The sequence below is a fragment of the Sinohyriopsis cumingii genome, chromosome 15 (assembly GCF_028554795.1).
Source record: "Sinohyriopsis cumingii isolate HCF-2022 chromosome 15, ASM2855479v2, whole genome shotgun sequence".
In the NCBI taxonomy this organism is placed as follows: Eukaryota; Metazoa; Mollusca; class Bivalvia; order Unionida; family Unionidae; genus Sinohyriopsis; species Sinohyriopsis cumingii.
Genome location: NC_142975.1, coordinates 24,513,034 through 24,747,694, shown reverse-complemented (window position 1 = coordinate 24,747,694; position 234,661 = coordinate 24,513,034). Strand labels below are relative to the sequence as shown.

At 37.3% G+C, this 234,661-nt stretch overlaps 1 protein-coding gene and 2 long non-coding RNA genes across 7 annotated transcripts; 1 reads left to right on the top strand and 2 right to left on the bottom strand.

Annotated features, from left to right (window-relative positions):
* Nucleotides 1-2,937: 2,937 nt before the first annotated feature.
* LOC149781423 (uncharacterized) lies at nucleotides 2,938-29,038 on the bottom strand. Of its 3 annotated transcripts, XR_016414710.1 has the most exons (4): nucleotides 28,178-29,038; nucleotides 25,014-26,774; nucleotides 8,521-8,613; nucleotides 2,938-5,210 (listed from the first exon to the last, which is right to left on the bottom strand). It is a non-coding gene; the product is annotated as an uncharacterized LOC149781423 (long non-coding RNA). The 3 variants fall into 3 exon arrangements; XR_016414708.1 differs by having other exon boundaries at nucleotides 2,941-5,210; nucleotides 25,014-29,038; XR_016414709.1 differs by having other exon boundaries at nucleotides 2,941-5,210; nucleotides 8,565-8,613; nucleotides 25,014-29,038.
* Nucleotides 29,039-46,524: 17,486 nt separating this feature from the next.
* Nucleotides 46,525-131,579, top strand: LOC149781421 (AP-2 complex subunit mu). 3 transcript variants are annotated; one of them, XM_089935511.1, is made up of 11 exons: nucleotides 46,661-46,681; nucleotides 58,645-58,708; nucleotides 60,706-60,807; nucleotides 84,697-84,962; nucleotides 86,055-86,137; nucleotides 89,947-90,236; nucleotides 96,233-96,364; nucleotides 102,775-102,910; nucleotides 109,706-109,803; nucleotides 110,755-110,866; nucleotides 130,279-131,579. In XM_089935511.1, the coding sequence occupies exons 3-11, from the start codon at nucleotides 60,734-60,736 to the stop codon at nucleotides 130,411-130,413; spliced, it is 1,326 nt and encodes a 441-aa protein (XP_089791637.1). In that variant the 5' UTR covers nucleotides 46,661-46,681; nucleotides 58,645-58,708; nucleotides 60,706-60,733; the 3' UTR covers nucleotides 130,414-131,579. The 3 variants fall into 3 exon arrangements, with proteins under 3 accessions (XP_089791636.1, XP_089791638.1, XP_089791637.1); XM_089935510.1 differs by lacking the exon at nucleotides 58,645-58,708 and having other exon boundaries at nucleotides 46,525-46,681; XM_089935512.1 differs by lacking the exon at nucleotides 58,645-58,708 and having other exon boundaries at nucleotides 46,543-46,672.
* LOC149781422 (uncharacterized) lies at nucleotides 105,871-123,966 on the bottom strand. The gene is made up of 3 exons (XR_016414707.1): nucleotides 122,558-123,966; nucleotides 116,566-118,869; nucleotides 105,871-107,785 (listed from the first exon to the last, which is right to left on the bottom strand). It is a non-coding gene; the product is annotated as an uncharacterized LOC149781422 (long non-coding RNA).
* Nucleotides 131,580-234,661: the final 103,082 nt, after the last annotated feature.

Genomic DNA, 234,661 nt, shown 5'->3' with positions numbered 1-234,661 from the left:
TTGACCGATTTTCATGAAAGAAATATCTATCTATTGGGCTCTATGACACACGTACTGCAGCAAAAAGCGCATCAGAATTGCCGGGTCCATTCGTACGTTATACCAGAAAACCGTAACCCTAACAATAACCTGTATAAATATATGGGAAATCACAAGAATTCAATTTCTCATAAACCACTCGACCGATTTTCATGAACGAAATACCTTTCTATCGGACTCCATGAGACAAGTATTTCAGTGAATACGGTATCCAAAATGGCACTATCTGTTCGGAAAACCGTAACCCTAACCTGACACAAGAACAGTTTTCTCACAAATGCCTCATCTGATTTTTATCAACGAGGTATCATTGGATTCGTCTCCTCAAGATGCATCTTTACATTATAAATGCTATACTTGATTGTTTCGATTCCAGTCTCTCTGCTTTTCCCCCAGTACATAGTAAAAAATAAATATGAAAAAGGTGCAAAATGCTCCTTGTTTTGTCAATGAATTCCTATCAGTGAGTACTTATTTTATATGTGTAGCATCCTTGACAGCTTCTGGTTATATCAAGGATTAAATAAAAAGTGACTTCTTTGTTACAACATTTTTAATATGTCAAACCCTAAGTACATTGTTGAGTTCATCGTGTATACACACTTTCCAGACAATTGCACTCATCTCCTGTATTCATATCATCATTATTCCCAATGTTAGATTAAAATACATTGGAAAGCATCCTTTTGATTACCAGGGCCCAACTTTAAGGAATAGTCTGCCTCTTCAACTTAATCATAATGTAACTGCAACACGATTCATGAAAACTAACCTTTTCTGCAGTGAATCAACTTGAGCTATTTTTCACCTGTATTCTTTTCTTAAGCATTTTTGTCTCAGTATGTGGTATTTTCCATTGATACATTTATCCAGACTATACTAATACTTGGAATATTATTATTATTATTATTATTATAGTACTAGTAGTAGTAGTAGTAGTAGTAGTAGTAGTAGTAGTACTTGTGTATAATACTTACCTTTCTGCTTTGCATTGTACGTTTGTTTTACATGTTAAACTGTTATCTTATTTTGTGTATAATGTAATTTTTTGTGCTTATTTAACAAGATCTTAATGGAACTAATTGTCATCTTGTTTATGTTAAAAGTCTATTTAGATTAAAAGAGATTTTTATAATTGGAAGATGATTTATGTATCCTTTCAAAACCTCTTCTCTGCTTAACTTCTAATGTCATTATTAGTACAATGGTAGCTCACCATTTAGTGTATTATGTGTTTTGAAGGAAAGATGTAAGCCTTCTTCTTTAAGTCAATGCAAACACGGATGGGACTGCACTTTGGCCGCATGTGTCCCAGTTAAATATTAATGTTTTACGCAGATGCTGTAAGAAATATTAAAGAATCTGTCGTCCCCGAATCATGTCGACGTTTATGCGTTTATGGCAACTTTTTTTCCATCAGATTTTGTTACATCAAAACACACATGGAGTTGAACTTAAAATTCAGGACATATATATATATATATATATATATATATATATATATATATATATATATATATATATATATATATAGTACGGCCAAACTTGAGTGTTACACAAAAACATGGCATTAGTTCTATGAAACATTTAGTTTGTTGAATAAATCATCAAGCCTCTTTCAGTTAACAAATAACCACAATTATTTGTTCTGTTTGACTGATATTAATGTCATTCACTTAGTCAACAAATAATATTTTCTCAATCTTAAGTCAGTTAGCATGTTGATTGCCTTCATGTTTGAGTCATTCTCCTGTTCTCACCATGAAAGAAAGACAGCATATATACATTGTATGAAGCTGCTGAAATAGACAACGTATTTTCCTCAGTACAGGACCTGCACTTGGGAGAATTAGACAGTTAAGGTTTTGAAGTTTCAACTTGGGGGTTTTGTATGGGAAAGGAGTGTGCTGTTCTTTTAGCCATTTCTACATTTGTAACTTCTGAACTGGAGAGGAAAAAACAAATGCAGTTATTGTCGTTGAATTTAGCATGGGAATTTTGTTTATAGTCATGCATGCTGACTACCAATCCAACATAATGCAAGAAATTATTTTGTCAAAAGACTTTCTATGAAGTGCCAGTTGGGGTGGGGTGGGGAATAGAAACAATAATGGTAGAATGATATGCGAGAAAGTCAAGAAATCAGATAAGGATCTCACTCCAATAATTCAGAACCCTTTATTTACCTTAATTCCTATGATACAAATGTAGGAATTGAATACTGATGGAATATAATTACAGAGTTACCCGGGTTTCTGTGAGTTATTAGGGTTTCTGTAGCTTTATGGGCTTTACGTGTTGGTAATATTAATGAGAGTGTATAAACCCAGAGCTTGTATGGTTATGTCTTCAAGCAATCAGCCACCTGGGGCCTGTTTATAGTGGTGTCAAGCACTGGGGCATCACAGTCACATTATCCTGACACTGGCAACCAGATTAGTCTGAGAAAATAGTAGTCTTGTAATACACACACACACACACACACACACACACACACATCTCCTGAAATGGAAAATAATTTAACAAAAGTAAATTATTTTGCCTTAATTATCATTTCACATTAGTAATTTTATTTCTTAGACTGTGCACTATAGTGACAAATACTTATTTTAATTTTGATGATAAAAATACATTTGATAATTGTGAGAAGGTAATTGTGAGAAGATAGTAGATATACAATCTAGAATGGAAACAGATAATTCAAAGAAAATAATTTCTTTTGATTCAATTATTGCCCCATCTGAAGAAACATATTGTGGATGCTTAGAATTATGACAATGTGTGGCCTATAAGTATGGTCGTATGAACAAGCAAGTAATAAAGAAATATCGTATGATGTTAAATGTTTTATTAATTTTTTTATTTCCCACAGAAACATTAAAGACCACAACATCTGAATACAAAATGAATTTGAAATCATTTAATTCAAAAGATTTCAAATATAACTAAGATAGACATTGCTATTTGCTATTTTTTCATTTCTTTCCTTAATACTTATTACAAGACCTCTTAACATGTGAAACAAGTCTTTATTTAAATGCAAAAGCTCAAGCACCAAAAATGCAACTTCTTAGTATATAAATTTTAATTATGGTTACAATGAAATTAATGGTGTTTACAAATCACAATATAACTCATAGCCTCATCAGAGGCTGTCCAGGTGTGTAAATTATTGAATAAGATTTGGGGCACAATGGGGGTCAATGGAGGTGGAAGACTGGTAAAAAGTTGTTGAAAATTAAGACATCTTTTATGTACAGCATCTTATCTACTTGAAAACATTATTAAAGTATATACTGAATGAAATGGTAGGAAATTATGAAGAACACAGTACAACTTCCCATTCATATAGATCACTGTTGTAGACCTAAAGGACAGATATGGTATGCATTTGTAGGCTGGGAAAAAGCCTTTCATAGTGTCCAGGGAAGCCATATAATGGTGGCTATGACAAAAAGCCAATTCTAAATAGTTCTAATCATAAAATTGGAGTACAGCTTCTGCATTTATTGGGTATAAATATAGTATGCCTAATTCCTCAATTATTCATTTGCAAACACTCAATGTAACTTTCACTGCATCACTGTGCAGAGATTTAAAGTCTATAAAGCAATTAAAAGCCAAATACTGTATACTTATTGAAAAGAAAATTTACACTTACAATGAATGTACCTCAATAATTTTAATATGCACACGTTTTTTGTTTGCAGAGGTACATTGTACCATTATTTAAAAAGTTCAGTCGAAACACTTAACACGTATACTGTACTCTTACAGTAAAGAACTGTACAATATGCGACTGCAAATGGCCTGCAGTCACGATTAGAAAATCTCAATGAAATTGTCTGGACTGAATACAGAAAATATATACATTTCAAAACATGTTAAACTAGGTAAGTAAATTATGAAACAACAGTGTATTTGTTTTATACACAACTGATTTTTGTTACCAAAAGAACAATTTTTCTGGGAAATTCATCAGACTAAATTTTCACCATGAAATGTTGGTCATTTGGATGTTATTTTTTTATAAAATCAATAAATGAAATTTATGGTATCCAAAAGTGGTTTACTGTTGCAAAGGCAACGTTCTATCATGTATGTACATATTGTTCACTTTGTTACTTGACAGGAGGAACACGTCGACTACCCACCGTTTCGTGCCCATAGGCAACTACTTTCTACCCAGATAGCTACCAAAATATTTTATGTGAATACTCTTTGGACAACAATTATTGCCCATGGTTTGATGCCTGTTCATGTTTCATATATTTATGAACATATATACATATTTAGTGCTTTAAGCCAATTACTGACACAAGTACAAGATATAAAGCATGCACATATAATAATCTAATTATTTTAATAATGGAGCTCCCCCCCCCAGATTCTTTCAAATTTCGCTTATTCACTATATGTTCCATATTTGTAAGCTTTGCTTTTAGGGCTGTTCCATTTAAACATACATAGTACCCAGGGAAGGCAGTTTAAAACAAAATATATGTACACTGATTTCACAGATATCATATTAAAATGATAAGAAAATTCTAAACTGCATCAATGGGTGAGTATCCCACTTTGAAAGTACCTTTCTGGGTCCCACGTATGTTTTAATGGAATAGTTGTTAATCTGGCCGCCATCATTTAAGTTTAATCAGCAATCAAAAGCAATTTGTAATATGTTTTTATATTTCCTTTACTTTCTTTACCAAGCTGAAATAATGAGCAATATCTTAACCATTATTCAATAACACAATCATGTCAAATACAGTTGGAGCAGATGCCTTTGCTAAACAAGAAAGGTAAACAATAATGGAAAATGGAGCTCTATAAATTGCTCTTGCAAAAGAGCAACATTATAACTTGGGTAAACCAGTGCTGCTTTGTGAAGAGTGAAATCATGGGAACAACAGAAAGTGTGGTCAGAAATGTACATCCCTTTCAGTATTACTGTATATTGAATTAGCAATACAAATAACATGTTTAGCACTAATAATTGGTGATTCTTGGAAATCTGTGCTGTTGAAGACTTTAGAATTCTGCTTGTGCTCTGACAGACAAAGTAGAGGTCACATTCTCTGTGTAAATCTGCAATCTGTAGCAGGTACATGGATTTCAGTGGAGCATAACTTTGTTCCTCTCAATCATGAGAATGACATTCAGCACTGGATCTGAAAGATAAACCTACAATATTTAATGACAAATAATGCACTTACCAGCGAGAAGAAATCATTAATCCATAAGCAAATTTACTGTATCACTTGCCATATTTCCAAGACAAAAATAAATTTTCAAAGAATCCGTGAACTTGAAAGTTTTGGAGGGTCTTTTATACATGGGGTAATTTTACAATCAGTACTAAGAACAACACATGTCAAACAGTTTCACCTGGGGTAATTTTACAATCAATACTAAGGACAACACATGTCACAAACAGTTTCACCTCCTCCAAAGAAAAGGAGAGTTATATACGATAGATTCAGATCTCTAATTACCCATGAATAATCTAAAGCAAGATGTTACTCTTCGATTCAGCTTGTACTAAGTATAACTACAGTAGAGCTGAGTAGCCAGTATCATTTCATTATTTACAATATAACTTTTCAAAATTGAAACTGATGAAAATGAAAGTTTCTTGTAATAAATATTAATTATTTATTGTCAATTTCACATAACATCTGCATAAACTGTACTATGGATGCAATGGTCACACCACACCCCTCATTAACATATTTGTATTAATGAGCCACATGTAAACATTTGCACATGAACTATATTACACTAATGAAGAGTTCTTTTTAAAGGAAAATATTGGGTGAGAAAAATAATCTACATTGGGGTTTGGACCGAGACAAGGAAATCCCAGTTGCGGGGTTACATTATATGTCTCCCCACAAACAGAAAATGAATTTCTTTTTTCTGAATTTCTATGAAGGAATGAATCGATTTAAAAGATTTTTTTTCAAATCATTCCAGAACAGTTCTCTTTTTAAAAATATCATAATAAATGGAAAAAGTTATGACAATTAACATTTCAGATGAAAAGTTACTATTAGGAATTTGTATGTTAATAGAATTTTGTGTGGATTTCATCAAGAAAAGGAAAAACATTTTTTCTGCAGTATAATTGCAGTAACTTTTTTTTCTTCACTTTCGGAAACATTTTGGTGAAATTTTTAACAGTTATAGAGCTTAGTGAACTGCATCAAAGTTTGTTGAAAAATCAATTTTATGCTGCCAAATAATAATATAAAGATCATGAAATAAATATATCACTCTTTAAATGACTAGCAAACAATTCATACAGTGACAATAGTATTGATATTTGTATGTAAGAGCATGGAAGCATTATAGCAATTTCACTTACATTTAGCTAGCAACTCAATCAAAAGTTTGTTATTCATAAAAAGTTATATATACCGTTTATGTTAAGACAACATAACTCAATTCTGAATGTATATTTTTGTGCACTGTATGTTCTGGGACACATAGTTTCTTTTCCAGTCTTAAGTTGTGAGCACATTTTAAATCATTTGAAAATTGCATGTCGGAAAATGCACTCCAACTTAAATTTTTATTTTAAAAAATATAAAACTGTGTACCTTTTTTTAAATCCATTGCAGCATCATCTCATTAACCCAACCCTTCTCCTGCACATATATGATCCATTCTTTCAGTGCATGAGTATCTTTTCAGCTTTGTCATACAGTGAAAATTTATTGTTGGAGGGAACACATCTCCTTAAGCAGAAACTGCATGGACGAAAGTCATTTTATTTAAGATCTGCACCAGTCATTCTAATTCTCACACTTTCAACCACTGTGTTATTGAAAGTCCATCTAGGAATGAGATCAAAGCACACTGGAATTTCATCCATGTTAATGATCTTATTGTCTGCAAAATTATCTTCTGTTCTGGCCTTCACAAATTCATCAAATGATTTTATTTTCTACATATCATCTAAGTGACCCTGGATCATCAATGTCCATGCACGAAGTACTATATTATGTCACTTTAAAAATTGTTTCATTTTTTCATTTTATTTCCAAAATTCCTGTGAATACTGGTCAAATGGAAGCAAAGTAGTTTCCCTATGTGCGCTGAATGTGTGTGTGTGTGTGTGTGTGTGTGTGTGTATATATATATATATATATATATATATATATATATATATATATATATATATATATATATATATATAAAATCAGTACACTTAAAAGAATCCAAAGTCGGCTTGCTTGAAGAAAACAACCTTTTTATTGATATCCTTTAAAATGTAATTGGCTTAAAAGTATCCAAAGTCGGTTTCCAAGGTCAGCTTGCTTTGCAATAAAAAAATTATCCTTGTCTTCAATATCCTGTTGGCAAAATGACAAATAATATTTTATTTGCAAGATACTGTCATATAATTGAACTGGATATAATACAATCTTGGTTATTTTGCACATAACACTGCGTCATGTGTGAATGGCACATACCTTCAAGCAATCATTTCACTTTTTCACTCTTGTTTGTGATTTTGTTGGATCCAGTTTTCAATCAGATAACACATTCAAACCTCTGAGTACAACCAAACATGATTTGTTTCTCTATGTTCATGTCAGTAAACAATGTGTCTTGTGTAATCTGATGCAAGTGAAACATGCTACAGTATAGATGTCTAAGCTACATATAAGGACTTTGTGGATACATTTTCATTAATGCTCATGATGGAAAAAAGAGAGGAATAAGTGATAACAATACAATGTTAACTTCTTTCATTTTATTATCAAATAAGCATTTTGTTTATCAATTTTAATGCAACATGGGGTACAAATTAAACACAAATTTATTTCACTTTCTAAGTCTTGGAACATATGACCTAGGTGTAAAAAAGTTTCACCATAAGTTCTAGTACAGGAAATAATTATTTTATTGGGTCCAATATATACAGTTATTATTAAAAGTCAAGTAACACTAATTTATAGCAATATTGATAAACAATGAAGCCTCTGCAATAATAATTAATGTATATGTTCAAAACAGATCATCCATTTATTAGAACCATCCCAATTTTCTCTCTAAAATGCTGTGAAATATAGTAGATTTTTCAAACGTTAGTTTAATTTTTCGATTATATAATATTAAGACAAAAAGTATCCCATAAATATATACCTTGTAATGAAGCAACATTGAACACTGATAAACTGAACTAATTTTTTTCAGCAGTTTAAACTATAAATATTGATGTTATAAAAGTAAACTAAAATCAAAGTGCTGTCAACAATGCTCCTTACATTGCTATTGAGACAAATGATGCATCTAACTTGCATAATATAAATTCAGACCAAAACTTGCTTTAACTGCATTCAAATACATGAAACTGGAGTGTTATCCATACAACTGAACCTGAATGATTGCAGAAAAAGTGCAGTATCCAGTGTGTTCGAGAAACAAAAATCTTAACATCCAAATCAACATTCGTCATTCTGATTAACTTACCCAAAAAACTGAATGTAATCTGGTAACGCAGCATTTCACTTTACCTTTGATGCTGTAATCCTTCCGAAATTGCCTACTGCCTTTATTGGATCACTGAACAAATGAAAGAAAAAGAAACATTTTGCATTAGATGTCTGAACACCTTGCATACCATTGGTGGAAACAAAAAGGAATCAAAACATACCCATCTTACATAATTTATTTCACCAACATAAAGCAGAGGTCACATTTAATTGCATAAAGAGGTACCAAGTCTATTTGTAACTATCAGAAAATTTAGGTGATTAATATTTACATCTGAGTTAACATTAAGTCAGTACTCAGAATTTAGTCCCTACCTTTCTTAACAAATACCCTGCTGGCCCAATAGTGTACTCATATTGTTTGTTTATTGATTGGAAAGTATTTTAGTTACTCTTTGTAACAGTGTCACTTCGGTACAGTTGTCTGTAAGTTAGAAGCTGTGCACAGTCAGTGACAAATCATCTTTTTGAATCAAAACTGTGTTGCTACATGAAGTTTTATCACAGTACTTTGTGCTTTGATTTCATTTGGGACTTATTACAATACTGTCTATTTCTAAGCTTTTTGGACACAGGACGAAAGAGTTCTTTGTCTCTGGTAGAATTAACACACGATATATTTTCGTGACTGGCAACTGTAAGATTCTTTGGTAGACTGTAATCTTTTGGGACACGTCATACTAAGTTTTTTTCTCAGTAAAGTGCCTGTGAACTAACTCTCTCTCTCTCTCTGTGTACTTATTACCGACAATGAAAAATTGCTTTCACTCCGAACTTTAGGTAAAAGTTTGCTCTACCTGTGATACAGAGGCTATCAACATACTAGAACATCAGCAATTAAAAGCAACAGCGGTTTATAAACATTCAAACTCATCTAGCAGCAGGGGGGGCGAATCCGACATTTTGTCCAATCGTTATTTTGCTTAATTAATACTTTCTGCACTCAACGATCTAGTGTCGTCAGCGCCTGGTAAAAAAAAAACGACGACGGTCCATCCTACACGATGGTGACGTCATTTGGTTTAATTAACACCTTCTGCGCGCCGATCCCCAGCGTCGTCAGCGTCCGGTAAGCACATCGACGACCGTGTCGATGTCATCGCCCCCCCTGCTGCTAAGTGGTTATTTACAATGAAAATTATTTACAACTAACCGAATATTTGGTCAAGTCCGATACGATATCGTGTCCGAGGATCATGTAAATTTATCGTTATGAATCCATGTGGGGTCGACTGAGCATGACTAAAAAAGTTTCGAAAAACATTAAAGTCCATGTCACCGCCGCACCATGTCTGCCAAATATTTCGTAGCGTGTGTGTATCAACGCCGTTGAATACAGCAAGAATATTGCAGTTATCTCTGATTACTTTTGGAATCTGAGTGTATCGTTGAGTGACATATATCACGTCAGTGTTTTTATGCCTGCCTCTGGAAAATATCCTAGCTGGGTTCTTTTGATTGTCTAACATAACATCATCGTACACGACTAGATTGTTAACGTCGCCATCAATATCATCAATACCCGGTGCATCATTGATATCCGTAATAAACTCAATAACATTCTTTTTAGCGATCGCTGATGCATTCTCGTTGAAATCTTTCAACACCTCGTAGCATCGTTGATCATCTACGCTAGGAGCAACCAAATACAACTTATCCCACTTCATCCATCTCATTATTAAATTGAGTAACAATTGCGTCTTGCCGGATCCAGATGGTCCGATGATAATCATCCGGATCGAGTTTGGTAACGCTGCAACATGCTTAACTGGTTCTTTTGTTTTAGTCGCCGAAAAATCAATTATATTCATATCTCTATACATAAATTATGGATCTATATTGTGTGAAGTGTAGAGTGCGTACTGGCACAAATGATATGACAACCGTTACGACAAGAAATAACAGATCGGCGCTTACTGGTAAGTGTGTACAATGCGGTACAAAGAAATTTAGATTTATTTCTATTAGACCCGGAGATGTTTTAAAAAAAAGCGAGGAGGTGACATCGCAGCCAAATTGGCAAAACTCCCGGAACACCGTGGGCAAAGTATCCAGGAGAAAAACACCTCCCAGGATATAACTACTGTGGCCCCGGAACACGATTAGATATTAGACTCGATGCTCAGGATCAGCCCAATCCAGGTGAGTATCCGATAAATGCTATTGATAAGGCGTGTCATGCTCATGATGTTGCTTACAAAAGTAGCGATCTGCAACAGCGTCATATCGCGGATGTAAAATTAATTCACGCGCTAAATGCTATTCCTGATAAATCCGTCAAAGAAAAATTGGCCTCATGGTTGGTAAAATCGGCTATGAAAGGTAAATTAATGATTGGCGCTGGTAATTAATAACAATCATCCAAGAAAAACGATGGATTCCATCTATTATTCTCCGAGAGGATACTGGAAGGGGAAGGCCGCAATTGGTAAGCTTGCAAGCGCTGCAAAGGTAACAAAGACCACTGCGGCTAATTGGTTATCCAAACAGGCTATATGGCAAATCTATCTACCACCGCCTAAACAAATCAACTTCTCGCGCTTTGATGTCAGCGTACCTAATGAAGTTCATCAGGCTGATATACTATTTCTGCCGCATGACAACGGTTACAAATACGCGCTAACCGTAGTTGATGTTGCGAGTCGATACAAACAAGCGGAACCGTTGAAAACAAAGTCAGCAACTGAAGTAGCCGATGCGTTTGAGCGGATTTATCGAAGAGGTCCTCTGCGCTGGCCAAATCTATTACAAGTTGATCCTGGTAGTGAATTTCGCGGCGCTGTTTTATCAACGCTGAAACATCATAGCGTCGCGATACGACGAGGTCATACTGCGCTACATCGTGATCAGGCAATTGTTGAACGATTCAATCGGACTCTCGCTGAACGGTTATTTGGATATCAATACGCGAAGGAATTCATCCAAGAAAAACGATCTCGTGAATGGGTTAAAAGGTTGCCAGGTGTAATCGCAGCGTTAAATAACGAGATTACCCGAGTAATCAACATGAAGCCCAGCGACGCGATTAAATACGAGTATATACCCGGAAAATTAAAAATAAATAGCGTTTCTAAGCCGATTCTTGGCGATGTCACTGTTAGATATCTATATGAACCAGGAGAGCTTGAAGGCGGTAAAAAAAGGGCTACCGATCCTATTTGGAGTGTTACCACACATAACATATCAACGATAACACGATCAACTGGTAGACCACCGATCTATAGACTGGATTCAACTGCTCCTCAGCGCGGATTTACACGCGAGCAACTACAAGTGATACCTAACGATACTCAATTACCCCCACGTGGTCTTAACTAGCGCCGTTGCGTCTATTGCACTCAAGACAGGTCAACCTCACATTGTTTTTGACATGACCGAGACTGTTATCGATCCTATCCACGGTAAATTGGCGAGTGTCTTTATCCGAATAACGCCAACTCATTATACAATTGCAACTCGCGCAGTGATTATTCTGTTGTTGTCGTAGCGAGATTATTAATTCGGCATCAATATCAAAACGCCGCTGTTTTTTTTTATCCTGTTGGCGGTAACCCGAGAGTTTTCTATCAATGACGCTTGCATCGATGGTGACTTTGTCGCCGGCTTCGTCAGTGACTCCGTCACCGGCTTCGTCAATAACAATTCTTCGAAGCTGATTTATCCTTCGTACTCTGGACACTGCAAGATAGACTAGATTCGACCATTCGATGCGATTATCAACTATCCAAACAATTGTGTCCGTGATGGTTAGTCCCTGCGAGGAATGTATTGTTGTTGCGTATCCTAGCGTCCACGGGGATTTATCAGCACGTAGCGCGTCCTCGACGACGCTGATATCAACGAGCACGATATCATTCAGCACGAGAATTTGTTTTTTTGTCCCCGACGCTGTCGGGGTTGGAATTTCAACTTCAATGTTCTGCCGCCGTGTGTCCGCGGGTCTATAACATAACGGCACTGGACGCGTTGGAAACTTTTCCTTATGCAACGTAAACAACTTCCGCTGAAGTGTGTCTCTGACTATCTTTCTACTCGCTACAATCAAATCGTTTGGTCTCCATGTTTCCCAGAATTCATTTAACGGCGTTTCCGGAATCACCTCGCGAATTATTTCACATTGAATTCTATCCGGCTGTAATCTGATTAATTTCTTAACCTCGCGCAGTTGTTCATCAAGTGCTCGGTAATCAGTATCGGTTTCTTCATAATAGTCCACAAAACCCCTTAACCAATCATGTGGACCCTCGCCGACAAATGGTGGTGGTTGGCCATGGTCCCCACACATGATTACCGCTGTATTCGCGCGCAGCAACCACTCAAGAAACATTTGTAAAGTATCTAACGAAACAGTACATATCTCATCCCAGATGATAATGTCGGGAATAAATTTTTCACCCATTCGATCAGGAGTCCACTCACCGCCGCTGTATCGAAAAAAGCTGTGATAAGTAACGGCGTCAACATTTCGTTGTTTTATCTCTCGCGCTAGTCTATGGGTCGGTGTAAGCACGATTATACTTGCCCGCGTTCGAAATAATTCAATTGCCCGAGTCGTCTTTCCTGACCCGCCACAGCCGCTTAAATAAACCGTCTTGTGTCTACAAATTGGATCAGAACACGATGGTGCATTAGACCATTCTGACAATTTATCACCACGTAAGTAGTTGTTCTCAACGGTGACATCTGCTGACGGGGAATAATCGCGTCGTATTTCATTTTTAATTCTCCATGTACCCCAACTCTCGTTCGGACTAGTAAACTCGGCTACGTTTTCCTTATACGCTACGTCAATATAAAACGAATCAACGGCTACTCTAACCGCGGTATCGGGGAATCTATTTATCATTGAGAATAAATTGATAGCGGCATATCCCAGCATAGACGCCCTCAAATGTGGATACGCCGGGCTGTCTCCATCGCTGTAGGTAACAACTGTACCCAACCTCGTTCCATTGGACAAGAAAGCTGTTTTGCAGTTCACGTATCTATTTTTTGCCACTGTGTCCTTGATTACGAAATCATATTCTGCGTCATCTATAATCAGCCGTGAGCAATATCGTTTGTAGTCGTGGTTTTTTCCACCTTGTGTAAACTTACCAATTATTCTTCTACCGAGATCTTTTACCTCGCGGTTTCGTTGGTTAAATATCCTCCTGGACCATTCGATGATATATTCCTCGTCGGCATCAATGTTTTTTCTGGATTCGTCAATTATGCTATCTAGACGCTCCGGTTCTGGTAACCAGACTTCAGTCTGTGCCCGGTATGATATAATCGCGTCACTGACAATCAACGAAACTAGCATGCTACAATCAATCATATACCGTAGCAGCGCTATTGGCAACCATCTCTTTTCAGCCATGTGTCTACCGATCCAAATATAGCAACAGCGATGGAGTCCTGCCGCGAATTCAAATGATACTATGCGAGCGAATCCGGTTAAATCAAAATCAGGCAGTGGTCCATTAATAGCAACACGAGTCATTTCATGACTGGGGTGTCCAAATCGTCTAAAGTACTCAGCGGCGGATCCATACCCGAGAAAACTCGCTGGATAACAGGCAACCATATCAACCGAGATCATAGCGTCGCGGTTGTATTCAGTGTTCCATAGTCCACCGTGATAGTATTCCAAACAACTGGATTGTACATCCGGTAGAAATTCCCTGCGCGTTGGTCTCCACGCATTTTTCCTTGCTGCAACATGAGCTACAACCGATGGAATCGTAAAACAATTTGTTAGCAGTTGTTCATCATGCTCCTCAAATTCTATGGCGGTTTTTTTCATCCTGTTGTGAAATGCTTCAGTGCGATATAATTCGCCGTTTGGTCTTACAAACTGATCAAAGGTATCCGCATCGTTTTCAGCGCTGCGAAGTAACCACATTGATACAGGGTCGTTTTTACACAAGTAGGTAATAGCATCAAATAGTTTCCTCTCCGCGAGAAAACCGTTCTCTTCCAGGAATTCCCCCGGGATATACTTTACTGTTCTATCCCGTGGAAATATTGTGATCGCGGGCGTCCATGCGTGTTCGTTATGATCAATAATTTTGATTGGGGCTCCATTTGATTTGTACTTTGATTCGTATAATACTTCACCGGTTATCGTTGTAACGGTTATTGGAAATCTCAGCAATGTTTCTAATCTCGCTATGTCGCTGATGGTTGCTCCACGCTCTTTTACGGTTAGTTCCCACTGGTTGATTTTGCTACGTCGTAAATCAGTCAATTTGTTTCCTCGACATGCATTTGTAAAATGCTCTATTATTCGTTCTGCTACACAATTTATCCCCGTTGACTGTTTCATCGGTTTCAGTTTTCCGATATCAGGTTTCTTATTTAACGGGTATATTCCATAAACAACTGCTGTTTCAGGATACGCTCGTTCATAGTATGGTTTGTCAATTCCGGTTAACAACCCCGGCTTGGAGTCGCGGCTGACAATGACTGTTTTCTTATCGCTGAGAACTGGTTCAAATTTATCACGTATGATCCAATCGCCTGATTCCACCCGGACAATGAATTTTACTCTGAAGAAATATCTTTTACCGTCAAGTTGTGATACTATCGTTGCTGCGCGGTTGTCGTTCATGATAGCATCAACAACACCATCAATTCGAAATGTTGACCAACTGTGAGATGCGCCATCACGCTTGAATTCATTGATACAATCGCGTATTTTACTCAACAGGGTTTTATCGTTTATTAACGCTTTTGGTGTGTCCTTGAGGACTCTATCGAGATTAAACCTAATATTTTTCCGGGGTTTAATTGCTGCCAATCTCTCAAACTCATCCATATAATTAAAACAAGTATTTAAATGAAAGAATATAGTATAATGAATCACTGCAAATGGTTGATGATTGGGTCGACAACCCCGTGCAATAAATCATGTAGAGGTGAATTCTGCGGGTATCATTTACAAAGCGTTCGTAATGGTTCTCTTGGCCCCCTCCCGTGCTTGGTTTGCCACGTTGGTGTAAGAGGAAAATCGCAGTTGTGTATCAATTGTGGCGGAAAGCGATACAGGGAACTAAAACGCTATTATGACAAGCGAATTAAAAACGCCGTCATTGACCCCACCGCCGACTTCGTCATCAAAACCCCCCAAGACTACGTTGAAAGATTCATAATTAAACCAAATAATAAATTAGACAAATAGTATTATTATACAAATGGACCAAGAATTTCAGCCGCATCCTGTGTTCGTCAGTTACGAGGCGTCTCGCGACGGCATTGTTAGAAACCGCAAACTGAAGAAGCCGGTTGGTACCGTAAATAATCACGGGTATTTAATGTTTGGTGCCGGAAAGAAGAAATATCTCTGTCACAGAATCATCTATGAATGTTTTCACGGATTAATCGAGAATGGGCTTGTTATTGATCATATTAATAATAATAAGACTGATAATTCTCTTACAAACTTGCAAGCCATCTCTCAGAGTGAAAATAGTAAAAAAGGCCAAACTGGTAAATGCTCAAAAAAAGCAAAAAGCGTAAAATCATTTGATACAACAACTCACGAGGAAAAAATATTTCAGTCGATGAATGAGGCAGGAAAATATTTCGATATTTGTAGAGCCTCAATACAATTTGTTGCAGAACGAGTATATCAAACAGCGATCTCAAAAAAGACCGGGCATAGAATTCGATTTTCATATATAACAGAAATTAGCGAGTGACGAAGTCACCGGCGCCTATGGCGCTGACAAGGCCACCATGACAGTGTGAAACGTTATTGTCCATTCCGGAAGAAAACAAAGTATGAACACCTTCGGAATTGATACACGGGGTTTCATTTTTTTTTATTTAAAAACAAGATGTTCTATAAGAATAATGAATATCGAAGACATCAATAATATATTAGCCGAGATTTCAAAATTAAAAAATCAAGGAATTGAATTATCTGATGGTCTCGACAGTGAAAAAATATTATCCGATTATGAGATTATTAACGAACAGTCGAAACGGGGGCGTTTTACCCTGGCCCGCGAGTACTTTTTTATAAAACGATTACAACATACGATTAATGAAAACTTGTACCACAATGACGCAAATGCATTCATTGGACTATTTACTGCCGTTGAAATAATACGAAAAAAACTCGGACGTGTTTATGAACGACGCCGGGAGATTTCTAGTAAGATCAAAAACATTAGAAGGATTATAGACGAAAACTCCGGCGAGAAATTAGAAATTGCGAAGCAATTGCAATAATGGTAGGCGAATCACTTACTACTCGGCTAGCCAGAGAGCGGCTAGCGGCGCTTAGAAGGTTTATACCGTTACGGGACAGGGTCCGAGAACAACTTCAAACGCGGCAGCAACTACAAACCGATTTTACTGTTGGAAGCGAACAACTCTTTGCCCCGGTAACCAAAGCGACCAAAGATGTTACGGCGGCAACTGTACCCGTTCTTGGTGCGCTTGAAAAGATAGCGGCTCAGACCGAACAAACAAAAAGGTCTTTAGAAACACTTCCTGCAAAAATAGCGGCTGCTACAACACGGAGGCCGCCACCACTCGCTATAACCGAACCACAAGAACCCTATGTTACAATGGCCGATGAAGAAGAACCAGGCGCTACTGCGAAAGAACCAGAAGAAGAAATACCAGAAGAAGAAATACCAGAAGAAGAAATACCGGAAGAAAAAGAGGGGAATATACCCCGTATTGTACTCAAGAAGAGCACAATAGATCAAATTAGAGGCTTCAGCAACAGGGAAGAATTAATTAATTTTACTGCCAACAATTTTGCTAAGAGCATACGAGATAAGAAGCATATCAATAGCGGTTACGAGAAAAATATAAAGTCGTTAAAAGACTGGGCAAGAATAGTGTATTTAGCAAGTAAACATAAAGATGCATTACCACATCATAGTAAATCCGATTACGACGCATTCCACAAGGAAGTTAAGAGTATAACACCAAAAAAAGGAAAAGGATACTCTGTTGGTAAAGAATCCTATGGCGTTACCTGTCCTAATAGTGTTCTCAGTGATATATCACGGCTGGAAGTACTAATCGGAGGAAAACGAGCCGGAAATAACTCTACGGAAATAATCAATGAGGCCGCTGATATTTGCAAGCGTTTATTTGCAGGCGGTATTATGGACATTAATGCATATCGAACGCTCATAGACGAACTCGTGGATGATTAATTGGAAAACTGGTGTTTTTAATAAGGATGATCATACACTACAATCACGATAAACCAGTACTCGTCTACGTGGTAAACTCGCGATTGCCTGTTTACCGTGCGTACTATGGAGATGGTCTCGGTAGCACCATTGCGGGGTTATTTACAAGAATGGCTCCAAAAGTAGCGCCGTTAGCCAAACAATTAGGAATGAAGGCTATTGATGTTATTCGTGATAAGGGAATTAGTGCTATTGGAGATGTTGCCGGAAAGGCGCTTTCAGCCGCGCGGGACAAACTAATGTCATTGGTGAAATCCAAGAGAAAAAAACAGAAACCACCGGTAATGCCATCAACGACAGTGATGCCTGCAAATGTCAGTAAAGTAATAAATAACGCCGTGGAAGAAAAATTAGAGTCGTTGGCGGCTCAGCCATCCGCCGATGCGTCAACCAACGCGCTCATGAACGCGATAGCGGGGAGTGGTTTAAATTCAAAGAATTTACGACGAAAAAATCGCAATTGAAAACATCAACATGATAAATAATAAAATGTTTGCGCGAACCGCTGATCCCGCGTTTGATATGGATGCCCCAGTGCACAGGGATGATTCTGTCCGCGATTATCAATATTATTCTTATTATGCAGCGCAACCCGACCTACGATCGCGAATTGAACTTCAGGTCCAAGATACCAGTAAATACTTTCTGCCGTGTGAAGCGTTTATCGAAATCGAGGGAGAACTCGTGACAAATGCCGCCGATAATGCACCATACGCAGATGACCATCGTGTTCGAGTTGGCTTCGTCAACAACGGTATCATGGCGTTATTTGAGAGCGCCAGATATCTTATTGACGGGCGAGAAATTGAATCAATAGAACGCGAGGTTGATGTTGCAACAACGATAATTGGGTTGGCGAGATACTCGGATGATTATACAAGATCGGCGGGCCCATCTATGATGTTTTCGAAGGACACCACCAATAACGCTGACCATCTTCAGTACATCAACGTGCTGGTGGAAAGAGATACCGCAACTGACCCACAGGCTGAAGCAGCCAATCCAGACCGCAGAGCAGGACCAGTCGCTAATTTCAATATTATAAAAAGTCTTAACGATAATTACAATATGGGATTCGCAGCACGAGTAGGAATGTTGCAAGGACCACGCCGAAAGTTTTCATGCGCGATTCCACTCCATCACATATTTGGATTCTGCAGAAATGTTAGAAAAGTTGTCTATGGGGCCAAGCACACAATCGCGCTGACGCGAAGGGGCGATGATAACAATGCAATATGGCGTGCTGCTGGCGTCGCTGCCGGTAAAGTCATTTTAACTAAAATGGCATTGTGGATGCCGGTGCTGACTCCATCAGTTACCACGGAAGCACGATTGTTAGCATTTATGGAACAGGGAGGGAAATCGTTGTTGAGTTGGCTAGCGGTAACAACTGATGCTAAAGAGGATAACGTCGCCGATACGTTTACATGGCACCTGGCATCAAAACAAGGTGTTTCAGCCCCGCGTCATATATTCATAGCGCTGCAGAATAGGGAACGATTGGGTAGTCAAGAACGCAGCCATATGATATTTGATCAATTAGGAGTCAGGGATGTTTCGCTGAGAATAAACGGACAACAGGAACCATCCGAGGACATACAGCTTAATTACGGCGACAACCATATCGCACGTGTGTATCATCGATTGCTGTCGTATATGGGTCGTGATCAAAACGTCGACACTGGTTTGCAAATATCACAACTTGATTTTAAAAACCTGTATCCGATTTATTATTTTTCGCTGGAACATCTTGATTTAACGAGACAATCCGTTGTTGATATACACTTCCGAGCTCATATAGCCCCGGCTGGTGCCAATTATAGAGCGGTTGCTGTCATTCTCAGCGATAAATCAATGCTGCTAGAAGGCGTTGGTGGACGAATGAGAATCGTTGATGCGCCAGTGGAAAACATGTAATTGAAAGCATAAACGCGTTTACAATAAAATGTCGTATAGTGTCGTCAGTGTAGAGTTGACTGATGGTCAAGTCAAGAAATTACGATCAAAGTCGGCTAAACAATGCGGGACTACAATAACGCTGAAGCCGTCGCAGATGGCAGGTGGTAATCATAAGATATCGTTGACGACGCGTCAAATAAAACATTTCAATGATGCGATGAAGAATAAAAAGGGTGTTCAAATAGATTTTTCAGCCGCAGCAATCAAAAACATGGAAAAGACCGGTGGGATATTTCCGCTGTTAGCTGCGATTCCAGCGTTGATTGCCGCGGCGGCCCCAGCAGTGGCTAAGGCGGCTGCGTTGGGGGCCGTTGGTACCGCGGCGGGGATGGCATTAAAGAAGGCAACCGGGAAAGGCTACAAAAAAAAACGACCCGTAGCCGGAAAGGGTCTAAGACTACCGGGAACCCCGTATTCATGGTACTCGGGGAAGGGTCTAAGACTACCGGGAACCCCGTATTCATGGTACTCGGGAAAGGGTCTAAGACTACCGGGAACCGTTTATTAACTCGGGAGTCAATGACTCCTGAGTCAATGACTCCCATGTCTAATTTTGATTTAATAGACGCCGCGAACGCGCTAGCGATAAAAAACTTCAGAGGTGTTTTTATGAGGGATCAATTACCGGCGGCACCAAGGAATATTGAAACAGGCATAATTAACCTCGATGGGTCCTCCGGAGCGGGAACTCATTGGGTTGCATACGCGATTGATCCGCGTGCGATCGTCTATTTTGATTCATACGGGTTAGCCCCGCCGAAAGAGTTCATGCGGTATATCCGGGCGTGTTCAGCCCGGGCGTGTTCGGCCCGGGTTTTTTATTCCACGCTGCCAACACAGCAGTTAAGTGACCCACCGATATGTGGCCGCGAGGTATTGAACGTACTTGCGGCGATTTCATCATCGCGAAAACCACCTCATGTGGTTGTAAACGAATACACTAGTGGGGTCGTAGAAGCTCAACGGATTTTAGAGAATAACATTTACAATAATAATGATTGATATCTGGGGACGACCGGTTTCGGCGCTGAAAAAGCCCACGGAAACGCCCGCCACCGATGACATAAAAAAACTAATTGAGGATGAAATCGCTGATACGTTGAACTTAACCAGTGTTGACCCAGATGAAATAGTTGTATTTCAAGACCGCCAGGGTAAATTGAAATCCAGTAATGTGTCGCTGGATGACGTTTTAATACGACAGCGTGATACCGCCGAGGACACTATCGCGCTGTATACCAGCGACGGACGACTCAAACCGGGTGAATCCATCTTGACGATAAATGGAAAAATAAGTACACTTGGCGACAATTATATAACCATGTCAAATTCGTTAAAGGGTTTACGTAGTGAAATTAAATTATATGAAGAACGGATCGTGTTGACGCTAACGCATTTCGACGATGTGCAACACATTGTCAATAGTTTTTTTCGGGGACCCCCGACGGCAGACGAACCAAATCTTGTAATAATAAAAAATGCTATTTCGGATCTTATGGCGCTGTCGGCCAATTTACCACAGTTGCGAAAAAATGTTAACAGGATCGATGACAACTTTGATAAATTCTTTGGTAAAAAAAATACCAAGCCGGATGAGATCACAATAACTATAAATGATATCACTGCGTATGGACAGGAAATAAAAACAATCAAAACTGATGTTGCAACAAATAAAAGGAGTGTAGACGCGCATGAACGGGAAATAGAAATAATCGGCGCTAATGTTGCAACGATCATAAATAATGTAGACTCGCATGGACGGAAAATAGAAACAATCAAAACTGATGTTACAACGATCATAAATAATATGGACGCGCATACACAGGAAATAGGAACAATCAAAACTGATATTGAAGCGAACAAAAAGGGTGTGGACGCGCATACACAGGAAATAGGAACAATCAAAACTGATGTCGAAGCGAACAAAAAAAATGTAGACGCGTATTGGCGGGGAATAGGATTAATTAAAACTGATGTTGCAGCGAATAAAAAAGGTATGGACGTGCATACATATGAAATAGAAACAATCAAACTTGATGTTGCAGCGAACAAAAAAAGTATGACCGAGAATACACGGGAAATAGAAATAATCAAAACTAATGTTGCAGCGAACAAGAATAATATAGACGCGAGTTGGCGGGGAGTAGGAATAGTTATAACTGATGTTGAAGCGATTAAAGACAGACTACCGAGAATGGCAGAGCAACTCGAAAAAATAAAAACCCCTCATGAGAACATCATCAACACAGTATACACAATTCGGCATGGATCATTCGATTGGACTCTTACACAGAATACAGTAAATATCACCGCAACTGTTAAGGGCATTTATCGACTGACACTGGTTTCAATGATGCAGTTTAATATATTATCGTCGAGTTCATCCGGGTTTAACAATACAATATCAACAATTATAGACAAGGACGCAACTGAACCGTTTACAATTTATGCCGTTGATGGAAATTTAACCAGGGCAAACATTACATGGTATGTGGAATTTGTAGCGAATCTAAGTAATTAAAAACACTAGCTCTTTTAAAATAAAAATGACCACCAAGGAAATTGAATCAGAGGTATCACCGACGTCACATCAATATCGATTCGATACCGCAAAAGAATTTTCCGCGAATTTGAAAACGCTTTCCGAACAATACCGTGCAAAAATAAAAAAATACCGCAGAAAAATAACCGCCATCGACGCGGTCGTGTACTCGGTGTCGGGTATAGTAGCTGGCGCCGGTGTTATTTTATCCACGGTGACCACGATAACCCCGATCGCTGTTCCAATCGCTATCTCCGCGATGACAACAGTTGCTGGAGTTGCCAACGCAATCACTAGGAAGATATCATCGTGTTTTCAGAAAAAACTCAACGAGTATACAGTAAAACATCAAATAGTATCCGACGCATACTCGAAATTATCCGGGTTGATCTCGTTATCGATTGATAATTTGTTCGTATCCGATGTTGAATTCTCCACGATGGTCCAGTTGTATAGCTCCGCGATGTCAAAAATCGAGGATTTTCAACTGGAAGCCGAAACCACCTGGTTGTTAAAATTAGACACTAAAAACAACGAATAATAATAATGTCGCTGAACCCCGAAGGGTTTCAATTACTTCAGCGGATCGCGGAGAACACCACTCCGGTACAAACAAATATGATATCGATAACGTCAACGAAACCCGAATTCAGTGTGAACTTCCCATCACCGGTTCCAGTAAAGGAAATAGCGCTGGCAAAATTGCGAATATATCACAGTTGGCCTAATATTCGAGCGGACGCATTTAACGGACAACAACCTAATAACTCGCTGGTTTTTGCACGGACAAATAAACCCGATGGGACCCCAAACTGGGAGGAGGTTACAATACCAACTGGGTCATACCAAATAGAGCAAATCAATAAAGAATTTCAACGCAGGATAAAATCGATCACAGGAAAAGAATCAAAAATCGCTATTACGGTTCATGAACCGACGTTATCGTCGACGATTGAAATAAGCACACCGGGGTATATGGTTGATATTTATAACAGTTCAATAAGAACCATACTAGGATGGCCTAAGAATCCACCCGAGGACACCCCCCCATCAACTATCCTCAGACACGATAACGGGGATGATGGTAGGCATATTGCTCCATACAACGTAAATATTGCATCGGTGATAGCGATCAATCTAGTGTGTGATGTTATCGAAGGGAGTTATCAGGTGGATACCAAACAATCAAATCAAGCTCAACAGGGGTATATCCTTTATTCGTTTTCACCAACAGCCCCTCCGGGATTTTTAATCATTGAGAGTCCGATTAATCCGGTCTATATGCGATGCCATGATCGGTTTTTAACGAGAATTAATTTTAGACTTACCGATCAGTCAAATAACCTAATTGATCTGCAAGAGGAGGAGTTAGTGATCACTCTGTTTGTAAGATCATTGTAAATAACCACTTAGCAGCAGGGGGGGCGATGACATCGACACGGTCGTCGATGTGCTTACCGGACGCTGACGACGCTGGGGATCGGCGCGCAGAAGGTGTTAATTAAACCAAATGACGTCACCATCGTGTAGGATGGACCGTCGTCGTTTTTTTTTTACCAGGCGCTGACGACACTAGATCGTTGAGTGCAGAAAGTATTAATTAAGCAAAATAACGATTGGACAAAATGTCGGATTCGCCCCCCCTGCTGCTCATCTGCATACCCAGCATGTAAAGCTCAATATTAAACGATACTAAATCATCACTACGAATACTCCCCCCCCCTCCAATAAAGATTAAAATTAATACTGCACATAATAATACAATATGTGTGCAACTTATATTTACATGCAAACAATTCAAAGTGAAATATCTAAGACATAATGGAATTAATGTGTTTAATCCAGAAATGCAGCATGTGATGCCTTTAGTGTTTGTAGGAAAAATTAATAATTGTTGCTCATAGAAGGTTAAACGATTTAGTGTATTGGAGTAATCAGTGGCATCGCTAGGGGGGTGCAGACCGCACCGGGTGACACCATCTCAGCGGGGTGACTCCAAAATGAAAAATTGCAAATTTTACAGAGCACACACTGCTCGGTCTAGTCGGATTTCATAAGCGGATAACCGATCATAGTTGTTGTTGTTCTAGGGTTTAACGCCATTTATCAGCACAAGATAGGCTATACATGGCGGCCAGTATTAATGGTGGAGGAAGAACCCTGGGAAGAACCACCGACCCACGAGAAGCTACTGGCAGGCTTTCCCACGTACCCACGCTAGCCGAGCCTTGGACTCGAACCCACGCAGACAAAGGTGAGATGGCAGTGATCTGTAACGGTGAGCGCTTTAGACCACTCGGCCACTTGGGGCCCCCCGATCATAGTTAAATACATGACTAGCAGGCACAGCAGTGGCGTCGCTTGGGGGATGCAGGGGGTGCGGACTGCACCGGGTGACACCATCAGAGGGGGTGACACCAAAATGACATTACTAAGGATTCTGTATGGTCTGTTACGGAAGGAGGACCATGGGGGTGACATTTTTCATGTTAATGTTAAAAATAATACATAATTCAAAATGCCGATCCACAGCTTAAGGAAAATGTACCATTTTTTATGACAAATTAAAATGTTCCCACTCTATTACAAAATAAATAATATTTCCCCTTATACACATAATGTATAGCATATATGTTATGAGATGTGGCAGACAACGTTAGATAGCTTTTTCTGTCTCACGCAGAATATGGGATAGTCAGTCACACCCATACTTCTAGTATGGATGCTTATATGAGTCATCTATGATATATCAAATGGAAAATATACCTTTGCAGCATCACATTTTTCAGCTTGTCCTTAGCCGCTGACTCATCTACACACCTTTATCAGAGAAATGGTCAAGTTAACATCTTTTTGACTATCAGGTAACAAGGCCCGTTTGTAAAAGTCCATATAATTACCCAAATCAGACGAAATCTACACTAATCTGCAAACAAAGTTAACAAAAAGAAGAGAAAATAGTTATAATGTAGAATGATATTTCATGCACAAATGAACTATAATGACATTATGGTCAGCTGTTAAAACATTTAATCGATCCAATAACTCTACCCAAGAACAGTTACACATACAATTTGGTGATTTTTTGCTCCCTTTCCCATTACTCATTGCAAAGCATACATTTTTGTATCCCACCCCTGTGTATGTACACTGCTGAGTCACCACCCCCTTTCCAAGAATAGCTGGGACAATTAAATTTTAAAAGATGAAGTTATTAGTACAGTCATTAAAAATAAGCAGAGGTTTAAATTAATACCATGTAAAACAAACTTTGAAAATGAAAGTAGGAAAGTATTAACATCAACTATAATAGTGATACATAGCTTGAATTTTACAGAAATCATAACCAATGCTTTTCTAAGGAAAATGTAAATATATATCTCTAATAATAGTTTTAAACAAGTGACAGCAGCTAATATTTAGTAGACTTTAACTTTAATAGTCAAGTATCAGCCAGTGACTAAAATTTTGATGTCAACAGTGGAAAATTGGAATATTATCAACCTTATCATCATTTGGAATAACTGGACCTCAAATTTTTATCATCAGCTTCAATATCATCCAAATCAGGAAAAATAACAGTTTTTTTCTCGGGTGACAATTTTTGTAAGGTGTGTGCGATCATGTGACATTACATGTTGGCCTAGGATGAGTAATAAATTTAAGACATGCTTCTGAATCTCGCTCTTATAAAAGTAAAGGACAATAGGTGTCAAAAAGGCAATCCATGTGTCTATCCAAATACAATACTGTCCCAGTCTGGCAAGGTATGGCTTCACAAATTCGCATGAGGCACCAGGGTCTGGAATACATAATCTGTCAGAATCATGAGATAAAATAACTGGTCATGTCAGAAAATGAAGAGGAAAATATGTCTTCCACAAAGTGCACCATGGGCAATAAAACTACAACATATCACACTTCGTAATTTTAAGCAGATATTGGCTCTGCCTGACATGGCATACCAGCCACTTTGCATCTAACTCATCTGCTAGTTATGTTTCTGACTTGACTACTCTTCATAAACATCACAGTTATCAAGGAATATTGACCCCTACCGCTGCAGAACATACTTAGCAGTCACACTGCCACATACACAGGCTAATACTTTTTGAATTTTTTAAAAAAACCCAACCTCCACTCAATGAATACATACTTTATGCACAACCTATTAGTGTCACAGAAAAAATAAAGCGACTAATCATGTCATTATCACAAGATTTACCAGCACATACATTATTATATATTACACAGGTGACCGTTCTGGTGACCTAGTGATTAGAGCGTCCGCCTCGGATGTGGAAGGTCGTGGGTTCAAACCCTGACTGAGTCATACCAAAGACTTCAAAAAATGGTACTAACAGTAGCCTCGCCTGGCGCTCAACATTAAGAGGTTAGTGTTAGGACTGGTCAGCCTGGTGTCAGGATAATGTGACTTGGTGGGAGATGATGCTACATGTCTGGGGAATGATGCACCAGGGCTAGACATCACTATAAACTGCCACTGCAGACATCTTTGCGATTTGACTTAAAAATTGTTAAAGCTATGTTAAAAATCTAAAACGCATACTATAATATACAGGCAAATGTACATTTATATGGACTTGTTATTTGTAAAACTCGAACAGTACTGATTGTTACTGTCACCAGATATGGATGAGCACTGATAAGGTTATCATTCAACTTAAGGCATCCGCTGAACAGACTTCTGATGAGAATGATCAGCTGACTGTAAAATATCAATACAACTACCATCAAGGTTGTAAAATGTTTGTTTTAGGAGATTTTTTGATGGATTTTGGTACATATTGGATATGGGCAGATCTGGACCAGTATATAGACCCTGCAAAGTTTTTACAACTACTACTGTAATACACAGTTTAGTGATGTAGATGTATATTTTTTATTATTTACCATTTAAGCCGACCAAAAAGGGTCTTAAAGCTAGTGTAGTTATGTCACAGATATTATGAGAATCAGTCAATTGTTTCTGATTTAAAATGATTCAAAATTTGAATTATTTCTTTCATTTTGTTTTGATTTTCTGTTCACTACTATCATGAGTGCTATGATATTTCAGGTCATGAAGTCTGCAATCAGCAAATAAGTTAATAAAAACAATGACCCTCAAGATATAATTTAAGTCTGGTTGTTGTTGTTTGTATTAAAATGAATTTATTTTCCACTATAAAGCAGATAACTGTGGGAAACAAACAATAAACAGATGCTATGTACAGTCCTAGTTATGAAAGGGGAGTTACTAAGATATCGCATATATATGGATGCTAATTATATGGCACTCATTATGCCACCTGTGCCATACAGCAACATAAACTTATAAGAAATAATTAAAGAAATGCATTTGCAAATAACCATCCATGATGATTGGAGTTGCTCTAGGATTGTTGCTGAGAACGAACATTCAACATGAGCATGAAAGTACATATCAACCTAAGACTGTTTGAACAACAACCGGTGTTCCAATGAAAAGTAATAAATCGTGTACAATGCAGCTTTCAAGTCAACACCTGTTAACTGCAAAAGCCGCCAAAATACGACATTAACATGCTTCACATTTTGACTCTTATATGCTACCATAGATTCCATCTCCTAGTCCTTAACCATCACAGTAATCAAGTGATCTAACTCTTGTATAACATCGTTGGACATTATCAGACAACAAACTGGCTAAACAATTTGTTACAGTGATAGCAATTTTAAGAAGATTTTGATTCTATCTAAAAACATAGGTTAAGAATATTATTTAGAAACAATAATATTCACGGATTTATTTATAAAATATGTACTCATCAGCAATCCTGACATTTTCCCAAAATAAACTGGTGATGCAGAACTAATAACCTAGGCTATGGTCACGTAGTATATATAAGTACATGATATGTGGTGCAATAGATGAAATAAATACCTACCGAAAAGTTCAAATATCGAGATACCACAGAACCAATATCGTCGGAAGCTAGGCCACACCATATTGGTGTTTCCACAGGGGCTCGTATCGCTGCTTACAACTGACCTGTCATACATGTACTATTAGTCAGAATTTCCTCTGACCCTTGTCACCCCATTTTTGATATTTGGATATTTATGTTGGGGTGTATATTAATAACTACTATATAGCACATGTATGACAGGTCAATTGTAAGTAATGATACAAGCCCCTGCGGGTTTTTCAATGACTATTTTTTTTATACCAGTCCTCGAAAACTAATAACGGTAATAAACTTAAAGTGCATTAATAGGAAAGAAATGTAATTGCAAGTACCCAAATAAAATGTAACTTATATCTTAGTAACGGTGTCAGTATAGATACTATTACGAGTACTGCCGTACAGATAAAATAATGCGATCTTATTACTAAACCACGAAAACTGATAACGGTAATAAATGGGTACGAGGCGTATAATGATGTATCGTTTAATTTCAATTCTAATTTAAAAACGTGTATATTAAAAAATATAAACATACAAAGAATTCATAGATACGGTTATAATAATATATAATAATTATAATAAAACTACTAGCGAAATAACCTTGCAATTCAACCAATCCACGAAAATTGATAACGCCACCAATGGCGGTCTAATTTCAAATAGTACTTTAAAAATTGTAACAGTAAACAAAATAAAATGTAATAACCAGCGCTGAAATGAAACCTACAATGGAATTATTAGTAACGGTTAAAGTATATACACTACCGGTCTGATAACATAATACTAAATTTCTAGAAGCACAAGTCTCAATGTCAACGTTATTTTTAAAAAACCACAATGTCCAATGAAAACAAAAGTTTCAACCAAAGTCATTTGCATAAATGAATATTTAATGACTGGCAGAATTTCTCCATTATCCCAAGTGATTATATTCAGTAATAATAATAATAATAATGAGGACTTTGTATAGCGCCTAATCTTTAGAAGCTCTAAGCGCTTTACAACATTAGACAACAACTATAAGATAAAAAACATATAATGATATGATCACAAAAACAAACACCATGAAATTAGAAAATATTAAAAAAAGCATGCTGAGAATATATAAAGTAGGAAACATTATTAGGTCTTTAAGTTTATTCTTGCAGTCGAAATAAGTGAGTTTTGAGAGCACTCTTGAATGTGATCACTGTGTCATTGTGTCTAAGTTCAGTGGGCAATTCATTCCACATTTAATTAATCCAATCCTAACTAATCTCATATGTTTTAATTGATTAATTAATTAATTAATAATAACAACATAATTACATTAAAAAATATATAATTTATACTACAAATACGTTAAGGGTATTTATTCATAACAAGTGATTTTAATTATTTATTTCCTAATTGATCCTACTTGTCCTGACATCAAAAGCAAACAAATTCAATTAAAGTGGATTAAAAAGAGGAATAATTGTTTCATGTTTAAAGCATGATAATTTTATTTATATACAAGTGATAATAAAGATTATACAAATGTCTTCACTCACCTTAATTAGACATGTTACATGTTTGCACCTTATGAAATTCCCATGTTGTTTCTTCATGCAACCTTTTAATTACAGTAACCTCATCATGTACAAAATGATAAATATTGTTTTAGGACTTGTTAATGAGTAATGCAGCTTTAATACTTACTCTTTTGTTATCATTGAATGTTGTCTTGTGAGACAAATCGCAAACCAGTAAGTCAACTTATTTTATTTCAGTCTACAATTTTAAAATTATTAAAACTGTGCATGTTTAAATGAATGTAAATATTTAATTTCAAGTAGCAGCAGAGAGGGTGAACAGACCATAGAATTCCGACAAAACAAATAAAACAAACAAATAAAATCATCTCGTAGAAAGATCAAGATTTTTACAAATGAACTTTTCCTTGAGATGTTTTATTTCTGTAATGGCCGATTGTGCTAATAAAACCTCAGTTCGAAATAGTAGCTGAAAAAATAAAGCACTCTACGTGTTTATTTATTTTTGTTTATTTTTTTGACGACCAACGTTGGTAGGTACCCTCTCTGCTGCTCGTTGTTTTCAACACAACTTCGTGGACCAACATGAAGGTTTTTCTTTATGTTTCTTGCAATATTCTCCACGGCATTTTTTATTACAATTGTTAGTGGTTCCTTGACGCAGCCACGCACAGTTGTTCATTATCTGTTTAATTAAATTTATACTTCTTCTGCTGATATTAATTAAATCATTATGTTATAATAAAATGATACATCCAGAATCTCATACTGCAAGAACAGCTCGAGAACGATTAGAAGCAATTAAAAAATTTCTTCCTGTCAGAGACTCATTCAGAAAAAAATCTGCAAGCGCAGCAAGAAGCACAAGTTGAGTATGAAGAAGAAACTAAAAAACTATTTAAACCCGTCACTGCAGCTACTGAGAAAGTTACAACTGTCATCAAAGAAGATCTTCTTCCGGTATCAGAAAAAATAGCAAGAAGAACTAAACAGGCAAAGAAGATTTTACGAGATCTTCCACCTGGCATAGCCAGGGAAATAGCTGCAGCTCAACCTTCACCTGTTGGTGAGGAAATACTTGAAAGTATTGGAGAACTTCGTACTGAAGTCGCCGATGTGAGAGAAAAACTTGCATCTAAATCCAAATCAGCAGGAGAAAACTTAAAATTAATTGCAAGATTTAACGAAGGAGTTGTTGATATTATTAGAAAAACTGAAAGAGAGAAATTACCTGAGATGATATTAGATAATATATCTGATAAATCTAATATTTTAAAATCCCCTCATGAAGAAACAAGTGATGATAATTTCATTAAATGGATGTATCGCGTATATTACAACAAAAAACAAGCTAGAGGTTCAGAGTTCAAAAGACTTAATGAAGAAGTAAATAGACTTTACAGAGGGAGACGGGAACAACTAGGACAAGGAAAGTTCTCCCAGTATCAGCTTCCTCCACCTCTGCAACAAATAGAACAACAGCAATTTTCTTCGCCGCAGCAAAGGTTGAAGTCGGAAATTAAAAGTGCTGAAGAGCTACTTAAACAATCACCCTCCCAGAAGAAAATTCCTTCACCTTTACGTAAAATTTCTGCACCGGAAATGACATTTACACCGACAGATTCACCACATGGATTTCGAGGAAGTGACTCACCCCCGGCCACCACTGAAGTACTTACTCCGGTAATGCAACCACCAGTATTTAAAACACCTCAAGATGAACCTAAAACAGGATCTGGTTTATGTCCTGATAATATCATCAATGACGTGTCACGGTTAGAAGTTCTCATAGGAGGAAAACGTGCCGGAAATAATTCACCAGAAATAATTAATGAAGCAGCTGATATTTGTCGGCGATTATTTCAAGGTGGTATTATGGATATCGGCGTTTACCGAGAACTTATTGATGAGCTCGTTGATGATTAGTCACCGCGATTAGATAAATGGTAAATAAAATAAGATGATTGTCCATGATAATCATCGTAAACCCGCACAGGTCAGAGCGGTAAACTCACGATTACCAATCTATAGTGTTATTTACGGAGATGGACTTGGTGATGTCATTCGGGGATTATTCACGAGGATAGCTCCCAAAGTAGCACCTGTTGCAAAACAATTATCGATGAAGGCTATTGATATTGTTCGTGATAAAGCTCCTGGTGCAATTGTCAATGTTGCTGGTAAGGCGTTCTCGGCGATCAAGGAAAGACTAGCACGATTATTGCGACGAAAACAACAACCACCAGTGAAACTGGCAAGTACTGAGGTGATGCCTGCAGATGTCAGTAAAATAATAAATCAAGCTGCAAATCAAAAACTAGCAGCGTTAGCAGATCAAGGATTCGGTGAATCTGGAAATAATATCTCAAGTTTGATATCCGGAAGTGGAACTTCCCGAAGTGGAACTTCCCGAAGTGGAATTTTCCAAACGCGGTAATCAACGTGTTAGACGAAAAATAATTATAATAAAATGTTCAAGCGCGTATCCGACACAGCATTTGACATGGAAGCACCCGTCCTTAAGAATGAATCGGTACGTGATTATCAATTTTATTCCTATGACGCAAAACAACCAGATCAACGTGGAAGAATTGAACTACAAGTTCATGACACAAGTAGATACTTTTTACCCGCTGATGCCTTTCTTGAGGTAGAAGGTACAATTATAAAAACGGATGATACTAATTACGCAAATCCAGTAAAAATTGGTTTTGTCAACAACGGGATCATGGCATTATTTAGTGGCGCCACATATATGATTGATGGAAAAAATATTGAATCAATTCAGAATGATGTCGACGTTGCTACAACAATAATAGGATTAGCAAGATATTCTGATGATTATACAAGATCAGCAGGTCCCACAATGCTGTTTGTGAAAGATAACTCCAATAACCCTGAAAGCGATCTGTATAATATAAGACGACCAAGAAATTTTGCCGATAACGCTGATGCTGATGTGTGGCCAGTAGTTCATGGTTCTAGCGAAAATTTCAACTTGGGATTTGCAGCACGTAGAAATATGTTGCTAGGAGGCAATAGAGGTTTTTCATGTACAATTCCACTATCGCATATTTTTGGATTTTGCAGGAATGTTAAAAAGGTTATTTTTGGAGCTAGACACACGGTTGTTCTTGTAAGAAAGAACGATGATAATGATGCTCTGTGGAGACCCGCTGGTGATGCTGGTAAAGTAATATTATCGAAACTTTCACTGTGGATGCCGGTAATGACTCCAACGATCGCAGAAGAACAAAAATTGATTTCTTTCATGGATGCAGGTGGTAAATCCTTGTTGTCATGGTTAACAACAAGCACAGACAGTTTGCAAACTAACGTTAACGGTCAGTTTACATGGCATATAGCATCACAACAGGGTGTTTCTGCACCACGACATATTTTTATTGCTTTTCAGGGAACTAATCGTTTAAACTCACAAATTCACTCTCATATGATATTTGACCAACTAGGTCTCACAAATATTTCCTTACGGATAAACGGACAACAGGAACCAACAGAGAACGTACAACTAAATTATGCACAAAATCATATAGGACGTGCATATCATCGTTTGATGTCATTTATGGGACGTGATCAAAATGTTGATACTGGGTTGCAAATATCACAACTAGATTTTAAAAACTTGTACCCGATTTATTATTTTTCATTAGAACATCTTGATCTATCAAAACAATCTGTCGTTGATATACATCTCAAAGCAACATTAAATACCGGTGGTGTCGATTACAGAGCGATCGCGGTCATACTTAGCGACAAAGCCATGTTACTTGAAGGTGGTAGTGGTCGAATGAGAGTTGTTGATGCACCAGTGGAAAATCTTTAATTATTCAGAAAAAATATTATTTATATAAAAAATGTCGTACAGTCATGTTAATGTTACTCTGACTCCCGGTCAGGTAAAAAAGCTTCAATCAAAAACCGCCAACAAATGCGGAACTAAAATATCACTAAAACGAGATCAGATTAGTGGTGGTCCAAACAAATTATCGTTGACAAATAATCAGATTAAACATTTCAATAAAGCTCTGGAATTAAAAACTGGAGTTCAATTCCATCTCTCCCCGAGCGCCATCAAAGACATGTTTAAAACCGGTGGTATATTTCCACTTCTCGCGGCCATTCCGGCATTAATAGCTGCAGCTGCTCCAGCCGTAGCAAAAGCAGCCGCGTTAGGTGCTGTTGGAACAGCTGCTGGAATGGCACTAAAGAAAGCAACAGGGCAAGGATACAAAAAAAAGGGACGCGGCTTAAGATTGCCAGGATCTCGTTGGGGGAGAGGCCTAAGGCTTCCAGGATCACTTCGTTAGACGTTCCAGCATCAAATTTTGATTTACTTCATGCCGCTAAAAAATTAAAAATAAAAGCCTTTAGAGGTGTTTTTATGAGAGATCAATTACCGAAACAACCAAACAAACTCGAAACAGGTATTATTAATCTTGACGAACGTTCCGGACCCGGTACTCATTGGGTATCATACGCGGTTGATCCACGTGGAATCATTTATTTTGATTCGTACGGGTTAGCTCCACCTGTTGAATTTATCAAGTATGTCGCACCACTTCACGCAACAACCTCTGGTTGTAGAGTTTGGTATTCAACGCTACCCACACAAACAATGACAGATCCGCCAATATGCGGCCGTGAAGTAATTAATGTACTCGACGCTATATCAAAATCATCCAGGCCGCCACATAAAGTCGTGCACGATTATACAAGCAACCGATATGTTGCGCGTAAAGCGTTTTAAACAGATCTTAGATCCGAAGGATCTTATATAATGGTTGATATTTACGGAAGATCTTCCTCACGCGTTAAGAAAAAGCCCGGCGACGTTGATCTGTCGAAGTATGCGACTAAGGATGACCTCGCTGATATTATGAACCTGGCTGGAGTTGACCCAGATGAGGTTGTTATTTTTCAGGATCAACATGGTAAACTAAAAACCAGCAATATCAAATGGGATAATATAGTTCGGCGAGTACTTGGTGCAGTTACGGATAATATTCCCGTGTTTACTGACAACGGCAAAATCAGAGATTCAAGTATATTGTTTGCAACAATTAGAAATGAAATTACAAAAAGCGTTGCTAATTGTGTGAAAAGCACCGGCGACACAATGACGGGTGAACTCAGCATGAACGGAAATAAAATAGTAGTTTTAAGAGATCCAACATCTGACGAAGACGCAGCAACAAAAAAATACGTCGACGTCAACTATGGCACCGTAGACGCTAAATTATCCACGTTACGGGCCGAATATGATGTTCACGCAGGCGCTTTTATAAGACTTCGAAGAAATTTTCAAAAAACCGATGATTCCATTGATAAGTTCTTTGGCACTCCTCCAGTCATCAACATGAAACTTTCTGATATCAAAACTGACCTAGACACGATCAAACGAACACAGCAAGACATCGTAGCGGGAATTCCTGAGATTATCAATAAAACCAATTTGATTAAAATTGCAGCTGGAATAACTCCCGGGCATATCACAAACATCGTATGCACGGTATCATCGGGATTTGCAACATGGTCGCAGCAAAATAATACTATCAAATATACCGCAACAGTCACTGGCGTGTACAGGCTGTCTGTGTTTAGTGCTGCAAAATTTGAAATATTTACAACGTTTCCATGGCGTCATTCCACCGACAGGTTTTCCGGGGTTGTATCTGTTGTATTAAATAGCGCAAACGAAGAAATATTTATTCTGGAAGCAGCTGATAAGGAATTAACCGCAACATCTTACTGGTGGTGTTTGGAATTTGTAGCTGAAACACCTCAATTGGTTACTGCATAAAAATATATATGGACGGTGCACAATACAGATACAATCAAGCGCGTGAATGGCAGGCGGCGCTAAAAGATCAAGTCGATCAATATACAGTAAAAGTAAAAAAATATCGACGACGATTGGTTATCGTTGATGTGATTGTTTATTCAGTATCCGCTGTTGTTGCTGGAACCGGTGTCATATTATCAGCGTTGACAACGATGGCACCAGTAGCTGTAACTATTTGTATTTCAGCAGCAACAACTATTGCAGGTGTGCTTAATATCATCGCAAAAAAAATATGTACTTGCACGAACGAAAAATTATCCGATTACAAAATAAAATTACATACAGCGACGGTAGCATACTCGAAATTATCCTCGTTGTTATCAGCAAGTCTCAGTGATGGAATTATATCTGATTTCGAATTTTCAATGATAACCAAAATATACGACGAAGGTATCGGTATTAAAGATACAAGTATCAATAATGACAGAATTACTCCAGCAGATTGTGACCAACACAACTCCGCCAAAGATAACGATGATCTCGGTAAGTTCAATTAATCCTGAATTTAGTGTTAATTTTCCTACTGCAATTCCAGTAAAAGAAATAGCACTAGCGCAATTACGAGTATATTACAGCTGGCCAAATATCAGATCAAAATCATTTAATGGTACACCAGCAAATAATTCGCTTGTATTTGCTAACAAGAACAAACCCGATGGAACACCTGACTGGGTTGTTGTTGGAATACCAACTGGCAGTTACGAGATTGAAGAGATCAGTGAGGAATTTCAACGTAGAATAAAATCAATAACAGGAAAAGAAGCAAAAATATCAATTAATGTTCATGAACCCACCCTGTCCTCGACGGTTGAAATACATTCTCCCGATTACGTCGTTGATATTTATCAATCTTCAATCAGATCCGTACTAGGATGGCTTGAAATTCCCCCAGTGTATGAAGGACTACCAGAACCAACGAGGAGTGATTTTACGTCAAAGACCAGTCTTCGTCATGATATTAAAATGAATTCAGAATGGTTAGATTACATAGAAGTAAAACCAGAATGGAGGGGGAGGGTACCTGTATATGATCCTAGAGCTCTTTTTTATAATCTTAATGAACGTGTTATTGCTTTGAATATTGATTCTATATTTGCTTCAATAAACTTGGACCATGAAATACAGGTAAATAATTTACGTGATAGTTTTCAAGAGTATTTATTTGATTCAACATCTGCGCGCGATAATATTATTAGGTACATAGAAGTTTTAAATTATATAGTTAATTCTTCTGAAGTTATCTATAATAGAATTAGAGATATGGTTCTTAAGTCATCAAGCGATTATAAAAAATCCTTCGCAGCCAAGTACAAAATACCCGAAGCTGACATTGTAACGTTTAAGTTTCCTGATTATAATCCGGATAAATTAAGAAAATCTGTCAATGATGTCATTGATGAGTTTTTTCCTAAAATGCATGGAGAAAACTAGCACCGTATCCAACCGTTCTTAGATATGATAATGATCCACATGGCGGCGGAAGACACGTATCTCCGGGAATCGTTAATATAACACCGACGGTCGCGGTGAATCTGGTTTGTGACGTAATCGATGGCAGTTATCAAATAGATCTCGGAAGATCAAATCAAGCTCAACAAGGATACATCCTGTACACGTTCACACCACAAGTTCCCCCTGGAAGTTTAATCGTGCAAGAACCAACTAATCCTGTGTATTTGCGGTGTCACAATAATATGTTAACACGAATCAATTTTAAGCTCACAGACCACCTTAATTGCTTAATTGACATACGTGGAGAAGAACTTGTAATAAATCTGTATGTGAAATCGTAGATCTTTATGTAATGGAGGGTTTTTTACACACGAGGATTTCTTAACAGTTAGAAGAACATTTGTAACAGAGATCAGACTCAAATTCGATCAACTTAAAAAAAATAAATAAAAAAATATTTTATTATTACTGGCACAAATTTGTGTTTGGTACAATTTAATCGACCTAGGCAGCTAAAAAAGCTGGTCGATGAAAGTAAAAATTAAAATTTCTATCACAAAAAAAAATAAGATTTATTAATTTTCCTGATTTTTATTATTTTTTTTACTGAAATTGTACGAATTACTTGATTTTGACTACCAACTACCCCGTCAGAAACATAAAAATGTACGAATTACTTGATTTTGACTACCAACTACCCCGTCAGAAACATAAAAATGTACGAATCACTTGATTTTGACTACCAACTACCCCGTCAGAAATAAGAAAATTCTAACTTTGTCAAATTGTTTCTAGTAAATTTTATTTATTATAAATTAATTTTATTTATTAAGAATATTATTTTTACTGAGATTTTTATTTTTTTTTACTAAAATACAACGAAATTGCTCAATTTTCCTGATTTTGACTAACAACTACCCCGTCAGAAATCAAGTAATTCGTACATTTTTCTTTGATTTTGACTACCAACTACCCCGTCAGAATCAAGTAATTTTTCTTGATTTTAGTATAAAAAAAAATAAATATTCAGTAAGTTACATATGTTTCGGAAGTTAATATATAGCTAAGCTATATGGCCAAGGAACCAATATTTACACTAAAACAGCGGTTTCTGAATAATAACAGTTTCTGTATTTATAACAACAGTTTCTGAATATAAAACAGCGTTTTTCCTAAGCAGACTGCGAATCAATAATAACAGTGGCATGAACACACCTGCAGATCGATTACCATGACAACGGTTTCTGTTCTGTACCTGTATTACAGCTTCCTTGCGGATCAATAACATTATCATGATTTCTCGTAATGTTGTATGATGGGAAATATTTAAAAACCATAAATAATACTTCTACGAGTAATTAATTACGATGTAATTAGTTAAACTGACTAATTACGATCATAAAAAATCAAAAATCTACGAAGAAAACTATATATTACAAAGTAATCTCCCCCTTATATAATCAAAAATTCAGTAGTGTATGGAGGACATACTGTGACATAAATTAAAAAAATTAATTCAATGTGGTGATGATAGTTAATAATGTGGTGATGATAACTATTGATACTGAAAGGTAATTTTCTGTTTAGATTTTTTCGAGAAAGTAGATCTGGTTATATTTTCTGCGACGTATTTTACCACACGCGGGTCAACATCAAAATATTTTGCAGCAGCACGCATGGACTGAAATATAATTTTTTCGCCAGTTTCTGTGTTTGTGGAAATTACCGCCCTCTTTCCGATTGTCTTACATCTTCCTGTATTACCACATGCAGAGTTCACGCTTCGTGTGACAACTCGAAGGTTGTGTAGGGAGTTATTTTGAGTGTCCCCGTCAATATGATCAATAACAAGACCGTCTTTGATCACTCCGAAGAAACATTCGTAGATGAAACGATGACAGAAATAATTTTTCTTCCCCCCCCCCTCGCATGTGAACCTTAGATAACCATGATTATTAATACAACCAACTTGTCTCTTCAACTTGCAGTGTCTGATGATACCATTAATATTTGATTCATAGTTTGTTATGACAGGATGTGGGACAAATTTATTTTGCTCCATTATAATAATATTATTTGTTTAAATCATTGTTTGTCTGAAATCTTGATATATAATCCTCCACGGATTTTATAGCGTTTTCACCGCTATTATTTTTTTTGTCATAATATCTTTTAAGTTCTCTGAACCGTTTTCCGCCGCACTTTCCACATAATTCTGTTTTCCTCGCACTCCAATACCACACCGCAGACATGGTATTGGTCCTAGACTTCCTCGTCGTATGTTTTGTGAGTGCATCCAACAAAATTCCTTTCTGCAGGATTTGTTGCATCGATTTACTGAGCCGATCATCAACCATCTGCATTGAGACGTTGTATATATAATATTTTTTATTTTAAATATTTGTTTTAATTATATGAACGAGTTTGAGAGATTATCCCAAACTAGGCCTGTTAAATATAAATTCAACCTTGACAGATTATCTTCTGACTTACCAGTGCGAGATTTGGTTGATCCGAAAAATAAAAGTCTGATCTCGAAAATTCACGACGCCAAGAAAGAATTTTACACGGATGGTGCATCTCATACATGGTCAACGTTCAAGATCATACGCCTTGACAAAGTCACGGACGCCACAATGAACGACAAGCGAGCGGCAACTATCATTAACTACATCGCTGAATACGAGGGCAATCAAAAATATTTCTTCAGAGTAAAATTTATTGTATTAACAGAAACAGGTAGTTGGATTATCCGTGACAAATATGATCCTGTCCTTGGCAATAATAAAACTGTCATATTAAGTAAAAATTCCAGACCGGGTCTACTGACGGGTATTGACAAACCGTATTATGAGCGAGCATATCCTGTAACAGCGGTTATTTATGGAATCTATGAGATAAATGAAAAACCCAACGTTGATAAACTAGCGCCGATGAAATTTTCAAGGTTAAATTGTGTAGCCGAGCGAGTAATAGAACACTTTACAAACGCGATGCGTGGAAACGGATTAACTGATTTAAGGCGTGAAAAAATAAACTCGTGGGCTGATTCAGTTAAGGATACCGGTGCTACAATAAAAGATGTTGCTGAGTTAGGAAAAATATTAAAATTTCCAATAACCGTAGCGACAATAACGGGAGAAATTCTGTACGAATCTAAATATAAATCGAAAGGAGCTCCAATAAATATTATCGATCATAACGCGCACGCATGGACTAACGCAGTAACAATATTTCCACGTGATCGAACTGTTAGATTTTACCCCACAGATATGGGGGGAGGTATGTTTGATTTTATCAACGAAATAAGTAAAACCGATCCTGTATCGGTATGGTTATTTAAAAGTAATGAGGAAGGTGAATTTGATCAGTTTGTCAAACCAAACGGTGAAATATATCGCACAGAATCGCTCCATGACGAGATGAAAAATCTCGCGACGTTTTCACAGTGCAAGCACGCGGAAAATACTGACAAATTACTAACTAATTGTTTTACCGTTCCATCTGTTGCGGCTCATTTCGCCAGAGAAAGAAATTCATGGAAACCAACACGATTTGATTTACTTGAGGACGTACGCGCAAGTTGCGTCGAATACGGACATGGCGGATTATGGAATACCAAATATAATTACAATGATGTTATTTCGGTTGATATGGTTACATGTTATCCAGGAAGTTTTCTGGGATACGGAGATTGTTCTGTGTACTTTGAAAGATTTGGTCACCCAACAAACGAGATGACGCGAGTGGCAATTAATGGACCATTACCTGATTTTGATCTGACTGGATTCGCCTGTAGTGAATCATTCGAGTTTAACGAAAATCTTCACAAGATTTGTTATGTTTGGTTTGGTAGACATTTTTGTGAAAAACGTTGGGCACCTATAGTTTTGTTGCGATATATGCTAGATTGTATCATACTGACATCGTTGGTGGTCAGTGAGGCAATTATATCATATCATGCACAGACCAAAGTTTGGTTGCCCATGTCAGATTCTGAAGTTATTAGCGAGTTTAAGGAAAAATATCCTGATGTTTCCGAAGATGATATTCCTAATAAACTCAAAACCGCAAAAGATCTCGGTAGAAAAATTATAGGTAAATTTACTCAAGGTGGTGCATATGATTATAAAAGACATCACGCACGATTAATTTTAGATGATGCCGAGTACGATTTTATAATCGCTGATACAACGTGCGAAAAATATATTTGTAAATCGAGAAAGTGTTTATTTATCCGACGGAACAAAATTAGGTACGATCGTTAGTTACATAAATGACGTATCCCCGCAATATACTCATCTAAGATCTTCCATGTTGGCTTATGTTTCCATAAATTTATTATCGATGATTAATAGATTTCCTGAGACCGCAGTCAGAGTCGCAACAGACTCATTTTATATTTCAAGTAAATATTTAGAACCTGTTATGAAATTTACAAGTAATGATGAACGATGGGGTTCGTGGAGAATAAAAAAGGAACTATTACACAATTATGCAGAATCAGCAGATGTTCCAATGAGAGATTTTTATCGTAAGGGTAATAAAATATCAGAAATGTCGAAAGCACCATCGTTGAGTGATCCAATAACCAGATATAAGACAGTATATCTCAATGGACCTGGTGGATGCGGCAAAACAACTCGAACGATTAATGTTTTTAGAAATTCAGATATAATCGTGCTGACACCCACACATAGACTTGCACGTGAGATGAAACAGCGGCAAGTACAATCGTGTACGTATCATAGTTTCTTTCGGTGGCGCGGAGATACATGGACTCCTGAACGGATGGGAGAAAAATATATACCTGAAATAATTATTTGGGATGAGATATGCACGGTCTCATTGGATACATTAAAAAAGTTTCTTGATTGGTTGTTGACGAAAAATACCGCTATAATAATGTGTGGCGATCATGGTCAACCGCCGCCTTTTGTTGGACCATATCCACATGATTGGTTAAAAAATTTCGTTGATTATTACGAAGAAATAGATGATGATCATAGAGCTCTTGATGCAAATTTGAGGGAGTTTAAAAAATTAATCAGATTACAATCAAACAAAATTCAGTGTGAAATAATACGTGGAGTGATCTCAGAGACATCAATGAGTGATTTTTTGAAATTATGGAGACCCACCGATTTGATCGTAGCAAGTAGAAAAATAATCAGAGACGCTTTACAACAGCAGTTATTTCAACTACATAAAGAAAAATATTCAGAATTACCCGTACCGTTGTGTTATAGACCATCAGATACACGAAAACAGAATATTAATGTTGATATTCCAGGACCCTTGACAGAGTCAAGGAAACAGAATCTCGTATTAAATGATATTGTCGCTGTTGATACAAGTGTGGTCGAAGATGCATTACGCGCTGACAAATCTCCATGGGTGTTGGGATACGCTATGACAATCCACTCGTCTCAGGGATTAACTATTTCTGATACACGAGTCTGGATTGTAGACAATCGCATCGAGTGGTCAAATTTAGTTTATTTAGCGGTATCGAGGGTCAGAAAAATATCTCAATTACGTAGAATTATAATTCCTGAAATCGTTGATAAATTTAACATCATCGATGATGATATAATAAGAAAAAAATTAATCGGATACAAACAATCTGACAAAAAAAATAAACACGACTTTGATCTTGATGTTGAATTTATTATTGAGTTAAAACAGCAGCAGAACAATCATTGCGCAAGTTGTAATTGTATAATGTTATGGCGATATTCGAGTAATGATTCAAGACAATTCACCGTAGATAGAAAAGATAATAGTCGCGGTCATATACGAGAAAATACCATGTTGACCTGTCTTGAGTGTAATCGACGTCGGGGTGCAGGCACCCTTGGCGCTAGTGCTAGTTAAGTGATCGAAATCACTGAAGTGATTTTGGCGGTAGTTGTGTATCCGCGGGAATTATTTGTAGTTGTTCACGTGTAAATCCACGCTGAGGAGCAGCTGAATCTAATCTGTAGATTGCAGGTCTACCTGAGGATCTTGTCACGGTAAATATTTTGTGTGTGGTAACACTCCAAATAGGATCAGTTGCTCTTCGTTTACCACCTTCAAGTTCACCAGGCTCATATAAATATCTGACTGTGACATCACCTAATATTTTTTGTTTTTTAACATCTTTTCGTTGTGTTGGTATATTTTTTTTGTAATTGCATTAATGGGTTTCATGTTGGTTGTTCGTGTGATCTCATTATTTAATGCAGCTATCACGCTTGGTAATCTTGCAACCCATTCGCGAGATCTTTTATCCTGAATAAATTCCCTCGCGTATTGATATCCAAATAACCGCTCAGCAAGTGTTCGATTAAATCGCTCAACAATTGCTTGATCACGATGAATTGCAGTATGACCTCGTCGTATTTTGGTATTATGTCGTTTCATCAGCGATGATACTGGACCAAGAAATTCCTTACCAGGATCAACCTGTAGTAGCTGTGGCCATCGCAGACCACCTTGTGGTCCGAGTTCTCGTTGATAAATTCGTTCAAACGCATCGGCTACTTCAGATGATGTTTTCGCTGATAGCGGCTCTGCTTCTTTATATCTACTTGCAACATCAACTACGGTTAACGCGTATTTGTACGTTTTTCTACGCACAGTATCATGCGGTAAAAACAGAATATCAGCTTGATGAACTTCATTAGGAACACTGACATCGAAATACGCGTACTGAATTCGTTTAGGACGTGGTAGATAAATTTGCCATATTGCTTGTTTGGATAACCACGCTTTAGCAGTAGAATGTTTAACCGCTGCTGCATCAGCGAGTTTACCAATTGCTGCTTTGCCTCTCCAGTATCCTCTTGGTGAATAATAAATTAATTCCATTATTAATTACCAGCCCCAAGCTCTAATTTACCTTTCATCGAGGATCTTACTAACCAATTAGCTAATGATTCTCTAATATTTTTATTTTTTACAGAATTTAATGCATGAATTAATTTCACATCTGCAATATGCCTATCTTGTAGATTTTTACTCTTATAAGCTACATCATGAACATGACAAGCTCGATCAATAGCATTTATTGGTTCCTCGCCTGGTTTTGGTTGATCCTGATTATCGAGCCTGATATCGAGTCGAGTACCAGGACCGCAATAATTATATCCTGGTAGATGTTTTTCTCCACTGTATTTAGCCCATGGAGTACCTGGAAACTTTGACATCAAATTAGCAATATCACCACCGCGCCTATTAGGTAAAAACGAAAATTTCTTTCTACCGCATACAGAACATTTTCCACCGTACGCTATTTTTCTATTTTTTGTTATAACCGTAGCTAAATCAGTAGTTGGAGTTTTAACTTTACAGCGTAAACAATATAGATTCATGTTATAACATATATGGATATAATTGATTTCTCAGCAACAAGAAAACGAGAGCCAGTTAAACACCACCCTGCGTTACCAAATTCCATCAGAATGATTATCATAGGACCATCTGGATCGGGTAAGACGCAATTATTACTTAATCTGATAATGAGATGGTTGAAATGGGATAAATTGTATTTAGTAGCACCATCCGCTGATGATCAGCGACGTTATGATGTACTTAAAGATTTCAATGAAAACGCACGATTACTGGATGAAGATAATGATGTTGCAGAGTTTATAACCGATATTAATGAAGCACCATCCGTAGATTCCATAGACGGATTTATTAATAATTTAGTTGTATACGACGATGTGATGCTAGATAAACAATCAAATCAAGCCAGAATATTTTCCCGAGGGAGACATAAAAATACAGACGTGATCTATGTTACTCAACGATATACACAAATTCCGAAGGTGATCAGAGACAACTGCAACATTTTAGTTGTGTTTAATGGCGTAGACACACACACACTTAGAAATATTCATCAAACTTGGTGTGGTGGTGACATGGATATAATTAAATTCAAAAATTTCTTCTCACGAGCGCAAGCTACTCCACATGGATTTATAACAATAAATTTACATGATCCAAGAACAAGATATCATGTGGGTCTTGATAAAATATTTGGGTAACAGGGGAGCAGCAGAGAGGGTACCTACCAACGTTGGTCGTCAAAAAAATAAACAAAAGTAAATAAACACGTAGAGTACTTTATTTTTTCAGCTACTATTTCGAACTGAGGTTTTATTAGCACAATCGGCCATTACAGAAATAAAACATCTCAAGGAAAAGTTCATTTGTAAAAATCTTGACCTTTCTACGAGATGATTTTATTTGTTTGTTTTATTTGTTTTGTCGGAATTCTATGGTCTGTTCACCCTCTCTGCTGCTCAAGTTGATTGTAAATAATTTTAAATTTGATTTTTGAATATAGCTTATTTAAAGTCAGCATTCTTGATATATGTCAGCATATTAATTATTAATGTCATTTAATTATTTTAGTTTACTAATTAAATTTAAAGAAAGAACGTGATATCATGATACATAGTGATACTGATGTAAGGTTACAACAAAAAAGTAATGTTAAGTGGTAATTCAATATATGTTTCTTGTTGTATCATGTTTGGATAGTTGCAAATAATTGTTTACTCATTGTTACAAATGCATTCTTCTTATTATTATTCTTCCATTTCCTTAGTACGTTCGCCGGTGCATTATGTATATTAGTTATCTCAAAAGAAGCTTCTTATCTATGCAGATTACTAAGCTAGAATGATCGGTCCCTCAGCCAATACGAGAACTCGCGAGACAAATCTAGCTAAGGCTGATCGCTCGAGGCTGATCGCCAGAAATGAGTTGCTATAATACCTCGTCCCTCAGGTGGCGCTATACAGTTTCGCATTTTGCATAGTTAGGATTTTAAAGAAAAAGAATGTCCCCGGCTTTCCTCACTGGTTATGCTGGCTATTTAAAAAAGATCTTGTATATCTTAGATATAATGCAAAGAACCTTTAATTCCCTTTATTTTGGTGTATGATTGATGGGTGTACTATGGGTTATAGAGTATACAGCTTGGCCTTACTTCAAATGTGCATCTTTCAAAAAGGTGCTAGCTCTACTTGGTCATTTTCACTTCCTGAACTTCAGAGGTAAATTGTATAAAAAAGAGCCGATAACTTTTTTTTACATTTTATATATTTGGTAATTCATTCATTGCACTTTCAGAAGCTGGTATTGTCTAGTCTGGCAAAATTCATTTTCCCTATTTTAATAGCTGCTATTTATAGTGGACTTTAGACTAATTCAGACTGATTTTTTAACACAAGGGAGCAGTCATTTTAGTTAGCAGTGTGCTTAAATCATGTAAAATTTCCAAAAGAACAATATCCAAAAGAAATATCATCCACATTACATTAATGTAGCATAGAGGTATGCAAACATTCTCTCCACTGTGCATGTTTTAAATGCGAACTACTTCACCTTACATACGTCACTCTCTCAAAAGTACATATTATCTGGTGAGCACCACCTCAGCCAATACGAGAACTAGCGAGACAAATCTAGCTAAGGCTGATCGCTCGAGGCTGATCGCCAGAAATGAGTTGCTATTGTATCTCAATAAGGCGGTAGCTAACTTAGAGGCCGGGAATCAGACTATCTTCATCTCGGTTAATAAATGCTGAAGAATAGTGCCCAGTCTAGAAAATCGTAATAATGCATTTTGGGATCGTGTCGAAATCAGTAAGATCGGTAATGCTATTGATTTTTGGTTAATATTTTAGAAATTTTTCCAGATTAACAGATTTTGTTGATCACAGAATGATTCTAAATCATAAAGAGTTATTTTAACTTGCTCACGTGGTGTTACAAGTAGATATATTTTGCCTCTGAGTGAGTTAAGCAGGAAAGGGGGCGGAAAAGTAGTAGAGGTGGGGAGGTGTTTAACTTTATAGTGACAACCCAGTAACAGCTCTTTATATGTTATTGTATAATTTTCACTTTCCTACGATAATTAGATATTTATTGCATTATGAGTAAGCTTGATGTGCCTTTTCGTGTAGTTCATTGTCATGAAGCCGTAGGCTATTCGCACGGCTGTCGTGTACCTTAAGTTATCGTAATACAGTTCATGTATGCGCATTTACTCGTCATAAGTCAAATAGTAACCGTTGTTTAAAAATATAATGCTAACTTTGTTTAACCGAAGTCTGTTCAACCCAGATTATTGAATGCTCATTACCGAAACTGTCATCTTGAAATTTTCAGAAGCATGTTATCGATTACTGTGAACTTTTACAGGGGTTGATAGGTTTGTTGTTGTTGTAGGGTTTAATACCATTTTTCAGCACAAGATAGGCTATACATGGCAGCCAGTATAAATGGTGGAGGAAGAACCTGGGAAAACCCCGGAAAGAACCACCGACCCACAAGAAGCAACTGGCAAGCTTTTTCACAGTAAAATATAATTTATATTCTAAGTTCAAAATTTTCTTTTGAATCATCCGCCATATTCATTTTGTAACTGTTTATGTTTAGAGCCTCATTTGTTTGGCGTGCCATATAAGTACATTGGATCCTTAGTAAATATGAATAATATATCATACAATATCAAACTGTGGTATGAAAGCCTTATCTGGAGAGCAGATTACCATGAGAATCTTGTGTTACCTATCGTGGTTGAAAAATTGCAGTTATTGTAAACATAATGATATTTTACGTTATATAGGCTAAATAATCTTATAGTAAGCCAAACTTTCTGGAAAACAATACTTAGGTAGTATATCATTACTTGTATCATATCTTTGTCATTGATAATAGTTTTATTTGCTCTACTGCAAATAGGATCACTTCATAACCTCAGCCATATAGAGGCTATAACATTGTGTCTAGGGCTTTCATGTTTAAATCCCTGACCTTTATGCAGATCTTCTGCTTGCTTGTCTTACAGGCTATAAAATTGGTATACAAACGAAGCACTTGACCTAGGAATGGGGAATGATACCATTTCTGTTCTTTAGCTTTCATTTGTTTCCTTCATCTCTCTTGTACCCTTCATGAAGAATAAGCTGTTCCTTGCTCATGCTAATAGGGTAATGCATCAGTGGTTACTTATTTGGAGCAGTACCTATTCAGTGTTTTGACAGTTCATGACATGTAGGTTGCGAGATTTTATAGTCATGTGACTTGGAATGCAAATGGCGATATCCAGGTCATACTTCAGTAACGATGAACTTTTGTCTCATCTATCATGGGATTGAAGACATGACGAATGCTATGCTCATGATTTTTTTAAGAAAATAAATATTCCTATCAATTTCATGCGGGTATATCTCCATGAAAAGTCAGTGTTTCCCTTTACGCACATTTGTGTGTCGGGGACGTACGCTGGCGAAAATTGATGCACACATTTTGTTGCCGTGCATTTTTTTGATGCAAAGGATTCACATAATGTGATCAGGATGTATTTAATATCCAATGCATTGGACAAGGGATGGCATCGTGTATACTTCGAGCATAGGCATTGACTGGTTTCCCGCCTTGTTGCTCCCTGCATTGCACTCCTGCTTGTAAAGCAGAGTGCAAGGCAGGGAACATATGAAACAAGGAACCAGACTAGCATAGGCATGTTATGACAGAGTAGCTTCCCCATATCTCGTGAGCTGTCTCGCGATTTCCATCGAGCTGAGCAATAATGTCACTAGATGCTTAACCTCAATGCTTGTTGCACTAGAAAGTGATCTACAAATTAAAATGTTGTGCACTAAGAATCATTAGCGAAGATAGTGAAAGATGTAGAACAGAAAAGAGTAACTGTGGATCTGTTACTTTAATGAAAAATGGAGAAAATAATTCCCTTGACTGGAATACAGCACATCCATTAGGATTAACAGTGTGACTTCTGATTGCGTGATTGTGAAGACTGAAAAAGTGAATAATCCTTTTTGTGACAGGGTTTAAGAATTTAAAAAAAAACTGCACTTGTTCACCACAAGATATCTGGAGAGCACATTATACCCCAGTACATTCTTTCACAACAAAGAAATCAGTAAATTTAGCGAGACAATGCGTTATTTGGATTACAAAGTCAGGGGGTCATTGGAGATTTTGTTGGTTTTTAACTTTGCTGCATTAAAGGAAAGATCTTAAAGTTCAAGTGTAACTTATTAGAAAGAAGATGAATCATTAGCCTCCTTGATTTTTGGATAAATTTGTTCTAGGACAAAGTACAATGAAACCAATGATAGTACCCATTTTATGACAGGCAGTAAATTAACTGCCATTTGCTTAAAAAATTTATTAGGCTTTTTGTATTGGCTTGTATGTAATGTGTTGGTCTGTAATATTGCTTCATAAAGATTATCAGGAGACTTTTAAAAGCACGACTTTAAAAGAAAAATGAAGTAATAAAATTATTCTTTGAATGGACAATGCATTTGTTTGTAAATTGTGCATGTTGATTTATTTGTATGTAGAGAGAGAGAGAGAATGTTGTGCAAGTTGCAGTATCCTATTGCAAGCTCATAAAGTATGAGTCAGATGAAAATTTGTCGGTACATTTTTGACCCCCACATTTTTTATTTGACCCCAAGTTCTGACACCAAAGGTTTTTTTAACCCTCAGTTTTACACCCCTGGGGGATACACTGAAAGTCATTAAAGTTTGCTAGACCAGCTTGGATGCAGCTACCCTATGTCAACACCAAATAGTGGCAGTGAATTCCAGTTTTTTATAGGCAGTGGACTCTGACCCTACACCCCAACAAAAATGTCCAAATATCAAAAATGGGGTGGCAACTTGGACTAACTTATAGCTTCATTACAACAGTGCGTTACTAGGATTGCAAATTTATGGTTTATTTATTTGTTTACTTACTTGGTGTAGTTTTAGGCATTGGTTAAATAGTGTCTGTTTCGCTGCTTTTTTCCGTATTTTTACAAATAGGGCATACGAGTCAAGCCGGAAAACAGCTTTGACAGTACAACGCTTCTTGCGAATTTCACAACATAGCATTGTCCCATACGTTTTTGACCTAAATAATTGCATTTTAAAGTTAAATCTTAAATAAAATATTTAAATAACATAACACCTACGCTTTGCTTTCTATGAATGTTATATTTTTCAGAATATTTTTGCCTGATGATTTACAAAAACAGAAAATCAAATAAACTGGTACTTCAAAGACGTATGATGTCCGCCATTATTTCCACGTTACTGTTTCATTTATGATGAAACAGTGTACAACAGGCAGTTAAAATATCCAGATCACTGATTCTGATCTTAAAACACAAATTGCTATTTACATAACATTGATAAAGTTTCGAAACACAAGTTGGTATATTTTTATCATCATGCGGAAATCGAGTGGTGCTAGTTGCTAACTTAAGGATTAATGGTCAGACAGCTATCAAAACACATGCCTGGGAATGTGCTAGACATGCCAACTCTCCCTTTTTGTGGGAGACATTCTGAATTCAACTGCACTCCCGCATTATTTTTTTTCTCCTGGAAAACGTTGGTTCGTCAAATAAATCGGGAAAAATTCATTTTGTTTAATGAAAAATGTTTTGGAAATTCCCCAGTGTGTAAGACCAGAAGTGTGTAGAAGTTCTTTGAAAAGTGCGCAAACTTGAATCCATGTTTGGTGATCTCTTCTACAATGTCGAAAAGAAAGGGAGATTTGGTTGATGTTGGAAAGTCAAATAAATATAAAACTTATGTCCAAGCTTCTTATAGCCTGGAATTTCCATGCCTGGCTTGTGGTAGTGATAAACATACAGCATTTTGCAAGACATGCAATTCATGTTTGACTTTTGCCAGTGGCAGGTGTGACAAAAGTTAAGTTTTTCATCTTACTGTTTATTTTTATGGCCTTAATTGTTTGCTGTAAATTGTAATTTGAGTGCCAGCATTAAAATTATGATTATCTTTAGCAAAATTAGGATACACTGATAGATCGGTTAAATCAGGTACAGTTGAATAAATAACAATGGAATTGATACATCTGCAGATAATACAAATACTAAGACTTCTTTATTATTATTAATTATTATTATTATTATTTAGCCATATGGGGCCATCCATTTAGTATGTACACATGGAGGGGACGTTACCCAAATGCATACGCTTGCATATGGGAGAAAGTCTACTGATAATGTACGTACGCATAAACGGAGGATAGGTGAAATCATGATAATAATTTGTATAATACATAACCTGTTCGACTGGGTTAGTAGGCATTTGAATTTTAGCAGACACTAGACAAAGATTTTAAAGTTACGCAGCTTATTTCTTTGATGCAGCCAGACATTCAGCAGTGGTGGACTATCTGTTTTATTAAACACGTTAATATTATTAATCGATTGTTTTGTGTGGATTAAATGTAGGCCATTCTATTGAAGGGGGGGCTGCATCAAGTATACATATGCAGGTTTTTTTTTATAAAAAAAAGTGCGCATGTGTACAGGGAGGGGCTAAGATTCACCATATTTTTGCGTACTTACTACCGTAATTGGATGGCCCATAAACCCGAAAATGTATTTTAACAATTTAGATATATCAGCTCTTTCGTGAGAACATTTGCCTAAGATGTATAATAAGATGAGGAAGGGAAACAAATACTTAATTGTGCCTGAAGTTTCAATAAAAGGTAAGAAACCTTAAACGCAATTCATTTTTGCAAATGAATGCAATTTATATTTTGTTGTCTTTTGTTTTTGAGTCAATATTTTAAATTTCATGTTCTTTATTTCACAGGCACTTAACATCTGCACAGACAAACAATTATAGATGGAAGTCGTTTTTGTTTCCCTAACAGAAGGCAAAGTTTACATTTTTTAGGCGACTTAGTCGCCCACTTTGCCTGTAGCATGACCCCTGAGTCTTGTATATTAAGTATTCCTGCTGTATTATCTTAGGTTCTATACTGTTCCTGTCCATTAATAAACCCCATGACCAGCAGAGAGTGTTGTAGTTCAGCATTTCACCTTAATTATAGTGCCACACATTTGTTCATTGACCTACTGTAAAATGACATGACCTGATTATGAAACCTGACACTATTACTGGTAGTTTAACTGACTGAAATACAAGAAAGGTCCCATGACTGAGTGACTTCATTTCTTTTGAACTTAAGTTCAGCAACAATAATCTATGGCTTGTTTTACTCCAGAGATATTTTTCTATTCATCAAGCCATCATTGATTTTTCTGAGCTGCACCAAACTGAAGGTACTGGCTCTAAAACGTACTAATTTGGCCTGCCTCAGGAGTAAAACAATCTGAAGATTAATATGATCATGTGCCTTCAGAGATGAAAATAGCATAAAGAAATTGAAGGTCAAGTGTGTAACAAAAGTTTTTGGAAATTGCTTAACTTGCCTTTTTTTTAAAGCATGATAGACAGTGTCCTATGTATGAAAGGGTCATGCGGGTAACCTGATGTAAATTGTCACTGTATGATTTTTTTCTTCAGATTATTGCTTTTTTTAACAAAAGCTTGCATCTAGCACCTTTAGTTACAGGGATATAATGGCAGATATCGCTGTATCTGGGAAGTACCAGTTTAGAAGATTGTCATTTTTCGTAAACCACTGGACAAATATACATGTATTCAGAAAAATATACAATTCGTAGAAAGGTATTATGTTATTGATGATATACTTTAAAATGCAATTATGCAGGTCAGAAATGCATGTTTTGTGGAATTCATGAGAAGCGCTGTAAGCTCAAGTTTGTTTTCTAAATTGACTCGCACTTGTGAAAATACAAGATAAGAAGCAGTGAAGCAAATACTGTTTAACCAGTGCCTAATATTACTTCAAATACGTAGAATAATAATCCTGAATGTCCTGATATACCACTTGTCTTGAATATCTTGATGTATTATAATGATACAGTCCAGAATGTCTCTGAATCAGTTCTCAAAAATTCCAAAACACACACACATACACACAAAGCCCCACTTGACCTGAGATACACTAGAATGTTCTGGAGAACTATGGAAACATGGTTTGGCCTTGTATGCAATCTTCGTATTCTTGTTTGCTATCTACAATCGTGACAAAAGTCAGGTATGCAAAAACTCAACCTGCAACTTGCAATCTCTGACAAAAGTAAAATACTCGATATAAATTAAATATACTAAAAGTTATTCATGATGAATTATTTAAGCTACCTATCTGGTGAAGTTAGCTAACTTTATACTTGCACACCACTTTTTTGCTTTAAATTAAGTGCTCGGTTTTTAACACAGCTCTACTTTCAATTTTACTTTCAAGTTTAGTTTTTTATTGTTACCAAATCTATTAGCAATTGTATGTACTGGTGTTTTTGTTAATTTTAGTAGTCCACAATAAAGATGTCAGTGGGTACTTGGGTACCCACCCATTCATAATTATCTGGCTAATAAAATAAGCCATACAGTACCAATTTAGTTTATGTAAAAATAAATGTCTCCAAGTTATGTCTGGTGCCTTTAGGAGTGAGCAAGATACATTATAATGAGTACAGTTCAAGGCTCGTGTTTTGTGACTCTTGACTGCTGCCAATTTATCCATTCTAAACCTTCATATACTGATCTTATATTTTCAAAAGGTACAACCATTTGGATATGTACGTCAAATAATTTCCTTATTTTCTATTTATAGTAGCTCTATGACAGAAAACAGATGGGTTTCTTGAATTTGAAACCATATGTCACAGATTCACGGTTACCTGGTAGACATTTCCTAAAACTTTGACAGCTTGACTTCCTTAGCAGGGACGTGGGTAGGTGTGGTCTCAGGATGTACACGTTATCTTGCACTCACAGTATCATAATGATTGTCCCTTGTGCAGTCTTGCGTCTGGAGAGGCTTGAAAGATTGAAGACCATAAGCATAACTTTAAGGCATGGAATAAAGTTCCTTCCTCATTATCTGCAGAATTTTTGAGGATAGTCTTGGAGAACCAGTACCCATGTCTTTCCAGAGACTTATAGTTAGTGGACCGCGTTCAAATAGAGGTTATAAACAGGTGGTTAGTAACACCCTCCCATTAGGTAGGGACAGTACCATTTGTTTCCATTAGGACCGCATGGATGATCAGCACCCTCCTTCTATCAGAAGGGCACAAAGTGAGTTGTGCACCTACTCAGCTTCTGTGGGGGCTTGAGTTATTCCCCGCATCATAAGAGGGGGCAGTAGGACCTTTTCTGGTGGCAGTATGAAGCACCCCAGTGAGAGGATAGCTTTGATTAAATCTGTTACTATAGATCCAGTGAAGGGTCTTGCTACAGATCTCAGTCACCTAATGGGTCTTCTCTTGGTTTACCGGGTTCTGAACACTGGTTATTGGAGCCTCTATGGTTTGATAAGCAGGATGATCCCCCCCACCAAATTCCAGACTGCAATTACATCACATGAGGGATTGGGAATTATCTTACAGATTTTGATTAAGGAAGTGGAATGGATGAGCATTCCCCATCCACCCCTTCCTTCCCTTTTATCCCAATAAATCCCTATAAATGTAGGGCCTTCCGCCACCTGGAAGTAAGTGGCCCTTTTCCTACTTGCAGCCATGGACTTCTGGACCTTGGCAGCATGGCAGAAAGGTCGTTGCTTCAGGCCATGGACCTACATCATCTTGTGAGATTAGGTCAGAAGCAGGGAGGTATTGGACCTTCTTCTCCCAACTATGATGCATTAGGCATTGGATTCTTCTCATTCCCGAAAAGGGTGGAAAACACTGTGTGAAGACAGTAGCCTCTGAGAGAAATGCCATAATGTGACTGGGCAATCTCCATTGACCTTAAGAATAAATTCACATTCCAGTCTTTTCTCCTCGTATGTATAACCTTTAATTTTGCTTGGATGGTAGATCTTTCAACTTTGCACTTTGTCATCTGGATTATTTTCCACACTCCGAGTTGTGGGTTTAGTTATCGTCCACCTAAACAGAAGTGTGCAGAAATTTTATCAAAACCAAGTTGTCCATGGACATGTAAATTAAAAAGTTTACTTGTCCATATAAATACCCACTTGTTTGTATTTTCATAGTTTAAAAAATTAGTGGAACTGTGAAAATGTTAAATTTATTCAATTTGCATTTAAATGTATGTATTATGGATCTGGGACATATAAAATATACTGGATATGTCTTATTTTCTTAACTGTTATGGTCAGGGTATACAAGTCAAACAGAAATGCATTCTTGGTCCATAACTACTAGCATCTGAAAGGATGAATATGAAATTTAACTCTGCATACTTTATCCTTGACATTTTTCACTCTAGGTGAAATCTACACTGCAGTTCTGTTGTGATCAGTTCCAACTCCATTTTTGATTTGTGCTCACAAAGAAATAAAGTCCGAAAAACATTTTCTCAGCTTGGCTATGGAATATGCTGTGTTAAACAGCTTATTACATTTGGTTTGGCTCACATTGATCAAGCTGTATAATTCACCCTCAACATCTTTTTTCTCAGATTGGCATTTTCATAATCAAATTTTAATTGATACTGCCATGTCAGCCTATTCTGCACGTTGGGTAATTTTGAACAACGATACATCATTTCTGTAAACATTGGGTCACGTGTTATTTTGGTTCAAAAATCCATTTTGTATCAAGAAAGAACAATCATACATTAATTAAGAAAAGTGATATTATTAAAATGTACAAAAATATCCCACATTTAGACTCGAAATGCACATAAAAATATGATTTCTACATGGCAACATGAAGACCCATTCCATGACCTTCTTGAGCCTGTAACCCAGAAAATTCGATTTACTTTGCATCTATTAGAATCATACAGATAAATACATTATATTAAAGATGGAAATGTGTACCTTAAAACAAAACTGTATTTTAATCCAAGTTTCCAATTTTGCAAGAATTTGTCCCACACATACAAAATAGTCTGCTACCCAATGTCTCTACCTGCCACTAGAATATAAATTATCAACAAATTCCACGGCGTACAGTCTGTTTCAAAATTCTATAGTAATTTTTCCCCGTCAACAAGACATTGTAATCACATTACATCTTATTCAGTGTTGTTTTTCTTCCCCATAATAGCTTATTTTTCATAAAATGTTGAACTTTACTAACTTTTTTACAAGATCGGTTTAGTTTGCTTAATATCTCTTGCCATTTATTGGCATTTTTACGTTGAATTTTGTAAAACTAGCTATAATCCTGACCTAATTACTCGACTGAACTGCTGACAGAAAGAGTCCAAAGTAATATATTTCATTTCTGTAGCCCAATTGGTAAACATTACATCTTTTCAAAGCTATGCACAGAATAGGATGACATATTGCGAGTCAGGAAAACGGGGTGGTGTCCTCTGTGTCCAAAATTAATATTATTTTGAACAGAATATTCTGGTTTCAAATGGTAAGCATTGCTGTATTTTATTTTCGTCAATCGCTCGAATTCAGTATGCGTTTTGCTTCAATAATGGAAATTTAAACCTTAGGTGTGCAGAAATGCCTGACAGCAGTGTATGTATTGTGCTTTGCATTTTTACGGTGTGTTAACCGTCTTTTCTTGGGATATCCTGCAAACAATCCACTGGTTTCTTCTGCAGTTGAGGAGTATCTTTTACCACTGAGTCAGACATTTTATCAATATGACTATACTACATGTACTATGGTTTTTGTACAGATAAAGTTATTTCATGTATTTTATTGATTAAATGTCAGGCTGTTGTGTATAATACAAGATATAATTTTTGTTGATCTTAATTGGCCTAGTGCCAAAGAAACTTGTTCAGCTAAGAATCTTTGGACTTCATTTTCTCTTTTTCTTTTTCTGTATTTCCTGTCATAGTCATGTTTAGTTTTAGCCCATTTTGTTGACTTTCCATTCAACCTTTCACCATTCAGCCAAAGCTTATAAGAAAATGATCCATCCATATGAACTCCCATGCAACTTCATCACAGTCATGCATAATGGTTTAAAGGAGTCCAGCAGTTGGTTCAAAATGACAGATTCTCAGAGAAGCTCTATCCTTTAGCCAATGAAATTATTCTGATATAACCATTAAAAGTTATTACCTAAGCTGGTACTGTCTGCTTCCATTGGCTATATCCATAGAAGCTGCACCTGGTTTTAGTACTAATATATAAATTTCAGCATATGCTATATAAATTTACAATGCACCCATATGGCATTCACTGGTATTAGTAAAAATGGTGCTTGTGCAAACATTGCTCAGACAAAATGGGAATTAGTGCCCCATTTAAATTACAAGCCACAATTTCAATGGACAAGTGACCTTGCAAAAGTTGCTTGTCCGTAAGAAAAAATTGTTAAACTTTGACAGTACGTACAATGGATTTCTGTACCCCTGCTAAGATCATTGGGTATCTATATACAGTATTTCAATGACTGGTTGATCCACAATGGCTGATTAGTCATTCATGTAAGATCTGGCTCTTAAGTTGGTCAATGATGACCAGACTGGGCCCTTTACCCAAGCTAGAAAAGGTTGGAGCTGGTTCTGTCGCAAGATTTTGTATATTTGAGATGAATTTCCTCATGAACAGAAGATTAGTCTGTGTCCTGCTTGACAGAGTAGACATGATCCTAGCCCAGTTGGAGGCACTATTTCTTTGTTCTCTGGGGACCTTGAACTCCTCAGTGAACATGGCTCCCCCTCGGCAAACTGCACTTTAGCCCCCACCCCATTTTCTTATTCTGGCAAAAAGAAAACTGCACAGGAATCATCTGAATGATCAAATTTTTCTTTGTCAAGATTTTCACCATTTTCTGATTTATGGACAAATTAGGACCAGTTTCTGGCTGGAGTCCCCACTTCTACCTGTTCATCGACATGTCAGTTTCAGGGTGGGGACTTATTCATCAGGATTTATTTTCCGGGAATCTGTCCTTATCATCAATAATTTGAAAATGAGGGCAGTGTTCTAAGCCCTTCAAGGTCTGTCAACAAGTTAAGGGGTTTCCGCATGATGGTCTTCTTTGATAACATACCTCAGGAGACAAGGAGGCACACATAAGCCTTCTCTTTACATAAAGGGTTTTTATCTCTTTCTATGTGCAGCTTCAGAAGATTACTCTCTGAATTTACAACATTCCTATCAGAGAAAATTTGTTGTGCAACTGGTGCAGTAGGAAACATGTTAATACTAGCTGATTCTCTGTGAGTGAAGTGGCCGATTTTTGATTTCGAAGAGAAACAATGCATGATATCTGCCATCAGCAAGCTATACAGCAGCCCTTTCCAATATGTTCATATTTTCTAAAGGTCTAACCATCTGTTCAGGCACTAATATTACTGACCTGAACAGGTATTTTGAGCTGTGAAGACCACTGTCTTGTGCTTTAATACCTGGATAGAATCCTAAGTGTCTTGTTGTTTTTAGCAAAAGATCAACCTTAATGCCTAGTTAAGAGTTTTATGTTTCTATTTAGGATAAGAAAGGGTAAGAAATGTCTTTTTTAAGGGTTCAGGTGGTATTTCAGCTTCCACTATTTCATGGTGATTATAGTGACGATCAAGGCAGCTTATCAGTCCCATAACAAGAGGGATGTTTTGTTCATGAAGATTAAAGCACATGAAGTTGAAGTCATTACTGCCTCTTCAGCTGATCAAATTCAGTCATCTCTGGAGGATGTCATGGAAGCCACATTTTCACAATCTCACACTTCCCTCTAATCTTTCTGTCTTCATTTCTAAGTGCACCAAAATTAAAGCATTTTTTTTTCTAGGACCCATAGTCCTGGCACAAAATGTGGCCCAAGTAGATACCATCAAACAGTTGTGCACACAAGAGTGAGTTTTCCTTTTTTCTCTTTGCCAGATTTGGGGGGTCATTAGCCTTTTTGGGAAGAGATTGTGTATAAATTCTACCACATGACCATCATGGCTCGAGCAGTTTCATATACGCATATTTTTCTCATACACTAAAAAAGTTTCTTAAAGTACCAAAAGCTAACATGTTAAAACTTTATTCAGTGGTCATGCTGGCTTCGCCAGTGTCACAAATTGCGATTTATTTTCCTTATATTGTTGGCCATTTAAACTTGTATATACAACCTTGGGTTTGGAGTAATGAAATTCAGAAGCACCATGAAGGAATCTGCTAACTTGATATAAGATGCACTGGAATTGATTTATTGTTAGATAAACAAATTCTTTGATCATATTGACAAACCATTTAAACAGTGCATTGATATATCATGATCCGCTGACTTCTGACCTCAGTACTGTATGCTGTGATATCTGTTTGTTTTTTTTTTAAGTTGGCGGGGGTCATTTCTGGTAGCAGAGATCAAATGGATGAGGTGCTATCTCATAATGAATATTTCGGACAAAGTATTGTCGGACTATCTGCAGCTTGCTAGTAATTCATATATTTATTTAGACTAACCTTTGTATGTGGACAGTAAGTAAAATTCCTCTTCTTTTCAGTAGTAGAATTAAATCCTTCAGAATGCTAACATTTTCTGTAGTAATCCCTGTTAAAGCAGAACACCTGTTTTTTCTTTCAAATTTCTGATACATGCATGCAAGGCAGCATCACTCTACTACCAGAAATATTTTTAAAAAATATAAAAAAATAAAAACAGACCAGAGATCTACTTGTTGGGGTATCCATTGGTCATGCTTCCAGGATTAGCTACAGTTGATCAACTTTTTCAAGGCTGGAACATTAACTTACACAGTTGACCAAATGCTGGCTAATTCCTTGTTTTTTTTTTAAATGTACACAGAAAAAAAGTTGCTGAAACTGCAAAGAAAACTGATTATCTTTTAAACATATATCGTTCTGAAATATATAAAAATTCAGTCTCAGTCTGTTTGGTCCTCCATAGCTCTCATTTAGCAGTAACTTCAATAACACAAAAATCTTTAATGACCAAAACAAACCCCAAAAAACTTTCAAAGGAAGTCAGCACCAAATTTAAATAAAGGAAAGGAATCTGATGGATTGTTGCATTTTTGAAAGTGTCTGGAACATGATTATTGTGCATGAATGTTTCATTTTTGAAGGAAAAACATTTTGTTTTTGGTCACATTAAAAATTGAAGATGGGGTCTCTTGCAAAGACGTTTTATAAACATTTTAATTTCCCTAGCCTTCTTCCCTGGGTATCCTCAGCAAGATGAAAGGCCAATTTAAGTACATGTACATGAAAACAACTATAGCCACATGTTATTTGCATCAGTTTCTGTGAATTGTTTAGTGACAATTGGATATAGATCAAAACTAGGACTACCAATTTTTGTATTGTTTTCTAATGGGATGTGAGTAGTATATGAATTTTATAATGTGATCTATATTTGAATTTATGGATTTCTTATATACATAACAGATTATGGATTGTACTACACAAATATAAGTTGGTTAATATACAAGTGTTTCTCAGGCTAGCTTATCTTCTTTTAATTAAAAGCACATAATTTTGCTTCCACTGTTATTAACTCTCCCCCCCCCCCGAAATATTTTATGTAAATCCATCATTTTCTTCAGCTAATGAACTTGGTTGGTTATAGCACAGTTCAGTCTATAATACAGTCGGGTTCTGTGGACCTCAATGCATGTGTTATAGTGGCGTCACACTGTACTTATATAATAGCTACAGAATATTTATTGCTGATAATGAAATGTACTTTTATTGGGGGGGGGTAAGCTAATTTTAATGATTTAATGGTACTTACCATTGATATTGCCTGAGTACCTCCTGCTGTGCACTAATGTAACTTTAATTGGTCTGTAAGCTGAATTGTTCCCTATTTATACATTTAAATCCTGTGTACTTTTTGCAGATGACCTAGATAAAGTGATGACAAGGAGATGATTGGAGGCATTTTCATATACAACCACAAGGGAGAGGTGCTGATCTCCCGAGTGTATAGAGACGACATTGGGTAGCTATACGTATTTCTTGTTATAGTCTGATTTACATTCCTTTGTTTTACATGCATTGCTAGATACCAGAGTGATGGAATCAGCTTCAATATATATTAGTGTTTTGTGTTGAAGTTTGATGGGTTGGTCAACTGGTGGAATGTTGGTAGGGAGCAGTAATACACTCTTTTGACACCAATGAAACCTGTTAAGCACTGGTCTTTTTTTTTGCCATTATTAGGTTTGGCAAGGCTTTTATCTCCTCGTTATCATATATATATATATATATATATATATATATATATATATATATATATATATATATATATATATATACACACATACATCTATATATATACACATATATATACACATATATACACACATATATATACATATACACACACACATATATATATATATATATATATATATATATATATATATATATATATATATATATATATATATACAGAAGTTTCACTTGGATTTTAAGACTCCTTTTGGGAAAAATAGGAGTCCCATACCCAGAAGCCTATTGGGCATACATGAAGTGCCTAAATTTCCAGATGAGAAGAACCAATGTTTGCCATTAAGTTTAATTTTACAAATTATTTACACCACTGACATATACCATTAGAGTGAGACTGAATTACCGGTGTGTCTTGCCAAGCAAAGGTCATACTCAAAGCACTAAGCAAGGCATCACACTTTCTTTCATATGGCTACTGTTCCTTGTGACCTATCAGTTACAGCAACTTTAGCACTCTTCTGAATCTCTTTACAATCTTCTTCAATTTGCTGTTGTTCATTTAATGTACTCTTATAATGACCATATGTATGTCACTGGGTCTTTCTGCCACTGAATTTAGTCATTGTAAATATCATCACATTTTCCCACCACTCAGCTGCTAGGAAAAGTCTTTGAACTTGCCAACCAGCTATTGTATCATGTTCTTCTGAGGTACTCTTATAATGACAAAATGTACATATTGGTGTTTCAGCCACTGAATTCTCTCATTGTAAATATCAGCACAGCTAAACTGATTTATTGATGACCATAATTTCCCACTCTGCAAGTTTTTTGAAGCCGGACCGGCAAGCCTTTGAATTAGCCGTCCAGCTGTTGTATGCGTACTGAGGACACCTGCGTACGTGATTTTCTGCGTCCCAGATATAAAACAATTGCTTCCAAATACGCATGATTAATCATTAAGTATTACCGATATATATATATAGTTTTATAAATAAACACCAAATAAATAAGTTTTTCTTTGTCAAGTAACTGCTTCTGTAGCCTAATAGTTAGAATGTCCGCCAAGGATGTTGGAGATTGTGGGTTCGAACCCAGGCTGAATCATGCCAAAGACTTTTAAAATTGGTACTAATAGCTGCCTTGCTAGCCACTTAGCATTAAGAGTTTAGTGCTAGGAATAGTCAGCCTGGTGACAGGATAATGTGGATGGGACATCATACTACATGGCTGCCACATAATGCACCACTGCTAGATATTATTTGACTAATAGAACAATTTTTAAAACATGCTTTTCGACATAGACAGCTGTTTCACGAACCAAATGATTTGTTCTGTTTTTGACAAAAGGAATCTTGTTTGTAAATTTGAATCAATAGATAGTCAGATTCCCTGCTTGTTATTGTCCCTGCATTGCATTCCACAATGGTAGAGACCAAAGCAATCAGGGAACAAGGCTACTCAACAGCATGAAGCAGTGATATAATACACAATGTGTTCGCATACATGTAAAGGATTGTTGAAACCAGTTGGAATAATGTTAATGATCTCAAACTGGTTTGGCATCTTAAAAATAAATGTAAATTTCACATAGAAACGAATAGCTTCATTGGAAAAATGCCTTATTGACAGTTATTTCAATGTGATTTTAAAACAATTATTCAGCCATTAAACAGACCAGTTTGCCTGCCCAAAGTTTTTTCTATATCCTGCGAGGATGGCTTCATTTCATATTGTTATGGAGTATACACACTATGTATATGTATGAATGATGAGGTACATTATACTGAATGTTCAAAAGGTTGATGTCAACAACAAGCTGTCTGAATAGTCAGATTGGCTTTGGTGGCAAACCTTGTCAGATCCGTATCAGGGCTGCACTAGTGTGTGCATTGTAGCAACTGTTTCAGATACTATTGAGCATACTTTCCAAGTGACAAATGCAAAGTCAGCATCTGTACATGGTGTTGGTGAATGCTTGAGTGCACAGTGTTTCAGCAACAAGATGTCCACATATGAGGCCAGTCAGCCAAGTTTGAAACTGCAGTGTTGAGTAAAAAAAGTGGTTTCCCACTACCCTGGGTACAGTAATAGCAAAAGTTTGTGGTGCAAGCCATATGAGACAAAATATAAAAGATGCCAATGTTGCCATGTGTGCAACCCAATGTTTGCCATGTCCTGTTGTTAAATCCAGGTTAACACTTGTGGTTTCCCACTTATGGCGGATACTTGATGCAGGTTCTTCTTCACAGACACCTTGAAAATGCATGACTGCCTTTGCTACGGCCCAAGAGGGCCCCTTCAAAATAATGATCGTGCTTGTTTTTTTACATTGATCACTGCTCACCATAGAACTTGCTTTGGTGTTTCAATATAATTTAACACATATAAAGGTTTTAATGCAGAAATTTGCATTTGAACTTCCACATATATATCCACAGTTTGTCCTGACACTGCATTTGAGAATTATTGCAACATCTCAAGACTTTGCTAAGCTGTGTCAGTTTCCTCATTATTGGTCTCTGTGTCTTTACAATTTAAGATTACATTGGAATCACTTTATAATGAATCCATGGGCTTCTTCTTTTAAACATATTATGATCGCCGCAGTAATCTGATGTACATGGAAATTGTTCTCCATCTAACTTTGGAAGTGCCTGCTGATTCATATTATTACAATGCTAGGACATGTCATTAAAACAAGTTTCACAGCATCTTTACCAGGTTAAAATTTGATGGTGATAATTGTCTGATAATCTTGTAAATTGCCATGACCTTTATATAACTCAAACTCAGGAACTGGCAGTTGTTGTGCTTTTGTTTCAGCCTCAGTGGCAATAACAGCTTTAAGATGACAGCAACACTCATTCATTGCCAACCACCTGTGCTATTTTGGCCTACCTGGCCTATGTAAGAATTTTGATATAATACTGCACTGCTGTTTGCTTCAGTCATACGTGGCTCATCTGGGGAAAGTCTTAACATTACAAGTATCTCAGCTTGTCTCCTTCCACTTGGCATTCATATCCCATGCTCTTGCAATAGTCGCTTGAGCTGGTACACAGCACACTGGTATATAAGGAAACTTTTCAACTAATTGCATATTCTGTAAGTAAATTTGTCATTTTTACTCTACATTGATCTGAAACTGCAATTGCTTTTCTTTTTGTCCTGAATGGTGTAGATGTTGATGGGTTTTTCGAAACAACAGGTTCAGTGAGTCATCACCAGCATGTGTGCAATAATAGAGAATGGATCTGCGTGTTTGACAAAGCTCATTATGTGACCTTAGTCTAATGCCACATTTAAGGCATGGTCAAGCACTGACACCAACACATAACATGAGCAAATGCAATTTACAGTATTTATAATGGCATGTTCAGCCTCACAGCTAATATTTTCCAAGGCATATACCTTTGCATTTATTGTATCCAATTGTCATTGACCTTTTTAAATATATGTGGAAACTTTATCTGCTTGGTTCATTTTTCCATTTGCCACTGTTCTATCTTATGTACATATGGTGGCATGTGAATAATAAGCTGAGGTTGATGGTATGAATTTTTACATAGTCCACCGGGCAGTGATGTTTCTGGTAATTTGAAAGCATAAATCAGGCTTTTGCAAATAAACGCCTCTTGTTTTTTTATGAATCATCATACAAATATTTTGCAATTTTGCATAGAATTTCCATGAATTAAGTTTAGCCCAGATGAGCTCGAATGACCCATCACTGAGTATTGCCCAGTCAAACATGGCCAGACTATGCACATTTTAACTGATCACGTCAGACATGGTCAAGTGCTTGTAAATTTCAGAAGAAAAGATGTAGCTTTGGAGAAATTATCCTATAGTTTGCACTGCTCAGCTTCTGCAAAACTGTACAGTGTAGATAGAAATCAAGTGTGAATGCCATTGTTATGCCATTGAAATCTCTCAAATTTACTTTGTTCATTACTGTTTTAGCACACATTTCAATGTCACTGTCTTTACTACTCATTTCAATACCTTCATTCCTAGGTTCACTCACTGGTGAACCAGCTAACATCAGTGTTTTGAAATTTTCCTGCACAATATCATGCAATGACTTCTCATTCTTTTGGTCATAAGCTTGACTGAGTTGATGTCATTCTTCCAATACAATTTGTGGGTTATTTAATTTATCAAGAATCACCATCTTTTGAAACCCCACTGAAAAATCTGTTTGATGCTTAAAAGTGAAATAGTGATTTCATCTTTTCTGTGAAATTACAGACACTCCATTATTCAGGTAATATGATTCATGATTTAGTTACACTGTCAGAAATTCTTTTAAAATACTATACACCTCAATAAATGAAGTTTTTGCCATTATTATGTATCCCACAGTATTTGTTTAATATCATATTCTCACATAGTCTCTGCAAAATTAGCTGCAATCAATACAAATTATTCTCACACAAGAAAACAAGAATATTTAATACAGAGTATAGACATGATCAGTAATCCTGTATATGTAGTGGTGTGTTTGTTTTACACAAAAGCAATCTCTACATTAATATAGGCCTGACATAAGCACTGTATAAGAAGTTCACTTATGGAGCTGTACGCGTATGGTTTCATAATCAGGTAGAAAGATAATACCTGTTTGTTTAATTTCAGATTTAGTCTTCTACCCCACATAACTTTCCTCTTGCAGTGGCAATTCATGGTAACTTTGCTCTGTGGGCTTGTGTACATGATGCGAGAACAAAGTCATGGGGGGTGTGTGTAAAAGGTGTTTACCTAGATCAGTAACAAAACTCCAGAATTGCTGTTACCATAGTGTTCATGGACAGAATACTTTAATTTTGTGAATATCATTGAAAAATATTTCTGTTCACCACAATTAAGATTATTTATTGATATTTTAAATTGTAACAAAATTGTTTTACATATTTCTGAATGATTATTATATTTATTTCATTTCTTCCTGGGATTCTTTGACTTCTCCCTTTCTTATTTGGATGGGGAATTCACTTCTCAGCTTTCACACACCCAGCATGAAAGGGCATGTGAAAACATATGGTGGTCAACTGAAATTTCTAACTACTCATGTTATCACTTAAGCACTGATCCAAGGCTGATCAGTGTTTCACTTTAATGAAAATGATGTTTTGCTGAGAATATTGCCAACTTTGTTCATTGAAAGTCTGTTCTTTCTACTGGTTTGTTTTTCATTTGCTTTTAGCTCTACTTGTGATAGGGTTATCATTTGCTTGTAGGTCTACTGGTCATAGACGAGAAGTGTTTATGGGATGACCTGTTATTTGTCATTGGTCTGTCCATTAGCACAAGTTTGTTATTGCTATTCCTCTTAAACTATTTGGATGATTGATTTGAAACTTTATGGAAACACATTCAAACCATGGCATACTTGGTCTTAAATGAAAATGGTGCTGCTTGGATAGGCAGTCTGGTAGCCACAGTGGCTATCCTGAAAATCTTCTTGTAGCTTCTATTGATGGGGCATATCAGCAAACGATTTTCAGTGAAAAGACTTTCTATGATGTCTGTTCCTGAATGAAAATGTTGCTGATGCAGATGACCAATATGAGCACCAGGGCAGCCATCTTGAAAATGTTGTTACTGCTACTTCTCCAGAATGAATAAATTTTGAAATGGGGCTTTTCTCTAAAAGATTTCTTATTTTGTCTAGCTGGTCCTAAATTAAAATGGTGCTGATATGGTGTTCAATATGGCTGCCATGGCAGCCAGCTTGGAAATATTGTTACTGCTACTTCTGCTGAATGGATGATCCTGTCAATATTGGCTTTCCTCAAAGACATCTATGATGTCTTGTTTTTCCTATATGAAAATGGTGCCAGTCTGACATACAGTATTATATCCACCCAGGCATTCATTTTGAAAATCTTGTTGTCACCACTGTCTGAATGGCTGGTTATATCAACATAGGGTTTTCACACAGACTTCTTATGATGTCTAGTTTGTGCTAAATAAAATTGGTCATGGTCTGATGGCCATCACTACAGCTGTCTTAAAAGTCTTGTTATAGCTACTCCTACAGCATGGGTTTTTCACTAAAAGATTTATTATGATGTCTAGCTCAGGGGTCTCAAACTCAAACCACACTGAGGGCATTTTTGATGGCCTGCAGGCTGCACCACCACTGTTATCTCAAATGACACCTTATGGTGCCAGTCAATTTGAGGGCCACAGGATACAGCATGGGGGCTGCATGTGGGCCATGTGTTTGAGACTCCTGGTCAAGCTGATCCTAAATAAAAATTATGCCAATCTGACATCCATTATGGCCACCATCGCAGCCTCAATCTTAACACTACTTGAACAGAAAGTTATATTGATATGGGGTGTTCATCAGAATACCTCTTATCAGAGGTCTCGGAAACATTTAATCGCATGTATTGGATGCAATTTTTTTTTACTTGGGACGCATGAAATCACTTATACAGGAGTCCCCTGTATGCACACATTTGCCAGATGGCAAATTCAAGGACTTGCCGGTCTTGCTTCAACCATCTGCTGAGTGGGAAAATGTGTTGATCAGATGACCATTATAGCTGTGATGATATTTACAATGAGAAAATTCAGTGACTGAAACACCCCCAGATATACATGTAGTCATTGTAAGAGTACATCTGAAAAACATGACCTGATAGCTTGGCGGCAAATTCAAAGACTTGACTCGCTGCAGAGTGGTGGAAAAATGTACTGATATTTACAATGACTGAATTCAGAGGCAGAAAGACCCAGTGATGTACTTTTGTGTAAGAGTACATCAAATTAACAACTTTATCTTTCATTATTGTGTTCATTTCCAAGTGTAGCCGAATAAGCAGTGCATGTGACCTGAAAATCAAGACATGTTGAGAGTTAGACAAAATGCTGTTTGTAGATTTGATAAGTATTTTGGGGCAAATTGGCGAAGATTGTAATGAGATTCAGCAGAGTGCTAGAAGTTATTAGAACTGATATTTCACATGGAACACTATGTGTTATGCTTAGCTTAGAGCATGGAGTAAGACGTTTCCTTGGCCTGACATAATTCACATTTACTTTAATGGACAATCTTGTTTATACTACTCCTAATGAAAATTCATATATTGAAAAAGTTATCTTTACTCCAGATGGATGGCTATATCAACATAGGGTTTTAAGCAATAGATTTCTTCTTTGAATATGTTCTCCAATCACATTATGTTAGGAATATCAGCCAGCTACCTCACAAATCCAACCCTGTTTATTTCAATAGACAAAGGGCAATAGCTCTTGCCCATTATTCCCCTTGGCACCACCAGGTTTGGTTTGTTTTTGTCTTTCACTGCTGTGCAGGGCTCATATCATACAGTTCGTCCTCTGACAGTCTATGCATTTTGTGTTCATATAGGCCCATCCAGCTTTTCTTTTTGGATTTGTTGTGAGGATTTATTGATCTACTGTAGGTTGTATGTATTACTTTATAATTTCTGCCAATTTTGAGTTGATATGTCACCATTGGGGACTTTATCTTTTAAAACCACCGTCCCACCACACTATCATTGAGCTTATACAAGTTAATTATAAGTTAGCTTGCCTTTGGCTTTGTTCACTTACTCTATCCATTGTGGAGCTCTTAGTGCTGTTTGATATTTATGCTTAGTTTATTCATATTTCACACTGTTTTGATACAATTATGGTTTAATTATTAACTAAGCATTGTGCGTAAGTTTATAACAAGGTCATATGTTTCTGATATGACACTTTCACTTCTCTGTTAGACATGGCAGTGTTTTAGCGACTTAGTGATTTTTATGCAGTTTCAGCTTTAACTTTTTGTTTGTTTTTGTGTTGTTTCAACAAAATGTCATTTAAATACTGTATATACAACTTCAGGGTATGGAAGTCTATCTTGACTGTTGTTTATACTAAATATACACTGTCTATGATATGCAATGTCTGTAATACATAGTCAGAGGAAGTGGGGGCTACCATATTTGCTATTTAATCACATACTGATTTGCTAATCTGTGTGTTTAGCTAGTTAGTCACAGCCTAATTTGCTAATCTATGCTTTGTTTTCTCTTGTGTTGTTTCAGGAGATATGTTTACTAAATGCATGAAATGCAGTTTCAAAGCAATAGTCCATTCGGCATTGAAGGTAAGGAAAGAATGAAAAAATCAAGGAAGACAACCTACGGTTTATTGTAGGTGATACTGACTCATTGGGAAGTACATCCCATTTTTAGTCAGTCCAGTGTGCGTAAGTCAGGGCACATGGGGTTCAAGCAGGTCCTGATGCATTATTACTGCTGCAGCATATCTAGCCATACAGCCAACACTCGCAGTCCAGATGTCCCAGCATTGGAACCTTTTGAAATGGCACTGCCAAATAGTTCATGTGGGGATTTTAATGATAGATCCGTCTGACTACCGAAGCCATTGGCATTTTATAACTATTATACTGGAAATTTCAATGAGAAATCTGTCAGTTTATCCAGGCCTTAGGAATGTCTGCTCACCTGTGATTGACGGACCATATTATAAACCTAAGGCACCTGGGCCAACCACACCATTCAGCCCAGCCAGCAGTGATGGCTTTGTCTGGCTTTAGATTACTCACTACCTACCCTCAAGGGAGAGGTAGTGACATTGCCAAACATGACTGGCCATTGTCATCAGTACTACCCAGCATGACTTGTACAGAACTACAAGCCAACCCAGGCAAGGACCCACTGCACTGTGAGTGCTTTGAGACACTGGCAAACCCATCTTATTAATTCAGATCCGATTGGCTTTCAAACCAACATCAAGGAAACCTATTGGGTTTTGGGTATTTTGGAACGCTTTCCACCCCAACCACTACTCAGGATTACAGTGTAGCTTAAACTGATGAATTGAAGAAGTTCACAGGCAAGCAGCTCAGAAACAGCCCTTCCAATTTGCCATTGTCCTGCACAAGTGTTTGGACCGTCTCTGCCCCTGCCAGTGTAAAGGAATGCTCAGCAGTCCTGAGATTGGGGATTTCCTCAGTCAGATATGCATCAATACCAATTTCAACCCAATGCCAGGACGCTAACCAAGATAGGAGGTGATTGTTTAGAGGCTGAAAAAAAAACTGATTTTTGCCTCCTTCAAACCTCCAAACCGTAAGATTGTCATACCTTCCCCATTTCTGGCAGGCAGCCTACACATGGGTGGATGACTCCAGCGTTTTTGGGCTCACTGGCTCTCCCTCTTCCCTTAAAATGGGTGGGTGATCCAGGTCATTCCAGAGGGGCTTCGTGTTTAGTTCATCCAACTCCCTCCCCTTTCTACAACAGAGATATGGCTGCTTATCAAAAAGGAAACAAAAAACAGATGGTGGAACTTGTGCAAACTCCACAATCCTTGGGATTTATTCAAGTCAATTTCTTTTTCAGAAAGCAAACAGCAGGTTGAGACCCATCATGTCACCTCACCCAATTCAGGATGGAGATGGCAAGTTCAATCCACCTCTCCGTTAGATGGGACGAGTATGCCGTCGTTGACTGACCAACGCATATTTTCATATCCCTATCCACCCCGTGTCAGACTTGGGCTTTTACTGAGATTAAGGATTATGTTGTCACCCTGTTGCGGTCAGTGTCACCTAGAGCAATGACAGCGTTCCTGGATGACAACCTCCAGAAAAATATGGTAAGTTCTATTCTTCCCCAAGGCAGGAACAATCTCTCTCTTACATCCAGGCTTTCTAGTGAACTGGGAAAGTCAGACCTCTGGACATGGCATTTTAACCAGATGGCAAGCAGAATCAGGTGCAACTTCCTCGTGTTCTCATAATCAGAATTGTCAAGCTTGTCAAGTCCATTCCAGCAGGACTTAGATTTCAGCAAGACAGTATTGCAATTCTGGTTTATTCAGTGCAGCAGCTGGGTTGATCCCGCATGGCTGTCTTTTTTATGTGGCCATGATGAGCACATTGGTGCCCCTTCTCAAGACCCTTTGATCAAACAGTCATGAGCACACTCGAGATTCAATCATTCCTGTGTCATTGGTGAAACCCAGGTTGGCTGATCATGGGAATTCTGCTGGAGAAGCCCCACTTGGAAATAACAGTAGGTACTGTCGTCAGTGTGCACATTTGAGATGCCCGCTTGTTGCCAACCTTTGCTATTGTTCATGACACAAAGGAGACAGATGAATGGCCTCTACAGTTCATCATCCTAGAAATGAAGGCTGTTCACTTCTGAAAAGGTCAAACTCTGAGGCAACTCATTAGGTCAGACAACTCTGGTGGTGATTCATCTCAAACAGGGAGGCACCAAAAACCACCAAAAAGTTTGTTCACATGGCAGTTTCTATGTTGGTGTAACAATCTCCATATCAACATACTAATCAGACACATTCCTGACAGACTCAATGTCTTGGTCAACTCTCTGCCCAGAAGAGGTCAAGTCCTTCACTTGGAAAGGTCTTGCCAATTAAACAGTCTTGAATCAGATTTTCACACTCTGGGGACGTCTGGTGATCATCCTCTTTGCGAGAAGGTGAAATCACAAGCTACCCACCTTTGTCTCTCCAGTCTAGACCCAAAAGCTTGGACCATGGGTGCACTGTCAGTCATTTTGGATGGGTTGTGGGCAATTACTTCCCTTCATATGGTGCTGAGACAGAAAATAATGCAGAAGTTATGGGGTCAGAATGGCAAGATGATTCTGATAGCCCCACGCAGTTGGGACAAGTCCTGGGTTACCAGTGTACTTATTCTAGTGAATGATATGCCCAGAAAGATTCAGACCAACTGGAATCTTCTCCAGCAAATGGTGTGATCCTTCCCTGCCTGGAACATGTTTTTCTTCTACACACTATTCTCTTATCAGTGCCTTTTTCTGAGAAAAATAATTTAATCCTTCAGTAATGTTGTGGAGAGAATCTCGAGAGCCAGAGACCCACCACTCTGAAGGCTTACGAGGGAAAGTGGTGTTTTCAGAGACTGGTTCCATACCAACAATACCATCCCTCAACTGACCAATATTTTTCTCTGGCATCTTGAGGAGAAACATTTGGCCCCAATCTCTATCAAAGGCTACTGCTGTATGATATTGGACACATTCTGGCATCATAGCAGACAAAATTGTGGGCACGATATAGACCTATCAGCTCTTTTAGACATTTTTGGTCTTCGTCAACCAAAATCCCTCATTGTCTCCATGGGTTAAAACATGGCTTGATTCAAATCCATTCGAGCCTCTAGCTTACACTTTACTAAAGTCAACATCATGTAAGTCATATTTTCCAGATAGCTTTAGCTTCCGCATGCAAGGCAAGCAAGCTGCATGCCCTTTATGTTGAACTGAACTCTCTTCGGTTTAGATTGGAGGGTTTGATGGTTCTTTTGACACAACCAGGCTTTGTAGCCCAAAATAGGTTACCATCTGTTAGTAAATACAGAATCATCATTTACTTGCTCTCTTCCATAGACAGACAAGAACAGCAGCCATGCAAGATCTTGTTTGTGTTCTTGAGCACTATAAACACACAGATAAGTCATGGCAATCACAAATGCCTCTTCCTTCCTGTGTGAGCCGGAACAAAGGCTATCAGCCCTTAAGCCCTTTTTTTTGGGCCGAAGTAGATTGTACGCTTAGCATCTCTTTGATTTACCTATAATTGGGTTCCACTTCCTGATTCTGCCTATGCAAATGAGCACAATGGGCTCACACACTGCAGTCTTCAAGACATCTCACTAGATCTTGTCAGCCAATTAAATAATATGTGAAATGATGGTGTATACCTGACCTCTTTGCCTTTAAACTGCCCAAGGAATAGTTTTACACCAGCACCAATCATGACTGTTTACCATTTAAACATGCTACATGTAACGGACATATACTGAAAGTGGTGTTTTTTCTCCTTCTGTTTTAGAAGATAACTGAGAATTGTGTTTTCTTGAAACAACAGTGACAAAGGGTTTGAAGTACAAAATTGTATTTTTAGCATGTTGTGCCTTGCATCAATTTAATTAAAATGAGATCTCAGTTCCATGTAGGACAGTGATGATCTGATTTAGATTGCTCCATGTTAATGGAGGTATGTCAACATCTTGAAAATACATCTACACATTTCATCAATGTGATCAAAGTTTCCTCAGGCAAATTATAATTTTTTTGTTGACAAGCGCGATGAGCTAGAATACAGGATGAGCTAGAATACAGGATGGACCCGATCTAAAATTGGAGGGGCTTTGGGCATCAGGCTATCAGATTTTTTTAAAATACTGAATGATGCTCACTTTGTCTGAAATAAAAATGGTGCCAGGCTAACATCCATTACATGTATCGCAGCAGCTAATTTGAAATTCTTGTTATCACTGAGGAATTTTAGAGATGGTTTCAACATCTGTCAGTTAGGGCTGTTCCAGTAAAACATATATCCCCCCCCCCTCCGGGGTGGCACTTCAAAAAAACTTATGTAGGAGGTTGTGTTTCAAACCATTTTGATTCTGACAGTGGAAGGTTGGTTAGGAAAATCACTTCTGTTGTGGGTTGTGTTAACAAAATGAGAAATCGCTGGTGGGGTTGTCAGAAAAAGAAAAAAAGAAACCCTGAATATATATTTAAAATCACATCTAACCCCCTCCTAGCGGTCTAACGTGAATAAAACATTGGGTCAGAAAATGATGCCACTGTACACATGAGTGCACATAATTTCTACGAATTCGCCTACTTTTAAAGCAGTGATGCACGTTCAGCAAATTACGTCATCACGGATATTAAAAAAATGTCCTTTGCGCAGTATGCAATTTTTATTAAACTTTTAACTTTAAAAGTGATATTTTCCAACGTAATTTGCGCTGCAGCAGCTGTCTCACAGCGCTTGATGCAACATACAGATATCTGGATACTTCGGTTTGACATGAATGGCTGTTAAACTAAATTTGATTGGTTCATTGGCCCTGGAACAAGCACTTTATGGTAGGTTTAGCCATACTTTCATCATGGAAGTTTTACAAATGCATGTTTTGAATAAGGGCCAAACAGGAAACCAGAATGGCTGAATCACAACACAGTTTGTCCTCAGATGACGTTTTCAGTCACATGGGCTCGTTGCAAAGAAAATCAAGGGATGGGGGTTCTAACCTGTAACAATATAACACAAGGGAAGACACCGGTCTGCACCTCTCGGTAGTTCCAACACTGCTAGTTTATCCTAATTGCGTCTGCTAATTTCCAACTTAGGCCAGTCGTAATCAAGAATAGTTCAATTTTCAAAACAGCTTGACACACTTAGTTCAATTTGTGATATAATGGAGAAAATGCAATAATTTTTCGCCGTTCTTGACATCTGGACAGTAGCCATCTAGAAGTGCCATTTTGCATTCGGATAGTCTTGGATTTCACCATTGACCGAAAGGTAAGATCCGAACAAACTTGAGTGTGCATAAAATATTGAACACAATTTTACAATTAGATAATTAGCAGTATCTACGCTACTAATCTAATTTTACCGTGGCACAATAAAATTGTCCATTTCTTTGCTATCGTCTGCTTGTATTTAGCGCTGAACTGCACACTTGAAAATTGCACCACCATAAAGAACACTAACTTGTTCAAGCTAGTTATGCATATGCATTTCAGACAGCAGGCAATGAAAGGAGTTCACAGCACAGAATAATATTTGTACAAAGAGAAGGAGGATCATATTAAATTCAGAAACAATTAACAGAATAATGCTCATAGGGAACATCAGAGAATCCCCATACAACATAATTAAGTGTGTGTAGATCTCTAGTTAGCAGAATCACTATGCCAACAAAAGAATAAAGAGACAAACCTTTATATTATGCAGATGTATGACCAAATGAAGTACATGCTCTCTGTGTGCAAAAATTAAATGACATTAAGCATAAGAGACTGACTGATCTGTGTAAACTCAAAGCAAGATGGATAAAATATGTCTGGTTTGTATTCAGTTTTTCCTATGTATATTTTGATCATGGTGGTATTTTCTGCAGGCCTTTTGTCATTTGGTTCCAAGCCATCGTTTGGTGTTTGTATTACAAATTGGATAACTAAAAAAGTCTATTATCTAGTACACTACATTTTTAAGCAGCGTCATTAACTATGATGAAATTGATGAAAAAATACTTGATGTCATTCTGATATATGGATTCTTTACTACACTACTAATCTGTTCATCCTGATTCTTTTTTTAACTATCTCCTTTAGTCTTACTGGTACCAGTGCTTTAATAAAATTGTAAGTTCTATTTTCTTGCAATCTAAATATTTGTAATGATGGGTTATTGTCAAAAGGTAAAATGTGCTTAGTATTGTAAAATCTAAAACTATTAATTAACAAGGGACTAAAGAAAAAGTGGGCAGAAATTGCCATGTTACAGTGTTGTTAGAAACAACATAATAGTTGTACAAGATGTATTTTTGCAACGTTGTAGAACTAGCACTCATATTGTCACCACATATTCTACTTAAATAATAATATCATTATTTCTGTATATTCCTATCAGTATTTTCCCAGTGGCAGTAATTTTCTGATCTGATGATGTTAGATTTTTGCGCCATTTTAACACATCAAGAATTCTCATAGTATCATTAAAAAACAATGTAATCTGCACCAGTTTGAGTTGTTTGAGAAGAAATTAATTTTTTTAATGCCAAAATCACTGAAGCTACGAGTTCTTCTTTAAAGTCTTACATCAAATAACATTTGAAGTAGCAACAATAGTAGTTTAGGATGCAACTGTACTAATTTCACCTTTGGTATATCTAAATCTTGAATGTGATGGAGGAACATAGCTCCAAAATAAACACATCAATTTTAGAACCTGTTCATTGACTTTGAATAAAGTATCTGAGTCCAACTGAATTGTTAGAAAATTTTTAATTCTTTTAACAACATCGTAATTAGCTGTCAAATATGGAGTAAGCCTATGGTCTTTCTGCCATCCCAACTAAAATCCCACCACAACCACGTGACCATGCCCAATGACATCACAGTAATAATCGCTATACAACTAGAGATGACATCTCTTCAAGAATTTTGATTTCAGTAGAGCCTTAACAGAGTGGAACAGTAAGAAAGAGTGACAGATATTTGTGTTAGGTAAGGGTATCACGATGTACCGATTTACCAGTAAAATGCGATACAAAATACCCGAAACGGTATATCGTGATACAAGTATAGTAATACCGGTATACTGTTTTTTCTTCTTCACCAACATTAGCCCATCCGGAACTAGCTCTGAGCACACCAGTGTCTTCTAATAGGCTTAACGTAGTTACCAAAATGATGGCTTCTGTGTATGAGCTAGTGAAGAACCCAAGAGCAAAGAGTCCTGTTTGGAATTCTCTTTCACTAAAAGGGGAGTTTAGCACTAATGCAATTGACAAAACTGTCGCTGTGTGTAATATGTTCAAAACTTAAATCAAGCACGCAGGTGGTATGACAAATCTCTCGACTCATTTACGGTGTCACCATTCATCAGTACTTTCCATAAGTACTGTGCTACAGAGTGACACAACCTCTAATGCAACAGCCGAAGGTTCCATTAAAAGTGTACCTATTGCATAGCTGCCAACCCTCACGAATTTGGTGTGAATTTCACGACTTTTTCAGCGATTCACGGATTCACGCCGCAAGCCAGAAATTCATGAATTCTCCAATCCTCAATTATTTTAAATCTTTAATAAAATAACCAATTTCCCATTAAGCGCTAGTCGTGATATTCGCAGTTGCCGAAACGGTCCGGTACTGCTGGTCTCTACAGCTGATTAGTACAGTTGGCCCGGTAGCAAGCATTTTAGCCTATTTTAATCTATATGTATAAGAGCAGTTTTACAAATGCTTTTGAGAGAAACTGGGGGCTAACCGGAATTTTGCTCTGCACATGCGTCACCAACACCGATTTGAGTTACTGTTCAGCATCGCATGTAAGATCTTGAAAATGTCTTCACCACCAAGGAAAAAGAAATGTATTACTCAAAAAGTGAAGTTTAATTTGGAATATATCAAAAATTGGCAGTGCATTCTGCCATTAAACATTGATATTCATCATATTTTTTGCAACTCAGTGTGCCATCGCAGAGACGATGTGAGGAAGCACGTCGGTTGCAAAAAACACTTAGAAGTTGGGAAAATTAAGAATTTGCAGATTTCAGCTCAGGAATATTTTAAACCATTGGCAGAAGACCTGCAGGCTACCAACGCTGAAGCATTATTTGTGAGTTTTCTTGTTGATCACAATCTACCTTTATCAGCTGGAGACCATGCTAAACATTTGTTCTGACAAATGTTCCCGGACTCGAAAATCGCTTCCATATTTTCCCATGGAAGAACCAAAAGTGCTGCAGCTCCTGTGCATTCCTCACAGCAACAGTGACAGCGAAAGACTATTTTCTCTTGTGAGGAAAAATTAGACAGACTTTAGGACCTTCTTAGCTGCAGAAAATTTGTCAGCAATTTTAGTCACCAAGATCAACCAGCAGGCAAGCAAGAAGTATGAACTGTTTAGAAAACAAATTTGCGATCAAGCAGTTGAGGAAGTTCAAGTCTGCCACAGTATCATGTCTTGATAAATAAATATTTCTGCATATATGTAGGGTTTTAGTTTTATATTGCAAACTTGATGTAGTGTAGTATTGACGGTCAGAGTGGATGGAGTGATCAGAGTGGATGGAGTTATTGTCATGGTATTTTTCACTAATTCATGTCCAAATTCACAACTTTTTATCCCTATTTTCACTAGCTGTGAGGCTGGAAGGTTGGCAGCTATGCTATTGTTTCAGAACGACAACCAGTGATTGCAGATATGCTAGGTGTGCAGTCTGAATACAACTCTTCAGCATCAAGATCCACAGCTATCACTCGTGCAATTGCTAGTTTCATCGTTCATGATTTGTGGCCGTAGAGTGTTGTATCAAGCAAGGGCTTTTTAAATATGGCATCTGTGCTTGATCCACGATATGTTGTGCCATCTAGACATGTCTACTCCAAGATTCTTAAATTATACCAGATATGTATTTACGTGTCAAGGAATACTTTAAAGCATACTTGCACTTAGCATCTAAAGTTGCATTAACCACTGACAGTTGGACTTGCAGAGCAATGAAATCGTATGTTACAGTAACTGCATGTTTTATTTCTCTTGATTGGAAACTTCAGAGTTATGTGCTACAAACACTGACACTACTTGAGAGTCACACAGGTGCAAATATTGCTGCATTTCTGTTGTCAGCTGTTACTGAATGGGGAACGATAACTGACGATGCTTCAAACATGGCTGTCGCAGCATCAGAAGCAGGATGTAACCCACATATTGGTTACTATGCACACACTTTAAATTTAGCTGCCCAAGAAGGTCTGAAAATCAATGGTGTTAGCAGACTTCTTAGTAGGATCAGAAGATGGTTTCATTTTCTTCTTCCTCTTTTATAAAATGCAAGGAAATTGCTCATTATTTCAGTATAAAATGTGCCAAATCAACATTCAAGTCATAAATGCTATCAATGACCAATACGTATTGATACATATCACAATATAGACATGCCATATTGCAATATATTGCAATACATTTTTTGTGTCAGTACTCAACCCTACTGTTAGGGAGATATTTAACAATGGCTATTCCTCCTGCCATCTCTTCCTCACTGGAGATCACACACACACAAAACTTAGATTAAATCCTGAAATCTTGGCAGCATCCCTGCAGGGGAGATAACTCGACTATTCGATTTTATTGGTCTCTGGTTATCCCATGGTATTTCTGTTACTTGAACATTATCTTACAGTGTGTCCAGTCAGCATGGTCGAAAAAGGCTTACAACCATTGAGAGTTGTTAAAGGACTCGCACTACTGCAGATGTGAAAGAACGAGAACCATACTATAAATCAGTGAAGATAAAATAGAGATATATGGATTTGACTGTCACTGATTGGTTGATAATAAAAGTAAGATTTTAGTAAAAACAATCTTTTGAGAGCTTATCCTACTTGTAACTGAAAAAAGTGAGGGACATTGTTTTATTAACATAATTTCCGTCCCTTTACAGACCTGAGTTTGGACGACTCATTACTGAAATCAGCAGCTGACTCTTTGGTGCAGTATTGAAATTACACATTTTAAATTTGTATAGATCCAGAAAATGGTGCGGCTGTTACGGTTTTCTTTTCACAAAAGCTGTCGTCATAGATGTGTCTGTACTGATACAAATTTGATCATGAGCACTCAAAATTTTAAGTTACTGAATTTTAATATCGTGGTGTTTGCACAAATTTACAGTGGGAACTGAATTAGTGCAGAGTCCTGAACTCTTGAGTTTTGTGCAGAAATATGGAATCCAAGCAGAATGCATCCAGAAATGTAGAGGTTTTCAATCTTGGATTTAGTCTCCCCATTGCATTTCACACTGATATGTATTATCACAGAACATTTGTATAGTAGTAGGAAAAGTAAGTGAGAAATTTAGATACATATCATAAACAAGACAAACAGTATGTGGGGGGACAAGATCATAAGAACAGGCTAGAATGGAGAAGTATAATAAAAACAATAATGAGTAGAAGTGTGTCTCTTTTTTATGTGTGCACCATTATTTTCTCAGCTTCAGTAAGAAATTTCATTAAAAGGAAGACAATAAAGGGTGTACAATTAACTGAACCAATATGAATTTAGCTGCTTAAAAGATCTATCAAATCGATTTTAACCTTCTGGTCTGTTTCTATCCATTTTGGTAATATGTCCACTGAATCACTATGGTTGGAAAAATATTTGGCAAATTTAAAAATTGAAAAATCTTTTGGCAGATTATGATTATACACTACTTCTGCCTGAGAGATGTGAATAATTTTATTTCTTGGTTTGTTGATTGTGGTTGTTGCTCAATTCAAATGCATCATTGAAAAACATTGATGCATTCTCATACTTTGTTACAAATATTTATTACAGATGCATATCATCAGATATTGGTGAATATAGCTTGAATAAGTTATAACAGTTCTAGTTGGAACAATGAACATTGTTAGAGAAAATTTAAGTGAGCTAAAATGTAAACTTTTTGGCAGTGTGTGATGCAGGATTGCTCAAAACTTTTCCATCTCATACGCTCACCATGAAAAATCCATTTGTACCAACTGATGATGACTTTTAGGTAACTGTCAGAAAGGCATAACTGACGATATTCAAAGGTCTACAAAAATTAGTGGAGTCAAAAGTTACAAAATCGTATAGCTTGGGCAAAAATGATTAACTAGTACCTTTGCTGCTGTTGCCACAGTTGATTAGTTGGTTGATTTAGTTTGGTTTTTTTTTTTTTTTTTTTTTGATTTTTTAACAATATATTAGGCGGAGGAAGAACCCCAAAAGACCACCAACCTAAGTGTGACACAAACTCACTCTGTGAGACGTGCAAGAGATGTAAAAGCAAGCATCTTAGTACACTTGGGCACATGGAGCCTCTGTTGATTTGACGTTCATCTCCAACAGCCGAAGTCATTTAGACACGAGATCTCGGGTTTCGGTAGATCATTATGGCCTTTACACCATTTTGAGATGAAGCATCTTGTACCACTGCTATGGAAGCCCCTCACATCTGTATCACAAGACAATCATCTTATACCACTCTGCCATGAAAGCCCCTCAGGCCATAGGTATAAATCTCATATGAAAGACTAGAAGTGGGAGATAGAACAACTGGATTGAAAGTGCAGAATGTTACTGCTAGGCCATCAGTGATGATGATGATGCTGTTGACAATACAGTTAACTGCAACGTCATTGACTTTATGAGTACTCTGGGAAAAATGATTCCTTGACTTTCATCCATTTTTAAAAATCTAACTTATGATATAAAAATGTTTGACTTTCTGTATTTTTTTAAACTTTATATTAGTCTTGCAACAAGGCATAAAAATAAGACATCAGTAACTGAAAAATATGTTCTTACAAGAAATGATACAGTGTAAAAGTAGACAGAAATATTGCAACATCACTTCCACAGGCATCAGTGTTTTTTTTTCTTGATAAATCGTGTATTATAAATTTAGCAAAACATTTATTGAAAAAAATAACAAGGAATCATAGAATCTGACCACACATTTAAAGCAATACAAGATTTAACTATTATTCTAATCAAAAGCAGCATGCCTGAGAACAAAGAAAAATAGCAGGACATAGTGATCACTTTAGTAAACACACAGTTTAGTAAGGATACTAATTCATGATTTCTGTATTAGAATAGAAATATCTATTATAAAATCTGTATTCATGGATGTTAAATTAGTAGGTATTAAGGGACTGATCAATGACATCTACAAATAATAAGCCACCATGAAAAGTTGTGATTTCACAGTATCAGAGACATACTTGGCTGGCAGACAAACAAAAGGACAAAAGATTGATTATAATGAATGAGTACAAATAAAAATATGCAGTAGATTATATGATCTATAAGAATTCAGTAGATTACCTCCAGCCAGCTGTCATTTAAATTGCCTCTGTTCCCAACCCAATATTAAAATCACTTCTACTGCCCACTAACCCATTGCCAGAAATTATGTTAAAAAAATATGCTTCTGTAGAGGACAGTGTTTTTCAATTAAAACACATCTGGCAGTGGATCATAATTTTTTTAATTGCTTCTGTTGTGGCTTGGTTGAATTTGAAAGTGCCTTCCCCCCGGAGGGTCTATGTTTTACTGGAACAGTCCTTAAAAGAAAGAAATTTTCTTATCTTGAATCCTTTGAAGTATTTTAACCCATTAAAGCATCAGTTCCTTAAAGGGACTTTTGTTATTAAGTTCATACAACTGACCCTGCATTATAAATGGGTTCACAAGTTGTATGGGCATGAGCAATCAAGGGAGGGTGTACTAATAAATGCATACCAGAGATACAGCAACTTAATTTAAGTTTATAATTAATTACAATTGGTGTTAGAAGGGTCACATAATAAGTTGCAGAAAAGAACCATTCTCATGGTTAAATTTTGGTCCTTAACATTGTCAAGTTTTATATTTCTGTAATGGCTAATTGAGTAAGAGCTTATCCTGGGAAATAAAACATTTTTTGTACTTGCTTGACTGTTCAAAATATAATCTTACTGTAGATGAAATAAGGGACTTGAATCAGTTGTGTAGATACATGTACTTGGTAACTTTGGAGTTTGAAGATTAAGGCAGGGATATCAAATATACAGCTCACCAGACTTGTTAGACCAGGCCTTTTGTTAGTGTCAAATGTGTATGCCTATCATGGTTCAAGATACATATTGCCTGAGTGAAGTACATTTATATCAAATCTGACCTGTCATAGCAAGTGAGTTTAACACCCCTAGTCAAAGCAATCATATTGGGATGGGCTTGATTCTGGATGGATATAATCCAGAAAACTTACAGCTATGCCTGGGCTAAAGTTTTCAAAATTCTTTTGAGAAATGTTCGTACTGTATAACTAAGTTACTATTCATATGTTCATTCTGTGTAACATAGTTACTATTCTCATGAAAAAATTCTGCAAATTTAGTCGTGGACTAAAAGATTATGTCTGGAAAAATGTTATTAAACAATTGATTACATAATTATACCTTTAATTTGTAACAGTTTATTTGATTTATTAAATACACTGTATGAAATAATCTGCCACAGATTACTTGTATAACAGTAGTTTGACATCATTCAGTCAGTGGAATTTTCTTTTAAAGAATTTTAACAATAATAATAATATTGAGGACTTTGTATAGCTCCTAATCTTTAGAAGCTCTAAGCGCTTTACAACATTAGACAACACCTATAAGATAAAAAAACATATAATAATATTATTACAAAAACAATCACCATGAAATTAGAAAAACGTTTAAAAATGTAAAAAAAACGTGCTGAGAATATTTCAGGTAGGAAACATTATTAGGTCTTTAAGTTTGTTCTTGCAGTCAAAATAAGTGAGTTTTGAGAGCCCTCTTGAATGTGATCACTGTGTCTTTGTGTCTAAGTTCAGTGGGCAATTCATTCCACGTTGCTGGGCCCTGGTATGCAAAAGAATACTTTCCATATGACTTTGTTTTCATTGTGGGAATAATGAGTATACGATTGTCAGAAGAGGAGTGTAAGTATCATCTGGTGTGTACACATGGGTGAGGTCGGATAGGTATGTTGGACTAGAGTTCGACAGTGAAACGTAACACAGAGAACAAATTTTGTGTTTGACAACTCACTATTTGCTTTACCAAACAGTCTTTGTAAAAAAAAAAATATACTTTTGGCATCATGAAAGTTTAGCATATCTTCAGTTCTAACATATTTTGTGCAGTGAAATGCAAAATGTTGATGTACAAAAATATATAATTTTTATGATAACTATTTTATGCTTTCTCAATAAAATCAGTGTATGCTTTCAAGTTAATACTATTTAAGCACAAACAAACTGATGATTGCTTGATAGCAACAAGAATACTATCAAACTGCTGTGGTGACTTAATGGTTATTATGCTGTTTTCATCATTGAAAGGGTGTGCGTTCAAATCCTACAGTTGGATCAGCCCAGGGTTGACTACTGTGATATGCCCTTGGGCAAGCAGTGTACTCCACTTTCCTTGGCACACAACAACCTAATATTGTTGCCATGCAGTAAAGTACCATAAAGACTTGGTAATTGTCCTTAGCTTAAATTTTAATCATGACCACAAATTTAAAAGATCTCGGCTGAAACTGTTGTGATGATACTGTCATCACTTAATGTAAATCAAGAAAATTAATGGTGCTATATTTAGAGTTCTGATTACCATTTTGAACTCACTTTTGTGGGTAAGCAAGACATATCACATTTCCACCTGCACTGATAGCATCGTCTGTTATGGTTTGGGTAGTTTTTCATATGCACATATTTCCTAACTCCTTTGATACATTCTGATCATACTTAGTATTGATTATGATGAAGCAAAGCCAGTTAATTTTTTGACGTATATTCACTTCTTTTTACCTCAAGTTAAGGGTCTAAAGGACGGAAAATTTGTGCTAAGGTTTATGATTTAAGTTTTTCATTTGAGTCTGTTTCCTAAACCTCTTGATAGAGGCTCATTATATTTGGCTTTATGAAGTTAAAGCAATTCATTCTTTGACATGTGCAGTTTGTCCTGAATAAGGAAAATTGCACAAGAATGAAACATTTTACGACTATTAGGATATTTAGCATCAATTAATGGATTAAATACGGTTCAAATGGTATTTGTTTTTGTTATTATGTGGTAGATAGATACATGTCATAAAATGCCAGCACTAGAATTTCTCATTTGAAATACCAACACTCAGAAATCATTGTACTTTATGTTGCAAATCCACCATCTCCATTTTGAAACTTCTGCTCAGCAGTGATTAGCAGCATTCAGTAATATTTATCAACATTATTTTGGTGACCTAAATTTGCTTAATTATATGCAAGATTGTGTACACAGAAATTTATGACATAGAGTACAGTGATGCTACCGATGCTGTTATGGGAATTTGGAGCAGGGGTGAGCAAATTAATATGCCCATGTATGCTCAGCATCACAGCCATGCCCATCTAAAAATTAATTCTGTGGCATGTGGTTTACCCTTTGTTCCTGGGATCTTTGTCAGTCATAAAATATCTGCATTAAGCTCCAGGTCTTTGATCAATAATCTGCATGAACAATATTGTTGTTTTTTGTAGGCGCAATGCTGTTGATGCATTCCGTGTCAATGTCATCCACGCACGTCAGCAGGTTCGTTCTCCAGTGACAAACATAGCCAGAACCAGCTTCTTCCACATCAAAAAGTCCAACATCTGGCTTGCTGCAGTGACCAAGCAGAATGTCAACGCTGCCATGGTCTTTGAATTTTTGCATAAAATGACAAATGTTATGCAGGCATACTTTGGGAAGATTTCTGAGGACAACATAAAAAATAACTTTGTTCTTATCTATGAGATTTTGGATGGTATGTTGAAACTGATAATACCTCTGTCTCTGTATCATTTTTACATAGGCAATAAGCAGTTTCTCCATCAAATACGTTCCCTGATCACACTAACATTAGGAAGATAAGCTTGCTAGCTCCCAAATCTAGCCTTTCATAAAGATAATTGTCTTTTCCATCTACAGTACACATGTCCTGTTTTATGGATTGCTTACTAAATTGGACGTGGACAGAGGGGCTGGGGATTAGTGCACACTATGAGTAGTCTTGGTAGTGTTATATGTGAAAATTTGAAGCAGTAATTGATGTTAAAAGTCCAGAGGGATAAATAAATCATTTTGTAATATGCTCATCAAATTTTTATCATATTATATGTGGATTACTCTTTTTCTATTCGGATTACTCTTTTTGTCCACTTGAATGACACTTTTTCCTCACCAGGGGTTGGCAGATATGAGGTTGCAGGTTCAAAGTCATACAAAGACTTGTGAAAATAGTACTAGTAGCTTCCTCATTTGGTGTTCAGCATGAAGAAGCTAGTGCTAGGACTGGTTGACCTGGTGTCAGGATAATGTGACTGGGTGGGACATTATGCAATATGCCTGTGGCATGATGCCCCAGTGCTAGACATCACAGTAAACTGCCACAAAACACACTCACACATACAAAGAAGGGATGTTCATTGTAGACACCCAAGGAACATGTTTATATCCTTTTTTAACTGCATCTTAATATGCAGGGTCATGTCATAGAAGCGAGAAAAATACATCTATAATTATTTGAAATTTAGGGAATAGTTTCTGGATAGGTTTATCAATGAGATATACATGAAAAAGGTGGACAACTTTCATGCCTTATATCTTTTTTCAACATGCAGTTTCTATGGTGACTGAAATGTGTGTACCATATGTCGGAAAGAAAGAAGAAAAAAAACTTCTTGTACATTTAATTTACATCAAATCAATAAAGTTTTATAGATGATACAAATAAAGAACCACTAGTCAATATAATATCTAATACCAATAAACATGTAAGATTTTCTTGTAATAATATTCAATACATTTCATAAATTTCATAGCTGATGAATATTCCTCCTTTTTTTGTGTATTTTAGAAATCCTGGACTTCGGATACCCACAGAACACTGATACTGGTATCTTGAAAACATTCATCACTCAGCAAGGCATCAAGTCTCAGGTCAGAATATATACATGGTGCTATCTGAGTAACTATATTGAAGCTACTGTGCATTTTTTGTTCCATATCAGGTGAGGTAGGTGGCCTTGTAGCCCATTTCTATCTGTTCCATAGTATCGCAACCATTATCAAATTTGACCATGCTCAGTAACTTGTAATGCATGTCTGCATATATGCCAGCCATTACACTTTTGGCATAATCATGTGTTTTTCACCAAATTACATTTTATACTGGTCTGTGTATGAATTATGCTTTTTTTGTTACATTAAAAGAAATTTTAACAAGAAAGTAAAAACAGTTATTTTTGCCATTTTATTTTCATCTCTTTAATTCCACTCATACAAAATTGATAATGTTCTTAAAAAGATGACTACTGCTTAAGGATGGCGTAAGAGTACTTTTCTTATTTGCTATTTCTAGTAACTGAATATGACCCATTTCCAAGAAAACCTGTGGGTTTCTTTTAAGATTAATTAGCAAACTAGTCTATACTTTTAAAGAAAATGACATGGATGTTTATCAAAATGCTTTACACTGTGAGTTGTTGATGATATAAATGGAAAATGTTTGAGCAGATGAATCTTTTCGAACTTACATGCATGTCAGATCAGAAAAATGACAGACCGCTTTACAAACTTTAACGGAAGAACATGAGAGTAATGTAATGTAGCAGTTTGAGCACATGATCATGCTCATTGCATAATTCCAGTGCACGTTGATTCAGTGAAAGTTACACACATAGACTAGTTGAAGTGAGTGCTGAACGTAAATAATTTTTCATTATACATTACGTTTGTATTCTGGTTCTAATCCATTTGGATTTTGCCCATTGTCACAAGAACTTTGACCAGCTGCAGAACCAGGTTAATATAAATAATAAATTGATCTTTTTCATATATGCTCTAATTCTGGCATGTGATATATAGATTACACTTTTATGCCTAAATTACACTTTTTTGCCATTTATATTAGAAATAATTATCTTTCACAGGCTTGGCATGTATGTGCCTGGATAGAAACTTTGATATGAGGCTTGACATTAAAGACATTTGATTTCACATTTTTCCAGTCAAAATATTATAAGCTTTATGGCCTTTTCTTGATGTTGTAGCTTTACCTTTTGTTTGCTTCATTTTGATTGACACATCAAGTCTTAATGAAGAATTAGGTCATGCCTCAAAATTTCCAAAGCATTACAATTTGAACTTTGACTTAATTACTTAAGAATAATAGTCAGCCCTAATCCTCTGATATTTTGACATGCAGTACAATCAATATAGAACCAATTTCTTTCGTTTAGGTCAGTTATACTAGGGGCTGTTCCATATAACCATAGTACTTTGTTATTTTTTGTCCATGATTATATGTTATGTTTAATTGTATTAAGTACATCAAGTTCATTTATTTTGTAAACAACATAATGCATAGTCAATTTCTCTAATAAGTTCTGGGTCTAGAACTTTGGTATTCCACACTGGAATTTAATCAGAATTTTATTTACTAGTACAGTGTGACCCCACTATAGCGCGTGCTGTTATAACGCGAATTCGGATATAACGCAGTCGTGGCATGGCTCCAAAAATTTATTATACATGTATTTTTCTTGTGCACAAAAAAATTCTTAAAAAGTACGAAAAGAAACGTAAAAAGTTGCTTATCATTTTGGGGAAGAGATCATGAATGAATAATACAAGATGATCTTGGCCTTGCTCCAGAAATTTTATATGTATTTTCTCATACACGAAAAAGTATTTTTTTTTTCTTCTTAAAAGTAAGAAGAAGAAAAAACGCATAAAAAGTTTATTCTGGGATCGCGTAGGTCTTCGCCAATGTCACAAACTTGGATTGTTTTTCCTTATTGGCTGCAAAACATACCATGTGACTTTTTTTATTTGTTTGTGACATTGTTGGCTGTTTAAACTTTTATATACAACCATTGGTTTGGAGTACAGAAATTCAGAGGCCTTATGAAAGGAAGCCGCAAACAGGATATAAAATGCACTGAAATTTATATATTGTTACATAAACAGATTCTTTGTCCGCATTGACAAGCCATTTAAACAGTGCAATGTTATATCATAATCCGCTTATCCTGACATCTAGCATGAGTTCTGTATGTTGTGAAATATCCGCTTTTTTGTTGACATTTCTGGTAACGGAGATCAACCGGACGAGGCATTGTCTCGTAATCTATCTTTCATCGGATTTTCGGCCGCTTGCTAGTAATTACTATATTTACAAAGACTGACATTTGTATGTGGATGGTAAGTAAAATTCCTCTTCGTTTCACTCAGAATTAAATCCTTCAGAGCACTCACGTTTTCTGTATTAATCCCTGTCATCAGAACACCTGCATCTCTATCGTCCGTTGACCCTTTGTTAATTTTCAGACGCATGCGTAGAAGGCAGCATCACGCTACTACCACAAATGTAAAAAAAAAAAAAAAAAATACATCTTACTTATTGGTTTATTCAGTTATTCAGTAGGCATGGAGGGACAGTAACTAGAATAGTCTAAATGACGGCCAATTCCTTTTTAAAAATGTACCCAGATAAAATAGTTTGCTGAAATTTCAAAGGAAACAGATTACCTTTGAAGCACCGACTGTTATGAAAACGTACTCAGCAAATGGAAAAAATAACAGTCTCAATCATGCAATACAGTTATTTGATGTTGCCGCCACCATAAGAAATGGGCATTCGTTTGGTTCTCCAAAGCTGTCCTTTAGCGGTGACTTTAATAGCGCATGCACCCTTCATCAAAGAAAGCCGAATACAATCTTTCAATAACAGCAAAGAACTTTTCTTCAAAGGAAGTCAGTACCAAACTTAAATAAAAGTGATGGAATCTGATGGATTTTTTGCATTTTCCAACGTGACTGGAACATGTTAACTGTGCTGTGAAAATCTCCTTTTTGTAGGGAAAAAGTTCATAACGGCAGCTTAACACACAAACTAACTTTTACTGACTTGGAATGTACTTTAAAGTAAATGTGCTTCGTCATTCGTTACGTGATTGTGCTGTTTTTCCACTGAATTCAGACCAATATGACCTGTTACAAAATTAATGAATATTTTAAAGCTGTGTGTGCATATTTTATTTTTTTGATGGAATCACTTATATTGTGGATTCAATGTATATGATGAGGTTCGCAGGTGAGTACACGGTGTTGATACTTTTCATGCTATACATTAGACATTTATTCATGGTTCTCTAAATAAAGTAACCTATTATATTATGTCTTCTCTGTTTTCACTATAGGTGTATTTCTCATTTAATATGCAATAATTCAAGATGGTAAATGTGCCGACGAAGCACGTATTTTACCGCCCGCATTTATTACGCACACACCCCCCAAAAATTTTTTTTTGTTTTTTTTTTTGGCGGGGAGGTGTACATTTTCTTCAGCATATAACATGGTTCGGTATAAAACACGGTCGGGTTTTATGGCTCCCAACTACCATGTTATAGCGGGGTCATACTGTACTGGTGACAGAAAGTTTTGGACTATTTACAATACTGTAATCTTAATTTTTCACTTGGTTTAGAGGGAAATAAATTAATTGTTTAATTTTTTTGACACTCTAATTTTTTGTATCTTTTCTTTACTAGTTTAAGAACACAGAGTCATAATGCCAGTAGAAAATCAGTTCCTTGGGGGCACTTTTGTTTTATATGGCTTAGTATTGATTTTATAAAGTTCATAACAATCAATCCTACATATATTTGTGACTTTACAGTATGTCCAAGATATTAGATAGGTTAGTTTCATCATATTGGGTTTTAAATTAGTTTTTTTTTCTAAAGTCCAAGGAGGAGACAAGCCAGATAACATCACAGGTGACAGGACAGATTGGCTGGAGGCGAGAGGGTATTAAGTACCGCAGGAATGAGCTTTTCTTAGATGTCCTTGAGTCTGTAAACCTTCTGATGTCTCCACAGGGACAGGTGTTAAGTGCACATGTTGCTGGGCGAATTGTGATGAAGAGCTATTTAAGTGGAATGCCAGAATGTAAATTTGGGATTAACGATAAACTTCTAATGGAGAGCAAGGGCAAGAGTAGCACTGATGAGACTTCCTCTACTGGCAGATCAAGGTAATTTAGCTTGGAATTGTGTATATTTACTAGTAGTTTGTTATAAACTTGTGCCTGTTGTGCCATTTTTAGGTGAATGTATCACTTTTATGGCATGAGTCACCACGTTGTAAGAGTAAAAACTATTAGATTAAAACATATTTGTTAAAATTTGTGCAAGTCATATATGGGGTGGTGACATCTTAATCCTATCAGTTATGTGCCTCATGTATTCTTATTGACTATTGTTAGTTTTATTAGCACTTCTAACACAATATTGGCTATATGATGCCCAGATCTATTGTCCTTTGTCTGTCATCTGTCATCCCTAAGTACACATTTGTTATCACTACTTCTCCTAAAGTAGTTAGGGGATTGCAGTGAAACTTTACACATTCATCACAAGGTCTAGTTGGACAATCTTATATCCTGTATGGCAGCATACATGCTTACCACATAGCTGCCAACCCTCACGAATTTGGTGTGAATTTCATGACTTTTTCAGCGATTCACAGATTCACGCTGCAAGCCAAAAATTCACGAATTCTCCAATCCTCAATTATTTTAAATCTTTAATAAAAATAACTGATTTCCTGTTAAGCACTAGTTGTGATATTCGCAGTTGCCGAAACAGTCTGGTACTGCTGGTTGCAATATTAGTAGATCTACAGCCGATTAGTACAGTTGGCCCTGTAGCAAGCATTTTAGTCTATTTTAATCTATATGTATAAGTGTAGTTTTACAAATGCTTTTGAGAGAAACTGTGGCCTAACCAGAATTTTGCTCCACACATGCGTCAATAACACTGATTTGAGTTACCGTTCAGCAACACATTTAAGATCTTGAAAATGTCTTTACCACCAAGAAAAAAGAAATGTATTACTCAAAAAGTGAAGTTTAATTTGGAATATATCAAAAATTGGCCATGCATTCTGCCATTAAACATTGATATTCATCATGCTTTTTGCACTCAGTGTGCCGTTGCAGAGACGATGTGAGAAAGCACGTCGGTTGCAAAAAACACGTAGAAGTTGGGAAAATTAAGAATTCACAGAAGCATTATTTGTGAGTTTTCTTGTCGAACACAATCTATCTTTATCAGCTGGAGACTATGCTAAACATTTGTTCTGTCAAATGTTCCCAGACTCGAAAATCGCTTCCATATTTTCCCGTGGAAGAACCAAAAGTGCTGCAGCTCCTGTGCATTCCTCACAGCAACAGTGACAGCAAAAGACTATTTTCTCTAGTGAGGAAAAATAAGACCGACTCTAGGGCCTCCTTAGCTGCAGAAAATTTGTCAGCATTTTTAATCACCAAGATCAACCAGCAGGCAAGAAGTCTGAACTGTTTAGAAAACAAATTTACGATCAAGCAGTTGAGGAAGTTCAAGTCTGCCACAGTATCATGTCTTGATAAATAAATATTTCCGCATATGTGTAGTGTTTTAGTTTTATATTGCGAACTTGATATAGTGTAGTATTGACGGTCAGAGTGGTCAGAGTGGATGGAGTTATTGTCATGGAATTTTTCACTAATTCATGTCCAAATTCACGAATTTTTGTCCCTTTTTTCACTAATTGTGAGCCTGGAAGGTTGGCAGCTATGTTACCATTATGCTATTGGCATAATCATTGTGCTTTTTTGACTGAATTTTGTCTTACGCTTGCCTGTATATGGATTAAACTTTTCCTGTACATTAAAAAATAAAATAAAGCAATAAGAAGTTGTGTTTCTCATTTATTTTATCATCTCTTTAATTCCACTCATCATAAAAGTTTGAAAATATTTTTTTTTTAAAAGACTGCTGCATAGGAATAGCATAAGAGTTAATTGTCCATTGTAGATCTACATGTACTTTCCTAATTTTCTATTTACAAAAACTATATATGACCCATATGCCATCTTGACGTATCAATCCCTAACCCTCCACCTTTATCTGCTACTAAGAGAAACCTCCGTATGATAAATAGAACCAAACTAATGCATGACATCCAAGCTAACCTAACAACTTGCTTACCTCCTACAGCAGAACAACTCGATAACTGCCTGCGTTCATTGCTTGACAAACATGCCCCAGCTACCAAGTGCAGAGTATCAATTCAAAAGTGTTCTCCGTGGTATAGCAGTGTTAGGGACCAGCTTCGCACTGCTAAAAGAGATCGCCATAAAGCTGAGAGGCTTTGCCTTTGGACCAGACTCACTATTCATAAGCATATCTATGAATCCACTAAGAAGAATGTCACAAATATAGTCCATGCAGCGAAATCAGCTCACTACGCTACTAAGATCATATAAAGTTCCAGCTGCAAAGAGCTCTTCAAGATTACTAACAAGGTCAAATCTACACCACTTCCAACTACCTTCTCTCCAGTCGATCTTCCGGACATATTTGCAGATTTCTTCCATGACAAAGTACAAACCGTTAGAGATAAGCTTGACACCACAATTTCAATTGACTCGTCGTCACCATACAGTTGGGATACAGAATTTGAGCGGCAACCATTAGCAGCATTTGAACCTGTCTCTATGGATTTTGTACATACACTCCTGATGAAGAGTGCACCAAAGTCATGTGAACTTATACAATTCCAACATCACTGCTGCTTGAGTGCTTAGATCCAGTATTGCTTCACTAACTGATATTATTAATATCTCTCTCTCATCTAGGGAATTCCCATCATTTTTCAAAACTGCCATTGTAAAGCCTCTGCTGAAGAAACTAACACTAGACCATAATGATTTAAAGAACTACCGCCCAGTTTCTAATCTCCCATTCATATCAGAAATCTTAGAAAAGGTTGTTCTATCCCAGCTTGTATTTCATCTGAATTCAAACAGTCTTTTTAGCAATGTACAATCTGCATATCGCCCTTGCCACAGTACTGAAACTGCTCTTCTAAAAATAGTTAATGACATTCTCTCTGCATTGGATAGCGGAAAGGTTACAGTCCTCATCCTCCTTGATTTGTCTGGAGCATTTGACACAATAGACCATGCTATATTACTTCACCGTCTCCACCATGTATTTGGCATTCACGATACTGTGGTTCAAGTCCTACTTGGTCAACAGGACACAAATTGTATCTGCAAATGAAATACACTCCAGCCCAGTTGATCTATGTTGTGGTGATGTTCTCTTCATTCTATACACTCAGTCGCTCTCAAGAGTCATAGATCATCATCCAGTGTCTCACCAATTGTATGCTGATGACACCCAGATATACAAATGTAGCCACCCAACTGAAGTTGATGCTACCATCCAAGGTGTAGAGAGGTGCATTTCTGATGTGAAATCATGGATGACATGTAACAAGCTGCAGATTAATGATGATAAAATGGAGGCCATTCTGATCACAACACAAAGACTTTCTCTTTCACATCCTTTACCTCAAACAATAAATATCAGCAACACCAACATTAAATTCACACAATCAGTATGAAACCTAGGTGTTACTCTGGACAGTACTCTCACAATGCACCATCATGTCATGAACATATGCAAGGCTGCATATCTTGAGCTGAGACGCATCAGCTCCATTCGCAAATATCTTTCAGTTGATGCCACTAAAACACTTTTGTGATCATTAGTACTTTCAAGACTGGACTATTGTAACTCAATTCTGTCTTGTTCATCTCAATATTTGCTCCAGAAACTTCAAAAAGTTCAAAACACAGCTGCTCTGATCATACTTAGAGTACCACGATCAGAGCACACCTCCCTGCTGCTATGTACCCTATACTGGCTATCCATTCGATCCAGAATCAAACAAAATTTGTTCTCTGTGCTACATTTCACTGTTGGACTCTAGTCCAACATACCTATCTGACCTCACCCATGTGTACACACCAGCAAGATACTTACGCTCCTCTTCTGACAATCGTATACTCATTATTCCCACTATGAAAACAAAGTCATATGGACAGCGTTCTTTTGCATACCAGGGCCCAGCAACATGGAATGAATTGCTCACAGAACTTAGACGCAAAGACACAGTGATCCCATCCAGGAGTGCTCTCAGAACTCACTTATTTCGACTTCAAGGACAAACTTAAAGACCTAATAATGTTTCCTACCTTAAATATTCTCAGCATGTTTTTTTTATGTTTTCCAGTTTCATGGTGTTTGTTTTTGTAATCATATCATTATATATGTTTTTTATCTTATATGTGTTGTCTAATGTTGTAAAGCGCTTAGAGCTTCTAAAGATTAGGCGCTATACAAAGTCCACATCATTATTATTATTATTATTATTTCTAAGAAAACAGATGGGTTTCTTTCAGTTGAAACTTTGCCTCACAGATTCATTATATTCATAGTCAAGTTAGTTAGCAGACCAGCCTGCAGTTTTAAAGATGTCAGATATTAAGCAAAATGGGCTTTTACTGTTTCACTTGTGGATGAAAATTCATAGAGCATATGGGTCTTTATAAACTTTTAAAACATGTCCAATTAGAAAAAGGACAAATCAACACCACTTTACAAATTAGAAAAGAAGAATGTGAGGTTGATGCAGTACAGCACTCAGATTGAATACTCTATCATGCCTATTAAAAAAATGTATGGCCTAAAATATCATTCAGCAAAAGTTAGACTATGTAAACTAGTTAAAGTGAGTGTTGATTATAGATAATTTTTCATCATGTCTTTTGTTTGAATTCTGATTCTAATCCACATAGATTTTGCCCATTTTTCCAAGTATTTTGACTTGGCAGATCCATGTTAGTACTAAAAATTGAAAGTACCTTTTTCTTACAGGGTATTATAATTATAGCATAATATATTAGCTACAGTGCAATAGCCTCAGCGAAGCAATGTGCTAATATTAGTGCTAGTAATATATAGAATACACTTTTTATGCTCAGATTACACTTTTTCCACCTTTGTTAGCCAAAATTATGCTTATTCCTCTGTAAGGTTTGGCAAGCATGTGGCATTCACAAGATCTGTCTAAAATATTTAGGTTTTGCTACTCCTTCTCAGTAGAAAGTCATTTTGGAATCAGATTTTCATGACAAGACTTCTTATGATGTCTGGTTGGTCATAAATGAATATAATACCAATCTGATATCCAATATAGCCACACTTAGTCATTTTTGAAAATCTTATTGCTATTCCTCGTGACTCAATAATCATATCAGCATGGTGTTTTCACTAAAATACTTCTGGAATCTAGTTGGTTCTGTATCAGACTGGTGTTATTTGGTATCCAGTGTGGCCATTTCAAAGCCTCGTTATCACTACTGCTTTTGAATGGATAATAATGTCATTCTGACTAGGTTTTTACCAGGTATCTTATGATGCCTGGTTGGTTCTTAATAAAAATGGTGCCAAGCTGAGGTCCAATATGGCTGCCACATTGGCCATTTTGAAACTTTCGTTATCACTGTTTTTCTTGAATGGATTGTCATATCATCATGGGTTTTTACCGAAAGACATCTTATGGAATGTTTTTTCCACTGAAAATGGTATAGATATGATGGCATCTCAAAATTCTTGTTATTGCTACTTCTGATTGGATGGTCATGTCAACATGGATTTGTTAATAAAAGAACTTAATATGGAATCTAATTCATCCTAATAAAAATGGTTATCTGTTGGCCAGGGGGTGGGGAGGATGGCACTTTACAGCTATTACATACTTATGAGAGAGTGATAGGTGTAAGGTAAAGTCAATTTCATTTGTAACCTGCACATTGGAAAGGATGTTGGCATTCCTCTACACTACTTTCATGTACTGTGGCTGAAATTTCTTTACATATTGTACTCATAGAAATTGCACAAGATCTAAGCACAGAACTGAACATGTACTCGAAAAATCAGACTGAATTATTCCAAAGTACACTAACAGTTTTTAAAATAGGGGAACTTAATTTTTGCCAGAGTAGGCAATACCAGCTTCTGAAAGTGCAATGAATGAATTACAAAATATGTAAAATTCTAGAAATTCAATGATGTTTTAATTAAAACTGTTTTATTATTGGTAAAATGTTAATGTCCAACTATATATATTTTTCAGTGGAATGTCAGGAGGAAAGACATCAATTGCAATTGATGACTGCCAGTTCCATCAGTGTGTCAAACTTAGCAAGTTTGAGACTGAGCATAGCATCAGTTTTATCCCCCCTGATGGAGAATTTGAACTAATGAGGTACAGTACACCAGTCTTACTTAGTTTGTCATATGTTTAAGTAATATGAATTAGTTATAGACTATGATAAATTGAAAAGCCCCACCTGCTGGTATCTACCACCAGCTGTGAGTCAAATTATTAATTTGAAATTGCAATGGACCACTGACCAATCCAGTCATGGCTATGTATGAATTACTACAGAAACACTAAGGGTGTCAAGCTTGTCCAACTTTGAATGCCTGACCAATCACAGCTATATATGAATCACTACATAACAACACCAAGGGTGTCTAGCTTGTCCAACTTTGCATGTCTGATTCAAACAAGGCAGCGTATGAATTACTACATAACAACACCAAGAGTGTCAAGCTTGTCCAACTTTGTATGTCTGATTCAGACATGGCAGTGTTTGAATTACTACATAACACCAAGAGTGTCTAGCTTGTCCAACTTTGATGGATGCCTGACCAGACATAGATATGTATGAATTAGTACAGAACCAATCCAGGAGTGTAACTTAACTGACTCGGATGGACCCCTGATGAAATATGGCTCAGTAGGGCTTACTATATAACAACACAAGGAGTGTATAGCATGTCAAAATTTGATGGACCACTGTACAATCACGGCTATGTATAAATTGCTTCATCAGTATACCAGGAGTGCAAAGCTTTTCCAACTCTGATGGACTGCTGTTGAAACCTAACTGTGTGTGAATTATCATATGACCACACCAGAATGCAATGCTTTCTTAACTCTGGACTGCTGTCGATACCAAACTGTGTATGAATTATAATATAATCACACTAGGATTGCAATGCTTGGCCAACGCTGATGGACAGCGGTCGAAACCTAACTGTGTATGAATTATGATAAAACCACACATGGATTGTAAAGCTTGGTCAGTTCTGATGGGCCATTGTTTAAACATAGCTGTGTATGAATTACCATTCATAAGTTTTTAAAGCTTATCTGATCCCAAGGCAGTGTTGTTAATTGATTTTCCGAGACTCGAAATAGTAGTTTCATCTCTTTCATTTAATTATTGTGAAATTTAAACTATGAACCAATAAACAGTTTTTAATGAAGTGTTAAAATAGTACAGATGGTTTGATTTTGTACAACTGTTGTGCTGTTGAGTTTTCATTCCAGCGGTGGAAAAAGTGTCCAAGGACCACACTATATTAAAAGTTGGAGTTATTTTGAAATCAACAGGTTGCAAATATCTATACCTTTTCTTATTGAAAATTCAAACCTTGTGTTTGAGTAACCATTCCCTGTAAAGTATCTCTTAAACATTTCATTTTACTTTTTTTTTCTTCATTTACACTAACTTTGGATATAAATGCAGCAGTGTTTCATCTCTTCGCGTTTTCTGTCCATGTTCGTTGATCCTTGTGCTCATGATTGGTGCCCAAGCACATCAAAATCAGTATGACATTTCTGTTAGCTGCTGAAATTGATTATCTTGTGCTTATTTCACACTAAGTGCACATTACTAATTAAGTAGTACGAAGTATGCTCCATTCATTCAGTCAGAAATTGACTGTAGAATGATCTTTTTTGTTTTTATTTCCTGTGGTCTTTTTATGTCATACAACATCTGCCTTGTGCCAAAGATGTAAAATAAGGGTCACTATTATTTGCTTCTTTTGTTTTTTTTTCTCCATTAAAGTTTTACATTGTCAGAATCATGCAGTATTTCTCTATACTGTACTGCTTCATACTTATGGTACAAGTGATATAAAATAGTATCTTGTGTTCGGAACAACCTTTGATTGTAAACAAACAATGAATGCTCATGTAGCAGACGAGAGCTTTTGATTTATTAAATTTGTCTATGGGTGAACTAAACAAATGGTGTAGTCCATTTGAAAGTAGAGAAGTAAAGTTGATGGTATGGGTGAGTTCATTGAGTCTCAAAACAAAGTTTCAATCAAGCAAATGACTGCATGTGATATCTGCAGTGTCCACAAGAAATGTGAGAATGCATTATTAAAAATATTATTTTGGTCATTTAAAGTCTTGTTAAGGAGAAATGCTCATAACTAAAGTATTCATAAATAGAATGGTTCAGACTATGAGTCGTGCTCTTTAGGGCCTATAAAAATAGCACAGAAATGCATATTAAGCCCAAGAGCTATCCCATCTCCCTCAGAGATGTCCCATTTTACAAGATCGTACAAGCAATAAATTCAAAACAGAAATGCGTAGCCCCGAGTGGCTGAGTGGTCTAAAGCGCTCTCCGTTACGGATCACTGCCATCTCACCTCTGTCTGCATGGGTTCGAGTCTCGGATTCGGCCAGTGTGGGTATGTGAGAAAGCTTGCCAGTAGCTTCTCGAGGGTGGGTGGTTCTTTCCAGGGATTTCCCAGGTTCTTCCTCCACCATTAATACTGGCCGCCATGTATAGCCTATCGTGTGCTGAAAATGGCGTTAAACCCTACAACAACAACAACAAAACAGAAATGCAACCGAATAAGGTGGGTTTTGACAGAAATGCAAGAATCTCAGAGCCAATATGCCAGGACAATAAAGAAGCCTTATTATCTCTGGCAAAATGGGATGTCACAATCATCTGTTTTGCAATTTTCCCCCATTTTACTTTTTTGATAAAACGTTTGGATTTATAGTACTTGTCATACAGGTCATGCATATAACTGGGATCCTTCAACAAAGTATGCTAATGATAGACAATAAAAATGTCATCTATTGCTGGTAATAACAAGGGCAATACATATACTTACCTTTTTGCATCTTGAATTTCCACAAAATGTACTTTCTTAATTACTTCTGTTAATCAGAATTACATGGGTCAAAAAATTTATACGCAGCACAAAATTTTACTGCAATTTAGAGTACATTTCCAACAGAAATTATGTTCCAAAGGAGAATATACTGTACTTCAAAATGATATTAATCTGATATTCTCTAAAAAAAACAATATTTATTCCAGCATTTTCTCAAGATTTCAGTCTAATCATTGACAGGACAGAAACACTTGTGCTTGCTTCAAGGCCAGTCCCTCCAGAAATAAGTACAGCATATGGTGTTGACCCAGCTAATAACTCCAGTCCATCACAATTGAAATGCAGAATTTAGTTAAAATGACAAAAACAAAATTCCTAATTCAAGACCAACTGGAAAAGTCGTTTCAGAGTGCAGTCATTTCCAGTGACTAAATTTAAATTTAAGTAGATCAAAATGAAATTTATTTTTTAAATAAATGAGTGACTGTGTGATTACTACCAAGATCAAGGTTTGTGGGTAGTCCCATGTGCACATCAATATTGTTACTGGCTATTTGTTTCACAATGCATGTGTATTTATTTTGGAATCCAGCAGAAATTCTATAAAAAAAATTGTAATGTTTTTTTTGTTATTCTGCCTTAGGTAGAAAAGCAAAATGAGTATGTAATAAATAGGTTACTACATTTGCATAGGAAAATATGAACTCATTTTTTCTAAGATACACTGCACTCCTGCAGCATAGTTCAGAATTTTTTTCTTCATATTTTACCATACAAATGTAATAACCTATTGCATCCTAAAATTAACACTTTAACAAGTAGGAAGAGTTATCACTGTTCTAGCAATTTTCTTACTACCATATGACATACTAAATCGTACATTTTTTTCCAGATTAATATACCTTTTGAATGACCTAAGAAAAACCTTGCTAAAAAAGAATGCATTTTATATACAGGATACAAAGACAAATGGAGGAATTAGACTAGTGTGTGCTTCTGCAGAATCCTAAAATGATAATTTCACTAGTTGAAACAAAAACTGATCATAGAGCAGATGAAGAACGGATGGAAATCAAATGCTAGTGGAATGCAAAATAAATCCAATGCATTTTGTAGACAAGAGAGTACAAATGCAAACAGATAATGAGTCATGAAAACGTACAAGGATGAATGCATTTTGTGAATGGGTTTGAAAATCAATTCCTGTCAAACTGCTGCCAAATTTTTGTGAAAATCCATTTTTCATGATAATCCAGGAACAGATTCTTTATGGTTGCAATTCAGTACTTTAAAAACCATGTTTTTGTTGAGACAGACATAAACAACCATCACTAATGCGATGGCATTATCACTGATGGTTCTGTCTGAATTTTATTTGAACAGAAAATAAATAAATTATACTTGGATAACAAATATTAGGGCTGTTCTTTTTAAACATATATGATATCCAGGGAAGGCATTTTTAAAAAAATATATGCCAGGGTACTTTGATTTCACAAAGTTCATATTAAAATGATAAAAATAATTTAAATTGCATCTATGGGTGAGTACCTCACTATAAAAATGCTAGTGGAATGCATGTATTTTTTTAATGGCGCTTCCCCATTTAATTCTGTTAACTTCATTAATGTTGTTTGTGTTTTATGCATTTACTAATTTAATAAGCACGCTTTTGTATTAGAATTGATATCAAAGCTGTTGTTATTTGCCTTGAACATGCTAGGAGATGGAAAATCTACATTGGTAAAAGCAGTTTCATTTCATTCTAAAGGAACAAAAAGCAAAACAATGAACAAAGCAAAATTCTTGAAATCAGAATATATTTCAAAGACAAAACAGAAAAAAGCAAGATTATTATGGTTGAAATACAAATGAAATTAATTTAAGTTTAAAATGCAAATAAAATGTAAATAAGATTTGATAGAATTACCCATTTTAATGTAGGTAACATTTAAAAAATATATGTATTGTACCCATTATCCTTGGAGAATGATTCCGACTAATTACTAACAAAGCTACCATGACTCCCAGTAGCTCTATCCACTTGTATTGAACTTTCATTGTCACTACACCTTACTGAGCTATCATGACTCCCAGTAGCTCTATCCACTTGTATTGAACTTTCATTGTCACTACCCCTTACTGAGCTATCATGACTCCTTGTAGCTCTATCCACTTGTATTGAACTTTCATTGTCACTACACCCTACTGAGCTATCATGACTCCCAGTAGCTCTATCCACTTGTATTGAACTTTCATTGTTACTGCACTTTACTGAGCTGTCATGACTCCCAGTAGCTCTATCCACTTGTATTGAACTTTCATTGTCACTACACCTTACTGAGCTGTCATGACTCCCAGTAGCTCTATTCACTTGTATTGAACTTTCATTGTTAATACACCCTACTGAGCTATCATGACTCCGAGTAGCTCTATCCACTTGTATTGAACTTTCATTGTCACTACACATTACTGAGCTATCATGACCCCCTGTAGCTCTATCCACACTTGTATTAAACTTTCATTGTTACTACACCCTACTGAGCTATCATGACTCCCAGAAGCTCTATCCACTTGTATTGAACTTTCACTGTCACTACACCTTACTGAGCTATCATGACTCCCTGTATATCTATCCAACTGCTCTAGTGGTCCAGTGGTTAGAGTGTCCACCTTGGATGTGGGAGGTCGTGGGTTTGATCCCCAGCTGAGTCATACCAAAGACTTATAAAAAGGGTACTAACAGCAACCTCACTTGGAGCACAGCATTCAGAGGTTCATGTTTGGACTGGTCGGCCTGGTGTCAGGATGATGGGACTGGGTGGGACATATGCTACATGTCAGTGGTATGAAGCCCCAGTGCTAGACATCACTATAAACTATAAACTACCACACTGCAGACATTGTAGCGTTATGACTGAAAAATTGTTAAAGCTGCATTAAAAATCCACACACATTGCAGCTCTATCCACCTGTATAGAATTTTCATTGTCAGTCTCTTAATTTTTGAGCATGGGGGATTTCAGTTGCTCCATCTCTATAGTATGGTGTCCACTGTCTTGTATAAAGTGCAACCCCTCTATAATGCACCTCGCTATAATGCAAATTCGGATATAACTCAGTCGTGGCGTGGCTCCTGAAATTTGCTGTATTCATTCGCACATGAAGAAAAAAATTTGCTCAAAGTACATGAAATAGTGTATAAAAATGTATTGTCATTGGGGGGAAGAGATCGTGTATGAAATAGAATTTAATATAATCATGGCGTGGTTCCTGAAATTTTAAATACATGTACATGTATTTTTCTCGCACCTGGGAAAATACTTTTTTTAAAGTACGAGAAATAGTGTGTAAAACATTTATTATAATTTGGGGGATGAGTTCGTGTTTAAATTTGAATATAATACAATCATGGCGTAAAATCTGTATCACATTGGAATCTGTTGCATAATTGTTCCATTTACATGCAGTGTACCTAGAGGATGAAACAGTAGTAAAAAATGAAGAAGAGCAGTCAAGAGCAACATCAGCATCATGAGGGAAAACTTATAGCAGCAACTTCATGAATGGAGGAAGTGATTATGAAATACAAAGGATGACACAGAACTTATTCAACAACTCATGTTTGAATTATAGATTCTGGTTGTTCTGATTATATTTGTTGTTGTTCTGATACAGGTACAGGACAACCAAGGATATCAGTCTGCCATTCCGAGTTATCCCTCTTGTGAGAGAAGTGGGTCGGCAGAAAATGGAAGTGAAGGTGGTAGTAAAATCCAACTTCAAACCATCATTGCTCGCACAGAAAGTAGAGGTAAGAGGATTTTAAGCACAAAGTCAGGTATTAAAGAGATAGAAAAAATGCCTAATTGTTCATATGTTTGTATGGGTAAATTTGAACAAAAAAAAGAATGTGAGGGGAAACCCAATGTCCCATTTTGTTGTCGCCCATTTTGTCATTAACTCATTTGGGCTTGATTCCGTTCTTATGTGTGATCTGGTTTCTGCATTCAATCTCTGATCTTGCCTATAATCGTGATTTGTTTACTGCATTCAATGGCAGATCCCATCTCTAGTCATGGTGACTGTGTGTTAGATACATTGGTTACAAATGGGTTTTTTCCCAGAATCAGACTAATATTAAACCAGTCAGAAATGATTTTACTTTCCTTTATTACTAATTGAGAGCAGTTTCACCACACAAGTTCTGTTCATGAAAACTCGTAAATGATGGTGGACATAAGAGTGATTTTTGATGATGATGAGAGCAAAAATGAGTAGTTTATCGGGTTTGGTCTCAAAAATATTGAACAAGCAGAGGAAAAATAGATTCAGCAGTTGGATATTTTGCGATATTTAGATTCTGAGCTAGAAGTTTCTGAGATCGAATCGTCAGAAGAAGAGGATGCTGATAGCGATGATATTTCTAAAAGTTGAACATAATTTTGTAAAAATAGTGAAAGACTTGGACAAATAGGAAGAAAAAAAATCACTGTTTAGACAAATTCATTTGGAATTATTGGTGAAAATTTCATGGATTTTTATTGGACATAAGAAGAGAATTTAAGGTAAGAGTGAATGCATGTGTATGATACTTACAAAATTTTCCAAACAGGTAAAAACTCTGGGGCACAAGCAGCTAGATGCAGCTTAGTGCTGCTGGGGCATAGCAGCAGTGATACTGATAACAGTGCTGGGGCTGAATGAGTCAAATACTATGATAACTATGGCAGTGTTGCGGCAAACATTTTAATATATTGGCCAGGCAAGTGGCTTTTCAAGAACTACTTGCCCTGTGTGGAACAAATCTACTTACCCTGATGTTTTTTTTAATTCAGTTTTTAATAAAAATCATTACACCTCATGGGAAAGTAGCTTGATAAAGATGAGGATGCCATGTAAAAATTGGGCATGGCCCAAATATTGGTAAGTCTTGTTCTTGGAGAACAACATGAAATGATTTTTATGCCCGTCCATGACCCCATGACTTTCTTTGAGACATATCATGGTAACCTTGTCCATGTGTGCATATTTCCATCTGTCCACATTGGTCAGGCTTTGAGGTAGGTTTCAGGCACTGGTGAAGCATATTTGTTTCATGAACACATGTATTCCTTTTACTGGTATGTATCTAGAAAAATATTGATCTTGTATATCTTGTTAGTCACCATGCAGTCGTACGTTTTGAACTTCCAATTGTTCGAATTCTGGATGTAGTTGCAGTTTAAATTTGGATAATTTGTACTCTTTGAAATGGCTGTCTGCCAATTCAAACTTTGGTGGCTAGACGAAGAAAAATATAAATGTTTGATAATGCAATCTTTCTCAGCTTTGCAAAATGCAAATTATGTCAGAAAGATGTTGATTTGCGTGCTGTGGGAGAGAGTGCTTTACGATCTCATGCAGCTGGAAAAAACACCAAGCTCAGCTCACGTATTGGCTTCTAAAATTGGAAAAACAAGAAGCCTTATTTCAAATTAGTTTGAACTGTTTCTGTTTTGGGAGGGGCCCAGGAGTGGCCAAGTGGTCAATAGCTCTTTTTTTTGTTTAAATATCCAAATCATTAGATTTTCTGATTTTTGCCCAAAATTTTGATTTGTTTAAAAATGACACCCAAAATTTACAAATTATTTTATGATTCATGATGCAGACCTGCCAACCCTACTGAAAAAAGTGGGAGAATACCGATTTTCAGACCTATCTCCAGAATCCCTGATTGTTAAGAAAAAAAATCCTGATTTTTCTACTTAAGAAAAAAATCCATGTTTTTTTTTATACAAACAATAACTTTCCATTTTCCTGTTTCTGTATCTGGTTTTTCTGTCTGGTATGTTTCTTAGTACTTGACCATATCTGGCTTGATTTCCAGTTTTCATTTGTTGATACCAAGAGATTGGCTCACAGTGTGATTCTCTTTATCCTACCCCATCAGCAAATCACAGCAACATGATGTATAAGTTTCTCAGCAAGATGTGTCTAAACAATCTAGTATTGGTTAAGGACCTGGCCTTTTTCTCCAGTCAACTGGAATCAACACTAATGATCTGCATAAAGTTTTAGCTTTACCAAATCTGCAATTTAGATGCTGAATTGAATGTGGAAAGAGCAGATCATCATTGGGTTGCTTTCAGGAAGAAGAAGAAAAGGAGAAATCTGGCCAACTGTTGTTTCCAACCTTTGGGAGAGTAATGCTATCAATACTTTCACTGCTGCACAGCAACAGCAGTGCTGAGAGAGCATTCTCAATGGTCAGAAAAAAACAGAACTAGCCAAAGAGCCAGCCTGTCAGCATCATCCCTGGTAGCTATTCTTGTTAGCAAATTTGGCACCCAAGGACAAATAAGTGATGAACTTCTGCAGAAATGCAAATCTGCAACATACAATGGACAGAAATAACAACAGAAGACATCTTTGTCATAATATATACACCTTACTCTTGTACCTCCTGTTTTTTTTTACCCTGCTTCCTGATTTTTAATTGTGATTTTCTTGATTTTGATTTTTTCAATGTTGGCATGTCTGATGATGGCTGCGAAAAGAGGGCAAATGAGATGCATAAGTTTGCAAGGAATATACTACAGATGTAAAGTAAAAAATATATAATTTTTTTCCATTTTTGTCTTTTATGCTGATATTTATTGCGTTAATTGAATTAATACCAAATATCAGCATAAATGATAAATGGAAAATGGTTGATTTTCACGGTATGACTGTAGCATAAATTTTTCAAATTAAGTAAATAGCAGAATATGTCGGAGATGTCAGTTCCTTTGTAAACACAGATCCTGATCTTCTTTTCTCGAAATCCTGGTGGTTTTTTTTCTTCTTTTTCTTTTGGCATACTGATATTTATTCCACTCAGGATAGAAGATCTGTTGATTACTCAGGTTCATTTGGGTCTGACTATATGGAAATTTTGCTAGAATAAAGCTCAAGGCTGAGTGCATGTAAAGATGAATTTTGTGTGTGCAGACTTTACAAGGATGTGTTTCATTCTTGAGTTTTATCAAGGTAAATTGTCCATGCACCATTACAGTTGTATCAACCAACCTTACAAGATAATGTTCTTTTGTTTACATTGAATTATAAAAATTGTTAAGATTCAGGTATTTTTTTATTCTTGTCAGCTCAGTATGTCATTTATATTTGGGGCAACATCACCACAAGCATTGAACAGATGGTCAGAAATACAAAGCATTGTGTACTGTCCTACTTAAATGAGTAAGAGATATTTAACCCTTTCAACACTCCAGACCGGTAAACCGGTCCAGGAACAATAACTCCCACTCAACACTGTAGACTGGTAAAGCGGTCTCATTAGGTATTCCAAACACTTTTAGGATATCAGCAAATACAATTAAAAGCACTAAGCTGTTGTTACAGTCCTTAAGACCTTAATATGAAAATAAAATTTTGAAAAATCATGTAAATCGGTTAAATACTTTTCAAGATATGACCTTGTAAAGTTTTTGAGGGACTTAGGAAATTTGCGATCCCCACTGAAAATGCAATTACCATCAACTTCAGATGAGTAAAAAAAAAAAAATTGAAGCTATACAACAGTGGCATTTACTGCAAAGCTAGACAAGTTCCTTGTCATTTATGAAATGCAAGCACTACAAGCATATACAAAAAATCCTTTTTATTAGTTTGACACTAAAACAGTGAATCTACAAAGGGTGGCCTTACTGGAAATGCCAGAAATTGAGCTTTTCCATGACTTTGCAACCTTGCTATGATAAGACTATGGCATTTAAATGCAAACCAAAATATGTTACTGTGAGAAAACCTTATGAAAACAAAGCACAATTTTTTTCTGGGCCAATGGATTTGAAACTTTTGCCTTACCAGATCAAAGAAATTTAGGAAAAGAGCAAAAATGTGCATGTCCGAATAAAACGACAATTTTCAAAAGGTCACAACTTTTTTTATTTATTAGCAGACTTTAATAATTCTTGTACCAAAATGCAGAGTATTATATGAAGAATTAATGCAATGTACAAAGTGTCAACATCAGTGTGAAAGTAGGTTTTAAAGCAGAAGCAATATCTGAAAATAGAACAAAATGGCAAAAACAATTTTCCAAAAGTTTACAACTTCCTCAGTTAGTATCTGATTTTGATAGTTTTTTGCACCAAAATGGAGCGTATTACAGCCTTAATGCATACTTACTAATAAAGCAAATATAATTATGATAAAGCAAAGATAGGTTACAAAGCAAGAACCATTGACAAAGTATGAAATCTTTCACTAAGACTAATGTTTTGAAGATAATGTATTTCAGACAGTAGATACAATTGTAAATGTCATAAAGAACTGCTTTGTTTAAAATAATCAGAAAAGTAACAGCTTTAACAAAGTTTTAGCTTGAGAATTTTATTCTGCTGTATTTTGCTGGTCAGTGAGTCCAATATTTTTAACTTTCCAAGTTCGGTTTGAAACTGGTTGTACATTAAAGTTCCAACCAAACACGAAACACTACTTAACCTCAGCATTGTCATCACTGGCTGGCTAATTGAAAGCATCGGTTTTGGTTTTCATCTGGCATAAAAACTACGAGTGCCAGATCAGGTTTGAATACTTCCAACACTTGTCCAATGTAATATTGGTCATTGTAATACACAGCTACCCATGTGAAGCAGTATGAGGATAGGATGTCTCAGGATAGTTTCTTAATCCGCTCATAAACCTGAAATGTAGAAGGTTAGAAAGAGTTAACTTAGTTGGATGCACTTTAACTGATGAATGCAGCAAAGCAAATGAAAAATATTAAGAAGTAAAAGAATTTAAATAAATTCGTGTAGATTATTGGTCAGCCCAGAATAGATTTTTGTTTTTAAAAATGGTCCAATTTTGTGGTTGAGCACTGCTTGTTCTGGGGATTGGTCCGTTTTAACGTACTAAAACTCCAGTCTGTAGCTAACTAGATTTACAATGCCCTTTCATTGTTAATAAACATTTATCCCAAAGTTTGGACCTTGCTCAGAATTAAAAACCAAAAGAAACAAAGTGAAAAGAAATAAAGAAGGGTAACAGAGCCCATTTTCCTTTTGATGAATCGTGTTTACAATCAGAAAGGTCAAAGGTCACAATTTTATTGCTACCCACTTCAAGCTATTGATTATTACTTGCTCGTCACATACAAGAAGAAAAAATGTCAACAAATTTACTTTAAATATGTAAAACAACATGCCAAGCTTCATCCGAGACCATTTTTGCATGCATATTTCATGTGTAAAAATGACTTAGCCGAACATACATGTCTTGTTTTGGCTGATAAATTATCTGATTGGTTAGCATCTGGGATTCCCCTATAGTAAATATTCATATCATACATTGATTCATTTGCATACTATTTGGATACATTCTGACCTGAAGGTATGTTCTTTACAAGAAAGGGGGGGTCTACTCTATAAATGGAAATCTTTGAATTCACCTAAGTACATCCAAAATGGCGGACTCATCAGTGATGAATAGGAATTATCTGGAGAATAAATAATTGAAAATATCTGCAATTTTGATCTTGTGAAGATAAATCAAGAAGATAGGAAACATATACAACAAGAATGGTGTGATATTGTTGGCGATAATGATGACGATGAGGAATTTGAAGGTTTTGAACTCGCCGATGTGTATAAGACACCTGAATTTTGTCAGTGGACAAGATCTTCATCGGAATGTAATTTTTACACATTTTCCGAATGTGTAGGTCCAACACGAGTATTTGATGGATCAGGAACACCTCTCAAATATTTTCAGCTATTTTATAGCGACTATGTGTTTTCAGAAATGGCAAGATTTACAAATACCAGCACACACCTGAAGCGAGAGACTGACCCAAATCAACACAAAGGTGTTTGGAATGATGTCACATTATCAGAAATAACGGCATTTTATGACCTGTTCATATTGATGGAAGTTATGAAATTCGACAGATGAACTGTATTGGTATAAAAGTGAGAAATTCTGGCTTATTGGATCAAATTAATTTGGTTCACAGTCAAAACATGTTTTATTTCATATTAATTTCCATTGAAATAAATATAAAACCTTGTACACTTCAGTTTTTAAATACCTGTAGGAATATTGTAACACATCTTTGGATTTACTTGAATTTTGAGATAACATTGCATTTATTGAATCCATGATTTGTAAGAACACCACAATGGATCAAAAACAGACCACATATTACTCTTTAAACACTTTATTCAAGATTTTATAGAGTATACAGTGAAACTTACCTTTAACTTACCTTTTGAAATACCTGTATAATCATCTGTGTGAGACTAAACTTGTACCTGAGAATATTTTCAGAAACCTGAATTTGTCTTCTTTACAGTGGTATCGAATATGTATTCCTACCACAAGAAATGAAGTCGTTGAAAATATGTTGCCTATATTTATTAAGATCTTGATAGTAACTTAGTGTTGAATGGTAGCCTTTCCATAGCAGTTACTTAGTGGTGAAAGGGTTAACTTCTATAATTCACTTAATTGTTTTCATTGGTAAAAGTGTATATATAAAAGTTTGTAAAGAATATACAATGCATTGGAAAACATAACTGCAAGGACTTAGTAATGCAATTTTTGTTATAACTCATAATTTTAGGTACGCATCCCAACTCCTCTCAACACCAGTGGAGTCCAGGTGATTTGTATGAAGGGAAAAGCTAAATATAAAGCCAGTGAGAATGCCATTGTTTGGAAGTAAGTCTAAATATAAATATTGGTTTCTTGTCTTTGCTCAATTCAGACTGGAGGGGGCAATCACAGGTTGCCAAATCATAACTTACAAAGAATTTATGTTGTGTGCTTCTCAGTTCTAATGTTGCTGATGCTTACATACTTGCATTTCCAAAAGCTGGATTGATATACAGGCCTGGAATTAGATAAAAGTGTTTTCCAGTTTTGGTTGGTCCTGAATGAAATCTGTGCCAGTCTTATACCCAATATGGCTTTCACAATGAATTCACAAAAATCACTAGCAGAATCTAACCAAATTTAATAGAAGATCATCGTAGCTTAATGGCTTTTGAAATTGTTACTAATGATGCTATCCACCATTAATGTAGTTACCATCCCTAACAGTTGAAAAACCCTCTGCAGAATTTAAGTAACTTTGAAAAAGAGTATTTTAGCATATAGTCCTTTCTGTATTAGACCACAATGCTAAGATGCCAAAAAAAGATTGAAAATACAGAAAATAGGGAAGCTTGAAACAGTTGATGTATACTATCAATATAATTGAAAGAAATGTTAATGAGAAGCAGAGCTTACTAAGTTGGTAGAGCACTGCTAATCCTAGGGTCACAGATTCCATACCCACCCATATCATTCTGTGTTAGCCACCTTCGTGTGGGAAAGGCACTTATATTCCATTTCCTTTGCACAATATAGCAAATAATGTGTTAAAATTGCCATTAAAATCTAATGAATCCACCAACTTCTAACAAACTGCATGCTACTGACCCAGATTTTATGGTCAACAATTCTTACTTAAGGCTCTTAGGCCAATATCATCCAGGTGAGTGTTCTAAAGCCATCTTAGACCTCTTGCAGGAAATTTGTATAGTTTATATCTACTAATTATGAAACTTTGTCACTTAAAAGTAGACTGAGATAGAAATTAAATTAAAACTTTGGATTTTGCTGTTTTAGGATTAAGCGCATGGGTGGGATGAAGGAATGCCAGTTAAGTGCTGAGATTGAACTTCTCAACACTAATGACAAGAAGAAGTGGACACGCCCACCAATATCCATGAACTTTGAGGTAAAGTTTACACTTTACATGGTTAGGACAAGCATTGTTTCACAAATATGCCTCTTGCTAATGTAAATATACAGTGAAACCGGTCTGTAGCAACCTCTGCTATGAGCAACAACTTGTGCTGTCATCATTTAAGCTCAAAATGCACTGACCTGTTGCAGTACATGACCAGCAGTCACAATTTATAGGCAAAATAAGTCATCTAACACTGCTCTGAATGACTGCATTGCAAAAACATAAACACAACTAACCTTTATTTAATCTTTTGTAAGCATGACCACTTAGCAGGGTTTGTTCTAAACAAAATAAGCATTGAGTATGGCTTCCTGTTTTCTAAAACCTACAGGTAGCATGCATCATATCCTATAGACTATAAATCAAATTAAAGTACAGGTCACTAACCACCATTGTAATACCAAGTTCATGCAAATCCCCATTTTGATTAACCTTTCCTTCTTAACATGGAGCAGTTATAGATTTGCATAGTCAATTAAACAGTTCGTATTGCACAACTCCAATAATGTCATCATTAGAAACCTTAAATGGCTTCACTATAACAGATGAATATGTTGTTTGTCATTGGAGTCGGTCCATAAAATCTGTGATGAATGAGGTCTTTGTCATTTATAAATGATTATTGTTTTGCAGATTTGATTGTCATTGTAAAAGGTTATTGGTGTTTGTTGCATTTTTTTATGTTAGAGTATTTAAACCCACACAAGAGTATTTAAACCCACGCACCCAGCTGTCATTCTGTTTACCATAGTGCAGTCTGATTACACACTATGTTTATTGAGTTGATCTCTTTATGTTATCGGTGAATTAAGCTTTTAGTTTTTGTGTAGATAAATTTATTTTGTTTCTGGATATGTTTACCCCGGGCCTATCAAAACTCAAATTTGCTTGAATGCAGTATGCTAATACATGTACAAACTGCTCTGGTGGCCTAGTGGTTAGAGTGTCCACCTCGGATGTGGGAGGTCATGGGTTCTATCCCTGGCCAAGTCGTACCATAGACTTGTAAAACTGGTACTAACAGCTGCCTCGCTTGGCATGCAGAATTAAGAGGTTAGTGTTAGGACTGGTCGGCCTTGTGTCAGGATAATGGGACTGGGTGGGGCATCATGCTACATTTCTATGGCATGATGCCCTAGTGCTAGACATCACTATAAACTGCCACACTGCAGACATCGTAGTGATATGACTGAAAAATTGTTAGAGCTACATTAAAACTCCAAATCACACACACACACACACACACACAGTACATGTACACCTGATCTTCAGATGTGTGGTTGTTTTATGAATCAAATCTTTATTGATATCTACAAACATTTTAATTTAAAATGAATAAAAAAATTAACAATATTTTAACAATGCAACATTTTAACAATAACTATCAGGGTCTGTAGCAGACCTTGAAAACCTTGAAAAGCTGTGAAAATTGAATTTGTTGATCAAGGCCTTGAAAACATCTTGAAAATTCAAAATAGTGTTTGGGTACCTTGAAAAGCCTTGACTTTTTTTATACCGAAAGGAATTAATTAAATAGTTAAATGAAAAGGAGAAAAAAAAGAAATCTCTCGCGAAGTTTGTGCTCAAATGGAAATTTGCACATTGGTCCACTGTGCAGTCGTACGTTTTGAGCTTCCGATTGTATGAAGCCCAGATGTAGCCATGGTTTAAATTTGAATTATTTGTATACTTTGAAATGTCTAGCTGCTGATTCCAACTTTGGTGGCTAGATGAAGAAAAATATAAAGTTTGGGTCGTGAGATTTTTCTCAGAGAGCTTTGCAAAATGCAAATTATGCCAGAAGGATATTGATTTGCATGCATTGTGAGAGAGTGCTTTTTGGTCACATGCAGCTGGGAAAAAAAACACCCATTACAGCTAATATGGCAAAACAAGAAGCCTTCAGCATGAGATTGTTTTCGACAAATAGCTTCAAATTTTAAAGTAGAAAATGTATAAAGTATTAACTATGAAATAAGTTCGATCTGGTTCTGTCTTTGGTTTGAGTGGAAATAGAACAGAAAATAATTGCAATAAACACAATAAATGTAAAAATATAGAATACAGCTAAGCTGAGAGAAATATTAATGTAATATAAAATATACAAAAATATCCATACGCTGTTTTTAAATAAATGAAAACATAAATAAAACAAATAGCTTTGTTACTTTTTTTTGGTTTATGGGGGGTGAAGAAGAAAGGCAGGTACTGAAAAGACATTGAGACAATGACGGCTGTTGATGACTGCATTGAAAGCAGAATCTCAGATTGTTTGAAGAAAGTGTTAAGGACAAAATTGCTGAACTTGGAGCTCTTGAAAATCTCTATAAAAAAATTGGACTTTGTAAATCGTATAGCATAGACAGAGTAAAATGAACATTGTTTGGTATTATTATTCTAATGCCCAGGTGTAGAATGTTTTCTGGTAGTATTACTGGGAAGGATATCAGTGATCATACTCTTACCTTCATGTTGTTGTTTTTTAAAATAAATTTGCAAAAAATGTTCCTTGTAAGAAGTAATAGCAAGTATTAAGTTGTTTACATACAGTTTCATTTATTTGTCCTTTAAAATTAATGAAAGAATGCACATTGAAAAACATTTTAAACCTTGAATATTTTGAAAGAAATATGCTACTAGCCCTGAACTATAAATAAAGAATAAAATAAATGTACAGCAATTGTGGGTATTTTTCCTTCTCAAATCCTGTTGAATTTGGGCCTTGAAAACTGATTATCTTAGAAATTGCTGCTGTGAGAGACCACCTGTCTTCAGAGACTTTTTTGTTTTATTAGCAGAAGGGTTGGATTAAGACTGGTTTTACTGTATTTCTTTCATTAAAATTTTAGTAACTCATGTGTGTACTAAATTGATATAATGCCATCAATAGTGAATGCATTTCCAGTTAAAAGATGGAATGAAAAAGAAAACAAGATAGCATATATTCAACTTCCAAGTATTATTGCAAGGGCTGTTCCAGAAATGATGATGTGGGGAAGATGGAAGGCACTTTTTATTTGCACCCACCAGGCATAAAGTCTAATCAGTATTCCCTCACTCCACAACCATGGATGAAATATATCTTTGTTCATGCACCACCATGCATGTAATTTATTTGCAGAAATGCAAGCTAGCATGAATGCAAATAAAAGATGAAAGCCAGTTTCCAAAGATGGCATGTTTTCATTAAATTTTCAGGATCTAGGGTGTAGTATATATTGTTAACTCCCTGAGAAGACATTTGTTTTTTTACCTGCAGTAAATTCTGTTTAAAAAAACTCAGTCTCTTAACCTTCACTACACACAGCATATTCCTCTGACATTGGAAATAGGAACCTTTTGGCCTAGGTAGCTTCATGCTTTTGTCTAAATGCCAACTGAGGGCTTCAAGTTTTGAATCCCACTTGCATGCATTGCAGATGGAATGACAAGTAGTTGCATTTTCAGTGTCTCCCTTCTCCTGTAAATTACACTAACAAACTGTATGTGCTGCCATTTTTTCTGCATATAATGTTGATTAAGACCATCATTTAGACAGAAACTGTTGGCATATGTTTCTATCAAAGAATGCAATTCACAACAAGATTTGACCAATATTGCTGTTGGAGACCTGAGTATCTGTTTTATTATGTAGTTCCAAAGTTGCACATTTGTTTTTAGGTAACTGTTTGAAGTTTGAAATGAAATCTACCCCTCCCCCATGAATTCACTCTGGCAAACATTAACACTACCTATTTGTATGTATTACTGGCAAGTCCATCTTTCAGTTTCACCAAACTGTAAAGTAGTTACTTGCAAGTCTTTCTGTTTGTCCTTATCACAGTCATGGTCTGAGTATATACTTTTTGCCCATGATTTACTAGGACAGTTTGACATCACTTGTACAAGGGCCTTATCATCTCTTGCCACAACTTCCTCACAATTACTCATCATCTCCTTCAGACCGCTCTGGTGACCTAGTGGTTAGAGCGTCTGCCCCGGATGCGGGAGATCCTGTCTTCGAACCCCGGCCAGGTCATACCAAAGACTTCTAAAAATGGTACTAAAGCTGCCTTGCTTGGCACACAATATTAAGAGGTTAGTTTTAGGAATGATCGGCCTGGTGTCAGAATAATGTGACTGATGGCCCAGTGCTAGACAGCACTTTAAGCTGCCACACTGCAGACATCGTAGCGATATAACTGGAAAATTGTTAAAGCTACGTTAAAAATCTAAATCACACACGCACTCATCTCCTTGATAGAATAGTTGATATCACATAATGCAGAATGATCATTTATCAATTGAGATTTTGTGTGCACATCTCTTCAGGAATTTTTTCAAACTGATTCCTGGATTAATTCCTTTATTTTCATGACGTCGCAAGCTTTTAGATCTGCAGTTTTCTGTGTATAAGCAGCACTCAGAAATACCTTAATCTTACATATGTCATATAGGAATGAATTACATCGAGGCATATCCATCCATAATGACTTCTGTTAAAAGTGTTTTAATTAGCCATGGGTGACTCTGCAAGCCATCACCTACGGAGTCAAAGAACTGCAATATGATTGATACTAATTCAGGGTACTTGTATGCTAATAGTTTATGCCCAATGTTACATGTTTAGGCTCGAATGAGTGAAAACAGCAAGCTTTTTAAAATTTAACAAATAATTTATTTCTCTGGAAAAATTCTGTAAAAATGAAAAAAAGAGAAGAACTTGAGGCGTCAAGAATCAAATCCAAAAATAATCCAACAATAATCCACAAATTAAATTGCAAAAGTACTAGTAATAAATATTCTAATAATTTCATGTTCTAATCCTGATGGAAAATCCAAGATGGATGACAATGATGTATGCTGTAGTCAGTACTGTGCTTATCTACAGTTCCTTGTAGAAATACAAATAATGGCACTCCATTGTTGAAAATCCAAATTTAATTTGTAAGCAATGTCTTTCAAAAATCTCTGTGTGAGCACTCCTCAAAATATTTTCAGAAAAAAAAGAATCCTTTTGAAATCTAAGTGATCCGAAAAAAAGTGGAACTCAAAATCTGGCTTCAATAAAATAACTTGTCATCAGTGTAAAAAGCCCAAAACTAAGAAATCTCTCTCTACGCATCTCTATTAAAACTAACAAATGTGCAGTAATGGAAAAACCGGAAGTGCGAAACACAGGGCCACGTGACCGTGTTTACATATTTAAAAAATTATGTCCACAGAATATGGCCTTGATTAGACCAATGATTTTACTCCAAGAATAAAAATAAATATTGTTTACATCTTAAAGACAAAAGTCCCATCATGACCTTGGAAATCATTTTAAAATAAAATAGAACTTGTTTACAAAGGTTGCTACAAATTCTGAAACAAGGTCAGGATTTAGATCAACACCTGGTGTTTACAAAAAGAATGATTCAGGTCAACTGATTTCTGGAAAAGTATCATCTCCAGTGAATAAATTTACATTATAATAGCATATAATAGAGTAGAAAAATAAAATTTAAAACTGACAAACAGCTAAATTAAAATAAATATGAATTAAATCAGAGATATGTAACACCTGATCCCTGCAATCTACATTTACTTTGAATTTTCTGAATTTCACTTGCAAAGCACATTTAGTCTGAACTAAGTGATGTCTGTTTAACTCGAATTCTATCAACTTCATGTTTCATAAGATACTCGGCTGAAGTCAAACTTACAAGAATAGACTTCATGATATTCCTGTCTTTTCTTGTGGTATACTCTAATGTAGGCTTGACTGAGTTCAGAAGTCTGCTAGACACACCCTCTCTAATGAGGTCTTCCAGATTTGGTGAGTCCAAGGTATTTATTAAACTTGCCCAATCCACATCTTTATTTTTGTGCACAATAAAAGCTTTAATGTTGTTTACATCAATTCATTGGTACACAAGAATAAAAGGGATATGTTTCATCAATAAATCTCTAAAGTCACTGGATTTGTATTTCAAAGCAAGACACCTTGTCATTGGATTTAATGTAACTTGCACATGATAAAAGTCTAACCCAGAAAAACAGTGGCTACCCACATTAGGATAACTGGCAATTTCGGCAAGAGTCTAGTTATCTTCTCTGTGAAAGATCCATGACAGGCAGTAATTCACAATACAAAAATGAAGTTATTTCAAAGAAATATTTTGCACTTTCTCTACGGCATTTGCACTTAGTAACTGGGCACAAGCCTGTAGTCTTGATTTTAACTTTAATTTCAAATTGTTCACAGTATCAGTTTTCACTGAATCCTGCCAACTTTGGTCACAAATGTTCAAGTCATTCCACATGGAGATCTTTGTGGCAACTAAGCAACAACTGTCCCTTGCATTTTCTTTTAATTTCATGTAAAACTGTCTTTCATTTGATCATTGGGAAGAAGCCGTTACAGGATTTTTTTTCTGCAAGAGATTAATCCTATACTTGCATCTAGTTTATGTCGTTCCCCAAAGTTCCTTTGGAACATACACAAATAATTATGTACATTAACAGATTGCAAGTTTTAGTACAATAGCTAATCGAGCCCCACAGATCTTTCCTCTTCAATTTTTTTTCAAAGGTCTGAAACTAATCTGTGAAATGTACATGGGAATCTGTCTGAAGTTGATTTCCATTTTCATCACGTAACAAAATGAATATAATGTAAAAGCCTATGCTTCCTTGACGTGATTGTATACTGATGCTTCATGATACTTCATACTCTTTGGCACATGCTTCAATTGGGTCTGGGGCCCTGAGTGGCCGAGTGGTCTAAAACGCTCTCCGGTATGGATCACTGCCATCTCACCTCTGTCTGCGTGGGTTCGAGTCTCGGATTCGGCTAATGTGGGTATGTGAGAAAGCTTGCCAGTAGCTTCTCATGGGTCGGTGGTTCTTTCTGGGGTTTTTCGGGGTTCTTCCTCCACCATTAATACTGGCCGCCATGTATAGCCTATCGTATGCTGAAAAATGGCGTTAAACCCTACAACAACAACAGCAACATCAATTGGGTCCCTTGATGAAGGCGTGCCCGTAAACGTCTGATATGATTTTCATGAGGCAAATGTACAGCCTTTTAAGAGCCAATTTTTCATCCAATAAATCTGTTCAAATTTTGATACCATCTCTTTGAAGGCAAGAGGAACACATTTACTTGGCAGTCTCCTTATTCACATTAAGTTTTCCCAAGTGAAAATGTTCTACAGGATGTAATGCAATGCCTGTACAAGCATTTGATCCATGCCATCCATTGTCAACATCAGTAATGTTTTAGCAAACTCCTGGGAATACAAGTCTTATGCCTAGATGTGTTTCAAAATCAGGCACTGGTGTAGTATTACTTTCATCATGTTCATAACTTGCCACTTCTACATTGCCTTGGGCAGAAGCATTTTCAATGAAGCCTGTTATTTCCTATCAACTTGTAAACAGTTTCAATGGATTGCGGGTCATTGTCATTTTCCGATTCTGACATATTTAGAAAATCTTTTGCAGTTTTTAATTCACATTGTTGATGAGACTTTAGGCCAAAATTTTGTTTTGACTCATATTCTTTTAATTTGTTCAGTTTGTCAAAATTCTGGAATTTTTCATAGCCATGTTTTTCAAGTTCACGGTCAAGGTTTTGAATATGGCTTTTTTGTGGAGGTTTTTCATCTGCAGAGAGACTGTGGCATAGATCCTTGCATTAAGGGTTTTTTCTACCTCATTTTGTTCCCACTTCAAAACATTTCCTTTTCCTTTCTTCTACAGACTCTTTCTTAAGTAGACCAAAAAACGGATTGTGTATAATGTGATGCTCTCACTACACAAATTTTGCTCCAATTCAGCATAACTGCTTTTCCTTCCTCCATCATAAGACCACATCTTCCTTATCATGCCTTCCATTTTGGATCTATAGGTGTTCTTTTCACTAGCTGATATGCCAGTATTTCAGCCACCTTTGTTTCAGTGGTGCCTGCATTGCCATGATTTCCTCACTGTAGACTTTGAAGCCAATGCACCATAGCTCATACCTGGAAAGAAGCACAATAATATTTAAATTATATGCTTAAAAAATCTACTTGGAGGTGAATGGTGCTTTGAGGGTTAAGCATTCAATGATAAATCTCTTTTTAAAGTTACTGGGGTAAAGGGGAAAGGGAGAATCAGCTTGAGATTAAACAAAAATGTAGCAGTCATAAAATAATTCAAGCACAAGTGTCTTTGCCAAATTAAGCAGCTGCATAAAATTTAGTATCTTTGATCGAGTCTATCCATGGGAATATGTGTGCATATAGATGAAATTGTGAGGTTATGGTTACATTCTGAAAATAAGGATCAATAGGTCTTCAATATTCTTTATTATTTTTTTTGGATATGTATTTCAGAAATGTGATTTTCTTCAGTACCTAATCTAAAACTGGTTAAAATAAAAATTTAGGTACTAAGAATTAAAGTTAGTCAGGTAACCAAACCCAACATCTTACTTTTGTAGGCGTAATCTTCATTGTTTACAAACATTACAAATCAGTCTTCTTAAGGGGCCCCCGAGTGCTTTAAAGCGCTCTCCATTATGGATCACTGCCATCTCACCTCTGCGTGGGTTCGAGTCTTGGATTTGGCCAATGCGGGTAGGTGAAAAAGCTTGCCGGTAGCTTCTCATGGGTCATTGGCTCTTTCCGGGTTTTTCCCGGGTTCTTCATCCACCATTAATACTGGCTGCCCTGTATAGCCTATCATGTGCTGAAAAATGGCATTAAACTCCACAACAACAACAACAACAAATCAGTCTTCATAATAAGCAAGAATATTATGTATGCATCGACAGGTGCAATGATTAAAATGAGAAATGATAGTGGAAGGAAATAAGATACTATATTGTGTTACACTTTAGGTGTCATACCATACCTGATAATCGAAAATAATCCTTAATTAATATTGATTTTTACTTTGCACTGACTTTGATTTTAAACTCAATGACAATATTAATTCCTTTCTGGCTTGGATATAAACAAAAATAATATAAATGTAATATTACATATTTTAATTTTAATATTATGGAGAACAGTCATGGAAATATTAGATGTTCTACTTCCTCTTCACATATTTCAAACATTTAATTAAAATAAGAATTCACACCTGATCCATTTCACATAAGATCTCCTATTCAGAGTAATTGTATAAGGCAAATTAGAAATTTTTTTATAAATGTTATAAAGGTGACAGAATTATCAAATCGTGGTCTTTTTACCCATATTAAAGTTTTGCAGTGGCTTGTTTTTGCCTCACTCTTTGAATTGGTTATTTATGCAGGAATGCATTATTTTTAATAGGTGTGCATATTAATTACATCACTTTATGATTACTTATAATTGCAACAAAGTTTCCTTGATTGTATCTACTTAAAGTAGGAAAAGTTATATTGTTATATCATAAGCCATGTTCTGTATTCACGTCCAATGAATGGAACATGTAAATACAAAAACATGTATCAGAAAGTAATATCACTGCTTTAAAATCTGCTTTAAAATAGCTCAAAATTGTCTATCCAAAAATATAACCATATTTCAATAGAATCATTAAGACATAGCAACCCAATTTAATTACCAGACCATGAAATATAGGCATTAACAACTTTAGTCAAACAGTAATTAGGGTAAAATGACATAAAGTAAACCAGATTTTGTCCTAACTGACCTAACATAGAAGTATCTATTATGACACTATTCAGAATGAGTAAAAAAAGCTCTAAATACTTGGATTCTGTTTTCTTCATCTTGCATTGGCTTCATTGGACACATTATATGGCAATAAATGCTTGAATAGATAATTTAAAACAAAAAACGTTTTGAAACACCAGGTCAGGTGTAAACACTGATTAATCTACATACAACATATTCAACATTATTACCTTACAGGCATCCAAATATGCTGTATTCTCAAAGGAATCGACATTGTTGCCATTTCCAAATATAAGAATATGTGAAACGAAGAATACTGTCAGGTAGATGTCTTTGAAATTGCAAGTTCTAATAAAAGGAAACATTGTCCCAGAAATAATACTTAAGTTCCTTCCATTACCTTTCATGATCGCTTATTACATTTTAATGGCATTTAAATCTTAACATATATCCATCTACTTACTAATGATTGTTTGGGATATATTTAGCCCCAGAGAGTTGTATTTGCCTGCCATTTTGGTTGTGCGAGTATGTCTGCACATGCATGTTGGTAAGGGAAGTAACTCCACTAACTGACCATGACAGGGAATTTAATGGACTTCATGTGTATTACCATAGTTGAATGCACAAGTCGTTTCTTTTTCACTGTGTGTCCCTTTCATGCAGGTTTCAGTTTTACATCAATTGCATCATATGCCAAAAATCCCGGAAATGACCACCAGGCATAAATAAAAAATAATTGTTGATTCCATCAGGCTTATTTTATAAATAAAAAATATGCTGTGTTCGCAAAATGTTGTGCTGTCCAATACTCACACCATCAAGCCAATAAATAGTCTCATTAGTATACAGTAAAACCTGTTATGAGAGACCGCCCCTTCTGCCAACCAAAAGCGGTCTCTCAAGACAGGTGGTCTCTCATAAGAGGTGTGTGAAAATGGACTGGTTTTCAGGGTCAATAGTTAGCATTGTTGACAAATAAATAAAACCCATACTCACTGTACATGTATCATATCCTTTATTCATAAATCTTGTTAAATATTGCATGCATTCCTCTCAAAATATCTTTATATAATAAAGATATACATCTATCAAACAACAAGAATAAAATTTATATTTCAGCATCACATTAATATGTACAAAAAATGAACAGTTAGATATGATGTATATAATTATATACACTTATTCACTTGTTTTTTTTTTAAAAATCCATTATACTTTGTTGACATGTTTTACTCAGCTGTTTGGTCTGAACATGTATCTCAATCATTGCCTTTTCCTGAATAAACTTTCCACTTACTGGTATGTTTTTACTCCTTGCAACACAAAACCACTCCCATACTCACTTGGTCAGATCTCCGTAAACTGTCTGTCGTGCCGTGGCATATTTCCTCTGTGCTTGTGCACCTTTCTGCCATTCGTTTCTAATGGACTCCTTGTCTTTGATTACATTTTGAACTTGCGTTTTACCGACGCTTAAACTGACTGCTATTTTGCAAGCAGTCTCCCGTTTTTCATTTCTTTCAATGACATTAATCCTTTCTTCCAGTGTTAAAATTTTTCTTTTTTTCAGCGGAGGTTCTGCCATTGTTATTAGTGTTGACGTTATAAAGACTATCGGTTTTTATCAGGTTTTGGGGAAATGTGGAATAAATATATATTATGTACCAATGAATGAAACCAAAAGACATAATTAACTCATCAAGAAACAATACATTTATTCTTAGACGAAGTTTAAATCAAGAGCGTTATAGCTTGATAAACAAAGGTTGCGACCATCTGCACCCAGGTAAACAGATGGTGGCTTGGTGAAACACTAACAAAAGAAATAAAAAATAATTTTAAAAAAATCCGGAAATGATTCTCACTTACTAGTATTAAAGACAATGAGCTCTTTCACCCTCCAGGCCTTATGGATTAACTGGAAAGACAAACGATGTACTCAAACCTACACTGAAGCCCTTTCAAACAATTTCTCAGTGGGACATAAGGACTACCGGCGTTTTGTGAGTTTTCATAAAGATAAAGAAAAAATACAAACCTCTAAATTGACTGCGTATATCCATCATTACTCCCTTTGATGTTACTCTTACTGGTAATTCACATGACTTCGGCACCACAATGGCGGTTAGTGACATGTACTTTAGTCTGGTTTACTGCAGTTTACAAATGACACCGTATGCTGGAGTTGTAAATTTCACAAAACTGATACTGTAGAAAGACACATTTTTTAAAAATACTTTATTAAAGCAATCTTTACTATGTATGCAGTCTTTGTTACAAAGGATTAAATGATGGTTAGAGGTGTTTATCTTGATATATGGTTGTTCAACTACAGTAGTCCCCCTCTTGAACGGCCCCCCGACCAGCGGCCACCCGCTCCTTACGGCCAGAATCCGTTGGCACCGACGAGTTTGTGTTCAAAAGTACCCCTCGCGAAAGGCCACCCGGCTAACGCGACCAGCATATTAGTGCAAAATTATAAAATTTACCCCTCACAAGCGGCCGCATTTTATTTGAATATGTATCCAGAACAAGTATTTTATTCATAATGTGTGTTAAGTAATCCGATTTCTGTTTCCCGATGTCAGGTTTTCGTTACTGAAAGAAGTGTTGAGTAAAGTACATTTACCACTAAGGTTAATATTATATCATTTACGCCTCACGAGAAGCCAAATTTATTCCATAAAAACCGAGAAAGACTCAAATTTTAATCCATACAAAAGGGTACGTACATGTAATCCAATTAGCCTTACTGCTGTGTTATCATAAGATGTCCGGTTTCGTCACTCTGATAATTGTTAAAATTACAATTATTGAACAGTAGTAACAGCTGAGAAGTGGCACTATCGATGTACAATACCCAAGTCAGCAGGAAAATGGTTTGGTAGCCTTTATGGCTTCCCTAAGTAAGATATTGAGATTGTTCATTTTGATAATCAGTGGCTATTACTACTGACAATAATTGTCAAAAAATTACGAATCCTAGCGGCCGCGAGGTCAAATCTGCGTGATGTTAATGGTACATATCGAAACCGTTTTGGCTTCTCTCACTCAGTTTAAAGAAATGTATAAAAACAATAGGGTACCAGACTGCGACTAACGAATCACGTGACAAGATCACTGCCTTTAAAAACACACGGCAATTTGTTTAGATGCATACAAAATTGTTTTATCAGTATTGTAGTTGGCAACATGAACAAATTACTGCAAAAAGATCAACATGTCATCGAGGAAAATAAAAATTCTCAGTTTAGAGGAGAACGTGAAAGTAATTCAACTGACGGGGGGGTGGGGGGGGGTCGTCGAGGATCCTTGCAGAAAACTAATGTCGGGAAGACTCCGATAAACAGTATCGTGAAAGATAATGAAACAATTCTGCAGAAGTGGAAAGGTGAAATGGACGGAGAAAGGAAGATTGTTTGAGCCAGGAGACGTTTGTATCCTGATTTGAATGACAAGAAAAAGCAAACATTTTGTCAATTGAATTAGGATATGACGACCGCAAGTAACGGATGGTTGCACAGATTTCAAATACGACACAATATCAAGTGTTCTGTCCTTAGTGGCGAATCGGCTGATGTTAATAATGAAGTTGTCGAAGATTGGAACAAAAGACTAAACGATATATGCAGGGGATATGACAGCAAGGATAATTTTAATGTGACGAGACTGGTTTGTTTTTTAGACTGTTACCAACAAAGTGACATGATGTGAACTGTAACATAATTATAAAGACAGTTTTAAAACTATATCAATGGTTATTCATAGCAATCTTTTGAAAATGATGACAAAGTTTGTTTTACATTTGTTTCACATCATGCATGTAATTTTTTAATTAAAATATTAAATATTTAAAATTAAATGTACTTGTGACTTTTTTCATATGTATTTACTATTTACATTTGTCATCCCCCTCTAGAAAGGCCACCCGCATTATAAGGCCACTTCCCTGCTGCATTAGGGGTGGCCTTATAAGAGGGGGACTACTGTATAGTGTTATTTAATGTGCACTTTGTTTGCATAATATATTTATCCCGAGGTCTAGTGTTTACAAAGGATTAAGTTAAGGTCAGTGGTGTCAATCTGTTTTGTTTTTTTGGCGAGGCGGTCGTTCATAGCAGTGTCAAAATGCATATTTTGCAAAAAAATCGCGGTCGCTGGTCGCGTTGAGCAGGTGGTCGTTCATAACAGAGCGTTTATAGTAAAATTGATCCGTGCATTACGATTGTGGTCAGAAATGACAGGTGGTCGCTCATAGCAGAGGTCGCTCATGACAGGTTTTACTGTATTGCAGTGATATAAATAAATATTTTTCATCTCATTTAGATCATTTATTCAACATTATTTGTTATTACATACTTTTTACTGGCAGCGATGCATTTGGACTGCAAAAATGAAGAGTGCACTTAAACAGTTACACTTTCAGGAGAAATATGAACAGTGTACTCATACAGCAATACAATTACAGCTGTCAACAGGTATGGGGATATTTGGATACCTGCGCATTCATAACTACCAGAGTAATGAAATTAGCTATAGGGTATCCATTTAGTTCATGTAAAAAAAATGTGTTTCCAAGTTCAGATAAAAGATCATATATGGGAACATCAGGAGTGAGCAAAACACAAAATAATAATAATAATAATAATGAGGACTTTGTGAAGCGCCTAATCTTTAGAAGCTCTAAGTGCTTTACAACATTAGACAACACCTATAAGATAAAAAACATATAATAATATTATTACAAAAACAAACACCATGAAATTAGAAAAACATTAAAAAATTAAAAAAATGCTGAGAATATTTCAGGTAGGAAACATTATTAGGTCTTTAAGTTTGTTCTTGCAGTCGAAATAAGTGAGTTCTGAGAGCCCTCTTGAATGTGATCACTGTGTCTTTGTGTCTAAGTTCAGTGGGCAATTCATTCCACATTGCTGGGCCTTGGTATGCAAAAGAACGCTGTCCATATGACTTTGTTTTCATAGTGGGAATAATGAGTATATGATTGTCAGAAGAGGAACGTAAGTATCTTGCTGGTGTGTACACATGGGTGAGATCGGATAGGTATGTTGGACTAGAGTCCGAACAGTGAAACGTAGCACAGAGAACAAATTCTGTGTTTGATTCTGGATCAAATGGATAGCCAGTGTAGGGTACAGAGCAGCGGGGAGGTGGTACTGTACTGATAGCCAGAAGTATGATCCGAGCAGCTGTGTTTTGAACTTTTTGAAGTTTCTGGAGTAGATATTGAGATGAACGAGACAGAATTGAGTTATAATAGTCCAGTCTTGAAAGTACTAATGAACACAAGTTCTTTAGTGGCATCAACTGAAAGATATTTGCGAATTGAGCTGATGCGTCTCAGCTCAAGATATGCAGCCTTGCATATGTTCATGACATGTTGGTGCAGTGTGAGAGTACTGTCCAGAGTAACACCTAGGTTTCGTACTGATTGTGTAAATTTAATGTTGGTGTTGGTGATATTTATTGTTTGAGGTAAAGGATGTGAATGAGAAAGTCTTTCTGTTGTGATTAGAATGGCCTCAGTTTTATCATGATTCATCTGCAGCTTGTTACATGTCATCCATGATTTCACATCAGAAATGCACCTCTCTGCACCTTGGATGGTAGCATCAGCTTCAGTTGGGTGGCTATATTTGTATATTTGGGTGTCATCAGCGTACAATTGGTGAGACACTGGATGATGATCTATGACATTTGAGAGTGGCTGAGTGTACAGAATGAAGAGAACAGGTCCAAGAACACACCCCTGTGGAACACCACAACATAGATCAACTGGGCTGGAGTGTATTCCATTTGCAGATACAATTTGTGTCCTGTTGGCGGTAGTTCTTTAAATTGTTATGGTCTAGTGTTGGTTTCTTCAGCAGAGGCTTTACAATGGCAGTTTTGAAAAATGATGGGAATTCCCCGGATGAGAGAGAGGTATTAATAACATCAGTTAGTGAAGGCAATACTGGATCTAAGCACTCAGGCAGCAGTGATGTTGGAATTGGATCAAGTTCACATGACTTTGGTGCACTCTTCATCAGGATTGTACGTACAAAATCCATAGAGACAGGTTCAAATGCTGCTAATGGTTCCCGCTCAAATTCTGTATCCCAACTGTATGGTGACGATGAGTCAATTGAAATTGTGGTGTCAAGATTATCTCTAATGGTTTGTACTTTGTCACAGAAGAAATTTGCAAACATGTCCGGAAGGACGAATGTAGAGAAGGTAGTTGGAAGTTGTGTTGATTTGTTCCTTGACATTAGCTTGTTAGTAATCTCGAAGAGCTCTTTGCAGCTGGAACTTTCCATGATCTTAGTAGTGTAGTGGGCTGATTTCGCTGCATGGACTATATTTGTGACATTCTTCTTAGCAACTTTATAGATTTGCTTATGAATAGTGAGTCTGTTGGAAAGCCCGAGCCTCTCAGCTTTATGGCGGTCTCTTTTAGCAGTGCGAAGCTGGTCCCTAACACTGCTATACCATGGAGAACACTTTTGATTTGATAATCTGCATTTGGTAGCTGGGGCATGTTTGTCAAGCAGTGAACGCAGACAGTTATCGAGTTGTTCTGCGGTAAGAAATAAGCAAGTTGTTAGGTTAGCTTGGATGTCTTGTATTAGTTTGGTTCTATTTATCATACAGAGGTTTCTCTTAGTAGCAGGTAAAGGTAGAGGGTTAGGGACTGATACGCCAAGATGGCATATAATGCAGAGGTGATCTGATGCAAGGTCATGGGATACCAGGGAGGACCGTAGAATGTTATCATCAGGTCTATGAAGAATCCAGTCTAAAATGTGACCATGTTTATGGGTGGGTTGGTTAACTGACTGTTTGAGGTTGAAAACATTAATGGAATCTGCGAGTTTTGATGTATTTGAGTTTACAGGAGCAAGACAGCTGAGAAAAAGTCTTAATTGTTTTCGTTTCCAAAACAAGGAGATGAAGAAACACATATGAATTTAACAGCCAATACATAACGAAAACAATAATGAAGATGAAAACAAAGTGAAAGTTGAAATCTCCAAGAATAATCAGGTTGCCACCTATCGAATTTCCATAGTCCAGGAGATTCAGAAACTGCTCCAAAAAGAAAGAGTCAGCTAGCTTGTTTTTTTCTACTAGGAGGAGGGCGGTATAGGCAGAAAAAATGGACTGACCTTTGCTCCAGTGAGTGTGGTTTGGACTAGTTCAAACGATGTGTGGTCAAAATTGAATGTTGTGGTGTAGTTAAGATGTTTTATCATGGAGTTCTTTGTGATGACAGCAATTCCACCTCCGCGAGAACTGCAGGGGAATGACTTGATGGAGTAACCAGTGGGTGTTAGATCCACACACTTGGGTTCATCGCCTGATGTTTTTAGCCATGTTTCTGTCAGGAAAAATGTCAACATTTTGACCGTTGATAAAATTAAATATTTCTGTGCGCTTTTCCAGTGGTCCTACTGACTGGGCATTGAAAACTGCAATGCGTAGAGGTATTTCTTGGATAGTTGACACAAATGTTGACAAATTAATAGGGATTTGAATTAGGTTATCTAAATTAACGGTCAAAATTTTTTTAAATTGTTGAGCCAAAGTAAGGGAGGTAATTGGGATTCTTCCTGTTCTACGCTGGCCAGGTTTGAAACAACGGTTTTTTTTCCTTCTTCTGTCTACATTTAGGTAATGAGGAATGTAGTCCCAGTTCGTTTAGTCTAGAGCACAATGTAGAGTGGAGAGCCAAGGAGTGATCATTTAAAGCAATTAATGAGTGTCCATCGTAGCATAAACGGGTTGACTGGCGAGTATCAGGTGATGGCGGTTTGTTCAAAAACAGTGGAGCAAGACAGCTGAGAAAAAGTCTAATTGTTCTCGTTTTCCAAAACAAGGAGATGAAGAAACACATACGAATTTAACAGCCAATACATAATGAACACAATAACGAAGATGAAAACAGGCAACAAGCACAAATATCATGAAAACGGCACTAAAAAATGGAACAGCTGCTTCAAGCCGGTTAAGCGTTAGTGGCCATCTTGTTTATCCAAGCATAACAAGCATAGTTTAAGGCTCATGTCTTGTGACTATTGGCTACTGTGCATTTATCCATTGTAGACCACCGTTAAGTGATCTCATATGTTTTACATGTGCAACCATTTGGCCATGTCCATCAAATAGTTTCCTTTTCTCTATTTTCACAATTTTCATGACATATTTCCAAGAAAACAGACATGCTTCTTGAATTTGAAATTATGTGTCACAAATACATTATCGTTTGATGCAGACTTAAGTAGCAGACCAGCCTATATTTAAAAAAACTATGACACTAAATATTAAGTGAAAAGGACTTAATCGTTGTGACTTGTGGATATTATTTGACTGAACAATGTTAGAGGAGAGGAATTTTGTTAAACTCAAGAGCATGTTGCATCAGGAAAAGGACAAATCAATAGTACTTTAAACATTTTGAAAGAGGAATTCAACAGTTGTAATAACAGCATTCATAATTTGCGGACTTTATGACCTTTGAGTGAAAGTTAAACATGTTGACGAGTTAAATTGAATGTCATGTATAAAAAATGTATCATTTTATTTTGTGTCTGTATGCTCATACTAATCCATATTGATTTAGCCAATTTGTGACAAGAATTTTAATTAAGTGCAGATCCAGGTAAATAGCAAACATAAATGTACATTTTCATAAGATTTCCAGTAATTATGACATGAAATATATAGATTGCTCTTTTTATGCTCAGATTATGTTTTCTTTTTTTGCCACTTATATTAGAAATAATTATGTTTATACCTCTCCTTTGATTAGCATGTATAAATTCACAACAAAGAAGTTCCGTTTAGCATTTAATATAATTTCCATTTGATCAGGTACTTGAGTGAATGATATTATGATCGACAGGTACCCGTTGAACTTTTCCTAAAATTTTGAAAGTTTTAAATACAATCTGCCAAGAATGAACACTGTGCTCTGACAGCTTTACACTCAGACAAGAAAGAACGATCCAAATTGAAAATTAATACACTCTGACAAGAACGAACAGTCCACACTGAAAATCAATACACTCAGACAAGAAAGAACAATCCACACTGAAAAGCAGTACCCTCTGACAAGAAAGAACAATCCACACTGAAAAGCAATACACTGTGACAAGAAAGAACAATCCACACTGAAAAGCAATAACACTGACAAAAAGAACAATCCACACTGAAAAGCTCTGGTGCCCTTGTGGTTAGAGTGTCCGCCTTGGATGCAGGAGGTCCTGGGTTCGATCCCAGGCTGAGTCGCACCAAAGACTTACAGAAATGGTACTAACGGCTGCCTTGCTTGGCACTCAGCATTAAAAGGTTAGTGTTAGGACTGGTTGGCCTGGTGTCGGGATCATGTGACTGGGTGGGACATCATGCTACACGTCTGCGGCATTAGGCCCAGTACTAGACATCACTATAAACTGCCACAGTGCAGACATCATAGCGATATGAATGAATTTTTTTTGAAGCTATGTTAAAAATCCAAGTCACACACACATTTCCCTGAGTATCAGTTGAATTGGTTTCACCAAAAATGACATTTTCATTAGTACTTAGCTTCATTGATTTGGATAGGATGATATTTTTTCCTTAGAAGCTGTTTTTGGGGGGTTTTTAGGGTTGTTTTATTCATGCTTTTTGTCAACCAAGAGATCCGTGAAAATTAGTACCTCCTGAAAAATAGATTACAGTGAAATCACAATATGAACATTTCAATTTCAGGTTCCGTTTGCTCCCTCGGGATTTAAGGTTCGCTACTTGAAGGTTTTCGAGCCCAAGCTGAACTACAGTGACCATGATGTTATTAAATGGGTGCGATATATTGGAAAGAGTGGCCTATATGAGACCAGATGCTGAGATAAGGCATGCACATGAGAGAAACAAATTAGATTGATGTTGAGATACTGGACACAAAAATGAAAATTAAACTAGGCAAAAAATTTCTGTTGAGAATTCCTAGTTGAAAATAAGACAGAAGCTGGTTGTTTTCAGCAAAATAGTTCGAGTTAATGTAGTTACAAGTATGTTAGATGTATCCATTCAGTTCATGTAGAGGTCTCTTTCATTGTTCAGATTCTTGTTATTGAACTGTTTTACTGATAAAATTTTACAAAACACATGTACCACCTCAAATATTTTGCCTGGAAAGATGTATTATTTATTACAGTTAATGCTTATAGCTAGATTAGTGGACAGTTATTTCACTAGTATTTGTGGACAGTTATTTACACAGTCACCATCATAGTAAATAAGGGAAGATGATGTGTATAAATGCTATAATGGTTAAACTCAGCTATTACATGTTGTTGTATGGTACTTAATGATTTCAGATTTCATGTTAAATATTGTTAGCCTAGATTGAAACTTTTCGTGATTGCACATTTTGTGAATCAAATAGGCAAATCATATGTTAGTGTGTCTTTTATTTGGTAAACTGTATAGATAGATATACATATGGACATTATAATCGTGCAATATAAATATGCTACAGATTAATGAAACAAAAAGCAGAATAAAACAGTGATGGTTTTATTTATCTATGTTTCTTGTGAATTTCAGTAAAATATTTAGCAGTTTACATTTTCTGTTAAAACCTATCAAAATTGTTACCATGATGTTATTTGTCTGATATGTCTTTGATGTCACAGAACATCAAGATTTTGGATTTAAATTTAAATTTCATGTTCAAACATTTAGAGAATAATGGTCAAGAGAAATTATGTTTGTTGTTTGAAAAAATATTCTGTAACAAATGCACAAGGATGTATGAATGAAATTAACAATAGAGCTTATGTACTACATGCATCACATTCCTAGTAAACAACACTAACTGTTAAAAGACTTTTGTTTACTCTTAATGGTGTGGTTTGTACAACTGAAAAACAACTAGCTGGAACTGTGCAAACATTGTTTGCACTTGTTACATGTGAAAACTTTGTTAAAAATAAATATGCTAATTTTTTTTGAACAGTTGCAACAACAGTTGCCAAGAAATATTTTTGAATAAACTAGTTTATAATGTGGACAGTACAGTATTCATATGCCATGCCTATATGCAGCTTGTATTGATAAATGTTAATTTCTTTATAAGCTTTGACAACCATAACAACAAGTAATTTATAAATGTCTCAGCACAAATGTAACTACATGTACATTTCAAATGAATGATTATATCCCATAATATCATGTCATATTTTTTTTGCAGACATATTAACATGTCATCAATCCCCTGAGTAACTTGCTTTGATGTGATGGATATCATCAGAACACAATCTTTTATCTGATAGGTAGTGTAAAAGAGAAAACTTAAGCTTGTTTTCTTTGCACCAGTGTAAAGGATCATCAGTCATTACAACTATCACCTCATATAAATCAGCTACCATTTTCATTATTAAGCTTTGCCTTGATTCCATTTTGTTCCTGTACAATGAAGACATCACTAATGAGAGATGCTAATCCTGTGGATGAAGGTTCTTTGTAGAGTCACTGGTCATCTCCATGATGTCTGTTTGAGGTTTCACATCATTGTATTACATAAAAATCTCAGACCATGCTTTTTACACGTTTTTAATAATCATATAGTAAATGTGTTATTGATGATGTCAATTTAAATATTTTTTCTTTTAATTCCTTATTGTTTTCCAGTCCACATATTTTTATTTTTAATTCGGATGCATAGGCTAGGACAAGTAAAAATATTTTGCAAAACCGTGTTAAAACTTGAAGAGTATAACTGTGTAGCTGCTTCAAATGTCCTAAAAATATTCAAAACGGAAAATATAATATTTTACATAATATGAGCATCAGTGTTATTCAGCTGTATGTACAACAATGTATTCTACCAAAAATCTGTCATATTTACATATTTTTACCTGTGACCAGCATGACCAGCAGTGCTGATAAAAGTCGTTCATTCAGAGATGCCAACTCCTTCAGTTTGGTCAGAGCAGCTCTAAGAATCAGTCCATCCTTCTAAGAAAAATCTGATCAAAACTATAAAAAAATATCTCTGATATATCTGCCTTTCAGAAATGCATGAAATTGTTTGGATTTCTTTGTATCATGAAACAGACATGTTTTCTTTGTAACATGTTCATCAATTAGGAAAACATTACAGCCATGGAGCAAATGGGAAGCCCTTGATTATATTGGTCCAATATTAATTAAATCCTGCATTTTCATAGGTCAGATTTCAATCTTGCTTTTAGGCCGTATTGCATTTTGTTCAGTTATTCGCTTTGTTTGTTGTTGTTGTGGTGGGGTTTAACGCCATTTTTCAGCACACGATAGGCTATGCATGGCGGCCAGTATTAATGGTGGAGGAAGAACCACCAACCCACGAGAAGCTACTGGCAAGCTTTCTCACATACCCACATTGGCCGAATCCTAGACTCAAACCCATGCAGACACAGGGGAGATGGCAGTGATCTGTAACGGAAAGTGCTTTAGACCACTCGGCCACTTGGGGGCCCCCACTTTGTTTGAGAAAAGTAGTTGTTTGTTGGTCGTTAACTATTGGATTTTGTTTTCTCAAAATGCCATCTCCTGAGTGGATCTGCAGCAGAATGGAAAAAGAGAAAGCACAAACAGAAATAATCAGACAAGTATGCCAAAGAATTGGCATCACAAAATCCAGACTTGGTGATGAGTTTACATTTTGTATATGGTGTTAAGATAGCTTGATGTAGAAGAACAGATTTAGAGAGACAAACTAAAACTTCCAGATATAAGAGCTATATACTTTTAAAAAGAATCATGGCTATGTTCGAAAGCTTGACAGTCTTTTTTCGGCAGAAACTGATTTGTCAGTCATAAATGCAGAAACAGTTTTCACAAATTTTCTTGTCAAAAATAATCTACTGCTTGCTTTTGTTGAGAAACCAGGCCTATGTTTCATATGTTTCGTGATTCATCAGTTGCCAAGAAAGACAGTTGTGTCAGAACAAAAACCAATGCATTTATTAAAGTATTGGCAAAGGAGGAAGTGTCTTGTGTGGTTGAGCATCTTTTTTTGCTCCTGTTAGAATTGTAACAGACAGCAGTACAGATTTAACTCGTATAAAGCTGTACCTTATTGTCATTCTTTTTTTGGGACATGGGGTGGTTTGAGCCAGCGCTTGGACATGTAATCAGTTTTTTACTTTAGTAATGTTGAAAACATCAGGTAAGCTAACCATAATATTTGGGGTTATTTTCTTCATGTAATCTCTTGCGTTGTTAAAGGTTTCCTTTTACTCACACACTACCATCTGATTCACATGTGCCTAGTCTGTGACTTCACGTATTAATGGGGGTATTAAGAACTTGCCATTTCACAGATAAGTGCAAATATATTTAATATATAAACTGAAAGTTTCAAACAAGAATTTCCTGTAGGCTTTTATATTATTATATATTGATTGGATGCATGTATTGGTAGTTATTTTTGTTATGACAATGTGGCAAAAGTGTATAATACCAATTGTCTTTTAGTTAATAATGTTTTCTACACATTATGAGATAAGAAATAAGAGGGTGGTTGACCATGAACTTGAGTATCTAAAAATCCCCTGGGAAAATTGTGTTAGCTTATGATCAGATAACACTTAGTGTAATGAGTGGTTGCCACAAAGGTTTTGTCTAGTTTGTTCAAGATAAATAGTTTATACTAATGTGATTGTGCTTATCATCTGCTGCACATCGCCACTTCCATATGATGTGGAAAACTTGTAGATGGTGACCTCTGTCTAAACAAAAGTTCTAACAGTGTCAAAGCTTTGATGAATCTACAGCAGATGTGCAGTGTTCCTATTCACAAGATCACCAAACATGTATCGTCAAAATGGTCATCTCTAGATGATTATCTTGGGAGACTCCTAGAGCAGTGGGAGCTATTGTACAAATTCTTCTTGTCTGAAATGAAGGAAAAGATGTTGCTGGCTATAGTGAAATCAGTGAACAGGACCTTTTAGTCATCATCTTGCAAGTTTGGTACTGCCAGCATGTCTTCTGCCAAAAAATGTAAAACCACAATAGGCAAATCTAGTACTGCTACAACAATCATGTCAGCAGGACTGGAACCAACAGCTCATTATTTAACACTGAACTCCAGTCTACTGTATGCTTGTGTGTTGATACAAATACAAAACTCTACTTCATTTTCTTAAAGTTTGCACAGCCTGTAATAATGGCAATAAAGCTCAGCAAAATGATATGCAATGGCAAAAACCCATTGATCCATCTTACGCATTCCATCTTATCTAACCTGTATGAATCATTTCTGTTGAGACCGCTCCGGTGGCCTAGTTGTTAGAGTGTATGCCTTGAAAGTGGGAGGTCATGGGTTCTAACCACGGCCGTGTCATACCAAAGACTTAAAAAATTGTACTAACAGATGCCTTGCTATGTGCTCAGCATTAAGAGGTTAGTGTTAGGACTGGTCAGCTTGGTGTCAGTATAAAGTGACTGGGTGGGACATCATGCTACATGTCTGTGGCATGATGCCCCAGTGCAAGACATCACTATAAACTGCCACACTGCAGACATCATAGCGATATGAATAAAAATTGTTAAAGCTACGTTAAATATGCTAATCACACACACTCATTTCTGTTGAAATTCTTGAAGGTAGAAGTGGTGGCAGCAGCACCAAACGATGCCATTAGTGTGTCAATCTCTAGAGATAAACAACATGAAGGTGACAAGCTTTGCATAGGAAGTGAGGCAAAATCATTCATGATATCTAACCCTGCTGTAAATATTACAGTATTTTTCTCTTCATTTAGAAGCATTTTCTCAGAAGTTGCTCTTTACATGAGAAAGAAATTCCCCCTGAATGTAGAGTTCTTAGCATATGCTGTTCTGGCAGGTGTGAAGAAGAGGAGACAATGTACGGTGCTCAGGACTACTCTGTCAACAGGCTGCCAGTCCTCAAACAACTGAGGGTCTCGGAGGAAACAAACAAGTCAGAAATGGAATTTTACCAGTTTTAAGCAGATGAATTATCTAAGAAATACTTTCTTTAGAAAGAGCAGGGAGATATTGCAGAATAGCTTGAGTGGCGAAAGCTGTTCTAGTCACTCTTCATAGCAAAGCAGACAGTAAGCAATACTTCAGCTTTGTCTCAAAGACAAAAAACAAAATGGCATTGCACCTTTGCCACTCGGCCATGCTCAGATTTTATTTTCTCAGATGTTGGCATCTCTGTTCATTATTAGCTTTAGTCAGTGCTCCTTGAACCTTGGATCAGGCACCATACATTCCTGTAAAGAAAAATACCTGCTTATCGCCATACCAGAAAAGCATGTAAACTAGTTAATTTTTCTTATAGCTATTTTTCGAAAACCTAAACAGTTAAACAACACTGCTTAGAGCACACATGAGAACATTTTGGTAAGGTACATTTTGTAATTTATGATATAGTTAAAGGTGGAAGATGAAGTGTAAATTTATTTTGTATACATTAGAAATAGTATTATATTGATGATGAGTCGTGTAGCCCCTTGCTTCATTTGCGTCACCACTTCCAAACCATTGTCCTTGATGACAAGTCTTTCTACAGGTGTTTCCTCTGAGTTAAAGTATGGTTAAAATCATGGATATGTGGCTCTGTGCACAATACTTTGGTGATAGCTTTAGCAGAACAAGGCACACCATATATTCATCAAGTGATTCAGACAAGTTTACTATATCACCAGAAATACGTAGAACATCCTTAATGATAAGGGTAGCATATATCGCATTTTACATCTCTCAGATATCCTGGGAATGTATCCAGGGATCCAGTCTTATTTTGCTCTATTTTTAGTTTAGCTTTTTGTTTTTTTAATTTGTGGCAGGTGTTGAATATATGTGATAGGTCTTCTGGAACCCGGCAGTGGTAGCAGTTTGGGTTGTGGGGTTGGGGTCCTATGTACTGCCTAATGCTGCTGGCCAATTTGGTTTTTCCTGTGTAAATTCTATTTGTGATCCTTTGATCGTTACTCTTCACTTTTGGTGGTTTCCTAGATCTGGTGACGTTTTTCATGATGGAGTTTAGTTTTCTGCCTGTAGTATTTTGGTTCTAGTTTTCTTGCCATGTCCTATTGATATAATGTTTGGTTACACTTATTAATTCATTGACACTGTAGTGGATTTTAGTAAAATTTGGGTCTTGTAGTTTTTGCTTCGCTACTTGGTCTGCTAATTCATTTCCTTTGATGTCAGTGTGGGATGGTGTCCTCATAAAGTCATTTGATGGTTATCATTCAGTATTTTAATTGAAAGTTAAGTTTGTTTAAGGAAATTTTCACTTGAGTCAGTGTTATTGTTGATGATAGATGAGATGACGCTTAGTGAGTCACTTAATATTACTGCTTTTTTATGTTATTTTCTTTAATCCATCTTAGGGCTTCCATGATGGCCCAGAATTCAGCTGTGGATACTGTTTTGATTTTCGACGATATTTTGTTTTATTTTGCATAAATAAAACAAAATATCGTCGAAAATCAAAACAGTTTGAGATCAAAATCTTTAATGAGCAATTGCAACAATACTTGATAGAAAACAAACCTACATATGTCACTGTGGTCACGGATGAATGATTTCGCCCAAAGCCATTTCCCATTGGGCTTTGTGATCCAATTGTATGGCCTGAGGTAATTTGGCCGTGCAACAGCACAAAGCGTTGCTGGGAAACAGCTCCATGGAACTGTCACTTAGTAACGTTAAGTAAAATAGATTGTTGTTATTCATAATTCCTGAGTTCTGCTGTCCGAGACGTCATTTGAACTCAGAGAGTGTCTAAAAGAGGATGATCTTGGTGGTGGTTGTTTTTTAGGTGGTGGCTGGAATTGGGCACAAGGCTCCCATTGTTCCCGTTAGAGGAGTATTTTAGGGAAGGTTTGGGAAGAAGGTAACCGATGCATTTGCTCAGTAAAATGGTCCACAATTGTTTTTCTCCTTGTTGCAAATTCAAATTGGCAATAACCACACTGATGGCACAATATGCCACATAAATTTGGCAGAAAACATCTATTTCCATTTTAGGAACACGTTCTCCACACTACACCTACAATGGATGCTTTTGTAGATCTTGGAGAGAAGAACTCGGTAAAGGAGTTGTCACTGCGGTGGCAGCGTTTCCACAACGGAAAAGTGGTTGAACCTGAGGATACTGCTTGCGAACGTAAGGTTGTGTCCTGGCCGAAGTGCCTCTCTTGCGACGACTTTGAAAGTGTAGGGAGAGGGAGCAGAGACAGTAGAGGTAGCCATAGTGCAGGGAATGTCCATTTGACACGAAGACAGACAATAGAAGAGTTATATTTTTTCAGGACACGTTTATTTCAACACATGTTTAAAATGGAACAACACGAAATACAAAAATACATGAAAGCCAAATGGTTAAGTACAGTGATAAAATGCACATCACAACGATCAAAGTGGAATATAAACAAGTAACAGTACAAGATGTTTTTGGAAACAAAGGTGTCCTAGGGACAGTGTGTAATGTTCTTACAGTCTCTACATTGGGTACAGTCACACAGGTGTCCTCCCGGAATGGTCTGTCGGGAATGTCGATGAGAGTCCTGTCCTGAAGGGAGTGGGTTTCCTCGGTATCGGGTTCTTCTTACGGCACTGGCACTAACACGGGTTTAAAAGTTGCTTTCACTGGACGTTTAAATTTAGAATCACAACTCTTGGGCATAATTGGCCACTTCTTTGGTCCAAGCCTTGAATCCCCAACTTTTCCAGTCAAGTACATATGTCCGGTGACGGTGAAGGCCACAAGCTACACACACATCATCGAACACAACTTTGGTACCTAAAGGTTGAGGACTCTTTTATTCCCTGTAGAGGTCGAGAAGTATCCAGATGCAAACACATGGCTTTTAATAGAATGATTGTCTCGTGGACATTTAAAGGGACTGCTTTCATGTTTTACTTGGTGGTAAGTACTGTTTGTAAAGAGCCCATAAGGAATCCTCTGGTAAACGAAATTGCAGAAAGGAAGTCACTAAGACACACATCACACGTCGATCCCAATTCATGGAACACAGTTCTCGTAATAAGTGTTGGTAATCCTCCATAGTTTTAACAGTGTCATTGATTTCCATCAATGGAATTTGTTGTATCACCACTGATAAAGACCATGGTATGGTAGCCTGATTTTATACCTCTTTTTCTCGGAGGCAATAAGTGTACTTTCTGCACCGAGATGATCGTACTCCAGTGGCGAATCTAAATGGTTTAGTCCCTAACTTGCACTTCAAACTTCGTTCAAAAGTTTCCACTTGAATTAAGTTTGCATTGTATAAAAGATTTTGGTAATCCTTTAATTCTTCTTCTGGAATTAGTTGCAGTATGTGTACCTTGTAGTAAAAAGAATCAGTCACAACAAATAAATCCTTCTCGCCCACGTCCAGTTTAACAATGTCTGACCACTGGAACACTTTCATCTGAATCAGTCCTCTTATAGCATTCAGGTACCAGTGGTTTAAACATCGGTGACGTAATGGGTGCAATTGTTCTTTGCGATTCACTTGTATTTTGACCAGCTCTTGATGCATGCGTTCTTTCAACTCCACGGGAAAACAACGAATGTTCTCTTGTAAAGTATTCAATCAGTGTCCAAGAATCGTTTACTTCGGAAAAGAGCATAGTTTAAAAACTGGAGAAATTACTTTTCGGTTTGTGTTTCATTTGTAATTTGATCAACTCTCGGTAAATGCATTCTCTCAACTCCACAGGCAAACCACGAATGTCCTCTTGTAAAGTATCCATCCAGAGATTACTGAGGTCGTCCCACAAAAGGTAGATAGTGACAATTCGGTGACCATCGAACATGTTCCAGGTAAGCCAAATCTTTCTGCTCCCACTCGTGAAGTGACACATCGCAACTGAAGCACTTGATTTTATTCCCTTCGCCCAATTACATAAATCCGGCTCTGTTAAAATATTCGGGGGTAGGTCCTCCCAGATATTTAGACCATTTTCCTTGGAAGGTCTGCAATCAAATTTCGAAGTTGCAGTATTCAGGCAAACGCACAGGGAACGAATATTCGTCTTTCATAAGCTCATTTCGATGAGGGTACTGTGAATTCCGCAGGAGTTTGCTCACATTTTTGGGTGACCTCCGTAGGGTGGTAGCTGCATGGTTTCACGTGGAGGATGACATTGACAATGAAAGCCGGTAAAATGATAAGGAGTTCGGTAATGAGTGGCATCGATTTCACAACCGCACAGCACACTTTCCATGGTAGATGTAGTGGTAGTAGTCATAGCAAAGTTCCCTTGATGCCCTGCTGAAGTAGTCATAGCAAAGTTCCCATTATATGATACTGAATCGCTGAGGTCACTGCGTACGACATCCATGCAATTGCGTGGTACAGAATTGCATTCAAGTTTTCTCTCGCTTGATACTTGCTGTTTAAAAGGATTCATCTTTCTCGCTTGGCAATGGTATTCACAATCAACTATCGGTGTTGGACGTTATCCCTGTTTATACCAGACGTAATGAAGTCTCGAGCTTGTACATGGTTCCTTTTTATGTCTAGTGTTTGGAAGTCTTCCTTTTTTTCTTCCTGGACAACGGTACTACCTTCTCTAAGATACCGTCATATCTGTACCGTATGTTGATTGGTGGAAAGGCCATTGAAAGGTAAGGACAGTGCGGAGACCATATGTTCCAGAATAGGTGAATCTTTATAAATACATCAATCCATTCGCAACTTGAGACCATAACTGAAACATTGTACTTCGTATTCGAATCCAGTCTCAGTTCCCAAGTAGACAAATCCCTATCTAGGTAAAACAGTCGAAGTAGGTAATCCTTCCTTATCCGTGGGCCATTTTTCACACGTTTCCAATCGACTGGCACAGTTGCAATAGTCCGGCAAGAAGACAGGAAAATGGTATGGTTTGAACTTGGAATTCTCAGTGGGTCTCTCATTAAATTCTTGTTGTGACAAAGTCATCCTTCTTGTTGGTGGCTATCCTCTTGGAACCATTTTTTTACCGGTATGTCCGTAAGGTAAAGTGAAATGGTCGGGAAGTCGCACTCGTTTCTGGTGCACGATTTGATACACTTTTTCCAAAGGTCGACTGACAATTTTGTGTGTGGGTAAACGGAAAATCTTGTGCGTTTCGTAGGTGGTCACTTTAAAGTTTTATCCTGTCCAGACTGCAAAGCTTCTTTCATCACGCCAAAATTCACCACTCGACTGGTGTGATAATTGAGAGTCAATCCTTTCACTTTACACTCGGTGTGCACTTCTCCTTTTTGGTCCCAGTATTCGTAGTCGTAATTTGTGGGACCGCCACTAGCAAACTTAGGGAAACAGTGACCCTGACGATTGATGTCAATGCAACTGTTCGTGTCCAAATACAGCAAACGATCTCCTGACAGTTATAAAACTTCATACATTTTTAAGCGAGCATGGGCTGTCGCGTAAGCCGCAATGATGACATTTCCAAATTCGTCAGCTTATAAAAGTCTAATTCTTCTTCGTAATTAACCAGGATCAAGTCCTCACAAAGGACGTACATGTGTTTCATGTATTTGGTTTTGTCGTGAATCAACTGGAAGTACCAGGAAGGTTATGTCAAATACTCTATCATGGGTAAACATGGTCGTTGTGCCATTATGCCCCACAAGGAATTTGACATCACTTTGGCAAACGATCGCCTTCCTTCGTTTTTCTGTACATGGTCAAAAGCGATGCCTTTCCACTCCCATTATTTCTCTTCGAATTTTTCTGGTCTTCGTGAGTGCGGCACAAGGAGGGATAGCCACTGGCTTCTTGTTTCATTTTCAAAATGGCATCCACGTAGTCTACAAAATGAGCCTTACTGAGTCTCGTCACCCTTGTGGTATTTTTCTGTCTTAGGCAAGTGGTAAATTTCATACACTTCTAACAACTGTTATCCCAGGTCAAGATATTTAAACAATTCCTCACTGACACATGTTCCCATCACCCGCGCTTTCTTTCAGGGTGTGCTCACAAGGTCGGTCTTGGTTGCACGTTTCACCACAAGTACGGAACGTTGGAAACATCAGTTTTCCTTGGCAATGGTGAGGTAAAAAGGGATGGTACAAGTCCGTGGAAGCAAGACTTTGCACTTGATCAATCCTTCGTATTGTCGAATGTTGTCCAAGTCGATGTGTTCCGTCAGCAATCGCGGATGTCCTGCGGGAAAGTGACAATATTTGCACACGTATGCATAAAACGAACACACGTCCACGTAATTGATTTCTTCTCCTTTCTCCTCGTCGACATGGTACAGCAAACGGGTACAAACTTCCCTGGGGATTTAGAGGGTCCACCAACTTGTAACTTTCCACGATATGTTTAAACTCGCGATCGGTTTTCAAACAGTGATCTTACTCATGTTCCCACATTTCCATCACTTGGTGTCCTTGCTGTTCTAATTTAAAGTGCCGCTGACAAGTGGCCTTGTATAAGTCTTCCATGGTACGTTGTAAAAACTGATTTTAGTGTCACATTGAGGGTAACAGATTGGACATCCATGAATTAAGCACCCGTTAAACTCGTAATGATCTGAGGGTTTTCTAAGTCCTAGCCATTTACCGAATATGTTCCGACGGTCTTTTCGCCTCCTCCGTTTCGAGCATGTTGGATTCATTTATCTTCCTTGTCGCATAAGTAATGTAACCAATGTAGGGCTTTGACTGATTATTGATGTTTGATAAAGTTCTTCGTTTGTGGGCTTATAACACCCAGCGTGTTTTCAGGCGTGAATCGTTGGTGGTACACTAAGGAACACGTTTTGGTAATGGTGCAGCATTCTCAGTTTACTCTTTTGTTTAAGTTTTCCTGGTTGTTTAAGTCATCTTCTGTGGTAGATGTTGTTGGCAGCTGTAACTCAACAGGAAGCCTGGCTTTTCTACCATATACCAGAAAAAATGGATCTTTTTCGTAGTACTGTGATCTGCTGTTCTATAAGCAAATAGCACATATGTCAACTTCTAGTCCCAGTCGTTGCAAGTTTTGTTTACAAAGCTGACAAGCATGTTAGAAAGAGTATGGTTGAAACATTCCGTTTGACCTCCAGTTTGTGGGTGGTATGGAGACGCAACTTTGTGATTTATTCCCATTTTCTCACAAAATAACTTCTTCAGTTAATTACAGAATTCTCTGCCCTGGTCCGTTATTAAAGTGTCCGGAATTCCGTGGATGCATACAAATTTAACCAAGCTGTTGACACTAAATAGGTCCTCACCAAGTGCACCACAGTGCAAAACTTAAACTACCTAAAACCCTTCATTCAACACACACTACGGCCTTTATAAACCTGCGACAGACAAAACAAATGTACATCAAACAGCAAAATCGCAGATTGTAGACACCTTATTTCTTTTATATCTTTGACGTTAAATTATCCCTCCAATATTCATAAATGATATAGAATAATTAAGGAACCGGACCAACATATGATTTGAACTACATAGCCAGTCCTAACATAAACAACCACAATGACAACAACAACACCAACACCTGAACAAACATGGGACAAAATGACTCTAGCAAAGTCACTTCGCGAGAAACCGAAGGGGAAAGGGCTGAAAACCGACCCATAGACTAAAATAGCCTTTAGGGAAAGGAGTACAACCATAAGCTTCAAACCAATAAAGAAATAGAATCCAGACCCACTGCCAACATGGGCAAAGGGGACGGAATACATTTCTCTCAAGGACACTGGGATAAATAAAAAAAACTAAAATACTTGACGAGCAATAAAAAAGCAACCCTGCAAAATTGTAATACAACATATACTTATTAATTTTCACTTATCTACACGAATACAAACATGCTACAAGGGTGGACAGGGAAACGCACAATAAAAACACATCTTTAGATAAACACTTCAAAGTCTTAACCAGCAATATATGCTGGGATGAGACTAAGAGGTGTCAACAAAGAATTAGATTTTCTCTCTGTTCTAATGGATAGTTAGATTGTAGTCATACAGGGAAGTAGGGGTATATGGGCCATGGGATGAAAGATATCACACAAAAAAGGGAAAGTTTTGCTCAGTGTGATTGAAAATGTATTAGAGGTTACAGTGTAGTATAAAATGATGGATGTTCGAGAAACGTCGTTATCTTATCTGCGACTATGGAGAGAATTGCGGTCGGACACACCGTGTGTCACCGAGTCGTCACCGCTGTCCACAGTAGAATTGACTGTGACAGTGAAGGATGACTATGAGGATATACTGAAACATTTTGATGAGGCTGTGGCGTTTGTAAATCATGATATGAGTGAGATCCCTAAGATGTTATTTTGAGAGGTGGACATAGATGCGTATGAGGATGATTAGTGGAGGAGACCATGTCATAGTCACCAGAGACCAGCGCATAGATATAAGAAGCAGTACCATATCCATAATAAGTTAAAGCGATTTAATTTATCAGCATCACAGCGAGAACAGTTTTGTCACTTGCGTAATCTGGTGACGAGCGTTTCGCTTCCAGCTTGTCAGAAATTTATCAGATTTGATTATTTGTTTAAGCGTGTTTCTGAGGTGATGAGACTTCCAGAGCATGCAGCGAAATGTCAACCAGTCTCTAGTAAAAGGTATCAGCAGGTTATGATAAAATTACATCAGAGGCATTATCACCCCAGGGATGTCAACGCCGTCGTCGGAATCCACGAGTTAAAGGTGTCGGGATAATCCATCCATTTGACGAGAGATTTTTTACCTTTGGTTGAAAGGATTTTTTTTATCCTGAACACGTCTTGGTTGGTTTTCTGCAACTCATGCTCATAAAATCAGCCTTCGACGGTTTCACCTGAGGCATCTTTAAGTGTATACGGCATTGTTTTCTTGATTGTATGCACCACAAAGACTTCCTCAGTCCAGTTGGGTGTGTATCCTTTCTTGACTGTGCTTTTTTGTCTGCTGATTCTCACTCGGTTACCTCCCTTAAATTTATGTCTTAAAAATAAGGCGTATGTGACCTCCTGTTTTCGGTCATGGTCACCCTATGGGGCTACTGATGAAGCTTCTGCTGGAGACGTTTTAATGTTTCGATGCCATGCTTTATTATACTGGTCAACAATCTCTTGTAAAATATCAAAGCATCTGTTGGTGTTATCGCTGGTGAATCTTTTCCACATGCGACTTATCAGAGTCTCCCACCTGTAGTTCCAGGAAGATGAAGTCCACTTCCAATACCGAGTAATCCTGGAAGAAGAGTTCCAGCAATACCAGATAATAGTGGTGCCATAAATCCTCCTTGTTTTGACAGTTGTGTCGCAGACAGTTTGAGAACAAAACCTTTGTGAGCAGTGGCATGTTTCATCCCAGAGGTGGCCTGTCTGTCAGTGAGTCAGCATAAGCTTATAAGGTCCTGTTAATAATAATAATAATAATAATGAGGACTTTGTATAGCGCCTAATCTTTAGAAGTTATAAGCACTTTACAACATTAGACAACACCTATAACATAAAAAACATTAATAATAATATTACAAAAACAAACACCATGCAATTAGAAAAAAACATTAAAAAATAAAAAAAACCATGCTGAGAATATTTCATGTAGAAAACATTATTAGATCTTTAAGTTTGTTCTTGCAGTCGAAATAAGTGAGTTTTGAGAGCCCTCTTGAATGTGATCACTGTGTCTCTGTCTAAGTTCAGTGGGCAATTCATTCCATGTTGCTGGGCCTTGGTATGCAAATGAATTCTGTCCATATGACTTTGTTTTCATAGTGGGAATAATGAGTATGCGATTGTCAGAAGAGGAGCATAAGTATCTTGCTGGTGTGTGTACATGGGTGAGATCGGATAGGTATGTTGGACTAGATTCCGATGGTGAAACATAGCACAGAGAACAAATTTTGTGTTTGATTCTGGATCAAATGGATAGCCAGTGTAGGGTACAGAGCAGCGGGGAGGTGGTACTGTACTGATAGCCAGAAGTATGATCCGAACAGCTGTGTTTTGAACTTTTTGAAGTTTCTGGAGTAGATATTGAGATGAACGAGACAGAATTGAGTTATAATAGTCCAGTCTTGAAAGTACTAATGAACACAAGTTCTTTAGTGGCATCAACTGAAAGATATTTGCGAATTGAGCTGATGCGTCTCAGCTCAAGATATGCAGCCTTGCATATGTTCATGACATGTTGGTGCAATGTGAGAGTACTGTTCGGAGTAACACCTAGGTTTCGTCCTGATTGTGTGAATTTAATGTTGGCATTGCTGATATTTATTGTTTGAGGTAAAGGATGTGAATGAGAAAGTCTTTGTGTTGTGATCAGAATGGCCTCAGTTTTGTCATGATTCATCTGCAGCTTGTTACATGTCATCCATGATTTCACATCAGAAATGCACCTCTCTACACCTTGGATGGTAGCATCAACTTCAGTTGGGTGACAAGATTTGTATACTTGGGTATCATCAGCGTACAATTGGTGAGACGCTGGATGAAGATCTATGACACTTGAGAGTGGCTGCATGTACAGAATGAAGAGAACAGGTCCAAGAACATAGATCAACTGGGCTGGAGTGTATTCCATTTGCAGATACAATTTGTGACCTGTTGACCAAGTAGGACTTGAACCACAGTATGATGAATGCCAAATACATGCTGGAGATGGTGAAGTAATATAGCATGGTCTATTGTGTCAAATGCTGCAGACAAATCAAAGAGGTGAGGACTGTAATCTTTCCACTCACCAACGCAGAGAGAATGTAATTAACTACTTTTAGAAGAGTAGTTTCAGTACTGTGGTAAGGGCGATATGCAGATTGTACATTGCTATAAAGACTGTTTGAATTGAGATGAGATACAAGCCGGGATAGAACAACCTTTTCTAAGATTTTTTATATGAATGGGAAATTAGAAACTGGCGGTAGTTCTTTAAATCGCTATGGTCTAGTGTTGGTTTCTTCAGCAGAGGCTTTACAATGGCAGTTTTGAAAAATGATGGAAATTCCCCGGATGAGAGAGACGTATTAAAAACATCAGTTAGTGAAGTCAATACTGGATCTAAGCACTCAAGCAGCAGTGATGTTGGAACTGGATCAAGTTCACATGACTTTGGTGCACTCTTCATCAGGATTGTATGTACAAAATCCATAGAGACGGGTTCAAATGCTGCTAATGGTTGCTGCTCAAATTTTGTATCCCAACTGTATGGTGACGACGAGTCAATTGAAATTGTGGTGTCAAGCTTATCTCTAATGGTTTGTACTTTGTCACGGAAGAAATTTGCAAATATGTCCGGAAGGTCGACTGGAGAGAAGGTAGTTGGAAGTGGTGTTGATTTGTTCCTTGACATTAGCTTGTTAGTAATCTCGAAGAGCTCTTTGCAGCTGGAACTTTCCATGATCTTAGTAGTGTAGTGGGCTGATTTCGCTGCATGGACTATATTTGTGACATTCTTCTTAGCGACTTCATAGATTTGTTTATGAATAGTGAGTCTGTTGGAAAGCCAGAGCCTCTCAGCATTACGGCGGCCTCTTTTAGCAGTACGAAGCTGGTCCCTAACACTGCTATACCATGGAGAACACTTTTGAATTGATACTCTGCACTTGGTAGCTGGGGCATGTTTGCCAAGCAATGAATGCAGACAGTTATCGTGTTGTTCTGCGGTAGGAGGTAAGCAAGTTGTTAGGTTAGCTTGGATGTCGTGCATTAGTTCTATTTATCATACGGAGGTTTCTCTTAGTAGCAGATAAAGGTAGAGGGTTAGGGACTGATACGTCAAGATGGCATATAATGCTGCCAATCTAAGTTTAATGGATATCTGTCTCTTATGCTGCGCTACGTAGCAATATTTTTTTCTGCTGCGGCGACAGAGTTAATATATATATTATATTTTTACGTCTCCAGTTACCATAGTCAGCAGCTGAGGTGATGATCACACGTTTTTGACACATTCCGTTTCGGGAAACACCGTTTATCATGACTGCTTTTTGTGTTGCTCCAGTCACAGCTTCAGAAGCCGCAGCAAGATCCAGTGGAAACAATACCGAGCTTAATAATTTAGTTGCCTATGTTTTCACAAATGGGACTATAGCGCTGGCAATAGAACACCCTGAAATGTTTTTTCGTCCAGGCTTTTTAGCAGCTCGCTTTTTGCACTGGCGACTTTGTCGCTGACTGCGTTGCTGAGGAATTTTGATATATAATATTTCATACACAAATGATCGTTGTCTGCACAATGACGTTTATTTTTCCATTAGGCACATTCACGGTCAGAAATCGATCGGATATCACTAACGCAGAACATAATCCGCACCAGGACTAGCAATAGTCCACTGGATCTCGATTTCGGCTGGGGAATCTTTGAGATGTTCTGAATGTGTTAGACACATCGAAATGAAAAAATGGGATACAACGTGGCGAATTCATCCAGCGACAAATGCATACCAGTATCAGTATCTTGGTATTTTTGCATGGCCTCCATGAGCATCAGGTACGCACGTGAATGGTTTCTCGTGGCTGCAGCAAAATTACACTCCAATTCTCGTGATGGATATAGTCTGGAATTGATACAAACATGAATACGAAATGAACTTGAATGAATGCATGTTTTTTCAGCTTGATTTTTATGCCGTGCTGCTAAGTGAAAGATCACAAACACATTTCTGGGAAGGTCGCTAACTGGATTCGTGGCCACTCTCCACGACATGGTCACCTGTGCTTGAGCGAATTGTTGCACGTGAATTCGATTTAGTTCGAACTAAAGGTTTCTGGTAAATCGAGCCAAGGTAGCTTCTAATTCAAGCATGTGAGCAGCCAAGGGCGTGATTTTAGGCTTCCACAGCACGAGCAACGTCATAGTGAGCTGACCATCTGTTGGAGAACCAGCTACACCCGGTCTGTGTTATACTGTCGACGATAGATTTTACGTTAGTAAATAAAATTCATCAAAGCCTTTTCGATATCGTTCAGGTACAGTTCATCGCAAAGACACGTCAGGAAATTATGTTTAGAACCGTTTGTTGTGGCAGAGTAATCATATCTGTGAAGAATATTTAAAACCGCATGATAAAAAGTCAGATATCACTGCCTCCTCACTGGATGTTACTGCAGTGCTGCTCACTTCAAATGTAACCTCCATTTCAAAGATGCTCAGTTAATTCCGGTCATACCTCATAATTTACGAGGGTATGGCGGACACTTTCTCATCGCAGCGTTTAACCAACCGGAAGTCAAAGAGCTCCTAAAATCGGTGGGTAGTAAAATCACATGCATCCCCAATAACTTTGAAAAGTACATGTCGTTCTCCATCGGACCCTTTCGATTTATTGATTCGTTTCAGTTAAAGTCAGCATCTCTAGACGAACTCGCTAAAAACTGTTCGATCTTTATTCATCTCGACAAAACCAATCCAGGAAAAATATATATACTCAAACAAAAAGGAATTTATCCTTACACTTACATCGATAGCTGCCTACGGTCTGAGAAAACTTCTTTTCAAAACAAAGATGCCGTTTATTCCTCACTCTACATAGAACACGTCACCGACGACGAATACTGAAAACCGACGTGCTGTTACTCGCAGATGTGTTTCAAAATTTCAGAGATACCTGCCAGAAACATTATCAGCTGGATTCTCTGTGGTACTTTTCATCACCCGGTTTATCATGGGATGTTCTACTTAAAACAAATCAGGTGCAACTCAAGCTTTTCAACGACCCATACATGTTTATGTAAACATAGCAGATGGTGTGAGGGGGAATCTCAGTCGTCACCAAAAGTATGCCTTCGCCAACAACAAAAACGTGTACAACTAAGATCCCAATAAACCTTCCAAATATATCCTTTATCTCCAAGGTGGATTTCACTGGATATCGGGTAAACAGTTTATGCAGGAACGTGCTGACGGTTATGTCGACGATGTTGGCTATTTTGTCGAAGTTGTCTTGACCTACCCACATCACTTACAGGATCTACACAATGATTATCCCTTCGGCGTTGATCAACTAATGCTCTCTCCGGAACAACTAACACAAAAAGACAAGTTTGGCCTTGGAGATACCAAGTTTTAAAAAAACTTGTACCCAATGTCATGAACAAGACCAAGTATATCATGCGCTATCGTTTACTAGATCAGGCGTAGTCCGATAAATCAACCCACCCCCCATCTGTGTTGATACTGATGGACGATATGTGGGTATGATGTCTTTCTTTACTTGTTGGTCTACATCTGAAAATGCTCTACAGGCATAGGCAATAATCTTTCCATTATTAGTTAATAATGTGCATAGACCGACTGAATTGCATGTACAATTAATTGCATTTCCTTATTAGGATCGAATTACGCTATTATTGTGTTATTTGTTGAATTCTGTTTGAGTTTTTCAAATGCTTTATCATTTTTCACTCATTACCATGGTTGATTTTGTTTGGTTAAGGCTCGAAGAGGGTCATTGATTGTTTGATGGAACGCAGCAGGCGAAGTACAAACAAAATTACATTATATCCATTTCAAATACGGAAGATAACTATATTCATAATTTCATTACTACATGTACTGCATTACATTGCTTTTGTTGATTTTATACATATTAAGCATTTCCTTTTTGACGATTCATAAACCCATGTATGCATAACTAAAAACAATATCCATTAAAAAATGACCCAGAAATCTGATCAAAATTCAGTGCTGCGATCAGTTTTCAACGACTGTGAAAATCAAATTTCAACGTCAAGAACTGACCCTGGGTCAACTTTCAACGTTAAAAGCAGACCCGGAGGGTTAGAATTCAACGAGGGTCAAAATTTAACTACACCGGCACTTCTCAGCCGTCGGGTGAAATGTCACATGCCTCCGTGTTCCTCCTGCACACGTCCTTGAAACGGAGTGAGAGGCGGACGACTCTTCTGTTGCCAGTGGCCACCTATCCATTTATGATGCCCTTTGGAAGCCTCCCCACCTCCATGCGTCGGATGTGTCCAAGCCATCGAAGGCGGTGTTTGCTCAACAGGGAGTACATGATGTGGGTACTTGCATGCTGAAGCATCTCGCTGTGTGGCATACGGTCTTGTCAGCTGATTTTCAGGATGCGTTTTAGGCACCGTGTATGGAAGGAGTTAAGCCAGCGCTCTTTCCTCATGTAGTTTTCCAGGTCTCACTTCCATATAGAAGGGTGCTGAGAACGCAGGCATGGTAGACTTGGAACTTGGTGTGCCCTGTCAGCGCGTTGTTTCCCCACACCCTTTTAGTTAGTCGTGCCATGATGGTGTTTGCCTTTCCAAACCTTCTGTCCAGCTCCACATCAAGCGAGAGTGTTGCTGATGATTGATGCCAGGTAAGTAAAATTGTTGACTGCTTCCAGTGTGACACCGTCAATTTTGATATCTTGCACGCTCACGTTTGTCTTTTCCAGGCTGAGGGTGAGCCCAAACTTCTTGCAGGCATCAATGAAACGGTCTCACAGTCTCTGGAGGGCATCCTTGGCATGGGTCACAAGAGCCGCATCATCTGAAAAAAGCATCTTCCTGATGAGCACCGACCTCACTTTGGTCTTCGAACGAAGTCGTGCCAGGTTAACAACCTCCCGTTGGACCTGGTGTATAGATATACGCCATCAGTGGACAAGTCGAAGGCGTGAGACAGGAGCTGGGAGAGAAAGATCCCGAAAAGGGTTGGTGCTAGCGCGCAGCCCTGCTTTACGTCGCTGTTGATTGGGAAGAAGGCTGAGAAGGATCCATCAAACAGGGTTGTTCCCTTTATATCGGCATGGAAAGAGATTATCATGCTGTGAAGTTGTTGGGTTTTTTTTGGGGGGGGGGGGCAGCCGATCTTACTGAGAAGTTCAAAAAGGCCCTTCCTGCTGACCAGGTTGAAGGCCTTCGTGAGGTCGTTAAACATAATGTAGAGTGGTTGACCTTGCTCTCTGCTATTCTCTTGGAGTTGTCGTAAGGAGAAGATCATGTCGTCGACCTGCCTGCTCTGAAGACTCACTGGGATTCCAGGAACGCAAGGTCCGACAGCAGCTGAAGCCTGTTCGGTATGATGCGGTCATACACTTTGCCAACGATGCTCAGGAGCGAGAACCGTCTGTAATTATTACAGTCACTATAGTCGCCCTTGTTTTTGTAAAGGGTCACAATTGTGACATCGCGCATGTCTTGGGGGGACTGCTCATTCCTCCCAAGCAGAGGCAAAGTAGATCTTTTAGCGGCTGAAGCAATGTTGATTTCCCATGTTTGATAGCCTCAGCGGGATGCTGTCAGTACCTGGTGCTTTGTCGTTTGCGAAGGAGTCGATTGCTTTGCTGAGCTCCTTAAAGGTGGCACTTAATCGAGCTCCTTCATGGTGTGCTGTGTCTTTATGCTGCTAAGGGCCGCATCGGTGAGTGATATTTCTCGGGAGTATAGCTCTGAGTAGTGCTCCATCCATTTGGCCATCTGTTGCTCACGGTCAGTGATCTTCTCTCCCGTCAGAGATTGATGGGGGGGGGGGGCATTTCACTGTAGGACCCAGAGCTTTCTTGATGCCACTGTACATACCCTGGATGTTTCCGTACTGGGCACTGCGATGGATTCCTTCACACAGTTGTTGCCGATACTCGTTCGCGCACTGTCTAGCGATGCGGTGGGTGTTGCTTTGGGCACTTCTAAGAGCAGCCTTTTCTGTAAGCTATGAAGGCTTTTCGTTTGTCTTCGATTATTGGTTCCATCCTTGATAAGTGAGTCCTGGCTGGGCCGTTCTTTCTTGCCAAACGTGTACATGGCCGTGCTGTAGATGAAACCCTTCATTGCGTTCCACTTGGCTGTGGCATCGTGTTCTGGCAGGTCCTGAAGAGCCTGGTCTAGGGCGGAAGCATACTTCTCCACCGACATATGCACCGTGTTTATGCAAGGGCGTCCTTTTTGGTTTTGAGCGCTGTAGTGGGTGTGGCTGTAGGCATACTAAGCTGCTCACCATGGCGTGGTCGGAATCGCAGTCTGCACTGTGGTAGGTCCTGCTGGAGAAGACACTGTTAAGGGTAGAGCGCCTGATGATAACCAAATCGAGCATGTGTCAGCGATGAGACCTGGGTCGTTTCCATGACACTTTGTGTTGTGCCTTACACTAGAAGAAGGTGTTTGTGACGCACAGGTCATGGTAGGTGAACAGCTGCAGCAGTCTCTGACCGTTTTCTTTGGTCTTTCCCGTGCCATGATGTCCGAGGCAGGTAGGCCATGACTCGTGGTTCGCGCCTACTCTGGCATTAAAGTTGCCGAGGAGGAATAGTAGTTCGTCATTGGGGCATCCTTTGATCTGTTTGTCCAGTTGTCCCTAGAACTGATCATTTGGTTCTTCTGAAGACGTGAGGGTGGGGCCTAAACACTGACGATGTTGACAGGACCTGCAGCAGTGGTGACTCGGATGGACAAGAGAAGCCCCCTGCCCCCTGTAGGAGGCTCAACCGAGGCCAGAAGGTTGTTTTTGATGGCAAAGCCCGCTCCGTGTTGGCGGGAATCCTGAGGTTTTCGACCTTTCCAGAAGAAGGTGTAGATTTACTCTCTGAGGAAGCCGCTAGAAGCGATCCTGGTTTCCTGGAGAACAGCTATGCTACTATTTAGTCTGGTGAGTTCTATATCGATGATGGCCGTCTTCCTGGTGTTGTCCACCTCCCTGAGGTCGTCAGAGATGCCTGTGCACATGGTGTCCACGTTCCAGATTCCGAATCGAAGAGCTGGAGTCTTCTTTATTGGCTTCTTGTTTCTTTTGTCTGGTGTTGAATTACCATCTGCTTGTCATGCTGCGTAAAACACTGAGCTCCAAACACCTACTGGAGCAGGCAGACAATGGCTGGTCAACACCTTACTGACCGGGGGCTGCCCGGCTTAAGGCGGGCGGTAGTCGGCCAGTGGGATATATGATCCCTCCCATATGGAAGCTGACCCTTGGCGCCCCTTCCACTCAGTAGCGAGACTGGAATTACCTCTCTAGGGCGCAAGCCTGGGCATGGAGTATGGAGATCCTGGGTTTCCCAGACGTCAGGATCCACCTCTTGTCCTTGCTGGTGGGGTCCATAGGAATGCTGAACATGACATTTAGCACCAGTTCGGATGCAGGAGCCACCGAAAGGAATTCGTAGTTTACATCCAGCCGCCTTAGGGTCTCCTCTTAGGATTTTCTGTCCGGGTTTACTCCCGTAACATTTCCTTCTACCGAAGATATCCACAAGGCAACGGAGGCATCATCCAATGGCTGGGACTTTGTGGGTTTGGAATCAGAGTTTCCTTCTCCTAGACAAACTGCCTGACAAGGTTAACAAGCTCCACCTACCCGGGTCTGGAGTCAGAGTTTTCATTCTCTTAGATTGGCTGCCTGCCAAGGCTAACGAAGCCAGTCTGCCCACCCAGTTATACCGCCGGGCACTCAGTCGCGCCACACAGCAGGCTTTGTGGAAACGGGGCTCCGTGTGAAGGTGCTGCTGTGGACACAATAGTGTAGGAGAGGCCATATGCAAGTAACCTCATACCCTGCAGAGCCAGACAGTGGTTCCGTGGCAATCACTACACCGGAAAGGAGAGGCTGTGAGAGATGCTTCACTTTCCTTTGGCGAGTGGTACGTCAGGCACAGGCCTCGCACACACCCAGGTGGCGCTCTTTAACTTTGTATCTTGCATAGTGTTAAAATAGGAAACACAGGAAACCAGTCTATTCTCCCTGCTTTGTACTCTGCTATGGTGGCGCCCATCCGTTTCTTTTTTTACATAGAATTTTAAATAGAAACAATTTACCCCCCTTTTTTCACTGGTTATACAGGCTATTTAAAAAGACAGTGTATATCTTAGGTATTATTCAAAGAACCTTTAGTTCCCTTTATTTTTGTGTATGGTTGATGGGTGTAATATGGGTTATAGAGTATAAAGCTTGGCCTTATTCCAGATGGGTATCTTTCAAAAAAGTGCTAGCTCCACTTGATCATTTTCACTTCTGAACTTAAGAGGTAAATTGGGAAAAAAGGAGCCGATAATGTTTGACATTTTATATATTTGGTACCTTATTCATTGCACTTTCAGAAGCTGGTTATGTCTATTCTGGCAAAGTTCATTTTTCCTTATTTTAATCGCTGCTAAGGATAGTGTACATTAGAGAAATTCAGGCCGATTTTTTTAACACAAGGGAGAGCAGTCATTTTAGTTAGTAGTGTGCTTAGGTCATGTACAGTTTCCAAAAGTACAATATCCAAAGAGATGTCAGCCACATTACATCAAAGTAGCACAGAGGTATACAAATATTCTCTCCATTGTGCATGTTTTAACTGCAAACAACTTCACCTTACATACGTAACTCTCGCAAAAGTACATGATAACTGGTGAGCGCCCGCTATACGAAGTCAGGTGAACGCTGACACCATTTTGTCACGTGATCAAAACAAATGGCATAATATGGAGAGATCTAGTTAACCTAACTGAGGCACATTTATTCCTTTAATATTCTTTATGTTAGTAACACAACGTGAACTTTACTAATACTTTTGATTTGAAATATAGCAGTCGTTATCATGTGTTCAAGCTTAACCAGCGATTCGTAATAGCAATCGAGAATCATTTCAATTTGTTCAGCCATATATACCTTCGAAAAATAAGTTTGACTCAGAATTTGATTGCTAATTAGACACCTGTAATATATAGTTTGAGTAGTATGATTATGGAAGTTTTACCTTTAAATTCTGTATATGTCACAGCATCTATCACCAATGACATTTGGTCATTTTAGCAAACAGGCCACAAGTGAAACCCATGGACTATTAGCAGTAATAATCCAGGAAAGTAAAGTTGTCCAAACAATCAGCCAGAGTCATACAGTGACGCAGAGCAGTGAACGGCAAAAACAGCCTGTGACAAATTATGTTTTCTTTTGATAGACTTGTGTTGTCTGTAAATCGGTAAACACACGGTATCTTATTTCTGCCCTGAGTTGTCGGTGATTTTCTATTTCTGCCAACACTGTCTTGAATTCAGCCGAGCTAATTATTTTACCCCCGACAGCCACCGAATGCACTTTACTAATCGAGTTGGGACTATAGCCTCAACAATACATCTGATTATTGCACCTGCAATAGTTTTTATTACAGTTGGTACTGTCAAGCCAAGTCCAGCAGGTTTTGCTGCAGCAAGTTAAGAACTAGTATATACAACCAAACACGCGTGTTTGTATTTCATGATCAACACGCTTCTCTTCATGATTTCATTTTACACAGCTGCTGCACCGCTTCGAAAATATTTTTACGTCGGTAACACTGAGGGTCCATTATAGTTCTTTTATTAATCACACAGTCCCATAGTACAATTGCTCTATCGGCTGGCCTTGTCCTGGCTCATCTTGCCAGGTACACACACTACTAACCAATTACCCTTTTTTCTAGTGTGCACATGCGATGTTTCAAAAGTTGATCTTGTGTTGGTAGTGGCACATCAAAGTGGTGCCATTGGTTGATTTCTATTGGCCTTTAACAAGATGAAAATTGAGTGCATCTTATGTCACGTGTTTAGGCTCGAATAAACAGTAACACAAGAAAGAGTGAAAACAACAAGCTTTGAAAAATTACATTATTTCCCTGCAGCAAATCCTAAGATAAATTCTGGATTAGCACCATGAACCACCAGCCACAGAGCAGCATCAGCAGTGTCTTCATTGTTTCTTGGTCATCTTATATTATAATGTCTGTTATCAGGGTAGTCAGAAATGTTTTTGGCAAACATCACTGACAGACCAGCTGACCTTGAATAATCACCTTAATATCTTGCTAGACGCAATATCGTTGTAGAAACATCGTCTTTTTGAATTGTTTCAATATTACTTCCGTCTTTTTCTTACTTCTTGAAATTTTTGAAAATCAGGATCATCAGTTTTGAGAGAATCTTGTTTAATAAAGATGAGATATACATCTCTAACCCAATCATCTTCTGTTTGGTTTTTACATATTTTCCCATTTTATCATATTTTCCAGCAGTATCATAAATTTCTGCTTTTGCATTCTCGATAGCATTAAAACCTTTAATCATCAATTTATCTCTGAGAGAAACTTCATGTTTAGGTTTAGATCTAAGTTGTTTTCTAACTTGTTGCCCTATCGCTACATATTTATTTATTTCACTTATATATGCAATATAATCATAATTACCTGTCGTAACTTGCTTCTTACCTCCTTTTTTTACTCGAAATATCCAATTGTACCAAATCTCTCTTGAAACAGGCTTATCAGCTTATTCAGGTCTTAAATATCTTTATAACTATAACTCGCAACAGCAAATGTAGCCAAATCTGCCGCTGTTTGATGTTTTCTTTTTATCTTAATATCATCTTCAGTAAATTTATCAAACACTTCAACTTTTTCTTTTTTCGTTTTTGGTTTTCCTCCAACAGAGCCTTCAAGTTCTTCTTCAAGTTTAGAACAGGTTGTAGTTAAACAGCAGCTATTTCACCTGGAATATCTCTTAAAATTCTTTTTGTCTGTTTGGTTCTTCTTGCTATCTTTGCAGTTTGCTCAGCAGTTTGTCTTACTGCTGGAAGAAGACCTTCAGTAGCTTCTGCAACTCTTTCAGTAACCTGTGTAACAGGTTTAAAAAATTGTTCTTCGGCATATTCAACGTTTGCTTCTTGTTGTTCCTGCAGTGTTTGTTTGAGAGCATCACAAACAGGAAGATATCTTCTAACTACTTCTAATCTTTCTCTAGCTAAAATCTACTAGTGTAAGATTCCATTAATGATATATTAATGATTTAATTACTCACACATTTATAGCAGCAGAGAGGGTGCGACCTCAAATAAGTGTCACGGTGGGTAAACACAAATTTTGAAAAACACAAACGACAAAGATAAAGTAACCCAATAAGATTATATTATTTGATACAATAATGATTTAATAACTCATAAAATACAGCAGCAGAGAGGGTGCGACCACAAATAAATATCATCGTTGGTAAACTAACACATACAAATTTAGAAAATCACAAACAAAAAAAATGAAGCAACAAAAAGAAACTAACCCTATTAGAGAAACTCACGGTAAGTTAGAGGCTTCGGTTTAACATTATTGACCTTATATTTTCATTTTTCGTAGAAAGCTTTATTTTTCAAAAATTGACCTTCTGTTCGCCCTCTCTGCTGCTAGAGCGCTTTCTTGTACATTGATTTCCACTATCAAGTTTATACCTAAGTGTTAAAGAAATATGTTATCATTAATTATACCAATTCTCAAAGAAGATGAAATCATCAATAAATACTAGTATAGTTACCAACAATTTGCTTCATGTATCAATTTCATCAGCTAGAACAGGAGGAGCTTAAAATGCAGGTAACATTGCATGTAGAAATAATCACTAAAGCACCAGCTTTTACACCTCAAAAAGCATTTTACATAGTTGATTGAGGGGGTGGGATTACTAATGCACGTCAGTGAAGTTAGTGGACAGACGGAGTGAAACCTTCAGAAAATCCCAACGTATTTAAGTTATTTTAACCCAGGTTTGTTTCTATTAAGGGTATTTGGTGATATAATTTCGATATTACTAAAAAAATTTACAAGGCAAATAATAAATTCCAATGAAAATATATCGGTTTATTTAAAATAAATAGTTAAATAGACAGTTATACTGTTTTTCTTCTGATGGAGACAAAGCTTGTGAGGTAAATAAGGAAACCTTAAAATAATCGGATATATGATGAAGTAAAGAGGCCACATTTAAGTTTTACTATCTAGGATACCACAAAGATTATTACATTATCTTGTTATTGGTAACTTTCAAACAAACGAGTCTGATATAATGTTGTAACACCAAACAATGGTGACATTACTATAGTACAAGTCACATGCGTCAAGTATGCACGATTACTCATTTTTAATTGAATACAAATCGTTATTTTACAATCATACAATGTAACACTAATTTTATTTAACCAAAGTCTATAATCCAATCCTGATTACTGAATGTTCTGCACCTTAATTGTCTCCAAGAAACTTCCAGACAAAAATTATCTAACACTACGGACTTTTACAATGGTGGCCATGTACTAAATTTGGGTCAAAATAAGAGTGCGTCCAGTGGAATCGTCAAAACTGAGGGTAGTATGAATTTGTTTATCAATATGCGTAGCTTTCACTGTGAGATCACAGTGTGCGACATTCAATCCGGATATTACCGGATCACACGTTTAGGTACCTTTGGTCAAAATGTATACGTCCTTTAGTACCGACTTTGCTGTTAGCACATCTCGGAACATCTAAATAATGACCTTCCAAAGGAATATGATTAAGTCCTAAATGAAACGGATTATATATTAAAGAAATAATTCAAGGAAATTATACATTAAATTTCCACCTGCCGTCGCAATATTTTAGACGGTATGCAGAGAACTCGCCCTGGAAGAACTCGCCCCATGGAGAATTCGTCCTGGGAGAACTCGCCCCAACGTATCTGAAGTCGCCCCAGAGTGGTTGGAGAAGTCGCCCCAATTGGTTGGAGAAGTCACCCCAAAACTTGTCGCCCAAAAACCCTTTTTATAACAGAATTAAATCATCTTTTACGTAATTCATATTTAGATTTTTACATATACGCGATCACAAAAGAGATATTAACTTGTAATCATAACATGCAATATCATAGTACTATTTCTAAGGACGAAATTAAATCTTTATATAATCTAATGAATGACGACACTTTAGTGATTAAAGAGGATGATAAGTCAAACACTATTATTATTATTATTATTATTATTATTATAAATCAAGACGATTATGTTAAAGAAGTTGAACGTCAATTAGAAATTAAATAAAAAATTTCAACATGCATTAATAAGATCGCTAAAAATAATATTTCCGTATATGAGGAATTTGATACTTTCCCTTTTAACATATGTGCACCTCAATTCTACATATTACCCAAAACTCATAAAAAATCTTGACCATAATTTACCTTTAAATTAGCCAGGATGACCCATTATATCAGGTTGTAATTCATATACTGAAAACCTATCAAAATTTATTGATAGTGTTTTACAACCTCTAATGAAATCACTTCCTTCAAACATTAAAGATACAACTACTTTCATTAAAAAGTTGAAGTATATTCCACCGCTATCTGATAATTTTAATCCAGGTATCATTAGATGTAACATCACTGTATACCAACATTCCGCATGCAGATGGTATTGAAGCGTGTAAGTGTTTTCTTGATAACAATCCTAATAATAGCACACTATCTAGTGAAGATGTTTGTAAAATAATAAAACTTATCTTGGAAAATAATTATTTTCAATTTAATAATAGGAATTACAAACAAATAATGGATACGTCAATGGGTATTAATGTGGTTCCTTCATACTCTTCCCTTTCATCGGTACATTAGAAAAGGATTTTCTTCGAAACGAAAAGTTTAATCCATCTCTTTGGTTCAGATTTTTAGACATTTATTTTCTGGAAGCATTCAACTGAAGAACTGAAAAAATGTATTGATCGCCTAAATCATTTTCACCCGACTATTAAATTTACCTATGCTGCATCTAGTACACATGTTTCATTTTTAGATCTAAATGTAATTTTAAAAAATATTGATAACACTATCTCTACAAATATTCATATCAAGGAAACTAATATCCACCAAAGTAGTAAATGGGGATACCGTAGGGACTAGGGGACTTATCATTAAAAACATGGGTTTTGTACCATAGGGACTATAGGAAAAAATCCGTTGTACTATAGGGACAACATAATGTTATTTTCCCATAGTCCCTAGAGTACAAATAACGTTACAAAAAAATCATAGGTATTATAGGGACAAGGAAATTGAACATGGACAAAATAACATTAGTTTCCCATTGTGGCTCTACAGTCCCAAGGGAATGGAACATGGATGGGTTTGTACAGGGAAAATGGGAATTTAACATAGGAATACAGGACCGGTACTTGGGGGACAATGGGACTGTAACATGGTGGGTTTGTCTAGGGACAATGGGACTTTAACATGGGTGGGACTATAGAGAGACAAACGGTATTAGGACTGTCTAGGGACAATGGCAAAAATCACGCTAGAAACAAAACAAACTCTTGCTTTACTTCATTCTTCAACATTGTTACAAATTTTTTTTCCGAACTGGTTTTTTGGTTTTAGATTTCAGAGTTAACCATAGGCAGGGTTACAGAGTGCAATGTCACTCGCGTCATTCTTGAAAAAGCCTTGTGTTTGTTTCCTTTCTTGAAAAAACGGTAGATCTAAGGTTAGAATTTTTCCGTGACACATTGCAGTGCCAAAATAAAGAGAAAGCTACGATACCTGAATTGTACAAGCTCGTCCACTCCAGATTTTATTTCATCCAGCGATTTACTGATTTACAATTTGTAAGGATGTAAGTGTTTCAAAAAAACAACATTACATGACAAACGGAACATTTCACAGAAATAGGGTGACTACTGGTCACAATTTTAGACAGGTATCTTCACACGGGAACAGAAACCATTAAGATTTCAAACAACACTACTATGACGGAGAGAGAGAGAGTTATTCCTACTGTTGAACATATCAAGACACTTACGTTTGTTTTTACAGTCTATTTTCGTGAAGAAAGATTCAAAGAAACACTCATTCCACTCAGATAATCACAGCCATAGAAAAAATTTCACCATTATTAAATATCACCAGAGTGAACTGCAGATTTAGGCAACTAAAATTCCCTCCTTTTTTGATAACGTGGATGTAAAGTTCTCACAGAATAGTTCATCCAAAATATGCTGTGATGTATTTGACTATAAAACTGATACAATTTCTGCGGGATCGCCCAGGGTACGATTGTTCTTGCGTTAGTTTTACTTTTTTTAATTATTTTATTAATCGACTAGCAGTGAGACACGACTTATCTCGACACTGTGTGAAGAGATACTGAAGTCAATTCGTAGTGAACGCGGTCAGAAAATAAGTCTAGCCAATGAAATCGTTTATGATGAGCGATGCATTGTTTTGTTCGAAGTTAGTGAGGCAAAATAATGCCTACGCTCTTGCATTGTTACCATTGCAGTGCAGACAGACTGAATATGAACTTGAATCGCTCTGTTGTGTATTGTACCATTTCTTCTAACCGTATCAACTACTGAAAGGTCACAGTACTTGTTCACTTTTCTGAAATTGTCAATTTCTTTTTTACCTGACTTAAACATTTTGACATACACACTCACGTAGGTAGAGTCAGAAGTGTTACAGTACTGAGTGGCATTTTTTTTTTTTTTTGAATTGTGGATCTGGGGGTTTTATGAAGTAAATAAACTAAAGTATAGTGAACCTCAAGGATGGTGACCCAAGCTGTCTGTTTATTGATACGTGTATTTACTTCAGAAGAAATAGGACCTCTAAAACACAAAGATATACGGCAAGCATGATTAGAATGAACACATCGGCAGCTAACTGTAGGAACAAAGGGGGTGTTTTCCTTAGCAGCAGAGAGGGTGAACAGACCACTTAAGGGAGTGGTCACCCTTGTGTTTGACCAAAAAAAATAGTGACCACTCATAGAGGTCAATACCACGTCTACGATTATTGTTTGTCCCAAACAGAATTGTAGACGCACCCTCTCTGCTGCTCCCCTTCTGCTGATATTAATTAAATTATTATGTTATAATAAAATGATACATCCAGAATCTCATACTGCAAGAACAGCACGAGAACGATTAGAAGCAATTAAAAAATTTCTTCCTGTCAGAGACTCATTTAGAAAAAATCTACAAGCGCAGCAAGAAGCACAAGTTGAGTATGAAGAAGAAACTAAAAAACTATTTAAACCCGTCACTGCAGCTACTGAGAAAGTTACAACTGTCATCAAAGAAGATCTTCTTCCGGTATCAGAAAAAATAGCAAGAAGAACTAAACAGGCAAAGAAGATTTTACGAGACCTTCCAACTGACATAGCTGCAGCTCAACCTCCACCTGTTGGTGAGGAAATACTTGAAGGTATTGGAGAACTTCGTACTGAAGTCGCCGATGTGAGAAAAAAACTTGCATCTAAATCCAAATCAGCAGGAGAAAGCTTAAAATTAATTGCAAGATTTAACGAAGGAGTTGTTGAGGAAATTAGAAAAACTAAAAGAGAGAAATTACCTAAGATAATATTAGATAATATATCTAATAAATCTAATTTTTTAAAACCCTTTTATGAAAAAACAGGTGATGATAATTTCATTAAATGGATATATCGCGTATATTACAATAAAAAACAAGCTAGAGGTTCAGAATTTGAAAGACTTAATGAAGAAGTAGAAAGACTTTACAGAGAGAGACGGGAACAACCAGAACAGGGAGGGCTCTCCCAGTATCAGCTTCCTCCACCTCTGCAACAAATACAACAACAGCAATCTTCTTCGCCGCAGCAAAGGTTGAAGTCGGAAATTAAAAAGGCTAAAGAGTCACTTAAATCACCCCCCTCGAAGAAAATTTCTTCACCTTTACGTAAAATTTCTGCACCGGATATAACATTTGCACCGATAGATTCACCACATGGATTTCGAGGAAGTGACTCACCCCCGGCCACCACTGAAGTACTTACTCCGGTAATGCAACCACCAGTATTTAAAACACCTCAAGATGAACCTAAAACAGGATCTGGTTTATGTCCTGATAATATCATCAATGACGTGTCACGGTTAGAAGTTCTCATAGGAGGAAAACGTGCCGGAAATAATTCACCAGAAATAACCAATGAAGCAGCTGATATTTGTCGGCGACTATTTCAAGGTGGTATCATGGATATCGGCGTTTACCGAGAACTTATTGATGAGCTCGTTGATGACTAGTTGTTAGATAAATGGTAAATAAAATAAGATGATAATACATAATAATCATCGCAAACCTGCACAGGTCAGAGCGGTAAACTCACGATTACCAATCTATAGTGTTATTTACGGAAATGGATTTGGTGATGTTATTCAGGGATTATTTACAAGGATAGCTCCAAAAGTAGCACCTGTAGCAAAACAATTATCGATGAAGGCTATTGATATTGTTCGTGATAAAGCTCCTGGTGCAATTGTCAATGTTGCTGGTAAGGCGTTCTCGGCGATCAAAGAAAGACTAGCACGATTATTGCGACGAAAACAACAACCATCAGTGAAACTGGCAAGTACTGAGGTGATGCCCGCAGACGTAAGTAAAATAATAAATCAGGCTGCAAATCAAAAACTAGCGGCGATATCTGAAGAAGCAGAAAAAAATATAACAGCAAATTTAATAGCAGGAAGCGGTCTTCGTCGACGATGATCATCATTTGAAAAATGGTAACTATAATAAAAATGTTCAGGCGCGAATCAGACCCAGCATTTGATATGGAGGCACCTGTCCTTAAGTATGAATCTATACGTGATTATCAATTTTATTCTTATGACGCAAGACTACCAAATCAGCGGGGGAGAATCGAATTACAGGTTCATGATACAAGTAGATATTTCTTGCCCGCTGAAGCGTTTATTGAAGTAGAAGGTAGACTTGTAACGAATGTTGTAGCTAATACGCCATATGCTGCTAATTTGCGTGTTGGTTTTGTCAACAACGGGATCATGGCATTATTTAGTGGCGCCACATACATGATTGATGGAAAAAATATTGAATCAATTCAGAATGATGTCGACGTTGCTACAACAATAATTGGTCTAGCGAGATATTCTGACGACTTTACAAGATCAGCTGGTCCAACAATGATGTTTGCTAAGGATATTACCAACAACGCTGATCATGTTCAGTATACTAAATTACTGACACCACAAAATACTGCAGTTAATCCACAACCAGTTGATTTTGAGCACGCAGACAGACCAGGTGCTGATTTTGATATTATAAAAAATGTTAATGCGACTTACAACCTGGGATTTGCAACACGCCGAGCAGCGCTGTTAGGAAATGATAGAAATTTTTCGTGTGCAATTCCATTATCTCACATCTTTGGATTTTGCAGAAATGTTAGAAAAGTCATCTTTGGAGCTAAACACACAATTGTGCTCGTAAGAAAAGGTGATGATAATGATGCAATCTGGCGAGGTGCTGGTGTTGTTGATGGTAAAGTAAATATATCAAAACTTTCACTGTGGATGCCAGTAATGACTCCATCTATTACTGAGGAACAAAAATTACTTTCTTTTATGGATCAAGGCGGTAAATCATTGCTATCATGGTTAACAGTAACCACAGATGCTGCTCAAAGCAATATTAATGGTTTATTTACATGGCATATAGCATCACAACAGGGTGTTTCTGCACCACGACATATTTTTATTGCACTGCAAAATATTGACCGGATAAATGATCAAGAACAATCACATATGATATTTGATAACCTTGGAGTTAATGAAGTTTCCTTACGGATAAATGGACATCAAGAACCAGCCGAGGATATTTTGTTAAATTTTGATCAAAATCATGTAGCGCGCGCATATCATCGTTTAATGTCATTCATGGGACGTGATCAAAATATAGATACCGGTTTGCAAATATCACAATTAGATTTTACAGGTCTATATCCGATTTATTATTTTTCACTAGAACATCTTGATTTATCCAAACAATCTGTCGTTGATATACACTTTCGAGCTCATGTTACTAACCCACCACCTGGTGGTGCCTTCTACAGAGCGATCGCGGTCGTACTTAGCGACAAAGCCATGTTACTTGAAGGTGGTAGTGGTCGAATGAGGGTCGTTGATGCACCGGTGGAAAATATTTAATCGTGTTATTTAGAAAAATATATTTTATATAAAAATGTCGTATAGTCATGTTAATGTTACTCTGACTCCCGGTCAGGTAAAAAAGCTTCAATCAAAAACCGCCAACAAATGCGGAACTAAAATATCACTAAAACGAGATCAGATTAGTGGTGGTCCAAACAAATTATCGTTGACAAATAATCAGATTAAACATTTCAATAAAGCCCTGGAATCAAAAACTGGAGTTCAATTCCATCTCTCCCCGAGCGCCATCAAAGACATGTTTAAAACCGGTGGTATATTTCCACTTCTCGCGGCCATTCCGGCATTAATAGCTGCAGCTGCTCCAGCCGTAGCAAAAGCAGCCGCGTTAGGTGCTGTTGGAACAGCTGCTGGAATGGCACTAAAGAAAGCAAGAGGGCAAGGAGACAAAAAAAAGGGACGCGGCTTAAGATTGCCAGGATCTCGTTGGGGGAGAGGCCTAAGGCTTCCAGGATCACTTCGTTAGACGTTCCAGCATCAAATTTTGATTTACTTAATGCCGCTAAAAAATTAAAAATATCTGCCTTTAGAGGTGTTTTTATGCGAGATCAATTACCGAAACAACCAAACAAACTAGAAACAGGTATTATTAATCTCGATGAACGTTCTGGACCTCGTACTCATTGGGTATCATACGCGGTTGATCCACGTGGAATTGTTTATTTTGATTCGTACGGGTTAGCTCCACCTGTTGAATTTATCAAGTATGTCGCACCACTTCAGGCAACAACCTCTGGTTGTAGAGTTTGGTATTCAACGCTACCCACACAAACAATGACAGATCCGCCAATATGCGGCCGTGAAGTAATTAATGTACTCGACGCTATATCAAAATCATCCAGGCCGCCACATAAAGTCGTGCACGATTATACAAGCAACCGATATGTTGCGCGTAAAGCGTTTTAAACAGATCTTAGATTTTTATATAATGGTTGATATTTACGGAAGATCTTCTTCACGCGTTAAGAAAAAGCTCGGCGACGTTGATCTGTCGAAGTATGTGACTAAGGATGACCTCGCTGATATTATGAACCTGGCTGGAGTTGACCCAGATGAAGTTGTTATTTTTCAGGATCGATATGGTAAACTAAAAACCAGCAATATCAAATGGAATGATATAGTCCGGCGAGTACTTGGTGCAGTTACGGATAATATTCCCGTGTTTACTGACGGTGGTAGAATCAGAGATTCAAGTATGTCACTTAAAACCATCAGAGATGAAATTGCAAGAAGTGTTGCTAATCGTATGAAAAACACCGGTGACACAATGATGGGTGAACTCAGCATGAACGGAAATAAAATAGTAGTTTTAAGAGATCCAACATCTGACGAAGACGCAGCAACAAAAACATACGTCAACGTCAACTATGGCACCGTAGACGGTAAATTATCCACGTTACGGGCCGAATATGATGTTCACGTAACCGGTTTTTTAAGGCTTCGAAGAAATTTTCAAAAAACCGATGATTCCATTGATAAGTTCTTTGGCACTCCTCCAGTCATCAACATGAAACTTTCTGATATCAAAACTGACCTAGACACGATCAAACGAACACAGCAAGACATCGTAGCGGGAATTCCTGAGATTGTCAACAAAACAAATTTGATTAAAATTCCAGCTGGAATACCTCCCGGGCACATCACAAACATCGTATGCACGGTATCATCGGGATTTGCAACATGGTCGCAGCAAAATAATACTATCAAATATACCGCAACAGTCACTGGCGTGTACAGGCTGTCTGTGTTTAGTGCTGCAAAATTTGAAATATTTACAACGTTTCCATGGCGTCATTCCACCGACAGGTTTTCCGGGGTTGTATCTGTTGTATTAAATAACGGAACCGAAGAAATATTTATTCTGGAAGCAGCTGATAAGAAATTAACCGCAACATCCTTCTGGTGGTGTTTGGAATTTGTAGCTGAAACACCTCAATTGGTTACTGCATAAAAATATATATGGACGGTGCACAATACAGGTACAATCAAGCACGTGAATGGCAGGCGGCGCTAAAAGATCAAGTCGATCAATATACAGTAAAAGTAAAAAAATATCGACGACGATTTGGTTATCGTTGATGTGATTGTTTATTCAGTATCCGCTGTTGTTGCTGGAACCGGTGTAATATTATCAGCGTTGACAACGATGGCACCAGTAGCTGTAACTATTTGTATTTCAGCAGCAACAACTATTGCAGGTGTGCTTAATATCATCGCAAAAAAAATATGTACTTGCACGAACGAAAAATTATCCGATTGCAAAATAAAATTACATACAGCGACGGTAGCATACTCGAAATTATCCTCGTTGTTATCAGCGAGTCTCAGTGATGGAATTATATCTGATTTCGAATTTTCAATGATAACCAAAATATACGACGAAGGTATCGGTATTAAAGATACAAGTATCAATAATGACAGAATTACTCCAGCAGATCGTGACCAACACAACTCCGCCAAAGATAACGATGATCTCGGTAAGTTCAATTAATCCTGAATTTAGTGTTAATTTTCCCACTGCAATTCCAGTAAAAGAAATAGCACTAGCACAATTACGAGTATATTACAGCTGGCCAAATATCAGATCAAAATCATTTAATGGTACACCAGCAAATAATTCGCTTATATTTGCTAACAACAACAAACCCGATGGAACACCTGACTGGGTTGTTGTTGGAATACCAACTGGCAGTTACGAGATTGAAGAGATCAGTGAGGAATTTGCGCGTAGAATAAAATCAATAACGGGAAAAGAAGCAAAAATATAAATTAATGTTCATGAACCCACCCTGTCCTCGACGATTGAAATAAACTCGCCTGATTATGCCGTTGATATTTATCAATCCACGATAAGATCCGTGCTAGGATGGCCTGAAATATCACCACCGATAACACCGATACCACCAGAACCGAAAAAGTCTGATTATGTCACGGATAGGCAATCATATCATGAAATTAATTCATCATACGGGGAAGAACTACGTATTATAAAAAATAAATCAATGTTTAGCAGTTTTATCTTTCTCAGTTATGATGAGGCATGGACTTTTAGAAATTCGGGGGAAACAGGAAGTACTTATGGTCTTCGTCGAAGTGATATTATTGAATATTTTCAGGAAATCAATCAAGAATGTAAAAAACAACTAGATCAACTAGATCAATATTTTAACGAACATATTTTTGACATATCAGCGTCATCACGTGAAAAAATCATCACGCGTGTGGAAATATTAAATCAGCTTATATCAGATATGGAATATATTAATAACCGAATAGTTCAAGCGATGCTTAGTTTAGAATCATTTAAAAAATTTGGTGCAGATGGATGGTTAGAAAGATATAAATTAACAGAAGCCGATGTACCAAATTTTAAATTTTCCGGGTATAGTGTAACCGAGTTAAGAAAATCTGTCAATGATGTCATTGATGAGTTTTTTCCTAAAATACTCGATGCATGGAGAAAATTAATTCCACCAGCAGCTGTTCTTAGACATGATAATGATCCACATGGCGGCGGAAGACACATATCTCCGGGAATCGTTAATATAACACCGACGGTCGCGGTCAATCTGGTTTGTGACGTAATCGATGGCAGCTATCAAATAGATCTCGGAAGATCAAATCAAGCTCAACAAGGATACATCCTGTACACGTTCACACCACAAGTTCCCCCTGGAAGTTTAATCGTGCAAGAACCAACTAATCCTGTGTATCTGCGGTGTCACAATAATATGTTAACACGAATCAATTTTAAGCTCACAGACCACCTTAATCGCTTAATTGACATACGTGGAGAAGAACTTGTAATAAATCTGTATGTAAAGTCGTAAGACTTTTATCGTAGATCTTTGATTTTAAAGATCCAGTAATGTACCAGCACGTGAGGGTTTTTATACACTTGAAAACGCGCGTTTTCATAAAACAGAACAATTTAGCCATTGATGAACACGGAAACGAGGATTTCTTATTAACACAAGAACAGTTAGATGAACTGCGTCGAGATCATTTGTAACGGAGATCAGGCGCACTCCTGCATCAAAGTCGACGAAATATATCTGATGAGGTAATTCATCTTTTTTAAAATGTTTTATTTTTTTTCTGAAAATTTGATTATTTTCACATAAATAAGAATCTTCGATTATAAGTACCAACTCACCCATCAAAATTGCAAATTGCATAAATCTGAGTACCAACTCACCCATCAGAGTTATAAATAAATAATAATTCAGAAATAAAATAATAATTCAGAAATAAATAATTTGTAAAATTAAGAAATTTGTACAATTTTATGTTTTTGATGGGGTAAATGGTACTCAAATTAAGAAATTTGTACAATTTTGTAAATTTGATGGGGTAAATGGTACTCAAATTAAGAAATTTGTACAATTTTATGTTTTTGATGGGGTAAATGGTAGTCAAAATTAAGAAATTTGTACAATTTTGTTAAATTTCAGTAAAAAAAAACAAAATTAATTCAGTAAATAAATAAATTAATTCAGAAATAAATAATAAATAAGAATCTTCGATTCTAAGTACCAAGTAGCCCATCAAAATTGCAAATTGCATGAATCTAAGTACCAACTAACCCATCAAATTCAGAATAATATTTCTGATCAAAGATCTCAGTCATCTTCAAAATTACTACTTTGGACGGGGTTACTTTGGATCGTTTCACCAGTAACGAAGTTACTTTGGATCGTTTCACGATCTAACATAATTTTTCTTAATTGTCTTATACGGGTACTAATCGTTTTCTTTTCCTCGTACTCGTGGGATAATAACGATTTAATTCTTTCTACGGCGGCAGAGAGAGGAACGAACTCCTTCACATGATCATCTTCTACGGTAGCTAGCGACTGAAACATTGCCGCCTCAATCCGCTTCATGAGCCTGTATTCAGATGATAGTGTGTGTGTCCCCTGGGTTTTACGTTCTTGTAAAATCTCAAAGTCAGAAACTATTTTTTCAGGATTAAGTTCATCAGATATATTAATTCCATCTTTTTTCAATTTTTTAATAGCAACAATTACATCATTGATATTTTCATGGTTCATTATATAATATATAAATCTTTAAAATAAAAAAAAATATCCCTAGAACCCCTATCGAGTGTTTAGCGAGTTCGTCGGGATGTTTCAAGGACAGCACAACCAAGAACTCGTAGCTTGCCACCGCAATCTACCAAGTTCATTAGGCAAATATTCCCTCTACGAGAGCCCCTAACCCGCCAAACAACGGTCTAGAAGGCCCAAGAGGGAGGACGGCACAATCCTCATTAAACTCGTAGCTTGCCACCGCAATCTACCAAGTTTAGAGGATGCACACATAACATATAACTAACTAAGGACAGCACAATCCTCATTAAACTCGTAGCTTGCCACCGCAATCTACCAAGTTTAGAGGATATACACATAACATATAACTAACTAAGGACGGCACAATCCTCATTAAACTCGTAGCTTGCCACCGCAATCTACCAAGTTTAGAGGATATACACATAACATATATACAATGAAATGGATATATACAATGAAATGGATATATACAATGAAATGGTTATATACAATGAATGAAGAGCCCCTATCGAGTGTATTAGCGAGCTCAGATTATGCATGGACGGCACAAACATATAACTTAACTAAGGACAGTACAAACATATACGCTCAGCAAAATCCCACCCACAATAATTAATCCAGTGGGTGATACGAAAATATGTATCAACCACAAGTCAATATTGTGGTTGAATTTTGCTGAGCGGGGGGTTTTGCGGTTTCCCCACTATTATAAAAATCGCAATTATGCGCGCACCACCGACAAATTGTCAGCCATGGGGGTTCGATCCTGGACCGCGAGCGTCACAGTCCAATACCATACTGATTGAGCTATCAAACCTTGTTACGAATATATATTTCGGAAGTTAATATATAGTTAAGCTATATAGCTAAGGAACCAATATTTACACTAAAACAGCGGTTTCTGAATAATAACAGTTTCTGAATATAAAACAGCGGTTTCTGAATAACAACAGTTTCTGAATATAAAACAGCGTTTTTCCTAAGCAGACTGCGAATCAATAATAACAGTGGCATGAACACACCTGCAGATCGATTACCATGACAACGGTTTCTGTTCTGTACCTACACAGCTTCCTTGCGGATCAATAACATTATCATGATTTCTCGTAATGTTGTATGATGGGAAATATTTAAAAACCATAAATAATACTTCTACGAGTAATTAATTACGATGTAATTAGTTAAACTGACTAATTACGATCATAAAAAATCAAAAATCTACGAAGAAAACTATATATTACAAAGTAATCTCCCTTTTATGTAATCAAAAATTCAGTAGTGTATGGAGGTCATACTGTGACATAAATTAAAAAAATTAATTCAATGTGGTGATGATAGTTAATAATGTGGTGATGATAATTATTGATACTGAAAGGTAATTTTCTGTTTATATTTTTTTGAGAAAGCAGATCTTATTATATTTTCTGCGATAAATTGTACCAAACGCGAGTCAATATCAAAATATTTAGCAGCCGCGTTCATAGACTGAAATATAATTTCTTCACCGGTTTCTATGTTTGTGCACTTTACTACCCTTCTGGAAACTGTCTTACATCTTCCAGTATTACCACGTGCAGAGTTCACGCTTCGAGTGACAACTCGAAGGTTGTGTAGGGAGTTATTTTGAGTATCCCCGTCAATATGATCAATAACAAGACCGTCATTGATCATCCCATTATGACATTCATACGTAAATCTATGACATAGATAATGTTTTCTCTTCCCAGCAGTAAACATTAGATAACCAACATTAGTAATATAACCAACTTGTCTCTTCAACTTGCAGTGTCTGATGATACCATTAATATTTGATTCATAGTTTGTTATGACAGGATGTGGGACAAATTTATTTTGCTCCATTATAATAATATTATTTGTTTAAATCATTGTTTGTCTGAAATCTTGATATATAATCCTCCACGGATTTTATAGCGTTTTCACCGCTATTATTTTTTTTGTCATAATATCTTTTAAGTTCTCTGAACCGTTTTCCGCCGCACTTTCCACATAATTCTGTTTTTCCTCGCACTCCAATACCACACCGCAGACACGGTATTGGTCCTAGACTTCCTCGTCGTATGTTTTGTGAGTGCATCCAACAAAATTCCTTTCTGCAGGATTTGTTGCATCGATTTACTGAGCCGATCATCAACCATCTGCATTGAGACATTATATATATATATATATAATATTTTTTATTTTAAATATTTGTTTTAATTATATGAACGAGTTTGAGAGATTATCCCAAACTAGGCCTGTTAAATATAAATTCAACCTTGACAGATTATCTTCTGACTTGCCAGTGCGAGATTTGGTTGATCCGAAAAATAAAAGTTTGATCTCGAAAATTCACGACGCCAAGAAAGAATTTTACACGGATGGTGCATCTCATACATGGTCAACGTTCAAGATCATACGCCTTGACGGAGTCAAGAAAGCTGACAAAGTCACGGACGCCACAATGAACGACAAGCGAGCGGCAACTATCATTAACTACATCGCTGAATACGAGGGCAATCAAAAATATTTCTTCAGAGTAAAATTTATTGTATTAACAGAAACAGGTAGTTGGATTATCCGTGACAAATATGATCCTGTCCTTGGTAATAATAAAACTGTCATATTAAGTAAAAATTCCAGACCGGGTCTACTGACGGGTATTGACAAACCGTATTATGAACGAGCGTATCCTGTAACAGCGGTTATTTATGGAATCTATGAGATAAATAAAAACCCCAACGTTGATAAACTAGCGCCGATGAAATTTCCAAGGTTAAATTGTGTAGCCGAACGAGTAATAGAACACTTTTCAAACGCGATGCGTGGAAATGGATTAACTGATTTAAGGCGTGAAAAAATAAACTCGTGGGCTGATTCAGTTAAGGATACCGGTGCTACAATAAAAGATGTTGCTGAGTTAGGAAAAATATTAAAATTTCCAATAACCGTAGCGACAATAACGGGAGAAATTCTGTACCAATCGAAATATAAATCGAAGGGAGCTCCAATAAATATTATCGATCATAACGCACACGCATGGACTAACGCAGTAACAATATTTCCACGTGATCGAACTGTTAGATTTTACCCCACAGATAATTCTGGGGCAGATAATTCTGATGGAGGCATGTTTGATTTTATCAACGAAATAAGTAAAACCGATCCTGTATCGGTATGGTTATTTAAAAGTAATGAAGAAGGTGAATTTGATCAGTTTGTCAAACCAAACGGTGAAATATATCGCACAGAATCCCTCCATGACGAGATGAAAAATCTCGCGACGTTTTTACAGTGCAAGCACGCGGAAAATACTGACAAATTACTAACTAATTGTTTTACCGTTCCATCTGTTGCGGCTCATTTCGCCAGAGAAAGAAATTCATGGAAACCAACACGATTTGATTTACTCGAGGACGTACGCGCAAGTTGCGTCGAATATGGACATGGCGGATTATGGAATTCCAAATATAATTACAATGATGTTATTTCGGTTGATATGGTTGCATGTTATCCAGGAAGTTTTCTGGGATACGGAGATTGTTCTGTGTACTTTGAAAGATTTGGTCACCCAACAAACGAGATGACGCGAGTGGCAATTAATGGACCATTACCTGATTTTGATCTGACTGGATTCGCCTGTATTGAATCGTTCGAGTTTAACGAAAATCTTCACAAGATTTGTTATGTTTGGTTTGGTAGACATTTTTGTGAAAAACGTTGGGCACCTATAGTTTTGTTACGATATATGCTAGATTGTATGATATTGACATCGTTGGTGGTCAGTGAGGCAATTATATCATATCATGCACAGACCAAAGTTTGGTTGCCCATGTCAGATTCTGAAGTTATTAGCGAGTTTAATGAAAAATGTCCTGATGTTTCCGAAGATGATATTCCTAATAAACTCAAAACCGCAAAAGATCTCGGTAGAAAAATTATAGGTAAATTTACTCAAGGTGGTGCATATGATTATAAAAGACATCACGCACGATTAATTTTAGATGATGCCGAGTACGATTTTATAATCGCTGACACAACAGCGAAAAATATATATGTAAATCGAGAAAGTGTTTATTTATCCGACGGAACAAAATTGGGTACGATCGTTAGTTACATAAATGATGTATCCCCGCAATATACTCATCTAAGATCTTCCATGTTGGCTTATGTTTCTATAAATTTATTATCGATGATTAATAGATTTCCTGAGACCGCAGTCAGAGTCGCAACCGATTCGTTTTATATTTCAAGTAAATATTTAGAACTTGTTATGAAATTTACAAGTAATGATGAACGATGGGGTTCGTGGAGAATAAAAAAGGAACTATTACACAATTATGCAGAATCAGCAGATGTTCCAATGAGAGATTTTTATCGTAAGGGTAATAAAATATCAGAAATGTCGAAAGCACCATCGTTGAGTGGTCCAATAACCAGATATAAGACAGTATATCTCAATGGACCTGGTGGATGCGGCAAAACAACTCGAACGATTAATGTTTTTAGAAATTCAGATATAATCGTGCTGACACCCACACATAGACTTGCACGTGAGATGAAACAGCGGCAAGTACAATCGTGCACGTATCATAGTTTCTTTCGGTGGCGCGGAGATACATGGACTCCTGAACGGATGGGAGAAAAATATATACCTAAAATAATTATTTGGGATGAGATATGCACGGTCTCATTGGATACATTAAAAAAGTTTCTTGATTGGTTGTTGACGAAAAATACCGCTATAATAATGTGTGGCGATCATAGTCAACCGCCGCCTTTTGTTGGACCATCTCCACATGATTGGTTAAAAAATTTCGTTGATTATTACGAAGAAATAGATGATGATCATAGAGCTCTTGATGCAAATTTAAGGGAGTTTAAAAAATTAATCAGATTACAATCAAACAAAATTCAGTGTGAAATAATACGTGGAGTGATCTCAGAGACCTCAATGAGTGATTTTTTGAAATTATGGAGACCCACCGATTTGATCGTAGCAAGCAGAAAAATAATCAGAGACGCTTTACAACAGCAGTTATTTCAACTACATAAAGAAAAACACTCCGAATTACCCGTACCGTTGTGTTATAGACCATCAGATACACGAAAACAGAATATTAATGTTGATATTCCAGGACCCTTGACAGAGTCAAGGAAACAGAATCTCGTATTAAATGATATTGTCGCCGTTGATATCAGTGTGGTCGAAGATGCAATACACGCTGACAAATCTCCATGGGTGTTGGGATACGCTATGACAATCCACTCGTCTCAGGGATTAACTATTTCTGACACACGAGTCTGGATTGTAGACGATCGCATCGAGTGGTCAAATTTAGTTTATTTAGCGGTATCGAGGGTCAGAAATATATCTCAATTACGTAGAATTATAATTCCTGAAATCGTTGATAAATTTAACATCATCGATGATGATATAATAAGAAGAAAATTAATCGGATACAAACAATCTGATAAAAAAAATAAACACGACTTTGATCTTGATGTTGAATTTATTATTGAGTTAAAACAGCAGCAGAATAATCATTGCACAAGTTGTAATTGTATAATGTTATGGCGGTATTCGAGTAATGATTCAAGACAATTTACCGTAGATAGAAAAGATAATAGTCGCGGTCATATACGAGAAAATACCATGTTAACCTGTCTTGAGTGTAATCGACGTAGAGGCGCTGGCGCCTTGGGTGCAGGCACCCTTAGCGCTAGCGCCTTGGGTGCTAGTTAAGTGATCGAAATCACTGAAGTGATCGCGGTGGTAGTTGTGTATCCGCGGAAATTATTTGTAGTTGTTCACGTGTAAATCCACGTTGAGGAGCGGCCGAATCTAATCTGTAGATTGCAGGTCTGGAAACGCCTACGTTTCTCCCAGTGGATCTTGTCACGGTAGATATTTTGTGTGTGGTAACACTCCAAATAGGATCAGTTGCTCTTCGTTTACCACCTTCAAGTTCACCAGGCTCATATAAATATCTGACTGTAACATCACCTAATATTTTTTGTTTTCCAACATCTTTTCGTTGTGTTGGTATATTTATTTTTGTGACCGCGCTAATGGGTTTCATGTTGGTTGTTCGTGTGATCTCATTATTTAATGCAGCTATCACGCTTGGTAATCTTGCCACCCATTCGCGAGATCTTTTATCCTGAATAAATTCCCTCGCGTATTGATATCCAAATAACCGCTCAGCAAGTGTTCGATTAAATCGCTCAACAATTGCTTGATCACGATGAATTGCAGTATGACCTCGTCGTATTTTGGTATTATGTCGTTTCATCAACGATGATACTGGACCAAGAAATTCCTTACCAGGATCAACCTGTAGTAGCTGTGGCCATCGCAGACCACCTTGTGGTCCGAGTCCTCGTTGATAAATTCGTTCAAACGCATCGGCTACTTCAGATGATGTTTTCGCTGATAGCGGCTCTGCTTCTTTATATCTACTTGCAACATCAACTACGGTTAACGCGTACTTGTACGTTTTTCCACGCACAGTATCATGCGGTAAAAACAGAATATCAGCTTGATGAACTTCATTAGGAACACTGACATCGAAATACGCGTACTGAATTCGTTTCGGTGATGGTAGATAAATTTGCCATATTGCCTGTTTGGATAACCACGCTTTAGCAGTAGAATGTTTAACCGCTGCTGCATCAGCGAGTTTACCAATTGCTGCTTTTCCTCTCCAGTATCCTCTTGGTGAATAATAAATTAATTCCATTATTAATTACCAGCCCCAAGCGCTAATTTACCTTTCATCGAGGATCTTACTAACCAATTAGCTAATGATTCTCTAATATTTTTATTTTTTACAGAATTTAATGCATGAATTAATTTCACATCTGCAATATGCCTATCTTGTAGATTTTTACTCTTATAAGCTACATCATGAACATGACAAGCTCGATCAATAGCATTTATTGGTTCCTCGCCTGGTTTTGGTTGATCCTGATTATCGAGCCTGATATCGAGTCGAGTACCAGGACCGCAATAATTATATCCTCTGTATTTAGCCCATGGAGCACCTGGAAACTTTGACATCAAATTAGCAATATCACCACCGCGCTTATTAGGTAAAAATGAAAATTTCTTTCTACCGCATATAGAACATTTTCCACCGTACGCTATTTTTTTATTTTTTGTTATAACCGTAGCTAAATCAGTAGTTGGAGTTTTAACTTTACAGCGTAAACAATATAGATTCATGTTATAACATATATGGATATAATTGATTTCTCAGCAACTCGGCAGCGAGAGCCAGTTAAACACCATCCTGCGCTACCGAATTCCATCAGAATGATCATCATAGGACCATCTGGATCGGGTAAGACGCAATTATTACTTAATCTGATAATGAGATGGTTGAAATGGGATAAATTATATTTAGTAGCACCATCCGTTGATGATCAACGATGTTATGATGTACTTAAAGATTTCAATGAAAACGCACGATTACTGGATGAAGATAATGATGTTATAGAGTTTATAACCGATATTAATGAAGCACCATCCGTAGATTCCATAGACGGATTTATTAATAATTTAGTTGTATACGACGATGTGATGCTAGATAAACAATCAAATCCAGCCAGAATATTTTCCCGAGGTAGACACAAAAATACAGACGTGATCTATGTTACTCAACGATATACACAAATTCCGAAGGTGATCAGAGACAACTGCAACATTTTAGTTGTGTTTAATGGCGTAGACACACACACGTTGCGAAATATTCAGCAAACTTGGTGTGGTGGTGACATGGATATAATTAAATTCAAAAATTTCTTCTCACGAGCGCAAGCTACCCCACATGGATTTATAACAATAAATTTACATGATCCAAGAACAAGATATCGTGTGGGTCTTGATAAAATATTTGGGTAACAGGGGTGATGATAAAATTAAATTTAATTAAACAGATATCATTAATATAATGAACAACTGTGCGTGGCTGCGTCAAGGAACAACAGATAAATGCAACAAAAGGTGCCGTGGAGAATATTGCAAGAAACATAATTATCTTATAAAGAAAAATCTTCATGCTGGTCCACGAAGTTGTGTTGGTTGTAACAACGGCGTTAGAGGATTATATCAGATTTGCAAAAATTGCGGTGGAGATCGATACAGAAGTTTGATGAACTATTACAGAAAAAGAAAGAACATAAATCCAAAAATAGAAAAACCACCATCAGAACTTGAATATTACTTGAAACATAGAACAAATTCCGAAGATTCAGATGAAGATGAAACAGATGAAGATTCCGAAGATTCCGAAGTTTCAGATGAAAAGAAAAATATTCATCAAATTTAAAATTTCTTTTACAACATAGATAGCAGCAGAGAGGGTGCGTCTACAATTCTGTTTGGGACAAACAATAATCGTAGACGTGGTATTGACCTCTATGAGTGGTCACTTTTTTTTTGGTCAAACACAAGGGTGACCACTCCCTTAAGTGGTCTGTTCACCCTCTCTGCTGCTTCCTTCACGTCCGTGTAACTTAGAGTTTCAATCCTCTTTCAAGACAAACTTGTATCCATTTGTAGGGCTTGAAATAAAAAACTGAACAAACGTAAGCATTTTGCTCTAGATATTTCCTTTTGCAGCAACAGATCGAGTCGGAACGCTAAATTAGTGACATGGGAGGGATAGAGAGAAGTCAAAGAGCATGAATCATGATACCCATAGCAAAACAAACGACAAAGGCATTTTTTTCAAAACACAACATTTTTATTCAAATCACTTAACACTAACAATTCACAATTTTTTTTCAACAATAATCATTCAATTTAACAATAAACATTTTTTCAACAATAATCATTCAATTCAATAACAAACATTTTTTCACACTCTTTTTTACACAAGGTAGACAACATGGTGAATGAAATTGAGATTTCCGCTGTTGCAAGTCATTGAGTCATGGATGGACACACTACGTTTCCTAGCTGAAGACAAAAAAATAAGCATACTAGTCACAAAATCAACGATTTACTTTCTCATCGTTTCTAGAAAAATCACAATCAAAATAAGTCACTAAATGTTCTTTTGCTGATAATAAGTGATCAATTTCGATCTCGACTTTCTCTTTGAATTTGTCAAAGAGGGCTTTGATGTAATGGATTTCTTGAGTCGTTAATGGAGGACAGAAATGTTCACGCAAGTCTTTATACCACCAACGTAACACGTCTTTTTTAAACAGACTCCAAGCTTCGTCCAGATATTCGTTGAATTTTTCTTCTTGACTGATGTTTTGACATCCATAGTAATCATGCTTCATCCATATCGTAATTGTGTCTGCCAGGTATGTAGCACAGTAGGAGACCAATTGCTGTTCTTGTTCTGGACATCTCGACTTGATCACGATGTCCTTTTCGTCTTTGTCTTGGGATTCTCCTTCCACGGTCTCCTCACATTCCATCTTCAAAGCTTCTCCACTAGGTAAAGAGGGAGAACAGTCTTCCATGCTTCTAATAGTCTAGAATGACTTCTCTCAAACTGTTGATTTCTAGGGTATTGTCAAATTCGGCATACAGGATGACGTTCACTGTGTGATCTGGAGGTGGATTTGCAAACTGAAGTTCCACAAGAATCTGGCCGGATTTTATAGGGTGGAAATGTCCCTCGTCGCTGCCTTGGTCTGGAGTGAAATCAAAAGCCCACAAAGCATAGCCTCCTGCATAATCCTCGTACGTAATACCGTGACTGGTGTTGGTTCCTAACTGACCTGTGGCTTCGTACAGGGACAAGTACGATCTCAAATAATTCCTGTCACCAAACTTAGGTTCGAAGGGTCTGGTACACAAGGTCTTGCCATCGCGACTGACTTCGATTTTGGCTACGTTGTAATGTTGAAACTGGAATGGGTTTTCGTTGTGAAGTCCATTGAAGGCTGAATTCTTGACAATACCAACGATCAAACGTTTGGGTAATTGTCCTTGGAAGAGATGATCTTCGATCATGGATCGCTGTCCAGCAGGAATAGTGAACGTTTTCACTTCCACTCTTCGTATCGGATACTTGGCGGTGGTTCTGCTCAAAGTGTGACTGATGTCGTTTCCCACTTTAGGTAACACTTCCACACGACGCACGTAGAGCCTGGCTTCTTGAATGATAGTTTTGTATTCGTTGGCATGGGCCATCAAATGGAAAGCGGCACTGCTACGATTCAGTCTCAGGCGGACATCCACTCCGTTTAGCAAATACTTTTCTTGTAACCACATGTCCAAATGCAAACGATCCATCAGTTCTAAACTTCGCCCTTGCAGAATTTTCTTACGACGGTCATTAAACCCCACATTGTGAGGATCGTCATCTGCTGTCAGGACTGTGTCGTTAAACGTGTTCTCACCCGCTGTGTCAGGTTTCCATACCACGCAAGCATCCAGATGAGTATTCTTGACTTCTTTTCCGTACGTCAAGAGATTTTCCAGGTAGGCTCGATAAGGGTAAGTATTCATGCTGCTGCTGACCAGTTTGTTATTCAAGTACAAGTCCACTTCGCTGAACAAGGAATGCATGAAATTGTTGACGGGAGCTACTCTAACATCGGCTCCTGGATTGGTGTTGTCCGTTTTGATCACTTTGACTTTCAAGTACAGGTAACTGCTATTCAGATCGATGTAATCTTCGGGTTGACCTTTGATATCAAACTCGATGGGACCTGATTCCGTCAAAGAGGAGACGGGATGAAATTCGACTCACTGGGATTCTTGCATCGTCATCATGGTGGGGGGCATGGCAAAGAGATCTAGTTCCGACTTGGAACAGGCACAAGACTCTCGGTGCATCATTTTTCTGTGTCTCAATAATTTTTAGTAATCAAAAACGTCTAAGTCTCGAACGGTTCTTCATTTCTTTGTCTTTCTAGCTTTAGAAGTGTGAAGACTGGTGAAGGGGTGTTTTCTTCGTCGCCTTTTTCTGCCGTGTCCTTGCTGTGGAGTCAGGGAAGCGGGAATGCCTGAATCGGTAGCGTTCAGGGCATTTATAGGTGTTTCTCGTCGAACCAAAATGTCTTTGCCCGTTTGCAGCAAGACATTTTTGCCTGCCCTCAAGAAGGCTTCTTTAGGGTTTTGTTTGTCGATGATGACATTTTGGAGAAATTCTTTGCCTTGCGTCAGTGCGGCATCTTTCAAGGCGTGCAATCCTCGTGTCACCATCGGTTTCAAGACGCGAACCACCGAACGAAAGGCCGATTTTAACATATCTCCTAAACCGTGTCCTCGCTGTCGAGCAACCCCTCGGTACACTGGATACATGACTTACGAGTCGTGAGAGAACCGTTTTCGAAAATGAAGTTTCACCGTGACTTTTCCTTTGGTGAATGCAATATTTTGTCCCAGATCTCCTTTTATAGCAATGTTGACAGTGTCCAAATACGACTTACTGACGGGCAAATAATGAGGATGTACAAATTTGCGGTGAACGTGATAAGTGTTTCAACCTTCCTCGTCAGCGATCGTGGCAGAATCCACTTTGAAAGGAATGACACGCAGTAACGGTGCGGAGGTGTGTCCCACCACATTGTACTCCACCACATCGGAGTACACAAATATCAAATTCAGTCCTTGGTTCATTTCTACCGGGGAACGAAATGACTTGCTAAAAGAATCGTTGTCGGAAATGACTGCTAGATCACCTTTTTGCTCAAATTTCTTTCTCATCTCCATGTCCCCGCCCAACATGCCAAATAATTCAGGACAAAATAAAATAGACATCGTTTTACCTCCCTCAAATTTCACCAGGAAGCGACGAGCTACTTTGTGGTACTCCAGGGTGACACTTTTTCTGACACTCCCCAAAGCTTTAAGAAACACGCCATTAAACCTGGAGGCTATGGTGCTGACCAAATGACGACCACTAAAATAATAGCCTGGGGGAACGAACAAGTGGTAGGTCCACTTTTGAGTTTTGTCATCATAGGTTTTATTGTCATATTTGACATGGGTATTCAAGTACTTTTGCATTTGCTCGTCATGAACTTCCACCGTAAAAAAATTTTTATTGGGAAGGACATTGAGGACTTGGGTCGGGTGAATGATTTCCACTAAAGCCACTTCCCAATGGGCTTCGTGATCTAATTGGATGGCCTGAGGTAATTTGGCCGTGTAATAGCACAAAGTGTTGTTGGGAAACACCTCCATAGAACTGTCACTGGATAAGGTTAAGTAAAATTGGTTAGGGTGACTCATAATTCCAGAGTTCTGTGACTGTCCGAGGGGTTACTGGAAGTCAGAGGAGTGTCTCCGTCCAAAATGGGGTTATTTTTGTTGTTGGAGTGGTGACTAACACTAGCACTGGACACAAGGTTCCCGTTGTTCCCGTTCGAGGAGAATTTCAGGGAGGGATTGGGAAGCAGGTAACCGATGCAACTGCTCAATAAAATGGTGCACAATTGTTTGTCTCCTTGTTGCAAACTCAGATTGGCAATGGCTGCACCGATGACACAATACACTATGAAGATTTGGCAGAAAAAGACGATTTGCGTTTTAGGCACATGTTCTCGACACCACACCCACAAGGGTTGTTTTTGCAAATCTTGCAGAGAAGAACTGGGTGAAGGAGTGGTCGCAGTAGCTGAGTCTGTGTGAAAGGGCATGATGGTCACTTCTTTTTATAGTCGATGACTTGCGAAGCGTCGATCCAAGAATCAAAACTGGGTGGATATCCTTTTCAACGTACTTTGACTTCTTTGACACGTCGTTTGCCCACTTTACGGATTCTGCGTTCGAGAATGCTTTCGATGTCGTACACGTCGTCTTCTTTTTTGGTGACACGTTGTAACTCGGGCAAATAAAACGTTCCTTTGAGCACTTCTCCGTTCATGTCTTCCAATTTATAGACGGCAGGATGACGGCCATGCACTCGTCCAGTGACACGAAACAATTCGGTGGTCCAGTTAGGCAAGTAACCTTTGTCAAAAGTGCGTTTGGTTTTGCCAATGCGCACCCAATCTCCTACGGCTAACACTTCACCTTTCTTGGAGACAGCCACCGTCGGGGACCTACCAAACAGGCGATCAGAAACCAGCACTTCGTTCTCGGGAGTCACCTCTTGCGGGGCACGTCCAATGCTTCGATGGTAAGATTGGTTGTACGCTTGCACCAGGTGCGGTAAGATGTCGATGTACTTCAGAGTGTGGTGATGCGTAAAATATTTCCACATGCGTTCTTTCAAAGTGCGTTGAAAACGTTCCACGATGCTGGCTTTGGTTTCGGATTCTCGGTGGTGAAAAAGTGAATGTCGCGTTTCTTTAATTCTTTTTGGAAAGCTTGGTTCAGAAATTCGGTGCCTTTGTCCGTTTGCCATCGAAGAGGGTGACGACCGCTTTGTTTCAACACTTGTTGTAGGGCTCGCACTAACTCGCTGCTCGATTTGGAAGTCAATGGTACGCCCCAGTCGAATTCGGAAAAGACGTCGATGACACAAAATAAATATTTGTAGCCACGATTGTAGGTGGTCAAATGAGAGACATCGGCTAAATTGATGATCGATGCCTTCCACTAGGGTGCGACTTCTAGAAAACTTGCGAAAAATGGGTTTGTGTAAAGTGTAGGTAGCTTGTTCTTGTAACCATCGTTGCACTTGAGGTAAACGGAGACTTTTCAGTCGAGTTTTGGCAGCACGATACAATTTTTGAACTCCTCCGTAACCTTCAGGATGGGATGGATCGTAGTAAATGCTGGCTAACACCTTCTCCATTTTTTTTTTGTGTGTGTTAATAAGTCACCCACTCTTCGGTGATGCTACTGTGGGCGGGCCGAAAGGGTGGTTTGGAAACGGATTTACGTGTCCGATGGGCTACGGGAGTAGAAGTCGAAGGTAGCGGTGGAGGTGGTAATGGAATGGCTTTGGCCTTCTTTTCTTGTTTCACTTCTGGTTTCCCTTCTTTCTTTTTCACTTCTGTCGAAGGAGGAGTGGACATCATCTTTTTAACGCTGGCTTTCATTTCTTCTCGTTGGGGTGTGGGGGATGGGGTCAACAAGGACGCTGCAATCTTACTAGAAATGGGAGCTGCTGACGGTGTTTGAAAGACTTCTCCTATCTCTTCTTCCTCAGGCTTTCGTGGGATAACGTCTCTCACGATCCCTGGGGATGGTTGTGGTACTGGTGGTGGTAGTGGCGTTTGGGATGGACTTTTCATCAAGGTCTTAAAATCTTTCAGAGTGGGTAGAGATGTTTCGTCTAAAGCTTTTTGGTGAAAGAGTTGCAGTCGTTGCAAGAGTTGACCGTACTTTTGCGATTTTTCTGTTTCGGACAAATCGTGGCGATCCATCAACGACTGCAATTCATGTTGTAACTGGGACATCTCACTCAAATGGGGATTGGGAGGTAAATGCGGGGTGCGTTGTTCTTGCCAACGATGGTATTCCATCCATCGTTTGTAAGGCACTAAAGCTAGTTTTCGTCCTTCAATTCGATGTCAAGGATCAATTCTGAGATCTTGGGACTTCAGAGGTCTTTTTTATCTTGTCCCACCAGTCCTCCCAACATGGTTCCCAAGATTCCTTTCAGCAATGGGCCTAACAAGAGGGGTAAAATTCCTCCACGTTGCACCAACATCTTCTTCTTTTATCCAATGGGAATTTTCTTTTGAACCATTTGGCGAAGAACGTGACGATGTTTGCCTAAGCATTGTTTCTTGTGTTTGGACAAAGGGATCGTGCCTTTCAAGACGTTCAAACAACATTCGCACACGGTATCGATGACCTCTTTGGAGGCTGATTGAATGAGTTTTTTTCGTAGGGGTGGAGAAGCTTTGGACAGGACAGACAACATGTCCCCATGTTTGACTAAACGAGGAGGTAGTCCTTTTCTTTTCTTTCCTTGGGGTTTAGAAGATGGATGTTTTCTGGGGGGTGACATCTTTGGTTCTTCAGGAGCACAAAAACACTGATACCCAGGCTTTGTCTCAGGTCATTTTTATACTGGAACGCGTCGCACTGATTGTCTTTACTTCGTATCAACTTGAGGACAGGCATCACACGTCGGAAAGGGGTTCGCAACGGACTAAATCGAGTCAGTTCTGGCTTGGACAAATCCATTAAACTCTGTAACATGCCCGATCTCTCTTGGACTTTGATTTTGGGAGCAGGTACTTTGTGAGCAGCGGCCACTGGCACTAAGGAAGAGGAGGAGGGTGTCACCCCTGGATGAGAAGTTCTTGGAGACACGGGCTTCCGTGGTGTCATCAACGGAGAAATGGATGAACCTGAGGCTACCGGAGACGCGGTCACCGCCCTTGCAGGTCGTGGTTTGCGAATCTATGGTTGCGTCCGAGCTGAAGTGCCTCTTTTGCGTGTTTTCTGTGGGCTTTTCTTTTTCTGGGGTGGTGACCTGGTCTTGACACCGTGGCTCTTTTTCTTCTTGGGGCTTCGTTTGGCTTTTACCTTGGGGAGAACTTTGGGAGCATTAGGATCCCATCTTAAGAGGGAGCGAATGATGACCCCTCCTAGAGTACCGCTCCCTCCAGGTTTCAAAATGATTTGCTGTTTGGTTGGAGTGTCGATGCGGGGATCGGCCAGTTGGGACAAAGCGACTTTGTTTCTATCAAAAAAGCGTTTGGTTTGATGAGGAATCTGAATGATCCCTTGTAGTAATTGACGTGCTGTCACCGTGAACCATCTTAAGACTTCTTTGAGACTGGCTTCTAAGACACGAGCACGTATTTGTGGATTTTTTTCTCGACTGATGCCATAGAAAGCACGAATCAATTTGACGGGAAGATGAGACTGAAGGGACGTCATGTTGCCGCTGTGTGAGACTGACAAAAAGTGTCTGAGGTTTTTATAGATTTGTTTTTTTTGAGTGAAGTTAAGTCGAGGACGGGGACGTGTAGAGAACAGGCCCTCCGTCTTGACACCAGTGGTGAAACAAATGGGTACGAAATCGCAAATCATCGGGGGTAATGGGTTTCAAATCGACGAGTAAATAGGCATGTGGAGTTTGAGTGGCATCGTCGTACGCCTGAGTGAGCCAAGGCGTTCCTAACTGTTTGGCTAAGACTTGCACTTGCGATTTATCTCGAGGGCTTTTAAACAAGACCACGTAATGAGCATTGAGACTGATGGTACGATGGGCTTTACTTTGTTGAAACAAATTTTGAGTGATGTAAACGACACTGGCATTACGGTGATGCCCTTTGCGCGTAAACCACAGTTTAATTTCTTCTTCGTCTTCTCCTAACATGTCGTCGAAAATGAACAAATGGGTTTGACGGGAGTCAGAGACGATTCCGTCGTCTTCTTTAGGAATGCCTTCCACAAACACGATGGAATCGCCTTGCCTTTCTCGCAAAAGACTGTACGCCGATTGCCATTCTTTGTAACACCACACGATGCGTTGAGGTGAACGATCGATCAAATGATGTTTATGTTCGATCAAACGTTTGACGAATTCGGTTTTGCCTGAACCGCTAGGTCCAGCAATGAGCATGTTAAAGGGATGGCGAAGATACAAAGCCTCCCAACTGGCACGATCTAAGTGTTCGTCGATGACTTTGAAAGTGGAGGAAGAGGGAGCAGAGACAGCAGAGGTAGCCATAGTTTCAGAAATGTCACTTGTGACACGAAAACAGACAAGAGAAGAGTTTATATACTTTTTCAGGACACGTTTATTGAGGTTTCAAAAATAAACACGAAAGACTAAAATACATCAAAGTCAAATAGTTATGTACAACGATACAAGGCACATGAAAACGATCAACGTGAAATAGAAACAAGTCTCTGTAAAACATGTGTTTGGTCACTAAGATCTCTTAGGGACAGAGTGTAATGTTCTGACGGTCTTTACATGAGGCATTGTCACACAAGTGTCCTCCCGAAAGGGTCTTTTGGGAATGTAAACGACAGTCCTGTCCTGAAGGGAATGGTTGTCCTCGGTAACGGGTTCTTCCGACACTTGACCATTTACTGTTGACCTTGCATATGATTCCTTTTGATATACTGTCCGATATCGATGTGACCGTACGGCAAAGTAAAGTGGTTGGGAAGACGCACTCGCTTCTGGTACACGATTTGATAGACTTTTTCCAAGGGTCGACTGAGGATGTGGTGAGTCGGTAAACGTACAATCTTGTTCGGTTGGTGGGTGGTCACTTTAAAGTTTTCGTCCTCTCCAGACTGCAAAGCTTCTTTCAATACGCCAAAGTTCACCACTCGACTGGTACGATAATTCAGAGTCAATCCTTTCACTTTACACTTCGTGTACACTTCTTCTTGTTTGTCACGGTATTCGTAGCCGTAATTTTTAGGACCGCCACTCGCGAAACTTAGAATCTTGTCATCAGGATGTTCGTCTGTCCAGGCTCCTAATCGGTCTCCTTCGATGTTAGGGTGTTGCTGACCCGGGCGATGGATGTAGATGCAACTGTCCGTGTCAAAGTACAGGACGCGATCCCCTAACAGTTCTAAAGCTTCGTACAATTTTAAGCGAGCATGGGCTGTCACGTAAGCCGCAATGATGACATTTCCAAATGGATCGTCTTGTACAAAGTTCAGATCTTCTTCGTAATTGACTAAGATCAAATCCTTACGAACGACGTCCACGTCTTTGATGAATTTCGTTTTGTCGTGAATCATCTGGAAGTAGCGGGAAGGTTCTGTCAAATATTCCGTCTTGGGTAAACACGGTCGTTGTGCCATTTTGCCCCACAAGCAATTTAACATCACTTTGGCAAACGATCGCCTGCCTTCGTTTTTCTCGATGTGGTCTAAAGGGATGCCTTCTTGTTCCCAGTATTTCTCTTTGAATTTTATTTGGTCTTCGGCAGTGTGACACCAGAAAGGATAGCCGCTGGCTTCTTGCTTCATTTTCAAAAAGGCATCCACGTAGTCTGCGAAAATGCCTTTCTGAGTGGGGTCACCCTTGTCGTATTGTTGTGTCTTGGGAAAGTGGCAAATTTCGTACACTTCTAACAGTTGGTATCCCATGTCCAGAGCTTTCAACAATTCTACGCTGACCCAGGTTCCCGTCAATGCTCGTTCTTCCTGGGTGTGATGACAAGGTTGGTCTTGGTTGCACGTTTCGGCACATGTACGACACAAGGGAAACATCAGTTTGTCTTGGCAATGGTGAGGTAAGACGGGATGGTACAAGTCGGTGGGAGGCAAAACTTTGCACTTGATCAAGCCTTCGTATTGTCGAATGTTGGCCAGGTCGATGTGTTCCGTCAACAATTGCGGGTGCCCTGCAGGAAAGTGACAATATTTGCACACGTAGGGATACAGCGAACACACGTCCAAGTATCTGATTTCTTCTCCTTTCTCTTCGTCGACTTGGTACAGCAAACAGGTGGCATTGGTCCTTCCTCCGTACAAACTATCTCTCGGGTTCAGGGGGTCCATCAGCTTGTAACTTTCCACGACACGTTTAAACTCGGGGTCTGTTTTCAAACGGCGATCGTATTCGTGTTCCCACATTTCCACCACTTGGTATCCTTGCTGTTCTAACTTCAAACGTCGCTGACAAGTGTCCTGGTACAAGTCTTCCATGGTTCGTTGTAAAAACTGATTTTTAGTGCCACGGTCAGGGTAACAGACGGGACATCCGTGAAATAAGCAACCGTTAAACTCGTACACGATCTTGGGGTTTTCTAAGTCCCAGCCATCCACGGAACAATTTCCGATAGTCTTTTCGCCTCCTCCGTTGCGGGCATGTTGAATCCATTTGTCTTCTTTATCGCACAAGTAACGTAACCACCGTAGGGCTTTGACCGAGTATTGACATTTGACATAGTTGGTCGTTTGAGGACTGATGGCAGCAACGGTGTTTTCAGGCATGAATCGTTGCCGGTATACTAAGGAACACGCTTTGGCAATGGTGCAAGCTTCTTTCAAAGGATCGACCCCTCCGTGTTCCATGAACAGTTCTTGAAATTTTCCACAGCAACGCCGTAAAATGTCCACGTCGGAACGACAATACTTTAGCATTTCTTCCTGAAAGTCAAAAGGGTCGGAGGCGTGAGCCTGGTACCAAGCGTAGAAAGCTTCTCGTTGTTCGGTATGCATGTTGTCCGGGTCGTAATAGTGAGCCTCAGGCAAATGGGGTAGAACGGCGTGTTGATTGGCTTCCGTATTGAAAAAGTGTGGAAAGTACCCTTTAGCCATTTCTGTCATTCCAAACGTTTTAGGCATTCGACTCAAAGGCATGGCCAAATAGCTCATCGAATCTTTAAACTGTACTTGTCCCACTTGCATGAAAATGATTTTGGCTCCGTTCAAAGTGACTTTAGGACGTTCGGTGCCATGTTCTGTATAGTATCTGAGAAGAAACTGTCCATCGTATCCGGAGAAATTGTGAGCCATCACTGTGGCGTGACGATGACAATTACCATAACTTGCGATGTCCTCTTGGCTCCACGTTTCGTCGATGGGGTCTAAGACCCACTGCGCAAAGTCTTCTAGCGTCTTGGGTCCTCGAAAGATTTTTTCACGCCCTCCAGGAATCTTACTGCAGTGAGGGCAATGACTCACGATAGGTTCTTGAATGCACTTTTCGCACGCTCGATGAGCCACGCAGAAATTAGGAATGTGAGTGCCGGTCTCTTGCATGCATTCGAAATCGAAAAAGATGAAATTGCCTTTGTTTCTGTCATCTTCCTCTTGTTGCGGTTGGTATTTTTGCATGTAGCATTGATGTTCCAAGTCCACGATGTGATGACAAATGTGACATTTTTTCTTTCCTGAACATACGTGTGCCTTGGTACTATTGGTACGTATGCCTTGTCCACACGTAGGGCACAATCTCAGGAGCTGACAAGCGTATTTCTTTTGTGAACCTTGTGTCTTCAAATGTTGTTGGTAACAGGTAGGACTGACAAACGTGCGCAGACAAGCTGAAAAGTGCACTCGTTTTTGTCCTTCGTCCAGACAGGGTTGAGAGGCCAAACATCCTGGGCATTTCGATCCACAATGGTTGTGTTGCTCTCGATTGTTATAGCCACAGTCACATTTTTCACAATAATAACCGTATCCTAGGAATGCAGTGATGGTGGTAATGGCATCGAAATGTTCTTCGTGATGATAAAGGTGAATGTATTTTCCATCTTTAACATCTTGGCCTCGAAACAACAGAGGCCCACGCATTTCTTGAGGGTGCACCTTCAAGGTGTAGCGTGGATCTAGGACATCTTGCAATTTTTGCATTTCAGGAATGCCACAGGGTGTGTCTTTGGACAGGCCGGCTTGTTGTAACAGGAATTCTGCTTCGTTTCGTTGTTTGGCTCGGTTCGATTTTCGAATGTTCTCCCAGGCTCTTTTCCATTCTGCCGTGTCTTTCTTGTCGGCATACGCTCGTCCCACCACGATAGCCCTGGCTAAACACATCTGGTCTTGAGGGTTGTGAATTTGGACGAGGCTACGCTTAATACTACGAAGGCCGTTCACCATAAAGACCATTTTGCGACCAGTCCCTTGAGGAGGAGAGGTGTGGGTCATTTTCACTGTGGCTTTTCCATTGGTGATGTCAAACTGGTCGTTGGATTGTTGCACCTGTTGTATCTTGTCCATGACTTTGGAAGGGGTTAGTTCTGCGGGTCTGATAAACTCGATCCAAACAGGGATTTCAAGCCGTCGTGATATATGGATAGTCCCAAGCGATTGTCTTCTTTGGGTTGACATTGTCGCTTGAGTGTGGTGAGCAAAGAATCCCACACCTCGGTGATGAACCCTTCTGCTTTCTCCAAGGGTACGTCGGACTTGAAATCTTTAAACTTCACCGTGTATTTCTAGAGGGTCGCTTTTCTCTCTAATGTGATAGTACTTTTCATGGTTGACTGGTGAACTTGGGTTAGGTGCAGACTCACTGGGGTTCGATTCTGGTTCACTCATATCATCTTCAAAATCACTGGCATGAATTTGTGCCAAGACTTCAGCGATGGTACGAGGCGATGGATCACGTTTCTGCCTCTTGCTTTCTTCTTCTTCTTTCTTCTCGAAATGATTTAATCGTTTCATCTTGATAGCAAAACGTCAAATGACTAAAGTTTAAACACCATGGGCTACTTTATATCCATGGCAGACCAAGCGCCTATATAAAGGGTGTGTGTCTTACGGTCCACTATTCATTTCACTCTCACTGGATCAGAATAGACTTGGCATAAAACGTAAGTGTCTCTTTGCTGTAGAATAAGAACATAGGGGCTAACTAAAACTCTAGAAAAGAAACAGTATTCCATTTATCAATGTGTGAAAGGGGAGATTACTTTTTTGCTAGAAGATTTAAGGCTTTCTATTGTTGTAACAGTATTTATGCTGTATAGTCTGTTGCTGCAAAAGGAAATATCTAGAGCAAAATGCTTACGTTTGTTCAGTTTTTTTATTTCAACCCCTACAAAAGGATACAAGTTTGTCTTGAAAGAGGACTGAAACTCTAAGTTACACGGACGTGAAGGAAAACACCCCCTTTGTTCCTACATTTAGCTGCCGATGTGTTCATTCTAATCATGCTTGCCGTATATCTTTGTGTTTTAGAGGTCCTATTTCTTCTGAAGTAAATACACGCATCAATAGACAGACAGCTTAGGTCACCATCCTTTAGTTTAGCAGCAGAGAGGGTGAACAGACCATAGAATTCCGACAAAACAAATAAAACAAACAAATAAAATCATCTCGTAGAAAGGTCAAGATTTTTACAAATGAACTTTTCCTTCAGATGTTTTATTTCTGTAATGGCCGATTGTGCTAATAAAACCTCAGTTCGAAATAGTAGCTGAAAAAATAAAGTACTCTACGTGTTTATTTATTTTTGTTTATTTTTTTGACGACCAACGTTGGTAGGTACCCTCTCTGCTGCTCGTTGTTTTCAACACAACTTCGTGGACCAACATGAAGGTTTTTCTTTATGTTTCTTGCAATATTCTCCACGGCATTTTTTATTACAATTGTTAGTGGTTCCTTGACGCAGCCACGCACAGTTGTTCATTATCTGTTTAATTAAATTTATACTTCTTCTGCTGATATTAATTAAATCATTATGTTATAATAAAATGATACATCCAGAATCTCATACTGCAAGAACAGCTCGAGAACGATTAGAAGCAATTAAAAAATTTCTTCCTGTCAGAGACTCATTCAGAAAAAATCTGCAAGCGCAGCAAGAAGCACAAGTTGAGTATGAAGAAGAAACTAAAAAACTATTTAAACCCGTCACTGCAGCTACTGAGAAAGTTACAACTGTCATCAAAGAAGATCTTCTTCCGGTATCAGAAAAAATAGCAAGAAGAACTAAACAGGCAAAGAAGATTTTACGAGATCTTCCACCTGGCATAGCCAGGGAAATAGCTGCAGCTCAACCTCCACCTGTTGGTGAGGAAATACTTGAAAGTATTGGAGAACTTCGTACTGAAGTCGCCGATGTGAGAGAAAAACTTGCATCTAAATCCAAATCAGCAGGAGAAAACTTAAAATTAATTGCAAGATTTAACGAAGGAGTTGTTGATATTATTAGAAAAACTGAAAGAGAGAAATTACCTGAGATGATATTAGATAATATATCTGATAAATCTAATATTTTAAAATCCCCTCATGAAGAAACAAGTGATGATAATTTCATTAAATGGATGTATCGCGTATATTACAACAAAAAACAAGCTAGAGGTTCAGAGTTCAAAAGACTTAATGAAGAAGTAAATAGACTTTACAGAGGGAGACGGGAACAACTAGGACAAGGAAAGTTCTCCCAGTATCAGCTTCCTCCACCTCTGCAACAAATAGAACAACAGCAATTTTCTTCGCCGCAGCAAAGGTTGAAGTCGGAAATTAAAAGGGCTGAAGAGCTACTTAAACAATCACCCTCCCAGAAGAAAATTCCTTCACCTTTACGTAAAATTTCTGCACCGGAAATGACATTTACACCGACAGATTCACCACATGGATTTCGAGGAAGTGACTCACCCCCGGCCACCACTGAAGTACTTACTCCGGTAATGCAACCACCAGTATTTAAAACACCTCAAGATGAACCTAAAACAGGATCTGGTTTATGTCCTGATAATATCATCAATGACGTGTCACGGTTAGAAGTTCTCATAGGAGGAAAACGTGCCGGAAATAATTCACCAGAAATAATTAATGAAGCAGCTGATATTTGTCGGCGATTATTTCAAGGTGGTATTATGGATATCGGCGTTTACCGAGAACTTATTGATGAGCTCGTTGATGATTAGTCACCGCGATTAGATAAATGGTAAATAAAATAAGATGATTGTGCATGATAATCATCGTAAACCCGCACAGGTCAGAGCGGTAAACTCACGATTACCAATCTATAGTGTTATTTACGGAGATGGACTTGGTGATGTCATTCGGGGATTATTCACGAGGATAGCTCCCAAAGTAGCACCTGTTGCAAAACAATTATCGATGAAGGCTATTGATATTGTTCGTGATAAAGCTCCTGGTGCAATTGTCAATGTTGCTGGTAAGGCGTTCTCGGCGATCAAGAAAAGACTAGCACGATTATTGCGACGAAAACAACAACCACCAGTGAAACTGGCAAGTACTGAGGTGATGCCTGCAGATGTCAGTAAAATAATAAATCAAGCTGCAAATCAAAAACTAGCAGCGTTAGCAGATCAAGGATTCGGTGAATCTGGAAATAATATCTCAAGTTTGATATCCGGAAGTGGAACTTCCCGAAGTGGAACTTCCCGAAGTGGAATTTTCCGAACGCGGTAATCAACGTGTTAGACGAAAAATAATTATAATAAAATGTTCAAGCGCGTATCCGACACAGCATTTGACATGGAAGCACCCGTCCTTAAGGATGAATCGGTACGTGATTATCAATTTTATTCCTATGACGCAAAACAACCAGATCAACGTGGAAGAATTGAACTACAAGTTCATGACACAAGTAGATACTTTTTACCCGCTGATGCCTTTCTTGAGGTAGAAGGTACAATTATAAAAACGGATGATACTAATTACGCAAATCCAGTAAAAATTGGTTTTGTCAACAACGGGATCATGGCATTATTTAGTGGCGCCACATATATAATTGATGGAAAAAATATTGAATCAATTCAGAATGATGTCGACGTTGCTACAACAATAATAGGATTAGCAAGATATTCTGATGATTATACAAGATCAGCAGGTCCCACAATGCTGTTTGTGAAAGATAACTCCAATAACCCTGAAAGCGATCTGTATAATATAAGACGACCAAGAAATTTTGCCGATAACGCTGATGCTGATGTGTGGCCAGTAGTTCATGGTTCTAGCGAAAATTTCAACTTGGGATTTGCAGCACGTAGAAATATGTTGCTAGGAGGCAATAGAGGTTTTTCATGTACAATTCCACTATCGCATATTTTTGGATTTTGCAGGAATGTTAAAAAGGTTATTTTTGGAGCTAGACACACGGTTGTTCTTGTAAGAAAGAACGATGATAATGATGCTCTGTGGAGACCCGCTGGTGATGCTGGTAAAGTAATATTATCGAAACTTTCACTGTGGATGCCGGTAATGACTCCAACGATCGCAGAAGAACAAAAATTGATTTCTTTCATGGATGCAGGTGGTAAATCCTTGTTGTCATGGTTAACAACAAGCACAGACAGTATGCAAACTAACGTTAACGGTCAGTTTACATGGCATATAGCATCACAACAGGGTGTTTCTGCACCACGACATATTTTTATTGCTTTTCAGGGAACTAATCGTTTAAACTCACAAATTCACTCTCATATGATATTTGACCAACTAGGTCTCACAAATATTTCCTTACGGATAAACGGACAACAGGAACCAACAGAGAACGTACAACTAAATTATGCACAAAATCATATAGGACGTGCATATCATCGTTTGATGTCATTTATGGGACGTGATCAAAATGTTGATACTGGGTTGCAAATATCACAACTAGATTTTAAAAACTTGTACCCGATTTATTATTTTTCATTAGAACATCTTGATCTATCAAAACAATCTGTCGTTGATATACATCTCAAAGCAACATTAAATACCGGTGGTGTCGATTACAGAGCGATCGCGGTCATACTTAGCGACAAAGCCATGTTACTTGAAGGTGGTAGTGGTCGAATGAGAGTTGTTCATGCACCAGTGGAAAATCTTTAATTATTCAGAAAAAATATTATTTATATAAAAAATGTCGTACAGTCATGTTAATGTTACTCTGACTCCCGGTCAGGTAAAAAAGCTTCAATCAAAAACCGCCAACAAATGCGGAACTAAAATATCACTAAAACGAGATCAGATTAGTGGTGGTCCAAACAAATTATCGTTGACAAATAATCAGATTAAACATTTCAATAAAGCTCTGGAATTAAAAACTGGAGTTCAATTCCATCTCTCCCCGAGCGCCATCAAAGACATGTTTAAAACCGGTGGTATATTTCCACTTCTCGCGGCCATTCCGGCATTAATAGCTGCAGCTGCTCCAGCCGTAGCAAAAGCAGCCGCGTTAGGTGCTGTTGGAACAGCTGCTGGAATGGCACTAAAGAAAGCAACAGGGCAAGGATACAAAAAAAAGGGACGCGGCTTAAGATTGCCAGGATCTCGTTGGGGGAGAGGCCTAAGGCTTCCAGGATCACTTCGTTAGACGTTCCAGCATCAAATTTTGATTTACTTCATGCCGCTAAAAAATTAAAAATAAAAGCCTTTAGAGGTGTTTTTATGAGAGATCAATTACCGAAACAACCAAACAAACTCGAAACAGGTATTATTAATCTTGACGAACGTTCCGGACCCGGTACTCATTGGGTATCATACGCGGTTGATCCACGTGGAATCATTTATTTTGATTCGTACGGGTTAGCTCCACCTGTTGAATTTATCAAGTATGTCGCACCACTTCACGCAACAACCTCTGGTTGTAGAGTTTGGTATTCAACGCTACCCACACAAACAATGACAGATCCGCCAATATGCGGCCGTGAAGTAATTAATGTACTCGACGCTATATCAAAATCATCCAGGCCGCCACATAAAGTCGTGCACGATTATACAAGCAACCGATATGTTGCGCGTAAAGCGTTTTAAACAGATCTTAGATCCGAAGGATCTTATATAATGGTTGATATTTACGGAAGATCTTCCTCACGCGTTAAGAAAAAGCCCGGCGACGTTAATCTGTCGAAGTATGCGACTAAGGATGACCTCGCTGATATTATGAACCTGGCTGGAGTTGACCCAGATGAGGTTGTTATTTTTCAGGATCAACATGGTAAACTAAAAACCAGCAATATCAAATGGGATAATATAGTTCGGCGAGTACTTGGTGCAGTTACGGATAATATTCCCGTGTTTACTGACAACGGCAAAATCAGAGATTCAAGTATATCGTTTGCAACAATTAGAAATGAAATTACAAAAAGCGTTGCTAATTGTGTGAAAAGCACCGGCGACACAATGACGGGTGAACTCAGCATGAACGGAAATAAAATAGTAGTTTTAAGAGATCCAACATCTGACGAAGAAGCAGCAACAAAAAAATACGTCGACGTCAACTATGGCACCGTAGACGCTAAATTATCCACGTTACGGGCCGAATATGATGTTCACGCAGGCGCTTTTATAAGACTTCGAAGAAATTTTCAAAAAACCGATGATTCCATTGATAAGTTCTTTGGCACTCCTCCAGTCATCAACATGAAACTTTCTGATATCAAAACTGACCTAGACACGATCAAACGAACACAGCAAGACATCGTAGCGGGAATTCCTGAGATTATCAATAAAACCAATTTGATTAAAATTGCAGCTGGAATAACTCCCGGGCATATCACAAACATCGTATGCACGGTATCATCGGGATTTGCAACATGGTCGCAGCAAAATAATACTATCAAATATACCGCAACAGTCACTGGCGTGTACAGGCTGTCTGTGTTTAGTGCTGCAAAATTTGAAATATTTACAACGTTTCCATGGCGTCATTCCACCGACAGGTTTTCCGGGGTTGTATCTGTTGTATTAAATAGCGCAAACGAAGAAATATTTATTCTGGAAGCAGCTGATAAGGAATTAACCGCAACATCTTACTGGTGGTGTTTGGAATTTGTAGCTGAAACACCTCAATTGGTTACTGCATAAAAATATATATGGACGGTGCACAATACAGATACAATCAAGCGCGTGAATGGCAGGCGGCGCTAAAAGATCAAGTCGATCAATATACAGTAAAAGTAAAAAAATATCGACGACGATTGGTTATCGTTGATGTGATTGTTTATTCAGTATCCGCTGTTGTTGCTGGAACCGGTGTCATATTATCAGCGTTGACAACGATGGCACCAGTAGCTGTAACTATTTGTATTTCAGCAGCAACAACTATTGCAGGTGTGCTTAATATCATCGCAAAAAAAATATGTACTTGCACGAACGAAAAATTATCCGATTACAAAATAAAATTACATACAGCGACGGTAGCATACTCGAAATTATCCTCGTTGTTATCAGCGAGTCTCAGTGATGGAATTATATCTGATTTCGAATTTTCAATGATAACCAAAATATACGACGAAGGTATAGGTATTAAAGATACAAGTATCAATAATGACAGAATTACTCCAGCAGATTGTGACCAACACAACTCCGCCAAAGATAACGATGATCTCGGTAAGTTCAATTAATCCTGAATTTAGTGTTAATTTTCCTACTGCAATTCCAGTAAAAGAAATAGCACTAGCGCAATTACGAGTATATTACAGCTGGCCAAATATCAGATCAAAATCATTTAATGGTACACCAGCAAATAATTCGCTTGTATTTGCTAACAAGAACAAACCCGATGGAACACCTGACTGGGTTGTTGTTGGAATACCAACTGGCAGTTACGAGATTGAAGAGATCAGTGAGGAATTTCAACGTAGAATAAAATCAATAACAGGAAAAGAAGCAAAAATATCAATTAATGTTCATGAACCCACCCTGTCCTCGACGGTTGAAATACATTCTCCCGATTACGTCGTTCATATTTATCAATCTTCAATCAGATCCGTACTAGGATGGCCTGAAATTCCCCCGGTGTATGAAGGACTACCAGAACCAACGAGGGGTGATTTTACGTCAAAGACCAGTCTTCGTCATGATATTAAAATGAATTCAGAATGGTTAGATTACATAGAAGTAAAACCAGAATGGAGGGGGAGGGTACCTGTATATGATCCTAGAGCTCTTTTTTATAATCTTAATGAACGTGTTATTGCTTTGAATATTGATTCTATATTTGCTTCAATAAACTTGGACCACGAAATACAGGTAAATAATTTACGTGATAGTTTTCAAGAGTATTTATTTGATTCAACATCTGCGCGCGATAATATTATTAGGTACATAGAAGTTTTAAATTATATAGTTAATTCTTCTGAAGTTATCTATAATAGAATTAGAGATATGGTTCTTAAGTCATCAAGCGATTATAAAAAATCCTTCGCAGCCAAGTACAAAATACCCGAAGCTGACATTGTAACGTTTAAGTTTCCTGATTATAATCCGGATAAATTAAGAAAATCTGTCAATGATGTCATTGATGAGTTTTTTCCTAAAATACTCGATGCATGGAGAAAACTAGCACCGTATCCAACCGTTCTTAGATATGATAATGATCCACATGGCGGCGGAAGACACGTATCTCCGGGAATCGTTAATATAACACCGACGGTCGCGGTCAATCTGGTTTGTGACGTAATCGATGGCAGTTATCAAATAGATCTCGGAAGATCAAATCAAGCTCAACAAGGATACATCCTGTACACGTTCACACCACAAGTTCCCCCTGGAAGTTTAATCGTGCAAGAACCAACTAATCCTGTGTATTTGCGGTGTCACAATAATATGTTAACACGAATCAATTTTAAGCTCACAGACCACCTTAATTGCTTAATTGACATACGTGGAGAAGAACTTGTAATAAATCTGTATGTGAAATCGTAGATCTTTATGTAATGGAGGGTTTTTTACACACGAGGATTTCTTAACAGTTAGAAGAACATTTGTAACAGAGATCAGACTCAAATTCGATCAACTTAAAAAAAATAAATAAAACAATATTTTATTATTACTGGCACAAATTTGTGTTTGGTACAATTTAATCGCCTAGGCAGCTAAAAAAGCTGGTCGATGAAAGTAAAAATTAAAATTTCTATCACAAAAAAAAATAAGATTTATTAATTTTCCTGATTTTTATTATTTTTTTTACTGAAATTGTACGAATTACTTGATTTTGACTACCAACTACCCCGTCAGAAACATAAAAATGTACGAATTACTTGATTTTGACTACCAACTACCCCGTCAGAAACATAAAAATGTACGAATCACTTGATTTTGACTACCAACTACCCCGTCAGAAATAAGAAAATTCTAACTTTGTCAAATTGTTTCTAGTAAATTTTATTTATTATAAATTAATTTTATTTATTAAGAATATTATTTTTACTGAGATTTTTATTTTTTTTTACTAAAATACAACGAAATTGCTCAATTTTCCTGATTTTGACTAACAACTACCCCGTCAGAAATCAAGTAATTCGTACATTTTTCTTTGATTTTGCCTACCAACTACCCCGTCAGAATCAAGTAATTCGTGCATTTTTCTTGATTTTAGTATAAAAAAAATAAATCTTCAGTAAAAATAATATTCTTAATAAATAAAATTAATTTGTAATAAATAAAATTTACTAGAAACAATTTGACAAAGTTAAATTTTCTTGATTTTGACTACCAACTACCCCGTCAGGATCAAGTAATTCGTGTATTTTTCTTGTATTTTGTAAAATAAATATCAATTTTTTCTTATTTCTGACGGGGTAGTTGGTAGTCAAAATCGTGTATTTGTGAAAAAATATTATTTTTCCCTGATTTTTATTTATTTTTTTGCCGCACAAATTTGTGTTTGGTACAAATTAATCGGCCTTGCAAAAAAAAATATTTTTTTTTCTGAAAATTTGATCATTTTACACTACACATGGTCAGCGTTGACAGGGACCCCAGTTACCAAAACTTTCATTTTCATTATCACCAGTAACGAAGTTACCCTGGATCGTTTCACCAGTAACGAAGTTACTTTCTGACATAATTTTTCTTAATTGTCTTATACGGGTACTAATCGTTTTCTTTGCCTCATACTCGTGGGATAATAACGATTTAATTTTTTCTACGGCGGCAGAGAGAGGAACGAACTCCTTCACATGATCATCTTCTACGGTAGCTAGCGACTGAAACATAGCTGCCTGAATCCGTTTCATGAGCTTGTATTCAGATGATAGTGTGTGTGTTCCCTGGGTTTTACGTTCTTGTAAAATCTCAAAGTCAGAAACTATTTTTTCAGGATTTAGTTCATCAGATATATTAATTCCATCTTTTTTCAATTTTTTAATAGCAACAATTACATCATTGATATTTTCATGGTTCATTATATAATATATAAATCTTTAAAATAAAAAAAATATCCCTGGAACCCCTATCGAGTGTTTAGCGAGTTCGTCGGGATGTTTCACGGACAGCACAACATATACAATGAATGAAGAGCCCCTATCGAGTGTATTAGCGAGCTCAGATTATGAATGAAGAGCCCCTATCGAGTGTATTAGCGAGCTCAGATTATGCATTGGACGGCACAGCAAACATATAACTTAATTAAGGAAATGAATATATACAATGATGAATATATAATGATGATATATACAATGAATGAAGAGCCCCTATCGAGTGTATTAGCGAGCTCAGATTATGCATTGGACGGCACAAACATGTAACTTAATTAAGGACAGTACAAACATATACGCTCAGCAAAAATCCCACCCACAATAATTAATCCAGTGGGTGATACGAAAATATGTATCAACCACAAGTCAATATTGCGGTTGAATTTTGCTGAGCGGGGGGTTTTGCGGTTCCCCATTATTATAAAAATCGCAATTATGCGCGCACCACCGACAAATTGTCAGCCATGGGGATTCGATCCTGGACCGCGAGCGTCACAGTCCAATACCATACTGATTGAGCTATCAAACCTTGTTACGAACATATGTTTCGGAAGTTAATATATAGCTAAGCTATATGGCCAAGGAACCAATATTTACACTAAAACAGCGGTTTCTGAATAATAACAGTTTCTGTATTTATAACAACAGTTTCTGAATATAAAACAGCGGTTTCTGAATAATAATAGTTTCTGTATTTATAACAACAGTTTCTGAATAATAACAGTTTCTGTATTTATAACAACAGTTTCTGAATATAAAACAGCGTTTTTCCTAAGCAGACTGCGAATCAATAATAACAGTGGCATGAACACACCTGCAGATCGATTACCATGACAACGGTTTCTGTTCTGTACCTGTATTACAGCTTCCTTGCGGATCAATAACATTATCATGATTTCTCGTAATGTTGTATGATGGGAAATATTTAAAAACCATAAATAATACTTCTACGAGTAATTAATTACGATGTAATTAGTTAAACTGACTAATTACGATCATAAAAAATCAAAAATCTACGAAGAAAACTATATATTACAAAGTAATCTCCCCCTTATATAATCAAAAATTCAGTAGTGTATGGAGGACATACTGTGACATAAATTAAAAAAATTAATTCAATGTGGTGATGATAGTTAGTAATGTGGTGATGATAACTATTGATACTGAAAGGTAATTTTCTGTTTAGATTTTTTCGAGAAAGTAGATCTGGTTATATTTTCTGCGACGTATTTTACCACACGCGGGTCAACATCAAAATATTTTGCAGCAGCACGCATGGACTGAAATATAATTTTTTCGCCAGTTTCTGTGTTTGTGGAAATTACCGCCCTCTTTCCGATTGTCTTACATCTTCCTGTATTACCACATGCAGAGTTCACGCTTCGTGTGACAACTCGAAGGTTGTGTAGGGAGTTATTTTGAGTGTCCCCATCAATATGATCAATAACAAGACCGTCTTTGATCACTCCGAAGAAACATTCGTAGATGAAACGATGACAGAAATAATTTTTCTTCCCCCCCTCGCATGTGAACCTTAGATAACCATGATTATTAATACAACCAACTTGTCTCTTCAACTTGCAGTGTCTGATGATACCATTAATATTTGATTCATAGTTTGTTATGACAGGATGTGGGACAAATTTATTTTGCTCCATTATAATAATATTATTTGTTTAAATCATTGTTTGTCTGAAATCTTGATATATAATCCTCCACGGATTTTATAGCGTTTTCACCGCTATTATTTTTTTTGTCATAATATCTTTTAAGTTCTCTGAACCGTTTTCCGCCGCACTTTCCACATAATTCTGTTTTTCCTCGCACTCCAATACCACACCGCAGACATGGTATTGGTCCTAGACTTCCTCGTCGTATGTTTTGTGAGTGCATCCAACAAAATTCCTTTCTGCAGGATTTGTTGCATCGATTTACTGAGCCGATCATCAACCATCTGCATTGAGACATTGTATATATAATATTTTTTATTTTAAATATTTGTTTTAATTATATGAACGAGTTTGAGAGATTATCCCAAACTAGGCCTGTTAAATATAAATTCAACCTTGACAGATTATCTTCTGACTTACCAGTGCGAGATTTGGTTGATCCGAAAAATAAAAGTCTGATCTCGAAAATTCACGACGCCAAGAAAGAATTTTACACGGATGGTGCATCTCATACATGGTCAACGTTCAAGATCATACGCCTTGACAAAGTCACGGACGCCACAATGAACGACAAGCGAGCGGCAACTATCATTAACTACATCGCTGAATACGAGGGCAATCAAAAATATTTCTTCAGAGTAAAATTTATTGTATTAACAGAAACAGGTAGTTGGATTATCCGTGACAAATATGATCCTGTCCTTGGCAATAATAAAACTGTCATATTAAGTAAAAATTCCAGACCGGGTCTACTGACGGGTATTGACTAACCGTATTATGAGCGAGCATATCCTGTAACAGCGGTTATTTATGGAATCTATGAGATAAATAAAAAACCCAACGTTGATAAACTAGCGCCGATGAAATTTTCAAGGTTAAATTGTGTAGCCGAGCGAGTAATAGAACACTTTACAAACGCGATGCGTGGAAACGGATTAACTGATTTAAGGCGTGAAAAAATAAACTCATGGGCTGATTCAGTTAAGGATACCGGTGCTACAATAAAAGATGTTGCTGAGTTAGGAAAAATATTAAAATTTCCAATAACCGTAGCGACAATAACGGGAGAAATTCTGTACGAATCTAAATATAAATCGAAAGGAGCTCCAATAAATATTATCGATCATAACGCGCACGCATGGACTAACGCAGTAACAATATTTCCACGTGATCGAACTGTTAGATTTTACCCCACAGATATGGGGGGAGGTATGTTTGATTTTATCAACGAAATAAGTAAAACCGATCCTGTATCGGTATGGTTATTTAAAAGTAATGAGGAAGGTGAATTTGATCAGTTTGTCAAACCAAACGGTGAAATATATCGCACAGAATCCCTCCATGACGAGATGAAAAATCTCGCGACGTTTTTACAGTGCAAGCACGCGGAAAATACTGACAAATTACTAACTAATTGTTTTACCGTTCCATCTGTTGCGGCTCATTTCGCCAGAGAAAGAAATTCATGGAAACCAACACGATTTGATTTACTTGAGGACGTACGCGCAAGTTGCGTCGAATACGGACATGGCGGATTATGGAATACCAAATATAATTGCAATGATGTTATTCCGGTTGATATGGTTGCATGTTATCCAGGAAGTTTTCTGGGATACGGAGATTGTTCTGTGTACTTTGAAAGATTTGGTCACCCAACAAACGAGATGACGCGAGTGGCAATTAATGGACCATTACCTGATTTTGATCTGACTGGATTCGCCTGTATTGAATCATTCGAGTTTAACGAAAATCTTCACAAGATTTGTTATGTTTGGTTTGGTAGACATTTTTGTGAAAAACGTTGGGCACCTATAGTTTTGTTGCGATATATGCTAGATTGTATGATACTGACATCGTTGGTGGTCAGTGAGGCAATTATATCATATCATGCACAGACCAAAGTTTGGTTGCCCATGTCAGATTCTGAAGTTATTAGCGAGTTTAAGGAAAAATGTCCTGATGTTTCCGAAGATGATATTCCTAATAAACTCAAAACCGCAAAAGATCTCGGTAGAAAAATTATAGGTAAATTTACTCAAGGTGGTGCATATAATTATAAAAGACATCACGCACGATTAATTTTAGATGATGCCGAGTACGATTTTATAATCGCTGACACAACAGCGAAAAATATATATGTAAATCGAGAAAGTGTTTATTTATCCGACGGAACAAAATTGGGTACGATCGTTAGTTACATAAATGATGTATCCCCGCAATATACTCATCTAAGATCTTCCATGTTGGCTTATGTTTCTATAAATTTATTATCGATGATTAATAGATTTCCTGAGACCGCAGTCAGAGTCGCAACCGATTCGTTTTATATTTCAAGTAAATATTTAGAACTTGTTATGAAATTTACAAGTAATGATGAACGATGGGGTTCGTGGAGAATAAAAAAGGAACTATTACACAATTATGCAGAATCAGCAGATGTTCCAATGAGAGATTTTTATCGTAAGGGTAATAAAATATCAGAAATGTCGAAAGCACCATCGTTGAGTGGTCCAATAACCAGATATAAGACAGTATATCTCAATGGACCTGGTGGATGCGGCAAAACAACTCGAACGATTAATGTTTTTAGAAATTCAGATATAATCGTGCTGACACCCACACATAGACTTGCACGTGAGATGAAACAGCGGCAAGTACAATCGTGCACGTATCATAGTTTCTTTCGGTGGCGCGGAGATACATGGACTCCTGAACGGATGGGAGAAAAATATATACCTAAAATAATTATTTGGGATGAGATATGCACGGTCTCATTGGATACATTAAAAAAGTTTCTTGATTGGTTGTTGACGAAAAATACCGCTATAATAATGTGTGGCGATCATGGTCAACCGCCGCCTTTTGTTGGACCATCTCCACATGATTGGTTAAAAAATTTCGTTGATTATTACGAAGAAATAGATGATGATCATAGAGCTCTTGATGCAAATTTGAGGGAGTTTAAAAAATTAATCAGATTACAATCAAACAAAATTCAGTGTGAAATAATACGTGGAGTGATCTCAGAGACATCAATGAGTGATTTTTTGAAATTATGGAGACCCACCGATTTGATCGTAGCAAGTAGAAAAATAATCAGAGACGCTTTACAACAGCAGTTATTTCAACTGCATAAAGAAAAATATTCAGAATTACCCGTACCGTTGTGTTATAGACCATCAGATACACGAAAACAGAATATTAATGTTGATATTCCAGGACCCTTGACAGAGTCAAGGAAACAGAATCTCGTATTAAATGATATTGTCGCTGTTGATATCAGTGTGGTCGAAGATGCATTACGCGCTGACAAATCTCCATGGGTGTTGGGATACGCTATGACAATCCACTCGTCTCAGGGATTAACTATTTCTGATACACGAGTCTGGATTGTAGACAATCGCATCGAGTGGTCAAATTTAGTTTATTTAGCGGTATCGAGGGTCAGAAAAATATCTCAATTACGTAGAATTATAATTCCTGAAATCGTTGATAAATTTAACATCATCGATGATGATATAATAAGAAAAAAATTAATCGGATACAAACAATCTGACAAAAAAAATAAACACGACTTTGATCTTGATGTTGAATTTATTATTGAGTTAAAACAGCAGCAGAACAATCATTGCGCAAGTTGTAATTGTATAATGTTATGGCGATATTCGAGTAATGATTCAAGACAATTCACCGTAGATAGAAAAGATAATAGTCGCGGTCATATACGAGAAAATACCATGTTGACCTGTCTTGAGTGTAATCGACGTCGGGGTGCAGGCACCCTTGGCGCTAGTGCTAGTTAAGTGATCGAAATCACTGAAGTGATTTTGGCGGTAGTTGTGTATCCGCGGGAATTATTTGTAGTTGTTCACGTGTAAATCCACGCTGAGGAGCAGCTGAATCTAATCTGTAGATTGCAGGTCTACCTGAGGATCTTGTCACGGTAGATATTTTGTGTGTGGTAACACTCCAAATAGGATCAGTTGCTCTTCGTTTACCACCTTCAAGTTCACCAGGCTCATATAAATATCTGACTGTGACATCACCTAATATTTTTTGTTTTTTAACATCTTTTCGTTGTGTTGGTATATTTTTTTTGTAATTGCATTAATGGGTTTCATGTTGGTTGTTCGTGTGATCTCATTATTTAATGCAGCTATCACGCTTGGTAATCTTGCAACCCATTCGCGAGATCTTTTATCCTGAATAAATTCCCTCGCGTATTGATATCCAAATAACCGCTCAGCAAGTGTTCGATTAAATCGCTCAACAATTGCTTGATCACGATGAATTGCAGTATGACCTCGTCGTATTTTGGTATTATGTCGTTTCATCAGCGATGATACTGGACCAAGAAATTCCTTACCAGGATCAACCTGTAGTAGCTGTGGCCATCGCAGACCACCTTGTGGTCCGAGTCCTCGTTGATAAATTCGTTCAAACGCATCGGCTACTTCAGATGATGTTTTCGCTGATAGCGGCTCTGCTTCTTTATATCTACTTGCAACATCAACTACGGTTAACGCGTATTTGTACGTTTTTCTACGCACAGTATCATGCGGTAAAAACAGAATATCAGCTTGATGAACTTCATTAGGAACACTGACATCGAAATACGCGTACTGAATTCGTTTAGGACGTGGTAGATAAATTTGCCATATTGCTTGTTTGGATAACCACGCTTTAGCAGTAGAATGTTTAACCGCTGCTGCATCAGCGAGTTTACCAATTGCTGCTTTGCCTCTCCAGTATCCTCTTGGTGAATAATAAATTAATTCCATTATTAATTACCAGCCCCAAGCGCTAATTTACCTTTCATCGAGGATCTTACTAACCAATTAGCTAATGATTCTCTAATATTTTTATTTTTTACAGAATTTAATGCATGAATTAATTTCACATCTGCAATATGCCTATCTTGTAGATTTTTACTCTTATAAGCTACATCATGAACATGACAAGCTCGATCAATAGCATTTATTGGTTCCTCGCCTGGTTTTGGTTGATCCTGATTATCGAGCCTGATATCGAGTCGAGTACCAGGACCGCAATAATTATATCCTGGTAGATGTTTTTCTCCACTGTATTTAGCCCATGGAGTACCTGGAAACTTTGACATCAAATTAGCAATATCACCACCGCGCCTATTAGGTAAAAACGAAAATTTCTTTCTACCGCATACAGAACATTTTCCACCGTACGCTATTTTTCTATTTTTTGTTATAACCGTAGCTAAATCAGTAGTTGGAGTTTTAACTTTACAGCGTAAACAATATAGATTCATGTTATAACATATATGGATATAATTGATTTCTCAGCAACAAGAAAACGAGAGCCAGTTAAACACCACCCTGCGTTACCAAATTCCATCAGAATGATTATCATAGGACCATCTGGATCGGGTAAGACGCAATTATTACTTAATCTGATAATGAGATGGTTGAAATGGGATAAATTGTATTTAGTAGCACCATCCGCTGATGATCAGCGACGTTATGATGTACTTAAAGATTTCAATGAAAACGCACGATTACTGGATGAAGATAATGATGTTGTAGAGTTTATAACCGATATTAATGAAGCACCATCCGTAGATTCCATAGACGGATTTATTAATAATTTAGTTGTATACGACGATGTGATGCTAGATAAACAATCAAATCAAGCCAGAATATTTTCCCGAGGGAGACATAAAAATACAGACGTGATCTATGTTACTCAACGATATACACAAATTCCGAAGGTGATCAGAGACAACTGCAACATTTTAGTTGTGTTTAATGGCGTAGACACACACACACTTAGAAATATTCGTCAAACTTGGTGTGGTGGTGACATGGATATAATTAAATTCAAAAATTTCTTCTCACGAGCGCAAGCTACTCCACATGGATTTATAACAATAAATTTACATGATCCAAGAACAAGATATCGTGTGGGTCTTGATAAAATATTTGGGTAACAGGGGAGCAGCAGAGAGGGTACCTACCAACGTTGGTCGTCAAAAAAATAAACAAAAATAAATAAACACGTAGAGTACTTTATTTTTTCAGCTACTATTTCGAACTGAGGTTTTATTAGCACAATCGGCCATTACAGAAATAAAGCATCTCAAGGAAAAGTTCATTTGTAAAAATCTTGACCTTTCTACGAGATGATTTTATTTGTTTGTTTTATTTGTTTTGTCGGAATTCTATGGTCTGTTCACCCTCTCTGTTGCTAGTTTATTTACTTCATAAAAACCCCAGATCCACAATTTAAAAAAAAAAAATATACCATGCCACTCAGTACTGTAACACTTCTGACTCTACCTACGTGAGTGTGTATGTCAAAATGTTTAAGTGAGGTAAAAAAGAAATTGACAATTTCAGGAAAGTGAACCAGTACTGTGACCTTTCAGTAGTTGATACGGTTAGAAGAAATGGTACAATACACAACAGAGCGATTCAAGTTCATATTTAGTCTGTCTGCACTGCAATGGTAACAATGCAAGAGCGTTGGCATTATTTTGCCTCACTAACTTCGAACAAAACAATGCATCGCGCATCATAAACGATTTCATTGGCTAGACTTATTTTCTGACCGCGTTCACTACGAATTGACTTCAGTATCTCTTCACACAGTGTCGAGATAAGTCGTGTCTCACTGCTAGTCGATTAATAAAATAATTAAAAAAAGTAAAACTAACGCAAGAACAATCGTACCCTGGGCGATCCCGCAGAAATTGTATCAGTTTTATAGTCAAATACATCACAGCATATTTTGGATGAACTATTCTGTGAGAACTTTACATCCATGTTATCAAAAAAGGAGGGAATTTTAGTTGGCTAAATCTGCAGTTCACTCTGGTGATATTTAATAATTGTGAAATTTTTCTATGGCTGTGATTATCTGAGTGGAATGAGTGTTTCTTTGAATCTTTCTTCACGAAAATAGACTGTAAAAACAAACGTGTCTTGATATGTTCTACAGTAGGAATAACTCTCTCTCTCTCTCTCTCTCTCTCCGTCATAGTAGTGTTGTTTGAAATCTTAATGGTTTCTGTTCCCGTGTGAATATACCTGTCTAAAATTGTGACCAGTAGTCACCCTATTTCTGTGAAATGTTCCGTTTGTCATGTACTTTTTTTTTTTTTGAAACACTTGCATCCTTACAAATTGTAAATCAGTAAATCGCTGGATGAAATAAAATCTGGAGTGGACGAGCTTGTACAATTCAGGTATCTTTGCTTTTCTCTTTATTTTGGCACTGCAATGTGTCACGGAAAAATTCTAACCTTAGATCTACCGTTTTTTCAAGAAAGGAAACAAACACAAGGCTTTTTCAAGGATGACGCGAGTGACATTGCACTCTATAACCCTGCCTATGGTTAACTCTGAAATCTAAAACCAAAACACACGTTCGGAAAAAAAATTGAAACAATGTTGAAGAATGACGCGAGTGACGTTGCACTGTATAACCCTGCCAATGGATTGTGGTTATGTTTTTAGCTTGTCAGCGTGTGGATAGTATATTGGGGTTTGATTTGGCTGCTCAGCGTGTGTGGATCGTAGATTAAGGTTTGATTTGGCTGATTAGCGTGTGTGGAAAGTAAATGATTGGGTTTTGTATGCCTTCACGTAGGTTTGTGTGGATAGTTTATGATTGGGTTTTGTTTGCCCTCACGTACGTTTGTGTGGATAGTAGAGTGTGTGGTTATTTAACCTTCCCTTCTGTGTGGATAATAGAGCTTGGGGTTAGATTTGGCTTGTCAACTCAGTGTTTGTCTCTTGTCTGTGTTATCTCCATCTCCCATGTTCAATTTCCGTTGACGCTATACAACCCAAGATATATTCCCATGTTCATTTTCCCTTGTCGCTATACAGACCCATCCCTGTTCAAATTCCCATGTTAAATTCCCATTGTCGCTAGACAGTCCCTGGCGACAAGAGGAAATTTAACATAGGCAATACACCCTGGTTAGGGGCTTGTGAATAGTAAAGCAAGAGTTTGTTTTGTTTCTAGCGTGATTTTTACCATTGTCCCTAGACAGTCCTAATACCGTTTGTCTCTCTATAGTCCCACCCATATTAAAGTTCCATTGTCCCTAGACAAACCCACCATGTTACAGTCCCATTGTCCCCCAAGTACCGGTCCTGTATTCCTATGTTAAATTCCCATTGTCCCTGTACAAACCCATCCATGTTCCATTCCCTTGGGACTGTAGAGCCACAATGGGAAACTAATGTTATTTTGTCCATGTTCAATTTCCTTGTCCCTATAATACCTATGATTTTTTGTAAAGTTATTTGTACTCTAGGGACTATGGGAAAATAACATTATGTTGTCCCTATAGCACAACGGATTTTTTCCTATAGTCCCTACGGTACAAAACCCATGTTTTTAATGATAAGTCCCCTAGTCCCTAAGGTATCCCCATTTACTACTCACCAATATGTACGCGTGATCATGGTGTTTTTATATATAATAAAATAAGGTAATCTTGTTTATTTTGCATCGGTAATTTAGTAGTGAAATATTTTTTAAACATATCGTTCAACTTGAAATAGTTTGTTATTATTGAGAAATAAGAAAATTACGAACACTGACAAAAACTAAGAAATAAACTAAATGATGGGCGTAGTACAAGTGATCTTTCAGAAACCGTCTGAATTCTGCGCATTAGCCATCATGATGAACTCTTTAGCGACCGCATTTCCCGAGTAGGCATCAATGATGCTTTTTATCGAGTTCAAATATCATTCGTCAATGGTTAGCAAAATCTCAATGAACAATCAGATTAAATTGTTCAGTTAGAGAGATGATAGTATAACCCTTTGGCTTACGGACGGTCATCGCCAATTCAGTCGATTTCGGGTTATAGAGGTCCATGCCATAAAGTCATCCCAGGATGACTTAGGTTATTAGGTTGGAACCCTTTCATATATAAAACTGAAGACATCACATCATGCTTACACCCTTTCTATTTTTCCAAATAAAATGCATCTAATGATTTGAAGAGCAGAGCAAAAGGGACAGATAACATTTATTTTTCGTTAAGTTGATCAAATGAAAAAGTTGAAAACTTGCAAATTTGATAGATTTAATAAGTCATTAAGTTGAAGAAAAACAACAATAAATAAAGCCTTAACAACCATGTGGAGACATCTCAGAATTACTATATATGATCATTGGGGCGACTTCTCCAAGCGAAGCGGGGCGACTTCTCCGACCACCATGGGGCGACTTTTCCTGACACCTGGGATGAGTTCTCCAATGTGAGTTCTCCCAGGGCGAGTTCAATATTGTTATTGCAGAACAATGGTAATAAATGTTAATCACCACGAAGTACAACCTCAGTTACAAGGTAACTGAATATTTCAAGAGGCTATTATATAGGCAATTATATAAAGCGGTAACCATCATTGGGCGACACCTCCAAATTAGTATCTATGCTATTTGGGGCGACCTCCTGACACATGGGATGATTTTTCCATGGGACAAGTTCTCCATGGTTCGAGTTATCCCAAGGCGACTTCTCCGCTATTCTAGTCCTACATGTAAGACATAGCACAAGTGCTCGACGCGAGCTTGATGTTAAAAAAGAAAAAAAAATCATCTAAAGGAAAAAATCATACAGAGTGACAAAAATAACTTAGATTACCCCCATGACCCGTTCTGACATAGGACACTCTCTATCATAATATATAAGAGAGAAGGTACCGAACTTCCAAATACTTTGCTCCACCCATGACCCTCGATTTCCTTCTGCTATTTCCGTTTTTAAAAGCACACGACCATAATATATGGCTTGTTTAACTCCTGAGATATTTTTCTATCCATCAAGCCATCACTGACTTTCAGGCGTTGTACCAGACTGAAGTTACGAGCTCCGAAACGTGCGATTTTCGCGAATTTTTAGCAGCAGGGAAAGCGAACAGACCACTTGGTTGAAATATAATTTGCTTAAAACATAACATCATACGAAGAAAAAGTATGTATTTTGTTTACATATATGAAGTCGCGCCTTCCCTGCTGCTATTAATTTATCCAAATATTTTATCAAGTCCGATTCGATATCGTGTTCTGGGATCATGTAAATTTATTGTTATAAATCCATGCGGAGTAGCTTGCGCTCGTGAAAAAAAGTTTCTAAATTTATTTATATCCATGTCACCGCTGCACCAAGTTAGATAAATATTTCGCAACATATGTGTATCAACTCCATTAAACACAACTAAAATATTACAGTTGTCTCTGATTACTTTTGGTATTTGTACATATCGTTGAGTAACATAAATCACATCTGTATTTTTATGCCTACCTCGAGAAAAATTCTAGCTGGATTTGATTGTTTATCCAGCATCACATCATGATATACAACCAAATTATTAATAAATCCATCAATAGAATCAACAGATGGTGCTTCATCAATATCGGTTATAAACTCGATAACATCGTTATCTTTGTCCAGTAATCTTGCGTTTTCATTAAAATCTTTAAGCACATCATAACATCGTTGATCATCTACAGACGGGGCTACCAAATAAAACTTATCCCATTTTAGCCATCTCATTATAAGATTAAGTAACAACTGTGTCTTTCCACTTCCAGATGGTCCTATTAGTATCATCCTAATCGAGTTCGGTAACGCAGGATGATGTTTGACAGGTTCTCGTTTTCGAGTTGCTGAGAAATCAATTATATCCATATTATATAAACATATGAATCTATATTGTTTACGCTGTAGAACTAAAACCCCAACTAATGATCTATCCACGCTTACAACAAAAAATGCGAGAATAGCATATGGTGGAAAATGTGCAATACGTAACAGAAAAAAGTTTTCTTTTTTACCTAAAAAAGATGGTGGTGATATTGCTAAATTAATGTCAAAGTTTCCAGGCACTCCCTGCGCTAAATACTCTGGAGAAAAACATCTACCAGGATATAATTATTGCGGTCCTGGTATTCGACTTGATATCAGATTTGACAATCAAGATCAACCAAAACCAGGCGAGGAACCAATAAACGCTGTTGATAAAGCATGTCATGTTCATGATGTAGCTTATAAAAGCAAAAACCTACAAGACAGACATATTGCAGATGTGAAATTGATTCATTCATTAAATTCCGTAAAAAATAAAAATATAAGAGAATCATTGGCTAATTGGTTAGTAAGATTCGCGATGAAAGGTAAATTAGCGCTAGGTGCTGGTAATATATAAAATGGAATCGATTTATTATTCCCCAATTGGATACTGGAAGGGTAAAGCAGCAATTAGTAAACTCGCTAATGCAGCAGCGGTTAAAAATTCTACTGCTAAAGCGTGGTTATCCAAACAAGCAATATGGCATATTTATTTACCGCCACCTAAGCAAATTTGATTTGCACATTTTGATGTTAGTGTTCCTAATGAAGTTCATCAGGCTGATATATTATTTCTACCACATGATACCGTTAAAATTGGTCCAGGTCAAATAACATACAAATACGTGCTATCTGTTGTTGATGTTGCAGGTAGATACAAAGATGCAGAACCGCTATCAACTAAAACAGCATCTGAAGTAGCCGATGCGTTTGAACGAATTTATCAGCGAGGTGGTTTACGATGGCCACAACTATTACAGATTGATCCTGGCAAGAAATTTCTTGGTCCAGTATCATCGTTGATGAAGCGACATAATGTCAAAATACGACGAGGACATACTGCAATTCATCGTGATCAGGCAATTGTTGAACGATTTAATCGAACACTCGCTGAGCGGTTATTTGGATATCAATACGCGAAGGAATTTATTCAAGACACGAGATCTCGTGAATGGGTTGCAAGATTACCAAATGTGATAACTGCATTAAATAATGAGATTACTCGAACAACCAACATGAAGCCTATTCATGTAATTACAAAAGCGCATATACCAATACAACAACGTGATTTTTCAACACAACCAGTATTTGGTAATACCACTGTCAGATATTTATATGAATCCGGTGAACTTGAAGGTGGTAAAAAAAGAACGACTGATCCTATTTGGAGTATTACGACGCACAAGATATCCACCGTGACAAGATCCACTGGTAGACCCGCAATCTACAGACTGGATTCAACTGCTCCTCAACGTGGATTTGTAGGTGAACAATTACAAATAATTCCCGAGGACACTCAATTACCACCCAAATCACTTAAGTAGCACCCCTACGTCGATTACACTCAAGACAGGTCAACATAGTATTTTATCGTGTATGACCAAGACTGTTATTTTTTCTATCTACGGTAAATTGTCTTGGATCATTTTTCAGATACCGCCATAACATTATACAATTACAACTTGCACAATGATTATTCTGTTGTTGTGTCAGTGTGTTAATAAATTCAACATCAAGATCAAAATCGCGTTTGTTTGTTTTTTGTCACTTTGTTTATAACCAGCCAATTTTTTTCTTATTATATCACCGTCGAGGTCATCATTGATCACTGACGAGTCCATGACGATTCTCCGCAGTTGAGATATTTTTCTAACTCGAGACACTGCAAGATAAAACTAAGTTCGACCATTCGATACGATCATCAATGATCCAAACAACTGTATCAGTAATAGTTAATCCCTGAGATGAATGAATCGTCATCGCGTATCCAAGCGTCCACGGGGATTTATCAGCACGTAGAGCATCCTCAACAACATCAACATCAACTGCGACAATATCATTCAACACAAGATTCTGTTTCCCCTGTCCTGGTATATCAACGTCAATATTCTGCCGTCGCGTATCTGCTGGTCGATAACATAACGGAACTGGCAACGTTGGAAACTTTTCTCGATGTAACTGAAACAACTCCGTTGAAGTGTATCACGAACTTTCTACTTGCAACTATCAAATCGTTTGGTCTCCACGTTTGTAGAAAGTCTTTCATGGGTGTTTCTGAAATTATCTCGCGCATTACTTCACACTGAATTTTATTCGGTTGTAGTCTGATTAATTTTTTGAATTCCTTTAATTCTGCATCAAGTGCTCTATGATCATCAGTTATTTCTTCATAGTAATCAACGAAATGTTTCAGCCAATCATGTGGAGATGGCCCAACTACGGGTGGTGGTTGACCATTATCGCCGCACATTATCACAGCAGTATTTCTTGTTAATAACCAGTCAAGAAATGTTTTTAATGTTTCTGATGAAACTGTACATATTTCATCCCATATTATTGTAACGTAATGCATATGTACATGTATTAGTCTAGTTCACAGTAAGGTTGTATGAGTTATTTCCCTTATTACTGTTGTAAGGACTTGTCAAAGAATATAAAAAGAGTACAACATGTGCGAGAGGAGAGTGAATAAAACGTGTTGAGTACAGCCCAGTCTTCTGTCTTGAATTTGTCTTAGAAAGACGTTACATGGTGTCAGAAGGATGGCAACTTCGCCTACATCATTAATACCTTTTCCGCCGAAACTGGAGCTTCGGGGAAATTTGTCTGCGAACTGGAAAAAATTCAAAAGAGTCTGGGTGAACTATGAAGTAGCTACGGGGCTGGCAGAAAAAGAGCCAAAACTGAGAATAGCCACTCTCCTTACGTGTTTAGGGCCAGACGCCATAGAACTGTTTGATACCTTCACATTTGAGAATGATGGAGACAAAGATAAACCTGACAAAGTGCTTGACAGATTTGAAAAGTACTGTATAGGAGAAACAAACGAAACCTATGAACGGTACAATTTCAATTGTCGACAACAGGAAGCAGGTGAGAGCATTGATGCCTACGTAGCTGCGCTAAGGTCACTAGCACAAACGTGTAATTACGGTGATTTAGAGGACAGTCTGTTGCGAGACAGAATGGTAATTGGGATAAGAGACAACAGCACCAGGAGAAAACTGTTGCAAGACAAGAAGTTAACCTTAAGAACTTGCATAGATATCTGTCGAGCAAACGAAAAAACGCAAGAACAGATAAAAGCTATGAATCAGGAAGAAGTATCGGCAGTAGCACAAAAGAAGAGTGAAAAGTCAAGTAAGCAAAGTCAGCTGCAAAGAGAGTGCGACTACTGCGGGAAAAAACATGAAGCTAAGAAAGAAGCTTGACCGGCCGTAGGGAAAATATGTGCAAAGTGTGGATTAAAGAACCATTTTGCAGTAAAGTGCAAGCATAAAACTCCAAAATGGAAAGCACACAAAAAGAAATACAAGCAGAAAGAAGGGATAAAGGTTATAAATGATAATTCAAGTCTTGATAGTGAAAGTGATGAATTTGTGTTGACAGTAGAAGAAGTTAATGGGATAGAAACATACCCAAAGAAATTGTTTGCCAAAATGACTTTAGGTGAGAGTCTGATAAATTTCCAATTAGACTGTGGCTCAACAGTTAATATAATCTCTGAAACAGATTATAAGACAATATGCCATGATGACAAACTGAAGCACCTAGAAAAGAACAATGTGACACTTGTTATGTATAACAACAGTGAAACAAGAGCCTTGGGTAAAAGAAAATTGCACATTACAAATCCAAAGAATAAGAAAGTTTACATCTTAGAGTTTGTAATTGTACAAGGGAAGGCAAGACCCCTACTCGGAGCCCAAGCAGTACAGAAAATGAAACTAATTACTGTAAATAAACAACATATCATGGCAGTAGATACAACACCAAACCTCATACAGGAATATGAAGACATATTCAATGGAGAAGGTCTCTTGGAAGGAGAACTCCACCTTGAACTGACAGAACAAGCCAAACCAGTAAAACTGCCAGTGAGGAAAATTCCATTAGCTGTTAAGCCGAAGTTGAGGGCAGAAATTCAACGACTGGTGAAACTTGGAATATTGACTAAGGAGAAAGAACCAACAGACTGGATTTCACGCATGGTGGTGGTTATGAAGAAGAACAAGAAAATACGGCTGTGCATTGACCCACAACCTTTAAATAAGGTCTTGAAAAGAAACAATTACCCAATTCCAACGATAGAAGATGTTCTGCCAGACCTGAACAAGGCGAGAATTTTTACTGTTGTGGATGCAAAAAATGGATTTTGGCATGTTAAGTTAGATGAGGAATCTAGCAAACTCACCACATTTGGAACGCCATGGGGACGATACAGATGGAGGAGAATGCCATTTGGTATAGCACCAGCGCCAGAAGAATTTCAGAGGAGAATTGATGACGCTTTGGAAGGTATTCAAGGTGTGAAAGCAATTCATGATGATATTCTAGTTTGGGGAAGTGGTGAAGATGATGTTAAGGCCACAGAAGATCACGATAGAAAGCTTCATAAACTTTTTGAGAGATGTCGCACAAAGAATGTTAAATTGAACAAAGATAAGATGAAATTGAGGCAGAAGGAAGTCACATTCATGGGACATGTGATCTCTGCAGAAGGGTTGAAAGTTGACAGTGCAAAGGTAGAGGCAATCAAAGAAATGCCTATACCGACCGATAAACAGGCAGTCCAGCGACTGTTAGGTATGGTGAACTATGTTCAGAAGTTTGCTCCAAGGCTATCGGAAGTGACAGAGCCATTAAGACAGTTGATCAAAAAGGACGTCGAGTTTTATTGGGATCAAATTCATGATAAATGCCTTCATGAAATTAGAGAGATATTGACATCAGCACCAGTTCTAAGGTAATTTGACCATGAGAAGGACACTATTCTTCAATGTGATGCATCGGAAACAGGGCTAGGGGCTTGTTTGCTGCAAGAGGGGCACCCAGTAGCCTATGCCTCACGTGCACTCACAGTGACTGAGGTAAATTATGCACATATCGAGAAAGAGCTACTAGCAATAGTTTTTGGAATGGAAAGGTTTGAGAACTACGTCTACGGGAGACGAGTAGTCATAGAAAGTGACCACAACCCACTTGAAATAATCTGCAAAAAAACTTTAGTTAGTGCACCAAAGCGACTGCAAAGAATGCTGTTAAAACTGCAGAAATTTGACTTCATGGTAGTCTACAAGCAAGGTACAAAGATGTACATGGCTGATACATTGAGTCGTGCATATTTGCCCTGTAACAAGAAAGTATGCGATAGCGATAGAGTATTTGAGGTTGATACCCGCTCATTCACAGAGAAAGCAATAGAAAGTGTGAGCATGGTTGAGTATCTACCAGTTTCTATGGAACGCATCACTGAGATTCAGAGAGAAGCTGAAACAGATTTTCAGTTAAGACAGTTGAAAAAAGTCATTCAAAGAGGATGGCCAGAAGAAAAAAAAGTACTTCCACAAGAACTACAGTATTACTTTCCTTTCCGAGAGGAACTGACATTACAGAATGGCCTGATTTTCAAAAGTGACCGTGTAGTGATCCCTGCCACACTGAAAGGTTCGATAATGGAAAGGCTGCACTCCAGTCACATAGGAATACAAGGCTGTCTGCGAAGAGCCAGAGAGGCTATATATTGGCCAAACATGAATCGCGAAATAGAAAACTACATTGCGAAGTGTGAAACATGCAATGCATATTCTTCTCAGCAGCAGAAAGAATCACTCATAAGTCACGATGTGCCTACCAGGCCATGGGAGAAAATAGGTGTAGACCTATGTGAATTTGACAGCAAAGCATATCTGGTCACAGTAGACTATTATTTAAATTTTGTTGAAGTTGATAGACTTTATAATAAGACTGCCAAAGAAGTCATCATGAAAGTGAAAGCTCACATGGCCAGGTATGGAATACCAGATGAACTTGTATCAGACAATGGACCACTATTCTCAGGAAAAGATTTTTCAGAATTTGCACGTTCTTACGAGTTCAAACACAAAACTAGCTCACCAGGATACCCTCAATCAAATGGAAGAGTGGAGAACGCAGTGAAAACAGTGAAGAAATTAATGAGGAAATCAGTACAGTCTAGATCAGATCCCTACCTCGCGCTACTGGATTTCCGGAATACACCAACGGAAGGATTGCAGTCATCACCAGCACAATGCATGTTCAATAGGCGTACAAGAACTTTACTGCCAATGTCAAAAAGACTCTTAATGCCAAGGACACAGTCACAGGAAAGTACCAGATCTAAGTTGTTGGTAAACAAAAGAAAACAATCAAAATACTACAATAGGAGTGCAAAGGATTTGCAACCATTACACACTGGAGATGTTGTTAGGGTTAAACCCAGTGACAAACATGGTACATGGCGAAAGGCATACGTAGAAGGAAAAGTTGACATTCGCTCTTACAAGATTCTGACAGAAGATGGTAGTGTGTATCGCAGGAACAGAAAGCATCTGCGAGTTACAAATGAAAAGTTCATAGACCCTGATATTCAGGATCTACACCCAACACCCGCTGAATCGCAAACACCAGAAATTCTCATGCCGTCTGAAACATGCAAAACAGAAACAGAAATTCATGTACCACAAGAAATTGAAAGAACCAATAGTGGTGCAAAGATTACATCTCAGAACAAGTCTAGACCAAAGATGAGCGAACAACAACCATTGAATAATAATGGTGGATCTCCAGACAACTATCAGACATCTAGAGGGAGAAGTGTTAAGAAACCTGTGTATTTGAAAGACTATATCACTTAAATATGAATGTATGTTAATTCCTAGGACATTGATGCAAAGTTGAAAATAAGAGTGGATAGAAAATTGAGTTAAGACAGAAAGAACTTTAAATAATTCATTTTAGTAAATCATTTGCTAGTGATACCTAGGAAAGCTGACCATTCCTATATTAAAGAATAATCTCATTTTGATTCTGCATGCATAAAGCTGAGAATTCTAGTCAGATTTTATTGGTAGTAAATTTAGTACTCTTGAAAGAAAGTGCTCATAGCATAACAAAGGAATTGTATATTAACATTATGTGCCAACAAGCAAGTTAATGGAGAAAATCTATTTTAAGAAGGGAGATGTAACGTAATGCATATGTACATGTATTAGTCTAGTCCACAGTAAGGTTGTATGAGTTATTTCCCTTATTACTGTTGTAAGGACTTGTCAAAGAATATAAAAAGAGTGCAACATGTGCGAGAGGAGAGTGAATAAAACGTGTTGAGCACAGCCCAGTCTTCTGTCTTGAATTTGTCTTAGAAAGACGTTACAATTATGATCCTTGGAATATATTTTTCTCCCATTCGATCAGGAGTCCATGCGTCACCTTTGTACCTAAAAAAGCTGTGATAAGTACATGACTGTACTCCTCGTTGTTTCATTTCTCGCGCGAGTCTGTGTGTAGGTGTTAGCACGATCATATCTGAATTCTGAAATAGTTCGATCGCTCGAGTGGTTTTACCAGAACCTCCAGGTCCGTTTAGATAAACTGTCTTGTGTCTAGTTATTGGATCGTATACCGATGGTGCAGAAGATATCTGGCTATTTCTGCCTGATTTTATCAGGTAAATATCTTTAACCGCAACATCAGCGGATTTGGAATAATTAAGTATATTTTCCTTTTTTATTCTCCACGAACACCACGATGCACAAGTGTCTATATTTAATTTTTCTAACAGTCCTGAATATTTTTTGTTTGATATAAAACGAATCTGTAGCGACTCTGACAGCAAACTCATAAACCTTATTTATCATCGATAATAAATTTATCGAAACGTACGCTAACATTGATGATCTTAAGGTGAATCACCGTCCATATAACTTACAATTGTACCTAGTTTATTTCCATGTGGCAAGAAAGCTATTTCTCGACTTATAAACGTGTTTTTATTCGTTGTATCAGCGATTATAAAATCTAACTCAGCATCGTCCATGATCAATCTTGTACAATATCGTTTATGATTATATGATCCTCCTTGAGTGAACTTGCCAATTATTTTTCTGCCAAGATCTTTTGCGATTTTATTCTCGTAATCAGTTTTATCGGGGTTTTCATCATCGTTATATTCCTTTTGTTGTGGTAACCAAACTTCAGTTTGTTTCCGGTATGATTTAATTGCTTCGCTGATCGTCAGCGATATTAATATCGCACAATCAAGCATATATCGTAACAATACTATTGGTGCCCACATTTTTTCTGAAAAATGCCTACCGAACCAAATATAACAAATCGTATGAAGATCTTTAGCAAACTCGAATGATTCGTCACAAGCAAATCCAGTCAGGTCAAAATCCGGTAATGGTCCATTTATCGATACTCGCGTCATTTCGTGTGTCGGATGACCGAATCTTTTAAAATATACAGAACAATCTCCGTATCCGAGAAAACGTCCTGGATAACATGCAACTATATCAACTGAAATAACATCTCTGTGATCGTATTTAGTATTCCATAATCCACCGTGCCCGTATTCGACACAACTCGATATTATATCATTGAGAAAATCAAATCTAGTTGGTTTCCACGAATTTTTCTTTCTAGAAAAATGAGCCGCAACTAACGGAACAGTAAAACAGTTGCTCAATGGTTCCTCAGTATCATCAGTATATCGCAGTGCAAGATTTTTCAGTTTCTCGTGAAGAAGATCTGTTCGATAAATAACGCCATTCGGTCTTACAAATTGATCAAATTTACTTTTTTCTTCCATATCTGATTCGTCGTTTTCAGAACTTTGAAACAACCATACTGACACAGGATCGTTTTTACTTATTTCGTTAATAAAATCAAACATGCCTGTCCCAGACTTATCTGGGGGGTACAATTTAACAGTTCGATCTCGTGGAAATATTGTTACTGCGTTAGTCCAAGCATGCGCGTTATGATCAATGATTTTAATCGAAGCTCCTTTTGATTTATATTTTGATTCATATAAAATCTCTCCTGTTATCGTCGCTACGGTTATTGGGAATTTTAATTTTTTTTTTCCTAACTCAGCGACATCTTTGATAGACGCTCCGGTATATTTAGCCATTTCTCCCCACTCGTTTATTATTTTACGTCTTTTATCTGTTAAACCGTTTCCACGAGTCGAAACAGTAAAATGTTCTGTTAGTCGTTCAGCTACACAGTTTATCTTTGACAATTTCATCGGTTTCAGATTATCAAAGCTAGGTTTTTCATTTATCGGATAGATTCCATAAATAACCACGGTCACATGATATGCTCGTTCATAATACGGTTTGTCAATAGCTGTCAATAGACCTGGTTTGGAATCTTTACTTAGTACTACAGCTTTTTTATTATTGTAGACAGGATCATATTTTTCACGGATAATGCAATGATCCGTTTCTGTTCGCACGACGAATTTTATTCTGTAAAGATATTTGCGATTATCAAGATAGTTAATGATAATTGCTGCTCGTTTGTCATTCATCGTAGCGTCGATGATATCTTTGTTGCGTATAATCTTGAACGTTCACATGAGATGCACCATCTGTATGAAATTCTTTCTTGGCGTCGTGAATTTTATTAATCAAACTTTTATTTTTCGGATCAACCAGATCTTCCATCGGTAGGTCAGGAGATATTCTGTCAAGATTAAATTTATCTGCTTTCCAAGGCTTTATTCGGGATAATCTATCGAATTCGTTCATAGTATATTTCAAACAAATATTTAAATTAAAATATTATATATACAATGTCTCGATGCAAATGGTTCATGGTGGGTTCATTGACCCCTTGTAATAAATCCTGTTAAAAGGAATTCTGCGGACAACACTTGCAAAACGTTCACCGTGGAAGCTTAGGACCAATACCATGTCTGCGATGTGGTGCTGGAGTACGAGAAAGAACACAGCTGTGCGGAAATTGTGGTGGAAAAAATATCGCGAGCTTAAAAGATACTATGATAAAAAAAAAATAATAACAGTAACAACGCTATAAAATCCGTGGAGGATTATCTAAGTTTTCAGACAAATTATAATTTAAACAAATGGTATTATTATAATGAACCACGAGTTTGTAAAGCATCCTATAATAACAAACTACGAATCAAATCGTGATGCCTTGATTAGAAATTACAGGTGAAGAGACCAGTTGGTACTGTTATTAATACCGGTTATCTAATGTTTCGTGTTGGGAAGAAAAGGTGTTTCTGTCATCGTTTTCACATACGAGTGTTTCTTCGGAGTGATTAAAGATGGTCTTGTGATCGATCACATCAACGGTGTGAAAACTGACAATAATTTATCCAATCTTCAGGCTATTAAACAAAGCGAGAACTCTGCATGGGGAAGTACTGGTAAATATGAAAAAACAGTTGCATAGAGGGTAGTTAAATCCCTCAACGCAGAGACTGGTGAAGAGAAAACGTTTCAATCAATGTATTCTGCTGCGAAATACTTTGATATTAACTCGCGTGTGGTAAAATACGTCGCAGAAAATATAACCAAATCCACTCTTTCCAACAAATATAAGCAAAGAATCATTTTCCAATATCATTAGAACGATAAACTATCATATTTAGCAAGTAATTACCTCAAATTATATTTATTAACTATTTTTTAATTATTTTTTGGGTCAGAAATTCCCACTCACACACTACTTATTTTTTTCGACTTCGAAGGGAGATAATTCTGTAAACATATATTTCTCCGTAGATTGTGATTTTTATGGTCGTAATTAGTTAATTAATCATCTACGTCGTAATTAATATCAATAATTATACTCGTAGAAGGATTTTATGGTTTCTAACTTACAAAATAGAAAAATAAACGTGGTTACATCGTACAATATAGCAAGTTATTTTTAGATCTCTTCAGAACACACTGTTTTAGTGCAGATATTTTACGATCTAATCAGAAACCGCTGTTTTAGTGCAGATATTTTACGATTTATTCAGAAACCGCTGTTTTAATGCAGAAACATTTTACAATCTATTCAGAAACCGTTGTTTAGTGCAGATATTTTACAATCTATTCAGAAACCGCTGTTTTAATGCAGATATTTTACTATTTATTCATAAACCGTTGTTTCAATGCAGATATTTTACAATCTATTCAGGAACCGCTGTGTTAATGCAGATATTTTACGATCTATTCAGAAACCGCTGTTTTAATGCAGAAATACACATAACTTACAATCTATCCAGAAACCGTAGCTATATAATAATTTCTGAAACTTATAAGTATAAATGCTTTCGTAGCTCATTGCGAACGCGTCGAACTATGAAACTCGAGGTCTGGCGATCGAGTGCCATGATTGAAAACTGTCGGTGGTTACGCTTATTTGCAATTTTATAATTAATTAGGGCTCCGCCGAAACTCAATAGAAAAAAAAAACCACCCACCATGTCACTACGTGGTGAATACATGTCTTGTATCACCCACGGGCTGATTATTGGGGATGGGTGTGTGAAAAAAACTATTGAGCGCAGAAAATAACCCCGTATATGTTGTATTGTCCTTCATGTTGTGCTGTCCTTAATTAAGATTTATATGTTGTATTGTCCTTAGAAATATGTTAAAGACTAGTTAAGATTTATCCTCTAAACTTGCTAGAATGCGGTGGCAGGCTAGGAGTTTATGGGGATTGATGTTGTATTGTCCTTAATGTCGTGATGTCCTTAATTAAGATTTATATGTTGTGTTATCCTCTAAACTTGCTAGAATGCGGTAGCAATCTAGGAGTTTATGGGGATTGATGTTGTATCGTCCTTAGAAATAAGTTAAACACTAGTTAAGATTTATCCTCTAAACTTGCTAGAATGCGGTGGCAGGCTAGGAGTTTAGGGGATTATTTTTTTTATTGCTGAGGAAACCTTATTCAGATTGTTAAAATTTATTATATATATATATATATATATATATATATATATATATATATATATATATATATATATATATATATATATATACTAAATAATGAACCACGGAAATATCAATGATGTAATTGTTGCTATTAAAAAATTAGAAAAAGACGGTATTAATATATCTGATGAACTGAATCCTGAAAAGATTATTTCTGATTTTGACATTTTAGAACAACGTAAAATTGATGGTGGTTTTACACTGTCGTCTGAATACAAGTTTATAAAACGAATTCAGGCGGCGATCTTCCAGTTACTAGCTGCAGTAAAAGATGATCAGGTCAAGGAATTCATCCCTCTCTCTGCTGCAGTAGAAAAAAATAGATTGAATTTATCTTGTGAATACGAGGCAAAGAAAACAACTAATGCTCGTGTAAGACAATTAAGAAAAATTATGTTAGTGAGTAACTTCATTACTGATGAAACGCTCCAAAGTGACCTCGTTACCGAACATGAGTACGTGTAATATTTTATTTATTCTGATATATTTTTTATTTATTCTGAAATATTTGAAATATTTTATTCATTCTGAAATATTTTATATTTTATTATTCTGAAATATTTTATTTTTTCTGAAATATTTTATATTTTATTCTTAAATATTTTATTTTTTCTGAAATATTTTATTTTTATTATTCTGAAATATTTTATTACTCTGAAATATTTTTTTCTCGATAAAATCTGATCGAATTGTATAATTTTGAGTACCAACCACCCGATCAGAATTACAAAATTGACTGATTTTGTTAAGTTTTGAGTACCAACTACCCCATCAGAATTACAAAGCTGATCGATTTGTATAATTGTCAGCACCAACCACCCCATCAATTTCAGAATAATAATAAATATTTCTAATAAAATAAAATATTTCTGATAAAATAAAAAAATATTTCAGAATAATAACAAGATATTTTTTGTAGTATTTTTTGCAAAACTGATCGATTTGTATAATTTTGAGTACCAACCACCCCAGCAGAATTAACAAACTGATCGATTTGTATAATTTTGACTACCTAACCATCAGAATTAACAAACTGATCGATTTGTGCAATTTTGACTACAACCACCCCATCAGAATCAAAAAATTGATTGATTTTGTTAATTTTGACTACCTAACTACCCATCAAATTCAGAATAAAAAAAATATTTCAGAATGATAATAAAATATTTCTGATAAAATAAAATATTTCAGAATAATAATAAAATATTTCAGAATAATAATAAAATATTTCAGAATAATAAGAAAATATTTCTGATAAAATAAAATACTTCTAATAAAATAAAATATTTCAGAAATAATAAAATATTTCTGATTATGAGCAAAATCTATGATAAAAGTCTTACGACTTTACATACAGATTCACAATTAATTCTTCCCCACGCAGATCAATTAATCGTCCAAGGTGGTCAGTGAACTTAAAATTCATGTTAACATATTAGTATGACACCACAGATAAACAGGATTAGTTGGTTCTTGCACGATTAAACTTCCAGGGAAACTTGTGGTGTGAATGTGTATAAGATATATCCTTGTTGAGCCTGATTTGATTTTCCAAGATCTATTTGATAACAGCCATCGATCACATCACAAACTAGATTAACCGCAATTGTCGATGTTATATCAACGATTCCGGGGGATACATGTCTACTGCTTCCATATCGATCATTATTGTATCTAAGAATAACCTGAGGTGGTATTGTTTTTCTCCATGCAGCTAGTATTTCAGTAAAGTTTTCATCGATGATTTTGGTGGTAGATTTTTATAGTTCGTCTGTGTTATACCCGGGAAATTTAAAATTTACGTGTAGCTTCTGTCAACGAATACATGTTTAAAAATCGTTGTTTGTGGTCTGACTTTTCAATATTCATTGCCTGAATCAATCGCTGGTGAAAATATTCCATGTCGGATATGAGCTGATTTAATATTTCAATTTGTTTAATGATTTCGCTGCGTGGTGATGACAAATCAAAAATATGTTCTTGGAAACTTTGCCATAGTAGCTGTAGATATATTTTATGTTCTTGATTGATTTCTTTAAAATATTCAATAATTTGACTTAGTTTAATAAGTGTGCCTTTTTCTATTCCTCCTCTTTCTTTGGGAAGTATCTCAATGGTAAAATACCACCACATATCGTCCTTATTGCTGAAGTTAAATTTACTACCCAACAGTGCTTTTTTTATCAAGTAATTGTTTTTTGTATGATGGTTCAACTTCGTGGTATGATTGTTTGTCCGTGACATAATCAGACTTTTTTGGCTCTGGTAACGGTGGTGGTGTCAGTGGTGATATTTCAGGCCAACCTAACACCGTTCTGATCGAACTCTGATAAATATCTATGACATAATCAGGAGAGTTTATTTCGATTGCAGAAGACAGTGTTGGTTCATGAACGTTAATCAATATTTTTGATTCTGTTCCTGTTATTGATTTTATTCTGCGCTGAAATTCATCGTTGATTTGCTCAATCTCATGACTACCAGTGGGTATCCCAACAACGTTCCAGTCAGGTGTTCCATCCGGTTTATTTTTATTAGCAAATACAAGCGAATTATTTGCTGGTGTACCATTAAATGATTTCGATCTGATATTTGGCCAACTATAATATACTCGTAATTGCGCTAGTGCAATTTCTTTTACTGGAATTGCAGTTGGAAAGTTTATGCTAAATTCAGGATTAGTCGAGCTTACTGAGATCATCGTGGTCTTGTGCAAGGGTTGTGTTTGTCACGATCTGCTGGAGTAGCTCTACTGATGTCATTATTAATACTCGTACCTTTAATACCAGCGCAGTTGTATATTTTAATCATCTCTGAAAACTCGAAATCAGATATAACTCCATCACTGAGACTCGCTGATAACAACGAAGATAACTTCGAGTATGCGACCGTCGCTGTATGTAATTTTATTATATAATCGGATAATTTTTCATTCGTGCAAGTACATATTTTTTTGTGATGATACTAAGAACACCTGCAATCGTTGTTGTAGCTGAAATACAGATTGTCACAGCTACTGGTGCCATCACTGTCATTGTTGATAATATCACACCGGTTCCAGCAACAACAGCGGATACTGAATAAACAATCACGTCGACGATAACTAGTCGTCGTCGATATTTTTTTATTTTTACTGTATATTGTTCGATGATATCTTTTAATTTTACTTGCCATTCACGTGCTTGATTATATCTAAAATTCTGAACGTCGATTGGGGTATTCATTATTATTTTATGCAGTAAATAATTGAGGTGTTTCAGCTATAAATTCCAAACACCACCAGTAAGATGCTGCGGTTATTTCTTATCATCTGCTTCCAGAACAAATATTTCTTCGTTTCCTTTATTTAATATGATAGACACAACCCCGGAAAATTAATCAGTTGAATGACGCCATGGAAACGTAAATATTTCAAATTTTGCAGCACTGAACACAGACAGCCTGTACACGCCAGTGACTGTTGCGGTATATTTGATAGTTTTATTTTGCTGCAACCATGTTGTGAATCCAGATGATACCGTGCACACGATATTGGTAATATGCCCGGGAGTAACTCCAGGCGGAATTTTAATCAAACTGGTTTTATTAACGATTTCAGGAATCCCCGCTACGATGTCTTATTGTGTTTTTTAATCGTATCTAATGTTTTTTTTCTATCAGATAGTTTTGCGTCAACGATCAATGGATTACCAAAAAATTCATCTGCGGTTTCGTTAAGTTTTCTAAAATTTCTACGGAGATTTGTAAACGCGTTTACGTGAACGTCAAACTCGGCCCGCAACGTGGATAATTTACCATCTACGGTGTTGTAATTGACGTCTACATATTTTTTCGTTGCAAAATCTTTGTCGGATGTTGGATCTCTTAAAACTATTATTTTTATTCCTGTTCATACTGAGTTTTGCCGTCATTGTGTCACCGGTATTTTTCATGCGATTAGCAACACTTTTTGCAATTTCATCTCTGATAGTTGTAAACGATACACTTGAATCCCTGATTTTTCCGCGGTCAGTAAACACAGGAATATTATCCATGACCGCACCAAGTACTCGTCGAACTATATCATTCCATTTGATATTGCTAGTTTTTAGTTTACCATATCGATCCTGAAAAATAACAACCTCATCTGGGTCAACTCCAGCAAGATTCAGCGAGTTCATCTTTAGTCGCGTACTTCGACAGATCAATGTCATCTTTCTTTTTTTAACGCCGGTAGAAGAAGATCTTCTTACATAAATATCAACCATTATAATTTAAGATCTGTTTAAAATGAATCGGTTGCTTGTATAATCATGCACTACTTTATGTGGCGGTTTGGATGATTTTGATATAGCGTTAAGTACATTAATTACTTCACGGTCGCATATTGGCAGATATGTCATTGTTTGTGTGGGTAGCGTTGAATACCAAACTTGCGTTGAAGTGGTGCAACATACTTGATAAACTCACGCGGTGGAGCTAACCCGTATGAATCAAAATAAACGATTCCACATGGATCAACCGCGTATGATACCCAAAGAGTACCGGGTCCTGAATTCGAGTCAAGATTAACAATACCTGTTTCGAATTCATTCGGTTGTTTCGGTAATTGATCTCGCAAAAAAACACCTCTGAAGTTTTTTATTTTTAATCGTTTAGCAGCATCGAGTAAATCAAAATTTGATGCTGGAGCATCTAACGAAGTGATCCTGGAAGCCTCAGACCTCTTCCCCAACGAGATCCTGGTAATCTTAGACCAGATCCTTTTTTTAATATCCTCTTCCTGTTGCTTTCTTTAAAGCCATTCCAGCAGCTGTTCCAACAGCACCTAACGTGGCTGCTTTTGCTATGGCTGGAGCGGCAGCAGCTATTAACGCTGGTATTGCTGCAAGAAGTGGAAAAATACTACCTGGCGCTCGGAGAAAGAACAAGTCGAACTCCGGTTTTTTTATTTCAGTGCTTTATTGAAGTGTTTAATTTGATTTTTGGTTAGTGACAGTTTATTTGGACCACCACTAGAAATCTGATCTTGTTTTAACGTTATTTTTGTTCCGCAGTTTTTTGTTGAATTTGATTGAAGTTTTTACACCTGACCGGGAGTCAGAGTGACATTAACATGACTGTATGACATTTTATGATAAATACTTGCCACGCTCCAAATAATGATTATAGATTTTCCACTGGTGCATCAACGATTCTCATTCGACCACTACCACCTTCAAGTAACATTGTTTTGTCGCCGAGTACAACCGTGATTGCTCTGTAATCAACACCACCTGCATTCACGCTGGCTTTAAAGTGTATATCAATGACAGATTGCTTCGATAAATCAAGATGCTCCAGCGAAAAGTAATAAATCGGATAGAGATTTTTAAAATCATGTTGTGATATTTGCAAACCGGTATCCACATTTTGATCACGTCCCATGAATGTCATCAAACGATGATATACACATGCTATATGATTTTGTTCATAATTTAGTAGTATATTTTCCGTTGGTTCTTGTTGTCCGTTTATCCGTAAAGAAATCTCTCTAACATCTAGTTGCTCAAATATCATATGAGAGTGAGTTTGTGAGTTTAATCGATCAGAATTTTGCAGCGCTATAAAAATATGTCGCGGTGCAGAAACACTTTGCTGTGATGCTATATGCCATGTAAATTCGTTAGTATTACTTTGTATACTATCTGTGGTTGTTGTTAACCACGACAACAGAGATTCACCACCTGTATTCATGAAAGAAAGCAATTTTTGTTCTTCTGCGATCGTTGTAGTCATTACCGGCATCCACAACGATAGTTTTTTTTTAGTATTACTTTACCAGCATCACCAATATGTCTCCAGACAGCATCGTCGTCGGTAACCTTTCTCACGAGAGCAAACGTGTGTCTAGCTCCAAAGATAACTTTTCTAACATTTCTACAAAATCCGAAGATGTGTGAAATGGAATAGCACACGAAAAATTTCTCCTCCCTGTATTCAACATTGATCAGCGTGTTGTAAATCCCAAGTTGAAATTTGTGTTAGCACCATGAAACACTGGCCACACATCAGCATCAGCGTTATTGGCATTGTTTCTTGGTCGTCTTATATTATACTAATCGCTTTCAGGGTAATCAGAATTATCTTTTACAAACATCATCGTGGGACCTGCTGATCTTGTGTAATCATCAGAGTATCTTGCCAACCCTATTATTGTTGTAGCAACATCGACATCTTTCTGAATCGATTCGATATTTTTTCCATCAATTATATATGTGGCGCTATCAAATAATGCCATAATACCACTGTTGACAAAACCAACTTTTACTGCATCTCCGTAATTAGTATCATCCGTTTTTACAATTTCACCTTCTACCTCAATAAAAGCCTCAGCGGGTAGAAAATACCTACTTGTGTCATGAACTTGTAGTTCAATTCTTCCACGTTGATCTGGTAATCGTGCATCATAGGAATAAAACTGATAATCACGTACCGATTCATCCTTACGGACAGGTGCTTCCATATGAAATGCTTCGTCGGATATGCGCTTGAATATTTTATTATAATTATTTTCGTCTAACACGAGAATCATCATGTACGGGAAATTCCACTCACTGATATTAAACTTGAAATATTATTCCTTGGTTCACCGAGCCCTTGGTCTGCTAGTGCTGCTAGTCTCTGATTTGCAGCTTGATTTATTATTTTAATGACATCTGCGGGCATAATTTCAGTACTTGGTAATTTTACTAGTTGTGATTTTTGTCTTATTAATCGTGCTAGTCTATCCTTGATTGCCAAGAACGCCTTACCAGCAACATTGACAACTGCACCAGGAGTTTTTTCACGGACAATATCAATAGCCTTCATCGATAATTGTTTTGCAATAGGCGCTGCTTTTGGGGCTATCCTTGTAAATAATCCCCGTACAACATCACCAAGTCCATCTCCGTAAAATACCTCGTAGACTGGTAATCGTGAGTTTACTACTCTGACAGGTACAGATTTGCAATGATTATTGTGTACGATCATCTTATTTTATTTACCATTTATCTAACAACTAGTCACTGTAATCATCAACGAGTTCATCGATAATTTCTCGGTAAACACTGATATCCATGATACCACCTTGAAATAATCGCCGACAAATATCAGCTGCTTCATGAATTATTTCTGGTGAGTTATTTCTGGCACGTTTTCCCCCTATGAGAACTTCTAACCGTGACATGCCATTGATGATATTATCAGGACAAATAGAATCATTTTCTCCTGATGTAGTCAGGAAACCACTTCCTACAGTGCTCGGAGGATCATCATCATCCTTTCCTGCTAACATCTGTTCCCTTTCTCTTTTATACTCCTGAATTGGTTCCCTCAATATAGTACGTTGTCGGGTGTATAATCACTGCAGAGGTGAAGGTTTTTGCTGCGGTGAAGAAGATTGTTGCTGTTCTATCCGTTGCAGAGGTGAAGGAAGTTGATATGAAGGTTCCAGCTGTTGTACTTCTGTTCCTTTTGTTTCTGTTACTGGGTTTTTTCTCCCCTGCTTTCTTTGTTTACTTTCTTCCCTTTTTTCTTCGTTCATATTGTCCATATAAAACTACTCCGTCATAAAAACATCATAAACATTATCTTTGGAGCTTATCCGGTTAATACCCCAGTTTATTTTATACACAAGATTAACCCATGTATCATGACTATTAACAGTTTTAACATATTCAGGTTTTAAAAACTTATGTCTATCTGAAAAACTTGAAGTAGCAAACGCACCAAATTCCATAATATCGTTATTAGTTTTTAATATAACATTTTTTATTACCTGTATAATACCATCATCAGTTAATTTTTCCGTAATAGGAACATCCTTTTTCTGTTCTTGCTTACCCTCAAGTATTTCTTCACCGACGGGTGGAGGTTGAGCTGCAGCTATATCAGTTGGAAGATCTCGTAAAATCTTTTTGTTTGTTTAGTTCTTCTTGCTATTTTTCAGTTTGTTCTGCAGTTTGTTTCGATACCGGAAGATCTTTGATGACAGTTGCAACTTTTTCAGTAGCTGCAGTGACGGGTTTAAATAATTGTTTAGTGTCTTCTTCATATTTAACTTGTGCTTCCTGCTGCGCTCGTAAGTTTTCTCTAAATGAATCTCTAACAGGAAGAAATTTCTTGATTGCTTCTAATCGTTCTCGAGCTATCCTTGCAGAATGAGCTTCCGGATGTACCATTTTATTATAACAATATTTTTTTTAATTAATAGCAGCAGGGAAGGCACGACCTCATATATGTAAACAAAGTACATACTTTTTTTTTTGTATGATGTTTTGTTTTAAGCAAATTATATTTCAACCAAGTGGTCTGTTCGCCTTCTCTGCTGCTTTTTTTCATTGTTGACAAGTCCGTCACATGTGAAAACCGGTGACACAAGTTATATGGACAATGTTTTAAACTCTATGTCGCATCCCTTCTTGAATTACAGAACAGTGGTAGATACAAAGGTAAGTTTTTTTTTACTTACCCTTAACTCGATTCAACTTTAGGAATCCTGTTCCATGCAAGAATTATACATTCTCTTCTTCACTGCACAACACATCGTATACATGCATCTCTATTTTCCAAATAGGCAAACTATGCGGCACTAACGTCAACGCCGAAATATGATTGGCTCAAAAGGTTATACTTATTATCTTAGGAGCACTGATTTGTCCACAATTAAAAAATTTGCGAAAATGACACGTTTCGGAGCCCGTAACTTCAGTTTGGTACAACGCAGAAAAGTCAATGATGGCTTGATGGATAGAAAAATATCTCAGGAGTAAAACAAGCCATATAGTATGGACGTGTGCCTTTAAAGACGGAAATAGCAGAAGGAAATCGAGGTTCATGGGTGGAGCAAAGTATTTGGATGTTCCGTACCTTCTCTCTTATATATTATGATTGAGTGGGTCCTATGTCAGAACAGGTCATGGGGGTAATCTAAGGTATATTTGTCACTCTGTATGATTTTTTCCCTTTTGATGATTTTTTTTTTCTTCTTAACATCAAGCTCGCGTTGAGCACCTGTGAGACATAGCACATATTGATTTTGTTTAGGTGCATGATGCCATAACATAAATATCAGCGCCAGGTCTTACATGTAGGATTATCCACCATTCCAGCAGCATGAACTAGTTAAAGTAGAAACTCAGGTCAAAACTAGGATTTTAAACTCTGCCTATCAATTATTGCTTCTAAATACGATACATTATGCTCCTGAATATACGCTCTATTTGGTTACATTTGAATGTCTTCTCTTGTCTAAGCCCAAGCAGGTAACAATATTTATCAGGCAAGTTAATAAGCCTCTTATTCGGTAATACATTCAAATGTCAAATTCTACGATTGATCATAGTCGATAGGGATTATGGACGTTTCGCCCCACTTCAATGGACATTTCGCCCCACATGGTACATGGACGTTTCGCCCCATGGACGTTTCGGCCCATGGACGTTTCGCCCCACATCATTGGAAATATTGGACATTTATAGAAATTCACAAGCATTACACCATTATCTTCATTTTACTTTAGGGGCCTGCCGTTATGATTTAATTTCATGCCCCATAATCCCATCACTCTCATCCATTTCAATTACATTCAGCGTGCCGTTATA

Coding starts and splice junctions, on each gene's coding strand:
- LOC149781421 (XM_089935510.1), top strand. CDS start 60,734: ATGATTGGAGGCATTTTCATATACAACCACAAGGGAGAGGTGCTGATC. Junction 86,138..89,946: donor AGCAAGGCATCAAGTCTCAG/GTCAGAATATAT, acceptor TTTTTTCTAAAG/TCCAAGGAGGAGACAAGCCA. Junction 96,365..102,774: donor GGAGAATTTGAACTAATGAG/GTACAGTACACC, acceptor GTTCTGATACAG/GTACAGGACAACCAAGGATA.